This window comes from Symphalangus syndactylus, chromosome 4, assembly GCF_028878055.3.
Source record: "Symphalangus syndactylus isolate Jambi chromosome 4, NHGRI_mSymSyn1-v2.1_pri, whole genome shotgun sequence".
NCBI lineage: Eukaryota > Metazoa > Chordata > Mammalia > Primates > Hylobatidae > Symphalangus > Symphalangus syndactylus.
In genome coordinates this window covers 124407188-124670328 of record NC_072426.2, presented here as the reverse complement: position 1 = coordinate 124670328, position 263141 = coordinate 124407188, and the positions used below count along the sequence as shown (strand labels likewise).

The window sequence follows — 263141 nt, the reverse complement described above, 5'->3', positions numbered from 1 at the left end:
AAAAGAGAGGAGAGAGAAGTTATGGGATGAGAAACTGGTAACTCTGCTACTCATTTTGCACAATTTGTTGTTCCTTTCAAAATGTACTGCATGGACAAAGTTTGGGGTGTCCACTGGACCCCACTTGAGAGGTAAGGCTCAGTCATCCATATATTTTTGAAACCTTTTCTGGCTACCCACATGACTCTAATATACAGCCAACATTGAGAACATTTGCCCCAGAGTAGCCAGTTAACTGTAGAAAACTCCTGAGACCCAAAGTCTTAAAGAAATAGTTCTGACAGTGAGAATTTCAGGTAAGTTGGTGAACACTGTTTGAGGATAATAATTTTGGAGATCTACAGTTTTGCCTGCCCAGCATCCATTCTTCTTTCTTCTACTGGAAGCACCTTAATTTTCTTTCTGAAGACCACTCTTTCCCCACTTTAAGTCCTTGAAATTGAGGTAGGGCTTTGTCTCATCTCCCCCGCTCCCACCCCCAACACACACACACACACACACACACATACACACACACTCAGCCCATCTGAACTCTGCATTTGCTCTTTTCCAGCTAGAATTGTGCTTGAATACAGTCACATCTGAACCTTTAGACTGAACTTCAACTCTTAGTCTGTTCAATTACTGAGCAATCAATCCCCCTGCTACTATTTTTCCTAAATGAGTTTGAGGTGGGTCTTGTAATTTGCAACCAAAACATTTCTAATTAGCAGAAATTTATGAGACTTTAAAATGGGATAAGTAACTCCATATTCTGTCTTCTTAGAAAAAGGGGATAGATTAATTGATGTGTCCTAGTATTGTGTTTCTTGTTCTATAATAAAAATTTCCTTCATTGTTCTTAGCAGGGCTTTAAGTTTATTAAACATAAAAAGCCCATTTATTTGGTCTAGTTTAGCCCTGTTTAATGTATCTGTTTGGAGCATGGATTTTTAAAAGCTGCCCACACATATAAAATGGAGATAATGAGATTTATTTCACTGAGCTGTTGAAGGTAAAATGAAATAACATATGTGAAATCATTTCATGCTATATAAATGTTGGGTATTATTACTATGGGTATCATCATAATTGTCATCATCTTTCATTTTCTGTCACAAAGTTCCTGGATAGTTATTTATTGTTAGTATTGATAGTTGTACAAATGCAAAACTGTAATTGAGCAACTAAATGATCAAAACAGGAAATGTGGTTCCTTTTAGGTTATAATCATCCCAGGAATGTAATAAAAGATCAGTTGAAATAATGTATTCTAAGGTACTTTAAAAACCAAAGGGCTGGCCGGGCGCGGTGGCTCACGCTTGTAATCCCAGCACTTTGGGAGGCCGAGGCGGGTGGATCACGAGGTCAGGAGATCGAGACCACAGTGAAACCCCGTCTCTACTAAAAAAAACACAAAAAATTAGCCGGGCGTGGTGGCGGGCGCCTGTAGTCCCAGCTAGTCGGAGAGGCTGAGGCAGGAGAATGGCGTGAACCCGGGAGGCGGAGCTTGCAGTGAACCGAGATTGCGCCACTGCACTCCCGCCTGGGCGACAGAGCGAGACTCCGTCTCAAAAAAAAAAAAAAAAAAAAAAAAAAAAAAAAAAAAAAAAAAAAAAAAAACCAAAGGGCTATATGATTGTAAGGCACTCTTATCTCAGTCCTGCAGGTCACTGAATCTTTGATGTTCATTTGCATATATGTTTTATTTCAAAGCCTATTAATATCATATACTTTTTATTTATTTTTAAAACAAAAAACCCACAGACTGCCTTATAGAGTGGTTTTATACAATGAATGGCTTTCTCTTGGTTTTCATTCTCTTCAGCCTCTCTGACAACCCACTCCTTGAAATTCTTTCCTCCCTTAGATTCAGTGACACTACATTCTCCTTCTTCTTGACCTTTCAACTACTTTTGACTCCCTTCCCCTCCCAGCTCCTAACTCTCTGGGTGCCCCTGCTAAGGCTCTGATTTCTCTCGCTATTCAGCTCCTGGAGAATTCATCCAGCCTCATCTATCCTGCATCAATCCATAGTTCCATCTTCCTAGTATTTATTTCAGTGTGTATGTCCTGCCATGAGCTCACTTTCAGTATCTTTTAAAAATTCATAATCTCTGCTACTGTAGTTTGGCTGCCTTTACAAGTGCCCTATTTCAGTTGGTGGCAACCCTACTGTTCCTTCCTGCCATCCTTATTGCCTCCCTCTCTTCCAACCCTCCTTTTGCAGGCTGCAAGCACTTCCATACCTACAGGTTCACTCTTCTCTGCTCTCCCAAGACCTCTACATTGGCCCAGGCCCTCATTTTCTCACTGGCCATCCTCATAGCTGGTCTCTTTAGCTCTCAATTCACCCCATTCCTGTCTGTCCTGTGGACTTCAGCCAAATCAATTTCCTAAAATGCCTCTTTGTGAGCTCCATAAGAACAAGAACTGTACACTGGTCATTTTGGTGCCCTTAGCAACTGGCACAGTGCCCAGCACATATTATAACCTTTGAATGGCTGTCATTCCCTTATTCGAGAGTTGCTTCTCTGTGTGTGTGTGTGTGTGTGTGTGTGTGTGTGTGTGTGTGTGTGTGATCAATTTCAGACTTTCTAGCTTGACTAGCTCCATGATATGAATTATTCATCCTATCTTTTTTCTGACTACTTTACCGAGTAAACCATTTATTCAAGCCAATCTGGTTTTTCCTTTTATAAACTAACATTACACTGATAATGAAGACCAAACTATTTAACACTCATTAATTCTCTACTATCAATGTAATTTGTCTTCCTAACTAGATTATGATATCCTTGAAGCCTGAAACTCTATTAACCAGCTGCCATAGAATAGTCTTTTGATTTACCCCCTACCAAAACACTACCTCACCACAAATACTGTCTCTGACTCAGTAAAAACATTTGATATGTTTTCTTTCTATATTTATATTTGCTTTTATATTTATAGATCAATAACATATATTTACATGTCTCATTGCACCTAACACTGGTGGTCCTGAGTAACAGTGATCACTCATTAAATATTTGTTGATTAATATATAATATATATAACATATATATTATATAATATATAATATAAGACTGAGTAGCATTTTACTTTGAATTGCTCCATGACCTCTAAGCCCAACATAAAATAGTATCTTGGTGGTCTGACATTGTTCCATATCTTTCTTTGGAGATACAATAACTTAACTTGTCAAAGAGCAAGTGTCTTTTGATACTGACATCATAGAACCCCAAATTTTTTTTTGCTAAAAGCAAAATTAGATGGAAAAGCAGTAAGAACAGCAGTTGATGAACAGAACTGAATAAAATATGGGACTTATGTTGAAAGGCTGCCTCTGAGCTGCTGCCACATAAATAAGGAGATGGTGGGGTAGACCGAGGGACATTTACCAGTCCAGGCTGTGTCATTTCTGATTTTTTTTTTCTTTTTTTCCCCCCACAACAGGAATGACCAAATGTTCACCTGGTACCCCAAAAGAATTAATAGGTGTCTTTTAAATCCCAACTCAAAGCAAGGGAGTTATTTTGCATTCTTGGTAGAATCTAACACATTGTGTCGATGCAGGAAGGAGCCTCAGAAATAGAGTCTTTAAGGCAGTTCAATTCTGCATGTATTTGAATAATTAAAATGTATGCATCCCCTCCCCCCAGCCATCCTTTTATTCCTAGCACACTGCAGACATTAATAACATGAAGCAATAGTGCACTCGCACACTTTCAGAAACAATTGCGCTAATTGTGAACTTGCCAACTCCTAACAAGAATACTAGTGTGCATTACTCTGCAGTTGTGCCCAGTTCTGCGAAGAGATAGCAGCACTTTTGTCTCCAGTAGCCAAGGCTTACAGATGGGTCACTCGGCTGAGGCAGAATTGGGCTGAGCTCTTGGCAGATGGATTGGAAAGTTGGCTGACTTGTTTAGAAACCTGACATCTTGATCATCTCTAGTCTCCACAGACAGACTCTTCTGACATGCCATTCACCTCAATACCTCCCTTACCACTCATTCACATTTTCCTTGGAAAAGTCCTGTTTTTACTGTAGATCACTTTCAGTCTGTTTCTTTTGTGATTGCACTTTTGCATATATATATATATATATATATATGGAGAGAGAGAGAGAGAGAGAGAGAGAGAGAGTAGTCCTTCACAGTCCTTCTCAACCTCAGCATTCTTAACATTTGGGGCTGGATAACTCTTTGTTGTAAGAGTGTAAAGGGCTGTCCTGTCATGACAAGCAAAAATGTCTCCAGACGTTGACAAATGTATTCAGCGGGGGAGAAATCATTCCTGGTTGAGAACAAGTGATATAGAGTCATTTTGGGTAAATTATTTGAATTCAGGTCTTGACTGACTATATATACATAGGCATAATCCACTATAAAGTACAACTGTATAAAAATTCACTAGAACAAAAACATTTCCAACTGAAAGTCATTTTATTTCAAGAAATATCAAGTATAATGTAATTAGAGTATTAAAAATTGAATGGACCCTTAGATTTGATGCAACCTGTCTTTTCTTTTTTTTCTGAGACAGAGTCTTGCCCTCAGGCTGAAGTGTGGTGGCGCAATCATGGCTCACTGTAGCCTCTACCTCCTGGACTCAGGTGATTCTCCCACCTCAGCCCCCTGAGTAGGTGGGACTACAGGCACATACCACCATGCTAATTTTTGTATTTTTTGTAGAGATGGGGTTTTGCCATGTTGCCTTGGCTTGTCTTGAACTCCTGGTCTCAAGTGATTCTCCAGCCTCAGCCTCCAAAAGTGCTGGGATGATAGGCATGAGCCATGGTGCCTGGCTGACTTGTCCTTCTTAATCAGGATATTTAATATACTAGGCTTTTGTTCAAGACATCTGAATAAGGAAGAAAATTGTTTCTGTGGATTGCCACCTCTCCTATTCTGCCCTACTACAAGTGTTTACTATATTCCCAGATCCTGTCCTAAATGCTTAAAAACATTTTAAGGGCTGGGCACAGTGGTTCATGTCTGTAATCCCAGCACTTTGGGATGCCAAGACAATTTTTAATACTCTGAGTATTTAACACCTGAGGTCAGGAGTTCAAGACCAGCCTGACCAATATGGTGAAACCCCGTCTGTACTAAAAATACAAAAATTAGTTGGGTGTGGTGGCGTGCACCTGTAGTCCCCGCTACTTGGGAGGCTGAGACAGGAGAATCGCTTGTACCTGGAAGGCAGAGGTTGCAGTGAGCTGAGATTGCACCACTGCACTCGAGCCTGGATGACAGAGTGAGACTCCATCTAAAAAAAAACCAACATTTTAAGGACTGGGTACCATAGCTGACTCCTGTAATCTCAGCACTTTAGGAAGTTGAGATGGGAGGATTGCTTGAGGCCAGAAGTTTGAGGCCAGCCTGGGCAACCTAGCGAGATTCTGTCTCTATGAAACATAAAATAAGAAAGAATAAGCCATTCCTTTGGCTGTTTTGCTGGAGACCCTCTCTTCCCTTCCCTCTTCAGCTCTGACCCAGCAGAGGCAGCACCAGTGCTCCCATTGCAGGTTCAGACACTGGAAGAGTTATTACAGATCAGCAGCTGGTGAGTCATGACCAAGTCACTGCCTGGTCCTTAGGGGACACAACTCACAAAAGCTACTATGAGTGTCTTTCAATGCATACATTTGGCTTTTAGACATAGAAAATTCCATGTCTAAGTAAGAAAAGTAAAAGATGTCTTTCAAGATAAACAGAGATTGAAGGTAAAAAGAAATACCTTTTAAATTAAACAATTTGAAGGACTTAAGCCAGTGTCAGTGACTCTGAAGTAATTAAGATATAATTAAGGTACAGTGAAGTATGGGTACATCATTGATTCATACTCAGTTGAGTGGAACCCAGTCAAAAATTTAAGTCTTTGAATTTGAATCAGGAAAGCCTCAGAGTTCCAGCCAAAGTCAACTGAGCACCTACACAGGACTTTTTGCCTTTGCATAGTAGTTGTTGTCTTTGTGTACCTGCTCTCTTCCCCACTCTGCTGGCAGAGTCCCAGACTCCCTGACCACAGGGGAGGGCATATAACCCATGCTGAGTTGATCATGGTGTTCTGTCCCCATCACCCCACCCACCCCACTTCAATGTGAGGGCAGGAGGCACACAGATCAAACCAAGGAGTTCCAAGCCTTTATCCAGAATTGTCTACTGGAGCTATAGAGAGGAGGCTCATTCTTGCCTCTTAGGTCACGATGCAGGAAGGACGTGAATCTGGGGCTGCCGGAAGTCCTGCTCCCCACTAGCAGAGGGAATGGTAAATAGACAATCTGGGCAGCCTTGGCCCAGCTATCATCTCCAAGCACCCAGAGCTGCCTACTTCTGGCTTTTCTTTCAGTTCTGTGAGCTACTTCAGTATCTCTCCAATAAATCTAATTCTAGGAATAAGTGGTTTTGGCTGTCACTTAGAACCAAGGGAATCCTGAAAAATACACTTGTATTCTGTTCGAAGACTACAGAACAGGAAATGTTTTTCCCATATGTAAGTACAGCCATACCTGGGCTAACAGTAACTGAGGTTTAATATGTGCCAAGTACTGATAAACTGAAAGTTTTCTTTTTTTTTTTTGTTTTGCTCTTTTTTTTTTATTATACTTTAAGTTTTAGGGTACATGTGCACAATATGCAGGTTTGTTACATATGTATCCATGTGCCATGTTGGTGTGCTGCACCCATTAACTCGTCATTTAGCATTAGGTATATCTCCTAATGCTGTCCCTCCCCCAGTCCCCCACCCCACAACAGTCCCCGGAGTGTGGTGTTCCCCTTCCTGTGTCCATGTGTTCTCATTGTTCAATTTCCACCTATGAGTGAGAACATGTGGTGTTTGGTTTTTTATCCTTGCGATAGTTTACTGAGAATGATGGTTTCCAGTTTCATCCATGTCCCTACAAAGGACATGAACTCATCATTTTTTATGGCTGCATAGTATTCCATGGTGTATATGTGCCACATTTTCTTAATCCAGTCTATCGTTGTTGGACATTTGGGTTGGTTCCAAGTCTTTGCTATTGTGAATAGTGCCGCAATAAACATACGTGTGCATGTGTCTTTATAACAGCATGATTTATAGTCCTTTGGGTATATAACCCAGTAATGGGATGGCTGGGTCAAATGGTATTTCTTGTTCTAGATCCCTGAGGAATCGCCACACCGACTTCCACAATGGTCGAACTAGTTTACAGTCCCACCAACAGTGTAAAAGTGTTCCAAAAGTTTTCATAATACATTTCCTAGAGGCTTGACTGACCCCATGATCAAGGGTGTCCTAACTAGGCGGGGGAGAACCTACCATGTTCTAGGTCTATGGTTATCTGTCTCAGCTGAGGTCTGTCTTCAAACACTACGCAACGATAATGACAGTATCTGGTGCCATGAAAGGGCAACCTGAGAAGAACAAGTTTTTATACAAAAACCTCAGAAACTACCTCAGCATTTGACACTTAATTATACAGTAAAAAAAAATCCAAAACCTTAGGTAAGCCTGTCAAAAAGATTTACCTCGCCTTTGTATCCAGGGCTGGGCTGACAGCTCTCAGTGCCTATAGTAATTAGCCCTACCCAAACCTGCAGCAAGTCACCACACGCTCCCCAGCTCCTCCTGAAATAAGTGCACTCAGCTTAGCCTGACAAACACCCTGTAAGGCTCACCTAACCTCCCGTTACATCTTTTTTGTTTGTTTGTTTGTTTTGAGACAGGGTCTTGCTCTGTCTCAGCTCTGTCACTGCTGGAAAGCAATGGCATGATCATGGCTCGCTGCAGCCTCCCACTCCTGGGCTCAAGTGATCCTCCCACCTCAGCCTCACCAGTAGCTGGGACTACAGGCATGCACCACCATAACTGGCTAATTTTTGAAAAATTTTTGTAGAGACAGAATCTCACTATGTTGCCCAGGCTGGTCTGCTACTTCTGGGCTCAAGCAATCCTCTTGCCTTGGCCTCAAAAGTATTGGGATTGGATAGACTGGATAAAGAAAATGTGGCATATACATGCCATGGAATACTATGCAGCCATGAAAAAATATTAGTTTATATCCTTCACAGGGACATGGATGAAGCTGGAAACCATCATCCTCAGCAAACTAACACAGGCACAGAAAACCAAACACCACATGTTCTCACTCATAAGTGGGAGCTGAACAGTAAGAACACACGGACACAGGGAGGGGAACGTCACACACCAGGGCCTGTCAGGGGATGGGGGGCAAGGGGAGGGAGAGCATTAGGACAAATACTTAATGCAAGTGGGGCTTAAAACCTAGATGACAGGTTGATAGGTGCAGCAAAGCACCATGGCACATGTATACCTATGTAACAAACCTGCACATTCAGCACATGTATCCCAGAACTTAAAGTAAAAAAAAAAGTATTGGGATTACAGGCATGAACCACCTCTCCTTACATTTTTATCTTCTTTATCTTCTATCTTGCCCCTCTGATTCCTGATTTGCTTTAGCCATGGGGCGCCATTCTCTGCCTCCCTATATTCCTTGCACAATCCCACCTCTGCTACCCTGCTGATGCCGTTCCTTCTGCTGGTCCTCTTACCCTTGAAGTCCAACTCAAATGCTTCTCTGTCAGCACAACCAAAAGTGACTTATTGATCCTTGAACCTCCATGGCCCCTTAGTTGTGCCTCTCTGACGACCCTTGCCACCATCTGCCTTTGAATGTAGCTGTAGTGAGGGCATCCTCTCCTCCTCAGTTCCGTACTCTCTAAGGATAGAGACAAAACCTTAAAAAGTTAACAGCATATTTTGAGGGAATGAATGAATAAGCAAAGGAAAGTTTATTGGTACTCAAGGCCTTTAATTACCTGGCCTAACTCTATTAATCAACTTTCTTTTGATTCTTTTCACACAGGCTTCGTGCCCTGGGTACAGTGTTGACTTGAACTCTTTGCTCACATTAATTTTCCACATACCCTTTTATTTATTTGATCATTTATCATTCATTCATTTATTCACTCATTCACTCACTCACTCATCCAGTCATTCAAATATTGACTGAGCATCTGCTGAGTGCCAAGCACTGTGCAGGGGCACCAAAAACACAAAAATGTCTAGGATTTGCTCCTTGTCTTCCAATATGGTAGGAGAGACAGATGTGTAAACCAAGCATTACAAATACTGCGTGGTATTGAGAGGTGAAGCCAGCTGGGCTTCTGGGTCGGGTGGGGACTTGGAGAACTTTTCTGTCTAGCTAAAGGATTGTAAACACACCAATCAGTGCTCTGTGTCTAGCTAAAGGTTTGTAAGTGCACCAATCAGCACTCTGTAAAAACGCACCAATCAGCGCTCTGTGTCTAGCTAAAGGTTTGTAAATGCACCAATCAGCACTTTGTAAAAACACACCAATCAGCGCTCTGTGTCTAGCTAAAGGTTTGTAAGTGCACCAATCAGCACTCTGTAAAAACGGACTGATCAGCACTCTGTAAAATGGACCAATCAGTGCTCTGGAAAATGGACCAGTCAGCAGGATGTGGGCGGGGCCAAATAAGGGAAGAAAAGCTGGCCATGAGAGCCAGCAGTAGCAACCTAGGATCCCCTTTCATGCTGTGGAGGCTTTGTTCTTTCTCTCTTCACAGTAAATCTTGCTGCTGCTCACTCTTTGGGTCTGCACTACCTTTATGAGCTGTAACACTCACTGTGAAGGTCTGCAGCTTCACTCCTGAAGTCAAGCAAGACCACAAACCCACCGGAAGGAAAAAACTCCGGACACATCTGAACATCTGAAGGAACAAACTCCAGACACACCATCTGTAAGAACTGTAACACTCACCGCGAGAGTCCGCGGCTTCATTCTTGAAGTCAGCCAGACCAAGAACCCACCGGAAGGAACCAATTCTGGACACAGTATGGTTAGTCCACAAGACAGGTATGTACACAATAAATGTGGCGACAGAGAAGGGAGTGGTTAACGCTACCCAGGAGGTGGAAATGCTACCCAGGAAAACTTCACGGAGATGTACCCGCAACACCAGATCATGCAGAAGGTGTTGCTAAGAGTGGGCTCACAGCAGAGGATGGCAGGCAGTCCTGGTTGTGGCACCTGCAGGCCCCTGTGAGGCCGTCTCCACAACTGGGAACTTCTCTGAAGCCAGTATTTGGGTCTCTCCTCAGAATGGGATTAGGAATCCAAGAGACCCTCAGACTTGCTTTTTTGGTCCTAACTTGGAACCAGTTGGTCCCCTCCAACTGGTGACCAAACTTTTTTTGTGTGTGAGACAGACCATTGCTCTGTCACCACGCTGGAGTAGTGGTGAGATCTCGGCTCACTGCAACCTCTGCCTCCTGGGTTCAAGCAATTCTCCTGCCTCAGCCTACCGAGTAGCTGGGACTACAGGTGCGTGCCACCACAGGTGGCTAATTTTTGTATTTTTAATAGAGACAGGGTTTTGCCATGTTGGCCAGGCTGGTCTCGAACTCCTGGCCTCAAGGGATCTGTCTGCCTTGGCCTCCCAAAATGCTGGTATTACAAGCGTGAGCCACGCACCCGGCCCAAACTCTTTATGTAGGTAAGTTAACATCTCCCAATTCTGCTCTGAATAAATCATGTGCTTGGCCTGAGTGTTGTTTGGTCCCTTTAAAGTACCTGTATCTGAGAGTATCTGTATCCAGTATAACCTGATTTGCCTTTATTTTACTAGTCCAGTTCTCAGAGTTTACTAGTGACTCACTGGCACATTCTAAATTTAACTGCTTCATGCAAGAGGTTCTTCCCTCTGCACTAAGCTGTAAACTCCCTGAATGCTGAGTCCATTTTCTCTATATATATATCTCCACATCACCAGCTCTGCTTGGTCCATGGTGAGGGGGGTCAGTGTCCCCTGAAAAACGTACAGGCATACCTCGGAGATTGTGGGTTCTTTTCCAGAGCACCACAATAAAGCATGTCACACAACTTTTTGGGCTTCTCAGCACATATAAAAGTCATGTTTACAGTACATTGTAGTCTACTAACTGTGCAATAACATTATGTCTGAAAAAATCTACATACCTTAATTCTAAAATACTTCATTGCTAAAATATGCTAATGATCACCTGATACTTTAGTGAGACACTCTTTTCACTGGTGTAGGGTCTTGCCTTTAGATTGATGGCTGTTGACAGATCAGGATGATGGTTGCAGAAGGTTTGGGTGGCTGTGGCAATTTCTTAAGATAACCACAAAGTTTGCCACATTGATTGACTCTTTCACAAAAGGATTCTCTGTAGTATGCAATGCTGTTTGGTGGCATCTTCCCCACAGTAGAACTTCTTTCAAAATTGGAGTCAATCCTATCAAACTCTGCCACTGCTTTATCAACTGAATTTATGTAATATTCTCAATACTTTGTTATCATTTCAACAATATTCACGTTATTTTCACCAGGAGTAAGTTTTATCTCAAAAAACCACTTCCTTTGCTTATGCAGAAGAAACAATTCCTCATCCATTTAAGTTTTATCCTGAGATTCCAGCAATTCAGTCACATCTTTGGATGCCACTTATTACTATTTCCACCATATTTGCAATGACTTTCTCCACTGAAGTCTTGAACCCCTCAAAGTCATCCATGAGGGTTGGAATCAAATTCTTCCAAACTCAGTGTTGATATGGTGACCTCATCCTTTGAATCATGAATATTCTTAATAGCATCTAGAATGGCAAATCATTTCCAGAAGGTTTTCCACTTACTTTGCCCAGATCTATCAGAGGAATCACTATGGCAGTAATAGCCTTACAAAATGTATTTCTCAGGTAATAAGACTTGAAAGTCAAAATGACCCTTTGATCCATGGGCTACAGAATGGATATTGTGTTAGCAGGCATGAAAACAGCATGAATCTCCTTGTACATCTCCATCAGAGCTCTTGGGTGACTAGGTGCATTGTAAATGAGCAGTAATATTTTGAAAGGAATCTTTTTTTTCTGAGCAGTACATTTTAATAGTAGAGTGAAAATATTCAGTAAACCATATAGTAAACAGATGTGCTGTCATCCAGGCTTTATTGTTCCATTGACAGAGCACGGGCCAAGCAGATTTAGCATAATTCTTTTTCTTTTCTTTTTTTTTGAGTCTCACTCTGTTGCCCAGGCCGCAGTGCGGTGGTACAATCACAGCCCCAGGCTCAATCAGTTCTCCTACCTCAGCCTCCCAAGTAGCTTGTACTGGAGGTGCATGCCACCATGCCCAGCTAATTTATTTTTATTTTTGTAAAAGCAGGGTTTTGCAATGTTGCCCAATCCACTTGCCTCAGCCTCCCAAAGTGCTGGGATTACAGATGTGAGCCACTGTGCTCAGCTGCATAATTCTTAAGTGGCCTAGAATTCTAGAAATGGTAAATGATTATTGGTTTCAACTTAAAGTCACCAGCTGCTTTAGCCCCCTACAAGGCAGTCAGCCTGTCCTTTGGAGCCAGGCATTAACTTCTTTCTAGCTAGTAAAGTCCTAGATGGCATCTTCTTCCAATATAAGGCTGTCTTATCCACATTGAAAATCTGTTGGCTGGGCGCAGTGGCTCAGGCCTGTAATCCCAGCACTTTGGGAGGCCAAGGCGGGCAGATCACAAGGTCAAGAGATCAAGACCACCCTGGCCAACTTGGTGAAACCCTGTTTCTACTAAAAATACAAAAATTAGCCGGGCGTGGTGGCGGGTGCCTGTAAGACCAGTTAATCAGGAGGCTGAGGCAGGAGAATCACTTGAACCCAGGAGGTGGAGGTTGCAGTGAGCCGAAATCGCGCCACTGTACTCCAACCTGGCGACAGGATGAGACTCTGTCTCAAAAAAAAAAAAAAAAGAAAAAGAAAATCTGTTGTTTAGTGTAGCCACCTTCATCAATTATCTTAGCTGGATCTTCTGGATCACTTGCTGCAGCTTCTCCATTAGCACTTGTTTCGCTTTGCACTTTTATATTACAGAGATGGTGTCTTTCCTTAAATCTCAGGAAAAAATAGCTTCCTACTTTTTTCCTGCAGCTTGCTTACCTCTCTCAGCCTTCATAGAATTAAAGACAGTTAGGACCTTGCTCTGGATTAGGCTTTGGCTTAAAGGAATGTTGTGGCTGGTTTGATCTTCTATCAGACTCTCTCCATGTCAGTAATAAGGCTGTTTCACTTTTTTTATCCTTTGTGTGTTCACTGAAGTAGCACATTTAATTTCCTTCAGGAACTTTTCCTTTAAATTCACAACTTGACTGGTGCAAGAAGCCTAGCTTTTGGCCTATCTTAGCTTTTTTTTTTTTTTTTTGAGACAGAGTCTCACTCTGCCACCCTGGCTGGAGTGCAGTAGTGCAGTCACAGCACACTGCAACCCCAACCTCCCAACCTCCCGGGCCCAAGTAATCCTCCCACCTCAGCCTCCCATGTAGCTGGAACCACAGGCAACAGGCACATGCCACCATGCCTGGCTAATTAAAAAACAAATTATTTTTTTAGAGACAGGGTCTCACTGTATTGCCCAGTCTTGTCTTGAACTCCTGTCTTCAAGTGATCTTCCCACCTTGGCCTCCCAAAGTGCTGGGATTATAGGCATGAGCCACCGTGCCCAGCCTATCTTTTGACATGCTTTCCTTAATAAGCATAATCATTTATAGCTTTTTATTTAAGGTGAGAGACATAATCCCTACAAAAATAAATGAATAAATAAATAAAGTGAGAGACATGCAACTTTTCCTTTCACTTGACACTTAGAGACCATTGTAGGGGTTGTTGTTGTTTGTTTGTTTGTTTGGGGGACAAGGTCTCACTTTGTCAGCCAGGCTGGAGTGCAGTGGTGTGAACACGGCTCGCTGTGGCCTTGACCTCCTGAGCTCAAGTGATCCTTCCATCTCAGCTTCCCAAGTAGCTGGGTCTACAAGTGCTCACCACAAAGCCCAGCTAATTTTTTTTTTTTTCGGATAGTGTTTCACTCTTGTTGCCCACACTGGAGTGCAATGGTGCAATCTCAGCTCACTGCAACCTCCACCTTCTGGGTTCAAGTGATTCTCTTGCCTCAGCCTCCTGAGTAGCTGGAATTACAGGTGCCCACCACCACACCCAGCTGATTTTTGTATTTTTAGTAGAGACAAGGTTTCACCATGTTGGCCAGGCTTATCTCAAACTCCTGACCTCAGGTGATCTGCTCGCCTCGGCCTCCCAAAGTGCTGGGATTACAGGCGTGAGCCACTGCGCCCAGCCTAGCTCAGTTAATAATTTTAAATGTTTTCTAGAGACAAGGTCTCACTATGTTGCCCAAGATTATTGTAGGGTTATTCATTGGTCTAATTTCAATATTGTTGTGTCTTGGGGAACAGGGAGGACTGAGAAGACGGAAAGAGAAATGGGAATGACTGGTCGGTGGAGCAGGCAGAACACACACAATGTTTATCAATTAAGTTTGCCATCTTATGTGGGCATGGTTTGTGGAGCCCTCCAAAGAGTTACAATAATAGCGCCAAAGATTGCTGACCACAGATCATCCTAACAGATATACAAACCGGGAACGAGTTTGAAATATTGCGAGAATACCAAAACGTGACACAGAGACACAAAGTATGTGCTGTTGGGAAAATGTCATGGATAGACTTGCTCCAACCTTCCATTTGTAAAAAATATAGTATCTGCGAAGTGCAATAAAGTGAAGCTCAATAAAACGAGTGTGCCTGTAAACTTTCCACTCTTCTCTCCCTAAGGCAGTTCCCATTTCTCTCCCTTCCTCTTCTCCTTTTCTAATTCCTTATTATCCACTGCCCCCAATTCTCCCTCCTACTCCTGTGAACCCACTGGCTTAGAGGGATAATCCACTATCTAGGAAATGCAAAATGCTTTTAGGAGCATTTAGAGCCTTCCCCTGGGGAAGAATATTTGAATGTAGAGCAGGATTTAGGTAGAGGTTTGACCTTCAGCGTTTCTTCCCTCACTGAGATTTTATGTTTCTGTCTTAAGGTACTGCTTCTAAGGCTCAAACAGCTTATTTGCTACAATTCCTTGTTCTCATGATTTTTGAGGGGGTTCTATTACGGGGATGGGGAATTTTCAACATAAACCATACCTTTAAACTGAGATTGGAAAATCATTAGTTGATGTTTATTGTGTTAGTCTTTAATGATTTTACAGTATAATCTTTGACTCACACAGTTATAAATCAAAGAATACCAAGTTCAAGGATATTGATGGGAACTAGTTTGCATAATATTGCCTTGTAACCTTCACAAAAATAAAATGTAATTATTAATGTCATTATTACTGATAGTTGCTCCAAATGTGTGAGTTTCCTGACTCATGTAAAAGATGAAGAACTCCAGAAATCTTTCAGTTCTTTGCCAATGAAAGATACCACTAACAAGCAGAGATAATTTTCTCTTTGCCAATTCATCATAGACTCTGATCAATAGTCAGGGCCAGAAATTTAAAATGACACAATCCATTAAAAAACAAAACAAAACTGTTCATCCTCTCAATATCAGGACAAAGTTTGAAGGCCAAAAGAAAGTTTTCTCAAAGTAAAACCTTATTACCAGTGGACACTGGTGTTTCAGGCAAAAAATGGCAGCCACTGTAGCTCATGGGGGTTGGTCCTGATGGGAGCCTGCCTGGCCTCTTTCTGTTCCATGGGTGCACCAAACCTGCCACCAGAGCAACTGGGCCATGCTGCTAGGTGTATGCGGTTTATCTATTGGAATATAAAAACAGGGTAGAGTAGGGTTATCAACATTTCTGAGAGCACACTCTCATACGCATGTGATTTGTACAAATATGTCTGTTTGGCATCAAGAGATTTTATACAATAGAATACAAAAATGTAGAACTGGAGTTTGAATTCTGAGTGAAGAGAACATTGAAAAGCAAGTGACATATGCTTGAACTATTTGCTTTGTTCCAGGAGAATTTTGCTATGCTTATGAATTTATTAAGGAATAACATTAAACAAGTTACTAATTGTGAAGTATCAAGGCCACTGCTTAATACATAGTAGGCACTCAATAAATGTTAAACCTCCCTCCTGTTATCATATCATTATGATTGCCAAACTTTGAAGACAAGATCTAGAATAAATTGCCACCAGGACCAGAGACACAATCAAGGGTATATAAAAATTTTGTTAAGACAGCTGCATACTCACCCTTCAGTCAGAGCTTGAGGTGTTTGATCTTGCTTATGCAGTGTTCAGAATGAATGGCCTTTAAGATAAGTCGGCATACACTCTTGGAATTAGGTATTAGGCCAATTCACTCATTGACACTCAGAAATACATCCAGGGTGGACGGGTGGGTGGGTGATACCAGAAATGATCCAAATCTCCTAGATGTTGTTTAAAATCAGTATCAGTTATGAAGCTGCCCTAGCCCAAAATAACCCCAGCATTTACTAATCTTCACAAAATAGAATTTCAGGGTGGTAGCGAGGAAAGGCACATTTTTCTTTTCAAAACGCTATGTTAGAGCATCAGTTATCACTATGAAGATAAATCATAGTTCATCTCCTGCATTTATCAAAGTGCCAGAAACATCACAGACACTCAGTATTTAGTAGATAAATAAATCTCAGTTTTTTTGGAATGTTTGACAGTTGATTCCAGGTAGAGATGATGGATTAAACAGATGCATCTAATTTGATTCCCTCCAGAACCCCACTAAAACCCTCAAGAACGAGGAGAGAACGAGATGAAGCAAAGCAACAGAATTTTGGAGACCAGAGAATAGTGATAAAGGACTTAGCAGACCTGAGAAAACCAAATGCTAAGTTAGTGGCATTGCAAAATCCTCAGGATATAGAGTGAAGATGAAGAAGGAATAAAATAAGGGAACTGGTTGGAGGCTGGGAACTACTTAAGAAGCAGTAGTACTTCTTATATGCGCGCTCTCTACTCCTTTCTACTGGGTGACTGCCCCTCCTCCGTCCTAACAGATGCAGAGGTTTGTCCACTTCTTAGCCATAGCTGAAGGGGATAGGGACTCTAGAGAGAAAACTGGGATTAATTAATTAATGCAGGCATGCTAAATGCTCAGATCCTCTCCACTTCCTAAAATGCTGGAAGTCAAGCCTTATCTTCCAAGCGGAAGATTGGAAAAGCCTTCTTAAAGGAATATGACCAGCCCAAAAGGAAAAAAAAAAAAATCCCCAAAGATAGTGATAAGAGGTAATATGGAGGAGGATAGGGTGTGGTTAGAATTCCCTAACAAAGAGCCTACCCATTTCATCTTACAGTAGAGTTCCTGGGCAACAGGTCTTCCCCAAAGCACAGGGCTTCTACTGTGCAGCTTTTTGCTTTCTCACCCTTGAATATGAGCAGACAACCAGGATTACCAAACATCTTAAGAAATCCTCTAACATGAAAGATAACAGAAAGACCTAAATTGCCAGATTGAAAGGGCCCACTAAGTACTCAGCTCAGTGAAGGGAAGCAGACCCATACAAAGCATATTATCATGACATTTTAGAATGCCAGGCACAAAGACAAAATACCCAAAACTTCCAAAGAGAAAACACACATCCAAAGAAGTAGAAATCCAGATGGCATCAGACTTCTCAACAACAACTCTGAAGCTAGAGACGGTGGGGCAACACCTCCAAATTTCTAAAGAAAAATTATTTTCTGGGTAGAATTCTATACCCAGCCAAATAGTTCATCAAGAATAAAGGTAGAATCCAGGCATGGTGGCATGCAGCAGCTGTCCTAGTCACTTGGGAGGCTGAGGTGGGAGGGTCACTTGAGTCCAGGAATTCAAGGCTGCAGTAAGCTATGATTGCACAACTATGCTCCAGCCTGGGCAATAGAGCAAGAGTCTGTCTCTAAAAAAAGCTTTTTAAAAAAGAATAAAGGTGAAATATACATAAATTCTCAAGAATCTTTTCCTTTCTTAAGAAGCTAAGGTAGGATGTGCTAAATTAAAAAGACAGAGAAAATCAAGAAGGAAGAAGGTATGGATTATAAGAAAACAGAAGATCCCGCTAAGGAAATAGAAGGGAGTCCTGAGGATGATGGTCTACTAGCTGTATATCAGATGTAGAGGGCAAGAACTCCAAATTAGAACAACGCAGTGCCAGAAAGAAGATGCATTGGCAGAGGCTATCGCTAAGATGTCAACTACCTTTTTAGTACATTTTAAAACCTGCAGATCGAATGCCTGGATGAGCCTAATCCAGGTTGCTGTTTGTATTGGATTTGCCTTATTCATGTTTTGATGGCGTTTCTGTTCTCCTACCCATCTGTCGCCCACTATAACCTACTGCCTGGATAAGCTAAGGACACCCATTAAATCCCACAGAAGTTTTCTTCTTTGATCTACTCCAAAACTGGAGATGGGCTTTGGTGAACTTAGAAGCAGAAAATATGGAGCAACCCTCTCCCCGACCATAGTCTTGCCAGATGTCCTGCACCCAGGCCACCTTCCAATTGCTCCAACCTTAGTTAAGTTCTGTTTCCCAGATCTCACCCGTGACCTTGCCCACTGATTTCCCCAGAAGTGGCTCTTATACACTTTCATGGAAGCTGAGCCAGTTTATGGCCCAGAAATTCTACTCAGCTTATCCTCTACAAGATCTTGTTTAATAGTACCTTCATGTCTTTTTCATGTGTATCTGGCTTTGTGCTTGCTGTTCAGTTTCTATATTAACCACATACAGTGATCGATAAAAGATTTGAGAGGAAAAGACAATTTATGGCAATATTCCTTACATATTTCAATTATGTCCTCTCCTGGAACTGTGGAGATGGCATCCTCAGGGTTGAGCCGATGAGTAGTGGATTGAAATGGAAAGAGTCTGTGTTGTAGAAAAGCAGCCTCGATGGGCCATGAGCAGTCAGATAAAGCATCTGTGTTCTCTGCCTCTATTTCATGCCCAACTCCATCTCCATTTGGCTGCCAAAATCTCCAGTCCAAATTTTCCTTGACTGCCAGCTCCTGCACCTTTTCCAAGGAAATAAATGACCTAAGTGATAGCAGCAATGCTGCCCAGAAATGGAGGGTTTGATAAAAAGAGAAAGATGAATTCAAAATACTGGCCCTGGCCAGGTGCAGTGGCTCACGCCTGTAATCCCAGCACTTTGGGAGGCCGAGGCGGGCAGGTCACTTGAGGCCGGGAGTTCGAAACCACAGCCTGGCCTACCATGGCAAAACCCCATCTCTACTAAAAAATACAAAAATTAGCCGGGTGTGGTGACGTGTGCCTGTAGTCCCAGCTACTCCGGAGGCTGAGGCACGAGAATCGCTTGAACCTGGGAGGTGGAGGTTGTAGTGAGCTGAGATTGCACCACTGCACTCCAGCCTGGGTTACAGTGTGAGACTCTGTCTCAAGAAAAAAATAAAACAAAACAAACAAACAAAAAAATACTAGCCCTTCTCATTGCTCTTCCTGGCCACCCATTCACTCTGCTGCTTAAAACCCTTCCGTGGAAGGCCGGGTATGGTGGCTCACACCTGTAATCCCAGCACTTTGGGAGGTTGAGTCAGGTGGATCACAAGGTCACAAGTTTGAGACTAGCCTGACCAACATGGTGAAACCCCGTCTCTACTAAAAATACAAAAATTAGCCAGGCGTGGTGGCACATGCCTATAATCTCAGCTACTCAGCAGGCTGAGGCAGGAGAATCGCTTGAACCCAGGAGGCGGAGGTTGCAGCAAGCCAAGATTGCGCCACTGCATTCCAGCCTGGGCAACAGAGCGAGACTCCATCTCAAAAAACAAAAACAAACAAACAAAAAAACCCAAAAAACCCTTCCATGGATCTTTATGCCCCGTCAATGGGTCTCTTGGTGTGGTACACACACAGACTATTTGTAATTTCACCTCTGCTTATCTCACCAGCTTCACCTGTTGCCCGTACAATCCTTTTCTTCTGGCCACAGCAATATTCCACTATTTGTAAGTCTCTGAATACTGTGTTCATAACTTTCTATTTTGATCATGCCTGGAAATCTCTTAGACCCTCCTCTCTTCTTTGCCTGGTTAATGCCCGCTTGTTTTTAAGACTCAGTTCAGGCAGAACCTCCTCCAGCAAGAATTCCCTGCCCTAGCCACAGCTGCTTCTCAGCCTGGATTAGATGTGCTTCCTCTGTGCATACCTGAGCCTGTCACAGTGAATTGGAAATTATCTCTTTATCTCTCTGTTTCGCATGGGACTGAAATCCCCTAAAGGGACAAGGTCTTCCATTTACATGACTCCACTACCTAGCACCAAGCCTAGCACAGAATAGACAGTAAATAAATATTTGCTGGATGTAATTATTATAGAGCCTGTCGTCTACTTTAAAGCTATTATGTTCATATTATTCTAATTTTTTATTTAAAAATAATTTATAGGCTTTATTTATTATTTATTTATTTATGTCTATTTTTGAGACAGGGTCTTGCTCTGTTGCCCAAGCTGAAGTGCAGTGGCACCAACATAGCTCACTGCAGCTTTGACCTCCTGGGCTCAAGTGATCCTCCTGACTCAGCCTCCCAAGTAGCTAGGATCAAAGGCATGCAATGCTATGCCCAGCTAATTTTTAAAATTTTTTTATTTTGAGCTGGGCACGGTGGCTCACACCTGCAATCCCAGCACTTTGGGATGCCAAGGCAGGCGGATCACAAGGTCAGGAGTTTGAGATCAGCCTGGCCAACATGGTGAAACCCTGTCTCTACTAAAAATACAAAAAATAGCTGGTAATGGTGGCAGGCACCTGTAATCCCAGCTACTCAGGAGGCTGAGGCAGGAGAATCATTTGAACCCAGGAGGCAGAGGTTGCAGTGAGCAGAGATCACACCATCGCACTCCAGCCTGGGCCAAAGAGTGAAACTCCGTCTCAAAAAAAAAATTCTTTTATTATGTAGTGACAGGGTCTCGCCATGTTGCCCAGGCAGGTCTCAAACTCCTGGACTCAAGTGATCCTCCTGCCTTGGCCTCCCAAAGTGCTGGGATTACAGGAGTGAGCCACCACTTGAGGTCAGGAGTTCGAGACCAGCCTGGCCAACATGGTGAAACCCCATCTCTATTAAAAATACAAAAATTAGTTGGGCATGGTGGTGCATGCCTATAGTCCCAGCTGATTGTGGGGCTGAGGCAGGAGAATGGCTTGAACCCGGGAGGTGGAGGTTGCAGTGAGCCAAGATCACACCATTGCACTCCAGCCTGGGCAACAGAGTGAGACTCCATTTCAAAAAAAAAAAAGCATTCCAAATATTGGGCATTTGGTACAATCATCTAACATAAGTGCCCATTAAATGCTAACCATTATTACTTCACTTAGTCCTTACAACAGCTCTGAATGCTAGATGTTGCAATTTCTTTCTTTTTTCTTTTTTTTGTTTTTTGAGACTGAGTTTCTCTCTTTTTGCCCAGGCTGGAGTACAATGGCGCGATCTTGGCTCACTGAAACCTCCACCTCCTGGGTTCAAGCAATTCTCCTGCCTCAGCCTCCCGAGTAGCTGGGATTACAAGCACATGCCACCATGCCAGTCTAATTTTTTGTATTTTTAGTAGAAACAGGGTTTCACCATGTTAGCCAGGTTAGTCTCGCATTCCTCACCTCAGGTGATCTGCCCACCTCGGCCTCCTAAAGTGCTGGGAATACACGTGTGAGCCACCGCACCTGGCCTAGATATTGCTGTCTCTTACTTTACTGATCAATAAACAGTTCAGAGCAGTTAAAATCACAGGAAGAGGAAGTAAACCTGAGTTTGTCCAAAGTCCATCTTTTCTCTTCATTCCTGCTATCTTAGCCCAGGTGGAGACATTAAAGAGAAGGCTGTGATGAGGACAGGGACAAGCAGAGGGTAGGGAGGGGACCAGTGGGCAGCGGATGCTGGTCATGGCCAGGCTATGAAGGGCCTCCAAGTACTAACCCTCGTAAAATGTGTCAGTCCCACTACTTTGCTCATGATATTTAGCTCTAAGAATTGCTGAAGCTGAACATTCCCTTTGGAATGCACAGAATAAGACAAGCTCTGTGTAAGACATTTTTGGTCTTGCGAAGGTCAATGTGGTGGGTTTGTTGCTGAGGAAGAGTTCTGACAATTACTATGGAGACACTACATAAGCAAAGGTAAGCAAAAATGTTTGTCTTTCAGAAGCAAAATTAGAGGCAAGCACAGTAATCAAGATTCCATACATAACAAGTTTTGCGAATAAACACCAATTCAAACAGAAGGTTCAGAAAATTATGTTGAAATTGAACAAGTCCTTAAAGAAGACCCACTCACTCTTTTCCCCAGATTGCTGGATTGCTTACAAATGAGGACATTTACTTTCATCATCCTATGGCCTCTTTATTTTGAGAAATATAAATAAATAGAAAATTTACCTTTGATCTCTATTACACCGTTGAAAACATCATATGATTTAAAGTGAAGGAGCAGGATGCTCTTTGTACTCTACTGGGGGAAGAAGAATATTATTTCCACCTAGCTTTTTAAATAATACATTTGGCATTGATTTTAATGTAACAGAAAATGCATTAGCATTGAGTTTCAATTAAGAACAATTCAAGAACATTATCAATACCTATTTGATCTGATATATTTTAAAGTACAACTTAGATGAAAGCAAACCAAAAGAGGTCTTTTTTTTTTCTTTTTTTTCATGCAGAGTCTTGCTGTGTCACCCAGGCTGCATTGCAGTGACAGAATCTCGGCTCACTGCACCCTCCGACTCCTGGGTTCAAGCCATTCTCCTGCTTCAGGCTCCCGAGTAGCTGGGATTATAGGCGTGCACCACCACTCCTGGCTAATTTTTGCATTTTTAGTAGAGACAGTTTCACCATGTTGGTAAGGCTAGTCTTGAACTCCTGATCTCAAGTGATCCACCCGCCTCAGCCTTTCAAGGTGCTGGGATTACAGGCATGAGCCACTGTGCCCAGCCAAAAGAGGTCATTTTAATAGCATATCTTCTTGTTCCCATAATAAAAACGTACATGTTTTCTGCCAATATTATTTACTTATTTAATCAGCGTTTATTGAGGATTTACTCTGTACCTAGCTTGGTGTCAGGCACTAAGAATGCAGTCATGATAAAGGCAAACACAGTCCCTGCACTGGTGGAGTTTACAGTCTGATAATACCAGAAAATTATACCAAAGGGTTCAAGTTAGACATTTTTATCATTACATTGCAATAGGTTTGCACTGGTGAGTGCATAGAACAATGCTTCTCAAAGTTTACTGTGCATGTGAATCACCTGGGGATCTTATTAAAATGTAAAGTCTGATGCAAGGGGTCTGGGGTGGAGCTGATATTCTGAATTTAAGTAAGCTGTCAGGTAATGCTGACGCTGCTGGTCCATGGACCACACTTTGTAGCAAGGGCATAGAATATTAATATGAAAGATGGTAAGATGTAATACTAAGATGTAACGCATAGAGTAAGATTAGTAATTTTTCTTTTCTGGAGGTATAGAGCACTTGGTAATATTTTGGTGAATGACATGCATCTACGGACAATTATACTAGACAAGTGTGAAATGTTCACAAGGGGAGGTAGAAAGTGGCATAGGGGCTAAAGAGGAGAAACAGGATTTAGGTTGGGGAGAAGAGGGGGTTCAGGAGATGCTTACTAAGGAAGGCAGAGTCTCTAATTGAGCCAGGAAGATGTGGAGGATGTTTACTAGTGGAGCAGAGCAGGATGGTGCTCCAGGCTGAGGGCTGAGCACTGGTGTTGGTGTTTTTTGTTTTTGTTTTTTGGGTTTTTTTTTTTTTTGAGACGGAATCTCTCTCTGTTGCCAGGCTGGAGTGCAGTGGCAAGATCTCGGCTCACTGCAACTTCCACCTCCCGAGTTCAAGCGATTCTCCTGCCTCAGCCTTCCGAGTAGCTGGGAATACAGGCGTGCGCCACCATGCCCAGTTAATTTTTGTATTTTTAGTAGAGACGGGGTTTCACTACGTTGGCCAGGATGGTCTCAATCTCCTGACCTTGTGATCTGCCTGCCTTGGCCTCCCATAGTGCTAGGATTACAGGCATGAGCCACCGCTCCTGGCTGGTGTTGGAGTTTTTGTAGGTCAGCACAGAGACTGGCTAGTGGTCCTGTTTGGCAGCTCTTCCATTCAGGGAAGCAGGAAAGACAAGGCCATAAAGTAGAGAACCCCCAGCAAGGCCAACCTCAGCATTCCTAAGCATGAACCCAAAAGCCCTCATTTTCTCTGAATACATAACAGGCAATACCTTGCTTTATTGCTCAGCGCTCTGTGTGGTGTCCAGTTCAGGCATCTCTGTGTTTCAGCTCCTCTGGCTACTGTCTGATACCTGCGTGCCCCTATTATTTCCCAGTACAGCACTTTTCTCTTTTTTTCTCTCATGGCACTTTTTGGGGCAGGATATCTGCTAATAGACTTATTTGCATTGGCCCCAAGAACCCTTTTGTAACCTGTTGCTTTGCATACTCTGTTGAATTCTGCTGTCATCACCAGAATTCTTGTCAAGACTGGTCCCAGGCCAGGTGTGGTGGTTCACACCTGTAATCCCAATACCTTGGGAGGCAGAGGTGGGAGGATCACTTAAGCCCAGGAGCTCAAGGCTTCAGTGAGCTATGATCATGCCACTGCCCTCCAACCTGAGCAACAAATCAAGACCCTGTCTCTAAAAAAAAAAAAAGAAAGAAAGAAAATTGAAATGAAAAAACTAGTTCCACATTCCTGCAGCAACTGACTTGCCGCTGCCCTTTTTAAATGGGCGTCAGCTCTCCCATTCACCTGATCTTCCCAGTTCCTCATTGTCTTGCTCAGTTACATTATCTTGGTCCTTGAAGGCATTTGAGGTTGAAGTCTGATTGAAATGGGAGACAAAGCAAACAAGGAGTCAAAGATAGAGTAGTAAGGAGGAGCCATTAGGAGCTATGTCTGCTTTATTCACTTCCGTATCCCCGGTGCCTCAGACAGTACCTAATCCATAACAGGAGTTCAACAAATCTCAGCTGGCTTTTAAATACAGACTTTGTATAATTGTATTTCACTGATTTTTAAGACATTATGAATTCAGAAAGCAGTCTGTTTAGGAAATTTCTTAGGTTGAAGAACTTTCTCAACTGACAAATTTTGAAGGTAGATGAGATAATGTTTGTGGTAGATGGAGTTCTAAAATGATCCCCAACAATCCTCATCCTTCTGACTGTGGGTGGAACCTGAGAATATAATGAGATATCCCCACTACAATTATGTTATGTTGTGTGAAGATTATTTTGGATGGGCCTAACATACACATATGAACCCTTTAAAAGCAGAGAATTTTCTCTAGATGGTTGCAGAAGACAAAGCCGGGATTCAAAGCACAAGAAGGATTCAGTGTACCGTTACTGACTTGAAGATGGAGGGGCCATGTGGAAAGAACCCAACAGTGGCTGCCAGGAGCTGAGAGCCAGCAAGAAAATGGTAACTTCAGTCCCACGACCATGAAGAAGTGAATTCTGCCAGCAACTTAAATGAGCGTGGAAACAGATTATTCTCCAGAACGTCCAGATAAGAGCCTGCCTTAGGCCACACCTTGATTTTGGCTTTGTGAGACCCTAACCAGAAACCTATTTGACCCAGCCTAGGCAGAACTGTGAGCTAATAAGTGGATGCTGTATTAAGCTGCTAAATTTGTAGTAATTTCATATGAGGCAATAGAAAACTAATACAATGTTTTATACCTCGAGGAAGTTTACAGTGTATATGTACACATGTATACATATGTATTTATCATGTGTTCATATGATATATGCATTTAACTTGTCTGTATTCTACTATATGTACTAGAGGAAAAGAAAGGAGAGAACACTAATTTAAAAAGCATGAACAATAACCCTACCTTGATTATCCCATTCAATAAGCTATCAGCAATATCTGACAGAATGCACTCTCTTCTTGTAACACATTCTTCACTTTGCCTAATGAAAAGCCTCCTTTTTTGGTTCTCCCACCTCACTGGACACTTCTTTTCACGCCTTTGCAGATTTCCCTTTATCTTTCCTAATTCTAAACCTTCCTACATACACTACACATACACATTACCTGACATGGTGGCATAAACAAAATATATATACAGTTCTTTATAGGCAATTAAAAGCTATTCAAGGGGCCAGGTTCAGTGGCTCATGCCTGTAATCTCAGCACCTTGGGAGGCTGAGGCGGGCAGACTACTTGAGGTCAAGAATTTGAGACCACAGCCTGGCCAACATGATGAAACCCTGTCTCTACTAAAAATACAAAAATTAGCCAGGCATGGTTGCACACACCTGTAATCCCAGCTACTCAGGAGGCTGAGGCAGGAGAATCCCTTGAACCCAGGAGGTAGAGGTTGCAGTGAGCCAAGATAGTGCCAGTGCACTCCAGCCTGGGCAACAGAGCAAGACTCCATCTCAAAAAAATAAATAAATAAAAAGCTATTCAAAGGTAATTTTTTGACTATTCCTTGCTTAAGAAGAAACTTTAGTTTATTAGTTTTTCTCACCTAAAATTGGGAGGCACCCAGCTATTTCAGTATGAGGTCAAGAGGAGTAATGAATTAACCTTGCCTTCACACTGGATTTCTGCATTAGCTCTGAACCTGTGCTGTCCAAATGGTAGCCATCAGTCACATGTTGGGATTTAAATTTAAATTTTAATTAATTAAAAATAAATAAAATTTAAAATTTAGCACTTCAGCTGCACTAGCCACATCTCAAGTGTCCAATAGTCAATGTGTTCCTTGCTACCACATTAGACAACACAGATATACAGCATTGCTATCATCACAGGAAGTTCTATTGGACAATGAAAAGACCTATACCTTTAATTGCCATTTGGTCTGCTCCACTTAAATATCCCAAACTCATTGCTCTCCCCTAGAGGAGATTTTGCAAAGAAATGACGTGAAAAGTGCCTTCTTTGGGATCAAATTGTCCGAGTTTGAATCCAGCTCTATTGTTTGCAGGCTCTGTGTCCTTAGGAGGGTTACTTGACTTCTCTGTGCCTCAGTTTCCTTTTCTGCAAAGTGGGAATAATCCCAGGAACTATCTCTTAAAGTTGTTGTGAAGATTAAATGATATAATTTATGTAATGTACTTAAAATAGTACCTAACTCTTAAGTATTGAATAAGTTTAGCTATTGTGTTTCGTATTAGTATTATGTTAGAGACCAAATTGGGATTCGTCGCACTTCATTTATCTGAAGATTCATGACATTTATTAATTCTGGACAATTTTCAGTCATTATCTTTTCAAATGTTGCCTTTCCTCAGTTCTTTTCTCTTTTCCATTCTAGAATTCTGGTTGGATATTCATTGTACCTTATCATTGCATCTCTATAACTCTTATGTCAGTTTCCTTTTCTGTAAGATGACAATACAAACAGTATCTACCTCATGGAATTTTTGTTAGGATTAAGTGAGTTGAGCTTTGTAAAACACTTAGAATGGCATCATCTGTGTACCAACTAATATTGACACTCGGGTTTAGCTCCTTATTTATTTTTGGCCCTTGGAGATTTCTCTCAATTCATTAGAGATATTTTGTAATAATTTAGTCCACTTTATAAGATCAAAAGTTATTCTAGACTTTTTTTTTTTTTTTAAGACAGAGTCTTGCTCTGTCGCCAGGCTGAAGTGCAGTGGCGCAATCTCGGCTCACTGCAACCTCCGCCTCCCAGGTTCAAGCGATTCCCCTGCCTCAGTCTCCCATGTAGCTGGGACTACAGGCGTGCGCCACTACTCCCGGCTAATGTTTTGTATTTTAGTAGAGATGGGGTTTCACCAGGTTGGCCAGGATGGTCTTGATCTCCTGACCTTGTGATCTGCCTGCGTCGGCCTCCCAAAGTGTTGGGATTACAGGCGTGAGCCACTACAACCGGCCCAGATTCTCTTTTTGTTGCAAGCGTGACATACACGGTTTCTATTGTTTGGTACACTTTCTTTCTCTCTTAGCTCCCTTCATGACTGTTTAAAATAGAATTTAATGTCTGTATTAGTTTGAATTATATTAAGTATGTAACAGAAAACCCCAAATAACCATATCTTTAAAAAGTAGAAGTTTCTTTTTTTCCCCCATAAATGAAGTCTAGAAGTATGAGATCCATAGCAGATATGCCTTCTCCATAATCATCAAGAGTCCAGTCTTTTTTCAGTTTCTCAACATTTGGCCTTCTTGTGATCCAAGATGACTGCTCTGGTTCCAGCCATTACATCCAAATTCTAGTCAACAGAGGAAAGGGCTAAAAAAGGAATGCCTCTTCCCTTCAATACATTCCTGTAAAGTCATATGTACCATTTCCTACTGGCCAGAACATAATCATATGGCCGTGCATAATGCCATGGGACACTGGAGAATGTCATCTCTATTCTTGACCGCCAAATGCCAAGGAGTTAACAGATACTGGGGGAAACTAGAAGTTTTTGCCACAGTGCCTCTTCTGTGTTCCCTCTAAGAGTGTATATCCTCCTTATCTTGTTCACCTCTGAGGTGAATGACTTGGCCTGGTTTACCTGGGCCTTTTATGGAGTTAGCACTGAAAGTCTTGTGTCTCAAAACGTCCCAAACATACATCAGTCCTGGGCAAACTGGGATGATTGGTCACCCTACATCTACCATGGATCGTATCCATGGTAGATCTTAAGGACAGATCTGTGTCTATTAACTGTTATATCTTTAGTATCTCACACAGGGCTGCATGTACAGGATGTATTCAATAAATAGAAAATACTTACATGGTGCTTTTATATGCCAGGAGCTGTTCTAAGGGATTTATGTATATATCATGAGTTGAATTTTGTTCCCCCAATATTCCTATGTTAATGTCCCAGTACCTCAGAAGGTGACCCTATTTGGTATAGGGTTGCTGCCGATGTGATTATTTAGGATAAAGTCATACTGAAATAGGGTGGAGCCCTAGTCCCATATGACTGGTGTCTATATAAACGGGAAATTTGGGTGCAGAGACAAGCATGCAGGGAGAACGTCATGTGAAGATTTGAGTTATGCTGCCAAAAGCCAAGGACCTACCAGAAGAGAAGCCTGGAACAGATCCTTCCCCAGAACCTTCAGAGGGAACAGGACCCTCCCAGCACGTTGATCTTGGACGTGTAGTCTCCAGAACTATGAGACAATAAATATCAGTTGTTTAAGCCACTCAGTTAGTGGTACTTTGCTATGGCAGCCTCAGCAAACCAGTACAGTATATTAACTCATTTTAATCTTTACTATTTTCTTGTGAGATAGGTATTGTTATTATCCTCATTTTACAGATGAAGAAATTGAGGCAGACAGCAGTTAAGAAAACCAGAGTGCCAAGGAGGCATAAAGAGAAAGCGGTAAAGGCAAACTGAAAGGAAGGGAAGAAGAAAGGGGAAAATCTTGAAGTTAAAAGATGGACAGGAATAAAGAGAAAGAAAGAAAAATAGTGAAGGAAAAGGATTAAAACTTGACCTGACATGACTTTCTAAGAACATTAGAAGCTCTAGGTCACTATGTAAACCATTAACTTTTTTTTTTCAGATGTGTCATTAACATTTTCTTTTTTAGATGAGTCTGAATAACTTCAAAATGAAGGAGTAAGGAAATGCTCCCTCATTTTTGACACTTGCAGGTGTTTTATTATATTTCGAACCTGAAGCTACAGGTCTTAAGAGCCCTGGTCTTGATTTTGCAATATAGGCTTCATTTTTATTTGAGGGTAAGGATTAATAATAACTTGTTTTATGAATGTAACTTTGAGAAGTTTAGAATTTATGTTCACATGCTTTATAGATTTGTTTTTGATGGGTGAAATAACACTTACTTTAAAAAGTTTTGGCTGGGTGTGCTGGCTCACGCCTGTAATCCCAGCACTTTGGGAAGCCGAGATGGGAGGATTATGAGGTCAGGAGTTGGAGACCAGCCTGTCCAACATGGTGAAACTCTGTCTCTACTAAAAATACAAAAATCAGCAGGCCATGGTGGCGTGTGCCCGTAGTCCCAGCTACTCAGGAGGGTGAGGCAGGAGAATCGCTTGAACCTGGGAAGCGGAGGTTGCAGTGAGCCAAGATCGTGCCACTGCACTCCAGCCTGGGCAACAAAGCGAGATTCCATCTCAAAAAAAAAAAAAATGTTTTATATGTTATACTTCTTACCTCTAGTTTATATATGTGTATTCCTGCTGAAGGCATAAATGAAGTGCAAAGTCAGAGACAATACCCGGAGAATATGGAGCTTAATCTTCCAGAATGCAGTATACACATTGTATCAGAGAACTTTACATGGTGCTATATCTCCAATCAGAATCTATAAATCTGGGATCAGAGGGATGGACCCAGGATTGGCTGCAGTTACAATCACTCCCAATGGCCTACTGGGACGTCTTGCTTCCGGGGCTCCATAGGGTTAGAGGTCCTGTTGCCAGCAGGGGCACATGCTCACCAGAGGACGCAGCAAAGGTCCAGTTGATTACAAACTATGGATGCCATCTGGGCACTGAGTTTCTTGTGGCTAGGGGCCAGCAGGTAAGAAGACTGACCATCTTGGCAGAAATAATAACTGTGATCAACAGTGGGAGGTAAGACTGATCTTACACAATGGGAACAGGAGACATATGCGTGGAACTCAAGATGACCCATTTGGGTGCTTCTTGGTTGTTGGTTCTCCCTTGATAGATCATAACTGTGAACAGACAAGTGAAGCAACTCCCACCTGAGAAGGATATGATCACTAGGGGCTAAGAAAACTCAATAATGAATGTTTGAGTCATACCACTAGATAAGCCACCAAGACCAGCAGAGGTGGTGGCTGGGGGGCAAGAGGAATTTAGATGAAGTGTGGAGAAGGGAGACTATACTGGAGGCCCTGAGACCAACTGCAGTGATGGAGGGTAACCTGAGCTATTCCCTGAACATGTATGGAAAAGTAGATTTGCATGATACAAGGAATAGATCTGCATGACAGCTGAGGCAGACACTGAAGCTAGGGACTGTCAGCATACCGACATAGCATACCATATCCAGCATACCTGGGCAGCAAGGCTTTGTTGGAGGGAGATTTGAGTGGCACATCTCTTTGTGTCTCCCACAGTGTCTGCCTCAGCTTTCATGCAGTCTAAGTCAATGACTCAGCAAGGTGGTGATTCAAGGGCCCACGCATTTACATTAAAAGTGGAATTCTGATCTTTATTCTAGAGCTTCCTGTTGGACTAGCGGAGGCTTTGTCAGGTCTGCATAGTGGTATGACAGTTCCCCTTGACCAATCTTTCTGTCTCCCTTGCTCCTTTCACAGGTGTTACCCTCTAAACTTTTGTACTAGAACTCTCTTTCAGCCCACTGATTCCTGGAGAATCCCAAACCAGCACATGCTGCATAGCAAACAATCGCAAAACCTCACTGATATAAAACAGTAAGCACTTCTTACCAACCTATAGGTTTACAGGCCAGGTGGCAGTGGTTTTAGTCTTAGTTGGGTCACTCAGGTGTCTGTGATCATTTGTTGATTAGATAAGCATGTCTGTTGATCTTAACTGGGTTCTTTCACATGTTTGGGGGTTGGTTGGCTGGATGCTGGTCTAAATGGCCTCCACTGGGACAACTGGCCTTTCCTTCACGTAGTATTGCATTCTTTAGTTGGCTCACGTTGGCTTGGCCACATGGTGGTAGAAGGCATCTGATATGGTTTGGCTCTGTGTCCCACCCAAATCTCGTGTTAAATTGTAATCCCCAATGTTGGGGGAAGGACCTGGTGGGAGGTGATTGGATCATGGGGACAGATTTCCCCCTTGCTATTCTCGTGATAGTGAGTTCTCATGAGATTTGGTTGTTTGAAAGTGTGTAGCACTTCCCTCTTCATCCATCTCTCTCTCTCTCTCTCTCTCTCTCTGTCTCTTTCTCTATCTCCCTCTCCTGCTGGCCATGTGAAGATATACTTGCTTCCCCTTCACCTTCTGCCATGATTTTAAGTTTCCTGGGGCCTCCCCAGCCATGCTTCCTGTACAGCCTGCAGAACTGTGAGTCAATTAAACCTCTTTTCTTATAAATTATCCAGTCTCAGTAGTTCCTTATAGCAATGTGAGAGAACAGACTAATACATCATCCAAGAGAACAAACTGAAGCAAACAAGGCCTCTTGAGGTCTAGACTTGGAATTCACACACTGTCTTTTCTGCCATATTCTATTTGGCCAAAGCAAATCCCAGGGCTAGCTCGGCTTCATGGGTACAGGGAACCCTATTTTTTTGTGTTTACTTTTTAGAGTCAGGGTCTCACTCAGCTACTTAGGCTAGAGTGCAGTGGTACAATCATAGCTCACTGCAGCCTCAAACTCCTGGGCTCAAGTGATCCTCCTGCCTCAGCCTCCTGAGTAGCTGGAATTTGGAACCACTTCTTGATGAAGAAGATGCAAATCTACATTAGAAATGTATAAATAGAGGGAGGCATAAAGATTTTGGAACAGTTTTGCAATAATGTGCCACAGGGAGAATTTCCTAAAGTGGACAGACAGAACTATAGTGGACAAACAGAAACTATGGACAAAAAGCACTGGACAAACAGAAACTATAGCTATCTCAATCTATTATACTGTACTTTTAGCTTTTCATTTATTTTTATTTTTATTTTTAATATAGGTTCTCAGTCTGTCACCCAGGCTGGAGTGCAGTGGCATAATTATAGCTCATTGCAGCCTCCAACTCCTGGGCTGAAGCAGTCAGTCTCCCAACTCAGCCTCCTGAGTAGCTGGGACTACAAGCACATGTCTTCAGGCCCAACTAATTTTTTCTTTTTTAAATAGAGATGGGGTCTCACTATGTTGCCTAGTCTGGCCTTGAACTCCTGCCCTTAAGCAATCCTTCCACCTTGTCCTCCCAAAGCATTGGGATTACAGGTGTGAGCCATGGAATCCAGCCTGCTTTTTTTTTAAAATGAAAAATTAAAAGCAAATAGAAAATATGGAGAATAATATAATAACCACTCATGGACTCACTCTCCTACTTTAATATATCTTAAAATTCTGTAATGTGAAGAGCTAAAACTTTGGAGATGCTGTAGTTTTAAAATCCATTGTATATCCCTGTCCTTCCTTCTTATTTCTCCATTGAAGTCTTCAACTGAAAACTTTTAACTCCAGGTAGTTACTTTTTAAGTTAAAAGCCTTGAGACTCATGCCTTCTGGTGATTCAGCAAGAGAAAATTGGAATTATATTCATTCAGTCATTAAACAAATATTTATTGTGCTTCTATTTGCTAAACACTGCACCACATATATATTTATATAGTATATTCTTATTTTTTGTAGTGTTCTATTTGCAGACCATTTTGCTTCAGGTAAGATTATATATCTAAAGTGAGAAACCAAGAACATTGTCCTTTAAAATGGGGGCCCTTTTTCAATATCTCTTACAAAAAATTTTTATACCTTCAAGCTTTGAGGGTGAATCTTGTTTTACTCTTAGGATGTGAATTTTCATTCCAAGTTTCTTATCACTTTCCTTCTATGGGTTTGGCTCTTGTTGTGTCACTTGGGTGGGTAGGATGTTTGAGCATGTTTATTTAGTTACTAGTTGGCCGCACCTTTGGTTTGCTTTCATATGATTACATTGTTCTGGCTTGTAACTTCTATCTGGTTTCTCTTCCTCAATATGATGACTTCAGAGTGCAGTCCTCTCCCTGGTTTGTTTTCTGTGCTTTTGCAGTGAGCTAGTTATATCTTTTTAAAAAACAGCTTTATTGAGATATAATTCATGTACCAAAAATGTATCCCTTAGTATATTTACAAATTTGTGCAACCACCACCACTTCTGATTTTAGGATATTCTGATCACCTCAAAAAGAAACCTTATACCCACTGGCCATCACTCCCCTTTCTCCCCTCCCCTGGCAACCACTTACCTACATTTTGTTTCCATGGATTAGCCTATTCTGGACATTTCATATAAACAAGATCATAGGAATCTTTTGTCTCTGGCTTCTTTAACTTGGCATAATGTTTTCAAAGTTCATCTTTTTTTTTTTGAGACAGAGTTTCACTCTTGTTGCCCAGGCTGGAGTGCAATGGCGGGATCTCAGCTCACTGCAACCTCTGCCTCCTGGGTTTGAGTGATTCTCCTACCTCAGCCTCCCGAGTAGCTGGGATTACAGGCATGCGTCACCGTGCCTGGCTAATTTTTTGTATTTTTAGTAGAGATGGGGGTTTCACCATGTTGGCCATGGTTGGCCAGGCAGGCCTGGAACTCCTGACCTCAGGTGATCCACCCGCCTCAGCCTCCCAAAGTGCTAGGATTACAGACGTGAGCCACTGTACCTGGCCTAATTGGGTTTTTAAACAACTATTGTTGTTTTTTATATGTTCTGAATATAAGGTCCTTATTAGATATATGATTTGAAAGTATGTTCTCCCCTTCTGTCTTTTCACTTTATTGTGTCCTTTAAAACACGAAAGTTTTAAACTTTGCTAAGTCCAATTTATTTTTTCTTCTGATATTTATGTATTTTGATATCATATCTAAAAAATTATTTTTTAAACCAAGGTCACAGAGATCTAATCCTATGTTTTCTTTGAAGAGTTTTATAGGTCTAGTTCTTGCATTTAGGTCTATGATCCATTTTGAGTTAACTTTTGCATATGGAATGAGATGGGGCTCAAATTCATTCGTATGCATTTGGATATCCAGTTGTAAAGACAATTCCTTCCCTGTTGGCACCCTGTCCAGAGTTATATCTTTATTGAAGAACTTACCAAGTTTTGTCTTGTTTTGTGTAAGCTGGATAGACCTTCCTTTCTCATTGGAGGACAGGGAACATGTTTTGCTCTTTTGCAATGAGAAGACATACGTGAAAAGCACCTACCATAAGATCTGATAATGGATATTTCTTTCCTTCTTTTGAGTCTCCCCACAGCACCTAGCGTGGTACTTGGCACACAACAGTTACCATAAATGTTTGTTAATTGTAGAGTGGGCTTGGGCATGCACCACCCACCCACCACAAAAATGTGGATTCCCAAAGCTCTAATTGGCTGGGAAACCCAGAACAATTTTCAGGCCTTTCCAAATTAAGACTCAATGGCTGGGCTCAGTGGCTCACGCCTGTAATCCAGCACTGTGGGAGGCTGAGGCGGGTAGATCACGAAGTCAGGAGTTTGAGACCAGCTTGGCCAACGTGGTAAAACCCTGTCTCTACTAAAAATACAAAAATTAGCCGGGCGTGGTGGTGCATGCCTGTAATCCCAACTACTCGGGAGGCTGAGATAGGAGAATCCCTTGAACCCAGCAGGCGTAGGTTGCAGTGAGCCGAGATCACGCCACTGCACTCCAGCCTCGGCAATAGAGTGAGACTCTAGTCTCAAAAAAAAAAAAAAAAAAAAAATTAAGACTCAATGACAGTAGAAACTGACTCCAATGGCTTAATGAAATGGTACTGTTGGTCAAGGTAGGGATTTCTAAATTATTCATCCTTGAAGGGAAGTGACAAATAAGGTTTCACTTATCAAACATTTAAAACAACCCTAAAGGTCCAGAACCTTTGTTTTGTTGTTGTTGGCTTAATTTCCAGTTCTCTAAGTGTCTACTTATTTAATCACTTATGCAGTAATAAAGTTTTAACTTGTGGATTTGACCTCAATTCCACAGAATCGATTGTGGTTCTTATCTGCTTAAAAGCGGAAAGATTTTCTCAGGTGGCAACAGCCACTATTGAAAAGGCAAAGAAACAGCACTCAGGTGTGACAGGCAATTCTATTTTCAGTGACCCTTTTCTCCGTTTCTTTTTCTCTCCTACCTGCTGAACATTAGGAGCTCTCAGTAATCGCTCAGAAATAGAGCAAGACGCCAAAGATAAAGGCCTGTTCATCGCACTCAGGAATTTCCTGACGTTTCATGTCCAGGTAATATTTCTGCCTGCTACTTGGGTATCTTTTGGTGAAATTCCAGAATCTGTTCCTCTCTGTGTGAAAGCAGGTACGTGCACCTACTGAACCTAAGATGTGTATCGTGCAGGTACACACAACTTTGGTTACACGGTTCTTTCCAGCTTTGAAAAACTTTCTTAGGGGTAGCTCACGCAGCTAAGTGCTTCAAATTACGGTTTCTGACTCCAGAGCCAGTGCTCTCTCCACTTCCCATAGTTGCGTCTCTACAAATAATCACGTATGGGTCTCTTTAACACATTTTCTTCCTGTTCTTCTAGGAATTGTAGCCATATCCTAGCCCTAAATGAACTGGAATACAGTGAGGCTTGATTTATTATTAAACATTTTTATTAGACTTTTTTTTTTTTTGAGACGGACTCTCGCTGTGTCGCCCAGGCTGGAGTGCAGTGGTGCGATCTCCGCTCACTGCAATCACCACCTCCTGGGTTTACACCAATCTCCTGCCTCAGCCTCCCGAGTAGCTGGGACTACAGGCGCCCGCCACCACGCCTGGCTAATTTTTTTTTTTTTGTATTTTTAGTAAAGACGGGGTTTCACCGTGTTAGCCAGGATGGTCTCGATATCCTGACCTCGTGATCTGCCCGCCTCGACCTCCTAAAGTGCTGGGATTACAGGCGTGAACCACCGCGCCCGGTCTTATTAGACTATTTTTTAAGAACAGTTTTAGGTTCACAGCAAAATTGAGCTAAAGGTACACAGATTTCTCATGTACCCCCCTGCTCCCACACATGCATAGCCTCCCCCATTATCAACACCCCCCACCGGAGTGCCACAGTTCCTACAACTGATGAACCTACATTGACACCTCATAATCCCCCAAAGTCTATAGTTTACATTGGGGTTCACGCTTGGTTTTGTACATTCTATGGGCTTGGACAAAGGCATCCGCCATTACAGAATCATACGCATAGTAGTTTCACTGCCCTAAAAATCCTCTGTGCTCCAGCAAGGCTAGATTTTTAAGAGCGAAAAGAGAGGGAAAGAAAAAAGTGTGCATCGCAGAGGCTCGACCCAACTCCAAGCCAAGTTTGTTCCAAAGTTCAGCAGCTCCCAGCTGTCCTATCTCTCCCAGTTCGGCCCCGGTAGGGCTCCTCCTCTTTTTGTTTAAGTGTCAAACAAATGGGTTTCCTGTTGACACTGGAATATCGTGAAAAGGCAGGAAGAGGCCAGGCCACCTCCTCTTTCGCCTCTTCCTATCCCGTTTATTTATTTTGTACACGTTTGTTTGGGTCGAGCTGGTGTTTCCAGCGTGTGTGGCTATGGGGCGGCCTTAGGGGCCGATAACCCCTCCCTGAGGAGGCGAGGCCAGGCCCGAACCCGCCCGATCCGCGGTGGAGCTCAGGGGGGCGGGGAAGGGAAAGAGGAAGGGGGAGGAAGAGAGCGGGAGTGGGAGTGGGAAAGGCCAGGGATTAAGAGGCCGCCGGGACGCCGCAAGGAGGCGGGGAATCGGCTCGGCCCGCGCCCGGCCGCTGCCCGGCGGGCTGCAGGTGGAGTTCGCCGAGGTGGCCATTTCCATAGCCGCCGCCGACGCCTCCTCTCCGGGAGCCGCCTTCCCCCCGGCCCGAGGGCGGTGGCGTGGGGCGCCGGGTGCCGGCGTTCTGGGGCGCGGGGGCCGCAGCTCGCTGGCCATCCCGCGGCTGCGCCCCGCGCCTCGCCCATGGCTGAGGGCCGGCGGCGGGAGGACGAGGAGGAAGAGCTACGCGAGCGCCGCGAACTTGGTGGCCAGCGCCGCGCCCGGGGCCGTGCGCTCTCGGGCCACTCGGCCGCAGGTGAGAGGCGCGGGGGACGGGGCGGCGGGGACTCAGAGCTCCGCGCTCTGGGGCCGCTCGGGTCCTGCCCCACACAGCGGCAGCTCCTTCACGCGCCGCGATGGGACCGGCTTCTTTAACTCAGAGGCCAGACTCGGGGACGGTGGCTTTTCCATCGCCATCCTCACTTTCCGGCCGAGCCCGAGGAAATTCAGACCCGTCTTTAACTGCTAGTGGTCGTACAGCTGAAACTCCAAATTTTCCATGCACACTAAATCCAGGAGCTGCTGGCTTGGGACTTGTGGCCTGGTTGATGACTTATCTCTGGATGAGTCAGAGGCCAGTGGCCGTCTCGGTGGACAACGACCCCTCCCGAGGGGTTTGCCTGCGCCGCCGCAGCCAGGTCAGCACGTGCTCATAACTGAGTCAAGTCCTGTTTCGGCGTCCCTTGCACTTCGGACCTGTGACCCCCTCCCTCCCTCCCCCAGTCGCCGAGCTCACCAGTTTTCTGTAGGACTTGTTTTCGTTAGTTGTGAGACCCTCCCCCACGCAAAGAGAAGTCCAGAATATAGCATTCCAAAAAGCCATTCATTTGGGCTGAGAATCATTTTCGGGCCTATAATTACTTTTATGATACTGTGTTTTGGGTACACAAAAGCGGCACGGATCAAATAGTTTGGCGTATTAGTGAAAGAGTGAATAAGTGTAGATCCACACCCCTTCCCTCTTCCCGGGCGGCTTTTCAATCAAACATAATAGAGAGGAAATTCTTTGGCGTTTGGTTCCAACCGGGTAATCCGAGTTATCTGAAAACAAGAGGGAAGAACAAACCTAGGGGGACTGGCAACAAAAGGGAGATAGGGAAGTGAGAGAGTCGGAGGAGAACGATTCACTGGGAGCCTCGTTATAAAGTGGAATATAGCGAATATTCCATGAAGTGGAGAAGCTTTTCTGTGTGACTCCCTTAACCACTAAGAGAAAGTTGGAAAAATAGAGAAGATATTGTATCTGTGCGGAACAAATGGAGGGTAGAAAGTAGGATGAAGGGAAAACTTGAGAAGAACATCTTGAAGAAATAGTCAATTTAATGCCCTTGGTAGAATCTTGGAATCATAAAAATAATTCTCCATGCTCATTACTACAACTTTTCATCAAAATAAGGCATTTGGCCGTCTATATGAACACCAGTTTTGAACATAATTGGTAATTTTGTTCAGTGTAAACCCAGAACTAGTGAAATAATGAATAGTTGCTGGATATAAGTGAGTGTTTCTTGCAAGAGTACAATGAAAAAACTTTACAAAGATATACCACCATGTCTGACCTATGGATTTAAACAGGGTAGGCCACCTTAGATTCCTGTTACCTTGAGCAGAAAGCTTCACTCACAAGAGACTGTACAGTGAACACCTGTTTTGGAGTTCAGACTAGATGTGATCCAGATGTGTGTTTATAATTTAGTTGCAATATGTGTATTTATTCCAAAGCTGGTGGAAATGACATTTTGTAATTAGTTTTCACCAGTTCCCTAATTTCTCAAGGCTGACAAAGGCTTTTCTAGGTTCTTTGATAATATTTTGCTGAGACATGACATTGTGTACTTTTTGCATTCAGTAATTGGTGTTTGTAGTTTTCTAACCGTTTATATGCCCTTTTTTCATTAAAGGGTGTGAGGATGACGTTAAGGGATAAGTAAGAGGGTTAAACTTGCAATTTTCGGATTTATTTCTTTTAGAAGAAATTATTTAATAGTTTACATTTCTTTACAAGCTGAGCTCCACTTTCCCCTTATTAGTTAACATGTTTTTCAGACACTAACACATTCCTTACCAAGCTTGGGCATTTGTTAGTTATGTCTGTGCTAGATGTTGCTCTCCTCCAAGTGAGAGAGTATGAACTGACGCAGAAGCTTCATGTTTTTTCTGCATCACTTTTTCAGTTTTTCACTTTTCCTGTTCTCAGTGCTCCCTCCTTCCCTTATTTTACAATCTAAAGAGTTTCCTTTTCTCTGATTTCACCTAGCTTGATAACCATAAACCTGGGGTTTATGGACTTAAGGTAGTCTGTGAACTCTTCCTTCTCTCCCTGCTAAATTTTGGAGTGGTTGTGTAAGTGCATTTATTTATTTTTGCAACTTACATACAGAAGCACGTATACAATTTGTAAATTATAAAGTAAAAACTCTTGTAACTCATGCTCAAGTCAAGAAATAGGATATAGTCAGTTCCTTAGAAATGGATTCCCATCCCTCCTAGACTTAGCCTCCTCTCTCCTCTAGATGTAACCATTTTTTTAACCTTTGTGATTATTATTTCCTTTTATTCTGTACAGTTTTACCATACACATATGCATCTCTATAAAATATTGTTTAGTTTTACCTTTTTAAGATCATTTAAGTGGAATCATCCTGTATTTTATCAACCCAGCAGAAAGCAAGTGATGACTTGAGATTATGAAATGTCTGGAATGAGTTCTTTTCATTCAAAGGCCAAGAGCCCCAGGCAGGTTCTGAGCACAGGACAGTCCTTGTAGGGCATCCTTAGGAAATAAATGTGTGTGTGTTTTTAAAATGATGTTAAGAAAATTGGGTTTGATTAATCACAATTTTATTTTACAACAAAGGATGATAGTTGATCTGGTGCTCACCTTCTTTATAAAATGTATTTATGTTTCCCAGCTTTTAAAGTAATAAAATATCTTCAGCCTGATTCTAAAATAAATAAAAAGCTCAGTTGATTTTTTTTTTTTTTTTTTTTTTTTGCAGAATTATAGGCAATCAAGTACTGAGGTCAATTCAGTAAAGGTTAATTTTTTTTTTTTTTTTTAGGCAGAGTCTCACTCTGTCTTCCCAGGCAGGAGTCTAGTGGCGTGGTCATGGCTCACTGCAACCTTCACCTCCCAGGTTCAAGCGATTGTCATGCCTCAGCCTACAGAGTGGCTGGGATTACAAGTGTGCACCACCATGCCTGGCTAATTTTTGTATTTTTAGTGGAGGCGGAGTTTCACCATGTTGGCCAGGGTGGTCTCGAACTCCTCCCACCTCAGCCTCCCAAAGTGCTGGGATTACAGGTGTGAGCCACTGCACCTGGCCAGTGAAGGTTAATTCTGTAGCAGTTCATGATGCATGAGATTAATAAGCAGATATAGGAAAGTAAATGGGGAGCAGAGAGTATTCCATTGTTTGGGTTTCATGTGCTGAGGCTAAGGTGTGTAAATCTGGCACTATGTGAAATATTTACTGTTGATGGTGATATCCAAGATCCTTAATTGCCTGACCTGACAGAGAGTGGTAATATGAAAGCTAGACACAACACCTGAATTCTTGGGGGTGTCTTACTAATCCACCAAATGCCCATTACAAACAAGGAAGAGAGGATGTGGGTACACTAATCCAGTGGTTCTCAAACTTTTGCCATATGTATCAGAATAGCCTGAAGGTCTTGTACACACTCAGTATCTGATCACTTGGTCTGGGATAGGGCCTGATAATTTTCACTTTTGACACATTCCCAGATAACATTTATGTTGCTGGTTGAAAAGGATGATGCACTTTGCAAACTCCATGTAATTAAGAGAGAAATCACACCCCAACACTGATTGTTAAATTCTAAGAAATAGTTCCTTTGGCTAATTTGTCCTTTTTAGTAGATCAGATGAAAACCCATGAGATAAACATGGAGATTTCCACAGACTACCTTATAGGACCTAGTTTCCGTTGTGGGTTTTCTCGGTAGCTTAAAGGATTTCATGGTTGATTTATACAGCCTGGCATTTATGATCAACTTCATTTTTGTTTCTTGGGTTTTTTCTTTCTGTTATTGATTGCATATTCTTCATCTCTATCTGCACAACTGAGATTGGTGTGTTAGTGCCACTGTGTTAGTGTTAGTTAGTGCTAGCCAAGGGCAAGAAGTGGAGGGTGGGAGGAATAGGCAGACGAGATTGGGTGACCAACTCTTCCCAGTTTCCCAGGACTGTTCCAGCTTTTAAAACTGAAAGTCCCCCATTCATGGAAACTCCTCAGTCCCAGGCAAATCAAGGATAGTCACCCTAGTGGAAGGATAGCTTGGGTCGGGGAAGAAGGGAGGATAAAGGCTACTGATAATGTTATTTATACTAACATCCCTGCTTTAGTCCAGGTGCTTTTTTCACTCAACATTAAGTTTGTAAGATTTATTTGTATTGTTACATGTAGCTGTGTGTTTTTGTTTGTTTGTTTTGAGACAGAGTCTTGCTCTGTTGCCCAGGCTGGAGTGCTGTGGTGTAATCTCGGCACACTGCAACCTCTGCCTCCCAGATTCAAGTGATTTCTCCTGCCTCAGCCTCCCAAGTAAATGGGACTACAGGTGCATGCTACCATGCCCAGCTAATTTTTGTATTTTTAGTAGAGGCGGGGTTTTGCCATGTTGCCCAGGCTGGTCTCGAACTCCTCACCTCAGGTGATCCGCCTGCCTTGGCCTCCCAAAGTGCTGGAATTACAGGTGTGAGCCACTGTGCCTGGTCTGTTTTTTGTTTTGTTTTGTTTTCGTTGTATAAATATATACCACAGCATTTTGCCTATTATTTTTTATTGATTTATTGGAGTTCTTTGTTTACCCAGGAATCTCAACTTTTGTTGGTTATGTGTGTTACAAATATCTTCCTCCACTCTGGCTTACTTTTTCATTTTCTCTATGGTTTCTTTCGAAGTGGAAATTCTTCATTTCAGTATAGATGAATTTATGAATCTTTTCCTTTATAATTTGTGTCTCTTCCCCCCTCACCCCCATTAAGAACATGATTTCTATCCAAGGTCATGAAAATATTCTCCTATATCTCCTTTGTTGTCCCCTAAAAGCTTCGTAGCTTTCCTTGGGGAGAAATGCTATAGCTTTCATCAGATTCTCAAACAGATTTGAGAATCTCTGCCTGACATACAACATTTTAACATTATTTCTCCAAAGGGAGGATATACAAGATTCTGGATCCTCCTCCCAACATCTGGAAGAGTAGTAGGCACATAACAGGGCTTACTAAATACTAAATAAATTTACTCTTTCTGTATTTTAATGTGTTTATGGTAAACCCTGGAAGGACTGATATAACTGTTGTCTGTTGTGGTTTGAGTAAAATAACTTTAATATCATCAGTATGAGGGCACAGAAGAACATTCACTGTGTTCACGGTGTACCAGGTGCTTCTTTATGTTATCACCTGTGAGGTAGGTATTATTTTCTTCGTTTTATCATTGAAAAGACTGAGGCTCACAAACATTTAAGCAACTTATCCACAGTCCCTCAGCTAGTAAATACTGGAATGGTGATTTGAATGCAGGTTTTTTTTGAAGTGGAAGTCCATGTTTTTCCAGGTGATCCCACTGACTGCTCATATAAATCAGTTACTATTGATGCTCCACACATTTATACTTGTATGCTGCTTGCTGTATTCTAGAAGTACTTTACATTTATGTGGTGCTTTTCTATTTATGAAGGGCTTTCACAACTGCATTCATTTGGATTCTTAAAACAAACTGAGAGGGAAGAGGGTGAGTTTTATTGTTCCCATTTTAAAGATGAGTAACTGAGACTCAGAAATGTTAGAAGGTTTTATCTAAAATTACACAACTAGGTATAGCTGAACCTCAGTCGCCTCTATTGTGTGTTGCAAGTTGTAGAGTTTTTTTTAGTTGATTCATATAACATGTCAGGTCATATCCTCTCAGAGTCTGTGGCTTTGTCTACTAAGTTAGATAGTTTTGAAAACTGCATTAGTTCTCTGGACCACCAGCTTACTGTTTTTTGTTATTAGAATTCCAAAATTGTCTAATTTATTTTGAGAAAGTTATTTTAAGTTCCATGGAAACTATGAGTAGATTTACATGTTGTTTAAAAATCCTGTACTCATCACATTCTTTAAGAAGACCTGGGCCAGGTACAGTGGCTCACGCCTGTAATCCCAGCACTTTGGGAGGCCAATGCAGGTGGACTACCTGAGGTCAGGAGTTCGAGACCAGCCTGGCCAACGTGATGATACCCCATATCTAACAAAAATACAAAAAATTAGCCAGACGTGTTGACAGGCGCCTGTAATCTCAACTACTCGGGAGGCTGAGGCAGGAGAATCGCTTGCTAGGGAGGTGGAGGTTGCTGGATCGCACTACTGCACTCCAGCCTGGACAACAAGAGTGAAACTCTCTCAAAAAGAAAAAAAGACCTGTCTAGTTATCCCCATCAATATAATGTATGCAAAATGGTGCCTAAAATATTGGCAATACAAAGAGATATATAAAATAGGCTCCCTGCTTTTAAAGACTATGCCATAGAATTAGGGAAGGTAAGACTATTACACTTTAAAGAAGATAATTAAAAATATAAAGAATATAAAATAGTCCATGGTGGGTATCGGTTTGACATGAGAGAATCAGACTGTCTTGGTTCATTTTTTGGCTGACCACTGGCTGTGTGACCTTGGACAAGTTACCTAACCTCTCTGCTTCTATTCTTTATTTATATTTCTAAATTTGAATAATAGTAAATCCTATTGCATTGGGTTTGAAGACTAAATGAGTTAATGTATATAATGTCCTTAGAACATGGCCAAGCCCATAGTAAATACCTATAAAATTATTAGCACTTATTTTATGTCTCCTTTTTCTTATTATTGATAAAATATTTCACAGTTGAGTGCATTTTTCTTCACTTGGGAATAGTTATGAATTTCATGTTGGCAGAGGAAAAAGAAGGTAAATCTGCAGTGTCATTTAATAATCAAATGTAGTTGCTTTTCTTTGGCGTTCATATATCTCTTGGAAATATCTTAATTCTAGAGGACTCCCAAAGACTGAGGCCAGTTCTTCCTTTGGTATTTCTTAAGCCATATGAATTACTTTAACATGGCCTGGTAATAATGCTCAGCTTTTCTTTTCTTTTTCTTTCTTTTTTTTTTTTTTTGAGTCAGAATCTCGCTCTGTCACCTAGGCTGGAGTGCAGTGGCGCGATCCTGGCTCACTGCAACCTCTGCCTCCCAGGTTCAAGCAATTCTCCTGCCTCGGCCTCCCAAGGAGATAGGACTACAGGCGTGTGCCACCATGCCCGGCTAATTTTTTTTTGTATTTTTATTAGAGACAGGGTCTCACCATATTGGCCAGGTTGGTCTTGAACTCCTGACCTTGTGACCTGCCCACCTCAGCCTCCCAAAGTGCTGGGATTATAGGCATGAGCCACTGCACCCGGCCCATCTTTTCTTTTCTTTTTTTTTTTTTTTTTTTTTTTTAGAAAGAGTCTCCCTCTGTTGCCCAGGCTGGAGTGCAGTGGCACAATCTCTGCTCACTACAACCTCCACCTCCCAGGTCCAAGCGATTCTCCTGCCTCAGCCTCCCAAGTAGTCTCAGCCTCCCAAGTAGCTGGGATTACAGGTGCCTGCGACCACCATGTTGGCTGATTTTTGGATTGTTAGTGGAGACAGGATTTTGCCAAGTTGGCCTGGCTGGTCTCGAACTCCTGACCTCAGGTGATATGCCTGCCTCGGCTTCCCACAGTGCTGGGATTATAGATGTGAGCCACTGCGCCCAGCCAACGTTCAGCTTTTCTTTATTGTCCACTGAAAGCTCATTATTGTGACATAAGCAATTATGTTCAAAGTGATTTCAGCAAATCAGAGATGAGTTGATCATCCTATGACCTATTTTTAACCAGAGTGCATCCTTTCGTTCTGTTTTCTTTCCCTCTCTCACACTATTCATCCAGCAGTTCTGTAACTTCACTGGCATATTTTATTCTGAGGACAACATATTCACTGTTTTCCCTTAGGTCATTTCAGCTTTTCATCCAATGGTGCTTAGAGACTAATCCTTTGAACACTTGGTTCTAATCCCATCTGTCAATTAGCTTTGTAGCATCCAGCAATTTATAGCATCTTTCTGGGCCTTAGCTTTTGGTGTATTAATTGAAAAGATGAGGCTTCCAACTTTACATTTTATGATATTAGGAGATGAGCAGAAAAATAACTTCCGACATAGTTTACGGAAGTTTGCCCATGTACTAAGTTAGATCTTGGAGAGTTTCTTCCGGGCTCCTTGTGAGCTGCTCCACTGGTGCAGGAGAAGCCAAAGGGGCAAAGCTCAAGACGGTGTCTCCCTGGCGAGGGCAGTTACATTGGCATAAGTTGTCTAGCATAACTTGTCATGCAGACCCCTTTTCAAGATAGCAGCTTCATTCACTGATAATGTGGCAGTGTTCCCCTTCATCGGTGGAAGACATGGGATGTGTTCTAGGGGAATTTATAGTACTTGACGTGTATGAGGGAAATTCTGCTATCAGTTAAGTACAGGAGGAAAATACGTGTCAGGTAGTTTCAGGGCATAGGGCAGGATAAAGGTTGAGGAGGAAGCTTGGATAGCTTGACACAGGGCAGGAAGGAGAAGGCTCTGGCAGAGGCCTGGCCCCCTTGTTTAGAAGCAGCTGGAACGAGTCCTTGCTCCTCAGCAGCTGTTGGCCTCACCTTCAGGAACTGTAAGCTTGTCCTTGTGGTGGGGATGGGCTCATGGGGGTGAGGGTAGGAGCTGTGGACCATTCTTTTCTTTCTTTTTTCTTTTTAAAAATAAAATTTGTTCCAAGTTATACCAAGGGAAAAAAAAATTTGTTCCAAGTTATACCAAGGGAAAAAAATGAATTAAGAAAAAAATAAATTAAAAAAATTAAATGTTGTTTAGAATATTTTTAGAGTCACAGAAAAATTGTGAAGATAGTACGAAGAGCTCCCATATACCCCACACCCTGCTTATTAGCATCTTAGTGTGGTAGATTCATCACAATTAATGAACTAATATTGATATATGATTAAACTCCATGCTTGATTCAGATTTCCTTAGTTCTTGCTTAATGTCCTTTTTTGTGTTGCAGTATCCCATACAGGAGACTGTATTACATTTAGTTGTCATGTCTCCTGAGGCTCCCCTTGGCTATGACAGTTCTCAGATTTTCCTTGTTTTTGATGACCCTGACAGTTTTGAAGAGTACTGGTCACATTTTTGTATGTTGTTCCCCTGTTGAGATTTGTCTGATGTTTTTCTCATGATCAGACTGGCTTACGGGTGTTTGAGAGGAAGAGCACAGAGGTAAAGTGCCATTTTTATCACAATTCAAGGGTATATATTATTATCATGACTTTTCTATTGATACTGACCTTGATTACCTGGCAGAGGTAGTGTTTGTGAAGTTTCTCTGCTCTAAAGTTACTCTTTTTGGCATTGGCGTCCACTCTTCCTCCCCAGCTGCAAGACCCCATTGCAGTAGTCCTTCAAAAGAAATTTTTTTAAAAAGTTAAGCCTTTTTGCTCTCTTTCCATACTGTAGAAAGTGAAGGAAGTCACTATGGAGTAAGAGTTATGCTACACTTAAGGAGTAAAGAATTATGCTATACCTCTGTAAGGGTAGAGTATCTACATACTTTTTTAGGAATTATTTTGCATGAGAGAGAGCTTTTTTTGTACAAATGGGGTCTTGCTATGTTGTTCAGGCTGGACTGAAACTCCTGGGCTCAAGGGATCTTCCTGCCTCTGCCTCCCAAGTAGATGGGATTACAGCCACACACCACTGCGCCAGCCTAAATTCTTTAATACTCCCTTAGTTTGTTTGGTCTCTCTAAAGATCTGATTAGGATTGTCTCTAGGCCCCACCTGTTGGAGAATGTAAGCTCAATTTCTCCATCCTAATTCTGTCCAAAATACCTGATCTGTGTGGATGACTGGGAGATAATTTCACTGTATAATTAGAAAGGAAAGGCATGAAATACATTTGTCTGATTGAGGTGACCTATGACTAAGACTCATTTACACTAGAGTCCTCTGTCAGCAGGTACAAATGACTAATATAAATTCCTTTCCAATTTTGGAAATGGAGGGGAAGTTAGAGTAGGAAACGAATTTGGAAAAGCACTGGGCTAAGATAATCAAATAACAAGTTAATATTTATTGTGCACTGGGTGCCGAGACAATTCCAGTTGTTTTCAGTGTGTTTTTCTCATTTAGTCCTGGTACCAATCCTATGCAGTAGGTGTGATTGTTTCCTTCATTTAACAGATGAGGAACCTGAGGCCTAGAAAGGGTGAATAATCTCCTCAAGGTCACACAGCAAGGGAGTGACAGAATAGAATTCTGTAGCATGGACTCCTGGTTGCCTCCTTTTTTCCTCATTTCCTCCTTTTTTGGTCAATGGAACCCCTGTATTTCTGGATGTGGCAATGTACCCACCTATGAAGCTACTTCTTCCAGCCTGTTAATGAGATACAAGTAAAAGTTGTTGAATGGGGTTCCAGGAAAGTTCTTTAAAGGGGGTTCACTCAGCTGCACAGAATACCCTTTTCCCCTTACCATCTTCCTCCCACCTCCTACCAGGAACAAGGCTGTGTAGCTTACAGTAGCCACCCTGGGCCATGAGGTTACTTTGAGGTTGGAACCCAAGCACTGAGAATAGTGGAGCAGAAAAATAGATGGCCCTGCAGTCCCTGCTGATGATAGAGTCACCACATGGATTTTGATTGCCTGCCTCCTCCTTTACTTAGAAGGAAGGAATAAGAAACTCTACCTTGTTTAAGCCACTGTTATCATAGGCCTCAACTGGCAGCTGAAGGCAGTTCCTAACTGATAGATTCTAACTTGATCTTATTGTTTCCCTCCTCTTACCACCAAGCTGTAATACATTTTGTTATAATGAAGTTACCCTAAGATACCTAGATTCTTGTTGCTATGTTGTACTTTACTGTAGTGTGACCTTGGACACGTTGGTTAGGTTTTATGAGGCCCCCACTCCACCGTTTTTTTACGTCTTTGGAATAGGAATTATTCATGCTCCAACTACTCTGCAGGCTCATTATGGGGAACATGCTTGTAAACTTCAAGTGTTCATGTGTGATGTGTAGTTTTTGAAGTGGTTGTGGCCATCCTTGGGCAAGTTGAAGGGTACCAAAATGGAAGCCTTTAGAATCTGAATATAGTTTTCTGGTTTTGTTATTTTGCCTAATGCCAACTTAATTCAGAATAAATAAATAGAAGCTGTGAAGGGAGGTGATGTTGTCCCTGCTTTGATGCATTTGAGCAGATTAACAATTGCATTGCTGATAAGCCCTAGAATGCATGCCAGGGCTGCTGCATGGGACTGAGAGTTCATTTGTTTTCAATATGGCTGCCTTCATTATACTGGAGCTTTGTTTCCAGAAGTTACATTAATCAAGGAATCATTATACTGGATGATAGTTAACCGCTTTTTCTCTGAGAGCTGGCCAAGAACAAAGGGCTCAGAAGAAAATGTTTGTACAAGATGTGGAGAATTAGTTTTTCTGGCAATAAATGTCACCATTTCCAAATAGTCCTTTGAAACTAGTGCAGAGGTGTTCACATAACACTCGAAGGCCCCCAGCATAGGGTCACCCATGTAAATGATCCTGTTTTATCTTGCCACCACACCCTTTGTTTCTTCATTCCTTCACAAAGATTCCCCTCAACATACAGGCTAGCTCAGTGGAGACTACTGGAGCAACCTGGAGATTACAAGGTAGATTTGTTACTCTCAGTGAAAGTGTAACTATTGCCCGTGGAGGGTGCGTCTGGAAGTGGGATTCATGTGGAATAAGGAATGTTATTGCAGGTTTTAAAATGTGCACAGCCTGGGCAACAAAGCAAGACCCCGACTTTATAAAAAATAAATTAGCTGGGTGCAGTGGTGTGTGCCTATAGTCCCAGCTACTCAGGAGGCTGAGGGAGGAGGATCGCTTGAGCCTCCTGGTGTTTGAGGCTGCATTGAGTCATGATTGCACCACTGCACTCCAGCCTGGGTGACAGAGTGAGACCTTTTCTCTAAAATAAATAAATAAATAAATAAATAAATAAATAAATAAATGAAATATGCAGACTTCTATTTGAATATTACTCTTAATTAGATGCTTAATAATGTGACATTCCTTTATATCACAAGTAACATTTTATCTCTCACCTTGTTCCTTTCCTATTTCTCCTTCATAGAAAGTTTCCTGAGGTATTCAACTTTATAACATGGTTTGGTATTTCTTACACCTGTGTAGCAATGGAAACTCCAAAGAGTGCTTTTCAGACTTTGTTCTGCCTACAGATCGCCTGGAGATCTTGTTCAAATGCAGATATGATGTAGTAGGTTTTGGGTAGAGCTGAGACTCTGCATGTTTTTTGTTTTTTTTTTTTTTTTTTTTGAGACAGAGTCTCGCTCATTGCCCAGGCTGGAGTGCAGTGACATGATCCCGGCTCAGTGCAATCTCTGCCTCCCAGGGTCAAGCGATTCCTATACCTCAGCCTCCCAAGTAGCTGGGATTACAGGTGCTCACCACCACACCTGGCTAATTTATTTATTTATTTACTTATTTATTTATTTTTTTGAGATGGAGTCTTGCTCTGTTGCCCAGGCTGGAGTGCAGTGGCATCATCTCGGCTCACTGCAAACTCCACCTCCCGGGTTCACGTCATTCTCCTGCCTCAGCCTCCCCAGTAGCTGGGACTACAGGTGCCCGCCACCATGCCTGGCCAATTTTTTTGTATTTTTAGTAGAGACAGGGTTCTTCCATGTTGGCCAGGCTGATCTCAAACTCCTGACCTGATGTGATCCGCCCACCTGGGCCTCCCAAAGTGCTGGGATTACAAGTGTGAGCCACCACACCTGACCGACCCTGCATTTCTAACAAGGTCCTGGTGATGCTGCTGCTGGTGGTCCCTGGGCCACATTTTGAGTAACAAGGCCCTCAGTTACCTCTACTGTAGGGCCAGGCTTTTCACCTCTTGGCAGGACATCAGAATCAACTTTGAAACTTTAAAGAAGACATGTGCTCATGACCCCACCCTCAGATTTCCAGATTCATTACTTCCAGAATAGTTGCTCAGGAACTGGATTTTTAAGTTGTATGTAAGGTGAGAATCACTGCCTTAGTATCCTATTTAAAAATATGATGTTGATTGGTTTCAGTGTGATTTCTTATAATTTGAACTGTTATGTTTTTCCATCTTAAGTAATTCATGTTGTGATAACTTTTATTCAAACAGAATAAACAGAATCCACCATGCATTTTTCTTTTTCCCCCTTTTTCAGCTTTGTTGAGGTATAATTCACTAATGAAAATTGAATATATTCAAGATGTACAACATGATGTTTTTATATATGTATACATTGTGAAATAATTACCACAAGCTAATTAAAGGATCCATCACCTCACATAGCTACTTTTTTTTGTTTCTTATAGTGAGAATACTTAAGTTCTCTCATAGCAAATTTCAAATATAATACATTATTATTAATTATAGTCACCATGCTATATACTTGGTCTCCAGAACTTATTCATCTTATGACTAAAAGTTTAGACTTTTGAATAATACCTCCCCATTTCCCCTACCCTCACAACTCCTGGTAACCACCCTTCTGCTCTCTGGTTTTTTATTTTTGAGACAGGATCTCACTCTGTTGCCCAGGCCGTAATGCAGTGGTGCAGTCACAGCTCACTGAAGCCTTGACCTGCCAGGCTCAAATGGTCTTCCCACCTCAGCCTCCTGAGTAGCTGGGACTGCAGGGACATGCCCTGCTAATTTTTTATTTTAAAAAATTTTTTGTAGAGATAGGGTCTTGCTCTTTTGCCCAGGCCGGCCTCGAATTCCTGGTCCCAAGTGATCCTCCCACTTTGGCCTCCCAAAGTGCTGAGATTACAGGCGTGAGCCACTATGCCCAGCCTATTCTCTGCTTCCATGAGTTTGACTTTTTTAGATTCCACATACAAGTGAGATCATGCAGTATTAGTCTTTCTGTGTCTGGCTTATTTCACTTAGCATAATGTCCTCCAGGCTCATCCATGTTGTCGCAAGTGGCAGGATTTCCTCCTCCTTTTTTTTCTCTAAACAGGGTCTTGCTGTGTCACCCAGGCTGGAGTGCAGTGGCATGATCATGGCTCATTACATCCTTGACCTCCTGGGCTCAAGTGATCCTACTATCTCAGCATCTCAAGAAGCTGGGACTACAGGTGCTCACCACCATGCCAAGCTAATTATTATTATAATAATTTTTTTGTAGAGATGCAGTCTCACTGTGTTGCCCAGGCTGGATTTCCTTCTTTTTAAAGGCTGAATAAAATTCCACTGTGTGTGTATACAATTGTGTGTATATGTGTATGCATACACATATACATGTATATATGTATACATACACGTATACATGTATATATGTATACATACACGTATACATGTATATATGTATACATACACGTATACATGTATATATGTATACATACACGTATACATGTATATATGTATACATACATGTATACATATATATGTATATATACATGTATATATGTATACATACACATATACATGTATATATGTATACATACACATATACATGTATATATGTATACACACACACCACATTTTGTTTATCCATTCATTCGTCATCAGATTTAGGTTGTTTATGTATCTTGGCTATTGTGAATAATGCTGCAGTGAACATGGGAGTGCAGATATCTCTTTGAGATAGGGATTTATTGGCCAGGCATGGTGAATCATACCTGTAATCCCAGCACTTTTGGGAGGCTGAGGTGGGTGGATCGCTTGAGGTCAGGAGTTCGAGACCAGCCTGGTCAACATGGTGAAACCCCGTCTCTACTAAAAATACAGAAATTAGCCAGGTGTTGTGGTGTGCACCTGTAGTCCCAGCTACTCAGCAGGCCAAGGCATGAGAATCACTTGAACCCAGGAGGTGGAGGTTGCAGTGAGCTGAGATCCCACCACTGCACTCCAGCCTCTCAACAGAGTGAGAGTCTAAAAAAAAAAAAAAGAGAGAGTGAATTATTTCCTTTGGATATATACCCAGAAGTGGCATTGCTGAATGGTAGTTCTATTTTTAATTTTTTTGAGGAACCTCCATACTGTTTTCCATAATGGCTATACCAATGTATCCATCAACAACATATAAGAGTTCTCTTTTCTTCACATCCTTGCCAACACATATCTTTTGATTTTTTTTTGTTTGTTTGGTGCAACAAGGTCTTGCTGTGTTGTCCAGGCTGGAGTGTGGTGGTGTGATCATAGCTCACTGCAGCCTTAAACCACTGGGCTCAAGCAATCCTCTTCAGCCTCCCGAGTAGCTGGGACTACAGGTGTGCACCACTAGTAATTTTTCTTTTTTTTTTTTTTTTTTTTTTGTAAAGACAGGGTTTTGCTGTGTTAACCAGGCTGGTCTCAAACTCCTGGCCTCAAGTTATCCTCCTGCCTCAGCCTCCCAAAGTGCTGGGATTACAGGCGTGAGCCACTATACTCAGCTGACTTTCTTTTTGAGACAGGGTCTTGCTCTGTCACCCAGGCTGGAGTGCAGCAGCGTCATCTCTACTCACTATAGCCTTGACCTCCTGGGCTCAAGAAATCCTCCCACCTCAGCCTTCCAGGTAGCTGGGACTACAAGTATGTGCCACCATACCCAGCTAATTTTTAAATTTTTTGTAGAGACTGGGTCTCAATGTGTTGCCCAGGCTAGCCTAGAACTTCTGGACTCAACTGATCCTCCTGCCTCGCCTCCCAAGTGCTGGGATTACAGCAGTGAGCCGTCATGCCCAGCCTCTGGCTGACTTTTAGTTAATACCCATCCTAACAGGTGTGAGATGATATCTAATTGTGGTTTTGATTTACATTTCCCTGATGGTTAGTAATGAGTACCTTTTCATGTACCCATTGGGCATTTGTATACCTTTGAAAAAACATCTATTCAGATCTTTTGCCCATTTTAAAATCTGGGGTTTCTTTTGCTATTAATACGAGTTCCTAATATATTTTGGATATTAACCCCTTATCAGATATATGGTTTGCAAATATTTTCTCCTGTTCCATGAGTTTCCTTTTATTTTTTCCTTTGCTTTGCAGAAACTTTTTAGTCCCGCCATGAATTTTATACGTGGATTTTAGTCAACTCCTGATTATTTTATAGTCTAAGTAGGCTCCACATAAAGAATAGTGTAGTGATATCATTGAAGTAACTGGAAAGCACTGTATATGTTCATTATGTTCTTTCAGCTTGCAAGAAACAGGCATGCTCACCTTAGTTGATGGAGGCTTATTGGAAGGATATACATGTAAGTTGAAAGACGTGGAAAATATGGTCGGGCATGGTGGCACATGCCTGTTATCCCAGTACTTTGGGAGGCCAAGGTGGGTGAATCACTTGAGGTCAGGAGTTCAAGACCAGCCTGGCCAACATGGCGAAACCCCATCTCTACTAAAAATACAAAAATTAGTTGGGCCTGGTGGTGTGCAATTGTAATCCCAGCTACTCGGGAGGGTGAAGCATGACAATTGCTTGAACCCAGGAGGTGGGGGCTGCAGTGAGCCGAGATTGCGCCACTGCCCTCTAGTCCCGGTGGGTGACAGAGCAAGATGTCTAAAAAAATAAAAGAAAAAAGACGCAGGAAGCAGTTTCAGAAGGTATTTGAAAATGAGAGTAACTCTTAAAAACTGACTACAAATAGCTACTCTGGAGAACATTTTTTAATAAGTTGGAATGACTTTGTTGCTCCTTATGTTTAGTGACACTACAGTTTATTGATGTCTGCTTCCATGGCTTCTAAGGTACTAAATAATTGGCTGTCTTTTGTTTTTCTCACAGTCAGCCTCCCCAGGAAAGAGACTCTAAGTAGGTTGGTCAGCCACAGTTCTGCACAGGATGGCCTTTTGCAGCAGGGTTCTTATGCCTATTTACCTTAGAGGTGTATGGCAAACCCATAGAGAGCTGCCTTTTCAGACCCATCCCAGGTCCCTTTGGGGCAAGATGGCAGAGTCTTGTGGTGCCCACATGGCTCACTTAGAAATGCCTGCAATTGCTTTTGTCTGATGGGACCTAGGGCCTGTGGGGGGTCCCTTATGGTTTCTCAGAATGGAAAGAGGGTAAAGTTGGTAGGCTCCAGGAATAAACTGACCACTCTGACTTTCAGCAATGTGAGATTCCTGAGGGAAGAGGCTTAATTTGTTCATATCCCTCATGACTCAGAACAGTGCTTGACACGTGTGCTCAGTACATAGCTGTCAAATAGGACAGTCTTGAGTTTTTTAAAAGATGTTTTAGGCCGGGCATGGTGGCTCATGCTTGTAATCCCAGCACTTTGGGAGGCCGAGGTGGGTGGATCACTTGAGGTCAGGAGTTCAAGACCAGCCTGGCCAACATGGTGAAACCCCATCTCTACTAAAAATACAAAAATTAGCTGGGTGTGGTGGCCCGTGCCTGTAATCCCAGCTATTCGGGAGGCAGAGGCAGGAAAATCACTTGAACCCGGGAGGTGGAGGTTGCAGTGAGATTGCGCCATTGCACTCCAGCCTGGGCAGTAACAGCAAAACACTGTCTAAAAAAAAATAATAAATAAAGATGGTTTAATGTAGTCTTTATTTTTAGTTCGATTACATTTCATTCTAACTGGAACTCTTATGTACAAAAGGTTGGAAGGCAAATCCCACCTCTGCTCATGGCTCACCCTGTGGAGGGGAAACCACGCATGCTAATATGCAAAACTTCACGTTTTCCTTTTTCTTTGTTAGTCCTGAGCACTTTAGATGTTTGCCGTTTGGTGTTAATGCAACTGACCCAGGCTTTGGGCTGCTGCATAGTTCATGGATGTCAAATCCAGGCCCAAAGGCCTTCCCAACTATCCTCAGAGACAGCAAAGGGGCCTCGCAAGGCCTCGAACTCCTGAACGCGATGCCCTTCCTCAGGCCCTGCGGCCACACACCTGCCCGATGGGTCTAGCACCAGGAACTCTGGGAAGGCAGAGCCTAAGGGTTGGCGCCCAGACGCAAGTGGCTTGTTGGGCTCACGAGGGCTGCGCCACCTTGGGTCCTGATTAATTTGGATTTTGTAGCTTAAATGTAGATCTGGATATTTGGCCAAAGAAGGCTCATGTTCAGGTAAGGAGGGAGACACTAAAAAGATAGAAGTCATCGTTAGGAGTGATTGCAGCAGCTGCTGCTTTTTAAAACCCCAAACCCTAAAAATTGTAAGGAATGATGCGGGAGAGTGGATGATCAAGATATTTGAGAAGGAATCTACTAGGTTAGTGACACGGGATGCAGGGCCTCAACGTGAGGGACAAGTCCAGTGTTGCTGATGTTTCATGAATTGGAAAAAGGTGGTTACCATTTGACAGCCTATTCAGGAAAGGGACAGTGACACTGAACATTGAGTATTAAACCTTAATTACAGCGTGTTTGCTATTAGTGTTAAATTTAATGATGAGTACTTATGTAGCATTTAGAACAAACCTTTCAATAGCTCCTTGAGCACATAGATTTTGCAAACCTTGTAGAATGTAATTTGGTATTGCTCACCTCATAGGTTTCCAATGAATGTTTAATGAGGTTAATGAAGAATTGGGGTTTTAATTCCAATATTCGTTTTTCCCCTCTGTTTTAGTTGAGTCTTCAGCTTTCTTACTTATTCCTGTAGTAGACTTTTTAAAAAAGTACCAACTTTTTAGCATATCTGTATAAAATATTCATCAACCATTTATTTAAACTAAATATATGTCAGGAACTCCTGTAATTCTCCTAACAATCCTGGAAGGCAGGTTCTTTTGTCATCCTGTTCTTAAAATGAGAAAAATGACGTAAAGAGAAGTTAAGTGCAGCTGAGATTTGAATCCCTGTAGTCTTTTCTTCTTTAATTTTTAAATGTACATACAGTAAAATCGGCTTCTTTTTGGTGAACAGTTCTATGAATTTTATTACACATGTAGTTTCTTGTGGCAACTACCATAGTCGCCATACAGAACAGTTCCATCACCTGGAAATTCCCTGTGCTGCCTTTGTAGTCAGACCTTCTCTACATGCCTTTCCATTGGCAACCAATGATCTGCTCCCTGTCTCTATAATTTTGCCTTTCCTAGAATAGTAAATAAATGAATTCATAAAGTATTAATATATAACCTCTGAGACTGGCTTCTTTTACTCAGGAGAATGCCTTGGACATTCATTCATTTTGTTACTGTATCAATAGTTTGATCCGTTTTACTGCTGAGTAGTAGTCTGTTGTGTGAGTGTACCAGTTTGTTTATGCTGGTACGCAGTATCCTGATAAAGGATATTTAGATTGTTTTCAGTGTTTGATGATTATGAATAAGCTGCTATAAGCATTTGTGTACAGGTTTGCTGGGTCATATGGTAAATATGCATTTAACTTTATAATAAATTTCCAAACTGTTCCAGAGTGGCTATCCTGTTATGTGTTATCACCAGCAATGTATGAGAGTTCTCATTTTTCTGCATTCTCACCAGCACTTGATGCTGCTAGATTTTTCTAGTTTTTGTTTATTGGTTTGTTTTTAGCCATTTTAATAGAGGTATAGTGATATTTCATTGTAATTTTAATTTGCATTTTCCTTTTGGCTAATGATATTGACCATCTATTCATATGGTTAATTGCCATCCATATGTCATCTTTGGGGAAGAATGTTCAAATCTTTGCACATTTAAAAATTGAGTTGTTTAAATATGTTCAAAGAACTAAAGACACTGTTAAACAGAATAAAAAGATAAGCTACAGACTAGGAGAAAATATTTTCAAATCATATATCCAACAAAAGATTTGAATGTAGAATACGTAAAGAGCTCCCCAAACAACAGTACAGAAGTATAAAGTCTTTGTCTAGTGAATCCAGCATCTGGGCTTCCTCAGAAAGAACAGTTTGTATTGATTACTTTTTTTTCTGTGTATGGGCCATATTTCTTATTTCTTTGCATACTTTGTATTTACAAGTTGAAAACTGAACATTTTGAATATTATAATGTAACAGCTCTGGAAATCAGATTCTTCTCCCTCCCCAGGGTTTGTTATTGCTGCTTGTTATGGTTGTTGTTGTTTGTTTAGTGACTTCTCTGAACTAATTTTGTAAATCCTATATTCTTTGTCATGCATGACACTGAAGTTTCAGTTTCATTAGCTTAGTGGTCAGCTAGTGATTGGGCAGAGGTTTTTGTTTTGTTTTGTTTTGTTTTATGCCTAGAACCAAAAAGAACCTCCCAGCTTATGCAGATGGGCTCTGTTGTGTTTTGACACACCTTCAGTACCCAGACAGGCAGTTTACAACTCTGCTTTGCCTTTACTTCTGTGTGCATATTCTGACACTCAGCCAGAGGTGGCAGCTTAGGGCCTTCTCAGGTCTTTTCTGAGAATATGCCCATCCTGGTAATACAGTTGGCCTTCTAGATTCCCAGGAATATGTGGGAGCTATTCGAAGCCTGTATTCCTCAAACCGTCTCATTCTCTAGCCTATCTTCCCAACCTTTTTGGTTAGCTTATTGTTTGCCCCAACTGTTACCTTCGTGCAGCAGCAACTAATATATTTATTTGCTTGTCAATGTTTTCAGCAAGTACCCTCTAGCTAGCCACTTTTGCACTGATAGTTCCAAATTAGGTAAGGTAAAAGAAAGTCTTCTCCAGGGAGAAACCAGACAGGTCAAGACAAATTATTACAGTTCTTTGCGAATAAGGTTCGTTTTGCTCCCTCTGTTTCTGATATTGGTACCAGGAATGCAGGCCGACATTTTTAAGGTTCCCACTGAGCTGGGAAGAGAGAAGGGACCAGGCTAAGTTAAAAATGCCACAAAGCTCAATATTCTAACCAAAATCCAGCTAGTTTTCTGTATTCAGTGTTTCATTAGTTGCTACAAGCTTTTGGTTAGTTTCTAGAGTTCTGAAAAGTTGATTCTGCCAGTTTCTATCAGGTTTTTATTGCTTTTATGGAGGGATAGACTTTTGGAGCTCTTAACTCTGCCATTTTTTCTGATGTCACTCAGATATGTCAAATATGGCTTAAAGAAAAAAACCGATTAAGATAATCAGAGCTGGGTTGGGTAGTATGTACCTCTAGTCCCAGCTACTCAGGATGCTGAAGTGAGAAGATTGCTTGAGCCTACGAGTTTGAATCCAGCCTGGGCAACAGAGCGAGACCCTATCTCTTAAAAAAAAAAAAAAATCTGTTTTTGTGAGTAAACCAGCCCAAGTTTAAAAAAAAAAAAATGAGAGTGCGAGAGAAGGTAGGGATACTCTTAACCCATTTTTAAGTTTTTCTACATTCTACAGTAGCATTATCAAAGTGTTTTTATAAAGAGGAGCCTCACTCAGCTGGTTACAGTGCTGGGCTCAAACCCCTCGTTCAGACCCTGAATGGGCAGCTTGCTTTTCTCATTTCTAGGCCATATACCACCCCAAACCCCTTTGTTACTTTTCAAAATATGATATCCAAGGGATATCTGGCCAGGGGAACTGTATATTCCTCTTTGTTGTTGAAGTGGCTCAGAGGAAGTAGCTTTACTGCACCGTTCTGAACAAATGGCTAATACTCTGGGGAGTGGAATCGAGGAGGGCCTGGAGTGTGTCACTTTATACTTCTGTATTGTTCCAGTTACTTACAATGAATGTTTATTACTTTCGAAATTAAAGAAAAATAAATTTAAAATACTGTGAGAAATAATTGGCTACTGGTCCAGTATATTTCTTGCTCATATTATGGTATTTTTAAAAACCTGTTTTTCCCTAAAATGAATTACTGTAATGATCATAGCAAATGCCATCCTGTTAATAAAAGAAATGATTGATAAACTATTCAAGAAAATGGTGGTTGGAAGGAGTATATAATTGTGTTTCCTCTGAAGATCATTTTTCAAAACACTGGCTAATTTATCATTTGTTTACCTGTTTGGTCTCGTGACATTTACTTCTTTTCATGAAAGCTATAATCACCCGAAAAGCAAATCCTTATTTATAACCAAATTGTTGAAAGCTGTTTAACATAATCAAAACCTATCTTTAGCATTCCCTGCTTTATTTATTGTGTGTATTTCATCTCCATCTTGTGACCCAACAGAACCTGTTCTAGAGGACTAGATTCAGAAGACATGCATTCTTTTTTTTCTTTTTTTTTTTATACTTTAAGTTCTGGGGTACATGTGCACTACATGCAGGTTTGTTATCTGTATACATATGCCATGTTGGTGTGCTGCACCCGTTAACTCGTCATTTACATTAGGTATATCTCCTAATGCTATCCCTCCCCCCTCCCCCCACCCCACTACAGGCCCCGGTGTGTGATGTTCCCCACCCTGTGTCCAAGTGTTCTCATTGTTCAGTTCCCACCTATGAACATGTGGTATTTGGTTTTCAGAAGACCTGCATTCTAATGCTCAACCTCCCACTAGCCTGCTGTATGACCTTGATTTAATCTCTCAGATTCTTCATTGACAGTATGAAAGATTTAGACCCAGAGCCCAGGCTCACTGACTGTTTTTGTGAATAAAGTTTTATTGTCTATAGCTGCTTTTGTCCTACATCTGCAGAGTTGAGTCATTGCAACAAAGTCCACGTGGTCTGCAAGCCTAAAATACTTACTATCTCACTCTTTACAGAAAAAGTTTGCTAACTCCTATCAAGTTTCTTTTCAGGTTCAAAATTCTTTGTTCTAGTTTTGGAATACTTGGGCCAACTATTTTTTTCATCAGGTTTCTTCTTAGCAAATCACCAGAAAAATTTGACTTGAAGAGGGGAAACACCAATAAGTCATACATTCGTATTTGTTAGACACCAGTACCTGTCATATTTTGTTGTTAATGCTGTGGTTACAAACAACCTCTAGAGCTCAGTATCGTGTAACAGTTACATTCAACTGGTGAGATGTAGCTCAGCCTCACCTGTGGTGCTCATTCTGGGATCCTGGCCGAAGGAGCAATCCCTATCTGGGAAAAAGATAGCAAAGCATGTACCAGTGTTTATAACGATGCTCAGAAGTGGCATGTATCCCTTCTACTCACTTCTTTGGTTAACCTGACATTAATGGTGTGGGGGTCCTGCAAGTTACATGGTACCTTGAGTGGCTGGATAATCTTTTTACACAGAGGGCAGTGAATCATTGGGAACAACAAAGTCATCTACCACAGCCTTCTTAAGGGCTTGCTAGTTTGAGCAGACCAAAACTCATGGCAAAAAACTTGGTTTTGGACCTCTTTGTGTGTTATTCTTCATAAACTCCTTGCAAATAATAGTCACTAGCAATTAGCCCAGGAGCTTTTGGAATATATTGTAGTTCTCTCAATTTGTTTATTTAATGCTCAATGTAAGAATGTAATGTGCCTTTGGGTTTCGTTTTTGTAGAATCTTGATGTCTTTAACTTATTATATTGGTCCATTCTCACTCTGTTATACAGAAATAACTGAAACTGGGTAATTTCTTTTAAAAAGAGGTTTAATTGGTTCATGATTCTGCAGGCTGTACCGGAAGCATGGCTGGGGAGGCCTCAGGGAGGTTTCGATCATGGCAGAAGGCGAAGTTGGGAAGCAGGCACATCTTCACATGGCCAGAGCAAGAGGAAGAGAGAGCGGGGAGTGCCACACACCTTTAAAACAAGCAGATCTCTGGCCAGGCGGGGTGGCTCACGCTTGTAATCCCAGCACTTTGGGAGGCCGAGGCGGGCGGATCACCTGAGGTTGGGAGTTGGTGATGAGCCTGACCAACATGGAAAAATCTTGTCTCTACTAAAAATACAAAATTAGCCGGGTGTGGTGGCACATGTGTGTAATCCCAGCCACTCGGGAGGCTGAGGCAGGAGAACCGCTTGAACCTGGGAGGTGGAGGTTGTGGTGAGCCGAGATTGCGCCATTGCACTCCAGCCTGGGCAACAAGAGCAAAACTCTGTCTTAAATAAATAAATAAATAAATAAATAAATAAATAAAAACAAGCAGATCTCACGAGAACTCTGTTGTGAGAACAGCTCCAATGGGGGATGGTGTTAAACCATGGAGAAGCTACTCCCATGATCCAATCAGCCCCCATCAGGCCCCATTTCCAACTTGAGGATTACAATTTGACATGAGATTTGGGTGGGGACACAGATCCAAACCATATCACTTACATTTCTTCCCTCTAATATACCTCATTGAATGACAGACACCACTCAAGTTGCCCAAGCCAGAAAGCTGGATGAAGTACTTAACTTATTCCCTCACCACAATTGCCTACATATAGTTGGTCAATTACCAGATTCTATTAAATCTATCTCTGATGTAGGTCCTGATTCTGTCTACTTGTCTCCATCTTCATTGCCACTGTCCTGTTCCGGGTACCTCTGGCTGTTTGCAACAGACTTCAAACTGGCCATTCTGTGTCCTGACTTGTTTCTCTAATCCATTCTGTATACAACCACCAAAGCAATTTTTATAAAACACAAACTGATCATGTTATTTCTTTGAATTAAAACATTTCAGTGGTTTGTACATTATACCCCCGCCTAAAAGCTCAAATTTCTTAACATGGCCATACACCTTAAAAAAAGAAATGGAATGCTTGATGAATTTGCATGTCACCCTTACCATGCTAATCTCGGTATCTTTCCAACTTTAGTATATGTGTTGCTGACATGAGCACATGGCCATACTACCTTTTGTTCCCTTTATTTTTTTTTAGTATTCCTAGTTCTGTCCATTTACACTCAGCTTACATGGCTTTAAAAATATAATCTTCTAGAAATTTTTTCCCTAGAGCATATTTTATGAACTCAGTATTTGCTAAATGTTTTTTCATTTGTAGAGACTCAAACACTTGATTAAAAAAAAATTGTGCAAAGCTGATGCGTATAGTATCGCCCATAGTCCAATGCACAATGCTCCCATCCTGCTGCTCTATAGGTTGTTCCTTCTCAGAAGGGCTTACCAGTGGGCTGTAAAGAAAGCTAGGTTGACATTTTTTTTTCTTTTTTTTGAGATAGAGTTTCACTCTTGTTGCCCAGGCTGGAGTGTGATAGCATGATGTCGGCTCACCGCAACCTCCGCCTCCTGGGTTCAAGCAATTCTCCTGCCTCAGCCTCCTGAATAGCTGGGATTACAGGCATGCACCACCATGCCTGGCTAATTTTGTATTTTTAGTAGACATAGGGTTTCTCCATGTTGGTCAGGCTGGTCTCGAACTCCCGACCTCAGGTGATCGGCCTCCCAAAGTGCTGGGATTACAGGCGTGAGCCACCACACCCGGCTGACATTGGTTTTATTTCTTTTTCTGCAATCTGTTTTTAGAAGTTTAATGTAGGCTTATTTTGGAACTAGTTGTTTATTGGACCTCTTTAAATGGGTTAACATATTTTTCCTTGTATGACACTTAACTCAGCAGCCTCTGGATAAAAAGAATGTGAGACACAAATGCATTTTTTTTCTTGTTTATGGTACTGTCTCCTTGAGGTCTTTCATATTAGCCCTCTGTTTCAGAAATAAAAATAACTTCATTGAACTCATAAGGGAATAGGAGATTTGTCCTAAAATCCAAATACTTGGCTTTGAAGATGCTACAGTGATTTTAATTTTTTTTTTTTTTTTTGAGACGGAGTTTCGCTCTTGATGTCCAGGCTGGAGTGCAGTGGTGCAAACTCGGCTCACTGCAACCTCCGCCTCCCACGTTCAAGCGATTCTCCTGTCTCAGCCTTCCAAGTAGCTGGGATTACAGGCATGCGCCATCACGCCAGGCTAATTTTGTATTTTTAATGGAGACAGGGTTTCTCCATGTTGGTCAGGCTAGTCTCGAACTCCCGACCTCAGGTGATCCGCCCGCCTTGGCCTCCCAAAGTGCTGAGATTACAGGTGTGAGCCACTGCGCCCAGCCATGGTTTTAATTTTTTAAGGCCACAATGTTTTCATTATTTAAAATTTGTTGATACAGATTTCTTTGATCAACCAATTGCTGTTTTTTTGTTTTTATCTAACCTAGTAATGTGGAATTTTTAATAAAATTAATCAAATCTCTGAACTCTGAAGCTTTGCAGTAGTTGCAACCACAGCTTTCTGTTATCATAAACTAATTTTAAAAAGCAAGCTTAATTTAACAAGCAAGATTTTAAACATTTAAAAAGGAATCAGTGGCATATTGACCATGACCAAATCCTTAACTATGAGGAGAAAGGTTAGAGGGTGATGGTGAGGAACACTACAGTTATGTGGGGGATTTGAACTTTTTATGTAAGGTATTTCTGTGACGTTTTGTTTTTTGTTTTAATAAGTAGAAATGGAAAAGGGGTTTTTAAGTTTTTTGAAGTGAAATGATATTCAGTTTCTTCCTCCGTAGGGAGGCAGCAATCTTACTGGGGTTAGAATAGGCTGCTTTGTGATTATATATAATATTCTGGGAGTTCTATGAATATAGGGAATTCTTGAACATCTTGGAATTAATATGAAAAAATATTGTAAATGTGCATGAGTGCTTTCTTGGATGCAGTGTTAAAGGTGATGTGGAGAAGAGGGTCCATGATTCAAACAGATTCTTATGCTTTTATTTCTCTAGTCCTGCTGTCTCTTCTGAACTCTAGACTGCCTATTCAGCGTCTTTACTTGGATATCTAATAGGCCTCTCAAATCTAAAATGTCTGTGTTTAGTTTCCTATTGCTGTTTTAACAAATTAGCTACACATTTAGTGGCTTAAAACAACATGAATTTGGCTGGGCATGGTGGCTCACACCTGTAATCCCAGCACTTTGGGAGGCTGAGGCGGGAGGATCACGAGATGAGGAGATTGACACCATCCTAGCCAACACAGTGAAACTTCCTCTCTACTGAAAATACAAAAATTAGCTGGGCATGGTGGCGGGCGCCTGTAGTCCCAGCTACTCGGGAGGCTGAGGCAGAAGAATCTCTTGAACCCAGGAGGCGGAGGTTGCAGTGTGCCGAGCTACACTCCAGCCTGGCGACAGAGCGAGACTCCGTCTCAAAAAAAAAAAAAAAAGAATTTATTATTCTGTAATTCTGGAGGTCTAAAGTCTGAAATCAGTTTCACTGAGCTAAAATCAAGGTACTGGCAGGGCTGCATTCCATCTGTAGACTCTAGGGGAGAATCCCGTTTTTGCATTTTCTAGCTCCTAGAGGCCACGTGTATTGCCTGGCTCATGGCCCCTTGCTCTATCTTCAAACCCAACAGTGTAGCATCTTCATTCCTCTCTTCTTTCTGCTTCCATCCTTCTGTCTTCTGCATACTCTCATTAGTATCCCTGACCCTGATCCTCCTATCTTACTCTTATAAGAAGCCATACGATGGATTACATTGGTCCCATCAGATAATACAGATAATGTCTTCATCTCAGGATACTTAATCATATGTGCAAAATCCTCTTTACTACGTGTAGTAACATATTCACAGATTCTGGGGATCAGGACATGGACATCCTTAGAGGGGCCATTGTTTAGCTTACCATTTGATTTCTTTGCTTGGCAAATCTATTCTTCCTCTAGCCTTCCTCATTTTATTTAATGGTACAACATTCTCAGGCCAGTAACCTATGGTCATTCTTGATTTCTCTTTGTCTTTATTTTTTCCTTCTACCATCTGCATCCAATTCATTAAATTACATCCAAATCCAAACAATATGTTATTTGCTTCTACTACCCAATTGTCTCTAGATTTGTCGTCTTCTCACTAATTTTCACTAAAGGCAGAGTAGCATTAGCATTCTGGAGCCATAGGCCCTCATCCTATCCTATTCTTTTCACTCCTTGGTGTTCAGAGATAATTATACTACAAGGCTATGTGGGCTAAGTGTCATAAGAATGGTACACAAAGTGCCACAGGACTAGATTCCAATTACTTTATCCAACTACATGGAGATGGAAAGTGAAGGCTTACATAGTAGTAGACAGTGGAGAGAATTTAAGTTGGTTGAGGATAATTATCCTGGAAGGCAAATAGAATTTCCATTAAAGATTTCTATCTTTTTTATTCTTCAGACAGTGAATGTTTCTTCTCAATTATTAATAGCAGAGAATACATTAATCTGATTTCTGATTATCTTGAATGACTCCTCCCCTTCCTCCATTTCCTGAAGCAATATATTTTAAAAAGTTATCAGGGAGCTGATTTCTAGCGTGTGGATAAACTATACATAGTTGGGTGGGGAGAGTGAAGTGAAACATCTGAAAAGATAAAACATTCACTGTTGAAATAATATCAAAGTATAGCTTCGACATTTTCTGAATATTTTTCTGAATCCTTTTTCTGTAATGTCCTCACATTTTTGGGATAACATTACAGTTTAGTAGAATATAGGGAAAAAATGGGTCATTACTTGAACTAGTCTATTGTAAAAAGATCTGGAAATAACTAAATTTACAAATCTTCCCCACGTTTAGGAAAAAAATTGCTCATAGGATTTTTAGCAACCTTTATTTGTTAAATTTCACCTTAATTAAAATTCCTCAAGATGTGTGAAATGAAAATTGAAGCATATTAAAATCAGATATTCCACAGAATAAAATATTCTGCAAATTTATATTCATTCTTAACGCAGAAATGCTGTATTGAGCCCCATAAAAGTAAAGATGTCCGTATTATTTCCTCCTCGTTTGTGGTGCTACTGATTAAATTAGTTACCAATAAGTACTTAATAATTTTGTGAATGCAAATGTTTATTGTGTATTTATTTATTTATTATTTTCTGCAGGGGACAGGCTCTAAGTGTACACTGGGTGGCCCCCTGCCAACTCCAAGTAGCTCCCTCCCCCACACAAATGTTTATTGATCTTTTTCCCTCCAGTAATATGTTACCAGGTGCTGCATCTCATGTTTGGGGTTGAACTTTTCATTTTATGTCTTAGCAATTGAAACAGAAAATGTATATAGGTAGTTTGAGCTTTTCTTTGAAATAGAATCACAGAAATTGTTTAGATCTGAAGAGCCCTAAATATATTACAAATGAGGAATTATTTGTATACTTTAAGCAGGAGAGAAACTCTCTGTTCATGTTTTAAAAATAACTTCAATGAGTTATAAATCGCATACCATACAGTTTACCTATTCCCTGTTAATTTTTTTAAATTCTCCTTTTTTCCCTATTACTCTTAAAAACCATTTTCTTTCTTTCTTCCTTTCTTTCTTTCTTTCTTTCTTTCTTTCTTTCTTTCTTTCTTTCTTTCTTTCTTTCTTTTTCTTTCCTTCTTTCTTTCTTTCTTTCTTTCTTTCTTTCTTTCTTTCTTTCTTTCTTTCTTTCTTTCCTTCCTTCCTTCCTTCCTTCCTTCCTTCCTTCCTTCCTTCCTTCTTTTTTTTTTTTTTTTTTCGAGACGGAGCCTTGCTCTGTCACCAGGCTGGAGTGTAGTGGTACGATCTTGGCTCACTGCAACCTCCACCTCCTGGCTCCTGGGTTCAGGTGATTCCCCTGCCTTAGCCTCCTGAGTAGCTGGGACTACAGGCGCATGCCATCATGCCTGGCTAATTTTTTGTGTTTTAGTAGAGACAGGGTTTCACCATGTTGGCCAGGATGGTCTTGATCTCCTGAATTCGTGATCTGCCCGCCTCAGCCTCCCAGGCTGGGATTATAGGCATAAGCCACCGCCTAAAAACCATTTTCTAGGGTTCTTTTAATGTGTTTTTTAGATATTCACTGCCTCCTTTTCTAATCAGTGGGCAGAAATAAGTGGGTTGAGGTATCAAAAGAAAGGTATTCCAGGTGTAGAGGACAGAGGAAATAAAGCCTTGAGGTGGAAATGGGATGAAGAAATGAGAACACCTGTCTGGATAAGAAGTAAACAAACAGGAAGTGAGTTAGTTGTCTTGGTGATGAATTCCGAAGTCAGTGGTAAGAAACTTGGGCTGTACCTTTCTCAAGTCACTTGGTAAGTGGGGCCTTACTCTAAGGACAGTGCAGATAAAGAATAGGGGATGATGATAAGACAGCACATAGCCTCATGTGGAAGCTCACTGATATTCAGGATATAGCAGTCCTTGTTTTACTCAGCTCTACTTCAGTGCCTTGGTGTCTGATTCTTTCTCTCTGCTTTTTGTTCTGACTCTGCTACCATCTGACTGCCCTCTTTGCCATCCTGGCCCCCTCCTGGCCTCTGCATATTCCTGTGAGCAGTGGTGTGGGATTCTCTGCTCTTCTGTTCTTTCATCATTCCCTTGCTCTCACTTCACCAGTGGCTTCTCATGTCACTGATAATGAAATTCAGAGTCCTTAATGAGGCCTAGTGGCTTCTGCAGGACCTGGCCCCCCTGCTGCCTTTCTTTCTGGTCTCAGTTCATATGCCTTTCCACCTTTGCTCACAGTGTCCCAGCTACATTGACCGGCCTGTTCTTCCTCACACCCACCAAACCTCAGAACCTTTGTACTCGCTGTTCACTTGACCGCACCTTTTCTCCTTCATTTAGTCCTTGCTTCCTTCCTTTGTTTAGGCATCTATCAAATGTCACCTCCTCAGAGAACCTTCCCTGACCACCCTGTCTAAGGTGGGATTACCCATCCTGATACTCTTATCTGCTTCTTCTATTTTATTATCAGGCTTTCTTGTACATGGTATTATTATAATATGAATTTATTTTGCATTTGGTTATTGTCTGTCTTCCACTGCAATGTAAAACTACTTGAAGCCCAGCTTGATTTGTATATTTACTGTAGTGTCCTCCATGCCTAGAATGGTACCTGGTACATGGTGGGCACTTAATACTGTTGAGTGCACGTAGACATACTATATGACTGACATTTGGACTTCTCCAGAGGAAGGTCTGTTGTGTTGTCCAATACTGAGTGCATCTGTTGGGTAAGATGCTGGGCTAACTGCCCCACCATCCCCTGGGCAACTGTTATGTTAGGTGCCTACCCTTGGTGCATCCACCCAGTAGTGATGAAGATAGTGAGATCATATGTCGTATTCTCTTGATATTCCTTTCTTTGCACTTGCATGGCCTGGTCCCTCCAAAACCTTTTAAGTTTCAGCTCCTTGTTGATGAGAAAAATGTTGCCAGATCCTATGCTGTGGAACAGTTACTTCCAATTTCAAACTAAACAGTGAGAGGAATGATAGGAAGTAATATTTTGGCTTTCTTGATCTTTATGTCCCCTTGCTGTGTCATCCTGGCCCACATACTTGTGTGCTTTCTCTTTGTTCCTCCCTGGTTCTTGATTATAGTCTCTTTTCTCTTTGCAGTCTGTCTTTGCCCCTCCTTTCTTTCTCTCTTTTTCTTTCCTCTCAGCTGCCATTTTGCTTTGCCCTCTGCATCATTCCAGATCCTGTTTAGCTTGAGTTCTTGCCTCTGAGAAACCTTTCAGTTTACCTACTTTGTATAACTTTTTTCTGTCCTTTGTTCCGTATGGCTGGAGAGGCCTGAGGAAGAGAATTGCATTGGAACATTCTTTTCATCCTTCATCCAGGCCGGGCGCGGTGGCTCACGCCTGTAATCCCAGCACTTTGGGAGGCCGAGGCGGGCGGATCACGAGGTCAGGAGATCGAGACCATCCTGGCTAACACGGTGAAACCTCGTCTCTACTAAAAATACAAAAAATTAGCCGGGCGAGGTGGCAGGTGCCTGTAGTCCCAGCTACACGGGAGGCTGAGACAGGAGAATGGCGTGAACCCCGGGGGGCGGAGCCTGCAGTGAGCCGAGATCGTGCCATTGCACTCCAGCCTGGGTGAAAGAGCGAGACTCCGTCTCAAAAAAAAAAAAAAAAAAAAAAAAATACTGTCATCCTTCATCCTTGTATTTAACTGATATTTGAAAACCTACTTTGTGCGAAACATTGTGTCAGGTTCTGGGCTACCTCCATAAACAATATCCAGGTTCTCACAGTACAGTTAGGGAGACAAATAAGCTGAATGGATGATTATTACTCATTCATTTTTTTCAACAAATTATTGAGACTAGGATACAGTGGTGGATAAAAACAAAAATTCTTACATGGACTTACAGTTTGATAAGGTAGGCATATGTTAATTAGACAACTACATAAATGAATGTTCAATTATAGCTGTGTTGAGTTCTATAAAGGAGGGCTCCATAGTGCTATGAGAATTAGGAGAACCTGTCCTGGTTAGGAGAGATGGGGATAGCTTCCTTGAGGACGTGAAGGGTAAATTGAGATCTGAAGGCACAGTAAGAATTAACTAGACAAGGGCAGCGGCGGAGAGGGAATAGTAGATGCAAAAGTCTGGTGCTGAAAGGGTGCTTAGAACGTTCGAAGAAGTTTAAGCATAGAGAATAGGCTGGAAAGTGAGCTAAATGAGGCTGAAGAGACAGGCTGGGGTCAGATTGGCTGGACTTTGTAGGCCACAATAAGGGATTTGGTCCTTACTCTGTGAGCAGCAGGAGGATGCCTTTGAAATGCTACAAGCAGAGGGAAAAGAGGAGCAGTATAAAAAATACTTTTATTTTTAAAACACTAATCTGAATGCTGTGGAGGAGAATAAATGGAGTTGGGTATAAATGGAAGGCATGAGAAAGGATGTGGAAATGCTAGTTAGGAGGCTGTAATAGCAATCCAGATGCTACTAACCCAGGTGGGGTTAAGGGTTAGCAAGAATTTTAAGTTTCCAAATCTACTCTTACTTTTTTTTTTTTTTTGGAGATGGAGTCTCGCTCTGTCGCCCAGGATGGAGTGCAGTGGCACAATCTGTGCTCACAGCAAGCTCCGCCTCCCAGGTTCACACCATTCTCCTGCCTCAGCCTCCCGAGTAGCTGGGACTACAGGTGCCCGCCACCACGCCTGGCTAATTTTTTTTGTATTTTTAGTAAAGATGGGGTTTCACCGTGTTAGCCAGGATGGTCTCGATCTCCTGACCTCATGATCTGCCCGCCTTGGCCTCCCAAAGTGCTGGGATTACAGGCATGAGCCACCACACCTGGCCAATCTACCCTTACTTTCTATTAAATATATTTCCATTAAGTGTACTTTATATTTTATTTTATTTTATTTTATTTTGAGATAGAGTCTGGCTCTCTCGCCCAGGCCGGAGTGCAGTGATGGGATCTCGGCTCACTGCAACCTCCAACTCCCGAGTTCAAGCGATTCTCCTGCCTCAGCCTCCCGAGTAGCTGGGATTACAGGCACCTGCCCCCATGCCTGGCTAATTTTTGTATTTTTAGTAGAGACAGGGTTTCACCATGTTAGTCAGGCTGGTCTCGAACTCCTGACCTTAAGTGATCCACCCTCCTTGGCCTCCCAAAGTGCTGGGATTACAGGCGTGAGCCACCTGTAGTTTAAAGCTTAAAGTAAGCCAAAATGTACTTACTTTAAGTCAACTTTCAGAAACAAATTTTTTTTATAAAAGGATCCATATCTTGTAAAAGACACAGATGCAACAAAACTTAAGTTCATTTAAATGAGAAATAAAGGATGACTTAAAGAAGTATGAATGGAATTATACCAGAAAATCTGTGGTGAAGAAAATGATTGTAATTGAGTTCAAAAGTTAGCTCTGAGTTTCTGGCAGCCTAGTATAGAAGGGACTATGATAGGTCATGTGATTGTTTAACAAAGGAAGCATGGGATATAATGCTCTTTTCTATAATCTCCTTTGTTCTAAATATTTAAAGTGTTTTTTCATAGATGTGAAGTTAAACCACTTAGATAGGTCCAGATTGTTGAAACCCAAGACCTCAGCTCTTGAGATCATAGCATGAATCCATTGTTGGTAGTAGGTCACACTGGTATTTTAAAAAGTAAAAACTTCAGAAAAATATAGGGCTGAACTACATATATGCATTTCCTTCCTTCTTTTCTTTTCGTTTTCAAGACAGGGTCTTGCTCTGTTGCCCAGTCTGGAGTGCAGTGATATGATCATAGCTCACTGCAGCCTCGAACTCCTGGTCTCAAGCTATCCTTCCACCTCAGCTTCCCAAGTAGCTGAGACCACAGGCACATGCTGCCATTCTTGGCTAATTTCGTATTTCTTTTGTAGAGACAGGGGCTGTGTTGCCCAAGCTGGTCTCCATCCCCTGGCCTCAAGTGATCCTTGACCTCCCAAAGTGTTGGGATTACAGGTGTGAGCCAACATGCCTGACCCATGTTTGCATCTCTCTTTTTTTTCTTCTTTTTTTACTGCTCCTTATGGAGCAGGGCTAGCTAATCCGTAGGCAGTGTGCTCGGAGTTGGCTTGATATGAATTTTTTGTTAGCCCTCTTATTACAGTTGAGGAGTAAAGGAGGGGTTAGAAGGGAAGTTAAAGATAGTAGAGAAGGTGAGAAATAATAAACTAGAATCCCATGATGCAACCCATGGGCATGGGTAGACCCTTATTATATTTTCCTGTGTCATCACAGATACTTGCCTGCCTCTGTAGTAGCTGTTTAATTTGGGTCTACAAATGCTTATTCATAGAGGACATCCTTCCTGCCTTGGAAGATGCATTAGTTAGGGACAAAGAATGTACAGAAGTGGCAGCTTTATTTCTTAACTCTTCACATTCCAACCCCGAAAATTCCAAAATCAAGAACCTTAAAAACAAAATCATTTCAAATTGTAAATAAAGTCATCCAGGGTTACCAGTTGCTCTCCTGTGAGTTCTCTGCCCCTGGGACTAAATCTGCATGCATTCTCTTCCCAGCCCTGTGTGCAAGCAACAGCTTCAGCTACAGTGCCTACTCTGTGTATAATGTTAGGTCCAAAGGCACAGGAGGGTCGCAGGAGAGCCAGAGAGAGTAGTACAATAGGGAACAAGAAGTCAGAGAAGTCTAGATTGTTGGCTCTTGAAATAGTGGCATTAATCCATTTTTGGTAGTAGATTACATTGGTGTAGACTCCAGGAGGAGATTTACCACATTCTAATCCCCAGCTTACTACTCCTGTCTGGATCCATACACCATCAATGTGACACGACAGAGGCCCTCCAGAATCACCCTAAGGAAGAAATAAAAGGTAATGAGCATAGTGAAAAGAGGCATGAAGAAGAGAGTAGTAATAAGGGATGGAGAATTCTTTAAAACTGGGCCATGAGACCCATGGAGCTGTGGAACCCTGCAGGGAGCTCGACTAATTGCTGCTTTAGGGAGATATCACAGGAATTTTAGAATCATAGAATTGAAATTGTCAGGGACCTTAGTGAAATATATTAGTAATTTCAAAATATTTGTCTGTGTCAAAAAGAGAAATAAAACTAATGGGATGATTTTTTCACTAAAGATAAATTTATTCAAATGAATGAACTGCCTTAATTTCCTGTTCTTACTGCTCTTTTTTAGTATTAAGTAATCCATTCTTACCTAAAATGATAGTGATAATAGTTGGTAGTAGTCTTCCAGTCTTGTTCTCTTTCTTTTTTATAACAGCTTTACTGTCATATAAGTACATACTACACAATTCAGTGGTTTTTAGTATATTTACAGTGTTGTACAACCATCACCACAACCCATTTTAGAACATTTTTATCACTCTAAAAAGAAACCTCATACCCATTTGTAATTATCCCCATTTCTTCCCAACCCTCCCAGCTAGGCCAACCAGTAGTCCACCCTCTGCCTCTATGGATTTGCCTATTTTAGACATTTCATATAAATGGAATCATGTAATATCTGGCCTTTTGTGTCTGGCTTGTTTCAGTTAGCACATTCTTTTCAAGGTTCATTCATGTTGTATCAGTACTCCACTCCTTTTTAGGGCTGAATAATATTCCATTGTATGGATGTACCACTTGGTGTTTCTGCATTCATCACCTAATGGACATTGCGATTGCTTCCATTATTTGGGCTATTATATTATAAATAATGCTTCTGTGGCCCAGCATGATGGTTCATGTCTGTAATCCTAGTGCCTTGGGAGGGCAAGGCAGGAGGATCAGGCCAGGCATTTGAGACCAACCTGGGCAACCTAGTGGAACCCTGTCTCTACAAAACAAATAAATAAATAAATAGCTGCTATGGTGGCATATGCCTGTCATCCCAACCACTCGGGAAGCTGAGGCAGAAGTATTGCTTGAACCAAGTTTACAGTGAACTATGATCCTGCCACTGTTCTCCAGCTTAGGTGACAGAGCAAGACCCTGTTTCTAAAATAATAATCATGCTGCTGTGAACGCTTGTGTACCGGTTTTTTCTTTGTTTGTTTATTTAGAGATGGGGTCTCCCTGTTTTGCCCAGGCTGGTCTTGAACTCCTGGGCCGAAGTGATACTTCTGCCACAGCCTTCTGAGTAGCTGAGATTACAGGTGGAAGCCACTATGCCCAGCTCACGTGCAAGTTTTTGTACGGACATATTTTTATCTTTCTTGGTCGTATACCTAGGAGTGGAATTTCTGGGTCATATGGTAATTCTATGTTTAACCTTTGACGAACTGCCAAACAGTTTTTCAAAGAGGCTGCACCATTTTATATTATCACCAACAGTGTTTGAAGGCTCCAGTTTCTCTACATTTGCATATCTTTATACCAATTCGACATTTGTAGATCTTTAGAAAAATATCTATTCAGATTCTTTGCTCTTTTAAAAATTGTGCTCTTTTTATGATCGAGTTACAAGTGTTCTTTTTTCTAGATACAGATCCCTTACATATATGATTTGCCAATATTTTCTTCCATTTCATAGGCTACCTTTTTACTTTGTTGATGGTGTCCATCGAAGAATAAAAGTTCTGAATTTCGAAGAACTCTAATCTACTTTTTTTGTTGTTGCTTATGCTTTTGATAACATATCTAAGAAAATGTTGCCTAATCAAGGTCACAAAGACCTATCTATATGTTTTTTCCTAAAGGTGCTATAGTTTAGCTCTTATATTTAGGTCTTAGATCCATTTTGAGTTAATTTGGTATATGGTGAGGTCAGGGTCCAAGTTCATTCTTTTGCATGTGGTTATCTACTTGTCCCAGCATCATTTGTTGAAATGACTATTATTTGTTCATTGAATTGATTCAATACCAATGTTTAAAATTAATTGACCATAAATATAAGGATTTATTTCTGTATGCTCAATCCTATTTCATTGATCTATGTATGTCTCTCCTTATGTTAGTACCACACTGGCTTGATTACTGTTAGTTTTGAAATATGAAAAATGTGAGTCCTTCAATTTGTTTCTTGTTTTTCAGGATTGTTTTGGGCCCCTTGAATTTCCATATGCATTTTAGGATCAGCTTGCCAATTTCTGCAAAGAAACCAGCTGGGTTTTCATAGGGATTACTTTGAATCTGTAGATCCATTTGGAGAATACTGCAATTTAAACAATATTAACTTTATTCCTATTTTATTCTTTTTAAAACTGTTATAAATGGAATATTGTTTTCTTAAATGTTTCCTTAAATTATTCATTGTGACTACATAGAAATACAGTTGGTTTTTTTTTTTTTTTGAGGCAGTCTCGCTTTGTTGCCCCGCCCAGGCTGGAGTGCAGTGGAAAGATCTCAGCTCACTGCAACCTCCACCTCCCGGGTTCAAGCATTTCTCCTGCCTCAGCCTCATGAGTAGCTGGGATTACAGGCACCCTGCCACTACGCCCAGCAAGGTTTTGTATTTTTAGTAGATGGGGTTTCACCATGTTGGTCAGGCTGGTCTTGAACTCCTGAACTCAAGCAATCCACCTGCCTTGGCCTCCCAAAATTCTGGTATTACAGGTCTGAGCCACTGCACCCAGCCTACAGTTGCTTTTAGTATATTGTCCCTATATCCTTCAGTTTTGCTGAATGTGTTTATTAGTTCTAATGTTTGGGGGGTGGCATTCCTTTAGATTTTCTATTCATAAAATCATGTCATCTGTGAATAGAGATAGTTTTACTGTTTCTTTGCAATCTGGATGTCTTTTTATTTGTCTCTTGCTTATTAATTCTGGCTAGAACCTCCAATACAGTGTTGCATAGAAATGGCCAGAGTAGACATCCTTGTCTCTTTCCTGACCTTATGGCAAAAGCATATAGTATTTTACCATGAAGTATTTTAGCTGTGGGTTTTTTTCTAGTTGCACTTGATCGAGTTGAAAAACTGCACTCATCTCATTGTTGAGTGTTTTTTTTAATGTGAAGGGTTGTGGGATTTTTGTCAAATGTTTTTTCCATATTTATTGACATGATCATATGGTTTTTGCTCTTTATTCTAAGAACATGCTATATTAACATTGATTGATTTCTGGATTTTAAACCAACCTAAGTTTCCTGGGATAAATCCCAGTTGTTTATGGTATGTCCTTTTTATTTTTTTGAAAAATAAAAAAAGAGATAGGGTCTCACTTTATCTCCCAGGCTGGAATGTGGTGGCACAAACACTGCTCACTGTGGCCTCGACCTCCCAGTCTCAAGTGATCATCCCACCGCAGCCTACCAAGTAGCTCGGACTACAGGTGGCTAATTTTTAAAATCTTTTGTAGAAAGGAGGTCTCACTATGTTGCTCAGGCTAGTCTTGAACTCCTGACCTCAAGTGATCCTGCCGTCTTGGCCTCTCAAAGTGCTGGGATTACAAGGCTTGAGTCACCACATCCTAAAAAGAATCCACATACCCATTTGTAATTACACCCAGTTTGGATTTTGAGGTCAGCCAACTTGACTTCCTGTTGAAACAAGAAATAGGCATTCAGGTATATATAATCCTTTTTATATGTTGTTGGATTTGGTTCGTTGAGGATTTTTGCACCTCTATTCATAAAAGATGCTGGTCTATAGCTTCCTTGTGATGCCTTTGTCAGATTTTGTTCTCGGTAATACTGATCTCAGAATGAGTTGGGAAGTGTTCCCTCTCTTTTTCTTTTTTTTTTGGAGACAGAATCTTGCTCTGTCACCCAGGCTGGAGTACAGTGGCATGGTCTTGACTTACTGAAACCTCTGCCTCCCAGGTTCAAGTGATTCTCCTCCCTCAGCCTCCTCAGTAGCTGGGATTACAGGCATGAGCCACCACACCCAAGGTTTTACCATGTAGGCCAGGCTGGTCCCAAACTCCTGACTTCAGATGATCTGCCTGCGTCGGCCTCCCAAAGTGCTGGGATTACAGGTGTGAGCCACTGTGCCCAGTCCCCTCTTTTATTTTTCAAAAGAACTTGTGTAGAATTGGTATTAATTATTATTATTATTGTTGTTTTTTTTCTTTAAAAGCAATTTATTTCTGATTACAAAATACAAGTGAGGAGCACGGGCGATGCGTGTAACCCCTTGGTTGTGCATCTTCCCAGTCTATTTCTGCTTCTAGAAATACCCTATGTACAACAGCAAGCTCATGCTGTCCCCAAGTGCTTGCACATGCTAACAGCTGCAGAGTATATGACCAGGTGGAAAGTCCAACAGATGTCCCATTCACAAGATAGGGCCCTCCAATCAGTCTTCTGGCTCCCTTTCACTAACAGTGACTCGTTGGTCTTCCTATTGGTCATAGATAAATGACACCTGCACAATTCTCCGAGTGCTTTCAAGAAACTTCGGGAGGCAGTGACTAAGACCCTTTCCTTGCTCCCAGCTTCCTATGTCCCAGGCTGCCTGTAGCACCTGGACTGCTGCTGCCCCTGGGTCCTGTACATTCCAGGGCAACGATGGAGGAAGGGCAGGCCACGCATGAGGAATTAACAGTCTTTATTGGGCTCAGACCAGGAGTCCGTGGGTCTTGAGGACCTCTGTGTATTTGTCAGTTTTCTTCTCCACGTTTTTCTCGGCCTGTTTCCGTAGCCTCATGAGCTGTTTCTTCTTCCGGTAGTGGATCTTGGCTTTCTCTTTCCTCTTCTCCTCCAGGGTGGCTGTCACTGCCTGGTACTTCCAGCCAACCTCGTGAGCCAGGCGCCCCAGATAGGCAAACTTTCTTGTAGGCTTCAGACGCACAACCTTGAGGGCAGCAGAAACCACCATCCGCTTTTTCTTGTCGTAGGGCGGTGGGATGCCGTCAAACACCTTGAGGCGGTCCAGAGCGGCCTGGCCTCGCTTGGTCTTGTGGGGCAGCATACCTCGCACGGTCCGCCAGAAGATGCGGCTGGGGGCCCAGAAGTGGTAGGGGCCTCGGGTAGGGTTGGTGTTCATCCGTTTGCGGAGGAAAGCCAGGTACTTCAACTTGTTTCTGTAGAAATTGCCAGAAATGTTGATGCCTTCGCAGCGTACGACCACCACCTTCCAGCCCAGCAGTTCCTGTTTAGCCACGATGGCTGCCAGGCGGCCCAGGAGATGGCCTCGGCCGTCAAGCACCAGGACCTGCACCTCCGCCATCTTCGGCAGCCGCTTGGGAAAATATTATTACTGTTTTTGAGACAGAATCTCACTCTGTCACCCAGGCTGGAATGCAGTGGTGCGATCTCGGCTCACTGCAACCTCTGCCTCCCAGATTCAAGCGATTCTCATGCCTCAGCCTCCCGAGTAGCTGGGAATACAGGCACGTGCCACCATGCCCGGCTAATTTTTTATTTTTTGTAGAGACGGGGTTTTGCCATGTTTGTTAGGCTCGTCTCGAACTCCTGGCCTCAAGTGACCTGCCCACCTTGGCCTCCTAAAGTGCTGGGGTTAGAGGTATGAGCCACTGCCTGTGGCCAGAATTGGGATTAATTATTTAAATGTTTGGTATAATTCATCAATGAATTCTACCTGGACCTGGTCTTTTATTTGTTGGTAGTTTTTTTTTAAATCACAAATGCAATCTCTTTACTTTTTATTAGGTTTATGCAGACCATCTATTTCTTCTTAGGTAAGTTATGGTAGTTTGTGTGTTTCTAGGAATTTGTCCATATCATCTTAGTTATCTAATTTTTTGGCATACTGTTATTCATAATAGTGTCTTACAAATTATTTTTATTTCTGTAAGGTTGGTAGTAATGTTCCAGTTTTATTCTTAACTTTAGTAATTTCAGTCTTTTTTTTCTTGCTCAGTTTAGCTAAAGTTTTTTTTCAATTTTATTGATCTTTTTAAAAACCAACTTTTGCTTTTGTTTATTTTCTCTATTGTCTTTCTGTTCTCTATTTCAGTAATTTCCACTATATCCCTTATTTCCTTCTTTGTATTTTCTTTAGGTTTAGTTGTTTCTTTTTTTTCTTTAAGACAGGGTCTCACTGTGTCACCCAGCCTGGAGCATAGTGGTGCAAATATAGCTACTGCAGCCTTGAACTCCTGGGCTCTAGCAATCCTCCCAAGTAGCTGGGACCACAAGTGTACCACCATGCCTGGCTGATTTTTTTTTTTTTTTAGAGATAGGGTCTCACTATATTGCCCAGGCTGGTCTCGAACTCCTGGGCTGAAAAAAAACTCCTACCTTATCCTCCCAAAGTGCTGCGATTACAGGTATGAGCCATCACACCCAGCCTTTTTAAAATTTTATTTATGTATATATATTTTTTTAAGAGACAGAGCCACAGAGTCTTGCTCTGTTGTCCAGGCTGGAGTGCAGTGGTGTGATCATAGCTCACTACATATGTGAACTTCTGGGCTGAAGGGATCCTCCTGCCCCAGCCTCCTAAGTAGCTGGGACTACAGGCTTCTGCACCATACCCAGCTAACTTTTTAAATTTTTAGTAGAGACGGTCTCACTATGTTGCCCTGGCTGGTCTTGAACTTCTTTTTCCAGTGTCTTGTATGGAAGATTAGGTTACTGATTTGAGATTTATTGTTTAATGTAGGCATTTACAGTTATAAATTTGTCTCTAAGCACTACTTTAGCTGCATCCATAAGATTTGATATGTTGTTTCTTCATTTTTATTCATCTCAAAATATTTCCTAATTTAGCAGTGTGTTACTTTCCACATATTTGTGAATTTCCATATTTCTCTCTTATTTATTTCTAATTTCATTCCATTGTGATTAGAAAATATACTTTGTATAATTTTAATCCTTCCAACTTTATTGATGCTTGTTTTACAGCTTAGCATATGGTTTATTCTGGAGAATGTTCCATGGGCACTTAAGAAGAAAATATATTCTGCTCTTCTTAGGACTCTGTTTTTAAAATTTCTTATGGGAGTGACTTGTCTCTGACAAACAGTGCTTCGGATAACAGTTATAAATTGTGGACAGCATATAAAAGGCTACTCTCTGAAGGCAGTGGAGAGTGGCCAATAGCAGGCAGAAACTAGAGTCAATCCTTGGAAGAAAAGAATGACACTCTTTTTTTAAAAAATGGTTTTTCCCTTAAAGCAGGCCCCAGTCATTATCATGCATAGTGGCTGGAACTTAAAAAGAAACCCACAGTCTTACTGACTTGAGGAATCAGAGGATAGAGTTTAGAGCTACCTTAGCAGTTGGAAAGTGAAGGGAAATATACCAGAAAGGAGAGAGCCACAGAGAGAGAGTCCCAAGTTCTGCATATAAACTCTGCTCAAATTTCTGAATACACCTTGAATTACACGCATGTGCAGGTTAGACTCCAAGCAGCTCAGCTAAGGCTAAAATAACTGCTGATGCTTATCGCAGGAGAGATCCAATTTGGATTTTGAGGTCAGCCAAGTTGACTTCCCGTTGAAACAGGAAATCAACATTCTTTAGAGAAGCATAACAATCTGTACTCCCTACACCATGCTATTGACATTGTCCAGGATATATTCCAAAATGATTAGATATTAAAGTAAACAAAACAACAGGAAAATGTTTTCCAAGATAAACTGGAAAATGCTACTCATGAGAAAAAGCAATTGTTGGAGAATATCCCTGAGATAACTCAGATTGATTTTGGAATTAGCAGATAAGGATTTAAAGCAACTATTATAAGTGTGATCAACACATGTAAAGGAAAATATTTATAATATACAGCTAGAAAATCTTGGCAGAGATCTGGAAAATATATGTGGATGAGAGAAGGAGGGAATAAAACCAAATGGTCATTCTACAACTAAAAAATAAAATGTCTGAAATAAAAACTTCACTAGATGGACTTAAAATGTAGATGACAGCAGAAAGAGGCAGTGATCTTCAGTATAGATCAATTTAAAAGTATCCAATTTGAAGAACAGAGAGAAAAACATAAAAATAAAGTGGACTTGTGTGAAAATACCAAAAGGTATAACTTAACAAGTTTATGGTTTCATCTAGAAGGGGAGGAGAGAGAAATGAGGCAGAATAGTTTTTGAAGAAATCATTACTGAAAAATTTCCAAGTGTTGGTGAAATATGTTAAAGAATAGATTTAAAAAATCAAAAACTCAGTGAACCCCAAATAGGACAAAGGCAAAGAAAACCACACCTAGTACAACATGTTCAAACTGCTGACAATCAAAGGTAAAGAAAAAAATACTGAAAGCAGCCAGAGCAAAACAACACATTGCACTCAATGGAATGAAGATGCAAATAATGGCCGATTTTTCATCAGTTATGACCAGGAGACAATAGAACGACATCTTTTAGGTATAGAATGAAATGTTCTTTTTTTTTTTTTTGAGACGGAGTCTCGCTTTGTCACCCAGGCTGGAGTGCAGTGGCGCTATCTGGGCTCACTGCAAGCTCCGCCTCCCAGGTTCATGCCATTCTCCTGCCTCAGCCTCTCCGAGTAGCTGGGACTACAGGCGCCCGCCACCACGCCCGGCTAATTTTTTGTATTTTTAGTAGAGACGAGGTTTCACCGTGGTCTCGATCTCCTGACCTCGTGATCCGCCCGCCTCGGCCTCCCAAAGTGCTGGGATTACAAGCGTGAGCCACCGCGCCCGGCCGAATGAAATGTTCTTAACTTGAAAAAATTTAAAAGTTGGCAATTCTGCTTCAACCTCATAATATACTTATGAAAATATACAGGTCTATAGAAGTCCAGCAACCCAAGGAGGAAGGATTGCTTGAGGCCAGGAATTTGGGATCAGCCAGAGCAACATAGTGAGACCTCATCTCTATAAAAAAATGAAAAAAGTATGTGGGCCTGGTGAGGTGTGAGCTTGTAGTCCCAGCTACTCAGGAGGCTGAGGTGGGAGGATGACTGATTGAACCCAGGAGCTGAAGGCTGGTAGTAAGCTATGATCATGCCACTGTACTCCAGCCTGAGTGACAGAGCAAGGCTCTGTCTCTAATTTAAAAAAAAAAAAAAAAAAAAAAGTCCAATGACCAGTGGTTAACATTGGTCTAGATCAATAGTCTTATAGTTGAAGAAATTGATTTCACGGATAGAAGTTAAGTGATTTGTCCAGGGTAACGTAAGAGTTATTCTTAGAACCCTCATCTCCTGACTCCCAATCCACTATTATTTACAGATAGGAAAACCTGGATCCAAATTAAGATCTCATGTTTAAAAAAAAATTCTCTAGAGCAAACCCTGACCTTGCAACTATCCTTCATGTTTTGAGTATCACCAGCACAAATCTTGTCTTCCTTGATGACTGGCTCCAGTACTGGCAAGAAGATACTGATGGGGTTGTAGAGTTGTTCACAAGCCTGGCGGTCAATAATGGGTACTTCTGCTTCCTGAAGGGTAGAATGGTAATCTCTATCTGTGGAGGAAGACAGGAACAAAAGATTAAAGCAACCTGGAAAAGTGCAGGGGCAGCATTCAGTCATGATGTGCAGGAGTCTCTGAATGGGAATCCAAAAGCAGCTTACAATGCCTTTCCAATCATATTTGCTTATGGATGGATCTTTTGGTACACTTAAATCTAAAACTCAGTAATTCTAAATTATTTCTGCTTCTTTGAGGTTTTTTTAAATTGAGCCATTGTTCTAAATGACGAGTACTTCCGATAAATTCTGATTAAGTAAAGGTATGAGTATTCTAAAGGAGTCTAAAACTTCTTCCTTTCCCATTTTTTTGGCTTCTAGATCAGTTCCTGTCTTCTCTCTACTCCAACCTGCGAAAGAGTTGACACAAAACTTGAAAAATAGTTAAAAAACACTAGACTCTCTCCAAACTTTAAATCAGGCTTATTAACCTCTGTTTGAGAGGGGAAGTTATGTGTTTAAATTGTTAGTATCTGCTCTTCCAGCTATAGCTAGACTCTGCAAGATGTAAGAGTAAATAACATAAAAATATAAATGTCAAAAAAGATATTTTATTTAAGAACTTATAGATAATATCATTAGGTTGATCTGGTTTTGTTGAAAAATATTTGCCATGGTAAGGATATGCCTAGAATATGAATGTTCTGGACTACAAGAGGGTTACATGTATAAAACAACCCTTCTCTCTGCCCATCCTCACCTGAACTTTCCTTAACTTTTCCCCATCCAGTCACCCAACAGAAGGCTGGAATTGCCAACTGCTTTGTGATATTGGGCAAGCAAATAGGCAGGATGGCAGAAGTAAAGGTGACTTGAGAGGACAGTTTCAACAAGGCGACGTCTGCCGTTGTATCTTGGTACTTGGGATGGATGACGATTTTGGACACGTAGTACTTCACACTTTTACTTGAGTCATCTACTTTAATTGATCCCAGCCACACAGCATATGAAAAAGTAGTCCAGGTCCTATGGGGAAAAGAAAGGAGACCTGCTTATGACCTGCAGCTGGGTCAGAACAAGCTGCCTATATGTAGCACTAAGTCTCTAGTCAAGAAAGAAGGGTAGCCAACTGGGAATTAACCATGATGCTTCCAACTTCAACTAGGGTTGATTTGTCTCCTTCTCTCCTGTCTTTCTCTCTCCCCGTCCTTCCCTGACCACTCTTTCTGTGGTCTCTTCCTAGAGGCCTGTGGCTTGAGTTTTGTCCTGTATTTTCTCTCCGGTTCTCTCATTTACCTCTCCCATTCTCCATGGTTTCAGCCATCACCTGTATGCTTAATAGACATTGCTGTTTATTGTCCGTACTGATTTCTGTTCTAAGCACTAGACCTTCATTTCTGAATAAAATTTTAAAGCAAAATATAACCACAGTTACACATACGCACAGTTAAAATGCCAGGTAGTTTGATAAGATGTACAAAATAAATAAATAAATAAATAACAAGTTCTCTGCCCCACCACCCTCAGTTCAAACTATTTAGAGGCAATGACTTTCAACTCTTTTAGGTCTTAGTAATTTTCAAGTGTTTTCAAGAAACTCTATATATAGCTGTTTCTTGATTTTTCTTTTTCAGTTTTAGAATCCTGAGTTCCTAGTGTGGAAGGTGAGGATTGAGCTTTCTTACACATCGCTGTCTGCCCCCCACCTCCCACTTCCGTTTCACCCATCCTCCTAGCCAGTGTTATAACTTTTTGTTAGATCAGTATTTAATGCGTTTGTTCTTGTGACTATGTAAACATTATTCACTACTGGGTCCTATTGAGTGATTACATTTCTTATAAAACGTTTTGCTTCTCCTGGAGTTGATAAGTGGGCTCACTTTGGTTTTTTGTTTTTATCTTTATACCCATCACCAGTCTCATTCCCCAGGCTCTCCACCAGAAGTGTAAATCTCCTCTCATTTTGTTCAAACTTGTCAGGCATTCTATCAATACTATCTTTTTTTTGGAGCCCTCTGCCCACTTCTTCTAATCTGGGCTGCTGCACAGCCATCACCTTGGCACTTTCTTTATCCTTTATGACTTTCTTAGGGATTCTTTTCTGTGTTTTATTCCCCTTTTGTCTGGATCCTGTGTTTTCCTGTTTTTCCCCCTTGATTTTGGTGGAGCAGATTCTCCTATGGCTTCTTGAGAAAATGTGCATGAGAGGTAACATTTTTGCTGCTTTGTGTATTTGAAAATGTTTTACTTCTATCCCACATCTGATTGATACTTTGCATATGGGTAGAATTCTAAGTTGGAAATAATTTTCTTTTAGCATTTTGAAGTTATTACTCTATTTTCTTTGAGTTTTTTTTAAACTTAATTTTTTTTAGCGACAGGGTCTCACTCTATCGCCCAGGCTGGAATGCATGGCGCAATCATAGCTCACTGCAGCCTTGAACTCCTGGGCTCAAGTGATCCTTCCACCTCAGCCTCATGAGTAGCTGGGATTACAGGTGCAAGCCACCACACCTGGCTTATTTTCTTTGAACTTTTAGTGTTGTTATTGAAGAGTCCTGGATTTTAATTTCTGTGTGTATTAGTTATCAATTGTTGCATAACAAATGATCATAAAACTTAGTGGCTTAAAACAACAAATATTTATCTCATAGTTTTTATGGGTCAGGAATCAGGTGTGACTTAGTTGAGTACCATTGACTCAAGGTCTCTCATGTGGCTGCAATCAAGGTGAGCTGCAGCTGCAATCAAAGTAAGCTGCAGTCATCTTATTCGGGAAGATTTGTGTCCAAACTCACTTATGTTGGTAGGCTTTGGGTCTTCTTGCTGTTGACTAGAGATGCGGGTTCCACATGGGCCTCTCCATAGGGATACTCACCACATGACAAGTTGCTTCTCTCACAGCAGTGGCTCTTAGAGCTCAGATTGTGTTTATGACCCAAAAAAACTTATGACAAAAATCTCCTGACTGGTATTTAGAAGGTGATTTGGCAAAAAATAAGAAAAGTCTTTAATATAGTGCCTGTCTCCAACTTTCCTTTTTCTACTTCAATGCCCTGTCTCTAGTTGTTCCAGGTTTGATAGTCTGACATGACTTGAGTTTCCTTCTGCCTTACCTATCTTACCACTTTCATTTGTCTGTTGGTTCATTCATGAAGTGATGCAAATATTCACTGAGAACCTGTCTGTGTGTTAGCTGCCAGCTAGAACTCACGGTTGTATGCAGTGTGCTGCTGTCAGTATCCACCTCTCACTGACGAGGGAACCTCCACAGATAAAGTTGTGGTTCAAGTGTAGGCTGACCTGCCAAGGCCAGCACCCTGCAGCAGCATCCTGGCCACCTACAACATGGCTTGAGTATACAGGTCGCCCACACACTAGAGAAAGAGAAGAAAGGGAAATGTGGAAACCTAGGAGTCCTGTTTCTCTGGTCCCCACCTTATCATCATTCCCAAACTCCCATCTATTCCTAGGATCTGAACCCTTCCTAGACACCATACTCTATCCTATTCTGGTTCCACACCCAGCAGTCTCGGGCTCAAAATGGAGACCACTCACCTGATTGCAGCTCTTTCTTTTTGGGAAAAGAGCATGAGCAAGACCCTGAGGAAGAAATCAGGTATCATTAACACATAGTAACACATCTAATATCTAGATTCACTGAACACAGAGCCTTCCTTTATATTTAAATTTTCCAGATTGGTGTTAAAGGCCAAAATTTTCAAATGCCTTCTACCTATTAGTGGGAATCTTCACAAACATACTTACCTGCCTTCTTTAGCAGCATACATGGAACATAATTTAACTTAAAATTTTTTTTTTTTTTTTTTTAAAACCGGGGATAGTGGCTCATGCCTGTAATCCTGGTGCTTTGGGAGGATGAGGTGGGAGAACTGCTTGAGGCCAGGAGTGTATGACCAGCCTGGGCAACATAGTGAAACCAGGTCTCTAAAAAAAAAATTGAAAAAAAAAAAAAAAAAAAAAGATTTCCACATGTCCCTTTCTCTTCTTTCTCTAGTGTGCTGGTGACCTGTATACTCAAGCCATGTTGTAGGTGGCCAGGATGCTGCTGCAGGGCACTGGCCTTGGCAGGTCAGCCTACACTTGGATCACATCTTTATCTGTGGAGGTTCCCTTGTCAGTGAGAGGTGGATACTGACAACAGCACACTGCATACAAGTGTGAGCTCTAGCTGGTAGCTAGCACACAGACAGGTTCTCAGTGAATATTTGCATGACTACATAAATGAACCAACAGACAAATGAAAGTGGTAAGATTGACTGGGCATGGTGGCTCACGCCTATAACTCCAGCAATTTGGGAGGCTGAGGCGGGTGGATTGCTCAAGTCCAGGAGTTCAAAACCAGCCTGGGCAACATGGCCAAACACCGTCTCTACAAAAAATATAAAGAAATTAGCCTGGCATGATGGTGCATGCCTGTAGTCCCAGCTACTTGGGAGGCTGAGGCAGGAGGATTGCCTGAGCCCGGGAGGTGGAGGATGCAGTGAGTTTAGATCATGCCACTGCACTCCAGCCTGGGCGAGAGAGTGAGACCCTGTCTGGAAAAAAAAGTGGCGAGATAGGTAGGGCAGAAGGAAACCCTAGGTCACATCGGACTCTCAAACTAGGGATGACCAGAGACAGGGCACAGAAGTAGAAAAAGGAATGTTGGAGACAGGTGCTATATTAGAGACTTTTCTTACTTTTCGCAAAATACAGTCAGGGTTTTTTTGTTTTGTTTTGTTTTTTTTTTTGTCTTCAGCTCTTTTGGGCCACAAACACAACAGGTGTGGTTGTACGCCTGTAGTCCCAGCTACTAGGGAGGCTCAGGTGGGAGGATTGCTTGAACCCAGGAGTTTGAGGTTGCAGTGGGCTATGATTGCACCACTGCACTCTAACCTGGGTGACAGAGTGAGACTCTGTCTCTTAAAAAAAAAATTATGCTCTATGAAGATTCAAATTTAACTTTTACTTGATTCAAGGTCACCATCAGGAATATGAAGTGTGTTAGTTTATAAATACAATGATGCTCTCAGATGCGGTTGAGGTTGCAAGCTGTTTACTTTTGTGCTATTTGGTTTAACTGAATTGGCATTTTGCAGTTATTTGTGTATCTTTCTTCTTTGCTAACTGTTAAGTTTTTTGCTCTCTCAGCATACCCTTTATTGTTTTTTGTTTTTTGCGGGGACAGGGTCTTACTCTGTTGCCCAGGCTGAGGTGCAGTGGTGCTATCTTGGCTTACTGCAACCTCTACTTTCGAGGCTCAAGCACTTCTCCTGCCTCAGCCTCTTGAGTAGCTGGGACTACAGGTGCCCGCCACCACGCCCGGCTAATTTTTGTATTTTTTGTAGAGATGAGGTTTCACCATGTTGCCCAGGCTGGTCTTGAACTCCTGATCTCAGGTGATCTGCCCGCCTCGGCCTCCCAAAGTGCTGGGATTACAGGCGTGAGCCACTGTGCCTGGCCAGTATACCCTTCTTTTAAATCCTTGTGGGCCAGAAAAATATATGAACAAGCGTATACCTGAAATCATTGAACAGTCTTTGCTCTTCCAGTTCCCTCTGCTTGAGATGCTCTTTTCCTGGATCCCCTTAGCTAATTTACTTATCTCCTTCAGTTCTGCTCAAATGACTCCTTCTTAGTGAGGCCTTCTTTAACTACCCTTCTAAAGATTGCAACACTCCTGCCCCTGTACTTCACATGCCCCTTTCCTTTCAGAGTACTTATTACCTTCTAACATGCCTTATAATTTACACATTTAATATGTGCGTTGATTATAAGTCCCATGAAGATAGGGATCTTGTGGGTGTGTGTGTGTACTGCTATTTCCAATCAGGAGCATTGGAACAGTGCTGGGTATATAGTAGCCTCTCTGGACCTTCTCAGGCCATGCTACTCATAACTAACATCCCATGGGTGAAATGTCACATTGTTCTATATGATGCCCTCTTGAGTAAAAATCCTCTGCCTCTCCCTTCTCAGCCCCACCCTGGTGCTCACCTGAGATCCCCAGCACAAGGAGCAGTGTGAAGGCACAGCCAGCAGGGCCCATGTCTCTGTCCTCAGAGCCAGCACTTCCTGCTTCCTGGACTCAGGTTCCCAGGAAGAGACCAATGGGGAGCCACTAGAACTAGCTTCTCCTCCTAGATGGATTCCTCTGCTTCACCCCCTCCTCTGCTTTGGTCTTTACCCCCTGCCAGATCCTGAAGGGACCAGACTTCAGAAGTGCAGCTGCAGGACCCAGGGGAGGAACTGGGTCTGCGGCGCCCCCTGCTGTCCTGGGAGAGCAGGATTTCTGGGGTTTCTGCCTGTGGTGTTGAGGAGTGGCTGGTTGAGGGCACTAGAAGAAACAGGACCCTGTCTCTAGCAAGGAGATAGAAGGTGGACAGGATTCTCCAAAAGCAAGAAATGGAAAAGAGGAAATGAACCCAGTATCTGGTTAATTTTTCTGAGTTTTTTTGTTTGTTTGTTTTCATTTCTGTTACAGTGTTAGCTGCACTGCAAGTCAGGTTTCCTGGGAAATAGACTCTAAGACAGAGATTTGTGTGCAGGAAATTTATTTTAGAGTGTTCTCAGGATCAGCACCTCTTGGATGGGTAGTAGGACTGGTTAGAGGGAGAGTTGAACTGTGATGCGTTTGCAACAGAGGCCTCAGCCTATCTCACAAGTTTCTCTGGAGCCGAGGTGGCCCTCAGAGATTTTCTGTACTGAGCTAAGAAGGATGCGCTCTTAGAGGTCTGCATCATTGGATGCAGGCCACCTCCTAGGAGGGGGCATTACCTTGGGTGAGGTGGCTCTGTTGGCAGTTCTTGGGATAAGACTTAGCTGTGAACTGTCAGCAGCCAACACTCCTAGCTGCTAAGGGAATGAATGCTTCAGTTCTAAAGGGGGGTCTGGATGGTACACCACAACATCTACCTCAGAAATCTTCGCTGTGCCTTTTGTTTTCTGTGCCAATTGTTTGTAGGGTGCTAGGTCTGTGGAAGCAGAATTCAATGAACTATTAAAATGTTACTGCTCTCTTGCAACTTAAAATATTGAGATGCTTGAAAGAAACATATAAATAGTTTAAAAGTAATAGGCCAGGCGCGGTAGCTCATGCCTATAATCCCAGCACTTTGGGAGGCCGAGGTGGGTGGATCACCTGAGGTCAGGAGTTTGAGACCATCCTGGCCAACATGGTGAAATCCCATCTCTACTAAAAATACAAAAATTAGCTGGGTGTAGTGGCGTGCACCTGTAGTCCCAGCTACTCGGGGGGCTGAGGCAGGAGAACCCGGGAGGCGGAGGTTGCAGGGAGCCAAGATGGCGTCGCAGCACTCCAGCCTGGGTGACAGAGCAAGACTCCGTCTCAAAATAATAATAATAATAATAATAGAAGTGGCTGGGCGTGGTAGCTTACGCCTATTATCCCAGCACTTTGAAAGGCTGAACAGGGAGGATCCCTTAAGGCCAGGAGTTTGAGATCAGCCTGGGCAATACAGTGAGACCCTATATCTACAAAAATTTAAAAATTAGCCTGGTGTAGTGATGTGCACCTGAAGTCCCCAGCTACTCGGGAGGCTGAGGCAGGAGGATCACTTGAAGTCAGTAGTTCAAGGCTACATGAGCTGTGATTGTACCACTGTGCTCCAGCTTGGGCGACAGAAAGAACCTGTCTTAAATAATAATGGAAGACCAGAAAATGTAGTTATTTTGGTAAGAACTATTCAGTTACAGGCAACTGAGGCTCGCTTAAGCTAGCTCAAATCAAGAGGAGATTATTTTAAAGCTATTGTTTTGAGCTGAATTATGTCTCCTCAAAAATGTATCTTGAGGCTGGGCATGGTGGCTCATACCTGTAATCCCAGCATTCTGGGAGGCCGAGGCAGGTGGATCACGAGGTCAGGAGATCGAGACCATCCTGGCTAACACAGTGAAATCCTGTCTCTACTAAAAAATACAAAAAATTAGCCGGGTGTAGTGGCGGGCACCTGTAGTCCCAGCCACTCGGGAGGCTGAGGCAGGAGAATGGCGTGAACCCGGGAGGCAGAGCTTGCAGTGAGCCGAGATCGTGCCACTGCACTCCAGCCTGGGCGACAGAGCGAGACTTCGACTCAAAAAAAAAAAAAATGTATCTTGAAGTCCTAACCGCACTCCCATACCTCAGAGTATGACAATATTTGGAGATAAGGTCTTTAAAGAGGTAATTATATTAAAAAGAGGTCATTAGGTTGGGTTCTAATCTGATATGAGTGATGTCCTTAGAAGAGGAAATGTCATGTACGTGACATGTATAGAGGGATAAGACAGCTATTTACCAGCCTAGGATGCCTGAAAGAAATCCTTCCCTCACGGCCCTCAGAAAGAACCAGCCATGCTGATACCTTGATCTTGGACTTCCAGCCTCCAGAACTGTGAGAAAATAAATTTCTGTTGGTTAAGTTCATCTAGTCTGTGGTACTTTGTTACAGCAGCCCTAGCAAACTTATGTAGATGTCTATGGAACAGTAAGAACAGGATAACAGGGACACCTGGAGCTGCCATAGGACAACCCTGAAGACCAGAGCTGGAAAGGAGCTCTGGATTCATGACAGCTTAAGAGCTCATAGCAGGATCTTCTCTCTGGTTGTCTGCTATTAATATGGCTCAACCACATTCCGTGTCGTTTCTTTGTCCTACTGTAAACTGCTCAAGTTGTTCCCCTATTTTCAGTTCAGACTCCCAAGGCGTCTTATTTGGTACAGATTATCTTTTCTAACCAGGCTATAGGTTCATGGCCATGGATTAACTGTCCTTGGGGTAAGTACCCTTATATGGGAAGGTGAGAAGATGGGGATGCAGAAATATGGCCAGCTCAGCTGCAGGGGCTATTGTGTCAGGGCAGATGCCAGGTTTGCTGTATCTCAGTAAAGTAGCGTAAAGATGTTTACCTCTTTAAATACATTTTAAAAGATTTTAGAAGTGAACACGTGAAAAAAACTCTCCATTTGCTTTTTTAAGCAAACACTGCCACACCATGAATTTTTACCAAATTTATGTTTTTAAAATTCACTTGTTTTCATTTGTGTCTGCTTGGTGGGGATGAAAATCTCTCCTACTACTCTTACATTTGTGATAGTTTCTGAATGCATTTTTAATGGTCCTTGTTTTGTATATCCAATTTTTTTTGTGGTTTATGCATTCACTCTGGTTTTCTGCTGCTCACTGTGATTTTACCATTATACAATGACTCTTAGTATTTTTCACCTTAATTTTTTCTAAAATTAACATACAACCAGCAGTTTTCTCCAGCTCGTTTCATTGAAAAAAAAGATTTCTTATTCATAGCACAACCATCTATGTGAATATTCCAATTAATTTATGGTATTCACAGACAATTTTAGCTATTGAGTTAACTCGCTTAGTATAGTTTTTTTAGAAGGTCAGACCTCAGTTTGAGTTTGCCTTCTGATCATGATTAGAGTAAAGGTAGCTTATTATTCATTTTGCAGAGACCTGAAAGCTTTGGACAGATCTTTCTGTTGACTTAACCACAGGAGCAAAAAACTTGACCAGACAGTCCTTTCCCTCTGAGGATTTTGTGGTTGTCCCAGGTCTTTGGACTTCTTTTTTTTTTTTTTTTTTTGACATGGAGTCTCGCTCTGTCGCCCAGGATGGAGTGCAGTGGCGTGACTCGGCTCACTGCAACCTCTGCCTCACGGGTTCAAGCAATTCACCTGCCTCAGCCTCCCGAGTAGCTGGGACTACAGGCACCCGCCACCACGCCCAGCTAATTTTTAGTATTTTTAGTAGAGACGGGTTTTCACCATGTTAGCCAGTAAGGTCTCGAACTCCTGACCTTGTGATCCACCCGCCTCGGCCTCCCAAAGTGCTGGGATTACAGATGTGAGCTACCGTGCCCGGCTGGACTTTTATTAATACATCACTGGACAAATCGGAAGTACTGGCTTATACCAGTATGTTAGTTGGATTGCTCACAGAATCTCTCCTCTCCTTTGTTTAAATGTTTTGTAAATATATATTTCAGTTTTGGTGTCTGTTAAATTTAGTTGGAAATAAACTCTACATCAGTTACTGATGTAACTAAGGCACCAGTACTTTATTTTGAAAATTGGAAGGTAAAAGGAAGGAATTAAATAGTTATCCTACTTTTCCTGTATAAAGTGTAATTCAGAGTATCAAAATAGGTTTAGTTGGTGAGAGAAGAATTCCAACTAATAAATGTAGTTGGACCAGTAGCATTAGAAAATCACCACTTACAGCCCCTCATGAAATAATTGATTCAAGGAATGACTATCAAATCTTTAGATGAAAAGTTGATAGAGAGCTTAGGCTGTTACCATTTGAACCCTCTGATCAATCTTAGCATCACTAAAAGTGGGACAAGGCAGACATGTGCCTCCTGATGTTACCCCCTATGAAGTATCCTTGTTAAAAAAAAAAAGAAAGAAAAGCGAAACCTGAATCTCTAAAGCTACTTTCACTTGCAGCGAATATAAGGGATAAAGGAGTAAGTCAGATTACAACTTAAGGAAGTAAATAGTCAAATCCAGAATGTAGGACATTTTACAAAGCAGCTGACCCAGCTACTGTTGTAAGTCAATGTTATGAAGGTAAAAAAGGGAGAGAGACTGCTCTAGATTATAAGAAACTTAAGAGACATAAGTGTGTTTGGATCCTGATTTAACAAACCAAGTTATTATTAATCTTGACAGGTGTGATAATGGCATTTAGCTTTGTAAGAAAATATCTATTCCTAAAGAGAAAGGTGGGACCCTCCTAACCCTTTCTAAATCTAAGCTAAAATGATGTATCATTTTGGAGAAAGTTCCTCTGGTTTTCAGCCCACAGTGCTATTCTTTCATTTTCATTGGGTATGGCTATATTACCTTATTACCTTAAGCAAGTCACCTTTTCTCTAAGGCTTGTATTTTCCCATTGTACCATGAAGGTGCTGGAATCAGTTGATGATCTCAAAGATTAAATTATGCATTGCTTGTTTATCACCACATTTTATCTATTTATCTTTGCCTTTTGCCTACATTTTCTGTGTATAGTTTCTTCCTTTTTATTCAGTAATCAAGAAACATGTTGGATCTGCCATTTTACTGCTTCGCTGGCTCTTATAAGGAAGTGCCAAAGAGTTGGAAGCAAGAGAGTGGGAGCTTCCTGAACACAGCTCTTACAGTTTCTGCCTCTCTCATCATGCTGTGTCTTCAGGTCTTAGATTCTCTGTCCCCAGATTATTACTCTATGCTATCATTAAAGTTATCTTTAAATACCTGTGCCTTCGGTGGCTCACGCTTGTAATCCCAGCACTTTGGGAGGCCGAGGCGGGCGGATCATGAGGTCAGGAGATCGAGACCATGGTGAAACCCCGTCTCTACTAAAAATACAAAAAAAAAAAAATTAGCCGGGCGTGGTGGCGGGCGCCTGTAGTCCCAGCTACTCGGAGAGGCTGAGGCAGGAGAATGGCGTGAACCTGGGAGGTGGAGATTGCAGTAAGCCGAGATTGCACCACTGCACTCCAGCCTGGGTGACAGAGTGAGACTCCGTCTCAAAAAAAAAAAAAAAAAAAAAACCTGTGCCCTACACAATAAGTATAATAATAATCGCTGCAAAATAGGAATAATAATATCCCACAAGATTTTCATAAGAATTAAATGAGATATTATAGAGCTAATACTTAGCTTGGGTTTGGCCTATTTAGCATGTGATAATTAATGGCAGATGCTATTTTTATTATTATTGTTGTTGAACTCATTTCTCAGCTTTAAGTATTTAATTCTACCCAAACAAGTTTATCTTGGTGATGGCTTGGATTGATGTTGATGGTACCTATTGACCAGGTACCATCTCAACCTTGGCACTATTGACATTTTGGGCCAGATGATTCTTTGTTGTGGGGTAGCTAGCCTGTTCATTGTAGGATATTAAGCAGAATCTCTAATCTCTACCTATTAAATGTCAGTAATACCTACTACACCTAGTTGTGACAATCAAAAATATCTCCAGACATTGCCAAATGTCCCCTGGGAGAACCACTGCTGTAAAGCAAAGATGCCACTTCAAGAATTCAGTCTTCTTTTGAGCACCCTGAGGATAAAACAGGGAAAACAATACTCAGTATTTTTCACCTTCATTTTTTCTAAAATTAACATACAACCAGCAGTTTTCTCCAGCTTGTTTCATTGAAGAAGAAGATTTCTTATTCATAGCACAACCATCTATGTGAATATTCCAATTAATTTATGGAATTGTTCCATAGCTTTTTATAGCAAGTTTTGTAGCTTTTTATCTGTGTTAACAGAAAGGGCAAATGGACACCATTGTCTATTTTCTAATTCAACCCATCAGTCAATCTATTATATTGGAAAATGAATAGATCTCCTTATAAAACAGTCTCCTAAAGAATAACTGAGGCCACACATAGTGGCTAATGCCTGTAATCCTAGACCTTTGGGGGTCGAAGCAAAAGGATTGCTTGAGCTTAGGAATTCAAGACCAGCCTGGACAACATAATGAGACCCCATCTCTACAGAAAAATTTAAAAATCAGCCAGGCGGGGTGCTGCATGTTTGTAGTCCCAGTTACTTGGGAGGCTGAGGTGGGAGGATTGCTTGAACTTGAGAGGTTGAGACTGCAGTGGGCTGTGATTGGGACACTACACTCCAGCCTGGGTGACAGAGTGAGACCCTGTCTCAAAAAAAAGAATAATTGACTTCTCTACTACATGCATATCAGGCCTTGGCTTTTTCCTTTGTGTTCCCTGTACTAAAAGGTCCAGTCTAGTTTTAGTTTTTGAACTTGGACAAGAAATTTTTTGTGAAGCTTTTGTTTCACAAATCAGTAAGTGCTAGAATTAGTCCATATACAGTCATGTGCCTCATAATGACATTTCAGACCACATATACTAGGTTGGTTCCATAAGATTATAATGGAGCTGACAAATTCCTATTGCCTAGTGACATTAGAGTTGTAGGGCAATGCATTACTCAAGTGTTCATGGTGGTGCTGTTATAAACAAACCTACTGACTGCCAGTTGTATAAAAGCATAACATATACAATTACATACAGTATATATGTGGCAGGCCATTCTTCTATTGCTGTAAAGAAATACCTGAGACTGAGTAATTTATAAAGAAAGAGCTTTAATTGGCTCATGGTTTTGCAGGCTGCACAGGAGGCATAGTGGCATCTGCTTCTGAGAAGGCCTCAGGAAGTTTCCCATCATGGCGGAAGGCAAAGGGGGAGCAGGCACATCACATGGTGAAAGCAAGAGAGAGAGGGGGGAGGTGCCATACACTTAATGACCAGAAGTCACACACTATTTTGAGGATAGTACCAAGAGGATAGTAATAAACCATTCAGGAGAAACTCACCCCTGTGATCCAATCACCTCCCACCCGGCCCCACCTCCAACATTGGGGATTACAATTCAACATGAGATTTGGGTTGGGTCAGCATCCAAACTATATCAACATAATACCTGATAATGATCATAAATGACTATGTTACTGGTTTATGTATTTATTATGCTATACTTTTAATCATTATTTTACAGTGTACTCTGTCTAATTTAAAAAAAAGGTTAACTGCAAAACAGCTTTAGGCAGGTCTGTCAGAAAGTATTCTGGAAAAGGCATTGTTATCATAGTAGATGACAGCTCCATACATGTTATTGCCCCTGAACACCTTCCAGTGGGACAAGATGTGGAGGTGGAAGACAGTGATGCTGATGATCCTGACCCTGTGTAGGCCTAGGCTAATGTGTGTGCTTGCATCTTAGATTTTTTTTTTTAAAGAAAACCTTAAAAGGTAAAAATAAAAAATCTTTAAAAAGAGAAAAAAGCATATAGAATAAGGATACAAGGAAAGAAAATATTTTTGTACAACTATACAATGTGTGTGTTTTAAGCTAAGTGTTATTAGAAGAATCAAAAGTTGTTAAAAATCAAAATGTTTATAAAGAAGTTATAGTAAGCAGAGATTAATTTATTATTAAAGAAAAATTTTAAAAATACACTTAGTGTAGCCTAAGTGTACAGTGTTTATAAAGTCTACAGTAGTATACTGTCATGTCCTTCACATTCACTCACCGCTCACTCAACTGACTCATCCAGAGCAACTTCTAGTCCCGCAAGCTCCATTCACAGTAAATGCCCCATACAGGTGTACCAGTTTTTATCTTTTATAATATATTTTAACTGTATCTTTTCTATGTTTAGATACAGAAATACTTCCCATTGTGTTACAGTTGCCTACAGTGTTCAGTACAGTAACTTGCTGCACAGGTTTGTAGCCTATGAGCAGTAGACTATAGCATGTAACCTAGGTGTGTGGTAGGCTGTATCACTGAGTTTTATGTCAATTCACTCTATGATCGATGTTCACACAATGACGAAATCACCTAATGACACATTTCTCAGGACGGATCTCCATCATTAAGCAACATGTCATGTACTTAGCATCTGTTATGTCAGGGCCAAGCCTTGGACAACCTTTCAGAGACAATCTTCTTTCTCTTCCTGGCTCTTTGCCTTATTGATCAGTCTACAGGTTTCCCTGGACTGCACTCATCTCCTCCACAGAGACTAATCTTGCTCTGAGCACCATCCCACTTGCTTGAAACACTAATGCCCTTTAAAGCCAGTCCCCCTTTACAGGGGGGACTGGTTATTTTGATCACCAAACTAATGCACCTGTTCTTTTGATCACTAACAAAATACATTTCCCTTTTTATGTTTATTCACTTCTACTCATACTAAAGGAATTCTTCCCTATGGTTTTGACAGCTGGCTTTCTATAGTCTATAGTTCTCATTTTGTTAATTGAAAAAAACAAGATTTGATACTTTGTTTGCAGGATACTACATGTTGTTAGAAGGTCAAAAAGATGAATAGGACATTAGTTAATTTTCTCAAGTCTGTTTTTATCTATTCAGAAGGAAAAGTAAAAGCTATGTGCACTCAAGGAACTACAAATAGAGACAAGAAATACAAGAGGTATTAACTAGGGCCAAAGGGCAAGTGTTATTTTGGTGTAATATAAGGAAAAACCTTACAGCTTTCCAACAATGAACGGAGGTAATTTGGTATAGTGGAAAGAGCCTTTTTTTTTTTTCTTTGACATAGGGTCTTGCTCTGTCGCCCAGGCTAGAGTGTAGTGGCGCAATCACAGCTCACTGCAGCCTTGACCTCCCAGGCTTAATCGATTCTCCCACCTCAGCCTCATGAGTAGCTGGGACTACAGGCGTGTGCCACTATGCTAGACTAATTTTTTTTTTTTTTTTTTTAGAGAGAGGGTCTCACCATGTTGCCCAGGATTGTTGCAAACTCCTGGCCTCAAACCATCATTCCACCTTGGCCTCCAGAAGTGCTGGGATTACAGGCATGAGCCACCACACCCAGCTGAAAAAGCCATATTTTTGAAGTCTGACAGCCCTGGATAGATCTGTTAAATTAAATATTAGCTGTTTAGTCTTAGGCAGATTACTTAGCCTCTTTGAACCTCAGTTTTGTGTGTTTTTATTTCATTTGTAAACGGGGCTAAATAATACCTTCTTGAGTTGTTAAGACAAAATAAGATAATATTTAAAGTGACCAGCATAGTACTTAACACAGAGGAGTCATAAAGTAAATGTAAGTTCCTGCCATTGTTAGGAGATGAGATAGATACGTCATGTTATCCAGAGAATTCACTTAGGCAGGTCTTCCATAAGCAACATGACTTGACTCAAGTAATCTCAATCTAGTCTCTGGGTTCTTAGATTTTTAACTTCTGGGCTTCAGGCCTTGTCAGAGCACCTAGAAGAGATCAAATTCAAGGGACTGACTCACTAAACTCTGAGGCTTAGGTATGAACCAGAATATTTATTCTCACTAAGGGCTATTCATTTCCATTATTCGGAATTTTCACTTTTCCCAACCAGGGCACCTCTTTTTCATGTGTCGAGAAGCTAAATGTGTTGTGGTTTAAAGAGGTTTAAAATGAGAACAAATGGAGGTAGCTGATCTCCATGAGCATTTCACTTACTGAGATGAAGTATCTCATCTTTACAAAAACTGAAAGACCACTTTTCTATAACAGAACATGTTTTTCTAAGTAAATTTAAAGTTCATATTCATTAGACTCAGGGTCTTTCTCCCTTAACAGCCTAGAATCTGATGAACACACATAGTTAATGGACTTTTCCCTTCTTAGATTCCATGCTGACTATCCCCCGTCTTAATCCTGGTTTTCTTCAACCAGTGCATGATACTGTTGATTAGATGTAAACTTTCATTGGTACGATCTCATTCCTAGTACGCTGCCTTAAGATTATACCCAAGTCTCCAAGATTACCTTCTTCCTAAAACATGAGGTCTGTATTTACTAAAATCTTTTAGGTTCGTCCTACATGTAACTATCTCATCCATTATGTGTGTTATTTTACTTGTTAAGTTTCAGTTTTAGATGATTCTTGTGGGCAAGGGGTGGGCAATACTGTGTAGTGAAAATAGTTCCCATTCCCTCATTCCCAACAATGAATAATTTTCCAAAGCTGCTGTAATAAGTATAAGGGGGCCAGGTGCTGTGGCTCACGCCTGTAATCCCAGTACTTTGGGAGGCTGAGGCCGGTGAATCGCTTGAGGTCAGGAGTTCATTACCAACCTGGGCAAGGGCAACATGGAGAAACCCCATATCTCTACAAAAAATATAAAAATTAGCCAGGTATGGTGGTGCACACTTGTAATCCTAGCTACTCAAGAGACTGAGGCAGGAGAATTGCTTGAACCTGGGAGGGGGAGGTTGCAGTGAGCTGAGATTGTGCCACTGCACTCCAGCCTGGGTGACAGAGCAAGACTCTGTCTTTAAAAAAAAAAAAAAGGAAAAGAAATAAATATAAGTATTAACTGATCATTCTATTAAAAAGCAAACTTACGCCTTGAGCTTGGAGTAGTATCAGATAATTTGTAAAGTGCCTTCCAACTGTTATATTTTGTGATTTTATAACCTCCTTTTATCTCCTTCTATTTTTTGGCTCCACTATCTAGATCCATCATCTTCTCTCACATTCTATCCTTTTTTTTTTTTTTTTCCAACTGATTTAGCATCCCACGTGTGTAGCGAGTTTACCTTTTCTTTTGCTGAAGCATTTTCCACAGTGTCAAGTATGCCTTGTTTGAAATTGTGTGGTGTTGTCATCTACAAAAATTCTAACAAGATGTTACTGACATAAACAGTATCCCTTTGAGAATAAATTATAATCGTTCCTTATCCTGCTTATAATTTGATAATTTTTGCATTTGGGAATTTGTTTTTTTCTGAATTCTTTTTTTATATGTATGGAAAGCTTTTTAATGGCCCACATTTAATTAATTTATTATTATGTAATTACCTTATTTTTGTGATTATTTATGAAAAGTATCATTTTCAAACAATGATTTTATTAGTATTCAATTAGAATGAGGAATATTCACTTTGCAGTTGTTCATTCCACTGTCTTGCCAAAACTCCTTCCTTATTTTTTACTCTTTATTCATCAAGTAATGTAGAGCATCATGTCTATTATTGTATTTTAATCTGCATCCTATGAAATTCAACTCAGCTCTGGTCAGTGTCAGATCCCATGTTTTTAACCATTCTTTGTATATCAGAAAAAAAAGGAAAAAAAGAAAATAAGGCAGCCATATATTTTTCATATGAAACATATTCTTAGACTACTCTGGTTACAGGATATTACATTTTGGAAATATCTCTAGTAAACACCTTCATTAACGCCAACACACCTGAGAACACAACGATAAAATTTAATCCATGACTACTAAACACAGTCAGCCTTAGCTTCTCAGGCTCATTCCAGACTCTTCCTGTACTCTCTGTTTATGAAGACAGCCTTCAAGATGGCCTCCAATGATCTTCAGCTCCTGATATTCATACCTTGTTGACTTACTACTAAAGAATAGAATACTATAAGAAGTAATGAGATGTTAGGGGTTTTTTTTTGTTTGTTTTTTTTTGTTTGTTTTGTTTTGAGACAGGGTCTCACTCTGTTGCCCAGGCTGGAGAGCAGTGCTGGGATGTTGGCTCACCCCCAGCTCCCAGGTTCAAGCGATTCTCAGCCTCCGGGGTGGCTGGGATTACAGGCGCTCACCATCACGCCCGGCTAATTTTTGTATTTTTAATGGAGACAACGTTTCACCATGTTGGCCAGGCTGGTCTTGAACTCCTGACCTCAGGTGATCTGTCCGCCTCAGCCTCCCAAAGCTGGGATTACAGACGTGAGTGAGCCACCACACCCAACTGAGATGTCAGTTTTGAGATTAGGTTATAAAAAGACTGTGGCTGGCCAGGCATGGTTGCCCATGCTTGTAATCTCAGTACTTTGGGAGACCAAGGCAGGAGGATCGCTTGAGCTCAGGAGTTCAAGACCACCCTGGGCAACATGACAAGACTTTGTCTCCACAAAAATTTTAAAATAGCTGGGAGTGGTGGTGTGTACCTGTGGTCTCAGCTACTCAGGAGGCTGAAGTGGGGAGGATCACTTGAGCCCAGGTGGTCGAGGCTGCAGTGAGCTGTGTTTATACCACCACACTCCAGCCTGGGCCACAGAGTGAGACCTTGTCCGAAAAAAAAAAAAACAAGAAAGAAATGTAGCTTCCATTTTGGGTGCTCTCTATTGCTCTGTCTTGGATCATTCACTCTGGGAGAAGCCAGCTGCCAAAGGCATTCCTTCAGCGAGGCCCACATGAATGGTAACAGGCACATGAGTGAGCTTGGAAGTTGATCCTTTCCTAGTTGAGCCTTGATGACTGCAGCTGTGGCTGACACAGCAGTAGCTTTTTGAAAGATCCTAAACCGTAACTAACCAGCTAAGTCTTCCAGATTACTGTCCTGCAGAAACTATGAGATAATAAATGTTCATTGTTTTAGCTACTGAGTTTTGGAGTATTTGTTGTACTGCAATAGATAACTAATACACTGCCTGGGCTCCTCCTCCGGCCTGGCCTGTTTTATCTGAAATCTTCTAATCTTCCAAGTCCCTACTTTTTCCTCAGAATCCAGTCTAATCCCAGGGTTGGATGGTTTTCATCTTGGATTAAGTCAGCGGCAAACTAACCTCTGGACCCCAGCATCTTCACCTATAGAATGTGTTGGGCTAAGTGATGTCCAGATTCCTTTAACCCTCAAGTTCTCTGCTTCTGCATTTCCCCAGGCTCTGTCTTCAATTTCATCAAAAGAATGAATATGAGAACTAATTGTTAGAATCAACCAAATTTTATTCACTCTGGGGATCTTGTTTACTAGGCTGACTTGTGCAGGGGAAAGGCAACAAGCAAATTAGGCTTATGGGACAGCAGAACTGCATCTGTCTTGCTGACTCTTCAAAATCTGTCTTCAGAATCCTCAACTCTGGAATTTCCTTTTTCTCTCATTCTCAACTGTCACTTTACCCAGGGCATACTGACCTCAGCCAGTTAAGGTGGCCCCAGGAAAATCAGAGGCAGAAGCATAATAGGCAGGAGCCCAGAGAGGCCCAGACTGAGGGTAGCAGAAAACTCAGCAAGCGAGATGGCAGACTTCTCAATCCAAGACTTGTAGAAATGGATGTTTGTGTATATTCCAGGCCCATTGGTTTGGATGCAGTTTGATCCCTGGCTTACCACTCCTGCCAGGACCTAGAAATCTTCAACTTGACACATCAGGGGGTCTCCTCTACTGCCCAGAGAGAGAGAGGAATGTTGGCCAGACAGTACATAGGGCAAAGGGAAGGAGGTGAAACTCTTCAACAGTTTAGCCAAGAACTGTGCAGTTAGGCATGTCCAGACACTCCTGGGTTCACTCAGGGTCTCTGAAGATACGAGATGTGGAGGAAGCACAATGGGGAAGGCAAGGCCTGTGAAAGGTGCCTGAAGGGTGGATTCTTATAGTACACTGATCCATCTGCCCCACTGGGAGCTTGGAGCAGATCATAGCTTCACTGATGATGAGCTCAACTCCGTGCAGCAAGCTTTCATTTTGATAGTAGTCACCGCATGTCTGGAGATCAATGAGGGGCGCTTTCAGCTCCTTCAGTCTGTAAGAAGGCTTGATATCTGTAGGGCCAAAAAGAGTCAAAGCTTTCTTAATTAAAAGGTGACTTTTAGCCATGGATACAGATTTTGTGCCTTTGATTTTCAGAGAAAGCTCTAATTTCAAATATTCTGCCCCGTGTTAGATAGCATCCTGATTTCTGGTTTGGGAAACAACCTAAAGGCTGAGCTCCCTGGCCCTGAACAAGACTGTGGGTAGTTGGCTCCTGTTCACATAGCACAAATTAATAACAGAAAAATCTTGTAATTTAGGAAAACCCAAAACAGTGAATGCAGAATTAAGTTGTCTTTAGCATATTTATTTATTTTTCCATAGAAATAAGGGGTAGATCTAGTAAGAAGAATTACCCAGAAATGAAGCTGTACTCTTCTAGCTAGTTTGACTCAGGAACTTTTGCTGAGTGGCCTTACTTTCCTGAACACATCTTCATGTCTCCTTCCCCTATCACCTACCCACACACATTCCACCCAGGTATGGAGGGAAAACTATATTACTTAGACTGAGCAGAACTATCCCATCTCTAAATTCATTGCTCTGTCCTTTTTACTTTTAAGGTCTCAGCACTATTGCTAAACAAGAACAAAAGCAGGTATCAATAAGCAAAGAGATTATAGCAGAAGAAATATGAAAGAGGCAAAGGGTCACAGAGAATTTGAAGTCTGAAGCATCTCAGATTACTGTAGTATATCTGGTGCTCTAGGGCTAGGATAGAGAGCAGGCGGAGAGAATGTCAGTCGAAGAAGTTAGAACACAGAAAATCTATGTATCCTCACGTTGGAATATTCCAGTATAGCCCCATCCAGTCACCCAGCAGGAGGTTGTATTCTTCTTCAGGTGGACTTCAGACGAGGGAAGGCAGATGAGCAGGACAACACGGCTAACAGAAACTGGGGAGGGCAGTTCTACCACAGCGAGGGCACTAGATGTGTTTGCTTGGAAATCAGGGTAGGGGGGATAATCTGGGACACAGGTATTATCTTCATTTTGGAGTCTGCGCAACCAAAGATCTGAGCCCACCAATACACTGTATTTCCTGGCATCCTTAGACCTGAGAAGAGAAGCAGAAGAGGTACCATGGGTTTCTTGTGACTCTGCCCTGGGTCATCATAGCAGAGCCCATTGTTCTGGATATGGCATTTTTCCTCTAGTTCTTCTGAGGCTTTCATTCCTTCAACAAGTATTGAGCATCTCCTGATAATATAAATGAAATTAAAATAGACATAATCTGGCCCTCACAGGGCTATAATTTTAAGGGGGGTTTGTGTGTGCGTGTGTGTGTCTGTGTTTTGGGGCAAGGAGAAAGAGAAAAGCAACAAACAAGTACAAAATTTAAAATTGTGATAAATGTTATGAAGAAAACAGAATTTTAAAGTAGAGAGTAAAGGAAGCGGGGAGAGTTTTTGGATTGGATGGTCAGGAAAGGTCTTGTTGAAGAGGTAACTTTTCAACTGGGTCCCAAGAAGTCAGCCTTAAGAGCGATAAAAGCATTCCAGACAGGGAATAGAGTATGCAAGGCCTTGAGGGTGAGAAAGAGCTTGGCAGTCTCCAGGAATTGAAAGAAAAGCTAGAGAATGGGATGAGGTTGGAAAAGTGGGCAGACACCTGGTGATTCATGGCTTGTAGGCCACAATGTGGCATTTGGGTTTTATTATAGGTGCCTGGGCAATCACTGGAGGATTCAAAGCAGGGAGTGATATTATCTCACCTCTAACTTTAAAAAGTCACTTTTTGGTGTGTATTGAAAGTAGTAAAACCTATTATACTATTGCAATGGTCCAGGGTTAGCTATGTTAGAGTCAAAGTATATTTTGGAAGTAAAACTGACAAGAATCGTATGTGCATTGGATGTGGAAGGTGAGTAAAAGTGAGATACAATATTTGTCTTGAGTAACTGGTTATATTGTTGAATGAAATGGGGAAGAAAGAGAAAGAAAAAGATTGGGGGACAGTGATGGTGGTAAAAATACCCTTTCTGTCCATATTACCTTTGAGATGCCAAATAGAAGTGCATCAGGACTAGTGTTTGGGGCTAGAGATGCAAGTACGAGTGTTATCAGCAAATATATGACATTTAAACCAAGGGAAATGGATGAGGGTGGATAATGAGAAATTACTTAATGGGTACAATGTACATTATTTGGGTGATGGATACCCTAAGAGCTCTGACATCACTGCTATGCAGTCTAGGCATATAACAGAAATTGCATACAAATAAAATAAAAATATTTTTAAAGTAAGAGGCAAGTGTAAGCACACTTTCTTTCAAAAAGGAAAAAAACAAAGATGGATGAGTTAACTTAGGGATAGTGAAGTGGGCTCAGGATTGTGCCTCTAAAGAGTGGTATGAGGTGTAGGCATGCTGCTGTAAGGGAAGGAGCCCTTCCTGGGGGATGTCTCCTGGGTAGAGGCTTCGATTTGAGGAATGGGGTGGGAGAATGTAACTATTTTTAGGCAGTCATTTCAATCAAGATGATGTTAAATTTGAAGAAGCCTGAAGTCTGAGAGTAGTTGCACTGAACTGAGAGCTAGAGTAGGAAGTATTTGAACCCACTAATAACGCACAACATAGTGTATTGGGCAGTGCACGATAAGCCCCGCCCCGGCCTCTCAGGCCCTGCAGTCACCCAGGTGCCCTGATGGGTCTCCGCACAGCAGGGCCAGCACTCATGGGAAGCAGATCGCCACTGTCAGCACCCACTCCTCTGAGATAAGGGTATCTGAGCAGATGTGAATCAAGCCCAGTGGATGCTGACCTGCCAGGGCCACTGCCCCACACTAGCCTCCCAGCCTGAGGCAATGCCAGATGAGACTGTGGGCCGCCCACAGACTGCCAACAAAGGGCAAGAAGACTTGGAGGGATGCAGCCTGGAATCCTGCCCCTCCGCCCTCACCCCTCCATGGTCATTTCCCAAACTCAGGTCCTCTTTCCTCCTTACACAGATTCCCTTCCCTCATTCCATCCAGGCATGCTGTCCCTGCCTGAAGTGTCTTCCTTGACTTCAAGAGATTCTCTGGTTCATCCTCATTTGTCAGTTTTGGAAGTAAAACTGACAAGAATGGTATGTGCATTGGATGTGGAAGGTGAGGGAAAGTGAGATACAATATTTGTCTTGAGTAACTGGTTATATTGTTGTATGAAATGGGGAAGACAGAGTGAGACCTTGTCTCACTCCGTTACCTGGGCTAGAAGTACAGTGGGGTAATTATAGCATACTGCAGCCTAGACCTCCTAGTGGGAGAATGGGGAATGTGGGAGGCACTCTTGATGGATTCTTGCTGCTACAGAGGGCCCTTACCCATGCCCTGTGCAGCCTTTCCTGGTCTGAAGCCCCCGTCCCTACCTAGGGCTTACCCCACTCTGGGGGCTCACCCGAAATCCCCAGCAGAAGGAGCAGCATGAACGCACAGCCAGCAGCGCCCGTGTCTCTGTCCTCAGGGCCAGCACTCCCTGCCCCCTGGACTCAGGATCCCAGAGAGAGGCCAGTGGGGAGCACCCAGAGAAGGGGGAGCAGAACCATCTCCTCCTGGATGGACTCCTCTGTTTCACCCCCTCCTCTCCTTTGGTCTTTACCCCCTACCAGATCCTGAAGGGACCAGACTTCAGAGGTGCTGCTCCAGGACCCAAGGGAGGAACTGGGGGGTCTGCGGTGTCCCCTGTTGTCCTGGGAGAGCAGGGTGTCTGGGATTCAGCCTGAGGGTGGATGATGGGAGGTAAGAAGAAGGGAAGGTTGGAGGTGGGCATTGGAAGGAGCAGGGCTCGCTCAGTGCTTAGTGACCCTGGTGTTGAACAAGTCTAAGTTCACACACTTCCCTCTGCCTAACCTGCCACATCTCAGGGACCTGCCCTGGTACGCCCATTTAATTCTACCCTGAGCAAAGGTGAACCAATGGAGGGCAGATCCCTGATTTGGGATCTCAAAACGGCTGTGCAGACCGGCCACCCCAGGTCCTTGGCCTCTAGAATGGTTCTGACAGGACTGACAGGAGAAAATAAAGGGAAAATAAACCAGTCAGTTCTCTGACCAGTGTTTTCTGTTTTCTCTCCCTTTGAGCCTCAGTTGTTACTTGCTCTTAGCCTTCCTTAGGTAGCAAATATGTATTAGGTCTTTGTTGTGTTAAGGATGTTGTGTTAAATGTGGAACGGGATCTATAGGGAACTGCCTGCCTTCAAGGAGTTTACATCTAGTGGGAGAGAGGTGGAATAAGGAAGTAACTCAGGAGGTTTTTACTTATAATTTATATCCTGTTCATTTGAAAAGGGGGACAAAGGACTATGGAAACTCAACAAGGGACTGTGACATGGGACTATGATAGAGCATTTGTATGTGTGGCACAGACTATTCAGCCTCATTCCTGGCTCTCCCAAGGACTGGCTTTGTTGGTTGCTTTTAGACAGTCTCACTCTGTTACCTAGGCTAGAAGTACAGTGGCATGATCATAGCATACTGCAGCCTAGACCTCCCAGGCTCAAGCAATCCTCCCCCCTCAGTCTCTGGAGTAGCTGGGACCACAGGCGTGCGCCACCACACCTGGCTAATTTTTTGTAGAGATAGGGTCTTGATATGTTGCCCAGGCTGTTCTCAAACTCCAGGACTCAAGCAATCCTCCCTCCCCAGGCTCCCAAAGCATTAGGATTACAGCCGTGAGCCACCGCACCCAGCCACGGTTACTATTTTTAATAGCATGATGATGATGATGATGATGATGATTAATAACATAATAATGAAGAAGAAGAAATAGTTGTTGAGACCGTTTAATATTCCAGGCCCAGTGCCTGGCACAGGAGGGCATCATGTGTACAGTAAAAATGAATAGAGTTAGAAGGGCCATAGAAAAACCTGGGGAAGATTATACTTCCAAAAATCAAGGCTGGGATTATTATAATTATTACAATTAAGAGTTAACTCCTGGGCACGGTGACTCACACCTGTAATCCCAGAACTTTAGGAGGCCAAGGCGGGTGGATCACCTGAGGTCAGGAGTTCGAGACCAGCCTGGCCAACATAGTGAAACCCCGTCTCTACTAAAAATACAAAAATTAGCCAGGCATGGTGACACGTGCCTGTAGTCCCAGCTACTTGGGAGGCTGAGGCAGGAGAGCTGCTTGAACCCGGGAGGTGGAGGTTGCAGTGAGCCAAGATCATGCCATTGCACTCCAGCCTGGACGACAGAGCAAGACTTCATCTCAATAAATAAATAAATAAATAAAGAAGAAGAAAAGAAATTAACTAGATTAACTAGGCCAGCCAGGCTCTGTGACTCATGCCTGTAATCTCAACACTTTGGGAGGCTGAGGCAGGCGGATCACTTGAAGCCACGAATTTGAGACCAACCTAGCCAAAATGGCAAAAACCCTGTCTCTACTAAGAAAACAAAAATTAGTCAGGGATCGTGGCACATGCCTGTAATCCCAGCTACTTGGGAGGCTGAGGCAGGAGAATCGCTTGAACCCAGGAGGTAGAGGTTGCAGTGAGCTGAGATCAGCACCACTACACTCCAGCCTGGGCAATAGAGCCAGACTCTCTATCAAAATAATAATAATAGTAATTAACTTGAAGCTTTCTAGAGGCCAAGCCAAAAAAAAAAAAAAGTGTACCATACATCTTATATCATCAGATAATAAGAACAATACTCTTTAGTCAGGAGAAAATTTTTTCCCCCTTGTAAAAAGCACATTGGTTAACATGCAATTCTATAGGGGACTGAGAAACATTCCTCATTTTTTATATTGTCTCTCGATGAATGCGCACACCATCATTTTGAATCATGATTAAGGCATTTCTGTGAAGAGTGAAACTAATTTAATTGCAGTATTTATATTTATTGTTATGTAACTTGAAACAAACGTGGAACCTAATAGAAGATGCCTCTTTCCTCTTTCAAATACTACTGCTTCCAGCTGTGCTTTGGCAAGGCCCATGTTCTCCCAATGGCCTTTGGACTTTCTCGACATTTTACATAAACAGGAATCTGACTTGTATTTCTGCACCTGTGGGAAGGATAGTTCCAGAGCCAAATAAAAGTATCAAAGATCTCAAGATGACAAGTTTCATATCCCCCTATTTAGAAGAGAATGGATAAGGCCTCAGGGCAGAAAACAAAAATAATGTTGGCCATAATGCCTAGAAGTTTATATGATATTAAAGTATACAATTTATATCTAGACAATTACAAACTCTAGAGAGAGAAAGACAGTTTAAAATCTTTATTATAATTCAAGGTATCCTTTTGGTTTACCAAGTGACTAAATCTTCTAAGCAGAAACTATTGTCTAAAAATGTTAAAGTAATTCTAAATAGTTTAACATATGTGATCAGTTACAGAAGCCTGATAGTGTTTTACATTTGCCTGATATTTTCATTCACACAGAGGGTAAAGCATGTTTTCATTCCCTTTATAGATGAGGAAACTGAGGCCCTTGGAGGTTAAATGGCTTAACTAATTATACTGTGCAGTAACAAAGCTGGGCATCACTTCTATTTTCTTGTCCGTAATCATATTCAAACCCAGATCTTCTGAGTCATCATCTAGTTATCTTGCTACAGCAGCTTCCCAAGTCCAGGAAATCTCATTCGTTTGTCCAGCAATCATTTATTCAATACCCACGCCAGGGACTGTTTTCTAGAATAGAGGTATGAAAACATAGAAAAAGCCTCTGTCCTCGTAGAGGTTATATTGTAGTTGTAAGTCAGAACATGACAAGTGCTTTTTTGTTGTTGTTGTTGTTTGTTTGTTTGTTTTTTCTTGTTTTTTTTTTTTTTTTTTTTTTAGATGGAGTCTCGCTCTGTTGCCCAGGCTGGAGTGCAGTGGCGCTATCTCGGCTCACTGCAAGCTCCGCTTCCCTGGTTCACGCCATTCTCCTGTGTCAGCCTCCTGAGTAGCTGAGACTACAGGCACCTGCCACCACGCCTGGCTAATTTTTTGCATTTCTAGTTAAAGACGGGGTTTCACTGTGTTAGCCAGGGTGGTCTCGATCTCCTGACCTCATGATCTGCCCGCCTAGGCCTCCCAAAGTGCTGGGATTACAGGCCGTGAGCCACTGTGCCCAGCCAACAAGTGCTTTGTTTAATAACAGGCTTAGATACTTAGTGATGCTGGAGTGGAGCATAACTTTTAAATAGGGTGGTCGGACAAGGCATCACTGAGGTGATTTCTGAGCAGAGACCTGAGAGGTAAGAGAGGAAATGAGCCAGGTGGATAACTGAGGGAAGAGGGGTTGAAGCATGGAGAACAGCAGTACAAAGTCCCTGAGGCAGGAGTGTGCTTGGAACATTTAGGAAACATTATGGCCAGAGCAGAGTGAGGGGCTCCAGTGGTGAGAAATAAGGTCAAACAGGGATTAGAGGCCAAATGATGTAGGCTTTTGCAGGCTATTGTGAGGACTTCGGTTTTTATTCTTAGTAGTATGGGAAGATAGTTGATCTGACTTAAATTTTAAATGAATCAAACTGGCAAGTAGATTGATAATGGTCAGGGATAAAAGCAGGGAAACCAGGCAGAAAACTATTGCAGTGATCTGGGCAGGAGGTGATGGTGGATTTGGACCAGGGATATAGAGAAGTGGTAAGAAGTGGCAGATTCCAGTTGCATTGTGAAGGTAGAACACACAGGACTTGCTGATAGATTGGATGTGGTTGTGAGAAGAAGACAGGAGCCAAGGATGACTCCAAGGTTTTTGGCCTGAGCTGTTGGAAGAGTGGAAGTGCTGTTTACTGAAATGGGGCACACTGTAGGAGGAGAAAGTTTCTGGAGGGTAGATGAAGAGTTCATTTGTAGGCATAAGTTTAAGATGCTTGATCGATATCTAGCTGGAGATGTCCAGTAGGCAGTTGAATATATAAATCTGGAATTTGGAGACTTGGCCCAAACTAGGGCTAGATTAGGGTGTCATCAGCATGTCATAGTATTTAAAGCCATGAGATGAGATAAGGTCCCCTAGGGAGTGAGTATAAATAAAGCCCACTGTGAATGCTAAGGATTGAGCCCACTTAAGTTTCATGAGATGAATAAGAACCAATAAGAGACTGAGAAGACAGCGGTGAGGTAGGCTGAGAACTGAGAGTAGTATCCTGGAAGCTGAGTAGAGAAAGTGTATCGAGGAAAGTGATAGGCTGCCAAATGCTGCAAATGGCTGAGAACTGACCATTGGATTTAGCATCATGGAACAGACTCAAGAGAGAATAAAAGGGGAGTACTTTGAGATAGAAAAAGTAGTTTTGCTGTAAAGGGAACAGAGAAACAGCTGGCAGAAGAGGCTGGGTGGTACAGTCTTTTGTTCTTGTTGTTTTGTTTTAAGATGAAAGAAATTACATCCTGTTTGTGTGTTAATGGAATTATCCAGCAAAGAGGAGGAAATTGATGACACAGGAAAGAAAGCAAATAGTGCTGCAATGGTGTCCTTGAGCAGGGGACAGATCCCAGCTCACCAATTGGAAGGTGAGAATGCTTAGACTGGAACACAGACGGATTTTCCTAAACAGGAGCAAAGGCAGTGGGCACCGATGCCACTTGGCAGCAGGTGTGGTGGTGGAATTCCTCTGCTTATTGTTTCTCTTTCCTCAGTGAAGCATAGAAATTATCCATTGAGAAAGAGGATGGGAATGGAGGTACTGAAGACTTATGGAGAAGTGTGCTAGTCATGTAGCAGTGAGAGAGATGAATGAACTAAGAAAATAATAGTGTGACTGCTGGGCAGCTGAAAGGATCCACTTGAATTAAGTGAAATTGGCATAGTTGTGTGTTCACCAGTGCTGCTCAGCAACATGGGTAGAGGCATGGAGAGAGCAGAGGGTTGGCTGCAAGCAGGGTGAGGTTTTCAGAGGAAGGTATGAAGAAGGGTGGACAGGGGAGTGATTACAATGAGAAATCACGAACTTAAGCTGGAAAGGAGGAAAGTAAGCAATGAAGGGGAGGTAGAGAGTAAAGCGAGATAAAGTCAGTAGATTATAAATCCTGATGGAGTAGAAAATTATTGGAATTGGCCTTCTTGCTGTAAGGAGTTCAAGAAAGAACAAATGGGCCAGGTGCAGTGGCTCACACCTGTAATCCCAGCACTTTGGGAGGCCAAGGCTGGTGGATTGCTTGAGATCAGGAGTTTGAGACCAGCCTGACCAACATGGTGAAACCCCTGGTTCTACTAAAAATACAAAAATTAGCTGGGCATGGTAATATGCGCCTGTAATCCTAGCTATTCGGGAGGCTGAGGCAGGAGAATCGCTTGAACCCTGGAGGCAGAGGTTGCAGTGAGCCAAGATCACACCATTGCACTCCAGCCTGGACGATAGAGCAAGACTCCGTCTCAGGAAAAAAAAAGAAAAAAAAAAAAGAAAGAACAAATGGGTTGGCAAGGGGGGATGCTTAAAATTGAGATTCTGGTAAGGGTGCAGGTATTGGTGATAACAAGGTCAGGAAGACCATGGAAGTAGTGCCTAAGGTCTGGTGAAAAATCATTTAATCCTAAAGGCAGGTTATGATGAAAAGGCAGTGAATGGAGGAGGGATAGGCGAGGGCTTCTCAGGAGTATTCTGGGGTCTGTGCCTTCCCTCCCTGCCAGAGCCCGTGAAACTTGAGACTGGAATGGATCCATCGGCCGACAGTCTTTGTTGACTGATCCTCAGCTGACGACGTATCCAGCCAAACTGTGCTCCTTTTTGGGCCACAGGTTTCCATTTGGTTCACAAAACCATGCCGGGAGACTTTGTGTTAGGAATTGTGTACTGACAACCAAAGCAGAATGCTCTTTCTCTCCAGCAGACTGATGGAAAGAAATCTGAGAATTAATAGCTGTTATTAAAATATTAATAGGTTTGACTCCTCTTCTGGTGCTTGCTGGGCATAATATATGGTTGGTTTTTTTCTTTACAATTACTAAAAAAATTTCAACACCAGAGAAATGTATAAGGTAAAATAGAAAGTTTCCTTCCTTACTGTCTCCACTTCTAGCACCTGGTGGGTTGTTTGTGAGCATCATTCCAGATTGATCTCTCTCTCTCTCTCTTTTTCTTCTCTTGCTGCATATCCATATATATTTGTGTGGGGTCCATATACACGTGTCTGTATATAATATATATACACACACATATATATATAAATATGTATATATTTTCATCACAGGAAAACATGAGAATATTCTATATGTCATTCTACATGCAACTTAACTTTTTTCAAAGTCCTTCCATGCCACTATGTACCGACCTGATTACTGTTCTTTAAAATAGCTGCATAACATTCCACATACAGAAGTAACCTAACATTAAAATCATGCCTGTGTTGATGGACACTTAGATTTTCTTTATTTTTTGCTATTATAAATTATGCTGCAGTATATATATTCTTCACTCCTCTTTTTGAGTACTTGTGCAATTGCTTTGATAAGAATTGCTTTGATGTGGAAGTATTAAAGAAAAGACAATCTGCATTTAAAAATCTGACCTCTGTTGCCACATTATCCTCCAAACAGATGGCACCAATTCACCGTGATGGAGAACATCCCTTTTCCCATGTGCTCATTCACACTGATTATCTCTTCCCCAATCCCTACATTTTGGTCAATTTGATGGGGCCATCAGGAGAAAATATTTTAACTCAAGCATACGGCACTAATTTGGGAATAATAACTGAAATTCAGGAATTAGAAAATAGGAATATATTTTATTCTTTTTTATGTAGAGGATTCAATATTAATATTTCTCCAAAATTTAATTTAAGACTTTATTTGAATAGATCTGGCCTTAACTAATTCCTGAAAGAGGAAAGTGATCAGGGGAAGAGATGGAGAGTGATGAAAGTCATCAAAGCATTAAAAAGGTCAGATCTGATTTCTGTTCCTTTGTTCCTGAAAATGTTGTTTCTAAATCTTTTTTTTTTTACAAGAATTTTACAAAAACTGCAAATTTTGTGCTAAACCCTTATGAGGTATTGATTTCAGATTTTGTATGAATTTAATTCTGAGTTTGTGGTGATTAAGTTGGAAAGAAGTTTTATGTCAATATTCAGGTTTTTGGGATCTTTAAACTTTGACCTATTTTGGAAAGAGGGACCTCTAATAGTATATGTTTAATATATAATAGTACAGATTTAGAGTTAATAGCATTTTTCATTTGCTCATGCTTATGCTATACAGAATCTTTTATTTATGATCTCCATCCAATTAAAAGTCACATTTCTTATTGATCACTTGATAACTTTCTAATACTTCTTTCACAGAAACATTTGAAAACAAGTCAAGTGTGAAACTAGAAGAGCCAGTTATAATTCTTTTATTTAACTAAGAAAATATTTTTAAATATTGTGACTTTTACAGATATAATCAATATATACCTAACATGAAGTGTGTGGACAGACTCTGAATACGTGTATGAGTATATGTGTGTTTTGAATACCTTTATTGTGAATTTATACTTGTCAGCACAATAATTACATACCCTTGAGTGTTTTATAGTTGGGCATTCATGTAAGTACACATCTGTTTAAATCTCAAAACAATTTTGCATTATGCACTTAAATGTTTTTGAGGCTCACTTTATGTCTTTGAGTAGAAGATGATAGAAAAGTAACAGATGGCCAACAAGGATATTGAGTTGACAAGAGAAAAACTTAGTTACTTTAGTTCCTGAATTTAAAAACAAAATTAATCAGTGTAAATTCACTTTAAGGAAATCTTGGGAGCATGTTTCCATTGAAGTGCGTTGTTTGTTTGCATTTTGTTTTGTTTTGTTTTGTTTTTACAAGGGGGTGCCAGGCAGGGAGGAGGGAAAGAAAGAGGCAAGAGGAAGAATATATTGGACACCTGTCTAGTGGTTGTTGGACCTGAAATTTGAACCCATGTCTATGGCTTCAAAGTCCATGCTCCTTCCACTTCTCCAAGAGTTTGCTCTCTGTTGACCTTTATCAGTGGAAAAATTTCTCAATGCTGAGAGCAATTTTTTCCAATACTCTTAGATCTAAAAATGCGACTGACTGGATTATTCATGTTTGAACATGTAAAAATATTTTCTTGTTAAATTAAGTTTAATCTTATACTTAAAGTTCGCTGTGTTATGGGGAGAACTTTGAAGCAAGAATCAGAAACCAAATGACACTAATGCTTCCTAATTAGAGAAATCTCTGTTCAATGCAAACTAAAAATATACTGGCTGGTGTTCTAATCAGCTGTGCTTAATTCTAAGCACTAAATTCTGAACACTGGGGGTAAAACACTTTGTTCATTTCAGAAATAGCTAGACTTTTACTAAACTGTCATTAGGAAAAATAGAAGAAATTAAGAAAATAAAGCTGGGCATGGTAGCTTACACCTATAATCCCAGCTTCTCAGGAGGTTGAGGCAGGAGGGTTACTTGAGGCCAGGAATTCAAGACTAGTCTGGGCAACATAGCAAGATCGCATCTCTAAAAACAAAAACAAACAAACAAAAAAAAGTAAAACGTTAAAAAATACCTTACAGTATGAAAATCTGGTCAACATGAAGTAAAGAATAATGGCAATTTCATCTGTAGGCAGGGTGGTTATTGTGATCATATTTTGGTTTTAGCTTCCTATTGCTTGCTGCCAGTGGGGCTGTAAGGAATATGTGTTTATGGAAGTCTCAGTGCTGATCATAGGAAAATGAAAACAATCATACTGTTTGTTTTTTCCGTATACACCAGGTAGCTTTAATGAGCTATAAGATAATTATACTATTTGCGCAGAGTACCACATTCAATTCTTAAAGTTAAATATTTTTAATAGTATAGTCACATTATATACAATATATCCAAGATTTGTCTCTGCTATCTTATTTAATCCACATAAAATAAACGTGTCTGTTTATATACATTAAAGTTATAGAGCTGAACTATTAAAATGGAGGAGCTGGTGATGGCAGCAGGGATTGACTGCAACTGGGCACAAGCGATCTTTCTAGAGTGATGGGAATGTTCTAAAATGATCTCATGGTGATGATTGCACAACTCCGTAAATTTACTAAAAATTATCCAATTGTACACTTCAAGCAGGTAAATTTTATGGAATATAAACTATTTATAAATTAATCTGTTTAATTTTTTAAAAAGAAATAGAAAATATATGACTGTATTTGACTCCAGAACTCTTAGAAAATCTGAAAGAACAGTTATTATTGATGAAACAAAGAAGTTGTCATAGAGCTACCTTCCTTTCCCTCTCCTTCAGAGTTTGCAAAGAAATTCTACCAAACTTTTAAGAAATAGATTATTCTAACGCTATTTTAACTGTTCTAGAACATAGAAAATGAAGGAAGGCTTCCAGTTTGTTCCTTTTTATGAAGGTGAAATAACATTGATATTGAAACACGGAAAATATATTTCTCCTAAAAGAAGACCAGAGACCAATTTTGCATGTGGATATTGCAACAAAAATCCGAGAGAAAAATTATAAAAATTTTATCATTTTATAGAATTCAGGACCACATTTGAAAAATAATATACAAAAGAAAAATAAGAAAAGTAATACACAAAACAGCAATATGGTGTAATGCTAAAGAGTTTCAGCTCTGGAGCTGGACTGCTGGTTTGGAACCCCAGCACCATCACTTCCTAGGTCTATGACCTTGGGCAAGTTTAAACATGGATCAATCCTACATAAATCTTGTGCCATTCAGTATTAACTGAAGGTTCTATAGGGCCGAAAAGGAATTATTTTTAGCAGCAATGTCATTACTTCTTTACTTATGATAAGCAGAATAAATAAAACAATGAACCCATCCATTATAAGGCATGAGATATTCAGTGTTCATTTTTCACTTCTTTCTTTTCTCATCAATAAATGGGAACTCTGGGTAAGAGAATATACTTCATAGGGCTCTTGAGAAGGTCAAGTGAGTAAAGCAGTTAGGTAAGTGCTTGACACTTAATGTCGAATATGATAATAACTGTATAGTATATTTTAAAAATTATTAATGACAAAATGTATTTTGTCATTTCTCTATCGTTGACCATTTAGATTTGCTATTGTAAAGAACAGTGCAATAAATATCTTCATCTGGAAACTTATCTCACCTTTCTATTTCCTGAAGATAGCTTTTTAGAAGCTGAATTTTGGAGAAAAGGTCATAAACTTTTTAAAGCCCCAAGTTACTCTCCAGAAAGATCATACCCATTCCTGCCAGTGGTAGCTAAGAATGGCTCTATCCTGCACTATTTCCACCAGCTTTGAACATCATCATTGCAAGGAAAATATTAGGTAATTTGATAAGCCAGAAACAGAATTTGATCATTCTATGTTCGATGATTCAGATGTTGAAAGGATAGATACACAACCTTAATTCAAATGTTATCCTGAAATCCCTGAAACTCAGAGAAATAGAAATGTTGTCAGTACCTCTCTAGATATATACCAGGAGTTAGGTTTTCCTTTTCAGATTCAAATTTTATGTGGTATTAGGGTATTTGCCTTTTGTAACTTTAGCTATTTAATCTGATGGAGAATTTTTCCTGAAAAAAATAAATTAAAAAATAACATACCAAAACAAATGCCACCAGGGAAAAACTTTATATTTCAGCCTTACTTCTTCTTTTTTTTGTATGTCTTCAATGTGGTTATAAAGTCATATATCTTAACAATCTTACTTATTTTTCCTGCTCCAGTTAACTTCATCCCAATATTTAAACTCTTTGGCAAATGAGAATGGGTCAAGTCCCAGTAAAAGACTCATAAACCCAGCCGGGCACGGTGGCTCTCATGCCTGTAAATCCCAGCACTTTGGGAGACCAAGGCAGGCGGTCATTTGAGGTCAAGGAGTTTGAGACAGCCTGGCCAACATGGTGAAACCTTGTCTCTACTAAAAATATAAAAATTAGCTGGGCATGGTGGCATGTGCCTGTAATCCCAGCTACTCGGGAGGCTGGGGCAGGAGAATCACTTGAACCTGGGAGGCGGAGGTTGCAGTGAGCCAGGATCGTGCCACTGCACTCCAGCCTGGTGACAGAGTGAGACTCCGTCTCAAAAACAAACAAAACTCAGAAGACCACACTGAACCAATGCAAAGCCATCCAATAAATTTGAATTTAGATGACTTTTCAGCTACAGTAAACCAGGAATGTTTATGGTCTTTTACAGGGAACAGGTATGAGAAATATCTAGAAGCTCTGGGCACAGTTGCCATTAGAGTCTGGAAAGTAGAAAGAACCCATCTCTATCCAGGCTTCACGCTGCTAGGGGTGTCCCTTTTCCTTAATCAGGCATTGATGTGTAAATCTTGCCAGACAGTGTCTCTTGACTTTTTCCCCTAAAAAAACAAATGACTTTTTCCCCTAAAAAACACAAATTAACAAGGAACTGAATCAGGGAACTGAGTAGTTACTTACACTACTTAATTAAGACTTGAACAAATTAATATTAATCTATTAGTGATTTTTAAAGTCTTTAACTCAGAAAGGTCAGTAGTGATAAAGCTCCTAAGCAACTTAATTATTATTATTATTATTATTATTATTTTATTTTATTTTATTTTTTTGAGACGGAGTTTTGCTCTGTTGCCCAGGCTGGAGTGTAGTGGCGTGATCTCGGGTCACTGCAACCTCCGCCTCCCGGGTTCAGATGATTTTCCTGCCTCAGCCTCCCGAATAGCTGGGACTACAGGTGTGTGCCACCACGCCTGGCTAATTTTTTGTATTTTTAGTAGAGATGAGATTTCACCGTGCTAGCCAGGATGGTCTCTTATCTCCTGACCTTGTGATCTGCCCCCCTCGGCCTCGCAAAGTGCTGGGATTACAGGCGTGAGCCACTGCACCTAATTATTTTTATGTATATTTGAATCCTCTACAACAGAGAAATCTGTTTACCTGTCATTTTTGCTATGGCCATGTTTTAGAGATAGCTACACCCAGTGACACTTGGTTAACATTTCAATTCAATATTGGAAACATGTTTTATGTACAATTAACTGTTTTAAATTGTTTACACAATTAAAAGACTACCACACTTCTGAGGTACACTGGCACCTTAAGCTCTCTCAGAATGTACATTTCACTTGACTGTACACACTGTGGTCTCTGACTATAACATGATTTGGTCAGGCCCTTTAAAAATAGACCTGGATTTACATTTAAATCTCAGTTTGAATAATCTTTATTGTTTGTTTTTATTTACAAGATAATTCTGAGAAGAAGTCATTCTTTTTTGATCCCCGGGTGTAAAAAGAAACAACGTAGAAGCAAGTATTAGAATCTTCCTTTCCCAACTTTGTTGCAGATTCTCTTTTCCTTGGGTTAAATTGAATGTTAAGCTTTCCTTCTATGCCCTATCAACGTTTGAACAATTTCTCTATCATCTAAAGGCTTGTTCTCCAAATTCATGTACTAAGATATCTTTGAACCAAAACAAAACCAAACCAAAAACCCTTAAGCAGGGTTGGGTTTTTTTGTTTTGTGTATTTTTGTTGTTGTTGTTGTTATTGTTGTTGTTTGAGATGTGGGAAGATTCTGTGGTATTACAGTAAGATGTCTGTGTCTTGTTTACTATAGACCCTTGAGGGTCAAATAAACTTTTATTCCCTAGTTATTAAATTCAGGGGCTAATAGCCAGCTGTTTGATCAAGTCACAGAAATAACTCAGCCTCCCTTCCAATCAGCACCTGATAATGCTTTGAACAAAGGTACATAAGGCTTTGGAAATTCCACAGTGAGTCTTCAAGGTCCACGGAATTTTTTACTCTTTGAAAAAGGTATGATATTTGGAGATGTACTCCTTGTTCAGTTCTTGGTCTAGCAAGAGTTTGAAAATCTCTGTTGATGGTTTGTCTCCTTTTTAGCAGCAATTCTCAAACTGCAGTACTCAATCTTCTCTGAGCTTATATCCAAGAATAGCAGTTTTCCTCAATACTCAGGAAAAATAAGTAGTTTTTTTGGAATGTCCAGCTTTTCTCCCAACAGTTGTAATGCTTTGACTTGGGAAATAACCCTGGAGACGTACGATACAGATCTAGTGTCTCATGGTCTGTTTCAGTTTTCAAAATAATAACATTAATAATTAGCCATTTGTGTTATGAAGGACCTTCATACCCATTATCTTGCTTAATCTCTTGTCCATATAGGACTTAATTTCTGCCACTAGGCAACATAATATAAATACTTAAAACAGTTAAGAACTTCCATATTGTCAGTGACATCCTGACATGTAAGAGACAGAGATCACTTACATTCACTCTCATTTTGTTTTGAGGGCCCATGCCAACAACTTACACAATTTCACTCCCACATCTTAGTGGTATTTACAGAGGGAAATAGAAAGCAAGTGACATTTCTTGTTCTATTTTATAGTATAGAGGCTTAAATTTTCATTTGTTGTTTATTATACTTTTTATTGCTCATAACAGTACCCTCAACTTAGATATTAAATGATTTTTCTTACAAATATTTGAACACAGATTTCTTAGGAAGTATACAGATTCTTTATTGCAGCTCTATTCGCTCCAAGCTGATTAGCATCATAAAGATTGAGGACAGATAACCAGGGATAGGTCTTTCTTTTTTATTGTGCTGTTTGTTTCTAGGGAAATGGAAGAAAAGTTTGGGAATGTTCTCTTCCCTGTAAATCTTTTTGTAATTTTTCTAATATAATTAATTACCTCATAGAATTAGTGCACCTGTCACCTGGAGTTGTTATTGGGAAATTTCTTCTGCATATTCTCTTTTCCCTCTTGATTCATACAGCTTGGTTGTACTATCAATGCCAAATCTATGTTCAGCTTCCTATGTATATCTGAGAGATTTTCTTACAGGTTTTTATTGAAAGATCATTTATCTTTTTTATTTCCCATGTATCATATTTAGAGGTTCAGAATCTTATATCCCTTGTTAAATATAACCCCCTTTACTAGTGAAGCTCTCATAACCAGACGCTTTATGTCTTAGAATATTATCATTAATTTCCTAATCAACTGTCGCCCAAGGGTATAAAGAATTATATAAAGTCATATAAAAGCTATGCTTCTAAATATACTTTCTCCTTTTCATTCCATTTCAGTTTTTCCTTTTTACAAGCAAAACTCGTACTTATTAATAAAAATGTGATGCTTTTACTTTCTTTCACTACCTGTTTTTTAAAGATATGTCAGGAATGTGCTGCCTGAAAAGCCATCTGGATCATGGGATTGCAGTCAGGCTGTGCGGGGTTCCAGTCTCAGATCTGCCCTTTGCTGGTTTTGTGACTCTGGGCATGTTACTTATCCCCTAAGAACTTCAGTTTCCACATTCTAAAACAGGACTAACTGTAGGACAGTGAGGATTAGAGTTGATGCATATGGCCCATAGAATGGAAGTCAATAAACACAGGTCTAATTATTACCATTACTTTTCAGCTTGGCATAGATCTTGTTGGCCAAGCCAATATATGAAATTTGTAAGTCATTTTCTTAAAGAACCAGAAATCCACTTCTAGAATGTTAATTGAAAATACAAACTTTTTTTTTGTTTTGAGACAGGGTCACACTCTGTTGCCCAGGCTGGAGTGCAGTGGTATGCTCCAGTGGAGCCTTGACCTCCCAAGCTCAAGCAGTTCTCCTGCCTCAACCCCTTGAGTTGCTGAGACTGCAAGCATGCACCACCATGCCTGCCAAATTTTTTATTTTTTGTAGAGACAGGGTCTCACTTGTTGCCCAAGCTGGTCTCAAACTCCTGGGCTCAAGCAGTCCTCACACCGCAGCCTCCCAAAATGCTAGGATTACAGGCATGAGCCACAGACACTGGCCGAAATATGAACTTTAAAATTTTTAATATCATACCAAATTGTATCCATTGAAAATATATTAAAGAGTTCTAATTCATATAGTCTTATACTTCTATAAGCATTAAAATGAACTGCTCAATCATTCACTCATTTAATCAGGGTTATTCTTTTTTTGGTAACAGCTTTATGAGATATATAATTCATATACCATAGAATTCACCCATTTAAAGTGTACAATTTAGTTGGGCACAGTGGCTTACACCTGTAATCCTAACACTTTGGGAGGCCAAGTGGGGCGGATCACTTGAGCCCAGGAGTTGAAGACCAGCCTGGGCAACATAGTCCCTGTCTTAAATAAATAAATTAGATAAATAAATAAATGAATAAAGTGGTTTTTAGTGTATTCACAGAGTTGTGCAGTCATCACCATAATCAATTTTAGAACATTTTCATAATCCATAAAGAAACCCGAATGTTTTAGCCTTCACTCCTTCAACTCTAGACAACTACTAATTTATAATACTTTCTGTCTCTATAAATAGACCTGTTTATTCTAGACATTTCATATAATTGGAATTATGTGACATGTGGTCTCTTGTGACTAGCTTGCTTACTTACTTATTTATTTACTTATTTATTTATAAAGATAGGGCCTCGCTTTGTAACCCAGGCTGGAGTGCAGTGGCACAATCATAGCTCACTGCTGCCTTGAATTCCTAGGCTCAAGGAATCCTCCTGCCTCAGCCTCCCAAGTAGCTGGGACTACAGGCATGTGCCACCACGGCTGGCTAGTTTATTAATTTTTCTTTTTTGTAGAGATCGGGTTTCACCACCTTACCCCAGGCTGGTCTCAAACTCCTGGGCTAAGGCAATCCTCCCGCTTCAGCCTCCCAAAGTGTTGGGATTATACCTGGATGGCTTCTTTTGCTTAATGTTTTCAAGGGTTATCCATGTGTGGCATGGACCAGTACTTCATTCCTTTTTGTTGCTAAATGACATTCCATTGTATGGCTATACCACATTTTATCCATCACCGGTTGATGGATTTTGGAGTTGTTTCACTTTTTGGCTATTATAAATAATGCTACTATGAACATTTGTGTGCAGGATTTTGTGTAGACATGTTTGTATTTCTCTTTGATATAAACCCGAGTAGAATTTCTGGTTCATATAATAATTCCATGTTTAACCTTTTGACAATTGCTGGACTGTTTTCCAAAGCAACTGTACCATTTTACATTCCTACCAGCAATGTATGAGGGTTCTGATTTCTCAAAATCTTTGCCAACGTATGTTATTAATATTAATCTGCCTTTTTCACTATACCCATCTTAGTGAGTGTGAAGTGGTATCTTATTGTGTATCCTTAGTAACTTCTTAAAATTAAATATATACAAATTATATTGCTCATGCTTTGGTGGCATCTGGTCAATGGTGAGAATGACTGAGAAATTAAGCCTTATGTGCAGTACCTTGTGCTTATGAAACACATAGTGAAGAGAACTTCTCTTGACTTTTTTTTTTTTTTTTAAGAGGCATGTTCTTGCTTTGTCACTCAGGCTGGAGTGCAATAGTGCAGTCATAGCTCACTGCATCCTTGAATTCCTGGGTTTAAGGGATCCTCCTGCCTCAGCCTCCCAAGTAGCTGGGACTACAGGCTCATGCCACTGTGCCTGGCTAATTTTTTTTATTTTTTGTAAAGACCAGATCTCGCCATCTTACCCAAGCTGGTCTCAAACTCCCGGATTCAAATGATCCTCCCACCTCAGCCTCCCAAGTAGCTGGGACTACAGGCCCATACCATTGTGCCCAGCTAATTAAAAAAAATTTTTTTTTTGTAGCGATAGGGTCTCCCTATGTTGCCCAGGCTAGTCTCAAACTCCTAGCCTCAAGCAGTCCTCCTGCCTCAGCTTCCCAAAGCACTGGGATTACAGGTGTGAACCATGGCCCCTGACCCAAGAGTTTTTTTCATAACAGAATTTTAGATCGTGTTCTACAGATAAATCTCCTTCTGGTCATTTATCCACTAAAGTCTCAGGGTAGCTTATTTCCTATTTATAACTTTTCAGCTGCCATACCTTTGAACATGTTACCCAATCTATTAGCTCTATTATCTAATTTTATGCTGAATTAGCATTTCAGGAGAAGTATAAAAGAATGAATGATATGGACCTCTTGAATCTGTTTTTCTTGGCTCTTAATTTTTATGTCTTCTATCTCTGTGTTTTTGACTTGTGTTCTTTAAAATTCTGTCAATGTATTTTTTAGATTACATTTATCTATGTCTATTCCACAGAAGGGAGTCCTTTGTGTAGCTTCCTATGCTTCGTGGTCATAATTGCATTGCTTCCCACCCCTCCCAAAACAGTACATTTTTCATTACATGAATATTATGTTTTTAGTAATTCTGCAATTCTGAAGTAGCATTTCAAAACGCATTCTTTCGAAATAAAAAATTTTTGAAGCCTTGTGATAAGCATAATACTTCTTCTCTATGAATTAATAGCATCCACCCCTAAAAGAAACAAAAACAACACAGAGGCTTTTTAGCTCAGCTGATCTCCAGCTTGCAGAGGTCTGGAGAGGACTCATACCAGTATATTCGACAACAGACACTTACGTTGTACCTATTTTGTGTAAGGTGCTCTGCCAGGCATTTCAAGGGATATAAAGGCTCTGTCTTAAAGAACCTTATCATAGTGGAAGCAGTAAGACATAAAGAGGATTATAATGTGAGTCAAAATGTGGTAAGTGCCCATAGATGCTAAGTACTGAATATATAGATGTCGAGGTGGAGGGCGTTATTTCTGCCTGTGGAAGATCAAATAAGGCTTCAAGTAAAGGTGACAGATGTCTCCAGGTGTCTCTTCTCACTCAAGAATTCTGTGAATCTTTAGAACTGTGAAAAATCAGAATTGAGCACTTACTTTAGAAGCATTCTACACAGTGAGTAATAGAATGAAACAATTGAACATTCTCTTTGTTTGTATTTCTGTATCATTTTGAAAGTGTTGTCTGGATGGAAGTTAATCAAGTGGAGAGGAAGGACAGGGGTGGGCTTGAATTTGCAACAGATGTTGTGTTGTACAGAGAGTACATTCCCTATCCTCAGGTAGTTTGTCAAGGCCTGGCTGTGGCTTTACCTCTTCTTGATTAGAAGAAAAAGATTTGTTTTATCACTCTGGATTAGAGACCAAGACTGCCCCACTGTGGATAAAAATCTCAGTTTGAAGACACAGATCGGAAGAATCCTCATCCAAGCAGAAAAGGTTGCCAGAGCTGAGTGTTCTTATACCAGAGGGAGGTGCCTGGTCTTTGGAGCCCGTGAAGGAGTCTTTTGGTTACAGCAGTTTCTGGTATTTGTTCATTTTGCAGGGTCAGCTACACAAAGGTATAACTTTATGTTATGAGCTCTGTGGCACAAACAAAACTAATGGAAGAAAAGATAGTAAAAAGTGGGCCTTTTGCCCTTTAAAGAAAATAAAATCTTTATTTTTACCCTTAACAGCTGAAAACCAATGTGTAGAGATGTTATCCGTCCTTTGGCACCTGAAATAATAATTTTAATTTTTGTTTTCTGTATTCTTGTTTAAGAATTCCATACTATCCTGAAATATGGGAGATTCCAGTAATTTCATAAATAGATAAAAAATTTACATTTAATCTATCTAGTTCCCTTCTTTATGCCACTCTTTCATCCTACTCAGAAAATTCATTTGGGGACTCTTCTCTTAAGTCTTAGAAAATGACAGTGAGGACTAAAACCCACATGATGAACTAGGAATGAGGGAAGACATTAGGCAGAATGGAAGGGATGGTGATCCCTGGTTGGCACAGTTTATCTGTCTGCCTTTTAGCTCTCTTTCTCCCTCTTCTGCTTACTTTTAGGGCTTATTTGTTACTTCTGCCAGAGGCTACAGGGGGAAAATGAAAATCAGATTTATTAATTTTCATAATAGCCCCTGGTTCCGAAGGACTGGGAAGAGAAAGAAGAGAAGGAAAAATAGGTTGAACCGTTGAATAAGGGAAGGTTTAGAAATTATTTATTAGTACATTGCTGTCCTCTTGACCAGTAATAAAAAAGAAAAATCCTACAGATTAAGAAATCCCTATTAGACAAAGGATAATTACCCTTTAGGTAATTCTGCCCACAATATTATGAACTTGCTAAATATTCTGTATTCCTGATACTATTATCATAACAGTAGATGTTTATTGAGCACTAATTCATAGCAAATATACTACCCTTTATGTACCTTTATTCATTTAATCCTCATTCAGTTTGATGAGATGAGTATTACTATTATTCCCCCTTTTATAGATGTGGACACTGAAGCTTAGAGATGTCAGTTTGTTGTGGTCCTTCAGGTAATAAGTAGTGAAGCAAGAACTCAAAACAAGGCCTGTCTGACCTAGAGTTCCTGCTTTTAACATCTACCTAGATTATCATACTGAAATATTTATTGATTTCCCACTGCAGGCACACCCCAGTAGTAGATACCTAGAGATGGTAAGCAATTGGTGCTGACCTTCTTTGTGTAACCTGTTATTCTCAGATGTACAAATTAACCTAAGCAATGCAAAATCAAAAATATATGTGATAGAATTAAATAAAAGATATAATTAATACAATCTGAAAAGATCTTAAAAGGTTTGTGACCTTGTGTCCAGAATTGGCGGGTTCTTGGTCTTGCTGACTTCAAGAATGAAGCCACGGACCCTCGCGGTGAGTGTTACAGCTCTTAAAGGCGGCACATCCAGAGTTGTTCGTTCCTTCCCGTGGGTTCGTGGTCTTGCTGGCTTCAGGAGTGAAGCTGCAGACCTTCGCAGTGCATGTTACAACTCATAAAGGCAACGCAGACCCAAAGAGTGAGCAGCAGCAAGATTTATTGTGAAAAGTGAAAGAACAAAGCTTCCACAGCGTGGAAGGGGACCCGAGTGGGTTGCCGCTGCTGGCTTGGGTGGCCTGCTTTTATTCCCTTATCTGGCCCCACCCACATCCTGCTGATTGGTCCATTTTACAGAGAGCTGATTGGTCCATTTTACAGAGAGCTGATTAGTCCATTTTACAGAGAGCTGATTGGTCCATTTTGACAGAGTGTTGATTAGTGCATTTACAAACCTTTAGCTAGACACAGACTGCTGATTGGTGCAGTTACAATCCTTTAGGTAGACACAAAAGTTCTCCAAGTCCCTACCTGATTAGCTAGACACAGAGCACTGATTGGTGCATTTACAAAACCTTTAGCTAGACACAGAGTGCTGATTGGTGCATTTACAATCCTTTAGCTAGACACAAAAGTTCTCCAAGTCCCCACCAGATTAGCTAGACACAGAGCGCTGATTGGTGCATTTACAAACCTTTAGCTAGACACAGAGTGCTGATTGGTGCATTTATAATCCTTTAGCTAGACGCAGAGTGCTGATTGGTGCATTTACAATCCTTTAGCTAGACACAAAAGTTCTCCAAGTCCCCACCAGATTAGTTAGATACAGAGCGCTGATTGGTGCATTTACAAACCTTTAGCTAGACACAGAGTGCTGATTGGTGCGTTTATAATCCTTTAGCTAGACACAGAGTGCTGATTGTGCATTTACAATCCTTTAGCTAGACAGAAAAGTTTTCCAAGTCCCCACTCGACCCAGAAGCCCAGCTGGCTTCACCTCTCAATGGCCCTCGCCATGGGACTTTGCAGCACCTAGCCCGGGCACTCTGGCAGCCCAGAGGGAGCTCATCCCCTGATCAAGCCCAGCAGGCACCAGCCGGCTGCGCCAAGTGCAGGACCGCTGAGCCCGCGCCCACCCGGAGCCCACCGGCCCACGAGCCCGTGCACAGACCCGGCTCCCACCCACGCCTCTCTCTCCACACCGCTCCGCAAACAGAGGGAGCTGGCTCTGGCCTCGGCCAGCCCCAGAGAGGGGCCCCCACAGCACAGTGGCGGGCTGGAGGGCTCCTCCAGCGTGGCCAGAGCAGATGCGGAGGTGGAGGAGGCACCCAGAGCGAGCGAGGGCTGCTAGCACGTTGTCATCTCTCAACCTGATTGGATTGGAGGGGAGACTGATTTATCATTGCTTCCCACTCCGTTTGGCACTTGGAGCCTGTGCCTGGCCCTATAGCAGTTGGAGTTCAATTCATTTGAGAAATGGTAGCTATGGGTCAGGCCTGGTGCTGGACACGGAGATGACTAAGACTAAGCTCTGTATGAGGGACTTTGGTTTCCTGGGAGAGTGGATGGTGATAATGAGACAACATTGTCTATGCTTAGGTACCAGATACCAAGTCTGATCCAAATTGATTTTGTAAGAAATTTTTTTTTTTTTTTTTTTTTTTTGAGACAGAGTCTTGCTCTTTCACACAGGCTGGAGTGCAGTGGTGCAATCTCGGCTCACTGCAACCTCCACCTCCCAGGGTCAAGCAATTCTCATGCCTCAGCCTCCCAGGTAGCTGGGATTACAGATGTGCACCACCACACCCAGCTAATTTTTGTATTTTTAGTACAGGCGGGGTTTCACCATGTTGGCCAGGCTGGGTCTTGAACTCCTGGCCTCATGTGATTCACCTCCCTTGGCCTCCCAAAGTGCTGGGATTACAGGTGCAAGCAACCGCACCCGGCCTGTAAGAAATGTTTTATCCTCAGATTAGTTAGGGGAATGTGTTAAACAAAGTTAAATAACTTTTTTTAATTGCAGGATTTTGAGAGGTTATTGTAATTTGGGAAACACTGAAAGCAATCTGTTATTAGGTCACTTTCTCAGATTGCCTTACTTATAGCATATCTTATTCCAGGTAAAATTTATGACCCTTATTAAAAACCCACAGAAAACCAAATACCACATGTTCTCACTTAAAGCTGAGAGTTAAACATTGAGTACACGTGGACACAGAGAAGGAACAATGGACACTAGGTCCTACTGGAGGGTGGAGGGCGGGAGGAGGGGAAGGATTGAAAAATGACCTGTTGGGTGCTGTGCTTATTACCTGGGTGACAAAGTAATCTGTACACCAAACCCCTTTGAAACATGTAACAAACCTGCGCATGTACCCCTGAACCTAAAATAAAAGTTGGAGGCCGGGTGTGATGGCTCATGCCTGTAATTCCAGCAGTTTGGGAGGCTGAGGTAGGAGGATCACTTGAGCCCAGGAGTTTGAGACCAGCCTGGGCAACAAAGTGAGATTCCATGTCTACAAGAAAAAAAGTTTTTTTTAATTACCTGGGTGTGGTGGCACACACCTGTAGTCCCAGCTACTGGGGAGGCTTAGGTGGGATCTCCTGAGCCCAGGAAGTCGAGGCTGCAGTGAGCCAAGATTGCACCACTGCACTCCAGCCTAAGTGACAGAGTGAGCCCCTGTCTCAAAACAAAAAACAAAAAACAAAAAAAACCTGCAAACTTGGAAAGAAAACAAAAACCAAAAAAAGAAAGAAAAACCCTTAGGAATGGCCTAATGTTTTGAATTTGATAGTCAGGGAACTAAAAGGTCTTTTTATACCTCCTTAAATCACAAATTTTGCTTGCTGAAAAATATTTTATAACAAAAAGAGGTATGAAAGTAACTATTAAGGCAAGAGAATCATTAGGGAGCTTAAGGAGGGAGCAGCAGGAAGAGTTAATGACCCCCTGTCTCTAAGCCACCTCCCTGCCTTACTTCCCAGGACCCAAGTGACACTGATTAAATGTTCATTTTCCTAAAGTCTCTACCAAATTCACCCTGTGGTGAAAAGGGGCAATACAGATGGTGGCTTTGATTTTTCATATCTGAAATAACTAACGTAAGAACCCCAAATCATTAAAAGCCTGATTCAATAGTCAGTTGAATTCAACAATCAGAATGATTCATTTGAGCCATTTCGAAGAAGAACTGTTAAAAAGAATTAGCAGCCTGTCACCAAATAGCTGGTTTCTCTTCCAGTTCAAATGTGCTATAGTATTTTCCTGTGTGTTTTTTGTTTTGGAGGGGACTATGTTGAGCAGAAGAGTAGACCAAATGTGAATTGTTTTAGGAGAAAGTTGACACCAAAATCACTATTGTATTTATAAAAAGTCAAAAAACTGTATGGGAATTCTTAAGACACATCATTTTGCAGCAATATTAGATATATCCATGAACCAACTACAGCATAAAGGATGCAGGGCAAAAAAGAAAATGGGAGGGCATTGGATAGTACTATTATGAACAAACATTTACAGAGTACTGACTGAAGCAGAGTCTAACACAGAGACCCTGCCTACATCAGACACTGTTTAGATAAAGGGGACAGACACATGCTCAAAACCTTAAACAGCAGTGCACCCTATCATGCATAGTGTGAAGTGAGTGCTATAGACGGATAGTCTGAGAGTTCAGATAGGGTGCGTTAGGCAGAATGATGCTATCCCTCTCCGCACAAAGATGTCCACATCATAATCCCTGGAACCTGCAAATATGTCACATCTCCATGGCAAAGGAGTATTAAGGTTGTGAATCAACTTGACATACGGAGATTATTCTGGATTATCCTGGTGTACCCAGTGTCATTTTAAGAGTCCTTTAAAGTAGAAGAGGGAGGTAGATGAGGAAACCAGTCAGAAAGAGATTTTTAAATGCTACACTGTTGGAGGAAAGGACAACAGGCCAAGCAATGCAAGTGACCTCAGGAAGCTGCGAAAGGCAAGGAAATGGATTCTCTCCTAGAGCATCCAAAGGGAATGTAGCCTGGCAAACACCTTAATGCAGCAGTCTCCAACCTTTTTGGCACCAGGGGCTGGTCTCATGGAAGACAATTTTTCCATGGACCAGGTGCAGGGAGCTGGTTTCAGGATCATTCAAACATATTACATTTATTGTGTACTTTATATTATTATCACATTATAATATATAATGAAATAATTATACAACTCACCATAATGTAGAATCAGTGGGAGCCCTGAGCTGGTTTTCCTGCAACTAGATGGTCCCATCTGGGGGTGATGGGAGACAGTGACAGATCATCAGACATTAGATACTTATAAGGAACACAAAGCCTAGATCCCTCCCATGTGCAGTTCACAATAGGGTTCAAGCTCCTATGAGGATCTAATGTGGATGCTTATCTGACAGTAGGCGGAGCTCAGGCAGTAATTCTTGCTTGCTTCCTGCCCTGTGGCCCAGTTCCTAACAGGCCATGGACTGGTACTGGTCCATGGCAGAGGGGTTGGGGACCCCCGCATTAATGGGTCTAGTGATACTCATTTTGACTTCTGGCCTCTAGAACTTTAAGATAATACGTTTTTGTTGTCTTAAGCTGCTAAGTTTGTGGTAATTTGGTACAGCAGCAGTAAGAAATGAATACAAGGATGCTGAAGAGAGAGAGGAATCGGACAGCTTCATGGAGAATGTGGTTCTTGAGCCATGCATTAAAGATATTAAGAGTGGTAGTCAAAGAATTAGAGTCATAGAATTGATGGTCTAGATATTGAACTAAACCTTTCATACCCTTTAATTCATTTATCCTCATAAAAGCTCCATAAGGATAGTATTTTCCCCTGTTTTGTAGATGAGAAAACTGAGGCTCAAGGAGGTTAACTAACTTGTACAGTCACTATGATGCAGTATCATTTGCTACAACTAGTTAATAGCTGGCCTTTTAACAACATGATGGCAGCTGACATTTGTGGTGTGCTTAAGTGTACAGACAGGGTGCTAAGAATGTCACTGGCATTATCTCATTTAATCCTCTCAAGATCTAAGTGATTTATAATTTTTCTGAGGCCTAGATTTATTTGGGCAGCAATATGATTGGGTTAGAGGGGAAGAAACTGGGGCCAGAAAATCCAGTCAGGACATTAAGAGTCCAGACAATTGCTGATAAGAACCTAAAATGAGAGTAAAAACAGTGGGGATGGGAAGGAGAAGACATTCCAGAGGTAGTCTGCTTCTTTGTTGAAACATAAATTCTTTTTTGAGAGAGTCTTGCTCCATCCCTCAGGCTGGAGTGCAGTGGCGTGACCTCAACTCACTGCAACCTCCGCCTCCCGGGTTCAAGTGATTCTCCTGCCTCAGCCTCCTGAGCAGCTGGGATTACAGGTGTGTGCCACCATGTCCAGCTAATTTTTGTAGTTTTACTAGAGACAGGGTTTCGCCATGTTGGCCAGTCTGGTCTTGAACTTCTGACCTCAAGTGATCCGCCCGCCTCAGCCTCCCAAAGTGCTGGGATTACAGGCATGAGCCACCCCAGCCAGCCAAGACATAAATTCTTGTTTGAAAAAACTTCTTTCCATCTCCAGTTCTTCCCTTCCTGGGTAATTAGAGTACTGCATTTTAATGAATTTTAATGAATTTAGGCAGTTTAATTAATGAACGGTGTCAGTATTCATAATGCTGTAGACCAGACTTTCCCACTTACCCATGGAAGCATGGGCAGCAGCAGCCATGTAAACTTCTCTGTAATATGTCTTATTTCTCCCTTGCAGTGGTAACTGACAGAGACCCTCTTTAATTTCTTGGGTTTTTTAACCAAGAGAGTAGGAATTTTCTGACTTAATGTGTTATTTCAGCAACAACAAATATATATTTATTGAAAAGGTATCATTGAAAAGAACAGTAGACCATCACTGTGGGAATCTCAGATGTAAATAAAAATCAGTTTGGAGACACACCTAAACAAGGCTGTCAAATAGAAAGCAGAGGTGGATTCATATTAGTTGATGTCAGTAACTTTGTAGAATGAGCACTGCCTTCTTTTCAAGTGTATGTATATATATGCTTGAAGTATATACTTGAAATATATATTTGCAGTTTTCTCTCTCTAAATACAAGAACCGTTTAAAGTTTTTAGAAAAATATTTGAAATTCTGATATCTGATAAGTAAAATCCCATCCATGGTCTATTTGTTTGGAATCAATTATGCAATCTTTTCAAGAATCACCAAAGTAAGATGTATGAACACTGGGTATCTTATGTCTTATAATGGATGAGTTCATTGTTTTATTTATTCTGCCTGTCATAAGTAAAGATGTAATGACATTGCTGCTGCAAATAATTCGTTTTCAGCCCCAAGGAACCTTTAGCTAATTCTGAATGGCACAAAGGGTTTATGTAGGGTTCATCCATATTTTTAAAATGATATATACTGTATATACTCCCAAGCTGGAACTTAACAGTAATGCTTGGGAGTATGCTACAGAGTCACTTCATTGGTAATGCTCCTGCTAAAGAGATTTTGGTATGCCAAGATGAGATATAAGATAGACACTTTGGCCGGGCACAGTGGCTCACACCTATAATCCCAGCACTTTGGGAGGCTGAGGTGGCTGGATCATGAGGTCAGGAGTTCAAGACCAGCCTGGCCAATATGGTGAAACCCCATCTCTACTAAAAATACAAAAATTAGCTGGGCATGGTGGCATGCACCTGTAGTCCCAGCTGAGGCAGAAGAATCACTTGAACCTGGGAGGCAGAGGTTGCAGTGAGCCGAGATTGCACTCCAGCCTGGATGACAGAGTGAGACTCTGTCTCAATTATAAAAAAAAAAAAAGACTCACTTTAAACTACTTCTTACTCCATTGTGAGTATATCTGTGTATATTCATTCATGTAGACTGAGCCTTTCCCCTAATTTCAAAGAATGATTTCAGGTCTTTCATTTCCAACTTGAATTAGTAAAGTAAGTCCCTACCCAATGGGGTTTGATTTTTCTCTCCAGTTAAGTGATCAAAGCTAAATCATCAAAGCCTGAATGTCTTACAACAGATTCTAATAAGTTCCAAGTTGGCTATTCTTCTTAGTTTTAATCAAAGCAAAGATGGCATTTGCATGTTTGTCATCTCCATTTCAAAGTATTATTAGAGTCAGAATCACCCTGAATGGTTCCACATCAGTAGGATCTGCGTAGCCATACCCAAAAACTGTCCGTGCCAGAACAGGGGCCCATTTCTACATAAGTGGCATAACACCTAAATACATAAACATTGGAATCATGTGTCTAGATTACATAGAACCAAGTTGACATGAAAGGAAAATTTGGATAATCTGGAGTTCTTACACAGAGTCCTTGACCCATGATAGCATCCTACCACTCTCCTAACTGTTCTTCAGTCCCCTTGACATACCATGGGTTCCCCCATTGCATCCCTCACATCTCCCCCACAGCATTTATACACACACAACCAACAGTCTTTGTGCCAGCTCTGCCTTGTTTTTTGTTTTTGTTTTTGTTTTTGAGACAGAGTTTCACTCCGTCACCCAGGCTGGAATGCAGTGGCATGATTTTGGCTCACTGCAACCTTCGTCTCCCGGGCTCAAGTGATCCTCCCACCTCAGCCTCCTGAGTAGCTGGGATTACAGGCATGCACCACCATTCCCAGCTAATTTTTTTTTGTATTTTTTGGTAGAGATGGGGTTTTGCCATGTTGGCCAGGCTGGTCCCGAACTCCTGACTTCAGGTGATCCACCCACCTCAGCCTCCCAAAGTGCTGGGATTACAGGTGTGAACCACTGCGCCCAGCCTCTGCCTTGTTTTCTGTCTTTATTCTACTTACAGAATACTTTTCTATTCCTCAGTTAGCTTTATTAACTATGAGGCATGGATGAGAGGGACAAGGAATGCAAGAGGGGTGTGTGTGTGTGTGTGTATGTGATACATATCTACAAAACCATTACATGGTTACCCAGCCATGGTTACCCTCACACTGAGTATATACTGCTGGTCTTTGAGTGACCTAAACCATCATGCTCTGCTGAGCGGGACCCTGGAATAAGTATATCATCCACAGCAAATGTGTAGCATTTGGCAAATTTTAGAGTTAAGGCATTTTATTTTAATAACTTTTCTTCATAGAAATGGTGAGACTTTGGGCTAGAAAGTTATTCATGTGATTTCTAAATATGCAGAAGTTCAGAAAACCTTTAGAAATATTCTCCCCCAATTAATCTGAAAATTAGAAACTCTAAAAAATTGGAAGGCTGAGCACAGTGGCTCATGCCTGCAATCCCAACACTTTGGGAGGCCAAGGCAGGAGGATCGCTTGAGTCCCGAAGTTTGAGACCAGCCTGGACAAAATAGGGAGACCCTGTCTCTACAAAAAAAAAAAAAAAAAATTAATTAGCTAGGCGTGGTGGCATGTGCCTGTAATCCTAACTACTTCCACTACTTGGGAGGCTGAGATGGGAAGATCACTTGAGCTCAGGAGCTCAAGGCTGCAGTGAGCTGTGATTGCACCACTGCACTCCAGCCTGGAGTACAGAGCGAAACCTTGTCTCAAAAAAAAAAAAAAGAAAGAAAAAAGAAAAAATTCGGAGAATGTGCTGAAGAGCATTTCATTTGAAATAAAATCCATACACTTAAACCACTATATATAGCCAAGATTAAATTTCCATGTTTGCTATAGATCTGTTCTCATTCTTAAGGGGATTTCATCCAAATGTTTTGTTATTGTTGGCAAGAAATCAGATTCTGAATCCACCCTCAGTGATTTGTTTTGTTCAGTCTTGGCTTTTGGAACAAAATAATAACCACTTATTATTTTGCCAAAAAATTTATTTCTACTAATATATTTCTTGACAATTGCACAATAATCTTGACTATCATGAAAATTATTTTGTTTAAAATGTAAGTATATGAAAAAGTGTAAGTATATAAGACACACAGATACGCAACACACACCCCATTATTTATATGTATTTAAGCTAAAAGATGGCTCTATGGCAAAATGTGAAATCAAAATATTTGAAGGAGAAGATCAAGCCAAGAACATATGTTTCAATTTGCTTTTCATTGTCAAGAGGTGAGGGATGAGAAATATTGTGAGTAATGGATAATTTACCCTTACCCTCAAATTATCAACTATGTGAGCTCTTAGGAGTAACATTTTATAAGTACTGTGTATCTATATTTACACAGCAATGTAATACAGATAACACTAATAGTGAATTTGGAAATTTTAAAATTTCCCCCATCAGATAATCAAGTCTTTTGTTGAATTTTAATTACTGGTTTAATAGAGAAGTGCTATGAGAAGATATTCATATTTTCTTAGAGCAGAAAGTATAAAAATGACGGTAGAATTTCCTGTTTTAACCAAGAATGAAGGAGAGCTGTGAGCCATTTGCTTCCTGAGTGGCCACATTCCAGCTGTGCAGACTGGTCATAGCACATCTGCCAATCAGAACAGGCCCTGGAGGGAAGCCCTTGGATACTGAGTCTTGTTTACATGCATCGTGACTCTGTTTCTCCCTTCCTCTTGTGTGTTGCACCACTAGGAAGATTAGTGGGGAAATTTGCTATTACATGCCTAAGTAAACTATGAAACTAGGATCACAGCCACAGCAAATGATGTTCTGCACAGAGTTTTAGGTCGACTTTAGCCACAGGTAAGAGTTGTTGCTTTGTTATATGAGGATAGCTAATCTGTATTCAGTTTCTGGCTTTACTTTGAGACATTATACTTCATTTTTGTAGCGAAGCTAGCAGGCTAAAAACTGGAGAAGAGTGATTGAGAGAAATGATTTAAATGTGCCCTGCGTTACTATGACTTTAAAATCTTAATACTCATCAAATGAAAAACATGATATTTTCATTTACGGGAGGGGTAAAACCAAGTTAAATTAAAACAGAAAAGTTTTAAAAGCTGCAGTAATACTAAGTCACAGTGTAGAAAAATTGGAACCAGAAATGTGCTAACACTATGTGTTTGGAAATCATTATATCTAAGCAGACATGCTTTATTGTGAATCTTTTTACTTATTAGTCTTTCAGAGAACAGTGTTTTCATGAGTACTAACTCTTTGGCTTTGAAAAACATTTCTTTTTTTATTATTAACTCATTCAGAAAGAATTGTTACATATGTTTAACTGTATAAATCCTATTCCTTTTCTTCCATATTTCTTTCTAGAAGTTTTAGAGTATGTTTCATAATCCTCTTATTCTATTCCACCAGAAATAAAATTAAGGAAAAACTAAACGCATTCCTGTCTTAATCTTTACGTTGCCGTTAAATTCTATCTTGTTAGCATTAATTCAGAAGATACTATAGAAAACTGTATTTTGATAATCTTCCATAGGATTTTTTCTTAAAGTCATTGCTTAGGATATATTGTGGTTTGTATATTGCTTCATATTGTTCATTTTTGCATAACACTGCAGCCATTTACTTCATTTATTTTTAATTCTTAAGCATATAGTGGAGGAAAAATTGTTACTCAGGTTCAAAAAAGACAACCTGCAGGTTTTATGGTTGTTTCTCTTGTATATGATAGTCTCAAGGTTGATTAATAGCATTTTACAGCAGTCTAGAGAGTCACTTTTGAAAAGTTCAAGCATCTATGCTCTTATTTCTTACCCTATAGCAGGGTTTCTCGACCTCTGCACTACTGACATTTTGGATGAGATAATTCTTTTGGTGAAAGGGACCGCTCTATGCATTGTGGATCTTTAGCAACATTCCTGCTTTCTACCCATGAGAGTTCCCTTCTTCCCAGTTGTGATGATCAAAAATTTTATATGGAGAGCACATTATATCTAATTACTGGAGAAACATTGAAATCCAACTTCTGAAATGTTCTGGGTGGTAGATAGTTAAGGGTGAAGCTGTATTGGTCTTAGTATTTGCAGATGTTGTAGCTGACTGCTCATTTTTCCCCCTCCCCATTCTGTTAGAAGCTTCTGCCAGCCATGATTCATGGAATGATTTTTTTGAGCTGAGTAATCTGTGGATTTGTAGTTTCCTTGCTTTCTTTCCTTAGCTAAATCTCTTCTAGTGTTAGCAAAGTATTTAGCACAGGAAAGATTTTATAAAATGAAGTAATACATGTGATGATACATTTTCCAAGTAGATGATTTTAACAAACCATAAGCTTTTATGCCTGTCCTTCGTTGTGTCTTTTCTGCCTCTGTCAGGCGAACGGTGATGAAGAGCCTTATACTTAGGAAGACACAACTACCTTTGAACAGTCCTTTGTGAAATCTAATGGTATGGCAGCTGGTATTTAAAAACTTCTTTCCAGAGCTTTTAAAGAACATTTTGACACGTAACCGTCTTCTTTCTCTACAGATCGCAACGAACGAAATAAACCAGAACATCGTTCTTCAAGGTATGAATTTATAGTATCTAATAGTTCTGTATAAAGCTTCTTATTTGAAAAATATTGTTTGGAGGCAATGTAAGTGTCCTCTTTAGAGTTACTGTCTATTGGAATCTTCTGTGGCATTCAGAGAAGCTTCATAAGGGAAATCTTATTCATTCTCTGAATTAAAATTTCATATAAAACTATCGACTACCTGGAAAACATGTTTTATTTTAGAAATTCCTATCAGTGACAGATATATTTTCATAAAAATTATTTTACTCTCATTTATTTGTTTTTGTGACTTATTTTCCTCCCCTCCCTTTAACCAGTATTTTTATAAGTGTGTACTGCTGTTTTCCTAATCATAAAACTAATATAGGCTCACTGTAGAAATTTAAAAGATACTTTAAAAATACAAAGCATGAAAAAAGCAGAACAAAGCAAAACCCAGACTGCCTTCCATCAGCCAGAGATGGCTGGCTATTGCTAAAATTTTGGTACATTTCTTTCTACACTTTTAGATTATATATGTATGTATATATTCAAATGGATTATTTTATGTTTTTGTTAGGTATTTCAAGTGGCCGGGAAGGTTGTATCACTTAAGCTCTCAACCACACTGAGTGTATTTCACTAGAATTCTCCAACACTGAAGAGTACATTAAAAAATCCTTGTCAAACTTATAGGTGAAAAATTGTCTGACTTCTCATAGGCAGGACTGACAGGCTATATTTAATATTTTTAACCCAGTACTATGAAAGATGATAATTTTTCTAATATTAATTTGTTTTTATTCCACATTCTACCACCTTTTTTAATATTTTATTTTGTGGGAATTGTTAAAATAATGTACTCATTGGGTTGACTGCTCTGGTAAGCCAAATCCTGGTGCTTTTTCAAGAGATCAAACCCTAGAGTGCATTGACCTCAATCAATAAAAATATAAAATCTATAAAAACTTCATTACTTAGAATAGCAATGCGTTTTGCAGAAATTGTCAATCAAAATAAGTTAGTGAGACCTAATCTGAGAGAAGAACATAGCTGGGTATTTAGAATATTGACTGATTTTTTTTTCCAGGTACAATTTACATATGTTAAAATTTATTCTTTTTGTGTATAATCTTACTAGTTTTGATAGGCATGTACAGTTATGTATCTACCACCATAATCATTAAACAGTTCGTAAGATTCTTTTATTTTAGATACTTAAAGAAAAATAGCAGCCAGGCATGGTGGTTTACACCTGTAATCACAGCTACTTGGGAGGCTGAGGCAGGAGGATCACCTGAGCCCAGGAGTTCAAGACTAGCCTAGGCAACATAGCAAAACACTGTCTCATTTCTGTTAAAAATAAAAATAAGGCAATGTAAGAGAAAGGACTTTGACAGCATGCTTAACTGTGAGTGACATAAAGTTGGAAGGATAAAAAATAGGATGGTAAAACCAGGATCCCCAAGACCTTTGACATTCTGAAGATTGGACTGAACTGAGCAATATGAATTTTAATAGGCACAAATGCAAACCCTTAGAATGAAACACCAGTGGAACATAAAAAGATAAGGGAGATGTGACTTAGCAATATTTTTGAAAAAGTCTGAAGGATTTAGTTCTTCATAAATTTACCATGAATCAAAAATCTTATGTCATTACATCTACCTTCCCCCAAAAAAAGTCTGCACCGATTTGATTACACTGAAAGAAGTTTAATGTTCAGTCTAAAAGTGGTAGCTCTAGATCATACTTTTTTTTTTTCTTTGAGACGGAGTCTCGCTCTGTCCCCCAGGCTGGAGTGCAGTGGCGCAATCTCGGCTCACTGCAAGCTCCGCCTCCCGGGTTCACGCCATTCTCCTGCCTCAGCCTCCAGAGTAGCTGGGACTACAGGTGCCCGCCACCACGCCCAGCTAATTTTTTGTTTTTAGTAGAGACGGGGTTTCACCGTGTTAGCCAGAGTGGTCTCGATCTCCTGACCTCGTGATCCACCTGCCTCGGCCTCCCAAAGTGCTGGGATTACAGGCATGAGCCACCGTGCCCGGCCTAGATCATACTTTTGATATTCTGTTCAATTTGGAGTCCACAAGACCTTGGAAAATTGAAGTATGCAGTGGAGTGGCTATATAGATACCACATGGGGATCTTAAAAAACAAAACAAAACAGAATCCCATGCCCAACCCCAGAGATTCTATTTAATAAGTCTCAAATGAATCCTCAAAATTTGTATATTAAATAAGTCCCCCAGTGATTCTGATGCATAGTCAGGTTGGGGGCCAACTCCCTGAGTTGGGACAGGGAAGATGAAAAAGAAGAGTAAGATAAAAGTCAGAACTAAAGCATAGGAAGACTGGTGTAAGGAATCGGGAGAACTTAGCCCAGACGTGAAAGTTTGGGGAAGTGCATGGGATGTAAATGCTAACTGGCTTCAAACACCCAGAGGCTGATATGTGGAGGAAACTAGCAGAATTCTTCCTAAATAATGCTGTTCCCTACTGAGAGGATCCCTGGTCACTGGAGGAATGGCGGATTCTGGGTCTGGGCTAAGGATAAATGAAAGATGATCCTGGACATCTAGTTGTGATAGAAAGCTAGGAAGTGCTCAACTAATGGGGTCATGTTGAAAAGACAGATGGTAGCATCAAGGGATTTTCACTGGCCAAATTTTGGGGTAATTTGAGTATCCAAAAAAAATGATGATAATGGATCCCATGTAGGAGAAATGACAGAACTTAGAAAGTCATCGTTTTGTAATTCTCAAAGTAATAGTTGACGCAGGCAAAGATCATCAGTGGCAGCTAAAACTTCTGTAAAAAGTTGTTGGGAAATATCGAAAGATACCAGCTGCTGTTAAAAAAAAAAAAAAAAAAGTTGTTGAGAAAAGTTGTTAAAATATCACCCCATAGATCAGTTTTTAGTTGCAAAGGGGGAAAATTTACCATTTCAATGGAGAGACCTAGTGGTCAGCATCTAAATCAAGCAGTCAACATGTATATTATCACTAGTGAGATAAGTAGTACACTTATGTAGTAGTCCTAGGGGGAAAAAAAAAAAGTCTGGGAGAATATTCCAGACAACAAGAGACCAAAGAGCCCGGGCGCGTTGGCTCACACCTGTAATCCCAGCATTTTGGGAGGCCAAGGCAGGTGAATCATTTTAAGTCAGGAGTTCGAGACCAGACTGGCCAAAATGATGGCCAACTCCATCTCTACTAACAATTAGCTGGGCATGGTGGTGTACGCCTGTAATCCCAGCTACTTGTGAGGCCAAGGCAGGAGAATTACTTGAACCCGGGAGGCAGAGGTTGCAGTGAGCCAAGATCACTCCACTGCGCTCCAGGCTGGGCAACAGAGTGAGACTCCGTCTCAAAAAAAAAAAAAAAAAAAGAGAGAGAGAGAGACCAAAGAGATACTACCAACCGAATCTAATATGTGAATTAAAAAAAAAATCTAGGACTAAAAAAATCCCAACTTTAAAAAAGGTTGGGGAGGGGATAATTTAAACATGGATGTTATTTTAAATAATATTTTATTAAACATTACTTTTTAAGGTGTAGAATAGAAATGTTATTATGCAGGAGAATGTGATTCTTAGGAGATATATGCCAAAGTATTAATGTAAGGGTGATATAGTTTTATGTTTGCAACTAAATCTCAATTCAGGGGGAAAAAACCCAGGATGAGCAATAAAGAAGCAGATATTGGAAACTGTTAATAATTGGTGAATAGATGAAAGGCATATAGGTGTTACTTATAATGTTTCTTCAGCTTTTTTGTAGACATGAAAATTTCAAAATAGAAACAGTGGAGAGAACTGTTGTGTGTGTTCCTGGGAGTCCCAGAGGGAGGACAGAATGCACCTCTGTGGGTGGAACTTGGAGGGGGATATATTTCTGCACAAAATGAGGAAGAATTTCCTGAGAGAGCTGGTCAAAAATGTAATGGGCTACTCTGTGAAGTAATACTGTCAAAGAAAAGCTAAACAAGCTAGTGCTGGAAATAAAAATAGAGAAGATTCACGCATGACTAAGTCATTATTCTAGATGGCTCCAGCTCCTTGCTCACTAATAGCCAATAAATATCTCTTGTGAGTCTCTGTTCTGGCTCAGAATACAATAGAAAATAAGAAAAAGTCTCCAGGTTGATGGAGGGTCCATTGTTGTGGACTTACACTCCCAATCTCTGAGAATCTATTGACCCTAAAGTGAAGTTCCCAGTCTTTACAGTTATATTTTAGGCAATGCTGTGGTACTTTTGAGGGTATTCAGAAAGTATTCTCAGTATTTTTAATCTCTTATTTATACTGCCAAGTTCTTTAGGATTGTGCCACTGGTCTTGGTAACCCTGGCACTTAGTAGATTGCCTGGCCCACAATAAACAATAAATAACTGTTGAATAAATAAATGCCAAAGGTATTTTGAGGAGAGAAAGGGAAATATCAGTATTTTTACCTTGCAAATCGGGAAGAACCTGACTCTTAAAAGCTCGCCCACGACTATTATTGGATATGTGTGTTACGACAGCAAGGAGTGATGCCCTATAAGAAAGGAGAAATGTTTTTTTCAGGAAAGGACATCGTTTTCTGTCCAGGGTATCTGCTGACATTGGCGGTGACCTGTTCTTCTCCTGCCATCCTCAGCTGAGCAGGGCTACCCCACCAGGTCAGCAGTGCATCAAGCAGATTAATACCTGCTGCATCAACAGAGCAGAAAGAAGAAAATATAAACAAAAAGTCATTTAATTTTGGTATGTTTTTCGGTTCTCCTCAGGCCACTTGGTAACAAGAATGATGGGCTCCAAGCCCAGCAGGGATAACAGAAATGCATTTCTCTTGTTTGTGTTTTTAGAGGCCAAGCACTCCTATAGCTTTCATAGTAAGAGGTGAATAAATCTGGGATGAGACGTCTGCCTGTTCTTTCACCTCAGTGCTAAACTAAGAAGGAAAACATAATTCTTGTCAAGTTAAAGGAAAGGTTTTATCATATGTAGGCCAACACTAAGATCCCAAGCAAAAGGCATCCTGGGTGGTTTTTGATTATTTTGTTTTGATGTTGATTTGCTTGCTGCCGATTGATTGATACACATGTGAGAAATATCTAAGTTGTTCTTGTCTCAACCTTATTAGTTTAAACACACTATTTCCCAAATTGATGTCCCGCAGAACTCTCTTCTGTAGATTATTAATCAGTATGTCAAGAAATAAGTGTTAATATGCAGAAAAGTTTATGAAATGGCGAGTTAAACAAAATTAGGCATATTTCTTTACTATGATGCTCCTCAGAGTCTTTGATACACTCAAGTACATTTTAAAACTCCAAGTGAGAGCTCTACTACACACCCGTTTAAAAATTTATTTGAATTTATAACTTCTTTTCCCAGACATAGCTATTAATAACATCTAGAAAAAATTACCTTGGAGTGGCAGTTTGGGAAACGAATTAGAGGGAAGTAGGAGCTAAAGATAATAAAGAATGTTAAGCCCTATGGCAGTCAGTGCCACGAATAGAAAACTAAGAGCTCTTTTTACAACCCCACCAGCTCTAAATAATAAATCTTGATGACTTAGGGGTTTGAACTACCAGCTAATTCATCTCAAATGTTTTATCTACTACAAGGAAATATTTTACAGCAGCAAAAAAAGAAGGTGGCAAAACAAAGAACCTTAAATCTATTTCTCAAAAATTGTCATTTGAATCTTGGCCTCCCTAAAGTCTTCTTATAGTTACCTGTCATAATCCCCTTTGATATCCATTCATAAAATTAAATGAAATTTCATTAAAAATCATAGAAGTTAGAAAATGGAAATTCAGCAAAGTGATTCTTAGATGTATAAGGAAGAGCAAGACTAACCAAGGCAATTTTGAAGATCAAAGAGGAGAGGGGACCTCTTTTAAGTAATTAAGACAGTCTTTTGTCAGCAAACCTAGAAATAGGTTGTTGAAGCAGACTAAAGAGCCCACAGACATAGATGAATACATAGAGTTCTGTGTCATGTGATATGATAGAGGCAGCATTACGGATCAGTGAGGGAAGGCGGGTATGTCAACAGATGGTGCTTGAGTAACTGATTATCCATATTTTTAATCTACACGGAATTTGATTTATGACGTGAGATAAAAATCTAAAGAAATGAAAGAAGTAAAATGGAAACATTTTAAAGAAATGTATAAGAATATCTTTGTGAGGTAGTGAGTTCCTAAGGTTCAACAAATACAAACCATGAAGAAAAAGATTGATAAATCTGACTATGTGAATATTTAAGATTTATGTACATGAATACATCGGAAGCATGTGAAAAAGGAAGTCATGACTGTGCAGTGCACATAGGCGACAAAGGTTAGTATCCAGGATAAAGAAAAACTACGCATACGGAAGAAAAAGACAAGTAAATATGGGTAGGGAACACATAAAAGATGAAACCTAAGTAACCAGTTAATATATGAAAAGATTCTTCACCTTGCTAGGATTAAGATGTGCACTAACATGATAATGAGATACTATTTCACTTCCATTGAATTGGCACAGAACTCTCAAAGACTGAAAATACCAAGTACATATGGGAGTATGTAATTTGGTACAACTGTAAGGAGGATTTTATTCAGGACTATCATGATAGGTATAGGACAACTGCAATGGGATTTTGCAGTCGGGGAGATAGGTCGGGCTCAACTCATGGGCAAGTGGGAATTTATAGTAAAAGAGCAGGGCGTGGGGGTCAGTGGATAGAAAATTACTGAGAGGAAACATCGGGGATAAAGGGGATTATGGCTAAGCTGACCTAATAGGATTCTTGCTGAAGTCAGACCAGGGTGATCAGACATCACCAGGAGGATGGTAGGAGATTGAACCTGATCAGATGTTAAGAGTAATCTGATATTGAAGATGAGGATTCTTGCTAAACCGACTTACTGCCAAAACTGGATTTTACGAGGAAGTACACAGATGGGACTAGGAAAAGTTTCAGAATCTTTGTCGGTTCAGAAACCGTCAGTTTGTAGTATGTGAGAACATGGATAAATCTCAGAAACATAATTTTGGATGACAAAAGCAAGCTGTAGAAGGATAGATACAGTATAATGCCACTTATATACAGCAGAAGTCAGTAAATGGGTCAAATCTGGCCTGCCACCATTTTGTAATTAAAATATTACAGGAACTCAGCCATGCCCATTTGCATATCATGTCGGGCTGCTTTCACATTACAACAGGAGAGTTGTACCAACAGGGACCACACGGCAAAACACAAACAATACATTGTTTGTTGTATATTTTTATGACTACGTATAGGTACTAAAAGTATAAAAAGATGGGCGGAAGTCATAAATAGTGAAATTAGGGTATTGATTATCAAATGAATGGGCCAGGAAAGGATCCACAGGGAGCTTCAAGTGTATCTTTACTGTTTTATTTCTTAAGCTAAGAGATAGGGTTTGCAATATTATCTACACTTTTTTAAACTCCTGGAAATTAGCTGGGCGTGATGGCTCATGCCTGTAGTCCTAGCTGCTTGGGAGGCTAAAGTGGGAGGATTGCTTGATCCCAGGAGTTTGGTGAACTGTGATCACACCACTGTATCCCAGCCTGCGTGACAGGGTGAGACCCTGTCTCTTAAAAAAGAAAAAAAAAAAAAAAACTGCATATTTTCATAATTTTTTTAAATGCCATCAGGAGACCTTCTTGAATCCTGTGGCAATGATAAAGATGTTTTTATAGGACATGAGTATAAAATTGAGTGAATTCTTTTTAAAGAGAAAAATTGAGGAAATAGTCAAGAATGTTCAGAAAAAATTGATTAAACACTGTTCAGATTTTACCTCTACTTATAGTCCTGCTCCCGTCTCCTTTTACAAGCATCTTGTATTTCTCTGCAAATTTTTCTTTTTTGGCACTTAAGAGTTCTATGACTAACACGTGGAAACATTTTTTAGTAGTACAGAAACATGTGGTATCTGCCTTTATCCCATAGGTGACTTAAGAGTGGTGGTTCAGTGTCTATCCTAGTCTGCTTTCTATGCATATATATAGCATATATTTAAATAATATTTAGAACAAATGGGGATATATATGTGTATGTGTAGTATGTGTGCTTATATGTATGTGTTTGTATATCTGTAAACATATATATTTCTGTCAATTTGCCTTTTTTCACTTATTTAGAAAGTATTACCATGTCAGTTTCCACTTCATTATTTTTTTAACTACTGCATAAAATTTTCCAGTGTAACCTTATTATAATTTATTTAACCAGTCCTTTATTGATAGCATTTAGGTTGTTTCCAGTTCATTGCAGTTAGAAATGATGTTGCAATAAGCATCTTTATGTTCATGTCTTTGTGTATAGATGTGTAGGAAAACCTTTATTGTTCTTCCAAGATAGATTTTTTTTAAGTTTTTGTTTTCATTCACAATTACTTTTAAGTTTTTAAATTTTATATGCCGTACATGTCTGTTTTCTTCCCAAATCTCAGATAGCTTCCTGGTGTTTGGTACTGTTCCAAGTTCTCTAGAGCCCATTACAACTTCCCTCCCCATAATGTGGCCTGAAATGTCACCCAGCACAGGGAGAGACTGAAACTCAACATGCAGAATATTTGTAGCACATAGTTTAGTACACTCAGAGTTAATAGTTGGTGATGTTAAAACTCATAGCAATCACTGTATCATTACGAATTTAAAAGGGTCTTGGTTCTCTGCGTTGGTATCCTGTTGTTGATCTTATGGAGATGTTGAGGATTTTATTTTGACACTTTACCATCATCACATTGTGGTTTAAATAGATTAGCCAAAAGCAAAAGATTTAACTTGTTTTAGCTGTTCTCTTTTCTAAGTATGTCTATCAAAATACCATGCTCTGCTGGGGTTAGTTTAATACTGTAATTCTGTAGCATTTCCCTGACCATATGTTTTGATGCCTGTACCTCTATAAACTATAGCTGTGTGTAATTACTTTCTGGCATTGTGTTTTCTAAGCTATAAGAGAAACATTACTTTTGCTGCAGCATCTGTAATGCCATAAACAAGGTGAAACATTTAAATGTATACAGGTTTTGTGGGCGGGAAATTCTTTTGCAAAGGAATATGTGAAAGGACTATTAACATTTTTTTGTCATCCTACAGAGAATACACACACACACACACACACACACACACAGAGTGTTGTTTTGTTGTGGTTTTCAGAAATGTAACTTTAACATTTCCCCCTAGTGTGATGGGAATGAAAATGAAGCATTTATATGGTTTATCAGTTTGGTAATTGAAAAGTTTTATTGGCTGGTCTACCACTGCTGTAGTACTTAGTGTGGAGTTTTCTGAAGTTGTTTCAAATTAAACTGTCAGCAGGCAATTAACTTTGGAACAGCAGCTGGTCCTGTGTTTATTACTTTTTCTCAAGATGGGCATGTTGGCCACCCATTTCTCAGCAGTCCAGGGCGCATGGAACTCCTGGCCCTTAAATTTTTTTCATCCTAATTCTTTCCTCTCTTTCCCTTGGGTCATATTTTATATTAGTTATTTACCTTTCTGCAGTATAATTTAGAAGAAGTTGTTTATACAGTTCTACAAAATCTTGGTTGAACAGCCTGTAGTCAAGTGAAATTTGTATACATTTTTGTGGCCCTCAGTCTGTCCTTAGGTTATGGTCTCACTCCAACTAATAAATATCCTTGGGAAAGTGGACTTTAAATTTTTATTGAAATATTTTCCCTTATTGAACACAGCATACATCACGTTCTTCAAATGCGTTGATTAGGACTGTACGCCACAGAAGTGTACTAGCTAATTCCTGGAAAAATCTTAGGACAGAATTACTGAACGGTCATTCATTAGCTCAGTCACCTCCTATCTCATTAAAAGTAAACTGCTGTTGATCGGAATTCAGTCTTGTCCTTAAAGGTAACACCCTGGCTGGGCGCGGTGGCTCGCGCCTGTAATCCCAGGACTTTGGGAGGCTGAGATGGGCAGATCACGAGGTCAGGAGTTCGAGACCAGCCTGACCGGCATGGTGAAACCCTGTCTCTACTAAAAATACAAAAATTAGCCGGGCATGGTGGCATGCGCCTGTAATCCCAGCTAGCTACTCAGGAGGCTTGAGGCAGGAAAATCACTTGAACCCAGGAGGCGGAGGTTGCAGTGAGCCGAGAGTGCGCCACTGCACTCCAGCCTGGGCAACAGAGCAAGACTCCATCAAAAAAAAAAAAAAAAAGGTAAAACCCTTTCCTGAAACCGGAAATCAGGCCTGGTCCCAAGAATTCAGTTTCAAGGTTAGAAGTATCTTTGTTGATTAGCAGCTCCTTTGCATAATAAATCAGAGCATTCATTTTTGCCCTCGTGATAAGTTTTTGCCACTTCTAATCTCATTTTAGTTGTAGGCCATCTTTCCAGAAATGCAGAGTGAGCAAGCTGGCTCTTTTGCAACACTTCTAAATGCAGCAACATTTAAGGCAGGAATCCTGAAGGACTTGTTTGTGACCTTGCTTCCTTTGGACAGGAGGATTGAGAATCAGTATCCTTTGTTAATTAAAAAAATAAAAGAATGGAAGGAAAGTATCGATTGTTTGAAGGCTTCAGAGTAACATTGTGTCTACAAGACAAACATTCCCTCAACTATAAACCTGTTTCCTCAAGATAATGTTTTCCCTTGGCACACTGCCTTGTGCAGGCAGTTCAGGGATGCTATCAAGGAATGACAGGCAGACTTAAAGTGTATCACTATCTATTGCCCAGTAGTTTCTCTTGGTCACAGATTCTGAAGAGAAACTCTAGGTAGAAGAGGCCTTATAAACTGAAGTATGGTCTTCACAATATTTCCGTGAGGCCAGCTGTGGTGGCTCATGCCTGTATTCCCAACACTTTGGGAGGCCAAGGCAGGAGGATTGCTTGAGGCCCGGAGTTTGAGACCAGCTTGGGCAACAGAAAATTTAAAAATTAGCCAGGCACGGTGGCATGCACCTGTAGTCCCAGCTACTCAGGAGGCTGAGGCAGGAGGATTAGCTAAGCCCTGAGCCCAGGAGTTTGAGGCTACAGTGAGCTAGGATTGTACCACCACACACCTGGGCAACAGAACAAGACCCTGTCAAATAAATAAATAAATAAATAAATAAATAAATAAATTCATATTAATTCCTCTTTCCCACTCCCTCCGCCCCAAGACAGGATCTTGATCTGTCACCCAGGCTGGAATGCTGTGGTGCAGTCATGGCTTACTGCAGCCTTGACCTCCTAGGCTCAAGCAGTTTTCCCACCTCAGCCTCCCAAGTAGCTGGGACTACAGGTGGGTGCCTCCGTGCCTGGTTAATTTTTGTATTTTTTTGTAGAGACAGATTCTACCATGTTGTCCAGGCTGGTCTCGAACTCCTGGGCTCAAGTTATCTACGCACCTCTACCTCCCAAAATCCTGGGATTACAGGCATGAACCACCACTCCTGGTCCCAATATCTTAAAATAAGACAGCCATGAAGTTTGCCACATCGATTGACTCTTCCTTTCACAAACAATTTCTCTGCAGCATGCAATGCTGTTTGATACCATTTTACCTACGGTAGAACTTCTTCCAAAATTGGAGCCAATCCTGTTAAATCCTACCACTGCTTTATCAACTAAATTTATTCTAAATCCTTTGTTGTCGTTTCAACAATGTTTACAGCTTCTTCACCAGGAATAAATTCCACTTTCTTTGTTCATCCAGAAGAAGGAACTCCTCATCCACTGAAGCTTTATAATCAGATATATCAATTTGGTCACATCTTTAGGGTCCACTTCTAATTCTAGTTCTCTTGCTATTTCCACTATATCTGCAGTTACTTCCTCCATGGGAGTCTTGAACCCCTCAAAGTCATCTATGGGGGTTGGAATCAACTTCTTCCAAACTCCTGTTAATGTTGTTACGTTGGCCTCCTCCATGAATCACAGATATTCTTAATGGCATCTACAATGGTGAATCCTTTCCAGGTTTTCCATTTACTTTGCCCCAATTCATCAGAGGAATTACTATCTATGGCAACTATGGCCTTACAAAATGTATTTCTTAAATAATAAGACTTGAGAGTCAAAATAACTCCTTGATCCATGGGTTGCAGATTGGATGTTGTGTCAGCAGGCATGAAAACAATATGAATCTCCCTATACATCTGCATCAGAGCTCTTGGGTAACCAGGTGCATTGTCAATGAGCAATAATATTTTGAAAGGAATCTTCATTCCTGAGCAATAGGTCTCAAGAGTGGGTTTAAAATATTTAGTAAACCATGGTGTAAACAGATATGCTGTCATCTAGGCTTTGTTATTCCACTGGCACTGGCAGAATAGATTTATCATAATTCTTAAGGGCCCTAGGACTTTCAACATGGTAAATGAGGCCAGGTGCCCCTCACAGGTATAATCCCAGTACTTCAGGAAGCCAAGGCAGGAGGATTGCTTGAGGGCAGGAGTTTGAGACCAGCCTGGGCAACATAGCAAGACCCTGTCTCTACAAAAAATAAAAATTAACCAGGTGTGTTGGCATGTGCCTGTAGTCCCAGGGAGGCTGAGGCAGGAGGATTGCTTGAGCCCAGAAGGTTGAGGCTGCCATGAACCTTGATCACAGCACTGTACTCTGGCCTAGATGACAGAATGAGACCTTGTTACTAAAAAATAAAAAAATTATTTAATGGTAAATGAGCATTGGCTTCAACTTAAAGTCATCAGCTGTATTAGCCTCTAGCAAGAGTCAGCCTGTCCTTTGAAGTTTTGAAGCCAGGCATTGACTTTTCTGTCTAGCTAGGAAAGTCCTAGATGGCATCTTCTTCCAATATAATGCTACTTCATCTACACTGAAAATCTGCTGTTTAGTGTAGCCACCTTCACCAATCATGTTAGCTAGATCTCTTGGATAACTTGCTGCAGCTTTTCCATCAGTACTTACAATCTCACTTTGCACTTTTATGTCATGAAGACAGCTTCTTTCCTTAAATTGCGTGAACCAACCTCTACTAGCTTCCCACTTTTTTGTGCAGTTTCCTCACCTATCTCAGCCTTCATAGAATTGAAGAGAGTTAGGACCTTGCTTTAGATTAGGTTTTGGCTTAAGGGAATGTTGTGGCTGGGTTGATCTTCTGTCCAGACCATAAAACTTTCTTCATATCAGCAACAAGGCTGTTTCACTTTCTTATCATTCATGTGGTTCCTGGGATAGCATATTTAATTTCCTTCAAGAACCTTTTTTTTTTTTTTTAATTACAGGTTTGCTAAATGTGTGGTGCAGGAGGCCTAGCTTCTGGCCTATCTCAGCTTTCGACCTGCCTTCCTTACTAAACTTAACCATTTCTAGCTTTCAGCTTAAAATGAAGGAAGTGCAATTCTTCCTTTCACTTGAACACTTAGAGGCCACTGTAGGATTATGAATTGCCCTAATTTCAATATTGTTTCAGGGAATAAGGAGAACCAAGGAGAGGGGAAAAGATGGGGGAACTGCCAGTGGAACAGTCAGAACACACACAACATTTATCCATTAAGTTCACTATCTTTTTGTTTTGTTTTTTTGAGATGGAGTTTTGCTCTTGTTGCCCAGGCTGGAGTGCAATGGCACGATCTTGGCTCACTGCAACTTCTGCCTCCTGGGTTCAAGTGATTCTTCTGCCTCAGCCTCCCGAGTAGCTGGGATTACAGGCATGCACCACCACGCTTGGCTAATTTCATATTTTTAATACAGATAGGTATCTTGTATTTTTACAAGATAGTCAGGTATTTTATATTTTTAGTAGAGATAGTCAGATATTTGTAGTAGAGATAGTCAGGCTGGTCTTGAACTGCTGACGGCTGAGATGAGAGGTGGGTTAAGCCTGGGAGGTCGCAAGGCTGCAGTAAACTATGATCTATACTCCAGCCTGGGTGACAGAGCAAGACCCAATTTCAGAAGAAAAAACCAACAACAAACAATTAAATTTTGTTACTGTAAAATAATACATGCCTATTATAGAAAGTTTGTAAAAATACAAAAAAGGGGAAAAAATAAAATCATTAATAGTCAATGATAATTGCTATTAATATATTGGTGGTTCAGTCTTTCTTTTGTGCATACTTGGTGTACTTTAAAAAAAATATTGGGGGGCCAGGCACAGTGGCTCACGCCTGTAATCCCAGCACTTTGGGAGGCCGAGGCGGGCGGATCACGAGGCCAGGAGATCGAGACCATCCTGGCTAACACAGTGAAACCCCATCTCTACTAAAAAATACAAAAAATTAGCCAGGTGTGGTGGCGGGTACCTGTAGTCCCAGCTACTGGGGAGGCTGAGGCAGGAGAATGGCATCAACCCAGGAGGCGGAGCTTGCAGTGAGCTGAGATTGCGCCACTGCACTCCATCCTGGGCGACAGCGTGAGACTCTGTCTCAAAAAAAAAAAAAAAAAAAATTGGGATGGTATGTATAAGTTTCTTTTCATAAAACAATAGTTTATAAACATCTTCCCATAACATGATTTTCATGGCATTTCACCATGCAGTATACCAGACTTTTTCTATTATCAGACATTTAGGTTATTTCAAGATTTTACTATTATAAATAATCCTGTAATCAGATTCCTATACCTACATTTTTATGGACCATCACTGATTATCTCCTTGTGATAAATTCTTAGCAGTAGAATTAAAGGAACAAAAAATATATAAACATTTTAAGACTTTTCATATATACTACCAAATTATCTTAATGAAGGGTTGCATTCTTACCTCTGTTACATTCTTTGAGGTTCTTCCCTTTCCCTGTGTTGTTTACGGATGAACCAGAAGAAAATGGTCCTACACTATTTGGCCATAGCTAATAGAACTCTGTCCTAGAAGGTGTCCAATAAGAATATTGTTTTTTCCAGTTTAACTCATATTTTTATGTTAGAATGCTCAGATTTTTTAACCCATTTCTGTTATTTTTATTTCAGGTCCCAAAAGAGCACTTTCCAAAAGGGGTCTTGTAATAATCCACAGCCTCTGGAAATCTGTATGCTCGGAGCTTTTCAGAGGCCTTTCTGAAGCCATTCATGAGTCAGATCACTTGGATTCAAGGCATAGACACCAGTGCATATCTCTTAAGCCTGTATTTGAAATCTGGACTGTCTGTGCTCAAATTTGGGAAACTTTTAGGGTGATCCAAAATGAATTTTAAAAATACTCTCAGGTCATGCCCAAGTTTGGAGGCTTTCTAGGACAGTCCAAAATGATTTTTAAGAAATACTTTTTCAGGCTGGGTGCAGTGGCTCACGCCTATAATTCCAGCACTTTGGGAGGCCAAGGTGGGCAGATCACTTGAGGTCAGGAGTTCAGGACCAGCCTGGCCAACATGGTGAAACCCCATGTCTACTAAAAACACAAAAAAATTAGCTGGGCGTGGTGGTGAGCACCTGTAGTCCCAGCTACTCAGGAGGGTGAGGCAGAATTGCTTGAACCCGGGGGGCAGAAGTTGCAGTGAGCCGAGATTGCACCACTGCACTCCAGCTTAGGTGACAGAGTGAGGCTTTCTTTTAAAATAAATAAATAAATAAATACTTTTTCGACTGTTTAGGTTCTGCCTGTATTGGTAGAACCACTCAGAGAAGCTGTGGGATAGTGTGTGAAGTACTTGGGTCCAGGCATCAGGCTGACTGGGTTAGAATCCCAGCTTCACCACTTAGGAGCTGGGTTCCCTGGGCAAGTTTCTTAATCTTTCTTTACCGCAGTTTCCTCATCTATAACTGGAGCTAATTAAAGTACCTATCTCTTGGGGTTATTATAATTATTTAGTTGCTTTATCAGTCAGGGTTCAACCAGAGAAACAGGACCAGTAGGAGATGTATATTAAGAGATTTATTGGCTGGGCATGGTGGCTCAAGCCCGTAATCCCAGCACTTTGGGAGGCTGAGGCGGGTGGATCACAAGGTCAGGAGATCGAGACTATCCTGGCTAACACGGTGAAACCCCGTCTCTACTAAAAATACAAAAAACTAGCCGGGCGTGGTGGTGGGCACCTGTAGTCCCAGCTACTCGGGAGGCTGAGGCAGGTGAATGGCATGAACCCGGGAGGCAGAGCTTGCAGTGAGCCGAGATCATGCCACTGTACTCCAGCCTGGGCGACAGAGCAAGACTCCGTCTCAAAAAAAAAAAAAAAAGAGAGATTTCCTGGGGCCGGGCACAGTGGCGCATGCCTGTAATCCCAGCACTTTGGGAGGCCAAGGCAGGTGGATAACCTGAGGCCAGGAGTTGGAGACCAGCCTGGCAAACAAATTTGGGCAAACCCCATTTCTACTAAATACAAAAAACTAGCCAGGTTTGGTGCCACATGCCTGTAATCCCAGCTACCTAGGAGGCTGAGGCAGGAGAATCTCTTGAACCCGAGAGGCAAAGGTTGCAGTGAGCCAAGATTGCACCTTTGCACTCCAACCTGGGCAACAAGAGCGAAACTCCATCTTTAAAAAAAAGAGAGAGATAAAGATTTATTGCAGGGAAATATTTATGTGATTGTTGGAGCTGATGTAGGCAAGTCAGAATTTCTTAAGGCAGGCCATCAGGAAGGGCAGGCTGGAACTCTCATCCCTGGAGTGAAGCTGCCATCCACAGGTGGAATTTCTTTTCATTAGGGAAGCCTCAGCTCTGCTCTTAAGGCTTTTCAACTGATTAAATCAGGCCCACACAGATTTCGTAGAATAATCTCCCATACCATACCCTGATAAAGTCCCATCAACTGATGGACTTTAATCACACTGACATAATGCCTTTATAGCGACATGTAAATTAATGTTTGATTAAATAACAGGAGACTGTAGCTTAGCCAAGTTGACACATAAAATTGATTATCACAGTTGCTTTGGACCTCAGTTAAGCAGACTAAACCCACTTGGAAATGATTTTCAGTGTTATCTCTGCTTTTCAAGGTCAGGGCTCTTCAAGTCTCTGTAACCCAGAAGTTCTTTCTGACATATCAGTTTGATGTTTGTTAGTTTTGTCATAAGAAACTACAATTGCATTATTATTGTCCTAAAGGATTCTCTCAACTCAAGCCAGGGTGTGTGGTCATGGTGGGATTCTGTGAAGGAACATAAGCCAGCATCTGCATAAACACCTTGATCCAGGTGGTATTTGCTCTTATACATTTGTGCTATCCCTTCGTGCTTGGAGAAGCACACTATTGTTACATATGCCTGCTTTGTATGAACTGGTAAAGTCTGGAGTTGATAGGAACTGTTGAGTAGTCCCACAGGCCTCTGACATAGTGGCAAAATATTATCTTTGGCTACCTGAAGAAGATACAGATTTGGTCTTCTTTTCACTACTGCTAACTTTTCCACACAGTGATCAACTTCCTTTAGGGAAGCTCATCGCATTTCTTTGAGCATAACCTAACCTCCTCTCATTCTGAATGTAGGATGTCTTCTTTGCCCTCTCATTCCAAGTAGGAAAAGATAGCCCACTCAGAAGTAAAATAGCTAATGGAAAAAGCATGATAAACTGTTAGGATACTTCTTGGTGGCCTTGGGTTTCAAAGCTTTTACCAATCACTCTGGAAACAACTCCTGTAATTGTTCCTCTTGTAGATTCTCTAGGCCTGCATTTCAGTGTTTAGGTTTTTTCCATAGCTCTGAACGATGTGGTGGTGATGCACTACTACTAAATCTTATCTCATGCATCCCTGAGAACTGCCTCCCAAGCCTCCAATCTCAGCTGAAGGAAAGGCACCTATGGCCAGGTTTCCACGTGGTCCTACCCCATTTGGCCATAGCTGATAGAACTCTATCTATAAGGTGTGCTAATCAAGTTTTTTCTCTTGAAAGTTTAAACTAAAAGAGCTGAGAGCCATGGTTTCTGGAGGTTTAAAATTATTTAGATTTGGGCTTGGTAGGATATGCATGCTGATGAACACTGGCCAGGTATGCCAGTGAGTGAGCAGGGAGTTCAAGAGAAGAAGACTGCAAAAACTGAAGCAGAGATGATGTGGTCCCAAAGAGAAAGTGAGGAAGAATGAGAGCATGCACGAGAAGCTGCCTTGTTTCCCAGCACTGCCCAAAGTTTAGCTGCACTTCCTGTTCATACCCATTCCCAGGATACCTTTGTATGCTCATAATAAAAACCCCTTTAATTCTATTCAAGTTTAAAGGGGTTTCAGTTGTTTTAACCTCACAAGTCAATGCAATACCATTCGAAGAAATAATGATAACAATACTATAATTTAGAAATGAAAGTCACATACCTAACATACTCATGTTGGTTTTAGGACTACCAAAACTATAGCCTTGATTCTAGAATTTATTTCCATATAGATTAGGGTACCATGAATATATCTGAGAAAATAGAGTAGGGTAGTACTTTACAGTATTTATGGAGAAACAAAAGCCATGCCATATAATATGTTGTGTGAAGAGGGAAGTGTATTGCTTGTCTTATGAACACTGACATCAGATCTATGCCAGTGAGTAATAGAAGACTTTATTGTTTTGTCTTCTTTCATCAACAAAAGGCAAAACACACACACACACACACACACACACACACACACACAAAAACCTTCTTTAATGTAGGATTTTCTGAAACAACACAAAATACAGCCAGACCTATAAATATCCTATCATTTATTTGTATATACTCCCTGACATGTTATATTTTATGAATAAATCCCAGGAGTGATAAAAGTCTTAAATCATTTTCTGATACTATTTAAGATTCTGCCCCCTTTCCTCCACCATTGCTTCTGATTTAAATCTTCCAACCATGGGATGTTCAGTGAAAGAAGACAGTTCTTAATGTTCTTTGGTAATTAAATCACAACTCTCACCTAATGTGTTTTGTGTGTGTGTGTGTTTTCCTCTCAACATTCAACTGTATGTGAACTTTTTGTGAGATAGTGAAGCACAGTAGCAAAGAACTCTGGCCCTGCCTAGAGCCACACTGTCCAAGTTCCAGTCCTGACTTCACCATTTACCAGCTATGACATTTAAATTATGTAAACTCTTTTCTCATCTCTAAAACTGGGATAATAACAGTACCTTCTTGTAAGTGTAGATGGGTGGATTAAGTGAGTTAAAAGATGTAAAACCATTAGTGGAGGTCAATTAGATTAGCTATTTCTTTATTATTATTGGAATGGATTAAATATCAAGTCCAACTCCCTTTACTGCAGTTGGATTAAGTAATTGGTTCTTATTAAATGAATTTAAATTGGAATCTTGGAGTGTTTCAAGTTTCATATTTAAAAAATTTTTGGACCTAGTGGGTAGAATAGAGATCATCCAATCCAATAATGTCGTGTTACAGACAAGGAAACTGACATGTGATTATACCCATGGAGTGAGTAAAGGCAGAGCTGAAATTGGGCTTGTCAGACCCCCAGACTCCTCACACAGTTCACGCTGTGTCTGACAACCATCGGGGGATGGTCCTACATTCTCTGTGTCTCCAAGAATTCACTGATAGCCTAAAACAAACAGATGCTTTATGTACAAAGACAGGAATGCCAGCAAACAATCTTCAAGTGTAGCAGAAGATGTGAAGATTGAAGCAGAAATGATGTGGTTTCAGAGAGAAAAGGAAGAATGAGAGCTTGCAGGAAAAGCCGCCGTGTTTCCTAGCACTGCACAAAGTTCAGCTGTACTTCCTGTTTGTACAAATTCCCAGGATACCTTTGTATGCTCACCTCTTCCCTCTTCTCTTTGGCCTTCTATTTGCATAAAGAACAGACTTGGCCGGGCGCCCTCGGTTCATGCCTGTAATCCCAGTACTTTGGGAGGCTGAGGTGGGCGGATCACCTGAAGTCAGGAGTTTGAGACCAGCCTGGCCAACATGGTGAAACCCTGCCTCTATTAAAAATGTAAAAATTAGCCAGGTGTGGTGGTGCGCACCTGTAATTCCGGCTACTCAAGAGACTGAGGCAGGAGAATCACTTGAACAGGAGGCAGAGGTTGCAGTGAGCCGAGATCACACCACTGCACTCCAGCTTGGGCGACAAAGTGAGACTCTGTCTCAAAAAAAGAAAAAAAAAACAGACTTGATCTCAGTATTTAAATAAGGTACTGCTATATTTCTTTAAATAATGATTGTTAAAAATATCACCTTTGAGTTTCCCATAGGTTTGTTCTGCTTAAGCCTGAGGCAAAACCGCAACTTTAGTTTATGTAGGCCTGATGTTGGAAAGATCATGATTTTAAAAATAACATCTCCGTGAAACGTTGATGAATCCATATTTGACATCAAACGGCAGATGTACTGGAGTTTCTGTACTATGATATGTTTTGAAAGTGAGATTCGCTTATATTCAAAAGATATTTATTGTGTGTGAAAAGCATTTGGTAGACACTGAGGTAGTTTATACTAAATGTAAAGACTTGGAACCCTAAAAAAAAATCTACAGAAATTTTTGCTTCACCCTGATTTACTATGTAAACCCTATTAAGGGTTAGCAGTCTTCCTGCCTCCTGAATTTTTCTTCCTTTTGCTAGTACTTCTTTGTAAAATACCAACCCATGGAGCTAGTCAAAGTGGTGAGTCCTGTGAATGGGCCTACTTGACCTCACTCCTCAATTTGGACATGACTTTACCTTAAGAAAATATTTTTGCTAACAATACTGTCACTCGGTGTTTATAGTTCAGTGTTATGCTAATTCATGTAGGGTTTTTTTTCTATTACTTTCTATAAACCTCTTACAAATAAAACATGGAAAAGTAGAATTTATACCAGACTAGTTTAAAAACACATTGTGACAAATATAACATATTAATGTAAGATGAGAATAGTAGGGAAAACAGTGTGGGGTATATGACAACTTTCTTCACAACTATTCTGGAAATCTAAAACGAATTTACAATTAAAAGTTTATTTAAAAAAAAAATCCTCCCCCAAAAACATACACACAAAATTAACTATGAAGAAATAAATTGCAGCAATTTAATATTAGCATGGTGACCAGCTTTTATTCTGTTTCCCCAAATAATATAAAATAAAATGACCAAGGCTGAATTATTTCAGTAAGAGAAAGGTCATTATTCTTATAGAAAGTCCTAGTTTGAAAACAAACATCTCTAACAGCGGTTAGAATTAGAAGGGAATACAAGTACAAAGTCTTGATGTTAAAATTTTAAAACTGGTATTAAAGTTATTATTTGAAACATTTTGATTTCTCAGGGACAAAAACAAACCAAAGACAGTTCCTTGGCATACTTTTGTCTAGAGCACAAATGACCTTTTTAAGTTGGTGGGGCTCGCATCTCCACCTGAGGGCAGTGGTTCATCTTTGTATATCCAGCCAGGGTCCGTAATCATGAGGTTATCAGCGATCTGTGAATGTTTCCTGAATTTAGTGGAGAGGAAACATTTTCACTTGAAATAAAAACAACAGAGAATCTGAGAACCTCTAGAAGTTTATTCCTTTTTGAAGCTACTTGCAAAAATAAATAAATAAGCTAAAGAAAACCTTCCTGGTTAGGATCTGTGCATTGGTGATCTTCACACTGTTGTCTTCTCAGGCTGCTGAAAGTCATCCAGTAGCCCCAATCCCCACTGCCAAGGATTGTTCTGTGTCAGCTGACTCTTCCTGGGAAAGGGCTGGTGGCGATGACGGGGCCAGTGGCACCGATGCTGCGATTGCTGGGGCTCCTGTCATGGGAATTCCACCTGTCTTTTTCAGACCTTTGGTGTTAGGGCTGTGGCCTGTGGGAATGAGGTGGGATTAGGAGTCAAGCTTGGAAGTGAGTCTTAGATCCTAACCCCACCACCAACAGTCACATTTCTCTTTAGTCGTTTGTCTCCATCTCCTCTCCCCCTTCAACCCCTCAACATTCTTGAAATTTTAGGCGAATTCCAAATAGCCTCTGACATAGTTCAACTTAGACTGAAACAGTTGTATAATCTCTCCTGGGAAAATTGAAGCCCCAGTTTTAATGGTCAGTGTATTTGTCTGGAAGCAAAATGCACAACTTTATCACACTAGTTTTGGGTGTTTAGAAGGGCCCTCATGCTCTGTTATTCCATTAATAAAATATAAATACTTGCTACCTAAATAGATGGAACCTAAAGGTAGCGGGATTACTAAAGACTGTATCTTGTGTTTTGAAAGTAAGGTTGTTAAAAAGAAGTTGTTAAAAAGAAGTCTGTCTGTCTGTCTGCCTGCCTACCTGTCCCTCCATCTATCCATTCACACCTTCATTTCGGTTGATTTCTATCATTAGGAATTTTTCCAACAAGAAGGGCCATGACGCAAGAAACAGTTGGCATGTCTTACAGACATTCTTATGGTGACATAGATATTGGTTAGAGGTATGAGGAGGATCATCTTTAGTGCAACTAAAAGTTGGAATTAGTACTGGACTGTAGTGCCACACCAGTTCTAAAAATACCAGCACTGGACTAGCTAGGAGTTTGAGGAGTGACTCTGGCTTTGGCTGCTACAGAAAAGCAGATGTTACTATTCATGTGTGCATAGTCTTGCCACTAAGAATCTATTTTATTATTATTTTGAGATGGAGTCTTGCTCTGTTGCCTAGGCTGGCATGCAGTGGTGCGATCTTGGCTCACAGCAACCTCCGCCTCCTGAGTTCAAGCAATTCTCCTGCCTCAGCTTCCCTAGTAGCTAGGACTACAGGTGTGTGCCACCACGCCTGGCTAATTTTTTGTATTTTTAGTAGAGACAGGGTTTCACTATGTTAACCAGGATGGTCTCGATCTCCTGACCTCGTGATCCACCCGCCTTGGCCTCCCAAAGTGCTGGGATTACAGGCGTGAGCTACCACACTCAGCCTTATTGTTATTATCATTATTTTCTTTTTTGAGATGGAGTTTTGCTCTTACCACTGGCTGGAGTCCAGTGGGGCAATCTCGGCTCACTGTAACCTCTGCCTCCCGAGTTCAAGCAAATCTCCTGTCTCAACCTCCCCATTAGCTGGGATTACAGGTGGCTGTCACCACGCCCGGCTAATTTTTGTATTTTTAGTAGAGACAGAGTTTCGCCATGTTGGCCCATGCTGGTCTCGAACTCCTGACCTTAGGTGATCCACCCGCCTCAGCCTCCCAAAGTGCTGAGATTATAGGCATGAGCCACTGTGCCCGGCCTATTTTATTATTTTTTAAAGTTTGATTATACTTTACCCTCTCCTTTAGTTGTATTTCATTCAAATTGGCATTCATGATTAGTTCTATATTTGTGATACTATTTTTTGAAGACTCCAGATATTCCTAGGTGGTTCCACATTTTCTAATCTGTATTAAAATTGCCTGTTTAAAAAATAATTGTTTACTTCTCTGTCTTCTGTACTTAACTGTAATCTCTTTGAATAGAGGGACTCATCTTGTTTTACTTTTGTCCTCAGCACCTAGGAAAATTTCTGGAACATAGAAAACACTCGGGAAATATAGCTAAATTAATGCTTTTAAAATTCTAAATGTTATATGGATTTAATTTGATTATTAATGCCCTGTATTTTTATTTTATGCTGGAGCAATAGGGGTATGGAAAATACAGAGATTTGAAGTTGTATGCATGCTGTAATTCACTTTTGTTATTCACATCAGGATTCTGGGGGATTTTCAGCCCTGTAATGGCATCTACATGTGACTTAGAACTCAGCCTGCTATTTCCAGAAAGTGATTGATTGGCTGGTGGTTTGGCTGTAATCTTCATTATTTAGAGGTCATGAATTTGACATGAACCAGGGAATTCATTTTGTTTTTTTTTTTGCTATAGTGATTTTTTTAAATAGCATACAAATTATTAAAGTAATTATAAAGCTTGAAAAATTCAGAAACACAGGTAGATGACAAATCATTCATAATTCTTTACCTCTTAGAATCAACTATTGTTAACATCTGGGGCCTGTGCAGTGGTATGCTGATAAATGTGAGCAACTCGCTCTCTGAGTGTAATTCCAATATGAATGTCGGTTGATATGTTTGTTTATATTAATGAGTAAGATAAACGTTAAACAAAATATCTGTCAACAAAAACCAAAACCAAAATATATGTCAGAGTTTCTATTCATTTGTCAATTGCATGAGCAACCTCTTTGCTGATTCAGATGATAGTTTTCAAATACTGGAAGAATGTTTCCTCAGTTTTTTTTGTTCTTGTTATAATGTCACAGCTCCACATATAATACGCTTTTAAGTTGAACATGCATTATTACTAACATTTTCTTTGTCACTTTCTTAAGTTTAGACAGTCAATAAAATGATAAATTAAGCCCTAATTTGTCAGTTTTATGGTATAAATATTCCCACCATGACCAATTTAAAACTACCAATATGATACCACTGGTGATAGATTGGGAAGAGATGCACAGTAGCACGTCATTAGCAGTAGTAAAATTTAAGAAAATAATTAGGAAATGATGAACCTTTAATATTAGCTTTATTTTAAGTTTGTATAACTTAATTTTTAATAATGGTTATATTTAACAACTGGCTTGCAAAATTTCTGAAAATTCAATTGTCAGCTCACATGAGCTGGCGCCAGCACATCACTGGGTAGATGCGTTCTCACTTTTTTTGTATAAATGTAATTATACAAATATGTGTGTGGGGTGTGTGTGTGTGTGTGTATGTATGTATGTATGTGTTAGTCCATTCAGGCTGCTATAACAAAATACTATAGACCAGGTGGCTTATAAATGACAAACAAACAAAAAAATCCACACTTCTGGAGGCTGGGAAGTTCAAGATAAGACACCAGCAGACTCCCTGTCTAATAAGGGCTTGCAGTCTGGTTCATAGACAGTATCTTCTTGCTGTTTCCTCTTGTGGCAGAAAGGCAAGGGATCTCTCTGGGGCCTCTTTTATGAGAACATTAATCCCATTCATGAGGGTTCTACCCTTATGACCTAATCACTTCCCAAAGGTCACATCTCCTGGTACCAAAACCTTGGGGGTTAGGACTTCAATATATGAATTTGATGGGGACACAAACATTCAGACCATAGCAAAATAAATATATATTTTTTAAAGTAAGATTTTACAAATAACATTGGGATTATACTATTTCGTATTTGGGGACTTGTTTATCTACCTTGTAGACATGGATTCCGGTGTAATTTGGTCATGCATGCTCTTTTGCTTTGGCACGGTCTGTACTTCAGGCCATTTCACAGTGCATGTAGCTGGTCACAAGGGGAGGCTAGATGAGAATAGCTGAATAAAATGCTTCCAGTGTGGCAGGAAAGAAGAGGGAATGAATGGGAATGGGGCAGCATATGCCCCCTGTGCAGCAGGCCAGTTATTTCAAAGTATGCTGCCAGATGAGCTTTATCATTTCCCAGGCAGAGTCCTTACTTTGAGAATATTTGGAACCTTGCTCTGTCCACCCACAATATTATGCCCCATCCTTTGTTCTGCTGAACTCCATACCTGCCATTCTCTACTACATTCTCTGCTGTACCTTCTTGCGTCTCCCCTGTCTGCTTCGTTAAACTGAGGCTGATAAAAGGCACATTTCCTCTCTGTGAATCTTTTTAAATATCCTGAAAAGAGAACTGTTTGTCTGGGGACAGTTGTACTCAGACCCAGAGTCTATAGTCCTAATGAACAGTCAGTCATTCTCCTTAAATGATGATATCCTCAGATACATAATATATTAGTAATGTCCTAAAACATACTTCTTTGTGGGCTCCCAAATCTAGAAGTTTACTGTATCTTTTGGGTAATTTCATGTAACTATTGGTATTTATAATTTTAAATCACTTTAATGTCCTTTGGCTACAAAATATGTTCTTGGTATCTAATGGGAAAGTTCTCCAGTGGCTTTGCAAAAAAAAAAAAAAAGATATTAGCTGGTGGGAAGCCTGCTAGCCCTGCTTGTGTCATGGAGAAATTGTTGAATATTTAGAGTAAAGGTTTTGTGCCTACCCACTGCTGAAGTTTCTGTTGCAATTTCCAGAGAACAAATCTTTGATTGTTAAGAATGAATTCAGCTGTTTCCACGTTGTGTTTATATTCTTGGTTAAAGCCTTCAGCTTTATAACAGTAACTCCTTAAGAGCTGCCTATTTTTGACTCAAATGAGTGTTTAAAATATGTTTGTTTTTATTGGTAATTAAATAATTTATGCATTTTTATGAATTTACATTGTTTTGCTGTTATGTATGTATTTGTTGCTTCATTATTATTTTCTCAACCATTGATTGAGTGTATTTTATTTTGGCTTAGACATCACTAGATATTTGGTGAAGAGCTAGAAATGTAATGATGTAGGAGCCTCTAAAAGGTCAAAGGAAGGCTTAGCTAACCTAAAACCTTTGATCAAGTGATACAAAGCTAAGAAATGCGTGGCTAGGGCATTCCACAAGGTATATATATATTTTTATATATAAAGATAAATATATATTATATGATATATTATATATAATATATTCTATAAAATATAGAATATATTATATATTATATATTTTATAGAATATATTATATGTAATATATTCTATAAAATATATATAATAGATAATATATAATATATATTGGATATATAAATATAATATATATTATATTTATATATATATTGTATATATAAATATAATATATATTATATAAAATATATATAATATATATTTTATATAATATATATAATATATATTTTATATATTTTATATATATAATATATATTTTATATATATAATATATATATATTTTTTTGAGACAGAGTCTAGCTTTGTCACCCAGGCTGGAGTGCAGTGGTGTGATCTCGGCTCACTACAACCTCCACCTCTCGGGTTCAAGTGATTCTTCTGCCTCAGCCTCCTGAGTAGCTGGGACTACAGGCATGTGCCACCACGCCTGGCTTATTTTTTGTATTTTTTGTAGAGATGGGGTTTCACCGTGTTAGCCAGGATTGTCTCGATCTGCTAACCTCGTGATTCGCCCACCTCGGCCTCCCAAAGTGCTGGGATTACAGGCATGAGCCACTGCACCTGGCCTGAAAGATACATTTTTTTAAAAGTTATCTGATGTGGAAAAAATCTTACAGTGTCACAATTTAAATAATTTATGTATTTTTATTAATAACATTCAAATTTTGCTTTTTAAAAAAAGTATCTGCCTCACTGTTTAACATAAAGCCTTGGCTTCGAACTGACCTAATTTCTAGGTTTTTAGAAATGTCATTTAATTAATATTTTGATCATTTTCAGATGCTTAAAATATGTATTTGTTTTTACTTTTAAAATGACCACTATTATCCCTTATAGTAGTTTTATTTTAATCTCATAAAGAATGGAGAGAGACAAAATCATGTTTCTCACCTTTTTTCTTTCCCTTCTACCTTCTAAACACACTGATTTTTCATATGTTTTAGAATTAATAGTAGGGTTTTATTTTTCACAGGAGAATATTGCAGTGGTTAATTGAGATGAATATGCTCTCGTTTGAAAATATCACATGTTGAGGTTAAGGCATCTTCCCAAATAGTCACATGCATGCACACGCCCCTTTGTTTGTAACATTTGTTGCTAACCCAGTTCCAAATATTAGCTGCTTCTGGAACATTTGAATTTTCGTGCTGATTTTGATTGCCACATCATCAGTAGATATTAGACACCCATGCTGTGCAACTATCCCTTCTGACGAATTCAAAGTAAATTAGAAGGCTGGGTGTGGTGAATTGTGCCGCTGTAAACATGCATGTGCAAGTATCTTTTCGGTATAATGACTTATTTTACCCTAAGGTGCCCAGCACAATGCCCGGAATAGCATAGGCATTAGAGTTCTTGGTTGAAAATTAAGATTAACTTTTTTTTTTTTTTTTTTTTTGAGATCATCTTGCTCTGTCACCCAGGCTGGAGTGCAGCGTGTGATACCTAGGTAGATACGCAGGAGTGGGATTGCTGGATCAAATGGTGGTTCTACTTTTAGTTCTTTAAGGAATGTCCACACTGTTTTCCGTAGTGGCTGTACTAGTTTACACTCCCACTAGCAGTGTCAAAGTGTTCCCTTTTCACTGCATCCACGCCAACATCTATTAATATTTTTTGATTTTTTTAATATGGCCATTCTTGCAGGAGTAAGGGGGTATCACATTGTGGTTTTGATTTGCATTTCTCTGATAATTAATGATGTCGGGCATTTTTCATATGTTTGTTGGCCATTTGTATATCTTCCTTTGAGAATTGTCTATTCATGCCCTTAGCCTACTTTTTGATGGGATTGTTTGTTTTTTACTTGCTGACTTGTTTGAGTTCCTTGTAAATTCTGGTTATTAGTCCTTTGTTGGATGTATAGATTGTGAAGATTTTCTCCCACTCTGTGGGTTGTTTACTGTGCTGATTATTTGTTTTGCTGTGCAGAAGCTTTTTGGTTTAATTAAGTCCCATCAAGAAAAATAGATTATATGTTCTGATGAGAACCAGCATACTGGAGTATTCAGTATATGTTTAGTTAAAAAAAAAAAACTAATACTATAAATAGCAGATTTTTCTAGGTAGTGATAATCTAGTATCTTTTCTCCTTCCCTTTTCTCCCTGAGAATTTTTTCATCCCTGGACAGAGGGCTTTTTCTTGGTGTTTTATGTTTTGTTTGTTTGTTTTTGAGACAGGGTCTTTCTCTGTTGCACAGGCTGGGCTGTGGTGGTGCCATCCTGGCCCACTGCAGCCTTGAATTCCCAGGCTCAAGCCATCTCCCTGCCTCGGCCTCCCAAGTAACTGGGACTACAGGCAGGCACGCACCACCACATCCAGTTAATTTTTTTTATTTTTTGTAGAGATAGGGGTCTCACTGTGTTGCCCAGATTTGTTTCTTATTATATGTATAGACTCTAAATATGGACCGTGATGTAGGAAACATCTGCCTTTGATGTTCCTTTTTTGATATGACCAAATGATTCCTGTTTGAATTTCCACCCAGCTTCCTGTGTCCTACTTTCTCTTGCCAGGCAGTGTCCCCTGCCAGTCTCATGTCTGTGGCAGCAGCTTATACCAGGTTTTCCCCAAACGTTCATAAGGAAGTGTCCGAAGGGATGTGTCACCCCTTTGCATATATATAGTTTTTGAAACCAGGATGACAGGATTGAGAAAATTCTTTTTTCTTTTTTTTTTTTTTTTTTTTTTTAGAACTTCTCTTACATCTGTTAAAGTCATTGTTAAGTAGGGTGTAACTGGATGAGTCAGTTGTTTTTCAGAAACTTTTTCTTTACATATGATCTAAAGTATTTTATGGCATGGAATCTGAGCATGTCAAGAGGACTTCTTAAATTGCCTTAATTTTTTAAAATTTGCTGTAATTATTTTTTTAATTTAGGATTTATGTGCAACATCATTCCAACATGTATATGGCCTGAGAAGGAGATTATATTCTAGTACAGGAACTAATATGTAAAAATACCTCTCTGATAAAAGATAAAAAATATATATAAATGTTCTAAGTTTAAGAAAAGCAGAAATTCAAATCATAAGCTCTTTTCTTATCCACAGGCTTCTCACTAGACCATGAGCACCTATAGGCAGGGGCCATGTCCTAGTTAATCTTCTTTCTTTGGTGCCCAGCACAATGCCTGGAATAACATAGGCATTAGGTTTCTTGCTTGAAAATTAAAGTTAACTCTTTTTTCTTTTTTTTTCTTTTTTTTTTTTTTTTTTTTGAGATGGAGTCTCACTCTGTTGCCCAGGCTGGAGTGCAGTGGGGCGATCTGGGCTCACTGCAAGCTCCGCCTGCTGGGTTCACAGCATTATCCTGCCTCAGCCTCCCGAGTAGCTGGGACTACAGGCACCCGCCACCATGCCCGGCTAATTTTTTTCGTATTTTTAATAGAGATGCGGTTTCACCATGTTAGCCAGGATGGTCTCGATCTCCTGACCTCATTATCTGCCCACCTCGGCCTCCCAAAGCGCTGGGAATATAGGTGTGAGCCACCGCGCCCAACCTTTTTTTTTTTTTTTTTTTTAAGATGGTCTTCCTTTGTTGCCCAGGCTGGAGTGCAGTGCCCGATCTTGGCTCACTGCAACCTCCACCTCTCAGGTTCAAGTGCTTCTTATGCCTCAGCCTCCTGGGTAGCTGGGATTACAGGCAGGTGCCACCACACCTGGCTAATTTTTGTATTTTTAGTTTCACCACATTGGCTAGGCTGGTCTCAAACTCCTGACCTGAGGTGATCCACCTGCCTCAGCCTCCCAAAGTGCTGGGATTAAAGGTGTGAGCCTCCATGCTCAGCTGAAAATTAAGGTTAACTCTTAACAGTTAAATGCACATTAATCGTTTGATGAAAAATAAAGAAATCATCAGCTAATAGGACAAAAGTTTAGCCGGGCACGGTGGCTCATGCCTGTGATCCCAGCACTGTGGGAGGCTGAGGTAGGCAGATCACCTGAGGTCCGGAGTTTGAGACCAGCTTGGCCAACATGGTGAAACCCCATCTCTACTAAATTTACAAAAAATTAGCTGGGTGTTGTGGCGGGCGCCTATAATCCCAGCTACTCGGGAGGCTGAGGCAGGAGAATTGAAAAGACAAAAGTTTGAAAAATCAGTCTGTGGGTGTTGTGGATGCTTCAAACTGAAACTACCATATATTTGTCTATATTTTATCTCTATTTTTTTCCTGGCATTTAATAGACACCTCTTTAGACCTATGCTATCCTTTTTATGCCTTTTACCAACAAATAACTCCTAATCATAAGAATTAATCCTACTGGCTGGGGGCGGTGGCTCATGCCTGTAATCCCAGCACTTTGGGAGGCCGTGGTGGGTGGATCACTTGAGGTCAGGAGTGTAAGACCAGCCTGGCCAACTGGTGAAACCCCATCTCTACTAAAAATACCAAGAAAGGAGCCAGGCGTGGTGGTGGGCACCTGTAATCCAAGCTACTTGGGAGGCTGAGGCAGGAGAATCGCTAAAACCTAGGAGGCAGTGGTTGCAGTGAGCCGAGATCATGCACTGCACTCAACAGAGCTGAGTGACCAAAAAAAAAAAAATTAATCCTACTATACTGCTACACATCTAGAAAAGAGAGGATTAGATTTTAGCCCTTTTTGTCTTTTTAGGTTTTCTGTATGAACTCTTTCTATAGATCACTTAGGTTGACTGTGGAGGAAAGATATAACCCCAGAAAAGTTTTATTCTGGTTATTAATTCCTTGGTTCATTCAATAGGTGTCCATTGAACACAATTATACATCCGACCCACAGTTCTTGATCTTTGTGTGTTCACATTTGAAGGGGTGAGATTCTGTGCTCATATGTTGCAGTAAATGCCACATTTCTTAGGTGCTGGGTTGACATGCACCATACCTCTTCCCAAACCAAGTTGTATCTGTTCCATGTCATGTAACAACCCACTCAGACAAGTTCCATCTGATTAAAATCACTGTATGTTACTGTATATTACACATGGTTTGAAATTTAGCAGCATACCAGTGAAGAATTTGTGCTGCTTATTGCTTAGGAACTACCAGAGTCTTAACTTATGAAGAGACAGGTTCTAAAGAAAGTGTATAATGAGAAAACCAAATATGCAAAATTCTGTTAATTGATACTAAAAGTACAGTATTTATTGCCAATTTTAAGTGCCATGTTGAAGTCTACTGTACCATCTCTAAATAAGGTCAACCTGGCTGATTTTCCATTAGAAGTGAGTGCTGTTCTTTAGTGAACACCAAATGCTCATCAAGATGACATTTTGTATTTAAAAAAAAAAAAAAACCTATTTTAAACATTAGACCAGACACTTTTGATAAGATGTGCATACAGTGAGATGTAACTGGCAACTGAGTCCAACAAAACAAAACCAGCAAAATTATCCCTGGGGATTTGCTTATTAAGTGGATTATAGGTGGAATAACTAGTACTATTTAAATTACAATATTTCTTTCTCTCTGTGAGTAGAACTGAGTTCACATTACTCCAGTGGTGGGCACATGTTACGTGATACATTCTTTCCCTTGAGAAGCTTGCAGTCTAGTTAGAGAGTCAAGACAGGAATGTGTGATTAAAAAAAAAAAAGAATTGGGAAGGACAGGGCAACATATTCTGATTTTTAAACTGGTTATAGTTATAAAGAACATAATTGAAAGTCTTTTCCAAGATCTTTGAACTTTTTTGTGGGATTTCTTTTTTAATAGAGTTAAATATGAAATTAAATATACATAGTTACTTGATCGGCATGCCCATTTCCTGGGAAACATCCTGAGAAGGATGACCTAAAGGAACAGAGGTCTGTGTTTTCAATGGGGGAAATATAGCGTTCACAAAGGCTTGTAGGTTTGTTTTGTTCTCTTGGTTTTGTTATTGCTTTGGCTTCATAGGAGATTGGGTATATGAGAAGTATATGTTGTGAAACTCACAATGATTGTAAATGGTAAATAATAATTCAGCAGAAACGCAAATCATTTAAATTTGTAAGGTAGGGTTATAATAACTATAGGTTAACCCACTGGTGATGGCAGGATAATACCAAAAATTTCAGCCATATATATTGTGAACAACAGAAATGTTTATATTGGAAAATGGGTAGGAAATTTAACATATCTTGAGACTCTAATACGTGCCCAGTATTGTGATATATATTTCACAGAGTTTTCTTATTCAGTCTTAGCGACAAGCCAAAAGATAGGCACTAGTATCCTCATATTACAGATAAGGAAACAATTCCAGCAAGTAAGTAAATTGGCCAGCCCACACAAATAAGAAAACACCTCTAGCTGACTACAGATTCTGCACTCTTGCTGGGCGCGGTGCGTCACGCCGGTAATCCCAGCACTTTGGGAGACCGAGGCAGGCGGATCACGAGGTCAGGAGATCGAGACCATCCTGGCTAACATGGTGAAACCCCATCTCTACTAAAAATACAAAAAAATTAGCTGGGTGTGTCACCTGTAGTCCCAGCTGCTGGGGAGGCTGAAGCAGGAGAATGGTGTGAACCCGGGAGGCGGAACGTGAGGTGAGCCGAGATCGCGCCACTGCACTCCAGCCTGGGTGACAGAGCAAGACTTCGTATAAAAAAAAAAAAGGGCCGGGTGCGGTGGTTTATACCTGTAATCCCAGCACTTTGGGAGGCCAAGGTGGACAGATCACGAGGTCAGGAGATCGAGACCATCCTGGCTAACGTGATGAAACCCCATCTCTACTAAAAATACAAAAAATTAGCTGGGCGTGATGGCGATCGCCTGCAGTCCCAGCTACTCAGGAGGCTGAGGCAGGAGAATGGCGTGAACCTGGGAGGCGAAGCTTGCAGTGAGCTGAGATCACGCCACTGCACTCCAGCCTAGGTGACAGAGCAAGACTCCATCTCAAAAGAAAAAAAAAAAGAACAGATTCTGTACTCTTCCGACAGTCATGCTGCCCCAGTGGGTATATCATGCTTTCTACTTACATGCCTTGCACAGGGGAACACCTCTTTTTAAGACCATCAGATCTTCCAGACTTATTCACTGTCACGAGAACAGCACAGGAAAGACCCACCCCCATAATTCAATCACCTCCCACCAGGTTCCTCCCATGACACATGGGAATTGTGGAAGTTAAAATTCAAGATGAGATTTGGGTGGGGACACAGCCAAACCATATCATTTCACCCCTGGCCCCTCCCAAATGTCATGTCCTCACATTTTAAAACCAATCATGCCTTCATAAGAGTCCCCCAAAATCTTAATTCATTTCAGTATTAACTCAAAAGTTCACAGTCCAATGTCTCATCTGAGACAAGGTATGTCCCTTCCGCCTATGAACCTGTAAAATCAAAAGCAAGTTAGTTACTTCCTAGATACAATGGGTGTACAGGCATTGGGTAAATACAGCCATTCCAAATGGGGGAAATTGGCCAAAACAAAGGGGCTACAGGCCCCATGCAAGTCTGAAATCCAGTGGGGCCGGTCAAATCTTTTTTTTTTTTTTTTTTTTTGAGATGGAGTCTCGCTCTGTCACCCGGGCTGGAGTGCAGTGGCGCGATCTCGGCTCACTGCAAGCTCCGCCTCCTGGGTTCACACCATTCTCCTGCCTCAGCCTCCCGAGTAGCTGGGACTACAGGCGCCCACTACCACGCCCGGCTAATTTTTTGTATTTTTAGTAGAGATGGGGTTTCACCATGTTAGCCAGGATGGTCTCAATCTCCTGACCTTCTGATCCGCCCACCTCGGCCTCCCAAAGTGCTGGGATTACAGGCGTGAGCCACCGCGCCCGGCCGGGGCAGGTCAAATCTTAAAGCTCCAAAATGATCTCCTTTGAATCCAGGTCTCACATCCAGGTCATGCGGATGCAAGAGGTGGGTTCCCATGGTCTTGGGCAGCTCCACCCCTGTGGCTTTGCAGGTTATAGCCTCCCTCCCAGCTGCTTTCACGGCTGGCATTGAGTGTCTGTGGCTTTTCCAGGAGCACAGTGCAAGCTGTCAGTGGATCTACTGTTCTGGGGTCTGGAGGATGGTGGCCCTATTCTCCCAGACCCACTAGGCAATGCCCCAGTAGGGACTCAGTGTTGGGGCTCCAACCCCACATTTCCCTTCCACACTGCCCTATCAGAGGTTCTCCTTGAGAGCCCCACCCCTGCAGCAAACTTCTGCCTGGACATCCAGGTGTTTCCATAAATCCCCTGAAATCTAGGTGGAGGTTTCTAAACCTCAATTGTTGACTTCTGTGCACTTGCACGCTCAACACCACATGGAAGCTGCCAAGGCTTGGGGCTTCCACCCTCTGAAGCCACGGCCCAAGCTCTATGTTGGCCCCTTTCAGCCACAGCTGGAGTGGCTGGGAGGCAGGGCACCAAGTCCCTAGAGTGCACACAGCAGAGGGACCCTGAGCCTAACCCATGACACCATTTTTTTCTCCTAGGTCTCAGGGCCTGTGATGGGAGGAGCTGCCATGAAGACCTGTGACATGCCCTGGAGACATTCTCCCCATAGTGTCTTGGGGATCAACATTTGGCCCCTTGTTACTTATGCAAGTGTCTGCAGCCATTTTGAATTTCTCCTCAGAAAATGGGATTTTCTCTTTTATCACATTGTCAGGCTGCAAATTTCCCTAACTTTTATGCTCTGCTTCCCTTATAAAACTGAATGCCTTTAAAAGAACACAAGTCACTTTTTGAATGCTTTGCCGCTTAGAAATTTCCTCTGCCAGAGGCGCTAAATTATCTCTCTCAAGTTCAGAGTTCCATAAATCTCTAGGGCAGATGCAAAATGCCACCAGTCTCTTTGCTAAAACATAACAAGAGTCACCTTTGCTCCAGTTCCCAACAAGTTCCTCATCTCCATCTGAGAACACCTCAGCCTGGTTTTCATTATCCATATCATTATCAGCATTTTGGGCAAAGCCATTCAACAAGTCTCTAGGAAGTTCCAAACTGTCCCACATTTTCCTGTCTTCTTCTGAACCCTCCAAACTGTTCCAACCCCTGCCTGTTACCCAGTTCCAAAGTCGCTTCCACATTTTTGGGTATGTACAGCAGCACCCACTCTGCTGGTACCAATTTACTGTATTAGCCTGTTTTCACACTGCTCATAAAGACATACCTGAGACTGGGCAGTTTACAAAAGAAAGTTTTGTAAACTTTGTTTTTGGACTCACAGTTCCACGTGGCTGGAGAGGCCTCACAATCACAGCAGAAGGTGAAAAGCACATCTCATAAGGTGGCAGACAAGAGAATAGTGTTTGTGCAGGGGAACGCCTCTTTTTAAAACCATCAGATCTCATGAGATTTATTCACTATCATGAGAACTGCACAGGAAAAACCCGCACCAATAATTCAATCACCTCCAACCAGGTTCATCCCACGACACGGAATTGTGGGAGTTACAATTCAAGATGAGATTTGGGTGGGGACACAGCTAAACCATATCACTGAGTGACTTAAAACAACAGAAACTTGGCTGGGCACAGTGGCTCACGCCTGTAATCCCAGCACTTTGGGAGGCTGAGGTGGGCAGATCACGAGGTCAGGAGATCGAGACCATCCTGGCTAGCACAGTGAAACCCTGTCTCTACTAAAAATACAAAAAATTAGCTGGGCATGGTGGTGGGTGCCTGTAGTCCCAGCTGCTTGGGAGGCTGAGGCAGGAGAATGGCATGAATCTGGGAGGCGGAGCTGGCAGTGAGCCAAGATCGCACCACTGCACTTCACCCTGGGCGACAGAGCGAGACTCTGTCTAAAAATAAAAACAACAACAACAAAAAACAAAAACAAAAACAGAAACTTACTGTCTCACAGTCTTGGAAGCTGGAAGTCTGAAATCAAGGTGTCAGCAGGGCTATGCCCCCTCTGAAACTCATAGGTGATTTCTTCCTTGCCTATTAGCTTATGGAGGTTGACCAGCAGTCTTTGGTGTACCTTGGTTTGGCTCTTCAGATGGCCATCTTCTAAGAAACCAGTTATGTTGAATTGGGGCCCATCCAACTCCAGTATGACCTTATCTTAACTAATTACACCTGTAATGATTCTATTTTCAAGTAAGATCACATTCTGAAGTCCTACTGGTAAGGACATCAACATTTCTTTTTGAGGGAGGATATGCTTCAACCCGTAACACCTTCCATGTTCCACCCCAATCAATACATCTTCCTTCTCAACAAAGGAAACAAAGGATGTTTTAAATTCATAATATCATCCCTGCCAAATCAGTGGTAGTGAGCAAGGAGATTGTGATGTAGTCACTAAGAGGGCTGTTACCCCTTCCATATTACAGATTGAGTATCCCTAATCCAAAATCCAGAATGCTTCAAAATTTGAAATTTTTTGAGCAGTAACATAATGTTCAAAGGAAATGCTCATTAGATCATTTCAGATTTCAGATTTTTGGATTGGGGATACTTAACTGGTAAGTATATAATGCAAATATTCCAAAATAAAAAGAAATCCTGAATTATTCTGGTCCCAAACATTTTGGATGAGGGACATTCCGCCTCTACCTTATACCAATTCTTTTTTCATGTAGCTGTTTTAGAGAAAGCCTTTAAGCACTCTTAAAAAAATCAGCATTACTGTAAACAGTTGTATCTTTATATTACAGTCCTTGCTTTATGGTATCAGAGACCTCCTAGAGCTTAATCTTTCCCCCTGTATAGCACAATAGTATTGTCTTAGTCAATTTTGTGCTCCTATAATACCACAAAATGGGTAATTTATAATGAACAGAAATTTATTGGCTCATGGGTATGGAGGCTGGGAAATCCAAGATTGAGAGGCTGGTATCTGGAGAGGGTCTTGTTGCCATGTCATCCCATGGTGAAAGGCAGAAGAGCAAGAGAGGAAGCAGGGTGTTGGGTAGGAGGGGAGAAAGGGAGAGAAAGAAGGGGGAGGGAGAGGGGAAAGTCTCACAAGATTATTTTTTTTTTAAGTGGTGATGTTTTAAATTCTAATCTTAAGAAGAAATGCTGTTGGTCCTTAGGTCAAATTGACTATATAGATTATGTACTTTGATGTGATACATGAAGACAGGAATTTCAGTGTCAAACACAAAAGAGCCAGAAGGAATAAAGTTCTTTTGAGCGCTGTGTAATGCTGTCTAATTAGGAGTGGTATCCAGATTTTCACTGGAAGATACAGTATGTAAGCAGCTATGAAAGCAATTTTAAGGCAAAATTTTACTTACACTGCAAATATATTTCCCATAAAACAAATTAAAGGCAAGTTTTTAAAATTTCTTTAATTTTTGATTTGTAAAGAGGATAGGCCAGTAAATAATGTTTCAAACTTGTGGCTTAGCACCATATTGAATCCCAGAAATGACTCAGCCTTATGAATGACTCTTTTTAAAAGGATTAATGAATGTATAATAAGTTTTCTTTCTTTTTCTAGCCAAGGACCCTTGTCATCCATTAGAGCGGTAATCAAGAGATGTAAGTTTGTTTTTTCCTTCTCTGTATTTTCCTCTATAATAATTTTAAGTGATAATTTAGATTTCTAGCAGGTGATTGTATTTGACGAATCTACAAAGAACCCAAGAGTAGCTTTTCCTAAGAAGTATTAAAGCATTTCAGACAAACAGCTACTTTTCAGCTTATATTTATTGATAAGCCGGTTTCTCCGAACTGTGTTTTTCTCTTACAGAACAAAGCTGGGTTTTTTTTTCCTTAATCCCAAATGTGATAATATAAAGCTGTTTTTTTTGTTTTAAATTTGCCTATCTAGTTAGTTTCTGTGATCTAATATAAATTTTATGCAGTGGCCGAGCACGGTGGCTCACGCCTGTAATCTCAGCACTTTGGGAGGCTGAGGGGGGCGCATCACGAGGTCAGAAGATCGAGACCATCCTGGCAAACATGGTGAAACCCTGACTCTACTAAAAATACCAAAAATTAGCCGGGCATGGTGGCGGGCGCCTGTAGTCCCAGCTACTCGGGAGGCTGAGGCAGGAGAATGGCATGAACCCGGAGGCAGAGGTTGCAGTGAACCAAGATCGCGCCACTGCACTCCAGCCTGGCCAACAGAGCGAGACTCCATCTCAAAAAAAAAAAAAAAATTATGTAACCATTTTCTAGAGTTAGAGATATCTAACAAGTTTAAGAAATATTAAATCCTGGCCAGGCACGGTGGCTCACGCCTGTAATCCCAGCACTTTGTTGGGGGCCAAGGCAGGTGGATCACCTGAGGTCAGGAGTTCCAAGACCAGCCCAACCAACATAGTGAAACCCTGTCTCTACTAAAAATACAAAAATTAGCTGGGCGTGGTGGCAGGCATCTGTAATCCCAGCTACTCAGGAGGCTGAGGCAGGAGAATGGCTTGAACCCAGGAGATGGAGGTTGCAGTGAGCCGAGATTGCACCACTGCACTCCAGCCTGGGCAACAAGAGCGAAACTCTGTCTCAAAGAAGAAAGAAGTATTAAATCCTGTTCCTTTTGGTTCATTTGTTTCTACAGGTACTCTTCACAATATATTTTTTCACTGTATAAGTGCCTATAAAGACGGGCTTATACTACCACATCAAGATAGAAGTGCTAAGAGTAGAATTCCTGTCAGAAAGGAACATTTCTATTTTCTGTCCTTATCTCTTGGTTAAAACTTCAAAACTTGCTATTAGTGTGGTATTTTAACACTTCTTTAAATAAAAGGCTCTGGAAAGGTCTCTTTAAAAATAGAACATGGATTGCCTGTGTTAGAAAAGGATAAAGATAGGATTTTAGATGTTCTTTGCATTATTTGAGCTGAGGTTACCACCCTGAGGAGAATGTGCCCTATTTTTAGAAACATAACTTGGTTGTTTTTTTTCTTCCCCCGATACATAGTCTCCCACTGTCAACCAGGCTGGACTGCAGTGGCGCGATCTCGGCTCATTGCCACCTCCATCTCCTAGGCTCAAGCAATTCTCCTGCCTCAGCCTCTTGAGTAGCTGGGATTACAGGCACCCACCACCATTCCCGGCTGATTTTTGTATTTTTAGTAGCGATGGGATTTCACCACATTGGTCAGGCTGGTCTCCTGACCTCAAGTGATTTGCCTGCCTTGGCCTCCCAAAGTGCTAGGATTACAGGTGTGAGCCACCGTGCCCAGTCCATAACTTGTAATATTTAGTATGAATTTAGGATATTCACAGGTCATGAAGAACATGCATTTGAACAATTCCAGTGAAAATTTTACAAGGTGACAATACAGAAAAATATGCCATGTTTCCCCACTCCATTTTTTTTCTTTATTGGTGAACTATAAATATGTGGGAATGCTATGATATAGGATGAAAAGAATTCAGATATAAAAATGAAAAATTCTTGATAGCCTTTCATGCCTTATAACCCTTGGTTTGGGGGTGGCAGGCGATGGTGGGCAGAGAGATAATTTAAATACAAAATTAGGGTCTAGAACTTAGGCAGGAATTTATTGGCTGGAGATATAACTTAGAGTAATCACTGTTATAAGCAAAATCCTGAAAGTAGCCAAACATGTAGGGAGAAAGTACACAGGATAGGAAAAGACGAGAAGGGATAGAATCTTGGAGACGCTGATGTCTGAGGACAAGCTATGCCTTCAAGGGGCATAAGGCAAAAATGCATGACCCAGTGAACCCAGCCCTGCTGTGAAAGGCCTCCTTTCACTGAGTCGTATCTGTGGGCTCCTGCCCTTTGTTCCCTGGCTTCTTACCTTAACTCCCTTGGATTTCAGGACTTTTTGGTTAGGGAATCACAACCTGTGCCTGACTTCCCATGGATCCCCCAAGATGGATCTTGCTCACCTAGAGGCCCCTGTGTTGTGCAAGGCACAGCTAAGACATGGGCAATAAAAGCTGAAAAGGGATGGTCAGAGTTAAAAAAAAAAAAAAAGAGGACACAGCTGTGTTTTAGAGGTCAAAGGAGAAGATTTTAAAAGGAACAGGCAAATCACCAATAGCTCTTAATACTATAGCCAGGCCAAGCAAAAGGTGCTGAGAACAGGTTATTGTGTCTGGCACTTAGGAGGTCAATTGAGACCCACGAGAGAGCAGTTTCAGTTAAGTATTGGGAAGCCACACTTCAATTTCAACAATGAATAGAATACGTTGAAGTTGGGACGGCTAGGGTAGCCTACTCTTTTATGAAATTTGGTGTTGAACAGGAGAGATACGGGCTGTAGTTTGAGAAGGAGGCAGAGTTAAGGAAAGAGGAGATCTGACCATGCTTAGGATGAGGAAGCATGAAGACATTTGTAGGCAGCAGGGAAGCAGTCAGTGCAGGGATCAGACTGGAGCCATGAAAGAAGAGAAACAGTGAAACAGTGCCCTAGCAGAGAGAGGAAGGAGGATATGAAACAAAGGGAAAACCCTTGCTTTGAGGTAGCCGGTGTTTTTTGGTTTTTAACTCAGTTGTCTTTTAATTCTTCTGTCAGTCACTTTGTAAACACTAAACAAATATTCATATTTATTCCTGATGTTTAGGCAAGAAGGCCAAACAGATCCTTTCATGATAACATATAAATACAGAATGAGGAACAATTGTGCCATTCCCTTTTGTTTTCTTCTTTTTGCCTATTCTGTAAGAAAAACCTGTAAATAATTTTTATCTTAGCCAGCCCATTAAAATGTGTGTGTTACTATCCCATACTCAGTCATCTAACCCTGGCAAGCGGAAAGACTTTATTCCATTTTTAAAGTGATATTCCTTAACTGGTTGTAGTTTAACTTATTTCATAATGATTCTGGTTCCAGTCAAGCCTTGGGGTCCTTTTCTTTGCATGTATTCTTGTGAGTCCTGAGTATTTTTGGTAAAGTGTTTTGATAGATCCTAATTGGATACATCTAGAATTTTATGTTCTTCCTTTCATTAACTTTTTAAGAGAAAATTATTTTCTGAAATTCAGACTTAGTTAATATTGTTTACCTACCATAAGTCAGGAACTGTTTCCATGCATTATAAAATAACACTGTGCATGGTAGGTGTTGACCCATTTTACATGTGGTAGTGAAACTGAGTCCCAGAAAGGTTAAGTGGCTTCACAAGGTAGAGCCGAGATACGAACTTTGCTTCCTGACTTCAAGGCCATTGAGCTTTCCACTCCACAGATGTTCTTGTTATCATGTCAAATGCATCTAACTCTCATACCCTGTCCCAAACAAATGTAGTCAGTAAGTTTCTTATGTTATTGTGATTTTCATTGATCTTTCATTCTTAGTTCATTGATCATTCATTCATAGTTCTATGGGAAGGGTATTTATAATTAATAATCATTCTATGTGTTTATTTCTTCTGACATCATTTAATTGATAATTTTGAATTATTTAGATCAAGACTAGCTAGCATCCCACTCTCCTGGTTCCACACAGAGTTAAGCTGCTTCAAGAAACAAACCACTCCTAGCCTTGCTCCTAAAGGGCTGTTGGACGTGGGGTAATTCATTTAACCCCTCTGTATCTCAGTCTCCTCCTCTGTGAAGTTTGAGTAGGATGATCGCTGAGGGCCTTTCCAGGCTTGTGATCCTGCTGGAATTCAAGAATATTCTTTATTGGTTGTAATACTGCACATCTACATCTCAACTCTAACATGAATATGTTTTGTATTTAGAATTTAACCACTTGAACTCGAAAAGTTTGAAAATAGGCCAGGCATGGTGGCTCACACCTATAATCCCAGCACTTTGGGAGGCCGAGGCGGGCAGATCACCTGAGGTCAGGAATTCGAGACCAGCCTGGCCAACATGGTGAAACCCCATCTCTACTAAAAATATAAAAATTAACCTGGTGCAGTGGTGGGCACCTGTAATCCCAGCTACTAGGAAGGATGAGGCAGGAGAATTGCTTGAACCTGGAAGGCGGAGGTTCCAGTGAGCCGAGGTCGTGCCACTGCATTCCAGCCCAGGCGACAGAGAGAGACCCCATCTCACAAAAAAAAAAAAAAGTTTGAAAACAATTCTGTAAAATGATAGGATAACTCTAACTGAAAATACTGCCTTTATTCTGTGGCATTAATCCAAGACATACCAGACTAGCAGCTTTTGGCAGAAAGGTAAAATGGGACATGCTTGTCTATATGGGCACTCTGGCAAATTCGATTTTCCTGGCAACTACAGCAAATTTGTTTAATCTGGGAAAGTGATAATGAGATGTATACGCAGATAGGTGAGAAATTAGCACAAAGAGCATGACACAACACATGAAAATCTGCGGTGAAAACCGAAAGTGTTTGTAGCTATTAATCTTGTTCAGCACTGACAGAAGGTGTCAGTTTTTCCAGAAGGATCAAGAGAGAAAAGAAAGATTTCATAGATGAGTGAATGTGAAAAAAAAACAGACAAGGAGAGGGGAAAGCAGTGATTCTTAAAGGATGTGCAGAAGGAGATCTGTAAGTACGACTGCAAGACCCACCCCTCCATGTTCTGCAGCAGCAGTGCCACTCTGCTGCCAGGGGGCCTGCTGTGAATGACCTCTGGTGTGAACGGGCAGAATCAAGTTAAAATTGCTGATTTGAGACAATGTAGATCGACTACTGAATTACCTTTTAAGTACTATTCATACTTTAAAATCAATGTTTATTGAAGTAGCAAATTGATTTTGCAAAATAGTTTTTAAATTTTTTTAAACTGTTGTTAAAAACTGCAGACAGGCCAGGCATAGTGGCTCATGCCTGTAATCCTAGCACTTTAGGAGGCCAAGGTGGGCAGATCTCTTGAGGTCAGGAAGTCGAGACCAGCCTAGGCAGCATAGCAAAACCCCGTTTCTACAAAAGATACAAAAAGGAGCCAGGTGTGGTCGTACATGCCTGTAGTCCCAGCTACTCAGGGGGCTGAGGCAGGAAGATTTCTTGAGCCAGGGAAGTCGAGGCTGCAGTGAGCCAATATTGCACCACTGCACTCCAGCCTGGGTAACAGAGCAAGACCTTGTCTCAAAAAAAAAAAACAAAAAACCTACAAGCGAGTTTTTCGACTAGCTTTGTGTGTGGATGTCCTGGTCTGCACAGACAAATCTTTGCAGCAATATTTCTTTACTCTGTGAAACTGTGGATCATCAACTTTCCTTTTCCATTTAAGTGTGCATAGCAGAGAAAAACAGTGGTATGGCAAGACAGTCTTGCTCCTGAATTCCTTTTAAAGCTTAGGCAACTAGGTTCACTCTTTCCTCTTCCTTTCCTCTTCTATAACCCCTTCTTTTTTTCCCTTAGCACTCATGAATAGTACACAGCAAAAATGCCCCGTGGAAGAGGTATGTTTGTGACGATAACATGAAGTCTTTTAAAAGTGTTATCCCTGCTGATTTCAGCGTTAGTGTTGGTGGTGATGTGATTGTAGCAAACTTGAATGGGCCTCTGACTTAATGAAACCATTCTTACAAATCAGACACACCATGCAGAGCTCTAGCCTCCCTGTCAGCTTGGTTTAGCTCTTGATAAAAATGAAACCAGTTGATGATATGAATATGAGGACATCCTCCAAGTAGAAACCCAGGGATTTTGGTTTCAGATGTTAGAGGTTTGCTTTGCCAACCCATCAGAGGTTCACCTGTCACGGCTCCAATCCAGCCTAAACTTCATTCCCACCTTCCACTTCCACCCTTGCCTCCCCCAGTTTTGACAGCCTCCTCGTTCAGAGAGAAGCAGAAGTTAATAGGAAGGGGGAAAGATCTATGCTTCCAATCTTTTCAAATAGGAAGAATTGAACAAGTTGAGTATTACAGAGATATGAAAGCAACTCGTTAAAATAGTTTATATCTGAAACAAATTTCCTTTGTGCACAGATCTTTACACTATAGTATTTGAAGATTTTTTTCCCCAAAGAGATCTTTAGAATATGTTCCTTGAAAAATAGAGGTAGGCCGGGCGTGGTGGCTCATGCCTGTAATTCCAGCACTTTGGGAGGCCCGGGGTGGGAGGATCACGAGGTCAGGAGATCAAGACCATCCTGGCTAACACAGTGAAACCCCATCTCTACTAAAAATACAAAAAAAAAAAAAAAAAAAAAAAATAGCTGGGCGCAGTGGCGGGCGCCTGTACTCCCAGCTACTCGGGAGGCTGAGGCAGGAGAATGGCATGAACCCGGGAGGCGGAGCCTGCAGTGAGCCAAGATGGCACCACTGCACTCCAGCCTGGGTGACAGAGCGAGACTCTGTCTCAAAAAAAAAAAAAAAAGAAAGAAAGAAAGAAAAATAGAGGTAATAGTCTCTATTACATAAAAATTGAAAAATTGACCCCATATGGGTCGGGCACAGTGGCTCACGCCTGTAAAGCCAGCACTTTGGGAGGCCAAGGCGGGTGGATCACAAGGTCGGGAGATCGAGACCATCCTGGCTAACACGGTGAAACCCCGTATCTACTAAAAATACAAAAATTTAGCCAGGCATGGTGGCAGTTGCCTGTAGTCCCAGCTACACTGGAAGGTGAGGCAAGAGAATGGCGTGAACCCAGGAGGCGGAGCTTGCAGTGAGTGAAGATCACACCACTGCACTGCAGCCTGGGCGACAAAGCAAGACTCTGTCTCAAAAAAAAAAAAAGAAAAAAAAAGACCCCATATGTGATATGTTCCAGATTATCTGATTAAAACTTAGTTTACTTTATAAAGTAAAATTTGGGAAAAAATTTAAACTATCAAGCTTAAGGACTTGAGTTTGAGACTTAAGGAAAAAGTCAGTGCTGCATATACAATAATATGTGCTATAAACAAGTTTATAAAAGTGATTTGAACACCTTTAAGATTTATTATTATATCTTAGTTTAAGTAATAAAAGGCTAGGCATAGTGGCTCATGCCTGTAATCCCAGCACTTTGGGATGCCCAGGCAGGAGGATTGCTTGAACCCAGGAGTTTGAGACCAGCAACATGGCAAAGCCTCATCTCTACAAAACATAGAAAAAATTCCTGGGGCATGGTGTCATGTGCCTGTAGTCCCAGCTACTTGGGAGGCTGAGGCAGGAGGATCACTTGAGCCTGGGAACTTGAGGCTGCATTGAGCCCTGAACATCATGCCACTGCTCTCCAGCCTGAGCAACAGAGTAAGACCCTGTCTCAAAATAAATAATAAAACAACTTAAAGGTTATAAAATTTCAGATAAGTTAGACAAAAGATGAAAATGTGACCAGTTTCATTCTACAATAGATTTATAAACAAACATCACAAAAGCATAGTCATATAGATTTGAATAGATATTTAAAATTTTTTCTGCCCATTGTTACTTCATGTCATCATCTTAATGCTCCAACCATGCAATTTATATTTAATAGCTGTCTTCTTTTCTCTGTTCATTCTTCAAACTATTTTCACAACTACAGAATGTTCTTTGGGGAGTTTTTGAAATCTATATATTATTCAATCTCCAATATATAACCATAATTAACTTTATGCCAATAAAATGATTGTTTTGATTTACTTTTTTATTTAAGGATATTAAAATTCATACATTCTATATGATGTCAAGTATAAGCTTTTTCCAATTGTGTACTTTGTAAAAATTTAAACCATTACCGAACATACTACTTTTGTACTATACCAGTTTATTCCTTCTTCAACAGCTTCTCGGACTTCTATTCAGAGTGAACTTCATCGAGATAGAAGGTATGGTTATATTTATAATGGAGGACATATATTAGACTAATAATTGAAATAAAAGTGTGTTATCAGGTAGCAAATTAAATGTTTCGCTTTCATAAGCAATGTATTCTTGTATTCTGCTTCATCAGTATATCTCCTGAATTAACTTATAAGTTTGAAAGATGATTTTGCTTGAGAGAAGGAGTGACACAGGCTTGAAAATGTTCTTTTGAGTAAAATTATTTACTGAAGTTGATTTTTTAAATGTTTATTAAACAACTGCTACATGTAAAGCATTGTAACTGCTTCAGAGAAATGCTTTGTACCTCATGCTACTTAGTACATGTTGCCTAACCAAATGGATGGATGACAGGATAGAAAATTGAATGGAAGGATAAAGAAAGGAAAAGAGGAGGTAGGCACGATGAATAAAGGCTGGATGGCTTTTTGGAAAAAGGAAGGGAAAAGAGAAGGGAGGAAAGATAATATTTGGGTAGATAGAAGGAAGGACCAGTGGACAGATGGACAATAGAATGGACGGAAGGATGGATGGACAAATGGCTAAATGGATGGATAGATTTTTTTTTACATTACATCATGACATTCAATCAGATAGAGAGGTTTTTATAAGTCATGGTTCCTGCTGTCAAATTTCTTACAGTATAGTATAGAATAATGAAGGACAAGGACTTTGGAGTCAGAACCAAATTCAAATCCTGACTACCACCTTCCTACCATGTGACCTTGGATGACAAGCTGCTTAATCTCTCTAGCTTCTTTATCCCAGCTTTAAAATGGTGCTAATCATACCTACATCACAAGGTTGTCATAAGAATTAATGTACATATGATGCTTAACGTTTATTAACTAATAACTCTTACTATTTAGTTAGACAAAAGCTATAAAAGCAAAGGTTCTTAGGAAGTGCTGTTCAAATTTATTCAATGATCAGGTTCTACTGTTTCACAATGTAGCATGAGTGTGTGTGTAATGCATAATTTTGAGAATGACAGTGCTTTTTTGTTTTTATTTTCCATAGAGTGCTAGAGAAAGGCAGAGCAGGTATTATCATCTATGTACGTTCCATGAGAAAACTGAGTTTTCCAATCAAAACTGTTGATTGATTTGTTCAGGGTCACATAGTTGGTGTTTGTTAGGAAATCAGGTTTAAGAGAAAATTTAAACATGCTCCAGGCACAGTGCCTTACACCTTTAATCCCAACACTTTGGAAGGATTGCTTGAGGCCAGGAGTTCGAAACCAGCCTGGGCAAGATAGTGAGCCCTCGTCTCTACAAAAAATTTTAAAAATTAGCCAGGCATGGTGGCATGCACCTGTAGTCCCAGCTACTCAGGAAGCTGAGGGGTGGGGAGCTTGAGGCTGCAGTGAGCTATGATTGCGCCACTGCACTCCAGCCTGGGTGACAGAGTGAGGCCCTGTCTCTACAAAATTATTACTTTAAACATGAGATTGTAGAATCAGATTAAGAAAAAGATAAAAGGAGCCATGCCTAAATCACTATAGGTCTCCAGTATTGAAGATTAATCATTAAATTGTATACAAACCTGACCACGAACCTAGAGACACATATCAAAGTCTAGAAGTGAACATGTAAACCCAAAACACTTAAACATAGCTGTGAATTGGAACAGAGATGAAGTAAGACAGAAGAGGATATTCTTTTTAAATGGTAATTTTTCATTTCAGAGTATGCACTTTATAATAACAGAAAACCAAGCTGGGCGCGGTGGCTCACGCCTCTAATCCCAGCACTTTGGGAGGCTGAGGTGGTCAGATCGCTTGTGGTCAGGAGTTCAAGGCCAGCCTGGCCAATATGGTGAAACCCCATCTCTACTAAAAATACAAAAATTAGCCAGGTATGGTGGCGGACGCCTATAATCCCAGCTGCTCGGGAGGCTGAGGTACGAGAATCGCTTGAACCTGAGAGGCGGAGGTTGCAGGGAGCCAAGATTGAGATTGCATCACTGCACTCCAGGCTGGGCAACAGAGTGAGACTCTGTCTCAAATAATAATAATAATAATAATAATAATAATAACAACAACAACAGAAAAACAATTCCATTTGACTAGTGGGCTTTTATACCTTACACTATATGTCTGCCCTAAGGCTAGATAGCCCTGGAATGAAGAGATTATATAGGCCTTACTTAGTTCTTATCCTTATCAACCAAGGCAGAGCCAAGTGTGCCCAGGGTCCAACTCTAACTTTTTGAGGCCGAAGTCATAGAGGATGATTGTCATTTGCTCCCTTGAAGTCTGTCTGGGTGTACTGTCAGAGACAGCCCAGGCCAGACAGGTCATTTCTGTGACTGTGTTAGTTCTTATAACTTTTTTGGGTGGTGGTGGTTTTCATGAATCTTTGAACATTTACAGATAGACAATAGCTTGTTACCATCCTGCAAAACCTCACTGAGGCTTCTGTCCACTAGGCGCCCAGAGATCACCATTGTGGCAGCTGAGCCGCTGAGGCCAGCCTCGTGGTTTCCAGGAACCCCACCCCCAGGACTGGGATTTCCTACATCATCTGCAGCAGGCTCTTGGAGGCCTAATGAGCTGGTTCCTGCTGAGGTGAATAAACATTACATTATCTCTTTGCATTTTATTTTTTAAATGAAATTGGAAGATAAGAACAGTGAGACTGTCAACACCTTGGCTATTGCCCTTAGATGTCTAAAATCTTCATTCTTTACTTTTCAGCTCCCACCATCTTATGAACAAGTTATAAAAGAAATCAACCAAGTTCAAGTTAATACTACAAATAATAATAATGCTGCTGCCACTCCAAGGCACACTATTACTTCTGCAACTCAGACTGACTTTTCAGAAGAAATAGACAACGATCTGCCTCAAAGTAATGCAAGTAATTTGTCTTCCCCAATTCTGACCTAGTTCTAGGGAAGTAATCCGTAGGCTTCCAGCCTTTAAAATAATTTGCAATTTGTGCATAATTCATTGAGCTCTGCTGCCCAGTCAGTGTGATCACTGTATGCTTGCTTTATTTGGGTATGTGGTGATGATTATAATAGATCATTCTTACAAACTGCGGCCCCAATCTCTTGAGCTTACCCTAGTTTATATCACAAAAACATTATCCGTATAATTCATGGTGGGTATTACTGCTGATTCCCTTTATTCCCTCTGAGAAGGATCTTATATTTAGCAACTTATACTTGACAGAATGCTAAGGGTGGTTGTCCTGTTAGGCTTTTTTAAAGTGTTGCACTGTGGCTCATGCCTTTAATCCCAGCACTTTGGGAGACTAAGGCGGGTGGATTCCTTGAGCACAGGAGTTTGAGACCAGCCTGGGCAACATGGTGAAATCCCATCTCTACAAAAAAATGCAAAAATTCGCTGAGTGTGGTGGTGTGTGTCTGTAGTCCCAGCTACTCAGGAAGCTGAAGTGAGAGGATCGCTTGAGCACTGGAGGGTGAGGCTGCAGTGAGCCGTGTTCAAGCCACTGTACACCAGCCAGGGCAACAGAGCAAGACCCTGTCTCAAAAAAAAAAGTTGTTATATGAAGAGCACTCCTACAGGAAACAGAATAAACATTTCCATTTTTGAATCACTTTTTACTAATTAAAGAAACCAAAATCTCTTGATATTCCATGTATGTAGTTTTAAATCTGTGTATCTTCTATGTTTTTTCTTATAAATTGTTAACATTATGGCTTGTTTTTATTTGTTTTGGTTTTGTTTTGGTCTCATCAGCACTACAGGCACCTCTCAAGCCGCTTCAGCCTTTCCCAGCAGTCTCGTCTGGCAATCTTCCAACAAATGTGGCACCTTTAATAGTCTTTGATATTTCTGAAGAACCGAATTGTCCAGAAAACCCCAGTGCTACAAGATGTCCAGTGCCAAAACCAAGATCAAAAAGCAACCTCAGACCAATATCCAGAGATTCTCACATTAAAGAGCAAAGTCAACAGAAAATCAGCCCAGCAGCCGTAGGAGAGGAGTCATCCCCAGGCCGGCCCCAGTCTCTGCTGGACAACACTAGCACCTCAGACAGTCAGGCAGTGATGAACATTATGAACACAGAACAAAGCCAAAATAGTATTGTTTCCAGAATTAAAGTGTTTGAGGGTCAGACAAATACAGAAACCTCAGGACTGCCCAAGAAACCAGAAATTACTCCACGTTCACTTCCTCCAAAGCCTACTGTTTCCTCAGGGAAACCTTCTGTAGCTCCCAAACCAGCTGCTAACAGAGCTTCTGGAGAGTGGGACTCTGGGACTGAGAACAGACTCAAGGTGACCTCTAAGGAAGGACTCACCCCATACCCTCCCCTGCAAGAAGCAGGAAGCATCCCAGTAACCAAACCTGAATTGCCAAAGAAACCAAACCTTGGCCTTATACGAAGTGTTAATCCTGAGATTCTGGGAAGAGGGCCCCTGGCTGAGAGCTCTGATAGTGGGAAGAAAGTGCCAACTCCTGCCCCGCGGCCTTTGCTGCTGAAGAAATCTGTTTCCTCAGAAAACCCCACCTACCCTTCAGCTCCACTGAAACCTGTCACTGTTCCTCCCCGACTCGGAGGGGCATCACAAGCCAAAGCATACAAGTCACTGGGAGAAGGGCCCCCAGCCAACCCCTCAGTTCCAGTTCTGCAGAGCAAGCCCTTGGTGGACATCGATCTCATCAGCTTTGATGATGATGTTTTGCCCACCCCATCGGGGAACCTGGCTGAAGAATCTGTTGGTTCAGAGATGGTTCTAGGTGAGTGAAAAATCATCAGTGGAGGCGAATCTAAACTCATGATAGGGTATTTTAAATGGCACTTGCTGTTTTAGTTTCTAGTACACAAGTTATTGAGGTGTATATGCAAGTATGTGCACATGCATGTGTGTGTGTAGAAACAGAGAGGAATGAACAGAGAAATCAAGAAACATGGAGCTATGTGGGGAATGGAGACAGGGAGGGAAGGGAAAATACGGGATGGGGGTGATGGAGTCAGAAAGTGGGAGACACATGCATCGATTACTATTACATGAGCCAGAAGTAAGCAGACGGGGGTTAGGGGCTAAACTATAACAGGTTGTGGAGCTGGCTCCCCTTACTCTTGGCAGATAGAAGTTCAGACTTCACATTGAAAGGATCCAGGGAGGTTAGGGAACATGTAGAAGGATGCAGAGGAAGCTTCTCATAGATGGGAAGTCATGCAGTGGCCCCAGAGGGCTCCTTAGATGAAATGGGCCTCAGCTGGCAGTGCTGGGAGAGGGGCCAGCTCCAGGGGAGGATTTGAAAATGTACGGAATGAGGACCCAGCCACATGTTGCAAAATTGTTCCTTTAATCTTCACAGAACATCTTCCCTTGAAAGTGAAAAGTTTTGTAAATAAAATACAACAGATGTAAGTTAGCTGCCAATGTCAGTACAATTAAATATCCCAGAAGGCAGAGAGTGTGTTTTCTTTCCTCTCACTGTTCTGTTGGAGAGTGTGATGGTAAAGCTTATCTTTGATTTGTCAAACTAAGCTGCCGTACTTGTCATTGATAAGATTTCTTTTACTGCTTTTGACTTATTTGGGTGGAATTTGTGAATATAAAAACTTAATAGAATTTTCAAAAGGTTAACTGTCACTGTGTAAATGTTTAACGTGCATCAAAATAGTACAGGCTCTGTGATTTCAAAACCACATTCTGCATAGCACAGGTGTGTTTAAAATGAAAACAAACATACACATTATTAAATATTCATCATGCACAGAACATTGTAACTGACACACAACATTTTAGCATATAAACTAAAAGACATCATGGCTTTTGTCCATAAAGGGTGGAAGGAAAAACATTTGAATATATTAAGCTTCTGCAGTGTACCTAATGCTCTACTAAATACTGAGACATACATTATTTTATTTAATAATTGCAACAACCCTCTGTGAGATATCATTGGCCTAAGTTTGCAAATGAAGACAATGAGACTGAGAGAGATCTATGGACCACTTGCCCAGTGTCATAAACAATTGTCCAAGTCAGATTCAAACTTAGCATTTTTATTCTAAGTCTAGTTTAGTTTTCACTGTGTAATGTTGCTACCCAGTATTTTCATGAATCCTTAACCAGGCAACACTTTAAAAACTTTTCAAGTCTTTGATAATACCATTTTCTTATATAAACCTTTTTGGTGTTAACAAGATTCAGAGAAGGACAGGGATAGATAAACCCAACAGCAGCAAGCTGAAGAAATATTACCTTTTGTAGAACTTGCTAGTTTCTATGGGGATGGCAACTCGACTAATAATTGCTGAGAATTTATTTTGTATCATCTAGCAGATAATTATAGTCATCTTCAAAAAGGAAGGTCAACATTATACTTTCAACATGAATACAGTCTCATGCTTCATACTCAGCCTTTTCCATTTCTTGATTTCTACCACTTCATTGAACAACATTTAATTATTGGGGTGTCTTTTAGCAAAGTATGTAATTTGTTTGTGCTATCTGACTTTAACCATTGCTCTTGACTATGGAGTTATACTGAGCTGAATACTATCTTCTTTCTAAACCTGTCTTTCTTCCTATATTTTGCAACTCACTAGTGACACCATCACACACACACCAGCCTTCCCTGGAGAAACCCAGAGATCATCCTTGAGTCTTCTCACTGTGTCACATAGTGGCTAGCTGTTCAGATTTGGAGTCTGCCAGAGTCTACCACATTTGTTACGTGACCTTGGGCAATTTTCTTAACCTCACAGTGCCTCTGTTTCCTCATTTGTAAGACATAATACTACTCCTCACCTAGGGTATTGTAAGGGTTAAATGTGATTATGCAGGAAAGCCCTATGATCATTAAGTAGTAGTTATTATTGTTACTTCTCTGCCTTCACATCTAATTAGTTACCAACTCCTGCTGGTTTTACCTTCCAAATAGTTCTTGACTCTGCCTCTCCTTTTCATCCTTCCCTGTTCTGCCCCACTTTAGGCCTTTACACTCTGATGACTGCAGTGGCCTCCCAAATTGAGCCCACTCAGACAAGCCTATCACAATCCATACTGTGGCTACCCAGGGGGAGTTTCTAGAATGTATACTGGCCCTTGTTGCCTCCCTACTTATGCCCTCCAAAGGCCTTCAGGATCACCTCTGAATGTCTTGACCTGTGGAGGGATTTTTGTTTGCTTTTTGATTTGGGGCTTTGTGACTTTTTAGTGGTATTTTGATAGCATTGTCATTGTAAATAAAGGTTTATGGTCCTGGGAAACTTTGCCTAATCATCCAGACACCAGGCAGAAACTGGGAGAGGAACACAGGAGAAAGAAGAGAAACTTACAAATAAGTCTTCCCTTCCCTTTCTCTTACCTCAAAAATAAAGAAAATCTAATAAAATAGCGTTCATAAAATGAAGTTGCCATATTAATCTCAGGAAATAGAGATATGAAGATACTGAAGCTATGAAAACATTGTAAAGATTAGAAAAATTATTAAAGGAAAACTCATAAAACAGGCAATTTAATATTGGATTCATTTCTTGGGTAGAATGCCTTCCAGGTTAATGTAATGGAGCCCAGAAGTATTAGCAATTCTTCTTCACACCTTTACAAACCATACCCAGTTGTCAAAAAAAGCAGAATGTTTCTGCTGTCAGCCCCATTACACAGCTCAGAATAATAGTTTAGCAGCCGATTTCTGCTATTAACAGAACTCAAGGGAAAGAAATGACAGAAAAGCAAGCCAGGGATGGTGAAACTAATTGTGATGACAAGCATATTATTAGAGACAGGTAATGGGCGAAAAACTACTTTATCATCAGTGTTTTTCTCAATACAGTAATGAAGACCATGCGGATATAGGTGTAAAGAGGCCTCTGCTTGTTCACCAGCAGGTGTAGAATAATTGGTGCTGGTGTGAGGGGGTAGAGGGAAGACAGAATAAACATTGCAAATATAAGTAGACAAAAATGCCATCACTGCAAATAAAAGTAGACAAAAATGCCATTTTCTTGTCTTAGATTCAGATAGGAGATTCTTCTTAAGATGCTCCGTGTTGTTTTTTGTTTTTTGTTTTTCTGTAGAAGCAAGAGCAGTCTGTGATAGAATTATGGCAGCAAGTTCTGAACCCTATCCAGATTACCAGACTCTGAGAATCTGAGGTAGCCTGAGAGTCTTTTCTCTCCCTTGAAAATAGCCATTAATTCAGTGACTGTTTGGAGCTGTGAGGAAAAAAAAAAACAGAAAGAAAATAGCCATCAGCTCATGTGTACACAATTCAAAGTACAATATCCAGAGCTTAGAGGGCCCATTTTGGGCTCTAGATTAAGGACTTCTACTATAGAATATTGGAAATAAATGTCAATGGACTGCTTAAATAAATTATAGTTAAAAGGGAGGGAGACCTATTATCCCCTACTTTGGACCAACCTCCAAGATATTATTAGGTGAAAAATGCAAGATACAGGATACTTTTTATGTTATTTTAGCTATTTGTGTTAAATGTCAAATGCAATGTACAGTAATGTATGAAAAGGTGGTACAAAGGTTGTCTTTTATGAAGGAACTGGATAGGAGAGAACGGGGAACCTGGTTTTCACTGTATGCATTTTGATCCCTTTTGAATTTCAGACCATGTGGAGGCATTACCTTTAACAATATAATCAATAATCTTTTTAAAATAGCTGAACATAAGCATAATTAGGCTGAAAGAAACTGGGAGAATGATCTCTTGTCATCTTTGCCACTTCTGAAGAACTGCTTCCCCCACTGACCCTCAGATTCTGATAAGTAGAAATTTTTAAAATAATAAAATAGTGATTTATCTAAATGGTTATATTATTCAAGGTTACAAATAGAAGCTACTTGTTATGAACTAAATATGTCTAAATTAGATAAATTCAGAATTTTATATCTGCATTATTTCCTTTTAAATTGAACCCAAAAGAAAAAGAGTTTTTATTTTTCTAGTTACTTTATGGAAAATTTTATGGCCATTATTGCCTTGAAAAACCAGCAAAAGAAACCAGAAGTTTCCTCTTTTGTTCTCTTATTTTTAAGTGGTTTTGTTCTAGTTTGTTTGGCAGAGGTGTTAGCTTAATCTTGTAACTTTTTCCTTATGATTGAATTTATTTTACTGGATTTGTTTCTGTTAGAAAAGTAAAATATATTCGTAACAAGCCAAACAATTCAGAGATTTTGGATTAAAAAAAATGCAAACTCCCCACAGTAACCAGTGTGAACAAAGTATGCAGCCTTCTGTGCCTTTGGGCATGCCAAACCAAAGCTTACACATATATACATAATGGACTTTTTCCAGAAATTTTTACCATACTATACCTGTTACTCGGCAGAGTGCTTTAAAAAACAATGACATATATCACTTCTCTTCAGGATAATAGGCCTAATTCTAATTCATTGTCTCCTTATACCTGCCTGATACCTCATAGTATATCATAGCTGGTTCAGTATTTCCCCTGTTGATGGACATTCAGGTTGTTTTGTTTGTTATTTGGTGGGGCGGGGGGATGTTGTTTTGTTTTGTTCCTTGTTGGTTTTTGCCACTACAAAAAATTCTGCAGTAAATACCCTCATAAGCATGTTCACTTCTGCTGATGCTTTTATTTCTGAAGAATAAATTTCTGAAAGTGGGACTACTATTCAAAGGTTATGATCTTTAAACATTTTAACTAGTACTAATGATCCAGTTTCTTACCTGGTGGTGTCTGGAGTACCCCAATATGAAGTGCAAGCCTTGCTTTATATGTTGCCCACTTATAACTTCTGTTGGAAAAAATAGCCCTCTTATGAAAAGACATAAAAAGTGAACTTACGTTGCTAGAGCGAAACTTGCACACCATCATAAGATAAAAAACAGGCCTCTGGCTCCACCTTCTCATTGAAGTGATGCTGTTTATCCTCCCCACTAATCTGCACTCCTCACATGGATCACAGCCCAGACAACATGCAGACAGAGAGGCAGATGCAGAGCTCACTGACTCAGTGAGCACAGCTGGAGGAGATCATTAAACAGACCACTCCTGCCAAACAGCCTGCGGTGGTGGAACACGAAGACTTCCTTGCCTCACCACATGAAGAAAGAATTTTTTTTTCCGGAGACATGTATAGTAGAATAATTATACGCGATCTGAGTGCCAGTTATTAAAAAACAGCTAACGGTATTAAAAATAAAAAAAACGAGAGAGTGAGTAAGCTAGGACACTTTGAATACTTCATAAATTATACCTATGTTACTTCAATTTAAATCCTTCAGGTTAAAACAAAAAATGATTGGACCCTTTAACACAATAGGTGAGATCTGCCCACACTGTGTGCAGGATTTGGGTAAGGATTTCCTGAGGCCATTCTTCCCACAGCAAGCACGTTTTGGATGCCCCCTATGTTCAGCCCCTCAGGGGTGCTGATTGTCCTCTTTTCTCCTTTCCCTGCCCACCCCTACCCCCATCCATGCCCTCACTTGTGAAATGTGAGTGTGTAGGTCTTATACTGGCCCAGGATTTAATTTGATTTGGGAAACAATTTAAGTCATTACATGCTCAAGATTTTCTTCCCCCTTCACACCCACCCAAAAAGCATCATTAACTACAATTTTAAACTAATAACCAACAGATTATTGATACCAAAAGCAGCTGTTAAAGAAATAGCACTTCAGGCCAAGCACAGTGGCTCACACCTATAATCCCAGCACTTTGAGAGGCCAAGGTGGGAGGATCACTTGAGCCCAAGAGGTCAAGACCAGCCTGGACAACACAGTGAAACCTTGTCTCTACAAAAAATAAAAATTAGCCAGGCATGGTGGCACATTCCTGTAGTCCCAGATACTCAGGAGGCTGAGGTGGGAGGATTGCTTGAGCCCAGGAGGTGGAGGCTGCAATGAGTCATGATTGCACCACTGTGCTCCAGCCTGGGTGACAGAGTGAGACTGTGTTTCAAAAAAAAAAAAAAAAAGAAAGAAAGAAATGCTACTTGAAAGATAGGACACCGTGAATGATTATTGGAAGAACTATTCAAATATGTAAAATCTAGTTTTTGGAAAGACAATGTCACCTGCCTCACCTACTGCACTCCTGTTTCCTTCTGCAACCTGCTTCCCTTCTGCCCACACTTGAAGTTCCTCACCTTGTTCTGCTTTTTCATTTTTCAGTATACTTCTCACCTTCTAATAAACCTCGAGAATTGCTTATCTGTTACATGTATTGTTTCTTGTCTCCATCTTCCTGCTGAAATGCAAGCTCCATGAAGGCAGAGTTCTGTGCTTTGTTTACTGCTATATTCCCAGCACCTAAGATAGTGTTTTGTTTTGTTTTGGTTTGGTTTTTTTTAACTAAAAAGTAAACTTTAATGTCGAAAATGCAAACTTGGGGAAGACAGAAAAGATCACGCACAAGGCTGTCACTTCACACTTGGAAGGTTGCACAGCGGCCGGGCAGAAGCGCGCCTCACTTCCCAGACGGGGCAGCCGGGCAGAGGCACTCCTTACTTCCCAGACGGTGGGGCGGCCTGGCAGAGGCGCTCCTTACTTCCCAGATGGGGCGGCATGGCAGAGGCGCTCCTCACTTCCCAGATGGGGTGGTCGGGCAGAGGCGTTCCTCACTTCCCAGACGGTAGGGCGGCCGGGCAGAGGCGCCCCTAACTTCCCAGACGGGGTGGCCGGTAAGAGGCGCTCCTCACTTCCCAGACGGGGCGGCGGCCGGGAGGAGACGCTCCTCATGTCCCAGACGGGGCGGAAGGACGCTCCTCACGTCCCAGACAGGGCGGAAGCCGTAAAATAGTGTTTAATGCATAGCAGGCACCCAGTCAATATTGAATGAACAAAAGTGCTACAAAGAAATTGATATAAAAGTGCTAAGAAATTGATATAAAACTACAAAGAAATTGATATAAAATGATCCTGGGTTTGTTTTTCAAAATATTTATATAATAATAATACGTGTAATATTTATGGAAAATACATGGACAGATATACCAAATTCTAGACAATAATTAATTTTAGAGAGATGAGATTACAAGAGGTTTTCTTTTTCTATTTTATATAATTCTTAATGTTTCTCACTTTTACAACAAATACTACTGTGAAGTAAAAAAAGTACTATTATACTTATATATTTGTTATAATAAAATTAAAGAATTAAGGAATTTGGTTAAATCTAAAAACAGGAGCTTTGTTGTTTTATGGGTGACATAGGTCACAGTGGAAAAAAGTTATATTATTAATATAGTGGTCTTTTTTTTTAAGTTTGATGCCATTCTTTTGATAATCTTGAGTTGGTTTTTTTAACGTAAGACTAGCCTCACTCACTGTGAGCTGGTAAGATTCCACAGAGGAGTCATCTATTTTTTTTTTCCTCAGTAGCATAATAATAATTTTAGCTAGCTTGCCATCTGGGACCCTTCCTAAGTGGTAGATAACAAATTTAAAATAGGATTGTACTTTACCATCATATTTCCCCACCCAGCACTGTTACTGGCATAAATATGTGAGCAAGTGACTGGTGAGAGAGTGATGCCTTTGGCAGGGTATCTGATGATGAGATTGACTGAGAACTGAGTGGAAGAGAAGGTGAAGTATCAGATTGCCAAAAGGGCTTTTATTCTTAGCCCTTCACGTATCCTGCAAAGAGCTGGTCAGCAAAAGGTGCTTATTGAATTACACCTCATAACAGGCAGAATTTGAATGCTGTTCATCACAGGAGCTATGGAGTGCATAGTTTTATAGAGAGTATCTCCCCACAGGCAAGATACATAGAACAGGTGCAGAATTACAGCATATACTCATTTCGCCTCTTGTTAAATAAAAGCAAAGACAGTCTCATGCGATCCTGTGTGCTGAGTAGAATATCCATTATAGAGCATTTTCTTTTATTTTTGCTAATCTTTTTACTTGTAGATTTCCCATTTAAAAAAAATGTATAGTCATTTTTCCAAACCACTAAAAAGGACACTTATATTAAAGACTGTTTCTGTAAAAAGGTTTACAGCCATGCTTTTGTTTAAAGTATTTCTCCTAAGTATATACTGTCCATTTAAAATATTGGGTTGGTGCATTACTTTCAATGGCAAAAACTGCAATTACTTAATAAATCGGTTAAGATAGAGGAATGCCGAGTCATATATCCTTGCCCCAAAATTAAATATTTGAAGGGATATGTCTTATTTTATTTCTGGGATAGAATGTTTTTCATTTTCATGTTACTGAAGTGTAGTTTTACTAAACTACTAAATCTGAGACTGCTAAGCACCTTCCCTGTGCCAGGCACAGCACTGGTTAGGGTGAGGGCCCTGGGAGTAAATATTCTGGGACGGGCACAGGGGGTGTACAGGGAAAGAGTCTTTCCTCTCTGTGGCATCTGGGAGGCTTTAGGATGTGGGAAAGATGGTCTCCTCATCTCAGTTGCCCCTCATTTTCAGGCAGACACATATGAAATGATTACACTCCCCTGAAAGATCAGCTTCTACATTATTCAAGATCATCCTCAATCTCTCTCATCAGAGAGGAAGAAAAGCCACATGAATTATTTACAGAACACTAAGTTATTTCCTTTTATGAGCTCCAACTTTGTTTTTGTCTCTGCAAACTGAGATTTTGTTTATCCATGAATAGTTTCCCCAGGGGCATGAAAAATATGACTCTTAAATTATGAATGAGGTTTTTTGTTTCAGTCCATGTTAACTAAAACATGCAAAATAAACTATGTTTTTCATTAGATCCCTTTCAGCTCCCTGCAAAAACAAAACCAATAAAAGAACGAGCACTTCAACTAGCACCCACCAGGAAGCCCACTGTAATTCGAATTCCAGCCAAACCAGGAAAATGTAAGCACTTCTCTGCTTTCTTTATTTGCTTCTTCAAGAGCCTGGGAGAAATATATGCTAATTTATCAATGTCTGCTTTTGAAATTATGTGTAATCTGACATTCATAGTCAAAGCTATTTAAAAGCAAATTGTTTTTTCACAATTCTTCGAAGAATTAGTTCAGTAAATTTGGATTTCCCTTTCCCTTTCCCCTTCGCTTCCCTTTCCATTCCCTTCCCTTTCCTCTTTTTTTTGGGAGTCTCGCTCTCTCACCCAGGCTGGAGTGCAGTGGCACCATCTCGGCTCACTGCACCCTCTGCCTCCCGGATTCAAGCAATTCTCCTGTCTCAGCCTCCCGAGTGGCTGGGACTACAGGCACATGCCACCACACCTGGCTAATTTTTGTATTTTTAGTAGAGACGGAGTTTCACCACATTGGTCAGGCTGGGGATTTCATTTTTCTTTAATGTTGTCTTTAGACAGAGAATAGAGGGAAACTGAAATTTAGAACAATTGTTATATCCCATGGTACAGATTTGGTGGGAAAATAATCTAAACTAATAGCAAATAAAGGTGTATATGTCTATCAGTCAGGAGTATATTATTGCAATCAGCATAATCTCAAATATGGCTATGTGTGAATTCTGTGAAGAGCAGTAACCAAAAGCTTTAAATAATAGTTTATAAAAATACTTCTTAAATTGGCCAGGTGCAGTTGTTCACGCCGGTAATCCCAGCACTTTGGGAGGCCAAGGCAGGTGGATCACGAGGTCAAGAGATCAAGACTATCCTGGCCAACATGGTGAAACCCTGTCTCTACTAAAAACACAAAAATTAGCTGGGCGTGGTGCTGCGCGCCTGTAGTCCCAACTACTTAGGAGGCTGAGGCAGGAGAATCACTTGAACCTGGGAGGTGGAGCTTGCAGTGAGCTGAGATCACGCCACTGCACTACAGCCTGGGCGACAGAGCGAGACTCTGTCTCAAAAAAAAAAAAAAAAATTAGTGTAACATTACATTTTGGTTTACTTCCTTACTTGATTTTTTTCCTTACTTGATTTTTTAATAGTATAACAAATGAAATTCTATAGCAGCTTTAATAAGTACTTCAGAAAGAAATCTGATATTTATTATAATGGGAAAGACACAAGGGCCAGAACTATTTATTTTAGGCACCAGATTATTAAAAAGTGTGATTAAAAGGGTGTTTGTGTATGTGTACACACACACACACACAGTGGGTTCCAGAGCAGTTCATGGCACTGCTTGGAGTGATCACACAGCTTTCTCTGTGGGCCTCTGATTTCATTTATGCCTGCAATGCCTTTATATCATAGCCCACATGCATTCTTGCCTTTGTCTAACAAGAGATTCTGCCCACTTCATTCCTCCTAAAGCAGAACAAGCATTCCACTCTTTCACCTGTAGCACCCAGGATTGTACTGGAGGCATATTCCCTTTATTTTAGGAGTTTGGTTTTTCTATAAAGCACTACCCAGAAGGATCATCTTGGTTTCAGTTTTTTGATGATTCTGTTACTAACTGATGGCTCTCAGCCAAGTAGCAAGAGAATTGAATTGAGTTGCTATGAAGAATGTGGAGGAGAAAAAAATCAAAGGTATCAAATTCTGGTTCTAGTTTCTTAGGAAGTTACATTTTATTTTTTTAGAGGTAATATTTTAACGTTAGATTTAAAAACCGGTGGTAGGCCAGGCATGGTGGCTCACACCTGTAGTCCCTGCACTTTGGGAAGCTGAGGCAGGCAGATCACTTGAGGTCAGGAGTTCGAGACCAGCCTGGCCAACATAGTGAAACCCCGTCTCTATCAAAAATACAAAAAAGTTAGCCAAGCATGGTGGCACACACCTGTAATCCCAGCTACTTGGGAGGCTGAGGCACGAGAATTGCCTGAACCCGGGAGGTGGAGGTTGCAGTGAGCCAAGATCATGCTGCTGCACTCCAACCTGGGCAGTAGAGCGAGACTCCATCTCAAAAAAAAAAAAAAATAGAAAGAAAGAAAAAACTGGCAGTATATTTCTTTTGACAGTATTGTATAGCCCACAATCAGTAAAATGATAGCTCGTTGGGTTGTTTGCCTGTTTGCTATTACTTTGTTAAATGTATTCTGGATTTTAACAAGTATAGTAACATATAATGATAAGAAGTATTGCCTGGGTTTTAAGTAATACAACTTTTATAGAAATTAGTAATAAATACAAATTTTTAAATTTATTCATCTGTTGTGTCATTGTCCCCAAGACCACCCCCAGGTTTGATGCTTCATTAGGAGGACTCACAGGACTCAACATATAGTTGTATGTATGGCTATTATTTATTATAGCAAAAGTATATGAGGCACAATCAGCAAAGAGAAAAGGCAAATGTGGTGAAGTCTGGAGGAAACCAGATGCAAGCTTCCAAGAGTCTTCTACTGGTGGAGTCAGAGGACATACGTAACTCCTCCAGCAATGAGTTGTGACGACGAGTGTGAAATGTCAACCAGAGAAGCTCACTACTGATTCAGTGCCCAGGGTTTTTATTGGGGGCTGGTCGTGTAGGCACTCCTAGAAATTTTGGTACATACCAAAATTCCAGATTCCCAGAAGGAAAGCAGATGTTCAGCGTAAACCATATATTCTGTTTTATCAGTTTTGAGGATGGCGAGAACTGTCCCAAAGTCCAAGTTCCTATATGCCAGTCAAAGACCAGTCCTGTGGCTGGGTGTGGTGGCTCATGTCTATAATTCCAGCACTTTGGGAGGCAGAGGCAAGTGGATCACCTGAGGTCAGGAGTTCAAGCAGCCTGGCCAACATGGTGAAACCCCGTCTCTACTAAAAATACAAAAATAAGCCGGGCACGGTGGCGTGCGCCTGGCTGATGCAAGAGAATCGCCTAAACCCGGGAGGTGGAGGTTGTATTGAGCTGAGATCACACCATTGCCCTCCAGCTTGGGCAACAAGAGCGAAATTCAAAAAAAAAAAGGGACCAATCTTGTAAGTAGGACTTTCCAGGGATCAAGTTTCAGGCCTGCTATGTTTACTTCTTCTGTACACTCGTAAACTGCATTAATAAGCTTTGAAATCCTGTAAAGGATATGCTGAGGAGGCAGCTTTAATTATTATCCTGACAAAGCTCCAAGAACTGGTAGAAAATTGAATTCTAGGAGTTCGAGACCAGCCTGGACAACATGGTGAAACCCCATCTCTTCTAAAAATATAAAAATTAGCCGGGCTGCAGCCATAAAAAAGAATTAGTTCATGTCCTTTGCAGGGATGTGGATGAAGCTGGAAGCCATCATTCTCAGCAAACTAACACAGGAACAGAAAACTAAACACTGCATGTTCTCACTCATAAGTGGGAGTTGAACAATGAGAATACATGGACACAGGGAGGGGAACATCATACACCGGGGCCTGTTGGGGAGTTGGGGGCAAGGGGACGGAGAGCATTAGGACAAATACCTAATGCATGTGGGGCTTAAAATCTGGATGACGGGTTGATAGGTGAAGCAAACCACCATGGCACATGTATACCTATATAACAAACCTGTATGTTCAGCACATGTATCCCAGAACTTAAAGTAAAATTTTAAAAAAATTATTTAAAAAAATGAATAAATAAAAATAAAGGCTCAATTTAAAAAAAAAATTTAGCCAGGCATGGTGGCACACACCTGTGATCCCAGCTACTTGGGAGGCTGAGGCAGGAAAATCACTTGAACCCAGGAGGCAGAGGTTGCAGTGAGCTGAGATCATGCCACCACATTCCAGCCTGGGCGACAAAGCGAGACCTCATCTAAAAAAAAAAAAAAAAAAAAAAAAGAGGTGGGAATTGAACAATGAGAACACTTGGACACAGGAGCACACCAACATGGCACATGTATACATACGTAACAAACCTGCACGTTGTGCACATGTACCCTAGAACTTAAAGTATAATAAAATATATATATATATATTTATATATGTATAAAAGACAAAAACAAAGTGAGGAGAACTTTTTGCTTTAAATGGCAGGTAATTTATACCCAAAGAGGGTGTTTTAATTCATCATTAAGCTCCTCTTCAAAAAAAAAAAAAAAAAAGTTGAATTCTATACTGCTAAATGTAGAAGAACTGAAATGACAGAATGATTTCTAGAGAGTTATTTCTATTTATATCAAAAATCAATTCCTCAGAATTTTATTAATATAATAATGCATATATTCTGTGGAGGAAAAAGAATGAAACTTTGGTGTCTGAAGAATTTGGAATGGTCAAGGGAAAAAGGGGATAGCTTCGTGGTGCAAATGTCCTTGATCCTATTTGAACCTGTCAGCTCCTTTCCCCGGGGCCTGTTTCTTCTGACCAGGTTGTCCTTTTCCCAGATGTCTGCAAGGCTCCCTCCCTCACCAATCCTTCAGGTCTTTGCTCAATGCCACTTTTTCTCAGAGACCTTCCCTGACTACATTATTTAAAATTGTAAATCTCCTACCTCCACATGCCACACATACTCACACCAGATACTCCCTGTGCTCCTCCTTCCAGTAAGCTATCTCCTTTCTATTTTCATATACTGGCTTATACTCTTAAATATTTGTCACGACAGTATTATACTCTATATGATTAACTATTTCCTTGTAAGAATAAGGAAACCACAGCACAGAAAATATCTACAAGATGGTGACTGAGTTGGATGTTTTTATTATGTATGTCTTAATTCCCAGAGCAGCCTTTCCTCTCACTAAGAATATTTGCCTTGCTCTAAATCATTGTTTTCCTAGTTGCTGGCCTGGGTATTTTCCTCCCTTTGAGACTGTTGTCCTGTCTGCGGATAAAACAGGAACCTGACAAATCATCTTCTTGTTATAGGTTTTTTACTTGAAATGGAAGTAGAGAGTGTACATTTGAAAAAAAAAGAGAGAGAGAGAGAGAGAGAGAATGCTCATCTGCTCATCTCATTTTAATGTCTAAACCAAACAGTGTAAAAGGTGGCTTTAGCGTCCTTCAGTATGTTACAGTCATCCACTCTCCAATTGTTTTTGCACACTCATTTTAATTAGCTGTCACTAATTTGGTCATCTTGGTTTTCTTCTTTTTAAAATAAGTTGGGGCTACATTATCACTGATATGGGTGTGGTTTGGATGTAAAGGTATTGTTTGTTTAATGGAGAGCAATTACGTTCATTAATCAGAAGCTAATGAATTAGAAAACACACTGGGTGGGTGCAGTGGCTTACACCTGTAATCCCAGCACTTTAGGAGGCTGAGGCGGGCGGATCACAAGGTCAGGAGATCAAGACCATCCTGGCTAACACAGTGAAACCCCGTCTCTACTAAAAATACAAAAAAATTAGCCGGGTGTGGTGGCAGGCACCTGTAGTCCCAGCTACTCGGGAGGCTGAGGCAGGAGAATGGTGTGAACCCGGGAGGCGGAGCTTGCAGTGAGCCAAGATCGTGCCACTGCACCCCAGCCTGGGTGACAGAGCGAGACTCCATCTCAAAAAAAAAAAAAAAAAAGAAAGAAAACACATCGAATTCTTTTTGGATGAGGGAGTGTTGGATACACCACCTATTAAGAAGCAGCATGCCTTATCAAAATGAACATGGACTTTTAGGTTCAAAACAATGGATCTGACAATTGCTAGCAGTAAGACCTTGGGTAGTGCATTTATTTTCTTCTTAGCTTCAGTTTCTTCATCTGTAAAACAGGTAGGGTATTATCTAGTGTAGCACTGTGCAATAGAACTTTCTGCAAAGATAGAAATGTTCTTTAACTGTGCTGGTAGCCACTAGTCACAGTGGCTAGTATTTGAAATGTGGCTAGTGCAACTGAGGAACTGAAATTTTAATTTAATTTAATTTTAATTAATTAAGATTTAAGACTAAAGCATCAGATGTAGCTACTAGCTAGTGGACTGGACAAATCTAGCATATAGATCTTGGTTGGCGAAATGTATGTAAATATAGAGCCTAACTTAGTTCGTGGCACATAAAAGGTTCTCAACAATGCTGGCTGCTGTTGTAATTGTTGAGTATTATTTTCACTTTCTGTAAAACACATAGTAAAATTAACTGATGTTGACTGACACATCAATTTTCTGAAGTTTGCTGGGAGCTCTTTCTCATTTGCTTAACTATTTGTGTGTATCTTTTATGATAGCCATTTTTCTAATAAACTAAGCAGCAATCATTTCATTCTTTGGAATCCCAAAAACTAGAAATTATTGATGAATTGCTGCTACTTTTTCCAGGTTTACATGAGGATCCACAAAGCCCACCTCCTCTCCCTGCTGAAAAACCTATTGGAAACACTTTCAGTACCGTATCTGGAAAGCTCAGTAATGTTGACAGAACTAGAAACTTGGTAAGTAGTCATTATAGATTGTATTAGATTGAAGATGTAGATATGCATTAATTTTGAATAGTCAGCTGATATCTAAATTATTTTATTACCAGTCAGATTAAAAACAAGAACCCTCTATTAGAGACCAGTTTCTAAGCCCCATGTACTTATATAATAAAGTGTTCAAAATGTTAAAAGTCCCTGTAGAGAGATTAGGCCAATTCATTGCACTTCACTATAAAATAATTTGTATACCAACTTAATGGCATTGTCTTTTAAATGAAACTAATAATGAGAAGGTTATTAAAATGTCTAAAAACCTTTAATATTCAGGGAAATAACTTTATTCAAGTTGTCGATTTTTATTTAAAATACCCAATTAGTGACCAAAATTTTAAGATAATTAACATAAGAATTTTTAAATCTGAAGTTTAAGAAAAATGTATTTTTTTAATTTAAAAAATAGTGTTTTACTGTGCACTTGTTAAGATGGGGGTCAAAGAGATTTTTTGAAGTACATATATATATTTTTCATTTCAACTTCAATATCCTCGTAATTTTTTTTTTTTTTTTTTGGTCTTCCAACTTTTGTGGTTTCTTGGGGAAACAGACATGCAACAAGTAATTAGAGAAGTGGTTTAAGAAAAAGAATAAAAGTGGCTGGACGCGATGGCTCACACCCGTAATCCCAGCACTTTGGGAGGCCAAGGCGGGTGGATCACCTGAGGTCAGGAGTTCGAGATCAGCCTGGTTAACATGGTGAAACCTTGTTTCTACTAAAAATACAAAAATTAGCCGGATGTGGTGTCGTGTGCCTCTAATCCCAACTACTCGGGAGGCTGAAGCAGGAGAATCACCTGAACCCGGGAGGCAGAGGTTGCAGTGAGCCAAGGTGACGCCACTGCACTCCAGCCTGGGGCAACAGAGTGAGACTCCGTCTCAAAAAAGAAAGAAAGAAAGAAAGAAAGAAAGAAAGAAAGAATGAATAAAGGCTTTCAGAGGACTTTATGGGAAGCCCATGACAAAGCTCCTGATTATTTCCTCTGTTTTAAATTTAAATATAATTGTACATATTCCTGGGGTACCTAGTGATGTTTCAGTACATATACTATATAGAGATCAGATCAGGGTAGTAAGCGTATCTGTCATCTCAAACATTTTTCCCCACTTCTGTTTGGAATGTTCAATATCTTCCTTCCAGCTATTTGAAGCTATATATTATTGTTAACTATAGGCATCCTGCAGTGGTATAGAACACTAGAATTTATTCCTCCTGTCTAGCTGTAATTTTGTATTCTTTAACAAAGCTCCCTATCTCTCCCTTCTTTCTACCCTTCCCAGCCTCTAGTATCCTCCGTTCTACTTTTTATTTCTATGAGATCAACTTATTTTTAGCTTCCATATATGAATGAGAAGATGCAGTGTTTAACTTTCTGTTCCTGGCTTATTTCACTTAACATAATATCCTCCAGTTCCATTTATGTTGCCACAAATGACAGGATTCCATTCTTTTTTATGGCTGTATAGTATTCCATGGTGTATACATGCCACATTTTCTTTATCCATTTATCTGTTGTTGGACACCTAGGTTGGTTCTGTATCTTGGCTATTGTGAGTAGTGCTGCAGTAAACATGGATGTGCAGATGTCTCTTCAATGTAATTTCCTTTCCTTTGAATAAATTCCCAGTAGTGGGCTTGCTGGATCATATGGTAGTTCTATTTGTAGTTTTTTGAGGAGCTTCCGTACTGTTCTCTACGGTGATTGTACTAGGTTACATCCTCACTAACAGTGTATAAGAGTTCACCCTTCTCTGCATTCTTGCCAGCATTTGTTTTTTTTTTTTTATCTTTTAGATAATAGCCATCCCAACTGGGGTGAGATGATACCTCATTGCCGTTTTGATGTGAACTTCCCTGATGATTAGTGAGGTTGAGCATTTTTTAATGTATTTGTTGGCCATTTGTGTGTCTTCTTTTGAGAAATACCCAGATCATTTGCCGTTTTTTGTTTTTTGGGTTTTTTTTTTCTTTTTTTTGAGATAGGGTCTTACTCTGTCTCCTGGGCTGGAGTGCAGTTGTGTGATCACAGCTCACTGCAGCCTTGACCTCCTGGGCTCAGGTGATCCTCCCACCTCAGCCTCCTGAGTAGCTGGAACTATAGGTTCATGCCACCACACTTAGCTAATTTTTTGTATATTTTGTAGAGAGAGATTTTGCCACATTGCCCAGGCTGTTCTTGAACTCCTTGATTCAAGCAGTCGGCTGGCCTCTGCCTCCCAAAGTTTATTTGCCCATTTTAAAATCAGATTGTTTGGATTTTTTGCTGTTATGATGTTTGAGTTTCTTTTGTATTCTGGATGCTAATCCCCTATCAGATGATTAGTTTGCAAATATTTCCTGCCGTTCTGTAGGTTGTCTTTTCACTCTGTTGTTTCCTTTACTGTGCAAAAGATTTGTGGTTGATATAAGCCCATTTGTTTATTTTTACTTTTGTTGCCTGTGCTTTTGAGGTCTTATTCATAAAATCTTTTTTAAGACCAATGTCCTGAGGTGTTTTCCCTGCTTTCTTCTAGTAGTTTTATTGTTTCAGGTCTTAGATTTAGGTCTTCGAGTTGAGTCTTATAAAGAGTGAGTGAGAGGGTTTAGTTTCATTCATCTGCATATGGATATCTAGTTTTTCTCCAGCGCCATCTATTGAAGAGACTATGCTTTCCCCAATGACTGTTCTTGGCACTTTTGTCAAAAATCAGTTGGCTGTAGATATGTGGATTAATTTTTGGATTCTCTATTCTGTTCCATTGGCCCATGTGTCTGTTACTATGCTAGGTCCATGCTGTTTTTGCTACTACATCTTTGTGTAGTGTATTTTAAAGTTGGTAGGTGATGCCTCCACCTTTGTTCTTTTGGCTCAGGATTGTTTTGACTATTCAGGGCCTTTTGTGGTTCCATACAAGTTTTAGGATTTTTTTTCCTATGTTTGTAAAGAATGTCCTTTGTATTTTAATAGGGATTGCATTGAATCTGTAGATTTCTTTGGGTAATATTCTCATTTTAAGAATATTAATTCTTCTAATCCATGAATATAGAATGTCTGTTTGTTTGTATACTTTGTATCTTCTTCCATTTTTCCATCGGTGTTTTGTAGTTTTCCTTGTAGAGGTCTTTCACTTCCTTAGTTAAATTTATTACAAGGTATTTCTTTTTGTAGCTATTGTAAATGGGATTGCTTTCTCAATTTCTTTTTTTAGCTAGTTCTGTGTCATGTATAGAAATGTTACTGATTTTTGTATATTAATTTTGTATCCTGCAACTTTACTGAATTCATTTATCAATTCTAAGAGGGTTTTTTTGGTAGAGTCTTTAGGTTTTTCTAGATATGAGATCACACTCTTTTTTTGAGACGGAGTCTCACTCTGTCGCCCAGGTTGGAGTGCAGTGGCACGATTTCGGCTCACTGCAACCTCTACCTCCTGCATTCAAGCAGTTCTCCTGCCTCAGCCTCCCAAGTAGCTAAGACTACAGGTGCACACCACCATGTCCAGCTAATTTTTTTTGTATTTTCAGTAGAGACGGGGTTTTATCATGTTGGCCAGGCTGGTCTTGAACTCCTGACCTCAAGTAGTCCATCCGCCTTGGCCTCTCAGAGTGCCAGGATTACAGGCATGAGCAACCACGCCAGACCAAAATCATTTTTTTTAAATGTCTGTATGGCATATGATCTTTAAGGCTTGTTTTAAGAGAAATTAACTTTTAAAGTCTTTGAACCAAATTTGCAGTTCAACTTTCATCATGGTTTTACATTGTGCATTAACTATGCTTATTATACAGGCAAGCCCACCTAATCATCTGGCGAAGAAAAATTTCTTTGAAGGAGACATTAAATTAAATTAGCCAATATCAAGTTAATGAGATTTTCCTGAAGAATGAGTTAAAATTTAGTGATCACTTGTGATTTTCAAAGTAGCTGGTAATAAACTTTTATTAAATCTGAGCCAAGAAAGCCCAAAAGAGGATAGTAGGGTTCCTACCATACTAATGTTAAGTAGGAAAATCCCAAATTCCCTTGGAGGAAAAGTTGCTTGAGAAGGTTACTGGCTTCTACTCTGAAATGGTTATAAAAAGGAGTGAGAGGGTGATGAGTAAGTAAAACATCATTCGTTAATGTCCATTATACGTAATGTCCATCATATGTAATGGACTTTGTAAACTGCAAAGCTCTATTGAAATAGTATTGGGGTGCACAATGGCTCACACCTGTAATCCCAGCACTTTGGGAGGCCAAGGCGGGCAGATCACTTGAGATCAGGAGTTTGAGATCAGTCTGGCCAACATGGTGAAACCTTGTCTCTACTAAAAATACAAAAATTAGCCGGGCATGGTGATGCACGCCTGTAATCCCATCTGCTTGGGAGGCTGAGACAGGAGAATCGCTTGAACTCAGGAAGTGGAGGTTGCAGTGAGCCGAGATTGCACCACTGCACTCTAGCCTGGGCAACAGAGCAAGACTTGTCTCCAGAAAAAAAAAAGAAATAGTTAGTATTATACATAAATGAGCCAGGTATGGTGGCACACACCTGTAGTCCCAGCTACTCAGGAGGCTGAGGCACGAGAATTGGTTGAACCCGGGAGGCAGAGGTTGCAGTGAGCTGAGATCGCGCCACTGCACTCCAGCTTGGGCAACAGAGCAAGGCTCTGTCTCAAAAAAAAAAAAAAAGAAAAGAGGCGGGGTGCAGTGGCTCACACCTGTAATCCCAGCACTTTGGGAGGCCAAGGCAGGTGGATCACTTGAGGTGAGGAGTTCAAGACCAGCCTAGCCAACATGGTGAAACCCCATCTCTACTAAAAATACAAAAAATTAGCTGGGTGTGGTGGTGCATGCCTGTAATCCCAGCTACTTGGGAGGCTGAGGCAAGAGAATCACTTGAACCTGGGAAGCGGAGGTTGTGGTGAGCCGAGATCACGCCATTGCACTCCAGCCTGGGCAACAAGAATGAAACTCCGTCTCAAAAAAAAAAAAAAAAAGAAAATTAGCCAGGTGTGGTGTTATGCGCCTGTAATCCCAGCTACTTGGGAGGCTGAGGCAGGAGAATTGCATGAACCCAGGAGGAGGAGGTTGTAGTGAGCCGAGATCGTGCCACCGCACTCCGGCCTGTGCGACAGAGTGAGACTCCATCTCAGAAAAAAAAAAAAAAGAAAAGAAATAGTTAGTATTATTATGTTTAGTGCTAAGCAGTCCAGAAGCAACTTCCACATTTTAGAAAAACAAAAAAAAAGGAAGTTATAATAAATTAAACAATCTGGAGAGATAATTGTGTTTGTACCTCACATGACAACATGAGGAAAATCCTGTCCTGCACTGTTTATAAAGGGAGTCGGAACATTCAGTACTGTACTATAATAAATGCATACCATAATAAACACACTGAGTCTGAAGGAAGAAGAGATGAAGAATCAGACTACAAGTTAAATGATTTGCCTGAAGTCACACATATAGATTTCTGGGACCCGAAAGTCAATCTGTGCCTAAGAAATCCCTTTTTTTTTTTTTTTTTGAGAATTACAATTACTGAATGAATTTTGGAACAGAGGCCATAAAGACTTAAAGGTGTGGGCCAGGCACGGTAGCTCACGCCTGTATTCCCAGCACTTTGGGAGGCTGAGACAGGTGGATCACCTGAGGTCAGGAGTTCAAGACCAGCCTGACCAACATGGTGAAACCCCATCTCTACTAAAAATACAAAATTAGCCAGGCGTGGTGGAGCATGCCTGTAATCCTAGCTACTTGGGAGGCTGATGCAGGAGAATCGCTTGAACCCAGAGGTGGAGGTTGCGGTGAGCTGAGATCGCACCACTGTACTCCAGCCTGGGCAACAAAGCGAGACCCTGTCTCTAAAAAATAAAAAAAGAAGTGGTGCTAATTCTTGGAGAAAAATGATAAGAAACATATGGAGGCCACTCTAATTCCAGCAGACGAGAGTGTGGTCTTGGGAGAAATACCTGTTTTTTTAAAAAATATATAGCAGCCGGGCATGGTGGCTCATGCCTGTAATCCTAGTACTTTGGGAGGCCGAGGTGGATGGATCATGAGGTCAGGAGTTTGAGACCAGCCTGACCAAAATGGTGAAACCCCATCTCTACTAAAAATACAAAAATTAGCCGGGTGTGGTGGCATGCGCCTGTAATCCCAGCTACTCAAGAGGCTGAGGCAAGAGAATTGCTTGAACCCAGGAGGCGGAGGTTGCAGTGAGCCAAGATCATGCCACTACACTCTAGCTTGGGTGACAGAGCAAGACTACATCTCAAATATATATATATATGTAGCAAAAGGCTAGGCACAGTGGCTCACCTCTGTAATCCCAGCACTTTGGGAGTCCCAGGCAGGTGGATCAATTGAGGTCAGGAGTTCCAGAACAGCGTGGCCAACATGGTGAAACTCCGTCTCTACTAAAAATACAAAAATTAGCCGGGCATGGTGGTGCATGCCTGTAATCCCAGCTACTCGGGAGGCTGAGGTGGGAGAATTGCTTGGACCCAGGAGGCGGAGGTTCAGTGAGCTGAGATCATGCCACTGCACTCCAGCCTGGGCAACAGTGAGACTCCATCTCAGAAAAAAAAGAGAGAGAGAGAAAATTCAAAATACTGGGGAATTATTTTTAAATTGGAATATTATTCCAGTGCAGATGAACAAAAAGATGGAATCTGCAGAGACGATACAAACAGGAAAACCAACTTCACCAGAAACTAAAATGCTTGTCCAAAGACATTAAAAGCCAGAGTTCAGGGATATCAGAGCTAGAGAAAAACTGCCAAAAAGCAAATGCAGAGAGCCTTGAGGTTGTGTGGAATACCCACGAGGAGGAAGTCCCTAATCAGTTATCTTGCAAAGACTCAGCAGAACCTGGGCATAAACCCAGACTTGAGCAAGCACTGAGACAATGGCTCCTGCAAGAACTGTCTCCTCTCAATATTTGGAGTACGTCAGATACAGCAGTGCCTTTCAGAATGTGCCTAACATCCCTAAAGAATTTGAATGTGCTACTCTTTTTTTCTGATTTAAAATTTTCTTACTGTTGCAAATTAAGAAATTAAAAAGATGTTTAAGATTTCCCATAAAAATACCACCACCCAGGAAAAACTATAGCTAATATTTGGTACAAAATTAGGGTCATATGCTGTGCATTTATTACAGTACATCATCTGCATCTTTCCATGTCAAATTTATATATTTACTTTTTAAATTTTCTTTATCAAGGTATCTAACAATTATAGTTTTAAGAAAAGCAATTAAAATTTCTTCCTATCTGCTAGAGTTTGTTTTAATTTTAAAGGTAGCCAAAGAAATAAATGCATTTTTCAAGCACCATGGCAATATTTGTCAGGAAAAATATAGGCAGCAGTGTAATTATATGGCATGGATTATATTCTGGAATATTGCAGGGTTTATGAGCTGGTTACTTGCTTCACTACATTAACTGAACTCGTTAGTGAAACCAAGTTTTAAGGGCAAGCTTAATTTGTTTTTTAAAATGGGATTTTATAACATTGAAACATGTTTAAATGATCACAGTTATTGGCAATTAATCATTTGGTATTTAAGGAAAAGATTATAAATATTCGGTATAATTTAAAAATCATTAAAGTGAGTTTTGGCTCATTTATAAGAAGGAGAAAAACAGTCTGAAGTAGCCCAAAGATTCCCAAGCTTTAATTAAACATCCTTTACAAAAAAAAAAAAAAAAAAAAAAAAAGCAGTGTAATTTAAAGGGTCAGCATTTTTTTTCTTATGACATTTTGGGGAAATATTATTTCCTGAGTGTGTTGGGGACTTAGAAAGTAGGAAAAGTGGAAAAAAACAAAAAAAAAAACAAAAAAAAACACAGAATTAGAAGAATTTAGTGAGGGACTGGGTGTGGTGGCTCATGCCTGTAATCCCAGCACTTTGGGGGGCCAAGGCGGGTGGATCACTTGAGGTCAGGAGTTTGAGATCATCCTGGCCAACATGGTGAAACGTCATCTGTACTAAAAATACGAAAATTAGCCAGGTGGGGTGGCACACGCCTGTAGTCTCAGCCACTCAGGAAACTGAGGCAGGAGAATCACTTGAACCTGGGAGGCAGAGGTTGCATTGAGCTGAGATTGCATCATCGCACTCCAGCCTGGGGGACAGAGCAAGACTCTGTCTCAAAAAAAAAAAAATTTGTGAGGGCTTTTTCCCCCTCCCAAAAAACAGAAATTTTGGCTTTGAGATCCTTTGGCTTCCCACTCAACAGAAGATCTGTAAATATTCTCCACGTATTACCTTCATTTCCCAACCCTTGGGCTATAACGTGTTCAGAAAACCTGTTTAAATGGAACAGTTTGACCCTTCCCCTACAGAAATCTTCCTATTAATCTCCACACTTCCAGTTTCTCTCATCTACCATTAGGATAAAACATTCCAACTGTGCCTGTCTTTTATTTTTCACATTATTCTCCTTTACTCTTTTCCTCTTTTCTATAAAACTCTTTTTAGCCCATCCAGCCCCTTTGCTGGAGTGGTACAAGCACACTGCTTTCTTGGACCTTAACTATTTCTCCCTACATGCCTTCCTCTCAGACCATCCTGCAAGCTTCTTTTACGTTCCCACCTCCTTCTAGTTCAAAACCCACTGCAAATTGTTGAAACCAAACAATGATGAGATAAGATCTGCCTATCAAAGCAAAACCAACTAATAACCATCCCACTTACTATGTGTTTAAACTTAGGAGCAGTATGTTTCTTATGTGTGATCATGGAATGAATAAAGAGCATATATATATATATATGTATTTTTTTTTTTTTGAGACGGAGTCTCGCTCTGTTGCCCAGGCTAGAGTGCAGTGGCACGATCTCGGCTCACTGCAACCTCTGCCTCCTGGGTTCACGCCATTCTCCTGCCTCAGCCTCCCAAGTAGCTGGGACTACCAGTGTCTGCCACCATGCCCAGCTAATTTTTTGTATTTTTAGAAGAGATGGGGTTTCACCGTGTTAGCCAGGATGGTCTCAATCTCCTGACCTCGTGATCCGCCCACCTCAGCCTCCCAAAGTGCTGGGATTACAGGCGTGAGCCACCGCACCCGGCCAAGAACATACATTTTTAAATTCTCTTCAGGGCCTGCTTAAATTTTCCCTTAATGTCTCATGAATCTACTGAGTGCATGACCATGCAGTGCAATTGCTCAGGCTGTGGTCCACAACAGGAGACTGGTTTCTTCCTGTCAGTGTTTTCACTTATATTAGGACATGAATAATTTAGGCAGAAATAAGTTAATATTGTTCAAGGCTGAAAACTCTTTTAAGCTACTTTCTATAATTCAACTGCATTTCTACTTGTAGATCCAGCCAAAAGGTTGTCCAGAATTTCTCTTGACAAGTTCTTGTTTCAGATTAACCTTAACTAAAAAGCATTCTCTGCTACTTGCAGGAATCCAACCACCCAGATCAAACAGGTTTTGTGCGAGGACCCCCAAGGTTGCCACCGAGGTAAGTAAATGTGGGAAAAGTTAGAGAAAAATTAATGACTCAGAGACCCAACTCTCTTTTTTATCACCAAGATTGAGTGTTGTTGGCCTTGGATCTTTTTTTAGAGATAAAATAATCTCACCAATTCACCCAGGCCCCTAATCCACAGTCTGCTTCTAACGGTAGGTTGTGGGAATCTCTGCTCCCTTTTTAACACAATTCAACTCATAGAGCATTTATTTCCTCAAATAAATGAACAAGACTCATTTCTGAACTTAAAACAGCTCCACTTCTAGAATATACGTATACATGCACACAAACACCCTCGTGGTTAATAGACTGGTTTTTGGCATTTCCAAAGGAGACTGGCTTTGTGAGCTCAGAGGTGACTGCCTTCTGAGTTCCAGAGCTATTCAAATAAAGGGCTATAATGCTATCAGAAGACATTATTACTATGTTGAAATTTATTTATTTGTTTATTTTTTGAGACGGAGTCTCGCTCTGTCACCAGGCTGGAGTACAGTGGCGCAATCTCAGCTCACTGCAACCTCCGCCTCCCAGGTTCAAGCGATTCTCCTGTCTCAGCCTCCCAAGTAGCTGGGACTACAGGCATGAGCCACCATGCCCAGCTAATTTTTGTATTTTTAGTAGAGATGGGGTTTCACCATGTTGGCCAGGATGTTCTCGATCTCTTGACCTCATGATCTGTCCACCTGGGCCTCCCAAAGTGCTAGGATTACAGGCATGAGCCACCACGCCCAGCCGAAAATTATTTCTATCATAGGGATTAAGGAAAGGCTTTTTCAAAGTAATAGTTGTCCTATCCTTTCAGAACTAGCTTTCCTTATATTAATCTAAATTAGATTTTTAATAGTAACACCTATAACATGAATATTAGGGGATTTTGATGTTCCTTTTCTAATCATGTACAAGACCCCAGCACACATACATTGTATCTTATTATAAGCTTTTCATCTCAGACTTTGGTAGAAAGTACTTAGTTTCCAGAAATAGTCATGATGTGTTTAAGAGCAAATGGGACCTTAGAGAGCTCATGATAGTAAATGCTTGTTTGTCTTGAACTAATGAATCTCTAGCACAAGATGTGAGGAAGCTGGAACATCATGGCATTTCCTCTAATAATGTAATGTTTAATGCAGCAGTCGTTTGCTCAAAAATAGCATACCCTGCATGTTTCAGTAAATTGTATTCCACTAGCAGAAAGCTGTGTGTGTGTGTGTGTGTGTGTGTGTGTGTGTAAGACAGGACAGAACAGAATTTAATACTGATCAAAACACTGACTCGTGGCTACTACATTGACTTTCAGACCTGTGAATGGAAAAACCATCCCAACTCAACAGCCTGCAACCAAGGTGCCCCCTGAGAGACCACCTCCTCCAAAGCTTTCTGCAACCAGAAGATCTAATAAGAAACTGCCTTTTAATCGATCCTCTTCTGACATGGATCTTCAGAAAAAACAAAGTAACTTGGCAACTGGACTCTCAAAAGCCAAGAGTCAAGTTTTTAAAAATCAAGATCCGGTGCTACCCCCTCGCCCCAAACCAGGACACCCTCTCTACAGTAAATACATGGTAAATTTAGCTTTTAAAAATGTTTGTGGTCAAGAGGTGTGCCCTAACGTATATATAAGATTCATTATTCCTTAGAAAAAGATGATGGAACAAATGTGGAATTGTCCCTTGACACCAAGAGTGCTTTAGATGAGTAGGCCATAATAAATTCTAGGTCTTGGTTGGGCACAGTGGCTCACACCTATAATCCGAGCACTTTGGGGAGCTGAGGCTGGTGGATCAGCTTGAGGCCAAAAGTTTAAGACCAGCTGGCCAATGTGGTGAAACTCTGTCTCTACTAAAATTACAAAAAATTACCCAGGCGTGATGGCACAATCCTGTAATCCTAGCTACTGAGGAGGCTGAGGCATGAGAATTGCTTGAGCCTGGGAGGCAGAGGTTGCAGTGAGCCAAGAATGCACCACTGCACTCCAGCCTGGGCAGCAGAGCAAGACTGTCTCAAAACAAACAAAACACCTAGGTCTTTAAAGCAGGGTTTCATTATTAGGAGAAATGTAGGGAAAGGGGAGAGAAAGCAGGCCAGGCCAGGCTTGTAACTTGCTGCCCGGCTGGACCAAACAAATTCTGAAAAACCTGACCCAGTGGGTTTTACTAATGGGAGTAACTCTGACAGATACTATAGTTTATATCCTTTGTTTTTCCTTTCACTTAAGAGAGAGAGTGTCACTCTATCACCCAGGCTGGAGTGCAGTGATGCAATCATAGTGCACTGCTGCAATCATAGTGCACTGCAGTCTCGACCTCCTGAGCTCAGGGATCCTCCTGCTTCACACTCCTGAGTAGCTGGGGCTAGGGGAACATGCCTCCACTCCTGGCTTATAGTTTATATCTTGATATAGTTTATATCTAATAACTCCTTTTCCCCTTGAGTAAATTTTAAAATGAACTAGAAAGTTCTTACTAAGATGGATGGTTTTTCCTTCATTTTCCCCTTTTGTAAGCCCAATAATTATCATGGTCCATTTAATAGTTACCAGTTAGAAGTTTTCATCAATAGTTGAGATATTGATTTTGTTCTCTTTTAATATTTTTCTCATCAAATGACCTAAACCTTTGCCTGCATTTCCCACAGTTAAAAAACTGAGTTGCTGGGTGGTGGCTCATGCCTGTAATCCCAGCACTTTGGGAGGCCGAGGCGGGTGGATCACTTGAGGTCGGGAGTTCGAGACCAGCCTGGCCAACATGGTGAAACCTCCATCTCTACTAAAAATACAAAAATTAGCTGGGTGTGTTGGCACATGCCTGTAATCCCAGCTACTCCAGAGGCTGAGGCAGGAGAATTGCTTGAACCCGGGAGGCAGAGGTTGCAGTGAGCCGAGATTGTGCCACTGCACTCCAGCCTGGGCAATAGTGAGACTCCATCTCAAAAAAAACAAAACAACAGCAGCAACAACAAAAAAACAGAGTTGATGTGTTCTCTACTTTGATCAGGTTAACCTGAAAAATGTAAAACATAAATGATAAGGAGGCCGGGCGCAGTGGCTCACACCTGTAATCCCAGCACTTTGGGAAGCCAACTGCTTGAACCCAGGAGATGGAGGTTTCAGCGAGCCAAGATCATGCCACTGCACTCCAGCCTGGGTGACAGAATGAGACTCTTTTTTAAAAAAAATAATAAAAATGATCAGGAGAGCAGGACTGCTTACACTTTTTAATGATTGAATGACAGAGTAGCTTGTAACAAGAACAGCAATTAATAATTCTATATTGTGTTACATTTCCATCATTGAGCCAGGAATTATTTTTTCTTTAAGCTGTTCAGGGTTTTAAAAAAATCCTCCTTAGAGAAGGGTAAAGACAAATAAGAAGGAGGCAGTATATTCATATATATTAATATTCACTTAAACTGATAAAACTTTAATTTCTAAAACCCAGGAGTGTTCTTTGGGATAGATTACTTAATTAATAAATAACAGTAGTTGATGTATATTGAGTACTAATTATGAGCCAGGCGCTGTTTGAAGCACTTTATGTATATGTTAAATAGCTTATTTATTCCTCACATCAACCTTGTGAGGTAGGTATTATTATCCTCCTTGAACAAGTGAGGAAAATAAGAAACAGAGACATAAAGTAACATGCCCAGGGTTGCAAATCCAGTTAATGGTGAAGCAAGATTTGAGAACAGGTCAGCTGGCTCTGACACCTGCTCCTAACCATTATGCCAATCGTAGCCTCTACTTGATTTGGCCATTTTGTTAAGAGCCCTTTCTCAAGGGGAACCAGATTTCACGTTTGGTTCTTGTCACGCACATCTGTGTGAAGAGACCACCAAACAGGCTTTGTGAGAGCAACAAGGCTGTTTATTTCACCTGGGTGCAGGCGGGCTGAGTCCAAAAAAGGAGTCAGCAAAGGAAGACAGGAGTGGGGCGGTTTTAAAGGATTTGGGTAGGTAGTGGAAAATTGCAGTTAAAGGGGTTTGTTCTCGGCCGGGCGCGGTGGCTCACGCTTGTAATCCCAGCACTTTGGGAGGCCGAGGCGGGCGGATCACAAGGTCAGGAGATCGAGACCACGGTGAAACCCCGTCTCTACTAAAAATACAAAAAATTAGCCGGGCGTGGTGGCGGGCGCCTGTAGTCCCAGCTACTCGGAGAGGCTGAGACAGGAGAATGGCGTGAACCCAGGAGGCGGAGCTTGCAGTGAGCCGAGACTGCGCCACTGCACTCCAAAAAAAAAAAAAAAAAAGGGGTTTGTTCTCTTGCGGGCAGGGGCGGGGGTCACAAGGTGCAGGGTAGGGAGATCAGGAGACCCATTGTTCCGGGGAGGAACATAACAAGGTGGATTGATTAGTTGGGGTGGGGCAGGAACAAATCACAATGGTGGAATGTCATCTTTTGTGGTTCTTCAGCTGCTTCAGGCCATCTGGATGTATACATGCAGGTCACAATGGCTTAGCTTGGGCTCAGAGGCCTGACAGTTCTTAGCATAGTCGTATAATGTCAATAGAGCATTTTTTAAAACTCAATACATTCAAAATGACAGTATATACAGAGCTGTATGTCTCATTACAAAATAATTCTTCAAATCTTTCATTTATTGCATGCCTACAGTACCATTAAATTGCTAGCCAGGAATCTGGGTACATTGGAAGCCCTAGGAATCTGACAAAGATGTTGGGAAACGGCACCACCAAGCCAGCTGTACAGGGCCACCTCCTTGCACTGTGGATCTTTGCTCCTGGGTGACCCAAGGCCTAGGCAGCCTTCTTCCCATGTTGGATGTGAGCTTGTGTGATTGCATTTCCTGGGTATGCCTTTTATATAGTACAGACCCTCTGATGTGCACTCATCAGCTAAAATTTTCCAAAGCAGGGAACAGAGCCCCCCTGGACAAGGTCCAGTACAGATGTAAAAACCATTCTAAGATCAGACAGAGCTGAGTGGACCAGGAAGTGGCTGGGATCAGGCCATGAAATGGATTTAAGTAGACACTTGGTATCAGAGAGACTCCAGGAGAAGAAGAGCTTCAAGGTCAATGGAAACAGGCAGGCAGTACACGGAGGGCTCCAATCACTGATCAGCCTTCACAGGCCACCATTGTAAGAACCCTGAGTTAAGGAACTGGCTGTGAGGTCAAGTGCTGGGTGTTTCTCCTTCAAACCCCCAAGGGACTTGGCAGATCTTGTCCTGTAGAACGGAACTTCCTGGTTATGGTCATTAAGGGAATGTTAGGCTGTGTTTAGCTCTTGTGGTTCTATGGGCCCAACTCCAACTCCCAAGAGCCTCTTAACATCCATGAGAAATGGCAGGCCCCATTGATCTAGAGTGTGATAAAGCCAGGTGAGTTTAGCTGCTGGAGAAGGTGCACTTTAGGCACACACATGCCAAATTCCTAAATGATCAGCAACTTAAGAGGAGGTTATTTGATTGTGAATAAGCCTTTTATTGGTTTACATTTAAGCTGTCTGTGCCTCATGGAATTGCCAATGAAGATATTATCTCGCAAAACCCCGGAGAACTCTCTTGTAAGGTAAAGTAGAGCTCTTTCTTTACTGGTTAATGTAAAAAAAAATTTACTGGCCTCTGTTGCTACCATTACACATTATTAAATGCTTTAGGCTCCAAAGATTAAAATGTGAAAATAATAATGTTTTATTAAATAATAATTGCTTCAGAGAGTGGTATTGTACCTTACAGCGTGGGGATGTACTTGTGATGCTGAAGCAGACGGAAAATAATTACTTGGAGTGCCAAAAGGGAGAAGACACTGGCAGAGTTCACCTGTCTCAAATGAAGATTATCACTCCACTTGATGAACATCTTAGAAGCAGACCAAACGTAAGGAATTAATATTGTTACAGCCCTCATATCACACATAGCAGCACATTTCATGGAACTATTAATTATATCTCATCTTCAGGTTTTTATTAGCACATTTGTTTTAACCAGAGTAAAAATTACAGTAGCATTTTATTCCACTTTTAGAATAAATTACCACTAAGAGACTTGCCACTGCCATACTACTAATCACTTCGATACAGAGTGACTACCCTGTGTTTTGTTTTCTTCACTGCACTCCAGCCTGGGCCATAGAGCGAGACTCTGTCTTGAAAAAAAATACAAATAAAAAAATAAATATGAAAAATAATAGTGATCAAGTAAAATACTTGGTTTGCCATTCATCCTAGTTTTCATAATCTTTTCCCATTTTTTTCTTCTTAGAAGGCAGTTTATCTTTTGAAGTTTGCTAAGAAACTAAAAAATTGTATTTGGAGAGCAGAGGAGATATGTGTTAAGGTAGCTTCTGCTGGCATATGAAATCCTTCCTTTAGCTCCCACGGGGCGAGTTCTCCACTGACTCATTTTCTCTGTTTTGGTACAGCATTATCCATCTCTCATAGCTGTCCTTCCTCTTTCAGAACACACTCATGGCAACAGTGGGAGTTACACTGCCAAAAAGCTTTCCTTTGTGAAAAATAGAAGCTAAAAAAAATTAGAATTTTTTTTGTTTTCTTTTTTCTTTTTTTTTTTTTTGAGACAAGGTCTCATTCTGTTGCCCAAGCTGAAGTGCAGTGGTATGATCACTACAGCCTTGCCCTTCCCGGCTCAAGCAATTCTCCCACCTCAGCCTCCTGAGTAGCTGGGACTACAGGTGTGCAGCACTATGCCTGGCAATTTTTAAAATTTTTTGTAGAGACAGGGTCTCACTGTGTTGCCAGGGCTGGTCTGAAACTCTTGGGCTAAGCCATCTGCCTGCCTGGGCCTCCCAGAGTGTTCAGATTACAGGTATGGGTCACCATGCCCAGCCAAAAGTTAGTCTTTTATAACAGTGCAAAGTTCTTTCCACCTTAAATACCACCTTCTCATCTTTTACTATAGACCTGCAGAGAGTTGGCCTCTGATGGGCAGCTATTGGTGATAATGAAATGAATCCTCCTTTATGCTTCTCGGTTCATGGCTATTGTTACATTTTTTTTAAATAAAACTTACCTATTTGAAAGCCTAGTTTTAAGGTAAATATCTCTACGAATGTGTTGTACTTTCCCGTAACTTGGCAAACAGAGAATATTGAATGAATATGACCAGTTGTGGTTGAATCAGACAGATCATGGTAAAAGTGGAAGGTTGTTGCCTGGTACATGGTTGAGACCCCAGACCTGGGTTTCAGGGAAGTGGAATTTGGTTCCCCTTCCACCTTCTTCGGTGGTTATTTAACTTCTCTAAACTTTATCTTTTTAACGTGTGAGATAACTGCCCACAGAGTTGTCTTCAGAGTTGACAGATATATGATTTTGTTTGTGTAAAAGTCCAGAACAGATAAATCCATAGAGACAGAAAGTAGACTACTGGTTGCCTGGGGCTGAGGGGAGGGTAACTGGAGAGTGACACCTAATTAGTAGGAGGTTTCTTTGGGGAGTGATAAAAATGTTCTGCACTTTGGTTATGGTGATGGTTGGATAATTCTATGAATATACTACAGCCATGTTCACTTTCAGTGGGTAAATTTTATTGTATGTGGGTTATATCTCAAAGATGTTTAACAAATTCATTGAGCTAATGCATATAAGTTATTTAACACAGTGAGTAGCACATAGTGAATGAGCAGTAAATATTAGCTATTCTTAATATTAGAAAACCATTTGCATTAGCAGTTATAGTCATATTAGAAAGACCTTCGCATTATGTTATATTTACCTACCAGATACCTACCCTAGTGATGTGGTCTGAATTGTATGGACTGCTTGTTGGCAACCCTGTCTAGCCTGTTCCTCTTGCCCTTCACCTGCTAGGCTGGGTTGATGAGCAGCATTGCCAGTGATATCCATACATTGAAGGCAGAGAAGGGAAAATGTGTGATTGGGAGGCACAAATTATCCCCTCCCTCCAAGGATTGGTTTATGTTTAGGCGTCTGGTCCATTTGGAGATTTCATATTTGGTGTGTGGTAGGTCTCTGACATCATTTTTTCCAAACGGATAGGCATCTAGCCTAATACCACTTATTGAATAGTAATTCCTTTTTCTCCACAGATGTAAATCAGAAAAAAATGAAAATCACACATGCACATGTATAACACATTACATAAATAATAATTAATTTGTTTAACTTTTTTTGGAGAGAGTCACTCAGTCATCCAAGTCAGAGTATAGTGGCACAGTCATAGCTCACTGCAGCCTCGAGTTCCTGGGCTCAAGAGATCCTCACACCTCTGCATCCCTAATAGCTGGGACCACAGGGGTGTATCATCATGCCTGGCTAATTTTTTATTTTTTTGTAGATATGGCATTTCTTATGTTGTCCATGCTGAATAATTATTAAAAGCCACTCCAGGCTGGTCATGGTGGCTCACGCCTGTAATCCCAGCAGTTTGGGAGGCCAAGACGGGTGGATCACCTGAGCCCAGGAGTTTGAGACCAGCCTGGGCAACATGGCGAGACCCCATCTCTACAAAAAATACAAAAATTAGCCAGGCATGGTAGTGCTTGTCTGTAGTCCCAGCTACTTTGGGGACTGAAGTGGGAGGATAACTTAACCTCTGGAGGTCAAGGCTGCAGTGAGCTGTGATTGTGCCACTACACTACAGCCTAGGTGATAGAGCAAGACCCTGTGTCAAAGAAAAAAAAGCCATGTCAGATCTAAAATATCTCAGAATTCATGAAATTTCTATATTGCTCATTTATTTAGAGAAAAGCATTAAGCAGTCCATGAAAAAATGTTAGGGTCTTCTTAGTAAGCTAATATAGTAAGCTACATTAGCCATTAGAGTCTTAAGTTATATTTCAGTTTACCTAACTTGAGAGAATGAAAGTTTTGTTTCTGCAGGTGCATTTTGGTTGAAAGAGCAGCTGAGATTTAGAAAAGATCTCAGCAAAGGTGCTGCAGGGTTGAAATGGAGAAAGTGGACCATCATTCACAGTGCACTGCAATCAGCCTGGTGCATCATGGCCGGGGAAGGGCAGAGATATAGATGTGTTAGGATGTCTCTAAGGGGACAAGAGTTATTAGAGGGGGTGAAGAGACAAGAAAGGGCACAAAAATCTGCCTTTATTTATTTCACAGGCTTGCCAGTGTTGAAGAGTGTTAAGTTATAACTCCAAATAATATCCTTCAGTGGGATTTGATGAAGATGAGGATAAGCCTGTCTCTTGATACAAAGAAACTAAGAATAACAATTGCTAGTCAATAAGAAGAGATCACTCTTCAGCTTTGCCTTCTCCTCTGGCCAATCTAGGCATTTGGCTAGATGGATAGAGAATGTTAGATTGTTTTTGCTAATTTATTTAGAAATACTGTTGAATAAACCATTCAGATTAAATACAAAATGCAGGCCAGGCATGGGAGGTAGCATTGCTTTCAAATTAGAAAAAGCACTTAATTAAGTGGTAATAAATGAAATGGATTTTACTTTTTGTGAATTACACTTCTGTGGAAAGTCATTAGCTCCTTTTGTTACAACAGGCAAGAGCATAAATCATAGAACTTTCTTCTTTTCCCATCCTAATAAAGGCACAACTTTTAAGACTCTGTCTTGATCGGCCGGGCGTAGTGGCTTACGCCTGTAATCCCAGCACTTTGGGAGGCTGAGGTGGGCGGATCACAAGGTCAGGAGATTGAGACTACGGTGAAACCCCGTCTCTACTAAAAATACAAAAAATTAGCCGGGCGTAGTGGCGGGTGCCTGTAGTCCCAGCTACTCGGGAGGCTGAGGCAGGAGAATGGTGTGAACCTGGGAGGCGGAGCTTGCAGTGAGCTGAGATTGTGCCACTGTGCTCCAGCCTGGGCAACAGAGCAAGGCTCCGTCTCAAAAAAAAAAAAAAAAAAGACTCTGTCTTGATCACAATTTTAAGGAAAAAGCTATCCTTGAAAGGGAAAGAGGTCAAAAACCACTGCTTTGGGGTAGAATAGATACTGTTTAAAAATAAATAAACAGTTCCCTTTTGTTTTACTCTCTCAGCTTAAAAAAGCAAAAAGAAAACATACTGGGGGATATTTTAATTGAGATTTTCGTCCTCCCTTGGCAAGAACACATTCTTCTTCAACTTGATAATAATTCCCTTGTTTGGCTCAACTGGGTGGTTTGTGTCATGTACTCATAATGTAATTGTGTCAAGAGGACTCTAATGAGAAAAAAAAAATTGGTCTCAGAGTGAATAATAAATCCACCATCTATCCTGCACACTTCATTCACAGCCCTTTTTTCCCCCTAAGGATCCAAGCCACGCTCAGAAGCCTGTTGACAGTGGTGCTCCTCATGCTGTCGTTCTTCATGATTTCCCAGCAGGTAAGGATGTAAATAATACAGTGGGAGAACCACAGGATCCAGGAGTAAGTCTTTTTCCCCGCTGGGGGTTAGCCTCTCAAGGACATCCTTCTTCATTTTCTGTGCCTATAGAGTCCTAGACTGGAGAGGTCATCTTATCCAGGACTCCACTTCAAGAAGGGTTGATTGGACCAGCCATTCCAGAAAGCTTAGTTGTATACCCTTGCCTTTGAAGCTCCCTGAGAAAGAGAAAGAGAGAGAGAGAGAGAGAGACTTTCCCTTACAAATGAACATTGCAAATTGCCTACCAGTCACAAACTTTTTAACTCTTTCAAAATAGTGGGTACTAGGCTGGGCGTGGTGGCTCACGCCTGTAATCCCAGCACTTTGGGAGGCCGAGGCAGGCGGATCATGAGGTCAGGAGATCGAGACCATCCTGGCTAACATGGTGAAACCCTGTCTCTACTAAAAATACAAAAAATTAGCTGGGCATGGTGGCGGGCGCCTGTAGTCCAGCTATTCGGGAGGCTGAGGCAGGAGAATGGCGTGAACCCAGGAGGCGGAGGTTGCAGTGAGCTGAGATTGCGCCACTGCACTCCAGCCTGGGGGGCAGAGCGAGACTCCATCTCAAAAAAGAAAAAAAAAAATAGTGGGTACTAATTAACAATTGTAATGTGGCTGGGCACGGTGGCTTACACCTGTAATCTCAGCACTTTGTGAGGCCGAGGCAGATGGATCACGTGAGGTCAGGAGTCCAGACCAGTCTGACCAACATGTTGAAACCCCGTCTCTATAAATACAAAAAAGTAGCCGAGCGTGGTGACACATGCCTGTAATCCCAGCTACTTGGGAGGCTGAGTCAGGAGAATCGCTTGAACCTGGGAGGCAGAGGTTGCAGTGAGCTGAGATTGTGCCATTGCACCCTGGGCAACAAGAGCAAAACCCCGTCTCAAAAAACAACAACAACAAAAACAATTGTAATAAAGTTAATCCTAACTTAATAACTAAAGTTCTTTTGTCTTCAAAGTTGTCTCAGCTGCTACTTACCTATGAGATCAAAGTAATTTTATTTATTTATTTATTTTTGTGTGAGACAAGATCTTGCTCTGTCGCCTAGGCTTGAGTGCAGTGGCGCAATCACTATAACCTTGAACTCCTGGACTCAAGTGATCCTCCTCCCTCAGCTTTCCCAGTAGCTAGGACTACAGGGGTGCCACTACACCTGGCTAATTTTTTTTTTCCTAGGGACATGGTCTCGCTATGTTGCCCAGGCTGGTCTTGAACTCCTGGCCTCAAGTGATCCTCCCACCTTAGCTTCTTAAAGTGCTGAGATAACAGGCATGAGCCGCCCATGCCCACCCATAATATAAATACTTTTGTAATAATTTTTAAAATACACTTCATATCCAAGGCTGCAAATAAACTCCTGATTTACTTACAATCTCTTTATCCACTTGATAGGCTGATTTTTGTTTTGGTATGGGTAAACTTATTTGCTAAAGAGTTGTAGTACTCCTTTAGTTAATATTTGAAATTAAAATGAGTTTTAAGCATGATTGAGAATAATAAGAATATTATACCATGTCTATAAACTTTTTTCATTGTTCAGTGTGTATTCAGCACGGGTTTATATTGGCACAGTAGGAAACATTTGCTAACACAATAGTGTTTTTTTCAACCATTTCCCATCAATCAAAGCATGGTAAATATATCTAATTTGGTCTTTAAAAAGGGAGCTCATAACAATGTCCAAAAAAAGAATAGCATTTTTTAAGTCAATTTGATTAGTATAATCTGTTCTCAGAATTAGTGGAACATAACTGCCTCAGTGGACACAACTAAATGCTACTTTGTGCTTTTATCAAATCTGCAACCAGGATAATTCATCATACATAACTATAATTTTATGTTACAGAGCAAGTTGATGATTTGAACCTCACTTCTGGAGAAATTGTTTATCTTCTGGAGAAGATAGATACAGATTGGTACAGAGGGAACTGTAGAAACCAGACTGGCATATTTCCTGCCAATTATGTCAAAGTGATTGTAAGTGGGTTGTATTTGTTTTAATTTGGTCATATACTCAGTGGGTTCTATGTGACTTGTAGGTTGGAAAAAATAACTAGAAACCCAGATTCTAGTTCTCTCTTTTTCATTGATTCATTTGGCATTTGGAAAATTCAAAAATAAAGATTTGGTGAACTAGGTGATGGTTAATTATTATATTATGGGGTGTTAAAACTTAATGCCTAAATGCTGTCTGAAATCCTAAAGTGAAAGACCACCACAGGTCAACTGGTGAATCAGCTGTTCTTGGAGAGTTGTTAAGCACTTAAGGATATATGGTAATTCTCTGAGACATTTAGTGAACATGAATTCAGTGATACTAGCTTATCCTGTAGAGATGTTCTCTGAGGTTATGGTACCACTTCTTTTCTTTGGAGTACATTTTGGTTTGAGTTTCTTTCATCTTTTCCATTCTTATTTATCTCCGTCTTTTAAAAAAAAACCTATTTAGGAATACAGAAGTATTTGTATTGGAGATAGTGGTTCATTAATGGTTGTACCCACAAAATAATTTCTAATCTGATTAGGAAAATTATATTAAAGCACCAGAATTTTATATACCCTCACGGCCTAACTTGTGAAAGCATTCCTGTGTGTGAGAGCTGTGTGTAAGCCCAGATGGCTGTGTGAAACATGGGGATAAAATCAGACTGCCCTCACACATTTGTATCAATTGGAATAGGATGACTCGGTCCCTGATATAACTTACTGATAGTGTGAAATATCAATAAATCTAGCTTAATAGCATTAACAGCTTATTTGAAAGGAAAAAGTAAATAAATTCCATTACATCAGAAAATTAGAAAACAAGACTAACAGAAAATCTGAATTCTTCTAATAGAAATGAATTTGAGTCTCTTGGATTATGAAGGGTAGGCATTAAAAATTGTCCAGTGTATCTATGCCTTGATTCTTTGGAGAAATTCAACCACATTCTGTAAATTAATATTAAGAATAATGTTTGTTTTAGCACTCTTCCTCATTTTTCTTCTGCCCAATGTAGCAGTACTTTAGAAAGCACAATTACCACACTGAAATCAATCACACAGAATCTGCCACATTATTGGTATAAGTGTTATTTCTAAGCCCACAAGTTTAAAAAATTGTTTTAAAACTTCAAACCTTTAAAATTCATCAAGAAGGCACCGATGGCCGGGCGTGGTGGCTCAAGCCTGTAATCCTAGCACTTTGGGAGGCTGAGGTGGGCGGATCATGAGGTCAGGAGTTCAAGACCATCCTGGCTAACATAGTGAAACCCTGTCTCTACTAAAAATACAAAAAAATTAGCAGGGCGTGGTGGCGGGCGCCTGTAGTCCCAGCTACTCGGGAGGCTGAGGCAGGAGAATGGCGTGAACCCGGGAGGCGGAGCTTGCAGTGAGCTGAGATGGTGTCACTGCACTCCAGCCTGGGGGACAGAGCCAGACTCCGTCTCAAAAAAAAAAAAAAAAGGCACTGATTTATTTAATATAAACCTCAAGCTTTAAGTAGTTTTAGATTGCATGCATTATAGCCAAATATTTTATTACAACCCAGCCCTCCTCTACTGAGCCTTGTAAATGAGATATTAAGTGCTTGGCTGGGCACAGTGGCTCATGCCTGTAATCCCAACACTTTGGGAGGCTGAGGCGGTAGGATCACTTGAGCTTAGGAGTTCAAGACCAGCTTGGGCAACATAGTGAGACCCTGTCCCCATAAAAAGTTGAAAAATTAAGTGGGCATGGTGTCACGCGTGTGTAGTCCCAGCTATTTGGGAGGCTGAAGTGGGAGGATGGTGTGAGCATGAGAGGGCAAGGCTACATTGAGCCGTGATCACGCCACTGCACTCCAGCCTGGGCAACAGAGTGAGACCCTGTCTCAAAAAATAAATAAATAAAATAAAACAAAGTGCTTGCCACTTAGTTTGCTAAATACAGATTCCTTTCTTCCCTATTCATGTTGAAGGGGGAAAATATTTCAGTTATAAATGTGAATAGAATCCACAAGTTGTTTTTGTTTTGTTTTGTTTTGTTTTTGAGACAGTCTCACTGTTGTCACCCAGGCCAAGCTAGTCTCGAACTCCTGATCCTCCCAAAGTGCTGGGATTACAGGCGTGACCCACTGTGCCCAGCCCGAGAATCCAAAGTTTTATTGAAGTGTTTTATCTTGGGGTCAGAGAAGTATTGCAGGATTCTACCAACACTTGGAGTAGGTGTGGTAGGGCTAATGCGTGGCACTGTGAATGCCTAATGCCTGATTTCTATCTTAAGTCTTCAGCTGCAGTTTTCAACCTGGAGAATATGGGATAGAGCTGGCAGGGTGCGGCAACTCGCACCTATAATTCCAGCACTTTGGGAGGCCAAGGCAGGCAGATTGCTTGAGTCCAAGAGTTCAAGACCAGTCCAGGCAACAATGGTGAAACCCTGTCTCTACTAAAAATACAAAAATTAGCTGGGTGTGGTGGTGCACACCTGTAGTCCCAGCTACTTGTGGGGGCTAAAGCAAGAAGATCACTTGAGGCTGGGAGGTCGAGGCTGCAGTGAGTTCTGATTGTGCCGCTGCACTCCAGCCTGGGTGACAGAGTAAGACCCTGTCTCAAAAAAAAAAAAAAAAAAGGGGGGGATAGAGAAAATTCTGTCAGAATTAGAGTGATATTAATGTGGTTATTCCAGTAAATAAGAGAATTGACTGGCTACTCAAGGAAGGCTACTTCACAACTTACACTTTTTTTTAATCCAAATTCAGGATTTTTTTTACCATTTAGCACCTGTAGTTCCTCTTAATCAGATTAACACCTAGCTAAACCGATCGATTTCAGTCATGCACTTTCTAATTACTTAACCTTACATTTATCTTATGAAAATCTGAAAAATATATAATTGTTGCCTTGATTTTGTCTTTACTAGATTGATATTCCAGAAGGAGGAAGTGGGAAAAGAGAATCTGTTTCATCTCATTGTGTTAAGTAAGTTTTATTTGTGTTCTTTTGCACAAAATACAAAGGAGATAACCATCTATATCATGAAGAATTATCAAGCTTAAAACACTCCAAGGCCAGGCATGGTGGCTCAGACCTGTATCCCAGTACTTTGGGAAGCTGAGGTGGGAGGATTGCTTGAGGCCAGGAGTTCAAGGCTAACCTGGGCCACATAGCAAGACCCCATCTCTATTATTTATTTATTCTTTATTTTAAAAGAAAACACTTCACATGGTGATAATTCAGATTCTCATTGTGTCTTTTTAGTTACAAAGAAAACTTGTTTAAAAGGTGACAATGGGTTAAAATTCTGATGAAAGTACATCATGAGCCTGCTGATAGAAGCTTATCTAAGCAACTCTCCAACATTAGTGCAGGCCATAGAGAAAGCAGCAAAGCACAGTCTATGCCAATGCTTCCTGCAGCCTGGTCTCAGCATGAGCAGAGATAGTTTCATCGTTTACTGCATTTTATTTTGGCCTTCTGGTGTTTACCCAGTTTTTAGAAGGTTCAAGTATTTTTGTCATGAGAAATAATTAAATCCTATAGAAATATGAATCCTACAATAACTGCTAGACATTTTGTATGTTTTTGTTTTTAAGAGGAACTAGAAGAAAGTGAAGGAAGAGTTAAGTAAGGGGTTTTCCTTTATCTCTGAGGACCTTTCCCTGAATTTATATACCCTTTTATGTGTCATTGTAACTCCTTTGTGATTTAAAACACGGCCACAATGCAACTTTATATTCTAGTTAAATGAGCAAATTAATAGAATTCATTACCTGCTGAAGACTGTAAACCTGTCTATGAATAGGTCAGACATAAGGAGATGCTCCCAGAGGACTTCAGAAAACAAATGCAAAGGTTATCACAAATAAGAAAACTTCTGATCCACAATAGTTGAATTCTATTTCAGATTCAGTTTTTCTCTATTTTTAAGCAGCATATACTGTGTCTCAGCAGGTTGAATTTGAAGTGGGCTTTTAACAGTCATTGACCCATTGATCTGACTTAAATCAGAATTCTATTAGAGCTAGAATCAACCTTTTGCTTCTCCTTAGCCTGTTGCTATTGAAACTTCCTTTCTAAACCCTCAAATCTAGGGATTAGTATTAAAATACACCTTCTAGAAACACAATTTTATCTCTACTTTTATCTTATTTTCAGTCAAAATTGCAGATCATGTAAGGATTGTTCCAAATGTCAGAAATGAAGCCCTTTTAAAGGAGATACAAAAATCATTTTTAAAGCCAACAGAGTTAGGTCCAAGACTGTGTATTATGATATGCCGAGTTTCTATTTTCTTTAAACCTTCTCCTAGTTTTTAAGGCCAGCTCACTGATTGAGCATCTATTGAGCATCGACTTTGCCCAGCTGATGCCCATGGCATTCTGCCCTGATTAGTAGTCAGGAAATTTGATGAATTGCCCTGAGATTCTCAGGGTTAGCACTCCTCAACTCTGTGCATTTATGATTGAAAGGGTTCAGACTGGACCATGGATTGCTGTGGCCCAAGGATACAAAATATGGAGACTGGGGAGTAAGGTGATCAAAAGACACAGCAGGGTAAACTAACCACCCAGCTGCGTGCACTCTGCGACCTTGAGCTTTAGCCTTTCTGAGTGAATAGGTTCATATCTGTTACTTAAAAGTGTAACTTACTCTTTTTCATGGAATAATTTCAAATTAGCCTAGTATACGTTATTCCATCGTAAACCCAGAATAAATATTTATTGAAAGACTGAATGAAGGTTTTTAAGCATTTTAAAAGCACTCTCTAGTCTAATCCACAAAATGTGTTCTTCATTCAGAGGCTCAAGATGTGTTGCTCGATTTGAATATATTGGAGAGCAGAAGGATGAGTTGAGTTTCTCAGAGGGAGAAATTATTATTCTTAAAGAGTACGTGAATGAGGAATGGGCCAGAGGAGAAGTTCGAGGCAGAACTGGGATTTTCCCCCTGAACTTTGTGGAGCCTGTTGAGGATTATCCCACCTCTGGTGCGAATGTTTTAAGTGAGTATAGAGAATTTTTTGTATTATGTTATGCCTAATTCAAATAAACCAAATAATATCATTATACTTAAGCTGTATAATAATCCATATTGCCATATTTTTACGGTAGAAGGAAAACTGATTTTAAAATGAGAATTTGTGTGGGATAGACATTATTTGTGGGCATCTCTCAAAGAGCTGGTTTTGGTATTTTAGGTAATTAGCAATAGCTTCATGTAAGAAATGGCAAAGAGGCTGGGTATGGTGGCTCAGACCTGTAATTCCAACACTTTGAGAGGCCACGGTGGGCGGATTGCCTGAGACCAGGAGTTCGAGGCTGCAGTGAGCTATGATTGTACCACTGCACTCCAGCCTGGGCAACAGAGCCAGACTCTGTATCTAATAAATAAATAGCAAAGACTTTTAAACGGAAATGAACTATAGACTGTTACTAATGTATGTAGACTATAAATAATTGTGTTTACAATTAACTAAACAAGCTCAGTGAAGTTAGTACAGGTTAACGCAACATAGGCTATACATGAAGAGACTGGAGTGGAATCCCAGACTCTTCACTCCCACCTCCCACCCCAACCATTTATTTTTAATACTATGTGGCCTTCACATCTAATGTTCTGACTTCTTGTGTCTGTTTGCTTTTTTAATGTAGGCACAAAGGTACCACTGAAAACCAAAAAAGAAGATTCTGGCTCAAACTCTCAGGTAGGCTGCTTGAACAGATGACTATAGTGACAGCCAGGTTCAAACTCTGGGAGGAATATTAAAATCATAATTTTCAAGAGAATATAGTATGAATTAATTTTTCAATTCATACAACAAATGTTTGTAATAAATTCTTAGATGGTTAATATATTTTATATAGAGAGCTCATACAAAGACATGCAAACCCTGATAGAAAATGAAAACAGGCTGGGCACAGTGGCTCACGCCTGTAATCCCAACACTTTGGGAAGCCAAGGCAGGTGGATTACCTGAGGTTAGGAGTTTGAGACCAGCCTGGCCAACATGGTGAAACCCGGTCTGTACTAAAAATACAAAAATTAACCAGGTGTGGTGGCGTGCAACTGTAGTCCCAGCTACTTGGAAGGCTGAAGCAGGAAGATAGCTTGAACCTGGCGGTGGAGGTTGCAGTGAGCCAAGATAGTGCCGCTGCATTCCAGCCTGGGTGATAGTGTGAGACTCTGTCCCAAAAAAGAAAGAAAGAAAGAAAATGATAAAAGAGACATGATTAGAGAATTCATAAAAGAGGCTGGGCGCGGTGGCTCACGCCTGTAATCCCAGCACTTTGGGAGGCCAAGGCGGGCGGACCACGAGGTCAGGGGATCGAGACCACCCTGGCTAACACGGTGAAACCCCGTCTCTACTAAAAATACAAAAAAAATCAGCCGGGCATGGTGGCGGGCGCCCGTATTCCCAGCTACTCGGGAGGCTGAGGCAGAAGAATGACGTGAACCCGGGGGGCGGAGCTTGCAGTGAGCCAAGATTGCGCCACTGCACTCCAGCCTGGGAGACAGAGCAAGACTCTGCCCCCCCAAAAAAAAAAAGAATTCATAAAAGAGATACAATAAGTGTCTAATATTGAAAAAATATTTAACCTTTCTAATAATCAAGAAAATATATAATGAAGCAGCAATAAAATACCATTTAACCTATTCAGTGCAGCTCAACACTAAACAAGCAATTATGAGCATGTGAGTGTTCAAAAAAAAAAGAGAGAAAGTACACATTATTATTTATCACCCTAAGAAAAGGATAAAAAATGAGATAGGGTTTTAGTCACAAAGATGAGCATAGTGCTAATATAATAAGAAAAAATTGGAAACAACCTAAATATGACCATTATTGGAAGAATGTTCTAAAGCTATGAAAAACTAGATTTATCAAATAAAATAATTTTTTTAAATGTCATGAGAGGAAACATAGGGAAAGGGGATATAAAATTGAATATATAGCATAAAAAGACTGAAAGGAAATTATTCAAGTTATTAGTATTAAATTGCATCTAGGTAGTAAGATTATATACATGGGAAGGTTTTTTTTTTCCCCCACTACTTCTTTTTTTTTTTTTTGAGACGGAGTCTCACTCTGTCACCCAGGCTGGAGTGCAGTGGCACGATCTTGGCTCACTGCAACCTCTGCTGCCGGGTTCAAGCGATTCTCCTGACTCAACCTCCCGAGTAGCTGGGTTTACAGGTGACTGCCACTGTGCTTCACTAATTTTTGTAATTTTAGCAGAAACGGGGTTTTACCATCTTGGCCAGGCTGGTCTTGAACTCCTGACCTCGTGATCCACCCACCTCAGCCTCCCAAAGTGCTGGGATTACTGGCATGAGCCACTGCGCCTGGCCTTCTCCATTTCTTTGTACGTTTCTCAACTTTCCAAATATTTAGAAACATTTGTTTCATTTGTATAATGAGAAAGAGAAAAATGGTGGGTTAAAATTTTTACACTGTTCATCATGACTCCAGAAATGCTTAAAGGTACTAGGAATGTGGTGCCTTCTGTTGTTTTTTAGTTTTTTGTTGCTTTTGGTTTTATTTTGTTTTTTTTGTTTTGTTTTTTTGGTTTTTTTTGAGACAGGATCTCACTCTGACACCCAGGCTAAGTGCAGTGTCAACGTCTCAGCTCATTGCAAGCTCTGCTTCCCAGGCTCAAGCAATCCACCTCAGCCTCCTAAGTAGCTGGGATGATAGGCACACACCACCACTCCCAGATAATTTTTGTATTTTTTGTAGACAACGATCTCATTTTGTTGCCCAGGCTGGTCTCAAAATCCTGGGCTCAAGCACTCCACCTGCCTCAGCCTCCCAAGGTGCTAGGATTACAGGGGTGATCCACCACATCCGGCCTTCCATTGTTTTTAGTGACAAATTTAGAAGAGTTAAGCCTGATGGGATCATTGTGTTTGTGAAAATGTCACTTGTAATTGGCCTGTGTGTCCCTTAATTCTTTATCCCTACCCACTGATAAAGTGAAACAGGAAGGAAACTGACTACAGTTCTCCAAAAGGAAAGGTTCACATGGTTGTTGCCTGCATTTTTGGAGAATGGTAAGTTCCATCCTTTGGGGTTGGTTACTGAAGTGCAGGAGCAAGAGGGCAAGGTTAGTGTTGTTTGCTTGCTTTTTGTTTTTGTTTTATAAGTCATCAGTTATTGAGTACTTAAGATGTGCCAGGCACTGGGCTAAATGTTAGACATGCATTGTCTCATTTAATCCTCTTAGTAACCCCAAGATGAAGCTGAGCCTCAGAGAAGAGAAGCGTCTTGCCCAGTGTCAAGAAGTTAAGAAGTGGCAGAACTGGGTCTGGAACCCTTGCCTGTGTAGCTCCCAAGCCTTTGTCCCTGCCAGGCGCTGAGGCTCACTCCTGTAATCCCAGCACCTTGGGAGGCCAAGGCAGGTGGATCGCTTCGGGCTAGGAGTTCGAGAACAGCCTGGCCAACATGGTGAAACCCTGTCTCTACTAAAAATACAAAAATTAGCTGGGCGTGGTGGTGCGCACCTGTAGTCCTAGCTAATCGGGAGGCTGAGGCAGGAGAATTGCTTGAACCTGGGAGGCGGAGGTTGCATTGAGCCAAGATTGCGTCATTGCCCTTCAGCCTGGGCGACAGAGCGAGACTCCATCTCGAAAGAAAAAGCCTTTTCATTATCCTCTACTGCCTGCTTGAGCCTCTTGAACATAGGGTTCCCATCCCAAATTGGCAGAGCTGCGTCTTCACAGAGCAAAACCTTTCTCTAATGTGCCTGGGATAAAAGCGTTGTTACACTAGCCCACCACATCTGGGTGTTATCCTGCCAATCTTAGAGTTAACTACAACTTATAAAATTAAAAGTGTGAATTAATGAAGTTCTGTGCTATGGACTCTATAATAGTCTCTGAATCAAGTAAAGACCTGGGAATTAATAGACCCACCCATTCTGATCCTTCCTAATTTAAATAAAGAAGAGCTTCACTGATAATTAGGTACTTTATCAGAATTTTTTCATAGTGTCAAATACTATGCATAAATATTTTATGTTTTTACCTAATTCTTTAATATAACAATATAATAGGTCATATTAAGAAAAAAGTGTTTTGGCTGAGTGAGGTAGATCATGCCTGTAATCCCAGAACTTTGAGAGGGTGGGACGATCACTTGAGCCAAGAGTTCAAGACCAGCCTGGGCAACATAGACACCTCATCTCTGCAAAAATAAAATAAAATTAAATAGCTGAGTGTGGTGGCTGCACCTGTAGTCCCAGCTACTCGGGAGGCTGAGGAGGGAGGATTGCCCGAGCCCAGGAAGTCAAGGCTTCAGTGAGCTATGATTCTGCCACTGTACTCCATCCTGGGTTACTAAGTAAGAACTTGGCTCAGAAAAGAAAAGAAAAAAAAGGAAAAAAGTGTTTGCTTAAGCTTTGTATATCCCTTAAAAGCAGAAAAGCCACAAATTCACACTTGTCATTTAGAGTTATAATTTAAGAAAAAATTATTGGAAACTTTTATTTCTGAAACTTGACAGCAACATAAAGTATTAGATAATTTAAAGAAGCCTTCACGCTTTGAAATCTTAAGACTCCTTAGCTTTTTTTTCCCCACTACTTTTTAAGCTTTGTAGAACTCAATTTCAAATAAAATCTTACATTTCTGACCACACTTCTAATTGATAACAGGTTAACAGTCTTTCTGCAGAATGGTGTGAAGCTCTTCACAGTTTTACAGCAGAGACCAGTGATGACTTATCGTTCAAGAGGGGAGACTGGATCCAGATTCTGGAACGTCTGGATTCTGACTGGTGCAGGGGCAGACTGCAGGACAGGGAGGGGATCTTCCCAGCAGTGTTTGTGAGGCCCTGCCCAGGTATGACAACCGCAAGACATGAATGCTACTCCTCACGGGGAGCCTGACACCTTCAAAACTATATACATTCCTTTCCCCTCTGGCCATGCTCAGTTTGTCCGTCTATATTTGAAAGAGTTGATACATGAAGTTATGCAAACTTCATTCATATACTTTGTTAGAGTTATAGAAAAAAAAGATAAAAATGTCTTCACTAAATAATGGCTAATTCCATCGAATAAATATAGTTTATGTAATTTTTCCCTGCTAAGAGAACATTGTTCATCTTTTTGAAAGTTAAATAAGTTCAAAATTAATTGAACATGTTTTTAAAAATGTTTTTCTTTGCCTAATATCACTACCTCTGAAGAGAAGATACTATGTTTTTAGAGCAATAAGTATTTTTTAAAAAAATGTTAGATTTGTGTTTTAGTCCACTGTGTTTCTATATATTTAAATTTTTTATGTCTTCACAGCTGAGGCAAAAAGTATGTCGGCCATAGTACCGAAGGGGAGGAAGGCCAAAGCCTTATATGATTTCCGAGGGGAGAATGAAGATGAACTTTCCTTCAAGGTCAGAATGTGTATCTCTTCATAACTGCATTAAGCACTATAATTTTTGAAATGTTTTCCTTTGAAGGATGGAACATTGGGTGGAATATTGATCTTTACTCAAGAATGACGAGATCTCAGACCCTAATTCTAGAGGAAGACATTAGAGAAAGTGAATAGTGCAAATAGGCCTGTTAATTTACAGTATCAACCAGGCATTAAGGTACTTAGAGAAAACCTTGGCTTTACACCCCCATACATCCCCAAAGTAATCTCTTGTTCCTTGGTCTTATATCATCAGATCTCAGTAATATTAGGGTTTTTATCAGTAGCCCTGGTAACAGATGACTGTCTACATGGCCCTGCAAGCCTGCCATTGATATGTCTTTGAAGTTGATGGAGAATCAGATAGCACCTGCTACAATTTGCACTAGTAGCATGGTAGCCTTATAAGACACTAAATTCCTTTGGGAGGCCGAGGCGGGCGGATCACGAGGTCAGGAGATGGAGACCATCCTGGCTAACATGGTGAAACCCCGTGTCTACTAAAAATAAAAAAAAAATTAGCCGGGCGTGCTGGCGGGCGCCTGTAATCCCAGCTGCTGAGGAGGCTGAGGCAGGAGAATGGCATGAACCCGGGAGGCGGAGCTTGCAGGGAGCCAAGATTGCACCACTGCACTCCAGCCTGGGCGACAGAGCAACACTCCTCTCAAAAAAAAAAAGACACCAAATTCTTGTCCACAAAGGCAATGAAGAGGTTTGGGGAAACAGTCCCAAAAGGTTGAGCTAGTTTGCAAAGGTTTTTTTTTTTTCTCACCGAAGAAATGCCTAATTTCTTCTTAAAGTAAAAGTAGGTATTTTCTCTTTTTTTTTTTTGAGACAGAGTCTTGCTCTGTCGCCCAGGCTGGAGTACAGTGGGGCGATCTCGGCTCACTGCAAGCTCCGCCTCCCGGGTTCATGCCATTCTCCTGCCTCAGCCTCCGGAGTAGCTGGGACTACAGGAGCCCACCACCACGCCCGGCTAATTTTTTTGTATTTTTTTTAGTAGAGACGAGGTTTCACTGTGTTAGTCAGGATAGTCTTGATCTCCTGACCTCGTGATCCGCCCGCCTCAGCCTCTGAAAGTGCTGGGATTACAGGCGTGAGCCACTGCGCCCGGCCAAAAGTAGGTATTTTCATGATTCCATTTCCCTAATTCACAACTGGACCATGGTCAGAGGAAAGCACTTTGGGAACAGTGCTAGAAGAAGGAAGGTGGTTTTAGTAGTCACTGCTGTCAAAATAGCCTATGTCAGGCAGTGATAAATTCTCTATCATTGAAGATATTCAGTCAGAGGAAAGGATGCTATAGAAAGAATCAACATATCAAGGAATGATTGGACAAGGTGTGGTTTAAAACAGTGGACAGCCAAACAGCGTTTTCACTTGCCTACAACAAGATGAGAAAAAGGCCGAGCAACAGTGGCTCACATCTCTAATCCCAACACTTTTGGGAAGTCAAGGCAGGAGGATCGCTTGAGGCCGGGAGTTTAAGACCAGCCTGGTCAACATAGCAAGACCCTATCTCAACAAAGAAAAAGAGGAAAACAAGGCAATACCTGAATCAGGTATGTGCAGCCTTTGTCAGGGTAAGGGGGGATGCCTTGACTGAAATATGTCACCATAAAGTTGCTAACTTCCTATTTTGTGATGGGGTTTTACTTTATTCTGAATGATAAAATGTTATTTCATCTTTTTGTATTAATTGTCATTTCTGTTATAATATATTATTAGCAAATAATAGATATTTCTTTTTCTTTCTTTCTTTTTTTTTTTTTTTTTTTTTTTGAGATGGAGTCTCGCTCTGTCGCCCAGGCTGGATTGCAGTGGCACGATCTCAGTCTGCCTCCCGGGTTCAAGCGATTCTTCTGCCTCAGCCTCCCAAGTAGCTGGGACTACAGACACACGCCACCACACCTGACTAATTTTTGTATTTTTAGCAGAGACGGGGTTTCACCATATTGGCCAGGCTGGTCTCAAACTCCTGACTTCGTGATCTGCCTGCCTTGGCCTCCGAAAGTGCTGGGATTACAGGTGTGAGCCACCATGCCCAGCCTCTCTCTCTTTCTTTCTTTCCTTTCTTTCCCTTCTTTTCTTTCTTTCTTTTCTTTTTTCTTTCTTTCTTTCTTTCTTTTTCTTTCTTTCTTTCCTTCTTTCTTTCTTTCTTTCTTTCTTTCTTTCTTTCTTTCTCTTTCTTTCTTTCTCTTTCTTTCTTTCTTTTCCTTTTCTTTCTTTCTTTTCTTTCTATCTTTCTTTCTTTTTCTTTCTTCTTTCTTTCCCTCTGTCTCTCTCTCTCTCTCTCTTTCTTTCTTTTTCTTTCTTTCTTTCTTCTTTTTTTTTTTTTGGTTTGGTTTTGTTTTGTTTCTGAGACAGGGTCTCACTCTGTTGCCCAGGCTGAAGTGCAGTGACGCAATCTCAGCTCACTGTGCAGCCTCGGCTTCCTGGGCTCAAGCAATTCTCCAGCCTCAGCTTCCTGAGTAACTGGGACTACAGGTGTGAGCCACCAATGCCTGGCTAATTTTTGGTATTCTTTGTAGAGACTGGGTCTCGCCCAGGCTGGTCTCAAACTCCTGAGCTCAAAGCGATCCACCCTCCCCAACCTCCCAAAGAGCTGGGTTACAGGCATAAGCCACCGCACCTAGCCATAAATGATAGGTATTTCTTATGCTGTAGCTATGCAAAATTAAAAATTCATAACCTTATATCAGTTCCCTTTTTTTCTTTAACGTCTTGATCTTTAAAATAAAATTTAAAAAAAGAAAGAAAGAAAGAAAACTGTTGCCTTAGTCCTTGAGAGTCAGTGGCTCAAAATGTATTCCTTTTATCTTTACATAAACTTACTGCAAGTGAAGAATCTGAATTCAAACTTCTTGGATGTTATTTTGGTCTTCATTTAAACTATGTCAGTATAAATAACAGAATGCACAGTATCCTCCAGAAAACAGGTTATCTTCATTTCGTTTTACAAATGGTTGTCCATAAGATAGTTCTAGAATTGTTAGAATTGTTTTTGTTATTGTTGTTGTTAAGGGATTCTGCACTGCTTTCAGTTTTATTAAATATCCACAGAATGTTAATAGATAAAACTAATTTTTTGTTTGTTTGTTTGTTTGTTTGTTTTTAGAGAAGGAGTCTTGCTCTGCTGCCCCTGCCCAGGCTGGAGTGCAGTCAGCGGCATGATGTCGGCTCACTGCAACCTCCACCTCCGGGATTCTAGCAATTCTCCTGGCTTAGCCTCCTGAGTAGCTGGGACTGCAGGTGCATGCCACCACGCCCAGCTAATTTTTTGTATTTTAGTAGAGACAGGGTTTCACTGTGTTGCCGGGCTGGTCTCGAACTCCTGAGCTTAGGCAATCCACCTACCTTGGCCTCCCAAAGTGCTAGGATTACAGGCGTGAGCCACTGCACCCGGCCAAAACTAATTTTTGAAAATAGTCCTAGCCTGGCTGGGCGCGGTGGCTCATGCCTATAATCCCAGCACTTAGGGAGGCCAAGGCAAGTGGATCACCTGAGGTCGGGAGTTCAAGACCAGCCTGACCAACATGGAGAAACCCCGTCTCTACTAAAAAATACAAAATTAGCCAGGTGTGGTGGTGCATGCCTGTAGTCCTAGCTACTCAGGAGACTGAGGCAGGAGAATAGCTTGAACCTGGGAGGCAGAGGTTGCAGTGAGCCAAGATCGTGTCGTTGCACTTCAGCCTGGGCAACAAGAGCCAAACTCCATCTAAAAAAAAATAGTCCTAGCCCTCAGGAAACTGACATGGTATGTAGGTTTGTACCAGACCTAAAAAAAATAGCTTCAGTTAACTATTAAATTATAATTTAGGAACCAGAAGGAACTTATTTATAATAAAAACTTTGAATTGCCGGAATATTTTTTTTTTTTTTTTTCTTTTCTGAGACGGAGTCTCGCTCTGTCGCCCAGGCTGGAGTGCAGTGGCGTAATCTCGGCTCACTGCAAGCTCCGCCTCCCGGGTTCACACCATTCTCCCGCCTCAGCCTCTCCGAGTAGCTGGGACTACAGGCGCCCGCCACCACGCCCGGCTAATTTTTTGTATTTTTAGTAGAGACGGGGTTTCACCGTGGTCTCGATCTCCTGACCTCGTGATCCGCCCGCCTCGGCCTCCCAAAGTGCTGGGATTACAAGCGTGAGCCACCGCGCCCGGCCGAATTGCCGGAATTTTTACAGATTTTAGCAGAGCAGAGTAAATTAATAACATCTGATAGCATGTATCCTTTCCATTTTCCGTAAAGAAAAGCCTTAAATCGAGCCATTTTTTTCCAGAGGGTAATGTACTAGGGCTACAAATAAATTCATTTAGCCCAATAAAGGTATTCTTAACAGTAGCCAGAGTCATCTTGGACCATTGTAGCATCTTAAACACAGATTCTAAGAAATGTTTAGAAACCATAAAGAACAAAATAGTTATGTCTTCATCTGCTGAAGGAATTCTAATCTGCACATGAATAAGACACACAGCCCCTTTGACTAACCTGATGAAGATAAAACAGTGTCCTGAGTCAAGGTGAAGCTCTTTAAGATGGGAAAAATTGCAAATTTGATATTGAGGCCATGGCAGGAGAATCGCTTGAACCCGGGAGGCAGAGGTTGCAGTGAGCTGAGATTGTGCCACTGCACTCCAGCCTGGGCCACAGAGCAAGACTTTGCCTCAAAAAAAAAAAAAAAAAAAGAAGATACTGGGGCCATAAGGAGGAATGTGATAAACCAAATGGTAGAGGAGAAATGCCATTATGTGCAAGAATAAATGTAGAGTGCAAAATGCTCTGGGTGTTGATAAAAGGCAATTACAGTAAAAGCCTTTCTAAGTAAAAAGGTCCATTGTAAAAGGTGGCGGCCATGTAGTCTTGTGGTTAGGAATATAAGCCCTGGAATTGCACTAGATTTGAATCCTGGTTCTACCACTAACTAGACATGCGACACTGGCAAGTTATGTAATCTATCTGAGTTTTGGTTTCTTTTTCATGAAAATAAGGAAATCTATAAAAATATATCTCAGCCAGGGGCAGTGGCTCACACCTGTAATCTCAACACTTTGCGAGGCCAAGGTGGGCAGATCACAAGGTCAGGAGTTTGAGAGCAGCCTGGCCAACATGGTGAAACCCTGTCTCTACTGAAAATACAAAAAATAGCTGGACGTGATGGCAGGCACCTGTAACCCCAGCTACTCAGGAGGCTAAGGCAGGAGAATTGTTTGAATCTGAGAGGCCAAGGTTGCAGTGAGCCGAGATCGCGCCATTGCACTCCAGCCTGGGCGACAGAGCGAGACTCCGTCTCAAAAAAAAAAAAAAAAAAAATCTCTAAAATGAGGATAACATAGTACTCATCTCTAGGACTGTGTTGGTGTTTACATAAGTTAGTTCCTGTGAAGTACACAGAATAAGACAAGCCATACAGGAAGCACATGACTCACTTTCTCATCTCCAAGTCTTTGCCTAAATGACACCTTCGGTGAGGCCCTCCCCTGATGGCCCTAATGAGTTGGCAATCCCATGCTTTCTGTCCTCTTATGCCAGTTTATTTGCCTTCCCGTTGTAGAATGAGGGAATATTAATTGTGCCCAGAGCAGTGTCTGACACATAGTGGGTACTCAATAAATAATTGTGTGTGGGGAGTGGGGGGGTAACTAGTATTATTTGTTTAAGAGGGATTTTAGATTAGGAGTGGTGAATTTGAGAGGCACAGAGTATAAGAGGGAAAATAAAAATGCAGCAAGGGTGGCAGTGGCAAAGGAATGAAATTTAAGGAATAGAGGCTTACAAGCAAATGGCATCATTACGTATAGATCATCGTTGTCATTTAATTCTCTCAGCAATCAAGATAAATGAGTTATACAGAGAAGATTATTCATGCTGCCCTAGGTAGGCCACTATTTACCATGCTTATTCTCAACAGAAACCAGTAATTCTAACTCCTTTTGTCTTACAGGCTGGAGATATAATAACAGAGCTGGAATCTGTAGATGATGACTGGATGAGTGGAGAACTAATGGGAAAATCTGGAATATTTCCCAAAAACTACATACAGTTTCTACAGATCAGCTAGAGGAGAAGCTTGACTGTGTTCCTTGGCACAAGAACTCACTTGAACTATCACCTTGACTATCAGATATGTTTTTGCACTATTTTTTTTTAACTGAAAAAGGAATATCTAAGCTGTACATGGTACACTAGAATTTTCTGAAAGCAGAAAACGTTTAGATTTTGTAGTTAATTTTCATTACAATAGAAACATGCACATGGAAACCCATGAGCTAGGATTCTACCAAGGAAAACATCTAGTGGGATTAGCAAGGTGAAGGGAAAGCATCTGGTGGCGTGGCAGCATGGGGAGGCTCACACGCAGAAGTTGCACGTGGACTTCTGTTTTAATCAGCACAAGTGAATTAACCATGCTTCTTCATTTTTTTACTTTATTTAAAAAAGAGGACATTTAATATTCTACATGCTGTAACTATCAGGACATAGTTAGCAATCTAAATTTCATTTTTGATATTCAAATTAATTCTTACAGCTTGAGCATATCAGCCTTATTACCAGAGCAAATTCTTCCTTCAGGTGGGATAGTTTACCGACTAGTTGGAGCATTTGTAAGCACATGGTGAAATCAGCCCCTGCCCACCAAAATAACCTTTATGTTACCAAGTGATTCCCAGTTGTCTAAGGATTTGAAGGGGGTCTAAATTGGATGTATCTTACTTAGTCTAAAGAACCAAAACCATCCCTGAAATGCCTTGCTAATACAACTAATCCTTCCATATATGTGCCATACTTATTTTTTTCCTCAGTGTATACTTTATGTTAACAGGGTTATTACAAAGCACATTTTCTGAATCTGCAATCATTCCTTTGACAATTACTGGACCCAAAGGAAAATTCATTTTCTTTGCATTATTCCAGTAATATATAAAAACTGTGTCTTGTTATAGTAGTACATTATGAATCACATATAAAATCTTAGAATACAGAACAACTGTTAAGATGGAAAACAGTGCCAAACCTCCACAGCTCATTTCTTTGTAATATAATCAGAATGAAAAATAATTTAAGAGGACAGAAGACTGGTACTTTTTTATTTTTTCCCTAGCTTATCCCTGCACAATTATTAGAGTGAATGAAAAACCACTTTCCTGCTTTCCATTGTTATAAATTCTAAGCTTAAGATAAAAGTGGTTCTTTACATGACTGAATCAATTACAGTTTATGGGCTAGAGCCAAATAGGTTGAAGACAATCTTCCAAACAGATCAATGGAATAGAATTTCATTGGAAATGTAAAACACTTTCCCAACAATGGTCATGACTTTCTTCTGTTTTTGAGAAGAGTTTCATATGCTGGACCACATTTTAGCTTTTATTGTTTTTTTTTTACCCATTCTCCAAAAAGTTAGGCAACAAGTGGCCACACTTTTACATGACTACAACCTGGAGTTCTGCAAAGAAGGTAATATTTACTTGGTCTTTGACTAAAGTTATCTCCCTATTCTATGGTTACATTTTATTTTGGACTATGGGGACTTCTAATATGTTTTGGTAAAGAAGAGAGTATAAAGAAAATTCTTGTCAAATTTCACTCAAAAGTAATTTCATGAGAAATCAATGATTTAAAGCATTATCCAAATTAAATTATCATTTGCAGCAAACTACAACAGCAGGAAGGATATGGAATGGAACATGAGGTATATATCTTTGTCTTTATAATTTTAACATCTTATATTGAAGATTCTGAAAACCTATCTTTATTAGAGGAAAATCTCCATCTTAAGTTTTGGCCTTCTGTCAGCAGAATGATAAGTGCAATAGTTGTAAATCCACTTGACACTGTAATAAACTGAACTGAACTTTCAAAGTCCCTTTCTTATACTAGACTGAGTTTTTTGAGAATGGAGGTGAGGCCGGGCGCAGGGGCTCACGCTTGTAATCCCAGCACTCTGGGAGGCCAAGGCGGGCGGATCACGAGGTCAGGAGATCGAGACCACGGTGAAACCCCGTCTCTACTAAAAATACAAAAAATTAGCCGGGCGTGGTGGCAGGCGCCTGTAGTCCCAGCTACTCGGAGAGGCTGAGGCAGGAGAATGGCATGAACCTGGGAGGCAGAGCTTGCAGTGAGCCAAGATCGCACCACTGCATTCCAGCCTTGGTGACAGAGCGAGACTCCGTCTCAAACAAAAAAAAAAAAAAAAAAAAAGAGAGAATGGAGGTGGTATCTTTTTTTTGAGACAGGGTTTAATTCCCTTTGACCAGGCTGTAGTGCAATGCAATGTTGGCTCACTGCAGCCTCTGCCTCCTGGGCTCAAGTGATTCTCCTGCCACAGCCTCCTGAGTAGCTGGGACTACACGCACACACCACCGTGCCCAGCTAATTTCTGGTATTTTTTTTTTCTTGTTGTAGAAACAGGGTTTTGCCATGTTGCCCAGGCTGGTTTCGAACACCTGGGCTCAAGCAAGTCTGCCTGCCTCAGCCTCCCAAAGTGCTGGTATTACTGCACCTGGCCTGTGGTATCTTATTTATCTTTGTATCTCTAGTCCTTTGCACCATTCAGGCTCAATAAAGGTTGGTTGGTTGATGAGTTGGGTGGGTTGGTTGGTTGGAATGGATGGATGGAAGGATGGATGACTTTCACATACAGCAATACCATCTTGGATTCACTCAATATCTTTCCTCTTTAATTTTTGACATAAATCTATACTGAAACAAAATTCACAGTTTTATGTCATTTCACTCTCATGTTCTATGTTGTGCTTGCCACTTATTACCTACTCAACTGACAGGAAGCAAAAAGGTAACATATGGGCTCTCATAGATACTTTCTTTTTTTTTTTGGAGATGGAGTCTCCCTCTATCGCCCAGGCTGGAGTGCAGTGGCGCGATCTCGGCTCACTGCAAACTCCGCCTTCCGGGTTCACACCATTCTCCTGCCGCAGCCTCCTGAGTACCTGGGACTACAGGCACCTGCCGCCACGCCTGGCTAATTTTTTGTATTTTTAGTAGAGACGGGATTTCACCGTGTTAGCCAGGATGGTCTCGATCTCCTGACCTCGTGATCCGCCCGCCTCGGCCTCCCAAAGTGCTGGGATTACAGGCGTGAGCCATTGAGCCCGGCCTCATAGATACTTTCTTATTATGTATATTGATTGAATTCAAGGCAAGACGGACCATGTTTAAGGAGAAACATAATTTTTATACTCAGTGAATTTTATGGGAGAGAAATAGGAATGCATTCTGTTTGCTTTCAGGAATTTTAGGTTAAAATCTGATCTTGTTCATCTAAACCTCCTCAAACTAGAATCTCTTAATCCTTTTTCTTTGATAAGTTAAACCTAGAGGGCTCAGCGCGGTGGCTCACGACTGTAATCCTAGCACTTTGGCAGGCCGAGGCAGGCGGATCACGAGGTCAGGAGATCGAGACCATCCTGGCTAACACCATGAAACCCCGTCTCTACTAAAAATACAAAAAAATTATCCGGGCGTGGTGGCGGGCGCCTGTCCCAGCTACTCGGGAGGCTGAGGCAGGAGAATGGCGTGAACCCGGGAGGCGGAGCTTGCAGTGAACCGAGATCGTGCCACTGCACTCCAGCCTGGGTGACAGAGCGAGACTCCGTCTCAAAAAAAAAAAAAAAAACCTGGAGAAGCCTTTCCTAGCAAGCCGGCTCAGGTGAAAAAAAATCTAGAGAAGCCACTTAATATATTATTCTTATCCTTTGAACACTAAAAGCATTTTTCTTTAAAAGGTGCCCTTGTTTACATGGCTGGAAGGGTAATGGAATATATCTGTCATTGTGCTCATAGAAATCACAGGTCTTGAATTCAGTCTGTAATATTAAAAATGAAAGAAAGTGCGTTTATCAGAATTTATTATAGAACTGGCATTTGAAAAAAAATCATTTTTCTATAAGATTGTAGATCAATACTCCTAACATTCATTTCTTAGTTTTTACTCAGTTTCTTAAGCTTACCTAAATATACCTAGAGAAACTAATGATGACTATATGGACTAATTATAAGGCAATATGTTCACTTTGGTATAATCATTAATGGTTTATTTCTTTTAATTAATGTCAAATGCACATGAGCCATGTGATTCATGATTCAATGTCATTTTGAATGCCATTGAATGAATTCTTCACAGTGAATTTATTATTTTATTTTATTTTATTTTATTTTAGAGACAGGGTCTCACTTTGTTGCCCAGGTTGGAGTGCAATGGCATGATCTCGGCTCACTGCAGCCTTAGACTCCTGGCCTCAAGTGTTCCTCCCACCTCAGCCTCTGGAGTAACTGGGACTACAGGCATGTGCCACCATATCTGGCTAATTTTTTATTTTTTTCATTTTATTTTTTGAGATGGAGTCTTGCTCTGTTGCCCAGGCTGAAGTGCAGTGGTACAATCTGGGCTCACTGCAGCCTCTGCCTCTCAGGTTCAAGTGATTCTCGCCTCAGCCTCCTGAGTAGCTGAGATTATGGACACGCACCACTGTGCCCCGCTAATTTTTTTGTATTTTTAGTAGAGACCGGGTTTCATCATGTTGGCCAGATTGGTCTTGAACTCCTGACCTCAAGTGAGCCATCCGCCTCGGCCTCTGAAAGTGCTGGGATTACAGGCGTGAGCCCCCGCATCCAGCCTAATTTTTTTATTTTTTGTAAAGTCGGGGTTTCACTATGTTACCCAAGCTGTTTTTGAACTCCTGAGCTCAAGCAGTCTTCTCGCCTCGGCCTCTCAAAGTGCTGGGTTTGCAGGCGTGAGCCACCTTGTCCAGCCAGCTGAATTTTTTTCAGAACTAACGTGAAGTCATTTTCTAACTTGTGCCTTTTTACTTCACTGTAATTAAAGAAGGAAAAAAATAGAAAGCCTGACTCAGAACAACACCACCATCTAGGGGCCGCTCTCTTAATTGCGAGCTCATCCTGTTATACATCCAGAAGAGAGCCCTTGGAGACCAGAGTTCAACTTGCAGAGGTTAAATGATTTGCCTAAGGTCACAGTTACTTGCAGAGCCTAAAGTAAAACTTATCTCTGTGGATTTCCAATCCAGTTCTTTTTCCGTTTACTATGGCAAAGTGATAACTTTTTTTTAGCAGTTAAACAAGAAGAATTGATCTGTTTCATTGGCCTGTAATGGTTGTAGCCTCTAATACTTAACTATTAGAAAGAATTACACAGTATGTATTAAAGCCTTGAAGTTTTATCCTTCAGGAAGAAAAGTCCTGTCAGCTTCTTGGTTTTATGTGGACAATTTATATTGATGTTACCTAGAAACTGAAACATGAATGGATCCACTAATGGGGATTCCTTTTTCTCTTTAATAGAAAATATTTGAAAATTTAGAACATCAGATCTTGTACAGCTGTATCTTGTAGGGCTGTGCCCTTGGTAACAGTAGAGCAATCATAAATCTAGATTTTCATTAAAATATAACACAAAACACTGTTATTAGTATTTTGGAGTATAATAGATTAACCAAAGCACTGTTAAGCTAATAGATTTATATTTCAGAGTCTGAGACATATTCTGATTTTTTAAAGGAATTCTAATTATATGTATACCATGGATTATTTATCTTCAAGTACTGTAAATTAGGCAATAATTAAATGAAATATTTTTTAGGAGAAGTAATGTTTTAAATTCATAATTCTGGCAGGAATATTACCTACTGGTTGTCTATGTTTCACAAAAATTAACTAACAATACCAGAATATTGGCCTCTGGCTGAGCACTGTGACTCATGCCTGTAATCCCAGCACTTTGGGAGGCCAAGGCGGGTGGATAACCTGAGGTCAGGAGTTGGAAACCAGCCTGGCCAACATGGTGAAGCCCTGTCTCTACTAAAAATACAAAAATTAGCTGGGCTATGGTGGCATGGGCCTGTATTCCCAGCTACTGGAGAGGGTGAGGCAGGAGAATTGCGCAAACCTGGGAAATGGAGGTTGCAATGAGCTGAAATTATGCCACTGCACTGCAGCCTGGGCAACAGAGAGTGACACCATCTCAAAAAAAAAAAAAAGTGTGTGTATGTGTGTGTGTGTGTATATATATACATATATGTATATGTGTGTATATATATACATATATGTATATGTGTATATATACATATATGTATATGTGTATATGTATACATATGTATACACGCGTGTGTATACATGTGTATACATGTATGTGTGTACACATGTGTATACATGTATGTGTGTGCGTGTGTGCGTGTATGTGTATGCATATATATGCATGTGTATACGTGTGTACATGTGTGTATATATACATATGTGTGTATATGCATAGTATGTACATATACATACGTATGCATAGTATATACATGTACATACGTATGTATGCTTACATATGTATATGTATACATACATGCATGTATACATATATGCACATATATACATATACACATACATATATGTATATATACACACTTTAATATATACATGCATATACACATACGTATGTATGTATATACATATGCATACACATATACACATACATATATACGTATATACATATACGTATACACAAATGTATATGTGTGTATATATACATATATACTTATATATACATGCACATATACACATATATATACATACACATATACTTATATATACATATATGTATCAAAAAAATATGTATCAAAAAAATAATAATAGGGCCGGGATGGATGTTATACACTTCTAGGAGCTGACACCTGCAATAATTTTTCTACCTTGACGTCTTTTTTTTTTTTTTTCTGAGACGTAGTTTTGCCCTTGCTGTCCAGGCTGGAGTCCAATGGTGCGATCTTGGCTCACTGCAACCTCTGCCCCCAGGTTCCAGCAATTCTCTTGCCTCAGCCTCCGAAGTAGCTAGGATTAGAGGTGACCACCACCACGCTTGGCTAGTTTTTTGTATCTGTATTTTTATTTTTGAGATGGAGTTTTGCTCCTCAACCCAGACTGGAGTGCAATGGTGTGATTTTGGCTTACTGCACCCTCTGCCTCCTGGGTTCAAGCAATTCTCTTTCCTCAGCCTCCCAAGTAGCTGGGATTACAGGTGCCCACCACTGTGCCCAGCTAATTTTTATATTTTTAGTAAAGGCAGGATTTCACCATGTTGGTCAGGCTGGTCTCAAACTCATGACCTCAGGTGATCCACCCGCCTTGTCCTCCCAAAGTGCTGGGATTATAGGCATGAGCCACCGTGCCCAGCCAATTTTTTGTATTTTTAGTAGAGATGGAGTTTCACCATGTTGGCCAGGCTGGTCTCGAACTCCTGGCCTCAGGTGATCCACCCGCCTCACCCTCCCAAAGTGCTGGGATTACACGTGTGAGCCACCGCACTCAGCCCTACCTTGACTTCTTAAATGATCTTAGCAAATGGAAACTCATTACCCTTCATAGCTGTCACACTTGCATTGCCTATCACAGCGTTACGTCAGAGAATTAATGACTCATTAAATTGGTATGACTGGATATTTAAAGATACTAAAGATTATTACTGAAATTTGGAGCTGTGTTAATAGGATTGTGGTTACATTTCTTTTTAAGAAATTTCAGAGATACATGATGAAATCTTTACATTTGATACGTTAAATTTGCTTCAAATAATTGGGGAGGAGAAATTGTCAGGAACTGTGCAGTGTTTGACATTTTACCCAACTTGTAAGCTAAAAATTTAGCCTGGCATGGTTTCATGGATGTTAGCAGAAGACATGAGACTTCTGGGCCAGGAACAAAACACTTTATTACAGCAAAAGTGAGAACCAGAATTTCATGTTCTTCTGTGTCAGTTTCCCATACCCCCCCAAATCCCGAGGAGGTGATGCAAAGGGCCCATTATACAGTGAGTTGTGTGACAGGAGAGGAACACTGAGATCTACCACTTTTATAGCACGTGGAAGTAAGCTTGCTTTTTTTCCTGGGGGAGACGTTACCTCATCCTTCAAGGTTGCTCACAAGGGTGCAAACACAGCCCTGAGAAGTGGCCAGGGTAAAGAACAGTCAAGGGATTGTATTCTTGGCATACTCAGCAAGAATGTGCAGAGACACTTAGGGTCTACAGCATATTGCCTCTGTCACTATTCACTCCTCAGCCTGACACATTCTTGGCCAAACTTAAATTTTTTACACAAGTGTGCTACTCTGACAACCACTTCGATTAAGCTAACCAACAGAAGCCAGAACCAATCCACTCAGTTTGTCTCATATGACATTTAATTAAGTCTATTATCAAGACTCAAAGCAGCAGATGAAGCCAACCTGCAGTATTGATCTCAGTCTTACTCTCCAGGGTCCCAGACAGCTCACTGTGAATAAATCTCAGGGAATACCAGTAGGTCTGATTTTAGGCAGCCATGAGGTATTCTACGGCCAGGGTATTTTATTCATTAAGACCTGTACGGAGAATTTAAACTGATCTGTTAATCTCTGGTGTCATTGCATTAATTAGACAATCGATGGGCCAGAAAGCGACCCCTGTCCTTAATGGGGAGACATCTCATGACCCATTTTTCCCCTACCCATTTTTCCCCTACATACAAAAATATAACCCTAAAGGACACACAAGTCACTTTGGTTCAGGACTCGCTGCTAAACCTGATTTGTATCATCACATTGGTTAAGTCACAGGGGCAGTGTCGCCAAATAGCTGCAGCTTCAGTTGCCATATACGTATTACCCAAGACCACTCAGTCATCAAAAGCATATGATCAGTCAGATTGAATCAAGGTTGTGTTGGTCCTGATGTCTGTATACATTCGAATTTGGGTGCTGTTGTTGATGGTATCAGGCACAGCAGAACAGTGCAGGACTGACCATGTTTATGAGAGATTTTCGTTTTCATAGCACATTTCATAGTGGTCTGGACAAGCCCAGCAGCAGGTCAGACTGTTAGCTGCAGCTGCCACTTGATTCAGGTAGCGGTTTTGAATCAAGGGCAGTGGTTCCAGCTGGGGGCAGTTTTGCTCTCCAGGGGACATTTGGCAATGTCTGAGCCATTTTTATTTGTCACAACTAGAGGGAAGGTGCTACTGGCATCTAGTGGGTAGAGGCCAGTGTAACTGCTAAACAGCGAATTATCCAGCCTAAAATATTAATAGTGCCAAGGTTGAGAAACTAACCTAGGGAACAAATTGTGCATTAATTATTCCCCTTCCAGCTAGGCATGGTGGCTCACACCTGTAATCCCAGCACTCTGGGAGGCCGAGGCAGAAGGATCCCTTGAGCCAGGAGTTTTAAGACCAGCCTGGGAAATATAGTGAGACCCTGTCTCTACAACAAATAAAAAATTAGCCAGGCATAGTGGCACGTGCCAGTAGTCCCAGCTACTTAGGAGGCTGAGGTGGAAGGGTCACTTGAGCCCGGGAGGTCAAGGCTGCAGTGAGCTGTGATAGCAGCATGGCACTCCAGCCTGGGCGACAGAATGAGACCCTGTCTTTACTCCTTAGTGTGGTCTAAGCTGTTTTCTCCCCAGATGCCAGGGTTGTTGCCTTCCCTCCACTGACATAAAATTAATACCTATAACACATTTTTCTTCAATCATCCTTTCTTTCATCCAGACCTTTTCTTTCACCTTCTTCTTTCACCCAGACCTTTTGTCCTGATTACTACCCAGGAGACAGTGAAATGGAGATAATCCCTTTCTGGGATTCTAGGACTGTCATATTCTGTGACCCAAATACCGGATAGTCAGGTATGTGGAACAGGAGGAGGTGAGGGTGATATACTCAGTAACCTCTTTAATGCTCAACAATGGCAGTTACCTGCAGATAGTAGGGAGTGTGAAATATTCATCAAATAATCTCACTTTTGGCTCACTGCTGAGTGACCTTTGTGACAAAGGGCTCCCCACTGTCAGACTGCAAATAGTTTGGAAGACTAAGAATATGACACATTAGTTTCAAGAGCTGTAATTGTGTGGTCAAAGTCAGTTGGTCAGACTGAAACAGCAATGTCGTAGCCTAAGAATGTCTCAACAGCAGTCAGCCCCTCTGCCATGAGTTGCCCTAACAGGTGGCCAAATGGCCAGTGTATTCAGTCAGTTAGGAGCAAGCGGGCCCATGTCCCGTATAATATGGGCTTGTAAATTTACCTCCAGACAAATGGGATAACTTTAGCAGGGGTCACCAAGACTGGCATGCATGAGAAAGAGTTCTTACTGGGTGCCTAGTCCACCATGGTGGATGTGTTGCCATTGTGAGGACAATCCAGGTGATGCTGGCTTCATCAGCAGCTTGATTCCACTAGGTGTTATCAGTCATAGGTGTTATCAGCCCTTAACTGTAGTCATCTACATGGATGACCCAGATGTTCTGTTTGGCAGCCACAATTTATTTTCATGGTTTATAGCCTTAAAAGAGATGTCTTTAGTCTGCCTTTCAAGTGGCAGACCAGATGTCTAGGCCATTAGTAACAGCGCAAGTCAGCAAAAACTAGTGTGGTGGCTCACACCTGTAATCTCAACTTTGGGAGGCTGAGGCAGGAGAATCACTGGAGTCTAAGAGTTCAAGACCAGCCTGGGCAACATAGCGAGATGCCCATCTCTACAAAAATTTTAAAAAGCAGGTCATGGGGACACACACCTGTAGCCCCAGCTACTCAGGAGATTGAGGTAGGAGGATCCCTGAGTCCAGGAGGTTGAGACTGCAGTGAGCTGTGATCACACCACTGCACTCCAGCCTGGGCAACAGCGCAAGACCCTGACTCTAAAAATAATAATTTTTAAAATAGAGCAAGGTTAATCAAAAGCAGTATTGGCTATGAGAACTGAGTTCTGCCCACTGAGCAGGGACTTCATTCACTTTAGTTGCATGGCTAGCACTGAGGTTGGATTGCAACAGCAGCACAATGGATACTATCAGCTTTCCATTCTGCAGAGCCATCAGTGAATCAGGCCCAATCATTTAGGACACTTAGGTGAAGTAAGGACCCCATTGACCCAACAGGTGCAAGTACGCTTCACGCAGTGGAGTGCTAGATAAACAGTTTTCCAGGAGTTTCTACTACCACTTCATGAAAAACCAAGATGATCCTAAGGCTGCTACATCCCAGAACACACTGTTTTTTTTATCAGCAAGGCTTGTTTAGTGAGGCCTCCAATACCCAAAGCCCTCCAATAAGCCTAGAAGCAGCGAAGGTTAAAGAGATAGCAGTTTGTCCTTGACTGCCAGAGGGATTAAGCACTGTGAATCCATCCACACAGCCCCAAGAAACTACTTGGTGAACAGGCTCCTGAATTTTTTTGGAGTTTTATCAAACACTTCTGTTGGTGGAGGTGTGATGAAACCACAGTCAAGGTATGAGATTGAGAATTCTGAGTTGTCAAACAACTGGACAGCATCTTCGCTCTCATGTGAAAACTGTGGCCATCAGAGAGTGGAAACACTTGTGTTTAAATACTGACACACACATACACACACACACACGGCAAATGGCAGAGGAGTTTGTTCCATTAACACTTTTCTAATACAGCAGTGCCCTGAATGGGAGAATCTCCTCTGAATACATGAAGTGCACAGCATGTACACATCAGTCTCACATTTAGCAGTAGAAAATAGAACACTGAATTGGCCCAGAGGGACTCACACACTTAAATGTAAAAATATTTTTGCCTGGGCACGGTGGCTCAAGCCTGTGATCCCAGCACTTTGGGAGGCCGAGGTGGGCGGGTCACCTGAGGTCAGGAGTTCAAGACCGGCCTGACCAACATGGAGAAACCCTGTCTCTACTAAAAATACAAAATTAGCCAGGCGTGGTGGCACATGCCTATAATCCCAGCTACTAGGGAGGCTGAGGAAGGAGAATCACTTGAACCTGGGAGGCAGAGGTTGCGGTGAGCCGAGATCGTGCCATTGCACTCCAGCCTGGGCAGCAAGAGTGAAACTCCTGTCTCAAATAATATAGATATATTTTATAAATTTAAAAAACCTTTTTCTCCACTGCAAGTTTTGCCCAAACCCTGTCAGTTGAATTTGGATGCTTTATTTCCTTATTTACAGTAGGCATTGGCAAACTTTTCTCTGTGAAAAGCCAGATAAATGGTTTTGGCCTTGTGGGCCAAGAAACAAAACTGGGATGTAGGCATATAACAAGAGGAAACAAATCTCCACAAAATTATTAATGAAGTTCAAACTGTCATGATAATAATTGAGTACTTTTTTTGTAATACAGATCTACTAACAAGGAAAAAAATGGAATTTTTTTCTTTTGGGATGGGGAATAACATTTCATTAAATTAGAGCTTAGTGATTCCCATTATAAAAATGAGTTGCAAATTTTCATCTGTGAACAGTGACTTGTAATGAGATTTTATGTATTTCTTTTTTTTTTTTTTTTTTTTTTTGAGATGGAGTCTCACTCTGTTGCCCAGGCTGGAGTGCAGTGGCGCAGTCTTGGCTCACTGTAACCTCCACCCACTGCAACCTCTGCCTCCCAGGTTGAAGCGATTCTCCTGCCTCAGCCTCCCAAGTAGCTGGGATTACAGGAGCATGCCATCACGCCTGACTAATGTTTGTATTTTTAGTAGGGACGGGATTTCACCATGTTGGCCAGGCTGGTCTTGAACTTCTGACCTCAAGTGATCCACCTGCCTTGGCCTCCCAAAGTGGTGGGATTACAGGCATGAGCCACAGTGCCTGGCCTGTATTTCATTTTTGAAGATGTCTTTTCACAGGTAAAACGTGTGTTGCTCAAAATGTTTTGAGTGCGGTATTGCTGCAGTTTGCAGTGTGCACCTCAGTGTGAAGTGATGAGTGCACCACCTCAGTGTGAACTGCACCTGCACCACTGCAGTTGTAGTGCAAAAAGCAGCAAGTGGGCCAGGGGCTGTGGCTCGTGCCTGTAATTCAGCACTTTGGGAGACTGGGGCAATAGGATCCTTTTGAGTCCAGGAGTTTAAGACCAGCCTGGGCAACATAGTGAGACCTCATCTCTATTTAAAAATAGATTAAAAATTTTAAAAAGCAGAAACAGACAATATTTAAAGATAAATAAGTATGATCATGTTCCAATACGATTTGATTTGTGGATATTTATGTTTATTTTGAATTTCATATAATTTTCACACGTAGTAAAATATTTTTTCAAATCTATAAAAATAGAAAAAACATTCTCAGCTTACAGACTATACAAAAATGGAAACTGGCCAGATTTACCATAGGCAGCAATTTGCCAGCTCAGCCTGGACTAAGGATTATATCACATGGATGGTTAGCAGTTATAACTGCAGCTGCTTATAAGATCATAGGTGAAGAAGTCCCTGATACAGAAAATCAGAGCAAGGACACAGAATGCTAAAAACTGAAATTTAGGAAAACTTTACCTGCAAAATTTTTTTTTTTTTTTTTTTTTTTTTTTTTTTTGAGACAGATTCTGGCTCTGTCTCCCAGGCTGCAGTGCAGTGGCACAATCTCGGCTCACTGCAACCTCCTCCTCCAGGGTTCAAGTGATTCTCCTGCCTCAGCCTCCCGAGTAGCTGGGATTACAGGCCCACGCCACCAAGCCCGGCTAATTTTTGTATTTTTAGTAGAGACAGGGTTTCACCACATTGACCAGGCTGGTCTGGAACTCCTGACCTCAAGTGATCTGCCAAGCTTGGCCTCCCAAAGTGCTGGGATTACCAGCCTGGCCAACATGGTGAAACCCCATCTCTACTAAAAATAACAAAATCAGTTGGGCATGGTGGCACACACCTGTAATCCCAGCCTCTCAGGAGGTTGGGGCAGGAGAATCGCTTGAACCTGGGAGGCAGAGGTTGCAGTGGGCTGAGATCGTGCCATTGCACTCCAGCCTAGGCGACAAGAGCAAAACTCCGTATCAAAAATTAAAAAAAGAATATACTGCCTATGTAACACTACTTAATCAGAAAAAAAACCCTAGTAAGACATATTCAAGCAAAATTACTGGATTTTAAAGAAACAGGCCGAGCGCAGTGGCTCACGCCTGTAATCCCAGCCCTTTGGGAGGCCGAAGCAGGCAGATCACAAGGTCAGGAGATCGAGACCATCCTGGCTAACACGGTGAAACTCCGCTTCTACTAAAAATACAAAAAAATTAGCCAGGCATAGTGGTGGGTGCCTGTAGTCCCAGCTGCTCGGGAGGCTGAGGCAGGAGAATGGCGTGAACCTGGGAGGTGGAGCTTGCAGTGAGCTGAGATCGTGCCACTGCACTCCAGCCTGGGCAACACAGCGAGACTCTGTCTCAAAAAAAAAAAAAAAAAAAAAGAGACAGAAAAAATTGGGGAGACTCTACCCAAAACCAAAGACTTTTGAAAGAAACTTATACTTTTCACTAGCAATGCTTTATGTTATTAAAAAAAAATGGGAGTAGGATATTTAAGATGCTCAAACAGTGAGCCAAGGAGCTAAGGATGCAGCAATAGTGACTTTGAGATATAAAGTACACTGACAAATTATACTCACCATGGAGGAATAAGAACTTCCTAAGGAACCTACCAAAGAACATGCTTCAGACAACCAAAATAGCCATCAATCTAAAGACTGGTGGTGGGCATTAAACATAGTTACTTGTGGCTGGGCGTGGTGGCTCACACCTGTGATCTCAGCACTTTGGGAGGCCAAGGCAGGTGGATCACCTAAGGTCAGGGGTTCGAGACCACCCTGGCCAACATGGTGAAACCCCGTCTCTACTAAAAATACAAAAAATTAGCCAGGTGTGGTGGCAGGCGCCTGTAATCCCAGCTACTGAGGAGGCTAAGGCAGGGGAATCTCTTGAAACCAGGAGGTGGAGGTTGCAGTGAGCCATGATCACGCCACTGCACTCCAGCCTGAGGGACAAGAGCGAGACGTCATCTCAAAAAACAACAACAACAACAACAAAACATAGTTACTTGTAGCACTGAGACTAAATGAAAGCTAAGTGGGAGAGTAGTCAAGTGATGGCTGTATACTCAAGCAGTTCTGACACAGTGTAACTATGAAAACTTCTTGGGAAAATTAGGACAAGAACATGCCCCCAAAAATTGTAACTGTTTTCAGTAATCACTTTGATCTCCCCTTCCACACTTTTCCACATTTAAGAACTGGTGTCATTACATTAGCCCCATCTAGGTAATTCAGGATATTCTCCCTAACAGTTTTTCCCCCTTTTCACATTAGTATGCACTTTCATTAGTGATATTGCTCAACTATTCAAATTAAAGAAGCAAAAGCCCATTTCAAATTGAATATTCGTTTTGCTACTAACAACAGCCATGCCTTTTTTTTTTTTTTTTTTTTTTTTTTTGAGACAGAGTCTCGCTCTGTCGCCCAGGCTGGAGTGCAGTGGCGCGATCTCGCTCACTGCAAGCTCCGCCTCCCAGGTTCATGCCATTCTCCTGCCTCAGCCTCCCGAGTAGCTGGGACTACAGGCGCCTGCCACCACGCCCCGCTAATTTTTTGTATTTTTAGTAGAGACGGGGTTTCACCGTGTTAGCCGGGATGGTCTCGATCTCCTGACCTCGTGATCCACCCACCTCGGCCTCCCAAAGTGCTAGGATTACAAGCGTGAGCCACCGCACCCGGCCAGCCATGCCTTAATACAAAGGTCTTTTAGTCATCTGTTTTTGAAGGGTCGTGTATCCCTGATCACAAAAGTTTTCCTATGAGAAACTAAGGTAAAATAGTTTAAGTAAAATCAATAAAGAAAAGCCATCCAGCCGAGATCATGCCTTTGCACTCCAGCCTAGTCAACAAAAGCAAAATTCTGTCTCAAAAAAAAAAAAAGAAAAGAAAAGCCATCCAGATACTTAAAGTGAGAAATTTGCAACACCCCTTACAGTGTTTCTCAGTAGATGGGTATGTTAACCACCTTCGAGTTGGTCTCTGGGAAGGAAACTAGATTAAATCCATCAAATAAGCCAAACAATTTTTTAAAAATAAAGCATATGGCCAGGTGTGGTGGCTCACGCCTGAAATTCCAGCACTTTGGGAGGACGAGGCAGGTGGATCATGAGGTCAGGAGATCGAGACCATCCTGGCTAACACAGTGAAACCCTATCTCTACTAAAAATACAAAAAATTAGCCGGGCATGGTGGCGGGCACCTGTAGTGTCAGCTACTCGGGAGGCTGAGGCAGGAGAATGACTTGAACCTGGGAGGCAGAGGTTGCAGTGAGCTGAGATTGTGCCACTGCACTCCAGTCTGGGCGACAGAGCAAGACTGTGTCTCAAAACAAACAAACAAACACAAAAAGCATTATTTTTGGAAACTTTTTCAAATGAGCCCTTCTAAAAGTAGAATACTATGCCAACCTCTATTCCAAGGTGTAGCAGATTCGAGCTTGATTATGGATTATACCATTATCTTACTAAATGATATCCAGTCTCAGTGCATCAAGAGGAACACCACCATTTATGTAATAATCGGTCCTCATCCCATGACCTCTTTTTCTACCCTGGGGAGGGAGCCCCTGCCATTTGGGACCCATATCTATGTCTAAACCAGCCTTTAGTAGAAAATAAAGCATTTGCTTCTTGGCTAAGGGAAATTAATAGGGAAGTCACTCATTCCTTTATTCAACAAATATTGAACTAGGCAATGACGATCTGACAGTGAATCAGTGCCCTACCACCACCAAAAATACTGTCCTCATGGAATTTTTCTCATAGACACGAGTAAACAAAACTGTGGAAAAAAATCACGAGTGTCAAAAGGCATCACCAGATTCTACAGAGGAGACATTATTAGAACAGACTTCAATTCCTCATTCAGGTTGCTTAAAAATAAACAGCAAACAGCAGAGACTTCAAGGAGGTGAAATAAACACTATGTCCATGTAAAGGAGAATATTTCAAGCACAGGGAAGAGCAAGAGGAATAGGAGTAGGAGACAAGTCAGATGCAAGGTCACATGGGATCTTTGAATGAATCATCTAAAACAGATTTTCAGGGCCTGGTATAGTGGCTCACACCTGTAATCGGGAGGATCACTTGAGGCCAGGAGTTCCAGACCAGCCTTGGAGCCTTGGGAATATAGCAAGACCCCATTTCCACAAGAAATATTTTAAAATTAGCCAGCCATGGTGGCACACACCTGTAGCCCCAGCTACTCAGGAGGCTAAGGCAGGAGGATCGCTTGAGGCCGGGAATGCAAAGCTGCAGTGAGCTGATTGCCTCACTGCATTCCATTCTGGGCAACAGAGTGAGATCCTGCCTATAAAAAATAAAAGACTTCCACAAGATAGGACAGACAAGGTAGGCAGTAACCATCCAAGTAGTAATGGTGGCTTGTTTCAAATAGCGGAAGATGGTAATAATTGATTAAACTCCAGATATATATAGCTTCAATCAACTGTGAATGGTCAAGGATGACCACAGAGGATTTTGGCCTAAGCAACCAAAAGGGTGGGTACAATTGAGATAATACCATTTTAGAACATTGTATGTTAAATGCCTGTCTGACATCCAAGTGGGGATATCAAGTAGGCACTTAGACAAACCTGGATGTCCCAAAGAAAAATATAGGCTAGAAATATAAAAATCTCCATTAATTTAAAACCAAGAACCTAGGGAGAGTATAGAAATGTCTAAGGACCAAGCCCTAGGGCCTTTTTTTTTTTTGAGACGGAGTCTCACACTGTCTCCCCGGCTGGAGTGCAATGGCCCAATCTCAGCTCACTACAACCTCTTCCTCCCAGGTTCACGCAATTCTCCTGCCTGAGTCTCCCAAGTAGCTGGGATTACAGGTGCACACCACCACACCTGACAAACTTTTTGTATTTTTTAGTAGAGATGGGGTTTCACTATGTTGGCCAGCCTGGTCTCTTAACTCCTGACCTCGTGATCCACCCACCTCAGCCTCCCAAAGTGCTGGGATTACAGGCGTGAGCCACTGCGCCCAACCAGCCCTAGGGCCTTCTAAAACTGATTAAAAGTCTAAAAAATGGGCCGGGCACGGTGGCTCACGCCTGTAATGCCAGCACTTTGGGAGGCCAAGGCAGGCGGATCACAAGGTCAGGAGATCGAGACCATCCTGGCTAACACAGTGAAACCCCGTCTCTACTAAAAAATACAAAAAATTAGCCGGGCGAGGTGGCGGGCGCCTGTAGTCCCAGCTACTGGGGAGGCTGAGGCAGAAGAATGGCGTGAACCCCAGGGGGCGGAGCCTGCAGTGAGCCGAGATCGTGCCACTGCACTCCAGCCTGGGCGACAGCAAGACTCTGTCTCAAAAAAAAGAAAAAAAAAAAAATCTAAAAAATGAACTAGTAAAGGAGTAGCCAATGATGTAGGAGGAAAAGCTTGAGTCGAGGATCTGGAAGACAGTTAAAATCAGGAAAAAATCAACTGTCAAGAGTCACTAATAGGACAAAGTGACAAGCAAGTCACTAATAGAGGTCAAGTAAAAGGCCTCTAGTAAAAGAATGGACCACTGGATTTAGCAACAAAATCACTGCTAATCTTGACAATGAAATTTCTAGTAGTGTTGGGAGGAAAGCCTAACTGCAGCAAATTCAAGAAAAATCAGGCCGGGCGCGGTGGCTCACGCTTGTAATCCCAGCACTTTGGGAGGCCGAGGCGGGCGGATCACGAGGTCAGGAGATCGAGACCACGGTGAAACCCCGTCTCTACTAAAAATACAAAAAATTAGCCGGGCGTGGTGGCGGGCGCCTGTAGTCCCCAGCTACTCGGAGAGGCTGAGGCAGGAGAATGGCGTGAACCCGGGAGGCGGAGCTTGCAGTGAGCCGAGATTGCGCCACTGCACTCCAGCCTGGGCGACAGAGCAAGACTCCGTCTCAAAAAAAAAAAAAAAAAAAAATCAAATAAAAACTGAAAAATGTGGCTGGGCACCATGGCTCACACCTATACTCCCAGCACTTTGGTGGCTGACGCAGGAGGATCCCTTGATGCCAGGAATTTGAGACCAGTCTGGACATAACGGCCAAGACCCTACAAAGAACTTAAAAACTAGCAGATTAGGCCTGGTGCAGTGGCTCACACCTGTAATCTCAGCAATTTGGGAGGCCAAGGCGGGAGGATCAGTTGAGGCCAAGAATTCAAGACAAGCCTGGTCAACATGGCGAAACCCCCATCTCCACTAAAATATGCAAAAATTAGCCCAGCATGGTGGTGGGTGCCTATAATCCTAGCTACTGGGAAGGGTGACACAAGCATTGCTTGAACCTAGGAGATGGAGGTTGCAGTGACCCAAGATCGCACCACTGCATTCCAGCCTGGATGACAGCGAGACTGTCTTTAAAATAAAAAGCTGAGTGTGGTGGCACAGGCCTGTGTCCCAACTACTCAGGAGACCTGACAGGGAGGGCTGCTTGAGCCCAGGAGTTTAGGGTTACAGTGAGCTATGATCACACTTCTACTCCATCCTGGGTGACAGAGTAAGATGATGTCTCTCAAACGTAATTTTTTTTTCAAGTCTCACTTTGTAGCCCAGACTGGAGTGCAGTGGTGTGTTCTTAGCTCACTGCAACCTCCACCTCCCAGGTTCAAGTGATTTTCATGCCTCAGCCTCCCAAGAAGCTGGGATTACAGGCACCCTGCCACCACACCTGGCTATTTTTAGGTGAGACTGTGTCTCACCATGTTGGCCAGGCTGGTCTTGAACTTCTGACCTCAAGCAATCCACCCACCTCAGCCTCCCAAAGTGCTGGGATTACTGGCATAAGCTACCACACTTGACCTCTAAAATATAATTTTTGTATGTAAAAAAGTTTTAAAAATTAAAAAAATTAAATGATACATAAAAAATTCCTTTGAGCTTTGCTATAAAGGGATTTAGTAAGGTGCTCTGGGAGGGGGTATACTAGTATTTGTATGGTGATGGAAGGGACAGTGAGGAATTGATAAAGGTATGAATTGCTGAAGCCATGAGGCTGATTAGGCAAAAACAAAAAGGCTGTCTTTTGTCTCAGCACAATCCATCCAGTGGTATGACAGAAGGTAGTATGATTAACACATGCATAGGTGGCAGAGTATAGGTAACAGAAATTTGTGGGGTTCTTTTCTCTGCTTTACAACTTTTTTAGTGATTATAGGAAGCAAGGTTACCAGCTAAGCAAGAAATGAGAAAACTGAAGTCTTGAGAAGAGGTAGAAACTGAATGAATGAGTGACTGTAGGTGGATAGCACTAAATGCCCACTTGGTAACAGCTTCTCCACTCCATTTCGGCTTCACAGTAAAGGTGCATAGTAGTATGTTTATATCCAATTTGTCTGGGTCAGAAGAGTTTACCAGCTGTCAAATTTACTGTCTAATCCACCAAGCTGTCAGATTATTTTTTTTAAAAAGAACGTTCAGAAGCAAACCATCACAAATAACACTTTTTATTTGCCACTATTTGAAGTCTGAACTTTAAACAGATTCTTGGACTGGTGGTTCATATCCATCAGCTCGTTCAACTTTAGCACCTGTCTCATCCCCAGTGGCTTTTCCAGAACTACTGCCTTCACCATGAAGCTCCATGAGCTTTCCCACTAAAAGGCAAAAAACAAACAAACAAAAAACTGTCAGTATATCTTGAAATAATGGTCATCACTACTATGCAAGCATGACAGGAAGAAAAAAGGCCATGATATGGCCCCACACTCCTCCTCCACCCAAAAACAATGTATTTGGCCCTACAGGAATCACATGATTTCTCACTTACATTCAAACTTGGGCTTCTTCAGCATTTTTACTTTTCTAACGAAGACATCATGGAGAGGATAAATAGATTGGCAAGCCTTTTCTATGTCTTTTCCAATGCTGTCTGGAATCCTGCAAACCAGTAACAGTAAATTTTTTTTCTTAAAGTCCTAGTTCTCAGATATAAGATAAGCCATTTCCTTTAAAAGTAGAGAAGCCTTGGAATAAACCTACACATAACACCTACCTCATTTAACCTGTATAAATCCTGTAAGATAAACTATTATTTTCCTTTCACATGTAAAGGATAGATGATCTGAATTACATAGCTAGCTAGTGGCAAAGTTAGTAGAGTCTTCTGAGTCCAAGCCTTATGCTTTTTCCATTACACCCTCTTAGCTAACTGTATATTGCATGGGAACATCAGAAAAATATAAGTTATCACTGGCCATCATCTGGGACCGAAACTTTTTTCATCACTTATCCCCGTGCATTATTAATCATGAAAGGTTTTGTCTTTCAGTGTATTTTCTCTTTGTGTGTGTGTGTGTGTGTGTGTGTGTGTGTGTGTATATATATGTATATATATATGTATGTATGTATGTATGTTTTTTATTTTTTGGGACAGGGTCTCCCTATATTGCCCAGGCTGGCCTCAAACTCCTGGGCTCAAACAATCCTACCACCTCAGCCTCCTGAGTAGCTGGGACTCCAGGCACATCCCACTCCACTCAACTTATTCAGTGTATTTTCCAAGTAGGGGAAAAACATTTCCTGTCCTTCAACTCCATCTACTGTGAGACAGCTTCATTCAAAATAAACAAACACGAAAAAACTGTTATCATTTACAGAGTACTAGCAGATCACCTGAAGTCAGGAGTTCAAGACCAGCCTGGCCAACATGGTGAAACCCCATCTCTACTAAAAATAAAAAAAAATTAGCTGGGCATGGTGACAGTCCCCTGTATTCCCAGCTACTCAGGAGGCTGAGGCTCAAGAACTGCTTGAACCCAAGAAGCAGTGGTTGCAGTGAGCCAAGGAGGATCGCAACACTGCACTCCAGCCTGGGCAATAGAGCAAGACTGACTCTAATAATAATAATAGTAATAGTAATAATCATATTTACTGAGTACTTAACACTCTTTCACTTAAAGAGATATAGCTAGAAGGATTCACAAACAAGATTTCAACAGACCTTTACCTTGTCTCATATGCTTTCCCTCATCTGAGGAATAATCCAATACTCAAGGTTGTGTTGTGTGAGGAAGCAAAGAAACACTTACAATTTATTGTAACACTTACAATTTATTGTAACACTTACAATTTATTGACCACTTCTTTCAAGTCATTTGTCTGCACCTCTCGGGTCATGATTTCCATCATCTTCTTCCGGATTTGGCGGACCTGTTGGTGCTGAGCGTAAGAGGTCTTCCGTATCTGATTGTTACGTTTTTTAGTAAAACCAACACAGAACAGACGAAGCAAGTAACCATCGGTAGTCTTGACATCAACATGAGCTTCAATCATTGTCTGGAGAAAAAAGATACCATCAGATTATCAGGTTTTATGTTATCCATTTATCCCTCAAGTTCTAATTTTAAAAAGCTAGAATGTCAAACACTCATTATTAAATATAAAGTATCCTAATATAGGTAACATCTCTTAAGTTTACAGAATTAACTTCCTTGAACTTACCAATAGTTACCCCCAAATTCTTACCCAATTAAATAACCAGGTCGTCTCAACTGCCCTCCCTCCTCCTTTCTACCCTCCATTATCACTACCACTATTGCAATGGCACCCAAACCCACATCCATTGCATACACATATACCCCTTTAAACAGCTCATACCCCCTGAAGTGTAAAACTACACCAGAGGAAAATGGGTTCTGAGAGGATCCATGGTATTCTATGGTATGAACATCTACAGTGATTATGTCATTTCTCAAGAAACTGTTGTAAATAGGTGACTGCTATAATAACTCTAAATGCCTATTTTGAAAGATGCCTTTTATGTTCCAAACTAAAGCCATGCTGATGATTAAATACCCAATTTCAGAGCTAAAATATAATTAAAAACCCCTAGTTAGTGGTCATATTATTGCCTAAATTGAAAAAACAAAAACCATCTTCGGTAGTGATGAAAACTGATTTACTTTGTTTGCGTTTTGTAAATTTGATACCTTAATATAAAAAAAAACTAATCAAATACAAT

General features: G+C 40.9%; 4 protein-coding genes, 1 non-coding gene and 1 pseudogene across 13 annotated transcripts in view; 1 reads left to right on the top strand and 5 right to left on the bottom strand.

Moving 5' to 3' along the window:
• Nucleotides 1–35646: 35646 nt before the first annotated feature.
• Nucleotides 35647–242235, top strand: SH3D19 (SH3 domain containing 19). 8 transcript variants are annotated; one of them, XM_063638264.1, is made up of 22 exons: nt 35647–35716; nt 136280–136319; nt 173950–173990; nt 179713–179753; nt 182053–182095; nt 184521–184659; nt 184789–184942; nt 185800–186804; nt 195744–195851; nt 202062–202174; nt 211598–211656; nt 212963–213227; nt 217128–217196; nt 217364–217504; nt 221875–221947; nt 223842–223972; nt 226876–226934; nt 228755–228957; nt 229607–229659; nt 233609–233795; nt 234251–234348; nt 240313–242235. In XM_063638264.1, the coding sequence occupies exons 4-22, from the start codon at nt 179738–179740 to the stop codon at nt 240427–240429; spliced, it is 3033 nt and encodes a 1010-aa protein (XP_063494334.1). In that variant the 5' UTR covers nt 35647–35716; nt 136280–136319; nt 173950–173990; nt 179713–179737; the 3' UTR covers nt 240430–242235. The 8 variants fall into 8 exon arrangements, with proteins under 8 accessions (XP_063494334.1, XP_055132068.1, XP_055132070.1 ...); XM_063638263.1 differs by lacking the exon at nt 35647–35716 and adding an exon at nt 134508–134599; XM_055276093.2 differs by lacking the exons at nt 35647–35716; nt 179713–179753 and adding an exon at nt 37085–37530.
• On the bottom strand, nt 61843–61938 carry LOC129481420 (uncharacterized; annotated as a pseudogene).
• PRSS48 (serine protease 48) lies at nt 71697–87585 on the bottom strand. The gene is made up of 5 exons (XM_055276109.2): nt 87534–87585; nt 84748–84910; nt 82294–82559; nt 81420–81589; nt 71697–72149 (listed from the first exon to the last, which is right to left on the bottom strand). Exons 1-5 carry the CDS (start codon nt 87583–87585, stop codon nt 71760–71762), a joined length of 1041 nt encoding a protein of 346 aa, XP_055132084.1. The 3' UTR covers nt 71697–71759.
• On the bottom strand, nt 76770–123515 carry LOC129481132 (large ribosomal subunit protein uL13-like). Its single transcript, XM_055276113.2, has 2 exons — nt 123511–123515; nt 76770–77407 (listed from the first exon to the last, which is right to left on the bottom strand). The coding sequence occupies exon 2, from the start codon at nt 77405–77407 to the stop codon at nt 76796–76798; it is 612 nt and encodes a 203-aa protein (XP_055132088.1). The 5' UTR covers nt 123511–123515; the 3' UTR covers nt 76770–76795.
• An 18374-nt stretch (nt 242236–260609) lies between the features above and the next one.
• LOC129481131 (small ribosomal subunit protein eS1) overlaps nt 260610–263141 on the bottom strand; it is an 8109-nt gene continuing 5577 nt past the window's right edge. The window contains exons 4-6 of one of the 2 annotated variants that reach the window (XM_055276110.2): nt 262248–262456; nt 260949–261058; nt 260610–260775 (exon numbers count right to left, since the gene is read on the bottom strand). In XM_055276110.2, the coding sequence (XP_055132085.1) occupies nt 260654–260775; nt 260949–261058; nt 262248–262456 (441 nt within the window). In that variant the 3' untranslated portion in view covers nt 260610–260653. The remainder of the gene's footprint in view (nt 260776–260948; nt 261059–262247; nt 262457–263141) is intronic. The other variant, XM_055276112.2, reaches the window with a different exon arrangement.
• On the bottom strand, nt 261346–261411 carry LOC129481439 (small nucleolar RNA SNORD73). The gene has a single exon (XR_008657431.1). It is a non-coding gene; the product is annotated as a small nucleolar RNA SNORD73 (small nucleolar RNA).

Bases quoted from the DNA above. Each gene is read 5' to 3' on its own strand.
- SH3D19 (XM_055276091.2), top strand. From the start codon at position 37,774: ATGCACACTAAATCCAGGAGCTGCTGGCTTGGGACTTGTGGCCTGGTT. The intron at 184,660-184,788 runs GTGAATAAACAT...TTTACTTTTCAG, and splicing joins ATGAGCTGGTTCCTGCTGAG to CTCCCACCATCTTATGAACA. The intron at 186,805-195,743 runs GTGAGTGAAAAA...GTTTTTCATTAG, and splicing joins TGGTTCAGAGATGGTTCTAG to ATCCCTTTCAGCTCCCTGCA.
- LOC129481132 (XM_055276113.2), bottom strand. From the start codon at position 77,407: ATGGCGGAGGTGCAGGTCCTGGTGCTTGACGGCCGAGGCCATCTCCTG.
- PRSS48 (XM_055276109.2), bottom strand. From the start codon at position 87,585: ATGGGCCCTGCTGGCTGTGCCTTCACACTGCTCCTTGTGCTGGGGATC. The intron at 84,911-87,533 runs GTGAGCACCAGG...CTCTTTCTCTAG, and splicing joins CCTTGTGCTGGGGATCTCAG to TGTGTGGGCGACCTGTATAC. The intron at 81,590-82,293 runs GTGAGGATGGGC...CTTCCTCCACAG, and splicing joins AAAAGTTAAGGAAAGTTCAG to ATAGAGATTACCATTCTACC.